The following is a 274381-nucleotide window of genomic DNA, read 5'->3' on the forward strand; positions in this document are numbered from 1 at the left end:
GGTTCAAATGGCAACTTTGATACTAATACCAAATCAAAGGATAGGTGTCAAAATTTCGAAAAATATATACATATGTTGAGAAATATGCATAAAGTATTTTTTTAAAATATTTTAGTCTGTCCATTTCATTCTATTAACAATAGTAAGCACAGGTGTTGCTAAAATCGATGATGGTCTAAAATACGATATGAAGCGAAGATAAATTTCTGTATAGCCTGCATTTTATGTGTACTATCGTCTATACATCCTCTACCCATCGTCTATACATCTACCCAGTCGTCTATACGACTGGGGGCATTCCTCTCCATTGCATTCAAATTATTATTAATAGCTGGTAGTAAGGAGATAATATGGTGGACACTTTAATAATTTTTTATAATTTTTGGGTTCAAATGGCAACTTTGATACTAATACCAAATCAAAGGATAGGTGTCAAAATTTCGAAAAATATATACATATGTTGAGAAATATGCATAAAGTATTTTTTTAAAATATTTTAGTCTGTCCATTTCATTCTATTAACAATAGTAAGCACAGGTATTGCTAAAATCGATGATGGTCTAAAATACGATATGAAGCGAAGATAAATTTCTGTATAGCCTGCATTTTATGTGTACTATCGTCTATACATCCTCTACCCATCGTCTATACATCTACCCAGTCGTCTATACGACTGGGGGCATTCCTCTCCATTGCATTCAAATTATTATTAATAGCTGGTAGTAAGGAGATAATATGGTGGACACTTTAATAATTTTTTATAATTTTTGGGTTCAAATGGCAACTTTGATACTAATACCAAATCAAAGGATAGGTGTCAAAATTTCGAAAAATATATACATATGTTGAGAAATATGCATAAAGTATTTTTTTAAAATATTTTAGTCTGTCCATTTCATTCTATTAACAATAGTAAGCACAGGTGTTGCTAAAATCGATGATGGTCTAAAATACGATATGAAGCGAAGATAAATTTCTGTATAGCCTGCATTTTATGTGTACTATCGTCTATACATCCTCTACCCATCGTCTATACATCTACCCAGTCGTCTATACGACTGGGGGCATTCCTCTCCATTGCATTCAAATTATTATTAATAGCTGGTAGTAAGGAGATAATATGGTGGACACTTTAATAATTTTTTATAATTTTTGGGTTCAAATGGCAACTTTGATACTAATACCAAATCAAAGGATAGGTGTCAAAATTTCGAAAAATATATACATATGTTGAGAAATATGCATAAAGTATTTTTTTAAAATATTTTAGTCTGTCCATTTCATTCTATTAACAATAGTAAGCACAGGTATTGCTAAAATCGATGATGGTCTAAAATACGATATGAAGCGAAGATAAATTTCTGTATAGCCTGCATTTTATGTGTACTATCGTCTATACATCCTCTACCCATCGTCTATACATCTACCCAGTCGTCTATACGACTGGGGGCATTCCTCTCCATTGCATTCAAATTATTATTAATAGCTGGTAGTAAGGAGATAATATGGTGGACACTTTAATAATTTTTTATAATTTTTGGGTTCAAATGGCAACTTTGATACTAATACCAAATCAAAGGATAGGTGTCAAAATTTCGAAAAATATATACATATGTTGAGAAATATGCATAAAGTATTTTTTTAAAATATTTTAGTCTGTCCATTTCATTCTATTAACAATAGTAAGCACAGGTGTTGCTAAAATCGATGATGGTCTAAAATACGATATGAAGCGAAGATAAATTTCTGTATAGCCTGCATTTTATGTGTACTATCGTCTATACATCCTCTACCCATCGTCTATACATCTACCCAGTCGTCTATACGACTGGGGGCATTCCTCTCCATTGCATTCAAATTATTATTAATAGCTGGTAGTAAGGAGATAATATGGTGGACACTTTAATAATTTTTTATAATTTTTGGGTTCAAATGGCAACTTTGATACTAATACCAAATCAAAGGATAGGTGTCAAAATTTCGAAAAATATATACATATGTTGAGAAATATGCATAAAGTATTTTTTTAAAATATTTTAGTCTGTCCATTTCATTCTATTAACAATAGTAAGCACAGGTATTGCTAAAATCGATGATGGTCTAAAATACGATATGAAGCGAAGATAAATTTCTGTATAGCCTGCATTTTATGTGTACTATCGTCTATACATCCTCTACCCATCGTCTATACATCTACCCAGTCGTCTATACGACTGGGGGCATTCCTCTCCATTGCATTCAAATTATTATTAATAGCTGGTAGTAAGGAGATAATATGGTGGACACTTTAATAATTTTTTATAATTTTTGGGTTCAAATGGCAACTTTGATACTAATACCAAATCAAAGGATAGGTGTCAAAATTTCGAAAAATATATACATATGTTGAGAAATATGCATAAAGTATTTTTTTAAAATATTTTAGTCTGTCCATTTCATTCTATTAACAATAGTAAGCACAGGTATTGCTAAAATCGATGATGGTCTAAAATACGATATGAAGCGAAGATAAATTTCTGTATAGCCTGCATTTTATGTGTACTATCGTCTATACATCCTCTACCCATCGTCTATACATCTACCCAGTCGTCTATACGACTGGGGGCATTCCTCTCCATTGCATTCAAATTATTATTAATAGCTGGTAGTAAGGAGATAATATGGTGGACACTTTAATAATTTTTTATAATTTTTGGGTTCAAATGGCAACTTTGATACTAATACCAAATCAAAGGATAGGTGTCAAAATTTCGAAAAATATATACATATGTTGAGAAATATGCATAAAGTATTTTTTTAAAATATTTTAGTCTGTCCATTTCATTCTATTAACAATAGTAAGCACAGGTATTGCTAAAATCGATGATGGTCTAAAATACGATATGAAGCGAAGATAAATTTCTGTATAGCCTGCATTTTATGTGTACTATCGTCTATACATCCTCTACCCATCGTCTATACATCTACCCAGTCGTCTATACGACTGGGGGCATTCCTCTCCATTGCATTCAAATTATTATTAATAGCTGGTAGTAAGGAGATAATATGGTGGACACTTTAATAATTTTTTATAATTTTTGGGTTCAAATGGCAACTTTGATACTAATACCAAATCAAAGGATAGGTGTCAAAATTTCGAAAAATATATACATATGTTGAGAAATATGCATAAAGTATTTTTTTAAAATATTTTAGTCTGTCCATTTCATTCTATTAACAATAGTAAGCACAGGTATTGCTAAAATCGATGATGGTCTAAAATACGATATGAAGCGAAGATAAATTTCTGTATAGCCTGCATTTTATGTGTACTATCGTCTATACATCCTCTACCCATCGTCTATACATCTACCCAGTCGTCTATACGACTGGGGGCATTCCTCTCCATTGCATTCAAATTATTATTAATAGCGTGTTGTAAGGAGATAATATGGTGGACACTTTAATAATTTTTTTATAATTTTTGGGTTCAAATGGCAACTTTGATACTAATACCAAATCAAAGGATAGGTGTTAAAATTTCGAAAAATATATACATATGTTGAGAAATATGCATAAAGTATTTTTTTAAAATATTTTAGTCTGTCCATTTCATTCTATTAACAATAGTTAGCACAGGTGTTGCTAAAATCGATGATGGTCTAAAATACGATATGAAGCGAAGATAAATTTCTGTATAGCCTGCATTTTATGTGTACTATTGTCTATACATCCTCTATCCATCGTCTATACATCTACCCAGTCGTCTATACGACTGGGATCATTCCTCTCCATTGCATTCAAATTATTATTAGTAGCCGGTTGTAAGGAGATAATATGGTGGACACTTTAATAATTTTTTTTATAATTTTTGGGTTCAAATGGCAACTTTGATACTAATACCAAATCAAAGGATAGGTGTCAAAATTCCGAAAAATATATACATATGTTGAGAAATATGCATAAAGTATTTTTTTAAAATATTTTATTCTATCCATTTCATTCTATTAACAATAGTTAGCACAGGTGTTGCTAAAATCGATGATGGTCTAAAATACGATATGAAGCGAAGATAAATTTCTGTATAGCCTGCATTTTATGTGTACTATTGTCTATACATCCTCTATCCATCGTCTATACATCTACCCAGTCGTCTATACGACTGGGATCATTCCTCTCCATTGCATTCAAATTATTATTAGTAGCCGGTTGTAAGGAGATAATATGGTGGACACTTTAATAATTTTTTTTATAATTTTTGGGTTCAAATGGCAACTTTGATACTAATACCAAATCAAAGGATAGGTGTCAAAATTCCGAAAAATATATACATATGTTGAGAAATATGCATGAAGTATTTTTTTAAAATATTTTATTCTATCCATTTCATTCTATTAACAATAGTTAGCACAGGTGTTGCTAAAATCGATGATGGTCTAAAATACGATATGAAGCGAAGATAAATTTCTGTATAGCCTGCATTTTATGTGTACTATTGTCTATACATCCTCTATCCATCGTCTATACATCTACCCAGTCGTCTATACGACTGGGATCATTCCTCTCCATTGCATTCAAATTATTATTAGTAGCCGGTTGTAAGGAGATAATATGGTGGACACTTTAATAATTTTTTTTATAATTTTTGGGTTCAAATGGCAACTTTGATACTAATACCAAATCAAAGGATAGGTGTCAAAATTCCGAAAAATATATACATATGTTGAGAAATATGCATAAAGTATTTTTTTAAAATATTTTATTCTATCCATTTCATTCTATTAACAATAGTTAGCACAGGTGTTGCTAAAATCGATGATGGTCTAAAATACGATATGAAGCGAAGATAAATTTCTGTATAGCCTGCATTTTATGTGTACTATTGTCTATACATCCTCTATCCATCGTCTATACATCTACCCAGTCGTCTATACGACTGGGATCATTCCTCTCCATTGCATTCAAATTATTATTAGTAGCCGGTTGTAAGGAGATAATATGGTGGACACTTTAATAATTTTTTTTATAATTTTTGGGTTCAAATGGCAACTTTGATACTAATACCAAATCAAAGGATAGGTGTCAAAATTCCGAAAAATATATACATATGTTGAGAAATATGCATAAAGTATTTTTTTAAAATATTTTATTCTATCCATTTCATTCTATTAACAATAGTTAGCACAGGTGTTGCTAAAATCGATGATGGTCTAAAATACGATATGAAGCGAAGATAAATTTCTGTATAGCCTGCATTTTATGTGTACTATCGTCTATACATCCTCTATCCATCGTCTATACATCTACCCAGTCGTCTATACGACTGGGATCATTCCTCTCCATTGCATTCAAATTATTATTAGTAGCCGGTTGTAAGGAGATAATATGGTGGACACTTTAATAATTTTTTTTATAATTTTTGGGTTCAAATGGCAACTTTGATACTAATACCAAATCAAAGGATAGGTGTCAAAATTCCGAAAAATATATACATATGTTGAGAAATATGCATAAAGTATTTTTTTAAAATATTTTATTCTATCCATTTCATTCTATTAACAATAGTTAGCACAGGTGTTGCTAAAATCGATGATGGTCTAAAATACGATATGAAGCGAAGATAAATTTCTATATAGCCTGCATTTTATGTGTACTATCGTCTATACATCCTCTATCCATCGTCTATACATCTACCCAGTCGTCTATACGACTGGGGGCATTCCTCTCCATTGCATTCAAATTATTATTAGTAGCCGGTTGTAAGGAGATAATATGGTGGACACTTTAATAATTTTTGGGTTCAAATGGCAACTTTGATACTAATACCAAATCAAAGGATAGGTGTCAAAATTTCGAAAAATATATACATATGTTCAGAAATATGCATAAAGCATTTTTTAAAAATATTTTACTCTGTCCATTTCACTCTATTAACAAAGCACAGGTGTTGCTAAAATCGATGATGGTCTAAAATACGATATGAGGCGGAAAACAATTACTGTATAGCCCATGTTTAATGTATTTTATCGTTTATTACGACTGGGATCATTCCTCTCTATTGCATTCAAATTATTATTATTAATAGCCGGTTGCAAGGGGATAATTTGGTGGACACTTTAATAATTTTTTATAATTTTTGGGTTCAAATGTCAACTTTGATACTAATACCAAATCAAAGGATAGGTGTCAAAATTTCGAAATATATGTACATATATTGAGAAATACGCATAAAGCATTTTTTAAAAATATTTCATTCTTTACATGTCACTCTATTGACAATAGTTAGCACAGGTTTCGCTAAAATTGATGATGGTCTAAAATACGATATGAGGCGGAAAACAATTTCTGCATAGCCTACATTTAATGTGTACTATCGTTTATTACGACTGGGATCATTCCTCTCTATTGCATTCAAATTATTATTATTAATAGCCGGTTGCAAGGGGATAATTTGGTGGACACTTTAATAATTTTTTATAATTTTTGGGTTCAAATGTCAACTTTGATACTAATACCATATCAAAGGATAGGTGTCAAAATTTCGAAATATATGTACATATATTGAGAAATACGCATAAAGCATTTTTTAAAAATATTTCATTCTTTACATGTCACTCTATTGACAATAGTTAGCACAGGTGTCGCTAAAATTGATGATGGTCTAAAATACGATATGAGGCGGAAAACAATTTCTGCATAGCCTACATTTAATGTGTACTATCGTTTATTACGACTGGGATCATTCCTCTCTATTGCATTCAAATTATTATTAATAGCCGGTTGTAAGGGAATAATTTGGTGGACACTTTAATAATTTTTTATAATTTTTGGGTTCAAATGTCAACTTTGATGCTAATACCATATCAAAGGATAGGTGTCAAAATTTCGAAATATATATACATATATTGAGAAATACCCATAAAGCATTTTTTAAAAATATTTCATTCTGTACATGTCACTCTATTGACAATAGTTAGCACAGGTGTCGCTAAAATCGATGATGGTCTAAAATACGATATGAGGCGGAAAACAATTTCTGCATAGCCTCCATTTAATGTGTACTATCGTCTATTACGACTGGGATCATTCCTCTCTATTGCATTCAAATCATTATTAATAGCCGGTTGTAAGGGAATAATTTGGTGGACACTTTAATAATTTTTTATAATTTTTGGGTTCAAATGTCAACTTTGATACTAATACCAAATCAAAGGATAGGTGTCAAAATTTCGAAATATATGTACATATATTGAGAAATACGCATAAAGCATTTTTTAAAAATATTTCATTCTTTACATGTCACTCTATTGACAATAGTTAGCACAGGTTTCGCTAAAATTGATGATGGTCTAAAATACGATATGAGGCGGAAAACAATTTCTGCATAGCCTACATTTAATGTGTACTATCGTTTATTACGACTGGGATCATTCCTCTCTATTGCATTCAAATTATTATTATTAATAGCCGGTTGCAAGGGGATAATTTGGTGGACACTTTAATAATTTTTTATAATTTTTGGGTTCAAATGTCAACTTTGATACTAATACCATATCAAAGGATAGGTGTCAAAATTTCGAAATATATGTACATATATTGAGAAATACGCATAAAGCATTTTTTAAAAATATTTCATTCTTTACATGTCACTCTATTGACAATAGTTAGCACAGGTGTCGCTAAAATTGATGATGGTCTAAAATACGATATGAGGCGGAAAACAATTTCTGCATAGCCTACATTTAATGTGTACTATCGTTTATTACGACTGGGATCATTCCTCTCTATTGCATTCAAATTATTATTAATAGCCGGTTGTAAGGGAATAATTTGGTGGACACTTTAATAATTTTTTATAATTTTTGGGTTCAAATGTCAACTTTGATGCTAATACCATATCAAAGGATAGGTGTCAAAATTTCGAAATATATATACATATATTGAGAAATACCCATAAAGCATTTTTTAAAAATATTTCATTCTGTACATGTCACTCTATTGACAATAGTTAGCACAGGTGTCGCTAAAATCGATGATGGTCTAAAATACGATATGAGGCGGAAAACAATTTCTGCATAGCCTCCATTTAATGTGTACTATCGTCTATTACGACTGGGATCATTCCTCTCTATTGCATTCAAATCATTATTAATAGCCGGTTGTAAGGGAATAATTTGGTGGACACTTTAATAATTTTTTATAATTTTTGGGTTCAAATGTCAACTTTGATACTAATACCATATCAAAGGATAGGTGTCAAAATTTCGAAATATATATACATATATTGAGAAATACCCATAAAGCATTTTTTAAAAATATTTCATTCTGTACATGTCACTCTATTGACAATAGTTAGCACAGGTGTCGCTAAAATCGATGATGCTCTAAAATACGATATGAGGCGGAAAACAATTTCTGCATAGCCTACATTTAATGTGTACTATCGTCTATTACGACTGGGATCATTCCTCTCTATTGCATTCAAATTATTATTAATAGCCGGTTGTAAGGGAATAATTTGGTGGACACTTTAATAATTTTTTATAATTTTTGGGTTCAAATGTCAACTTTGATACTAATACCATATCAAAGGATAGGTGTCAAAATTTCGAAATATATATACATATATTGAGAAATACCCATAAAGCATTTTTTAAAAATATTTCATTCTGTACATGTCACTCTATTGACAATAGTTAGCACAGGTGTCGCTAAAATCGATGATGGTCTAAAATACGATATGAGGCGGAAAACAATTTCTGCATAGCCTCCATTTAATGTGTACTATCGTCTATTACGACTGGGATCATTCCTCTCTATTGCATTCAAATCATTATTAATAGCCGGTTGTAAGGGAATAATTTGGTGGACACTTTAATAATTTTTTATAATTTTTGGGTTCAAATGTCAACTTTGATACTAATACCATATCAAAGGATAGGTGTCAAAATTTCGAAATATATATACATATATTGAGAAATACCCATAAAGCATTTTTTAAAAATATTTCATTCTGTACATGTCACTCTATTGACAATAGTTAGCACAGGTGTCGCTAAAATCGATGATGCTCTAAAATACGATATGAGGCGGAAAACAATTTCTGCATAGCCTACATTTAATGTGTACTATCGTCTATTACGACTGGGATCATTCCTCTCTATTGCATTCAAATTATTATTAATAGCCGGTTGTAAGGGAATAATTTGGTGGACACTTTAATAATTTTTTATAATTTTTGGGTTCAAATGTCAACTTTGATACTAATACCATATCAAAGGATAGGTGTCAAAATTTCGAAATATATATACATATATTGAGAAATACCCATAAAGCATTTTTTAAAAATATTTCATTCTGTACATGTCACTCTATTGACAATAGTTAATACAGGTGTCGCAAAAATCGATGATGGTCTAAAATACGATATGAGGCAGAAAACAAATTCTATATAGCCTACATTTAATGTATACTATCGTCTATGGATGGGTGATCGTGTAAAGCTAAGGGTGGTGGCGCTAGTGGTAAAATTGCTCTTTCAAGACTTCCGGGTTACTGCGTCCGATATATTTTTACGCTGCAGGTAGAAAAAACGCGCCATCATATTATTGCATCATATCTTTTGCAGTATTTCACATGTACCGAGTTCTTTCATTCAGCCTTTAAACTTCAGCATTGTCATATTAATATTATAATCATTAGAATATTTTCTAATTAGGCTATCTTAAAAAGATATTTTTAAAGATATTTTTGGCCACAATTTATTCAAATGTAGCCAAATAAGGGATAAAATACAAAACATGGTAAACCTTAAGAATTATTCACAAGGAGATATTAACTTTCCAACAATTTTTTTGGTCTTACGACCTCTGAGAATCAATATATTTCTGAAAGGTCTTATGAATGGTACAATTATTTTTAGATTTGAACCCAAATTACAATAACAAAACTGCATAAAATATTAGGCTTGTTCACACATCGCCTCGTAGTCGTAACATAAGCGGATACACCGGAAATTTTCTAAATTTCTTCCGGCTTAAGGACGCTTGTTATTTTTTACATTAGACCACCCAGCCATTACAACCCGAGGCATTCCTCTCCATTGCATTCAAATTATTATTAATAGCCGGTAGTAAGGGGATAACAATAGTTAGCACAGGTGTCGCTAAAATCGACGATGGTCTAAAATACGATATGAGGCGGAAAACAATTTCTGTATAACCTACATTTAATGCGTGCCTACATTTTTGGTGGGCAATTTAATAATTTTTTATAATTTTTGGGTTCAGATCTCAACTTTGATACTAATACCAAATTAAAGGATAGGTGTCAAAATTTCGAAAAATACGAGTATAAACATATGTTGAAAAATATGCATAAAGCATTTTTTAAAAATATTTTATTCTGTATATGTCACATTAAATGTAGCCTATACAGAAATTGTTTTCCATCTCATATCGTATTTTAGACCATCATCGATTTTAGCGACACCTGTGCTAACTATTGTTAATAGAGTGACATGGGTAGAATAAAATATTTTTAAAAGAAGTTTTATGCATATTTTTCAATATATGTATATCTTTTGTGAAATTTTGACACATATCCTTTGATTTGGTATTTGTATCAAAAGTGCCATTTGAACCCAACAATTATAAAAAATTATTAAATTGTCCACCAAATTATTCCCTTACAACCGGCTATTAATATTAATTTGAATGCAATGAAGAGGAATGCCCCCTGTCGTAATAAACGATAGTACACATTATATGTGGGGTATACAGAAATTATTTTCCGCCTCATATCGTATTTTAGACCATCGTCGATTTAGCGACACCACCTATTATAGATAGTGTGACAAGGACAAAATAATTTTTTTTTAAAAATGCTTTATAGATATTTTTTTATGAATAGTATATTTATATATTTCTTTATTTATATGATATTCTGCAGCTCACTGCAAATAGCCAATTTTTATTGCATCCATTCATGGTCCCGCTAAGATTTGTACCCGTAAAATTCGAGAAATTAGTTGCGTTAGAACAGTGTTCTTTTTTTTAAACTAACGTTCAAAGTAGTTGGCAGAAATGGCTATAAACTGCTGTTTTTTTTCGTATCGTACTACTCATTACACTACTTTTTTTAAATGACAAGTAGCACACTATACCCTGCAAACTATGAAAAAAAGTAGCGACTGCAGTAGTTTCCCCAGTTGCAGTGCGTTACCACAATTCACACCTAATGACGCGTTTTACAAGGTTTATCATGCATGGCATTTAAAAACTTCTTTTAACTTTTTACTCGGTTTCATTACTGGTTTCAATGTGTGTCGTGTTTTCCGTGACTTAATTAATTATCATACCTGTTGGGATGAATGGCAACGACTCTGTCACATTTTTGAGAAACCGAGAAGTAGGTAATCATTTTGTTATCAATTTAATAATAATTAAACTAGTTTTTTTGAAATTTTCTGATACTTTATTGACGCGTCACAAGAAAAGTCTGTTCGTATACTCAGATCAATAATTTAACTCCTTAGTTTGAAGATCAGTTAAGGATCAAACCGGAGGAGAGAGTGTTGCGCCTCCTAGTGGAGAAACTTTGCATTCTGTTGTTGTTGTCAATTTACGTCGCACTAGAGCTGCACAATAGGCTATTGGCGACGGTCTGGGAAACATCCCTGAGGATGATCCGAAGACATGCCATCACAATTTTGATCCTCTGCGGAGGGGATGGCACCCCCGCTTCGGTAGCCCGACGACCTGCACGCGAAGTCGAGCACTTTACGGTAGCACAGTTTAACGAGGACCAATACCGCTTGCATTCTGTATATACAGTTAATATCTTTACTAACAAGTTGTCTTAGTGACCTATTTGGGTATTGTGCAACTGAGCTAATTTTTCAGTTTCTCAGTAATTAAATTAATTTAAAACGAAAGTCATTGAAAAACGAAACGAAACTCAGTCATTTAAAAACGAAACTAAAATGAAAAAGTTCCAAAACGTCATACTATAGCAGTGGTTTCAAAAAAATGTTCCGCGGAGCATTTAAGAAGGATCACAGAGGTTCCAAAGGTTCGAATTTTTTTTAACCAGCAATAATTATATTTATATCTAATCAATAATCCGTAATTTATTTAATATTTGTTGTTAGTTGTATGAAATTATTTAAGTAAAATGTTAATAAGAAAGTAGCACAATTGAATTAATTATTTTTAAACTACAATACAATTATGATAAAGATGTGCATTTATAAAAAATTTCATGAGTATTTATCATTTCAATCGAAACCAACTCGAAATAAAACAACCAATTTCAAGAATAAAGAATTATGTTTCTCTGATAGCTTTTCTCAATACTTATAAAAGTACGAAAAGAGAGTAGATTTGTTGATTTAAAATGAAAATTGTTTGCTATTCGTTTAGTCATTAAATAAAACGAGATTTTTCAGAATGACACGAACCACTTTTAGATCGGGATAAGACTTCGAATGTTTACGAATCTATTCATTTCTATTCACCACATTTATGGAATTCTTTGATAAAATGAGGTAAAAAAATACAATACAAACATGAGGAACTGACAAAATCGCTATCTAATTTAGACGAATTACTTTTGAGGAGGCTAGATAAGAATCATCAGAACCTACTTAGTTTCTGTTTTTATATTTTATTTTATGACCGTCGTTGAATGGCTGAGCCAATTTTCGGGTTTACGACTACTAATGTTCCACTCCGTAGTCTTGTAATATTGAACCCAATCCAGAAGGCAAGGGAACTCCTGGATCAAGTATTAGGAGAAATTTGCCTTCCTGGGGGACTTTTTGAGGGTACTAACCCACATTTCAATTGCATGGAAAGGAAGACCACGAGAAACTCCAACGGTTAGCCTTAACTGTAATCTATGATCCGTCTACCACTGAGGATATTTCACGTCAGCATGGGGCCTCCCTGGCCCAGCGGTATCGCCAGTCCAAACGCTCTGTTAAGCGTGGAGGTAGCGGGTTCGAATCCCGCCGTAACCCTGGATGTATTCTTTGTGATGTCTTTCTCTGAATTGTTCTATCTGTATTTTCTACTTGACAATGACTTATAAGCCTATATTGAGCACACAAGTCAGCAAATGTATGTAATTTCAATAAAATAAAATTCACGTCAGCACTGTGGTCGGTGCAAACCGAATGTGTATTCGTATCGACCAGCCATCTGTGGGATTCGAACCCGGTTCACCTCATTGGTAGGCGTTGGCAAAATTACAAGAAGTTGAACGTTAGTTGTAGTAAACCCAAAATTGGGTCGGCGCTGTTCAACGACGGATATAACGTTCAACTTCTTGTAATTTTAAACCAATTCAGAAAAGAAGAAAACTCCTGTATCTGTAACCCCAGAGGTATTGAATTAATACGGGAACAAGGAGGATTCTCGACAGATTTAACGTGCATCAGTCACCATTTACTACACAGGGAGGCTTCGGCTGGCTGGGATCGAACCCACGAACTCTTGGACATGTGCCCTCCCAAACCGGCACCTTAGTTGCTGTTTGAAAGAAGAAAGGGTAACACTTCTATCATTTCTTCTACTTTTCCTCTTGCGATCAAACAATTTTTTTTTTTGTCTCGCTCTCCTTGTTAAAAACTCGTTAGATTTTGATAGTGATTTTTATTTCGTTATTGCTGAAGTTTTTTTTCACAAGATTACTAAAAATTACTTAAAAGGTGATGATTTGGAATTACTTTACTTGTTCAACGACACTCTATGCGATTGTATGTTTGCCGTTGAAAATCAAGCATAAACTATTTCATCATCAACTTATTACGTTAAATATTGATACTTGAATAAAACCTCCAGCATTGAATATTTTTTGTAAGCCATAATTTTTAATTAGGGGTCATTCAAATGTTACGTAAACTGGTTTTAGGCAATTTTGGACACCCTTTCCCATAGTCAGTAAAAATAAGCTAAGCGCAAAGCACCGCCTATAGTTATCTCAGAAATTCTAAACCACCTTTAACTCAACTCAAATTTTCAAACTGGATTTAGCCTTAAATTTTAATTTTACGGAGCCGCGTTGCCTCAGTGGTTAAGGCACTGAACTGTTACTGTGAAGGACAGGGGTTCGATTCCAAGCGGTGACTTGAAGCCCACGCAGCAATTGGTATTAGCTTGTCCGGGAAGTAAAGGTGGTCGATGCAAAATGTTGTCTGTATTGTAGCTTTCATGAATAGTTGTCCGTAACGGGCTGTTGCAATAATGTTTCTGTTTACTTTTTTTAAATTTTAATATTTTAACCTAATTTTGGGAATAAGTTGAAATAAAAGATATAACTAATTTAAAACAAAATTTAAGTTTTTAAAGCAGTGTTTATTATTTTCAAAGGAATATCCATTAGGAATCTTTTTTGTTTTCCCTAGGTGGTTTAAACTCTTGACCTCTGAAAACTTCCAACTTCTTCTTTCCTCATATTTAACTATTGTTCTAAAAAAATTTTCCACGTGTAATTTTTTTTGTAAATTTTTAAAAATTGTCAAATTTTAATGTTTTACGTAAGCATTGCTTAAACACTTTTTGCCCTCTTGTTACCAAAAATAAGCAAATCTCAAACCCACCTCATCTCTTTAGACGCTTACGTATTATTCGGTCCCGCAGTGAACTGATCGTAAAGACTAAAAAATTTCTTTGTTAATTTATATAATTTTTCCATGTGCAAATCCGTGGCAAAATTTTTTACAAAAAATTTTCTTTGCTAATTTATATAATTTTTCCATGTACAAATCCATTTTGGGCAAATCCGTGGCTAAAATTATTTACTAAAAAATTTCTTTGTTAATTTATTCAATTTTTCCATGCGCAAATACATTTTGAGCAAATCTGTGGCTAAAATAATTTATTAAAAATATTTCTTTGTCAATTTATTTAATTAATATAATTTTTCCATGTTCAAATTCATTTCGGGCAAATCCGTGGCTAAAATTATTTACTAAAAATTTCTTTGTTATTTTGTATAATCCTTTTTCGGGTTCATCCTTGGTATCGAACAAATCAAACGCACTTCAGCAATGCAGTAAGAACGCACTTAAATACAAAACTCCTCTGATGGTTACGCTTTTATCTCACTTTGCGCTTTTGTTTTCACTTTGGCAATCTTGTTACGAAAATATTTTGAATCATTCTTGAAAAATTTTCCCGTTCATGTAAGTTCATTTGAATTCGCTACTCGTTTTATAGAATATGTATTATGTTTCATTCTTTTTTTTTACGTGTTATTTTTATTTTGTGTTATGTTATTTTTATTTATTGTGTTCTATTTTATTTGTTGTAATTTTTTTGTAAAATTCTTTGAGTGCTCCTCACATTATTGTATTGATATATTTTGCTTTGGCTGTATTGATACAATGTTAGAAAGCACTATTTTTTGCGGATATAATCGTGTGGGCTGATGAAAAGATTACATCTCTTATTTTTCGGATTTAAAAAAAAAATTCTCCTTTTTTTCGGTTCCCGCCCCCTGTTTTTTGTTATTTTTATTTTTATTATTAATTTCCTTTTTTTCACATTTTTTCATTGTTCTGTAAGTTTTCCTTTGTTTTATCTAAATTTTGAACTGAAAAAAATCCGAAAAAAGGGGAGGGGGGAATTAATGAAAATCCGGAAGAAAAGATGTAATCTTTTCATCAGCTCACACAATTATATCCGCAGAAAGGAGTGCTTTCTAATATTGCATTAATATTGCCAAAGCAAATTATATCAATACAATAGTGTGAGGAGCACTCAACTTATAACTTATCAAAAATGTTTTTCTTAATTTTCTTCGTTTTTTTTTCGTTTTGTCCTTTTTGTATTTATTTATTGTGCTATAGAATACTTTTAAAAAATGAAATCAAGAAAGTATACGCTAATGTGCAAGTTCGAATTTCTTTAATTGCACCCTCTAAAAAGATGCCATTTGCTATAAAAGTAATATTCTAAAAGTATTAGGCTCCAGTCCCGAACACCAAAGTTTTTATCTTATTTTAAAATACAAAGAAACTTCTGGACCAGGTATTGGAAGAAATTTGCCTTCGTGGAGGTCTTTTGGATGAAACTGACTTGCATTTGAGTTACATGGAGAGGAAATCCACCAAAATCTCCCATTGTTAGCTTGACGGCAAGGGGATTCTAATCAATGATCCGTCTACACTGAGGATATTTTGCGTGAGCACTGTTGTCAGTGCAAGCCGGATGCGGATCAATCAGCCATTGATGGGATTCGAACCCGGCTCACGTCGTGGAAAGCTCTATCCCCTGAGTCATCACGGCTCAACACACAAACGATTGAAAAAATAAGGAAAATGGGAATTTTTCCGTATGAGACAGTTGTAGAAACACGAATTTTGGCTATTTTGTAGAAAATGTTTTCAGCTGAAACTTTTATAATTGAAACGTCGAATGAACAGATCAAAGGTCTTCTTCTCAACCCTTTCTAACAAAATTTATGTTTGAAGGCTAGATTAAAATGGCGTACAAACGGTAACTATCGTAAAATGGTATAAATAGGAAAACAGAACTTTTTAACAGCTTCCCTGATTATCCCAAGTTGAATCGGGTATGTATATAGATTGCAAATATTTGTTAACTCGAGAAAACTCGGTCAATACGTTTATCACGTTTTTATTCTGCCAGAAGCTAAATAAAAAATATTAATAATCTGCTGTGATTGGAAGTTTGTCAATATTTGTTTGTCATGCTTGGGACTGCAAGCGTGTTTTGTACAATTGTATACACGATGGTTGATAAATTTAATATAAATAGAGTAATAAATAAAAATGGCGTTCGCGAGTGAAAGTGAAAGTAATGCAGATGATTTTTCCGATGATGAAGATGTGAACCTGTAGCGACTAGTATCAACCACCACCAACAGATGGCGATACCAAAAGGAATGACGTCAAACCCCTTGGTATCGCCATCTGTTGATGGTGGTTGATACTAGTCGCTACAAACCTATACAAAGACTCATATTTAACATTTTTCATTTGCCCGAGATAATTTAGGATTGTATACTGATGATAAATTCTATATTTTTTACTTGTACATTATGTTTTGTTTTAGTTGCTTGTATGGATGGGTGGTCTAATGTAAACAATAACAAGCGTCCTTAAACCGGAAGAAATTTAGAAAATTTCCGGTGTATCCCTCCGCTTATGTTATGACTACGAGGCGATGTGTGAACAAGCCTAATATTCTATGCAGTTTCGTTATTGTAATTAGGGTTCAAATCTAAGCATAATTGTACCATTCATAAGAGCTTTCAGAAATGTATTGATTCTCAGAGGTCGTAAGGCCAAAAAAAATTTTGGAAAGTTAATATCTCATTGCGAATAATTCTTAAGGTTTGCCATGTTTTGTATTTTATTCCTTATTTGGCTACATTTGAATAAAATGTCGCCAAAAATATCTTTAAAATATCTTTTTAAGTTAGCCTAATTAGAAAATATTCTAATGATTATAATATTAATATGATAATGCTGAAGTTTAAAGGCTGAAAGAAAGAACTCGGTACATGTGAAATACTGCAAAAGATATGATGCAATAATATGATGGCGCGTTTTTTCATTCTGCGGCGTAAAAATATATCGGAAGCAGTAACCCGGAAGTCTTGAAAGAGCAATTTTACCACTAGCGCCACCATCCTTAGCTTTACACGATCACCCATCCATTTAAATAAAAAAAATAAATTTATTTTTTGTTCTTTAAAAAAAATTGGTAAGGGAAGCGGTTAAAGCATAAAATGACAAATTGAAAAAAAACAATATATTTATGAAAAAAAGACATTGTTTCAGATAATGCGATCATTGATACAAAACATGAAATCTGTCCTGAAAATAGGAAATTTTATATAATTAGAGTAAATATTAACCTTTAAAAAAGAAAAAAATTATACACTCAAAGAGCTAAAGGTTATGAAAGATTATTTTAGTTTCCTAAATCTATACTAGAAAACTACATACGTATACAAGAAAATACGTACTTATACAAGAAATGCTTCATACATTTCATGTTTATCATGTGACAATAGTTTTGAAGGTATTTTTCAAAATTTCTTAAATAAAAAATGAATTAAAAACAACTTATTGAGAATTATTAGCTACTAATTACCAATCGACAAAAGTAGGGCTCTAAATATTATTTTATTATTTTTTTCAATTATTAACTTTATGAGAAATGTCACCTTTTTAGGGGGTGAAGTGAAAGATATATTTGTTTTCCATGTTGATTGAAACCACCCTAATATACACATCAGGGGGTTCCTTATTTGTATTTTAGTAAAGAAGGAACTAAAGGACAGGTATAGCCTGGTTGGTAGGGCGAGAAAATTTCTGCTGAATATCTCTGGTGCCTATCGTACATCCCCCACAAACGCCCTGCAGGTTATTCTGGCAGTACCTCCATTACATATTACTCTTCAGCAGGAGGCAATAAGAATCAACCTCATCAGAAATAAAAATTTCTCTTCAACAATAGATGGCACCTGTTTTCACTCGACTCAAATTGACAAAAAAATTAAATTAAATGATATCCACCCTGCGAATTTTAACATAAAGACAAATAATTTCATATTCATTAAACAAGCTAGATTAACAAGAAAAATAAACATATTTACAGATGGATCCAAGAAGGCTGATGGAACGGGTGCTGCAATTGTTCAATATGAAGATGGCATAATTACATCAGCCACACAATTGAAACTTAGTTCTTACAACACAGTATTCCAGGCGGAAGCAATAGCACTAAAGGAAGCCATCACTCACGCCATAAAACAAAAAATCGCAAGCCAAACTACAATATGGTCAGACAGCCTATCAACAATAATAGCACTTAAGAATTATAATACCACTCATCAGATTATACAAGACATCCAAAATATGCTTAATAATACTAATGACCTTCAAATCTCATGGATTAAAGCACATAACAACAGCGATGGAAACGAACAAGCAGATAATTTAGCTAAAGAGGCAATTAATACGGGTCAATTTTTTAAAATCAAAGTTCCACACTCATTTATTAAGTTTAAAGCTAAAGCTCAAATTAAAAAGGACTGGCAACACTACTGGCATCATCACAAACCGAAATCAGGCACATTAATCAGAGAAATTTTTCCAGATGTCTCATTTAAACCTTTGGAATGGAATAGGCAGCTAATCCTCTTCTTTACAGAGCATGGCCCCTTTAAAGCATATCTAAAGCGATTCTGCCTGGCAACTGACAATACATGTGCCTGTGGAGGAGTAGGAACAGTGTGGCATTATGCAATAGAATGTCCGCTTACCACATCCTACCACTTTAAACAACCGAAGCTAGAATTCCTCATAGCCTGGAAGAGATCCATCTGTAAGAATACAAAATCGAAACAGAAGGCAACCAACCTCATTAATTTTCTAGAAGAATACGAGGAAATTCTGAAATAATTTTCCTGAAAAAATGACAAAATTATGCAATATTGAGCAACAACCACAACTAAACTTGGCCAATTAGCTCTGGATACTTTTTAATCAAATGCCCTAACAAATAGAATAATCGCTTCTTTTTTCCTTTTTTTTCATATTTCTTTTTATTTTCTTCTCTTTTTTGTTTCTATTTGCTATTTTTTCCTCTCTTTTTTCTATCTGTCTCGTCCTCCAACCTTAACCATTAACCGATAAATGCCCTTTTAGGGGCATAGGCGCGGGGTTAAATGTTGGTGTGTGTGTGTGGTTGGTAGGGCACTGGGCCCATGTCCAAGTGTTCGATCTCCGACTGCCGAAGACTCTCCGTCAAGTAAATGGTGACTGATGCATGTTAAATCTGTCGAGTCGCAAAGTCCTCCATGTTCCCTTAACAAATCATACTTCTGGGAGTAATGATCCAGGAGTTTCCTTGTCTTCAGGACGGGTTCAAAATGACAAGGCTACGGAGTTGAGCCTTAGTAGACGTAAACTCAAAATTGGGTCAGCTTTTCCACGACGGTTATTAAAAAAAGAAGGAACTAAGAAAGCTATCGAAATCTGGGGAATCACTAATGAATGAGGAAGGTGATATAAAAATTACATACAGAATTTTGATTGCCTGAGGAAATAGTTTTCATAATCCTCGTCACTTCTTTTTTGTTTCCTGCGATAATCAAAGGTTAGACATCGATAAGAAATTTTTTTTTCTTTCTTGCTTAAATAATTTTAATCAATCCTTAATGTGTCCTTTATACAATAAAACTTCTTCGGAGCGTTCTACAGTAAAATAGTCGTTAATGGAGATGGGTCGTTCTTAGAGGTTACCTGCATTAACTTTAAAATTGTTATCGAAAGTGCAAAATTTTTGCTAACAATTGCTATCTAGTCAGTGTCATTTTTTTGGCCTTGAAATGCCCCTTCTCCATGTCCCTTCTGTTAGCGTCATAAAGAAACGTATCAATGTGTAAAATTTAGCACTTGACTTGAAAATTCACAACTCCAAATTTATTAAAATATACTAAAGCAACTCTTAAACTTGTTTTAATCTTAACAAATCAAAATGAGCAGGGAAAAAGCGGTATAATTTATTAAACTCTCATTATAAAATTTCAAAACTCCTTGAGGTAACGAGATGTTTGCATACCAAAAGACCAGAATATGCAATATCGCAAATTTTGTTACCTAAATAACACTATCAAATTGATAGCAATGAAGATCCTACCTCATCAGTAATGCACTATTAAGTACCAGTTTTAGTATTTAAGGTAACGTGTACTGTTCCAAATAAAAAAAAAATATTTATCTGACAATTCAGAATCTGCTGTGTGTAATCATCGCTAACATTATTTAAAACCCTTAAAGCTTAAGACTCGCTGTCGCGTCATGCAACCGTATTTTTCAAAAAATTTTTTCGCCCTAGTCATTGTGTACCTCAATTGAAACATGTTGTATGTTTGTCGTGTTAATACTACACAATTTAATCTGTCTTATTTTTATCTACGTGTTTATAATTGTGTTATGATAAATTACACTAAACGTATCTAAATTTATAATTTTTCAAGCATTTATGTAGTATCTATAGGCAATAACAACTCTATGTATTCTATTAATTTAAAAAATGAGAACTACATCAAATTTAATAGCGAAACTATTAAGAAAAATTTAAATAAAATAAACATAACTGCTTAGTAATTAAGTTTTTAAATACTTATCTGCAGTTAGAACTTATTATACTCATTCTCACCTACAATGAATTTGGTAGGAAATTTGGTAGTAACAAATATTTCAACTTGTCAGGTGATTTCTTACGATAAACAAGAAATTAAATTTCTAATAAAATATATTTATAAATGGGCTTCTAGAAAACTAGTCCTGTTTTTAATCTTATTTCTCTGCCGAGTTTATTTGCATAACGAAAAGCTTTAAATGGATATGCCTCAATTTGCTTAATTTCACCTCTTAACCATGTATAGCTGTTTTGATACATATTCAGTGCTCAAAAGTATCGGTTCAATCAAAAATTTCAACGTTGAACAATATGATTCGATTAGTTTGATAAAAGGATATTTTAAAAATGTGAAAAAGCATCAGTGCTGACACACTATCTGCCCATAGTTTCATAAAGTAAATAAAATTAATTTTTTTTTTTAATTTCCTTTTTTTTTAATGTAAATATGGCGGGATGAGCAAATTTAAAGCAGTTCGAGTTTAAGGAATTTTGTTATGCATTCATATTTTTGAATACTTTATTTCTGGTTAATTACTAACATACGACTAACTATAACATATATTTTAGTCACAAACTAACATTGATTTATTGACTCGGTAGCTGAATAAGTTTAAACAATGAGGCATAATGACGCGTACATATTAAAAATTTTTAACGATTTTTAAAAATTTACGAGATACGAATTTTTTGTGTGAGGTAATGAAATTATGCAGTGTCGCATAATTTTCTGTTATTTTTGAAGTAATACAATAGTAAAATTCTCGCGAAAAAAAAGTTGAGAAATATTTTGGAAACTAATTTTAATAAAATTCAGCTTTGTTCGAATTTTTGAATTTCTGATTCGGATAAAATGTTACCAGTAAATTCGTGGACTGCGAAGTTTTAAAAACGTGGATCTGTTTTAATAAGCATTTACAAAGTGAGATTGAAACTTGTATTTTTAAACTAAAACAAGGTCATAACTCGGTAGACAATTTTAAAAAAACTAGTTATTTCTAGTATGACTGGAGAGCTTAGGCTACTTTATACCAAAGGAAACTAAAATTTAATGAAATTTTAAAAAAAACCTAAAAATTAAACTTGATCGCTTTAATTTTGAAAATCTTTTCTTAATTTTAATTTTGAAACACACCCTAAAAGTTAGCCTGAAACTGTCTCCTATCTTAGTTTATGCACCTTTTTTAAATACATTTTCCTGTAATTGTCCCTTCTCTTAAAAACTTCTTTTTGTGATATTTCTGAGGAATAAATTGTAACTAAAGGGTAACGTGTGAAATTCATCACAGTATAATATTTCACTTCATCCAATGTTACATTAGTCAAATACTTACGTGAAAGTGAATTGTTAAATGATGGTCTCTTGTGCGTAATTCGGGGTAGAAAAGTTAATTGATTACAAAATTTGATCAAAAATAAACTTATTAAAAAGACGTATTGCTGATTTTTTTCTCAGACTAACTCTTATGCCTAGTTAGTTTATTACAAGCGATGATAGTGGATGCACGGATCCAGAATGATGGGCGAAGTTAAGTGATTTTTGGTCGACGAAGTGACGTAAAATACCTTAATTACCAATTTAAACTAGTTTTCAGAGCGAAACAATACAGAATTGATTAGCGGGCACATGAAAAAAAATGATAGTGAAAAGCAATAAATCTTAAACTTCAGGCAAAGTTTCGAACCAGCAAGCCACAATATCGATGACTTTTTGCTAATTTTAGATCTCAAAACGCAAAGGTACTCGCAGACTTTAGTCAGATGACTATGCTGAAACAAGTTTAAGATTTTCTGCGCAATTTTGGGATATTGTTCTGTAACAGAAAGTGTGTATAAGTGAAGCGAAAAGTTCTGTAACATCTGGACAAGCGTGAAGCCCTATGAGGAGGTGGTGGACGGCCGTTCTGCTTCTTCATGGTGTTTCACACTCGTTCAGCCGTTTCGGAACTTCTCGGTTCACTTTTGTACGCATTGCTGCGAGAAAAGTGTTCTTATATTGCGTACGAAGCCTGAAAGTCTCTGCACATCGAATTTCTATTTGTTAATTTTACTGTAACGCTATTTAACTTAAGTGTACCAACTTGCAATAATGCATTGCTTACTTCGGGATATAGTCAATGAGGAAATTCATACAGTTTGATAAATAGCAACTCTAGTTTTAATTCTCGCTATGACTGCCACTATTCGTGTTATTTTTGTTGTCAAAATGCTTCCTTATTGCAGTCCTGATAACCATTGTGGCTAAATTCCCGCTGTAATACGGGTAGACTTCAAGAGCGTTCTCTCTTGTATACTAAACAAGTTTCATTGAAAATTGTTCGACTAAGTGACTCAAAATTATAGGTTAGAGAGGTCCTGTATCTGGAGCCGAGAAATCCGCAGTATGAATCTCTGTTCTAACCAGTTTTTCAACATCCTGGAAAGTATTCTAACGCATTTTAAAACTTTTATAAGCCATTTAAGGATAACGCATGCTAACTGTTAGGCATAATGCAATGAGGAACTTTGTGCAGAACTATACAGGATCCTTAACTTGACATTAAACTAATATAAAACTAGAAAAGTGGGTACTAGAAAAATTAGTTCCCGATGGTAGAGATTACTTAAAAATAGATTTCTTACAAAATTAATCATAACAGAATATCCCATAGTCTGATTAACGAATATGTTTTTTAATAATTTCTAATATAGGTCATAAATCACAACGCCCTAAATTATAGAATTTACTTTATTACTGAGTTTACCTTTAAGTTAGATGACAAAATTGAAACGTGAATTTAATATTACATCAAAAGTCTATTTAAATTTATTCGAAAATTTAAAACCATTGGAGTTGTGAGTGTTTTAACTTAGTATTACTACAAGATTTATTCAACTTATATTTATTACTATTTTAAAATGTATTTCTTGAGGAAATAATTTAAATCTTTCAGCGTGTATATGTTTCTAATAAATTGAAATAAATATTTTTAGTATGTGTTTACGTGTTTTAAAAATTAATAGTCAACGCATTAACGTATGACTTAAATGTTGCCAATTTATGATTCCGAAAATCTGAGTTCGGTGCTACGTAAAGCAAATGTAGAGTGACTGAAATGAATATTTCAAAAGTTCGCGAGCGCATATTTTTAAACAGATTAAGTTCTTGTAATTGTATCTTGGTGTTTTCTCATTCCAGTGCAGAACAACAAATATAGGTTCTTAGTCGGAGAAGTCGACTCAAGTTTTTATCAGAAATTTTTGCCAATTTGAAAAAATGCCGAAACAATCAACTAGGTAATGTATAAACTAAATTTATTCATTTTCAAATCTTTTTAACAGTAAAATTTTGAACTATTTTTCTTATTCTCATAGTAGGTTGCGATTGCGCTTGATACTTTAAGAATTATTGAGATTGTTAACAATAAGCTTGTTTAATGATTAAAACTTGTATGTTCAAGTATTGTATGAAGAGCAGATTTTGTAAATTTCAAAAGAATTATTTTGTAATCTTTAAATTCATTTGCGTTTAATCGACGCTGAACATTGTTATAACAGACGAGAAATATTCTGTGCAAATTTAAACTCTGTGAAATGTTATAGACAATACGAAATCGTGGTTATAGTATAATACAAAGTGTTAAACTATTTTTTGGAATCGCTAACAGTTTGAGCTGCTTTAAGTTCTACTTTATGAAATAAAAGTTCTACGAGATTCTATTTTTCTACGTTTAGGTGTAGGTTCAACTTTAAAAATATTTCCGCTCGAAGCATATCAACATGGTAATGTCAGTAGTAGAAGAGCGCCATAAGCATTTCATCCGTCTCCGTAAATTTTGAGACACTAAATCGAAGTTGCAGCTGTAGCACTATAGTTCTAGAGAACAAAATTTAAATCTGGTTGCACGTAATTATCAATGAACTTCAATTTAAAGACAGCTCTATGAAAAACAGCCAGTATTAGAGCGGTTATAGTCGATGATATTACAGGTCTTAGCTATTTGGGGATATCTATCTGCAGCATAAGTGTGCAAGTGTGAATTGGAAGATTCGGAATGTTCTAGACAAGTGTGGAATATGACGTGGAAGTGGTAGACGGCCGTTCTGCTTTCTCGTCATGCTTCACACTCGTCCAGCCGTTTCGGAACTTCTCGATTCACTCATGCACTCTTTTGTAGTAGATGAGTATCCTCGTGCTGTGTAGAAACCTTAAATCTTTAACTGTAGCGTCTATTGATTTAAGAACTTGAAACAAGTTATTACTTTTTGATATGTGTTCTTTCGACATAGACAGAATAATTAAGATGAGTTCCCTTTTGATTTCTTTCGCTATATTGATCATGTGTTCAACAGAACTCTAACGTTATTTAATTACAGTAAAAATTAGATTAATAGTAGTAAGTCTTCAGAATTTATAAGCCAGCTGAAAGAGAAAAAATGCGGTCTAAAAATTGTAAGTAAATAATCTCTTCCGAAATTTAAAATTTTTCCCTGCCTTTTTAATTTTTATAATTTAATTTAAAGTAAAAAGTAATACTAGTTTATCAAAATTGAGTCTAAAGTTTAATAAATTTAAAAAATAAACACTAAATATGCACAAATCTGCTTTTCATATATAAATTTTCAAGAACTAATGAATGGTTTCAATTTCAAAAGAAATTTCTTAATTCTGAAGTAAAAACGTTTTGAAATGTTTAAATTCTGTTTTCTTTTATGAGATGCAAGTTTTAGAATGACAAAATTAGTTAATTTCAATTAAAAATTTATTCATTCAGGCTTAATAATTAAGGCTCATTCTTTATGTATTTATGCATATTTTAACAAGGAGAATTTTCAATCTATTCCTACATTATGCAATTAATATCCAGTTTGCTGGTTGATACCTCTATGTACTCTTTAAGAAATTTATGTTAATAAATATTTCATTTGATGTAAAATTTTCAGTTGATGTAAAATTTTGTGCAAATAAAGCTGAAACTTGATGTGAAATTTTGCTTAAAATCCATTGTTAATAGAGCCTCATGTAATTAAGGAAGGTGTTTAACACTAATATGCAAATGAGAGTAACATGTAATGTCAAGATGCAGTTTTGAATATCTATATATGTATTACAAAATGTTCTTTTTTAATAAATGTGTGTTACACTAAGTGGTTAGTTTCATATTTCTTATACGCAAGATTTCTATTTATTCCAGACTGAAGTGAGTTTAGTTTTAAATTACCACTTTAGAGGCAGAAAGAGTTTGGGTCAATTTATCTTTAGGCTTTACTTAGAATTTACAAGATGGAAATCGTAGGATAATAGTTGGATTTCTCTAATTACTTTATGGATAGTTATAGCTATGAATAGTTAGTCAAAATAAATCTAGATTTAATCGGAACAGAATTGAGTTTGACGTTGGAACATACGTTTTGAAAATATTTAGAGATCCTTTCATATTTGCCAACATTTACGCTATTTAAAGAAGTGTTTTCCTAGTCTTGGTGAGAAATCAAATTCAATTAACTAGACATAAATTGCAACATTTTCATCATTATCAAGAATGAAATATTTTTAACCTATATAAAAACTATTTTGAATGTTTTTATATAAAAACTATTTTGAATGTTTTTATATAAAAACTATTTTGAATGTTAAGAATTAAATCCTAAATTAAATTATATGTCTTACCTCTTTCGAAACCCAGTGTAACCCCCAAAAGTGTTCTTTGCCTTTTGACGCAGAATTTCAATTAAACAATTTTTTAAATTTTCGTATTTCCTAATAAGGTCAAAATAGTGAAAATTAATTTAGAATTTTAATTTATGATTATGAAATACAGATTCCGGTGTCTTTTATTTTTCTACGGTGTTTTGCCTCATTGTCTACTGCATAGATGCTGAATATTTCTCTCTAAGTGTAACGTTTAGTACTGTATAGTTTTTGTTGTAAAATTCCTTTACCCTTCTATTGGGAAAATCAGATTTCTGATTCTTGAAAAGATCAAAAGTAACTCGGAACTATTTAATGTCTTTAACTATTCAAAAAGAAGTGGGGAAAAATTTTTCATCCACACTCTTTACTCTTCAAAATTAAAAAAACATTCCCAGGAGAAAATGCGTATTACAGCCCTACCAATTGCCAATTATTAAATTGCCTTGATCATTTTATGGGCCAGGGCTCTTACGTCATTTTTTTTTTTGAAAATGTTATACAACAAATAGATGGTTCTGTAAATATATATCTATACATAAATTACATAAACAATTAACTAAATGTTCTGGGAAAACAGATGCATTAAGCTCTGAATTGGGATGTCTCTTGTTGACATTTACTTGGTCATTTCGTCAAGAGATTTTTGCTGAAACAAGCGCTTCAAACACTCTTTTTAAATTTTTTTAGATCGTTGATCATTGATTTTTTAAATAGCATTATTTAAATTAACTATTTTTAATTCAAGCATAAATTTTTTGTCAACTCAAATTTTTATAAAAAGAATTACATTTAATTTAATAAAAAATCTCTTTTAATTGAGTAAAAAAAACTGTAAACATTGTTTCGTTGATAACAGCTGAAAATATGTTGTCATTTAAAGTACTTTAGTTTAAATTAGTCACTGTTTTTCAATCAATACAAAATAAAGTTCTTTGAAATTAAAAAAATTTTTTTTTCGTTGTTTTGATAATTCTTTCTACTTTTACGAGTGATTTTCTAATGACGATTCTTTGAAATCAGCACCACCTTTATTTAATTGAAATGAAATTAATATCAAGTCTTTTGCTTTCATTGATAAAAGAAGTGGTAGATGCTGCTGTTCTGTTTTATATATTTGAGAAATCTGCTTTGAAATTTATTCTTTACTCATATGATTACCACATATGTAGAGCACAGCTGAAACCTCAAATCTCTTACACCTTTATTTCCTCTTATTTGAAATAAACTTTATAAAATATCCTTTTTTACACCAACAATAATTCATCTGAACAAAAGTAATTTTTTAGCTTAATACATAACATTAACTTCAACTTATTAATCGATTAAAATAACAAAAAATATTTCTAATCGAACAAATAAAATAACGAAAAATATTTTTAATACAAAAGTTTCATTAAAAAATTCATAAAATTTTATTATCAGTAATAAAAGCTGCTCTAATTAGGAAAAAAAAAACAATATATTTTTAAGAATGGGATATTTTGTTTTCTTAATATTTAAGGGAAGGTAACGTTTAGCATGTTTTATGTATTTGTTTTTTAAATTGAAATCCTGTAGGACAGTTAAAGTAATTATTTTGCATTAAGAAACTTTTGAGAACTTTTTTCATGAATAATTTTTCCGAGTTCAAAGTATTCATTTTTGAAAATTTTAAAACGGAAATTATAAATACTGCTGATAGAGGAAAAAAAATTATCCAACCATCAAGTTACAATTCATTATTTATTTTAAAATGCGAACATTTCTGTTTATTAATAAAATAATATTAATTTCCCTTTTAAACTTAATAATTTCGATTTAAAACCAAGAAAATTAAAGTGGAAAAATTTGAGAAATCATATAATATTTAAGATTAAAAAACTTTTCACTTTTTTATTTCTTTTCCTACAGTTTTGAGACTTATATTTTTTTCAATTATGAAGATACTTTTTTATTATTATAACCAATGTTTTAGATATTCATTGAAATATTTTTCTTTCCAAAGTTATTCCATTTTTCTGCTTAGAAATAAAAAGAAATTAAAATTGTCAAGAAAAACTTTTAAATATACTTTTTTTTTTAATTAACATAAAAGCTTTATGACTTTTACTCAAAATTCCGCTTTGAAATATTAAAAATTAAATAAATAAAATCAGTCTTGGGTCATAACTGTTTTGCCATAATTGTTTTGTCATTATATTATATTACAACCCGACATCATAAATACGTATATTTACATGTCATGCTGTCTAATCAGAAGCTGCAACAGGCAAATTATTCTAGAATTAATTCTTTTCGAAACATAGGCTATATTTATTAGGACCCCGAACATAATTGGAAGAAAGCAAGAGTGAAAAGCATGAGTAATTTTTATTTTTTTGTAACTCTGAGTGAAATACCCTCTTTGAGATATTGTAAGCTGGTAACATTGATGTTTTACACTTCCATGTGCAGTTCCAATATCAAAGTGCGAATGCGTAAATAGGAATTTGCTTAAAAATAAATAAATAAATAAATAAAAATGTTTTTAAGGTGCAAAAGTAACTTTTTCGATTTTTTTCCTTCTTTGCTCTTATTCAACATTCTTATATTCAGAATTTGTCCCGCAGTGGACTGATCGTAAAGACACGGTTCAAAGCAGATCGCCGAAGCCAAGCATCACTGGCTGTGTGCGGGTAGGTGATTACTTGGATCAGTCTGCGTAGGGACCGAGGGTGTGCGGCATGGGTCCTCGCTAAACTGTTCTACCGTAAAGTGCTCGACTTCGCGTGCAGGTCGTTGGGCTACCGTCGCCTATAGGCCATTGCGCAGCTCTAGTGCGACTTAAATGAACAACTACAACAGCGATATATTCAGAATTTCAACGAAAAGTGACAATACGTTATAAGAAATACGATTTTTTTACCTATTCGAAAATCAACTTTTTTGGTGTACTTTCAATTGGCATGCATTGAGCATAAACGTGTTCGTGGGGATAGTATAGACACATGATGGTGGGACCGGTTAGGATGTACTCATACTGACATCATTCATTGGCCAATGGAAGAAATATTAATCGGACACAAATGAAATATCTTCAATGTTATTTATTTTCTGAATTAGAATGATTTTGTAGAATACCTTGTACTTTTACAATTGGTGGTTTAAATTTCAAGTTACAAATATAGCACAAAAACTTTATATTAATTCACTCTTTAATGGGTCCCGCAGTGGACTGATCGCTAAGACACGGTTCCCAGCAGATCACCCAAGTCAAGCATCACTGGCTGCGGTCAGTGTGCGGGTGGGTGACCACTTGGATCAGTCTGCGTAGGGACCGAGGGGGTGCGATATGGGTCCTCGTTAAACAGTGCTACCGTAAAGTGTTCGACTTCGCGCGCAGGTCGTCTTGCTACCAAAGCGGGGGTGCCATCCCCTCTGCAGAGGATCAAAATTGTGATGGCGTGTCTTCGGATCATCCTCAGGGATGTTTCCCAGACCGTCGCCAATAGCTCATTGTGCAGCTCTAGTGCGATGTAAATGAACTACAACAACATTCTTTAATGGTTTTAAGAAAATTCAAATATATTTCATCAAGCTTGTGAAAAGAAAAAAATTCTATATTGAATTGAAGAAGAATTTTCGTCACACAGTTAACTAAAACAGAACGAACCGTCTTCTCTTAAGCGAGTTGTTTCTATTGCTGCGGTGAGGAAGAAAATCGCTTTCCATTCGGAATATTCCATCAACTGTGGTTATTAAAATTGATTCAGAATAAAATTTGTGCGGTTCTTTTAAATAAATCAAATTGAATAATATTTTCCATATCTAGTGTATTCATTTCATGCCAAAATATCTTTCTTTGGTACAGTGAAATTCTCTACAACAGTTAAAATATGACGATTCTGATTCTCCAATCAAGCTCATGTTAAAACTGATTCCGCTTTAGATACGCATTTATGAGTTGTAATAAGTGCTTAAGTCGTCAAAGTTTGCCTAAGTGTAGATGGGATTGTGTAGATAAAAACGTCCCTTTTTTGTCTAAAAAATATATTATGGAAAAACTAAACAATCTTGTTATTTCGGATATGCCAGAATGCAGTCATACATTCAAATTATTGTTAAAAAAATACTGAAAGGGTAACAGATTCTAATGTTGTTGTTGACGTATGCCAGTTAAGGCAGTTCTTGTTTTACACTGGCAACGACTTCTGCCACACCCATACGTCACACCAGTTTATAGGACAGACCCATTCATTCATCCACAGATCGTAATTTTGACCTGAATCAGAGAACGACCTATCTCCATCTCAGTACCATCAGAGCTATTGATTTGTTATGGGAACATGGAGGACTTTGTGACTCGACAGATTTAACGTGCATCAGTCACCATTTACTACACGGGGAGTCTTCGGCCGGCGGGGTTCGAACCCACGAACTTTCGGACATGGGCCCAGCGCCCTAGCGACCAGGCTATCCCTACCCAACAGATTCTATCAAAAAAAATTTTTTTGTAAAATTAGTAAAAAGTGTTCTCTTTAGCTCCACTCTCCCCATACCTTGATGAGTAATGATCCTTTGCTTATGACTTCTTATGTAATAACTTATATTTTAATATAACTATTATATTTTAAGTTTAATGCTTTCATTGCTCACAGGCAATATAAGCACCAGTTTAACGTACTTTAGAATCAATATAACAGTGTAAATATTAACTGAAAATGTCTGAAATATTGCTAAGTTTGAAGAGAAAAATAACGAGAAGTAAATACATTTCAGAATGGAATGAATCAGCTCCAAATGTTATTATTTTTCTTCAATTTAGCTATCCAATTTTTGCTCAAATGGTAACCATGTTAAACGCAGACAGAGCTATAATTTCATCCAAGTCTTATTCTTATATTAAATCCCTTTTTTGATGTTATGAATCCCTTGAAAAACAGTTTGCAACACCTGACTGTTAACTCTTAACAGCAAAGTAATGGAAACAGGAAACAGCAGTAAAATCTTTACTGTTATCTGAATTAATACTGGGCCAACAATCAGCTGATCAGCCCGCTTCTCGAAATTTAATATTTTTGAATACAGGGACTATCTAACCTTCATGGAGAACTTCTTGATGAAACTAATCCGTTACATGAAGAGGAAAACCACGAAATCCTCCCAGGGTTATCCCGATGACAAAGGGATTATAATCCATGATCCGTCTACCACTGAGCATATTCTACGTCAGCACTGTGGTCGGTGCTTGTTAAGCTATTATTGAAGCTAGGGATGCTTAACTAATTGAGGTAAAAGGAAAATAATACACTTATGTGGGTACTAAAGCAAACACGCTTTTATTTAAAACCCACCGAAAACTATATGAATCAAAAGTTGCACAGGATGCAGCTGCTTTATATTTTCAGAACTTTATTTTTTTTTTAAAAAAGTGTACCACTATTCATAGAAAGTTAGACTAAAATATTTTAGTATTAAGAAAACCTTTAGAAATGAACTACAAAAGCTACTACGGGGATTGTTATCTTTTACAGCTTCTGTGAGAAATTATAACTAGACTTAATCATTAAATGCATTGTGACTCTGTTTAATGTTTCCGCAGAACTCACATCTGAAACAGTTAATTTCTGCGCCACACTAGAGAAAAATAAATGGAGATAAATTAATTATGACGAAAATTTCATTCAGCCAGCCTTAAAATAATAAAAAGTGTTGTTCAACTAAAGTTCATTCTAATATCCGATTGAATATACCCACAGACTGAATATGATAGTTACCTGGCAATTTTGCATGAATGTAATTCAATATTTTTCAAAATCAATTAAGGCAAATTTGTAGTCGTAATTGATTTTGTATTCATATTTAATCGTTATTTTATTCGTAATTACATTTTCAACTTGCATATCTCCTATAACAATAATTCATATTCTATATTATGATTCATTTTAAAACCTAATGTATAAGATGAAAAGTTTAACGCAATTGTTTACTTCATTTCAATACATTAATACGTTCACGCCGGGGTGACCCACCGGTGGGTCACGTTAGATTGTCTCATCGGTGTAAAAACTGGTAACAAATAAATTTCATTGTTTAGTTTTTTTCCGGGAATAATAAAAATCCATAACTACCAATTGTTTTTAACGGATGAAATTTTTATATTGAATTGCTTCTTCGCCGTGATAAATTTCCTTACAGGGAATTGTTGAGAATAGATTAACTCCTCCCGAATATTATCTAATATTGAAATAGTTCTTCTACCCGTATCTTCTCTTTGCCGTCGCTCTTTCAGGCGCAACACCCGGCGTGAACGTGTTAAAAAAACATATCATTCGTATTTGGATATAAAATATGCACTTAGTGCATTCATTGGATTTTAGAAATAGTTCTGAACTTTCTTTTTTAACTTTACGTAATTAAAAAATCAAATCTTTATATTATTTAAATTCTTAAAGAAATTTCTCGCTGCATTCTAATAAATATTCATATACATTTTTAATCTGGGCTCACGTTTCTAAATTGAATCGTCAGTTGAATTCATCAAAATCTTAAAAATAAAATCACATTATTATTTGGTGTTTCAGTTTCGTATTGCAGCATTGAAAGAAGTCTTTTATTCTTGTGCTTTTATTTCTAAATTTTTTCCCTATTACATATTGAATTTTTTCTAATTTCTTTTTAATATATTTTTTCAAAAAGAACTTACTGACTTTTCCTCCTTATGGCATATCCTTACATAACGGTAACTTTATTTACTTGAAAAATAGAATAATAATTCTTTTTTTCTTTCGTCGTTTTTCTCCTCTTACTTCAATTTTTTATTCTAAATTAAAATCGGCTAAAATTCAGAGTGGATATATTTACACTTTTTGTATCGTTACATTTAGTTAGCTAAGCATTTGTTATAGACATAATTTTTGTTTAGAAATGAATGCAGTCCAAAATTACTACAGTATTATGTAGTAGACAATTACTACATTCATGATTCATCATATTCATTATTTAAATAAATCTGAGAATCTAAAGATTATTGAAATATTTGCTATTTAACATCGCTTTAAAACCATATTTATTTATAAATTTTTTTTGTTGCTTTAAATAAAAAATTTAAAAAAAATGAATAAAGAAATATAAAAAATAAATTTGATACTACTTAGGCAATAAAATTGTTTTGTATAATTTATTATCCAAAATATTGAGAGTTATTTTATGAAAGCAAAGGTTTCATTTGACGAACATACGGCCTAATTTTGTTATTTTTATTTAATATTATAACCGTCGTCGAACAGCCGATCCAATTTTTGGTTTTACGACTACTAATGTCCAACTACGTAGCCTTGTCATTTTGAACCCAATCCAGAAGACAAGGGAACTCCTGGATCAAATATTGGGAGAAGTTTGCCTTCGTGGAGGACATTTTTGATGGAACTAACCTGCATTTGCGTTACATGGAGAGAAAGACCACTAGAACCTCCCACGGTTAGCCTGACGGTAAAGGGACTCTAACCCATGATCCGTCTACCACTGATTATATTTCACGTCAGCACTGTGGTCGGTGCAAGCCGGATGCGGATTCATATCGACCAGCCATCGGTGGGATTCGAACCCGGTTCACATCATTATAAGGCGAACGCGGTATCCCCTGAGCCATCACGGCGAACATAATTTTGTTATTGTAGCTGCTAAAATTTTCCAGTAAGTAAGGTCTGAAACTCCATTTCTCTGAAATTTTGTCAAGACGTGTTACACAAAGAGTATAACGCCGGGATAGCCTGATTGGTAGGGCACTGGACACATGTTCAAGAGTTCGCGAGTGCGATCCCAGGGCGGCTGAAGACTCCCCGTGTAGTAAATGGTGACTGATGCACGTTAAATCTGTCGAATCGCAAAGTCCTCCATGTTCCTATAACAAATCAGTACCTCTGGAGGTACTGATCCAGGAGTTTCCTTGTCTTCTGGATGGGTTCAAAATTACAGGGCTACGGAGTTGGACATTGGTAGTCGTAAATCCTGAATTGGGTCGGCCGTTCAAAGACGGATATAAAAAAAAGTTTGTTTAATTATACTGAATATCCATTTGTTGTACGCGATGAGAAAAAAAAACCCCATAAATTTATCAGTACTGAACAACACTACAAAATCGTGTACAAAGCATTCAGTTAAATACTGTCACAAATAATAAAGATAAAATAATTTCAAACTTTTTTACTGATTGATTCTCATTTGTTGTCCTCGTTGGTGGCTTTACGTTATTAGATGAAGCAGATCACATTTTTAGCAGTTCATCCCATCCAATATAAGTACTAACTGTAGCATAATGCTCAAGGAAACTCATGCTATTTAAAATGTTCTACCGTAAAGCTCCTGTACTTGTAGCGGGGCCAAAAGAAACCCATCATAAGAATATGCACAGTATGGGTGCAGCTGTGATTGGGATTTATTCTAAACTACCTATATTTGGTACCTATTACCATGATGAGACGAAATTAAGCATCATTGGTTTCAGTAATACTGAGGGGATTTTTTACTGTAACGAATAATTGCATTTTTTCCATTAATTATGCTTTTTAATTCATTTTTTTAAAATTTCAATTAGTACTTGTAGTGTGTCTACCACTACACTAATGTAATTCCGAATCACTAGTATATAAGACACGTTAACTCGATTTTATTCCTTTTTGATAGATCCCCACATTGGCCACCTTTGGACGTGATTTAAACATGCCTATCTTGACAGAAACTCCTACTTCGATATGAACACTCCTTTTCATAGATGAAGGTGGACATTGTCGCTATTTTCTCTCCCCCCCCAGGTGGTCAGAAAGCAGTTATGCTTTTTCTAGCACAGACCTCCAGATATTTATGCACTCTAGCTAGTCGGGCAATGGTCAAATTTTTTATTGATATCTTTATTGGTCAGGAAACGATTGAAATGTCATCCGGCATTGTGAGAGATTTAGCTAGTCAAAAACTGGCAACAGATGTGGGTTAATAAAAACTTAGGGGGAGGGAGGAATGTGAAGGAAATATTACAATTAACACTCAAACCTCAATGCTTCATTGCTTACTTTTGTAAATTTTACTCTTCTACAACATTTTTGTTACTATTTAATGTGCTGTCAGTGGCGTATTTTTGGGGAGAGTTTGGGGGACAAAACCCGTCCGAAATAATTTATAGTACTTGATTAATGAATTATTGTTTTGTAAGTAGGATATAGACATAAAAACGTTTAGAATATATATAATATATATATATATATATATATATATATATGAAATGAATAATAAAATGAATAATAATAATATTGAAAAAAAAAATAATAATGAATAAAAAAAATGAATAATACAAAATTAATAATAAAACAAAGAAAATTTATAGAGATATGAAAAAAAGGGGGTGGGAAATAATAAGTAAAAAAAATAAACAACATTTTATTAAAAAAAAAAATGAAATGTTAATTAAAAAACCGGAAAAAAAGTCGGAAAAAAAAGATATAATCTTTTCTTCAGCCCACACGATTATATCCGCAAAACAGAGTGCTTTCTGATATTGTATCAATAAAGCCAAAGCAAAATATATTAATACAATAGTGTGAGGAGCACTCAAAATTTTTTTTTTATAAAATAACTACATAAAAATAGATCATAAAAAGTAAAAATAACATGTAAAAACAGATAATAAAATAAAATAAAAAGAAAAAACATTAAAAAGGGGGGACTATAAAGCGAGTAGCAAAATCATAACAACTTACATGGACGGATATTTTTCAGGAATGATTTACAAATGTTTTCGCAGAAAGATTGCCAGATTACAAAATATGAAAACAAAAGCGCAAATTGAGAAAAGCACTGCTTTTTACTTAGTTGAATATTTCAAATTTTGTGGTGACTAAACAGCATTTGCGGGAAGTTTTATGTTTCTGTTGGAAGAAAAGTGCAGTTGAAGCTCATCGAATGCTTGTGGAAGTTTATTTTGACAATGCTCCAACTGTTAAATCACGTAGGGCAGCTTATGATCCCAAACTTATGATTTTTGTGTACCCTTTCTAAATTTTTCGTAACGCTGTGTACCCTAATAAAAAAATTAATGTATTTTTTACTATAAAAAAATTACTACTGACTTTTGTCAGTACTAATTATTAACTGTTAACTCAGTAAAAAATAGCCAATAGAAAAATACTTAATTGTAAATTTTCATGGTGAGCTTTTTTTTAAATAAAATTTTTTTGAAATGTTCTTTTGTTGTAAGATATTCGCATAAGAATGCGTACCCCCGCTAAACTGTTCCCGTACCCCTGGGGATACGCGTACCACACTTTGGGAAACACGGACGTAGGGAATGGTTTCGACGTTTCAAGAATGGGGAATGGTGTTGAATGGTGCTACAACCTGGCGATTCCATTACGGGCGATCGGTATGGGCTATAGTTGATTTGTTTGAGCTGTGAATTACGAGAAAACGGCCGAATTCGAGCAAAGACATGACAAAGTTATTCTTCTGCATTATAATGGTCGGCCTCATGTCTCAAAAATCGTAAAAAATTGTTTGGAAATGCTCAAGTGGGATATTTTACCTCACCAGCCGTATTCGTCGGACATTGCTCCTTCTGATTACTGGTTGCTCTGACGGATGCAGCACGATTTGGCAGGTCACCGGTTCACTTCTTCCGCAGAAATCGAAAATTATCTCCTAACTTGGATCGCCTCAAAACACGAGACATTTTTTCGAGATGGAATTCGAAAATTGCCCGAGAGGAGGGTAAAAGTAGTAACCAGCGAAGGACAATACTTTGATTAATCTGTTCATTCATTTTGTTCTGAAATAAATGTATTTTTGACCACAAAAAAAACTGACAGAACTAATTTGTACTCGCAATATATATATATATATATATATATATATATATATATATATATATATATATATATATATATATATATATATATATATATATATATATATATATATATATATATATATATATATATATATATATAAATAGGACCGGGATATCCTGCTTGGCAGGACTCTGGACTCTCGTGCGAGAGAACGGGAGTTTGAATCCAACCGGCCGTAAACTCCCCTTGTAGAAAATGGTGACTGGTGCATGTTAAATCTGTCGGGTCACAAAGTCCTCCTTGTTCCCATAACAAATTATGCCTCTTGGGGTACTTCATTTGAGATGAATCATTCTCTGGTTCAGGTCAAAATTACAATCTGTGGATGTATGAATGGGTCAGCCCTATAAACGGGTGTGACGTATGGGTGTGGCAGAAGTCGAATTCTCGGCCATAGATGGCGCCACATAGAAACAAGCGTAATTTGTCTCAATGGATGACAGCAACAACAACAGAAGGAGATAACCCCTCTCAAACATATATGAAAATTACGCCACTTGTGGTAGATATTATGTAGAGAAATTTGGCTCCGTTCTCGCTACCCTTTTTCTGTTAGTATATTTTGTAATTTCGACTTCTTAACTTCTCAGTCCAGTGATCTAGTCAACTTCCTGATCAATTTTTTTTAAAGTTATCAAACCATGAAAAAGAAATCGATTTCAGTATTTCTTCATTACGTAGCAAGGTCAAGGGCGATAAAGAAAATAAATGAATGCTTGTCAACTGCGACGCGCAAACACCGAACAAAAATTTTTTGATTTCATATTTATTCTGTATTTCTTCACATTTCAACGGAATTTTATCACTCAATATTAAATTAAATTTCAATTTTAAATGCACATTTCGATTTTGTAGTTTTAATTAATTCATAATCTTACTATATCTAAAAATTTAATGATGGTCTCGCAGTTTTCCATTGCTGTTGGTACATATTCATTGACCGAAAAATCACATGGTAGGATCCAGTTTTCCCACATTACTCTTCATATTGCTTTGGTTGTCATCAGCATAAAATAGATAAAAGTCGTAACTGCATCGTTTCCCTATAAATATTTTTGAAACCCTAATTTAAAGGTATTTACCCGTACTGTTATTATTACATATTCAATTTTGTTTGTTTCCTAAATTAAGAGATTAAGTAGATTGTTTTTATTATTTAGAATAACGCAGGGCAGTCTTAATAGCATGCAGGACTTTCGGGCACAAAATTTTTTTAAACCCCTATAATATGCCATAGTGTTTAAAAAGAGCTTAAAAACTTTACATACATTAAATAAATCATTTTTAAGAAATGGGTAAGGTGTCTACCTCTACAAAATTCCAATTCCCTAGCATATAAGACATGTTAACTCGATTCTATGGTGGAGTACCTTTTCATAGATGAAGGTTGACATAGCCGATAACATCTCGCCCCCTATATGCAATAATTTTATCAAATTTAAACACATTTTGATTACCCTAAAATCTCAAATAAGGCATTTTTAAATTATGCATATTTTAAGAAAAAAAGAAAAATGAGAAACCAGTTGTAATCCTCAAATAATAAAATAACTAGAAAAACTATGGAAGTTAATTAAAGTAATACTATTAAATAAAGAAAATAGTATAACAAATCAAAAAAGGAATAAAAAGATATGAATTATTTTTGTGATTTGTCAAACTTTGGAATTATTAAAACATCTTTTAATGCGCATATCATCCATAACCATGTTTAGAAATTGCTGTCCCATAATGCTGTGTAATTCTTACTTCAACTAATTTTGAAAAGTGGTGGTGATCAAGCAGTTTTAGAGACATTATGACTTAGCATAAAACTTGCTCGCATTATTTTATTTTAGACTGATATTATTTTTCTTCAGGAATGCAATGATTTCTAATCATTTTAAAATTAAATATTTTTGTTTGTTTGATGTGATGTGAATTCACTTTAGCAATTAAACTCAAAATTATGTGAAAATTTAATTTTTTCTAAATTAAAAAAAAAAAATATATATTTTTATATAAAAAATATAAATAAAAAAAAATATTGTTAAAAAGATTTCTTAAAAAAATTCGCTTGGTTTAATTTTTTCTTTGGTTTAATTTTTAGTTTGGTTTAATTTGTGAATTTTTATTTGGAACTTAAAATAGATTTTGGTTGTCTTTTTAAGTTTTCTTGGTGATAAAAACAAATTGGATCAAATTTCTTGTTTATAGTAGCCCGTGCTAAGTTTTTAGTTATGTGCAATTTTTTAAAAATTTTATTGTAATTTTTAAACTTATAATATCTCGAAACAAATTTTTTATTTTTATAAAAACAATGATTAAATTTTTAAAAAAATATATATATTTTTAAAGCTCCAAATTTTTTTTTTTAAAGGTAAGAAATAAATTATTTAACAAATAAATAAAAAAGAACTCTTCAAATTTTGTTTAATCAGTTAATTTTTCCACATTTTCTTTGTGCGATGGCTTACATTGTAATTTATTTTTACTTTATTTTATTTAGCAATTCGGCTCACGATACACTCGAAAATTATTTAATCCGACCCTCAGAGGAAAACAAGTTTGACATTCTTAGGTCATTAAAAGAGAGGGTAGTGGGGACTGGGCAGGACCTTCTCCTCGGCCCTGGACTGGGGACATTATCTGACATTTCATCTGAAAGTTTCAACACGTTCTTAACGATACCAGTTTCTATACTCTACAAGACAATGAGTTCAATAAATAAATTTATTTTAATTAACAACTCACTAAAGTTCTTTTAGTCAACTAAATTTGCTGATCCCATAAATAAACTTTCATTTTCTGTCAAGAGATGGCGATAGCGTTGTGACAGTAGCAAGTCGGCATACGGTGTTTTTTATTTTTTACTTGTTTCGCTTTTCGAAATCCGGATAAGAAGATATCCTCTTATAAAGAATCGTTCCAGGTCACGAATACAGCATCAGTTCATTCGCTTGACACGTGTGACGATATGCGGTAACTTTCAGAATTTAATTCATTAAAATAATCGCGAATCGAAACTCTCTTCACTATTTTAAAGATTCTTACTTCCGTAAGTATCAATTCTGCGATTTTGTTTCTTTGCATTTTCCGAACTTGCTTCGACGTAGGTGAGGTGATCGGTATCTTTCGATGTGATGAAATCAAACTCTCATTATTTGCTTATCCCCATGCAGTTTCGTCCGCTAGTAAATCTTGCTGCTCTTTAATTTGATACATTGTGGATACAATTTAGTTAAGCCAGTTCGGCTATGATTTCTCCTTTGAAATTTACTTAGATAATTAAAATATATTGACAGGAGATATCTTGAAAGTATGTAAAACTCTTTTAAACTATCTGCATTTCATAATATATAATTTTTTAATGACATGTCTCAGCTAGTTAGTGTTGTTGAATTGAATATTATTTTTTGTCATCTTTTTTATTTCTTATGCTGTAATTGTCGTTAAATTCTATAAAGAAAATATTGTCACTGAGTATTTTTCTGTCCTACTTTAAAAAAAATCTTTTTTATTTATCCTAAAAGTCATGAAGAAGACAACATTTTTTAAAAATTTTTGATTGAATTTATTTTTAAAGTTATTTTTTTCATTCTTTTTGACTTGTCCTGGCAATTTAGCTTTTGATTCCCATTAAAACACTTTGTCTTTCTTACAACAGTTGAACGTTAAATTGTTTATAAATTGCCATTAAAATAAGTTATTACATTTAGTCTTTTAAACAAACATTTTGTACGTACTATTTCTATCCATTTATTTGGTATGTCTTACAATTTTGTGTTATACTAAAGTAAGATTTTTTTTTTACTTCCTTGTTCTTATTATTTGCTAATAAGTTGCAGATACAAATATTATTTAAGTCTTTTGTAAGTCTGAAGCTTTTTAACAAGTATTTCATACTTTTTTTATTATTCATTTATTTGGCATGGCTCAAAAATTTTATGTTGATTTTTTTTTTTACTTTCTAATTTGTTAGTAAATTACAGCTACAGCAAATAAAAATATTACATTGTTTATTGCTTTCATTGAAGTATGGTATGATGTTGATCTATATTCTATTATTTTGGATCAAAATGAAATTTTAATTCATACTTGGGAGTTACTTTTTTTTACTTATCTGCTTAAAATTTATGAATTAGCTCAATAAATTAGAAGCTTAAATTCATTTATTAAACTAGAATGAGTTTTTTTTTAAATTAAAACTTACTATATTTGGTATTATCCAAACAATAAATAAATTTAATTTCTTTGAGTTTCCTATAAATTTGTGACTAGAGTTAACATGTCTTACTTATACTAGTGAATTAGAATTACATTTTTGTAGTGGTAGATACACTACAGTTCTTTCTTTAACAAAAGAAAAAGAAACTTCATTTGATTCACAATTGTTGAATAAATTTGTACATGTGTTGAAATCAAATTGTGTTGTAATAAGTTATGAAACTAAGTTTAAGGTCTCTCATATATAAACTTAAATTCAAACTAGTAGGGTGACCTGGGGTAGTTCCAGATCAAAAAAACGCAAACATCTATTTTGTGAAAAAACTATTCAAAATAGAATTTTAATATTTACTGGAAGTTTGAGGCCATATGAGATGAGTCCAATGCCACCTTTTGTTTGAAAATCTAATAAGAATTTAAAAGATTTTAAGTTTTTAGTGATCAGGAATTACCCCTGGTCTTGATCATTTCTGGGGTAATTCCTGATCACTTCTGGGGTAATTACTGATCACCAGTTTTTATGTAAAGGGGCTGTTTAAAAATAATTATATAATGGTAATTAACAAATAAGACATCAAGATCAAACAAATAAACCAAAAAGATATGTTTAAGCAGCTAATAAAATGATTTATTTAAAAGCAAGAAGAGCGATTAACACTTTAAATTTTCAAAAATCTTTGCATCGTGCCATACATTTTAGACAATCAGCCAACTCATTCTCATGTTCTTCTGAAATATAAGAGAGTTCCCACATGGGTTACTTTTGCTGGATTTTTTAACTTCATTAAGGGAAAGTGTAAAGTTAAGTAAGGTATGTCAACAGCTCTGGCAGCAGCTCTCACACTGAAATTTTCATTTTCAATCATTAAAAGAACAGGGTGGCCACTCAAATCAGATTTCAAATTTCCCTGATTTTTCCAGGTTTTCCAGATAAAAATCTTAAAATTTCCAGGTTTTTGTTTCTTTTTTCTTGTTAAGTGAAGGATGTGTACTAGGAAAGTGTCGCTATTATAAAATATTTTATTCAAAATATTATTTTTTTAACATATCATCTTGAAAAAAATAATTTATTTTGACAATTTGGCAAGATTTTTTATTTAATTTTTAATGTTTTGGTACAAAATTTTGAATCAAAAATCATTAATGCAACAATTGTAAAGATTTGTTGACAAACATTGCGGTTAGCGATTGTAAAAAAATGTGATTGGTTGGTTTGCTGAGAAAAAAATAATTCATAGATTTCTTTGTATGGGAGTAGAAAAGCTTTCAGAAAAAGGGTGCAATATAAAGTCTATTATTATTAAATTATAATCAACTAATTTTTGGAGAATTTCATAAAGTTAAAAATACAAAAACATTTTGTCAAAATAGAAAAAAAAATTACCACCAAAGCATCGGAACAAACTTGAGCCATAAATGGACAATAACCCAAGGACAGAATTTAAAAACAGAAGCAAATTTCCTAATCCCTTTTTCTACCTCCACCAGAATCTTTCCTAAATTGCACAGTCCCATAGCGGTCAAAGGTTTCTACATTTGTTTAGCAACTGTGACAGAATTTTATGTGGCATTCTAGTTTAACAGAGCTGTAATGGAGCAAATTTTGATGCAAGCAAAGTATCGCTAAGTTGATGATATTTCAACTGTTTGGCGATACATTTCCGTTTAAAAAAAGGTGGGTATAATGGATGAAATAATTTAAATTAAGAAAATTAGTAAATAATTTAAATTGGTGAAATTAAAAAAATGATCAAAGAAAAAATTTCCAGCTTTTCTTTAAAATTCCCTGATTTTTCCAGGTTTTTATCCAAATTTCCCTGATATTTCCAGGTTTTTTTCAGTATAAAAAAAATCCCTGATAATTCCAGGTTTTCCAGGTGGGTGGCCACCCTGAAGAAATTCACTAATTTTATTTTCTAGAAGCTTAGTATCCTTTTTAGGCTTATAATTTCTCACCATATTTATACTAGGCTAATTTATAAACTTAAAAATTATTCTAACAATTATGCTAGGCTAATTTATAAGCTTAAAAATTATTCTAATGATGTACACACATAAAATTAAGATAGAAGCAAGGTAAGACAAACCAGAAATGGTGCAAATCAGAATACAGTCTTGTATAGAGTTAAAAACAAATTTTGTTATGACAGTTAAAATATATTTTATAGTTGTTCCACTTAATAAATATGAACTGTTATTTAAGAAAAGACAATTAGGTATTTATAAGCTATTTTATATACTATTTATAAGAAGAAATGACAATGATCAGGAATTACCCCAGTGATCAATAATTACCCCATCTGTAGGGGGCAACATTTGATATAGTTTCCTATAATCAATTATAATGTTTACAGTAGATGTGAAACAATTAAACAAAAGCTTACACTACTTTTATATCAAAGAAAAAGAAAGTGACTCAAAATATTTATTATTAAGAGAAAGAGGGGGATCTTTGCAGAAATGTGCTCATTTTGAAACCCATCTTTGAAATGGAAAATACAGAAAGCAGTTTAAAAGATACTTATTTTGTTAGATTAAACAAAAAATTATTATTAAGTAAATGTAGTTATACTCTAGTAAAGTGTACAAGCATTCTTGTCTATGTCTTAAATTAAAAAAAAAATTTTTTTTTAAAATAAAACTTAGGTGATCCAGTGTTTTCACTACAGCGCGAGAACGCGAGAATCTCGCATATTTTTTTCTTTTCTCTCATTAAAAAATGATTACCGCGAGAAATTCACGCATTCTATAAATCAATTTCAAAATTCACGAATTTCTCGCATTTTGGTAAAAACTTCGAATTACGCCATTTAGAATAAAATCCGTTTATCTTTTCTTCCTGGATCTTTCATTATTTTCAACATCTGCCCCATTATCTAGCTTCCCTATTTACCAGTATTGTTCAGAACCTCTTCGAACAACAGAACACAACCATGGAACCCCTTTCAGAATACATTTCTCTGCAACCACGCGTTTACCGTAGGTAAAGTTTCTTCATGTAAGACGTTCAAAATTTTTATGCACTTATGTAAGATGGACAAATACCTTGTAAAGGCAAAATCTTCTATGATGATGCACCAAAAATATTCAATGCTTTAAAAAAATAGAAGACGTTAACAATGTATTATAATTAAAGAAAGGATTTTTTTTTCAAGAGTTTTTGTTTTTTTAGAAATCTCACTTAACTTTTTGAAATCTCACCCTGTTTTTGAGAAAGGGTGAGAAATTCTCACCCATTTTTTTTTCTCTGATGAAAACACTGGGTGATCATTATTTACCCCAGAAACAGAGTGATCGTGAATTATCCCGGGTCACCCTAAATAAACAAGTTACTAATATGTAAAGTTTTTGTGTTTCTCTATAGCGTTAACACAACAGAAAATATTCTATTTCTTTTTTGATAGCAAGTTGTCATGGCATAGGGAAATATAAAAAATCCAATGCTAAAATAAACTTTAAAAATATAAATTTTAATATTTAAATTGATTTTTCATCTTTTTTATGCCATATTTGTCCACATACTACATTTTTAATTTAGCATTAAGATTTAACAACAGTCAAAAGGTAAAGTAGTCTAATTTATTTTGGTTAAGAAAAAAAAAAAACATTCTCAGTGTAGTGTGTCTAGCACTACAAAAATACAATTCCAATTCACAAATGTATAAGACGTATTAACTCGATTCTATGTTGGGGTACCTTTTCATAAGTGAAGGTTGACGTGGTCGGTGTGACTACCCCCACACTGGTGGCCTTCGGGTCTGACGTGTACACGCCTACCTTGACAGAAACACCCACTTCGATTTGAACACGCCTATTTCATTGATCCTCATTGGACAGTTGACTTGCTACTTGTGATTGCGACATTATCCACCACCTCATGCTGTTGCTACTCGGTTTCGGTCACACACAACGCCGACTTGTATACACTCTACTGCTAATGGCTAACACAGGAGCAGCCACGATCGTTAACTTGATACTGCTCTCAGGGTCAGCATTTAAAAGGACAGTGATCTTAATACAGCTTTTCACGAAAAGCAGCAATGAATCAACTAGTGTTATCCGTTCATTGAATTCTATCACCGATATAATTCTGGTGTGGGAGTGCTGTAGTGCGTCTACCACTACAATACCAATTCACTAGTATACAAGAGACATTAACTTGATTCTATGTTATGGTAACTTAACGTAGATGAAGGTTGACATTGTGGATAATTACTATCCCCACACCCAAATTTAAAGTAAAGGCTTATTAAATGATTCATTCTATGCTGAGCTGATGGAACCATTCTGTTTTTCACCTGTCTAAGAATTGTTTTAAAAAGTTTAAAGCTTTATGAATTGGGGGACCATTCCATGACCTTGTAGAACAATATGTTGAGAAATTTTGTAACAATTTTTTTTAATTAGACCAAAAAATTTCCCAGAGAACCTGAATTATTCCTGAATTTCAGACATATTCTGTATGGCTGGGTATGACTTTTGTCTACATTTTTATGAGTTGGCTTCTGAAAAAAATTCTGAAAACGAGAGTGATAATTTTTTTTTTTTGCACTGGGTTGAAAAAAAGCACATCTTTTTAACAGGGTGCGTAGCGTTTTTAAAAGTCCTTAAATGTGCTTATTTTTGTTTTTTAAAAGCCCTGAAAGGTGCTTGTTTCATTGGATGTTTTTTAAAAGTGTTTAATTTTCTCTTCCAAAATGAAAATTTTCCTTTACCATGTTGATTTTCGCTACGAATTATGCAGAAAGACATTGTTCAATTCAACATTTGCACAATTAATTTAACCCCAATCTATTTCGGCATATCGTCAGTCCGTAGCATATGAAAACTCCATTCAATTATGATTCAAAAATTTTGACAATTGTCAAAAACAATGCTGAAAATTTTTTTTTGACATGACGGTTTAAACCAGATAAAACCGTCTATTGTCAAAAGCTTTCCAATTCCTACTTAATTGTGATTTTTTTAAAGTGCTTAAAAATTTTATTGGAGTGCTTAAAAGGTGCAAATATTTTGTTGAATAATATGGCTATGCACCCTGTTTAAGGATAAATAAATTTCTATACTATTCTGAGTGTTATCTTTGAATTACAAATTGTAATTGTAGTCAGAAGTCTTTCTTTCATGTTGGGAAATTACTGGTGTTATTCAATCTCTTTTGTGTTTGGAAAGGGTAATAAAATTTATTATCTTAAGTAACCTAAACAGATGTAGAAATGTTTACCAAAATATTCATCTGCAAACATTTTTTCATCTCGTTGCCCCTTCATGTTAATTCTAGAGAGCAAAAATGCATTATTTAGGGTGTTAAGAACAAATGATGGACTAAAATCATCAAAAACTAGTTTATTTGTGAATGAAAGCAATTTTTTACAAAAAAGGGTGCATTCTTGTCTTATTTGACAAAAACTTATTTGTGATGATATTAATTTCTCCTACGCTTTCATTAGTGTTCGGCCAGAGTTTGAAAAATAATTTTTTTTCTCCCATTTAAAAATTTGGGAATCTTAACGTACTTTGTTGTTCAGTTTCCAAATTTTGTTGATGACCGTCAAGAAATGAAAAGAAAATTCATGAAAAGGGACCCATCCGATTAATATAACTCATAGCCCCTTTTGGGCATATTTTATGAATGAGGTTTTTAAGGTTAATTTTTCTCCAACAAGATTTTCACAGAATGTTCAGTGTGGGAATTTAATCACTACTCTAGACCCTCGATTTGCCAAATGCTAGAGTCTAAACCCACTGGGCTGGTTGCACTAAGACAAAACCAAGCGCACCAGTTGCCAAAAGTGGGAAAATTCAACAAAATTAGCCTAGTAAAGTGAGGTAATTTTTTTCTGAGTGTTTGTGGCTGCGTAAGTTAATTTTATGTATCTCTACATACCAGAGATGATTGTGCTCCGGAAAAAATCCCTGATTTTTCGCTAACCGCAATCCAGAAGTTTCGAGAAATCATCGATCACATTTATGTGTACAAATTCTTGTATATTTTATTTAAAAATATTAGAACTAGAATTTATACTTGGCATCTCTTTCATTTGTAAATATTTTTTTCTGGTAAAATAATAAATATGATTAGAGATAAAAGTAAACTTATACATAATTATTCATTTAAATTATGCTGTATATAATTTATTTTGAATTTCATGTTTCGAAAATATCATTGATTTAAATTTATAAAGACGTTAATTTTTTGAAATGCATCATTAAATGATTTTACTCGAAAAATCTTCAGGATTTTTGAGTTGGGCTCACTTACATAACTTCAACTGCATAAATATTAAGGTTATGTAGTATAAAATTATCCCTGATCTTACATATAGAAATTTTTTAACATTCTCAGATATTACTTTGCCAAGATTTTTTACATAACTTGAAAAATTTTTTAAGAAATTAATTGGACAAACATTTGTTTCATGTGTGCCACATTAAGTAGGAGAATTCTTCAGTTCTTTCTGTGTTAAAATCAGTTAAGAATTTTTTATTGGCACTTTTATATCAATTTTTTCATTATTTCACAGAATAGGGAAACTTTTTTCTTCTTCTTAAATTCAAAAATCCTCGAGTTAATGTAGAAACATTAAGAAAAGTTGAGTTGAGAAAAATCATTTTTCTCAAAAAATAAATAAATAAAAAGGTCTTTTTTTTTATTTAATTTATATCAGATTTTTTTGATTTTTATATTTACATATCAAAACTCAGATAAAATGTATTAAGTATTAAAAATGTTTGATATTATATAAAAAAAAATATAACTAAAATAATTTCTGAATGAAATGGTTACTATTATTTCTATAACTTATCTTTAAAAAATTAAAATCATAATTATTATGTTCAAGTTCAGCACTGAACTCTCTTGTAAATTTGCAAAGATAAAGACAAAATTTCATCATTTAGGCATCAAATATAAATGCTTAAATGACGAAATAATTTTGAACATTGAATACTAATATACATAACATTTCCTGCCTTGATAATAGCTTCAATGTCAATAAAATCCAACTTTGAAAAAAAATCACAAAATAAAATGCTTTTAATGTTGTTAGGAGTAAATTGATAATTTAAAAAATATTGACTTATTCAATGATTACTGAAAGGAAAAAAAAAACATTAAGTGATTTAGGTAAATGACTTTTTTTAAAAAATAATCAAGTGGTTTAAATCAAGCCTATCCTGCCCTCGTTGATTTTTATATTAATTTTACTTTCACTTTTTGTGTTTTCTTTCATCTGTTCAGAATTTATATGTGTTGTTTTCTGCTTATTTAATAAGGATTTTTTTAAATATATTTTAGATAATAAGCAATGTCTGCTAAAGCTGTGAGTGAAGCTACTGGTAAAGGCTTATTGAACAAATTTTTATCTACAAGTTGTGCGGTAAAAAGTCAATATGCTGTGATAAATGAAAATTCTGAATGGCAACAAGTTGTAGATGAAAATCCATGGCTTTTGAAAGAAGTAAGGTTTTTACGACTATTTTGAAGCTTCAATCTTGTATTAAAAGTCAATATGTTGAAATTTGATAATTCTTATGGGCATGTTATTTCTTTTTTGGAATTGAGATATTAATTTCATTTGTAAGAAATAGTTGAATTAGCTGCAGTGAATCGCATCATTGCATTACTACGAGAAAGATATTTTTGCTATCTACAGTTATATTTTGAAAGGCAGAAATTGTTTTGTTCATGTTTATGCATAATAAGTTTATTTGTGGAAGTTAATTATTATTATTTTTTTTGGAGACATATTGTAGTGCAAATATTTAGACTTTATTAAAAGATAAATATTTATTTCAAGCTATGAAGCATTTATTCAATTTTACGTGTACTCAGCTTTTTGTTTTTCATGAACAGATTAAAGTTAGAAAGTTTTTATCAATTTCTAAAAATTCTGGAAAATGTCAGGTAGGCTGGAAAATGTTGCATTAAAATAATTTTACAACTTCTGAAAGTTTCAATCACAGCCTTTATCTGGAAATTTCTTAACAATTATCTTTATAAATTTAAAATTTTTCTTTAAAAACTATTTTTGTCTCATATATTTTTGGAGATTGTAAAATATTTTTTTTCCTTCTACCCATTTCTTTCTCTTACTTTTTCTTTTTTTTCTCACTATTGTTACTTTATATTGAAAATTTTTAACTTTTGTACTCATTTTGTCATGAAAATAATTTTTTCTCCTTTGTTAAATAGACTTAATGCCATAAGTATAACAATTATGTTATTTAATACAGATAAAGTTTTTTGTATCATTTTAAATATCTTTAAATGGCAATTTTATTTTCAAAGTCATCAAACAAATCTCAACTTAAAATTTTTTAACCAAAAGTATGAAATTTTTCTTGAAAAATTGGCCTGTTTTAAGTTAGCATACAAATTTTATTATTAATTACTTAAGCAGGAAAAAAGAAAAGACAGTGTTTGTGAGTTGCACATACTTCTATCTTTTCCTTGTGAATGACAACTTTTTGACCTTGAATGAATTGAAATCTCTTGGAACAGAGTGCTTTCTAAGAGACAGCAGGTGTAAAAATACTTACCTTTCCTTGATTGATATTTTTACAACTTCTGAATTCTATTTTTTCTAGTCATAAAAATAATCATCCTGAGATAAATGAATAAGTTTAGGAAAATTTTGTAATAATAGGTTCATTTATATAAAATCTATTTATATATATATATATATATATATATATATATATATATATATATATATATATATATATATATATATATATATATATATAATATATATATATATATATAAAGGGGGAGGGAATAATAAAGAAGAAAAAAATAACAAACAATTAATTAAAAGAAAAAAAAAGGATGAAAATTTAAGAAAAAAAACCAGAAATTTCATCAGCCCACACGATTATATTCGCAAAATGAAACTTATTGTTTTTCTTAACTTTCTTCGTGTATTCTCGTATTTATTTATTTTGTTATATATATATATATATTTTATTTATTTATTTATTGTTTTTTTGTGTGCTCCGTACACTATTGTATTGATATATTTTGCTTTGGCTATATTGATATTGATATAATATTTGGAAGCACTCTTTTTTGTTGATATAATCGTGTGAGCTGATGAAAAGATATCTTTTGTTTTCCAGATTTTTATTTTTTTCTTCCTTTTTTCAGAATTTTTTTAATTATTTATTTTTTTCCCTTTTTTCATTGTTCTGTAATTTTTCCATGTTTTCTCTACATTTCTCTCTCTATATATATATGCAATATATTTATATGCCACGTATTATGCAAAAGCGTGGTTTTCACATCGTTCTATTCTACGTTTTTGCAATTCATTTTGCCGTGCCATCTGCCCAAAGCCTATGAATGAACCTATCATTTCACATGTTTGATGAAATACTTAAGAGTCCATATGTGTGTCTATTGAGCTGGGTTCGGTGAGATTATTGCCTTCTCATGTACAACTCTGCTACATTTTGCAAACTATTCTCAATTTCAGACTTAATTTTCCTCCCACTGATGTCGAACCGAAAAATCTCTGGATCATTTTATAACGGTTAATATAATCAAGAAAAAAATATTTGTCAGAAACTTGTTATTTTATCTTGATCATGTAATATCTTTGAATATATTTTTTGAGTACTTAAAAGGTGCTTATTTTTTGTTGAAAAATTTGGCTACGCACCCTTAATATATATATATATATATATATATATATATATATATATATATATATATATATATATATATATATATATATATATATATATATATATATATATATATATATATATATATATATAGTTAGTAATAAACTTAGGCATAAAAAATATTGAATCAATATTTTTTTGTTTCCACACTCCTCTAAAGCTTTTTATTTGCCTGATAAATTATCTTTACCAGTTTGTTTTTTTGAAACATAAATTGTTTATATTAAGTGATTAAAATCATGAATTGCTGATTTTGATTTGACACCTTGAGTGCATGTCGATAAAAGTGAGGGTTAGAATTTTAAATATATAAAACCAGAATATTTTTAAAAGTCAAGAAATTGTGATGCTGCAGAATTTTGTTGCATTTAAGGGCTTCCAATTATTTTTTCCAAAAGAGTTAAAATTTGAACCACTAATTTAGTATTTGTATGTATAAGTGTAGCGAAAGGGAAGAATCAATAATTTTCCAAAGCTTAAGAATTTCTTTAAAGTTATTACTTTAAAAAACTCCAAAAAATATTTTTAATTTATTAAAAATTAAAAACTTCAGATAATTTATTAACAGTTTAAGGGAATAATTTATTACTTTTCGGCATAAGTTTTATTCTAAACCATATAATAACTATCATTGCTTAAGGATTTTTATGTCTAAATCCATAAGTATTAATATAGTAATAAGTATTAATATAATTGTGGTTATTAGTTTAATTTATGCTCAATGTAGTTTTTTTAATGGAAGTTATTTTCTGTTTACATTATGTAATAATTTTTAAGACACTGTTTGTTTTTAGTAACTGTCTGAAGATTTTAGTAACATCTTAAGTTATTTTTTGTTTTATAGCAAACAATTTTCAGCTTGTTTAGAACTTTAAATTTTTATAAGAATTAGTTTTATGTACAAACTTTTAGGTAAAATGTGATAAAATACTTATGTATCATTCTTGTTGGGAAGGGGGAAACTTACTAATTAAATCCTTCTTTGCATTTTGTAAATAATCATGATAAAAAGAATAATTAAAAATCATGAAATCCATAGTAGGAATTGCCAAAAAAAAGATAGACAACGAAATCACTCAAATCGGACTCCTCAAAAAGGGGTAACTCAAATACGTGTTTCGTTTCAAGATTAGGTTGTTGTATTAAATAATATCATATAAAAAAACATTGGATTTAAAATCTATAAAGAAATCCATAGCAAAGACAGCAGAAAAATAGATAGCATCATTGCCTTACGAAGTAATTACTCAAATGCATGATTCAAATTTTCCATATTGTTTGAAATATATCGGGATATTTAAAAACCCCCGAGAACATCAATGTGACTGCCGAAAATACAATCGTAACATTTCTTCGATTTACGATACCATTGGCGTAAATTGAGAGCGCCAAAAAGTGATGATCTAATTGCAGAATTCAAATTTTACGTGCAAATTTCTGTAGAAAAAAAAACTAAAATTTTTTACTTTTCAAAAGAAAAATCTCTTTGCAAAAACTCTGTAACGTTCTGCGACAATGTCGCCGTGTTGCTGTGATTTTGCCATGGGGGTGGGGTGGTGCACCAGAAATGATCTCTGATGATCCAGATGATCTCTGCACTGATCAAGAAGCAAAATGATTTTTTACTTTCACAGCAGGGTGCGTAGCAGTTTTAAAAAGTGCTTAAAGATGCTTTTTTTTATTTACGTTTTTTAAAAGCCCTTAAAGATGTTTTTTTTATTAGACGTTTGTAAAAAGGGCTTAATTTTCTATCTTTTAAGAATGGATTTTTTCTTTGCCATGTCGATTATTGTCATTCTAAATTACAAAAATTGCATGATTTTCCCACTTTTCTTTGAAATATTTATCAGAAACTAGTTATTTTATCATCATTATGTAAAGTTTTTGAAAATGTTTTTGAACTTAATGGATTTTCTGTTTATAAATAAAAAACTTTAAACGATAGATTTTTCTTTTATTGCTGCACAGATCCTAATTATGTTTTTTTTTTTTGGTAAGTGATTAAAAATATTTTTAGAGTGCTTAAAAAGTACTTAAATAGTGCTTATATTTTGAAAAATTTGGCTACGTAACCTGCGTAGACATTTTATTTTATTCAGTTTTCAAGGAAAAAAATATAAAAGGAATTGTGAAAAACATTTTAATCATAATTTTCTCGAGGGGTAACCCAAAATAAGATTTTCGAAAAATTATGGTATAGGCAGATAATGACGTAGCAAGCAAGGTAACTTATGAAATGGAAAAGTTAAAATCTGAGTTCTTCTGTTTATATTTTCCTTATATGGTGACCTATCGATATTGTCTTACAGCCGTAGTTCTCTCCACCATTTTAGTAATTGGCCTCTTGTGGACTACAGGATCAGCGACTCTATCCTGCTTAAATTAAAGCTCATTTAACTTAATCATGATGTTCATTTGCAGTGAGTATCTTCCCTTGTAAATCTCCACGGAAATGAAATGGCCAATATTCTTGCAAAGGAGGGCTGCAGGATTACAACAACTCCCTCTTCCACACTTACATTTTTGGCGTTATACTCTCTGGAAAAATCAAAAATCTCGGAGGAGTGGAAACACCCCCAACCCATAATTGGTGCAAGGGATCAAAACCGGGTTTGTCCCTTGACCCCCCGTGTGACAGATGTACCCGGACTGTTCTATCAAGGTTTGCTAGCAGTCACATCAAGTGCCTCACTTTCAACGAGGGCAGGAAAACCTTCGTCATCTGGACCAAGTGCCTTCTCCTGAGCACCTCTTGGATTGCATGGGACTCTCTAAGGAGGATCTCTTTAGCACTCCTCTCCTAGTCTTAGACTTCCTTTCAGTCAACGAACTCGTGGATCTTGTCTGACTCCGCCAGACAGAGAGGATAAGCAACAACAACATATTTTCCTAAAAAAGTTTTTTCAGAGATGTTTTCTGTTTTAAAAACTGATCTGCGTAAACATTTTCAGTAGCGAGTAATTTTATTTTGATTTTTAAGGTTTATTTTTATAATACTTTTGAGCTTCAAAAACTTGTCTTATTTTGGTCGATTATGAAATGTCTTTGTGTTTTAGAAATTGGTTGTGAAACCAGACCAGTTAATTAAACGAAGAGGAAAGTTGGGACTCATTAAAGTAAACACTGATCTTTCTGGTGTAAGAGCATGGATTGAAGAGCGTATGAACAAAATTGCTAAGGTATGCTTTCTATTTACTTTATGCTTATGATTATAAGAAATACACTAATTTATATATTTTCTATTGCAATCTGTACGTTTTTTTTACCTTTACAGGTTGATAGGTCAAGTGGGAGGTTACATAATTTTATTATAGAACCATTTCTTCCTCATCAACAGGTATGTAATTAAATAATACTGAGTAAGTTATTGGTTTATTTTTATTTAATTACACACACAGCAGTATGTGTGTGTATGTCCATTATTAAAGATGAAAATCTTTACTGAACTGTTCTGATCTGAATCTGAACTGTTTTATCAATCAACACAGTGTTTTTCATTGCAATTTTTTGGATAATTTAAAATTTTTCTCCTCTTCCTATGCTAAATATTTTGCATGTAATTTATTGTTTAGATGTGCATTCTTATAAAAACAGTATTGCTAAATCATGGTGCGTAGCGTTTTTAAAAAGTTCTTAAGGATGCTTATTTTTGATTTTCATTATTACCGTATATTCCGGCGCATAACGCGCACCCGTAATTTCTAATAACTTTTTTTAAATTTTAAGATATACTCTTCGTATAACGCGCATGAAAATTTGGATTGTACATGTGCAATATCTCGTCTAGTATCTATAGAAAACCAGAAAGACTTTTAGTATGGGACATGTTTAGGTCCGACCTTACAGATAATGCAAAAAAATTTTTTTTTGAAAGAATGTAACACCGATGTGGCAGTTATTACGGGCAGATTGACACCATTAGTTCAGCCATTGGACTTCTGCTCTTAAAGCCAATTTAAAAAAACAGTGGAACACTTGGATGTTGGAGGGCGAGAAAACCTTTACGAAAGGAGGACATGCAAGTTTGGAAACAGTGTGTGAATGGATATTAAAAGCATGGGATGAAATTAAGCCTGAGATGGTTAGAAAATCATTAAAAAAATACAGCATTTCAAATAATCTGGACGGATCAGAAGATGACTGTTTATTCATGGATGAGGGTAACACAGATTATGAAGACGAAACAGATTGTGATGACGTGCCTGAAGAAATAACGGAAGACGAATATAATGAACTATTTATGTAATAACGAAAATCAATAAAGTATATAGGTATGTTATTTCTTTAAAATAAAAGTATTTTTCTATATTTAATTTTTTTTAGTCTATAATTTTTTATATTCGGCATATACCGCGCACCCGTAAATTCCAATGTTATTTTTTGCATTAAAAGTGCGCGTTATACGCCGGAATATACGGTATGTCTAATAATATTGCTCATAATATTGTTTGCATTAATTTATGAGCATGTTTAAGATCTTTTTTATTGCTTCTTTTTTGTACCATAACCTTTTTGAAATTCCCTTAAAAAAATTGAATTTATGCATTTTTAAAGAGAATGTTGACTAAATATATATGTTATAATGATCTTATCTATGTAATTATATTTGTTTAGTCAGAAGAAGCCTACATATGTATCTACAGTCATCGATATGCAGACACAATATTATTTCATCATGAAGGAGGAGTAGACATTGGTGATGTTGATGCAAAGGTGCTATACCTATTCTAGTTCTACTATACTTATTCTAGTTCTTAAAACAAACACTCAATTAAAATGGCTGATGGATACAGACAATTGGTTTTCATTAGTTTAGGCTGAAAAAACCTTGCCTAAAAAACTAAAATAAATAAGTAAAATAAATCAAAGTTCCAATTCAGATAGGCAAGAGTTTTTGAGAATGATTTGGATTTAACTTAAAAGTGGATTAACTCTAATGAGCATATATATTTTCTTCTTCTTTGTCAGCACAACAGCCCCTCGCAGAACTTGGCTGCCTCAACAGCTGACAAACGCCATCGTCTCCTATCCAAGGCAACTCCCTTCCAATTTCTTATCTTTAGGGTTTTAAAATCATTTTTGATGTCGTTTAGCCATCTAGTAAGGGGTTTGCCATCTCAGCCTATTACTGTAGATTTTTTTTTTGAAATTTGGGGCTGCTAATCAGTTGATAGAGCTCAAAGTTATATCTTGTTCGCCAGCATCCCCTTTCTTGAATTGCGCCAAAGATGGCTCTGAGGATCTTTCTTTCGAAAGTTTCTAGTATTCGCTGTATATCTGAATTTAGGGTCCAAGTTTTGCTTCCATAAAGTAGCACAGGAAGTATGAGTGTCTTATAGAGTTTTAACTTTGTTTTTCAACTGAGAAGGTTCGATCTTAGCTGTCTCCTGTGTCCAAACAAACACTTATTAGCCATTTTGACTTTATTGTTGATTTCTGAAGATATATATTTTTTTAGTGTCTGTAAATTTATTAAACAAAAACACAAAAATTTGTTAGTTTCAGCAATGATCTTAACAGGTATTGCGTTGTTAGAATTACATTTTTGATGGGACTATTAGAACCAGTTAATGGATAAGGGAGTTTCAGTATTATTATTAAAGTGCCTATTTCTATTTTGCAAAGGTATTGATTTTTAAAGGCTTCAAATTCTAGGAGTCTTTCTTGGATAATAATTAAACTAGTTTTAGTCTTTTCATTTCATTGGATTTTTAAATTTTGCTATGGATTGGATTTTGATAATTGGATTAATCAGAAGGAATTAGCCAATAATGCTTGTTTATTTATTTGTTTTTACTGATTTTTAATTAGAAATTATTTTTGAAAAAAGAAAAAAAAAACTGGAAAGTACCTTTTGTCACATCATTTGAAGGAAGAAAAAAAATTCTCCATTATTCTTGTCAGGGTTTGTTGATTTAAATCAACTTGATTTAAATCAAATGATTTTTTTAAAAATATCATTGATTTAAACCACTGATTTTTTTTATATATATATCTTGATTTTAAAAGTTAAAAAACAGTATTTTACATTATTGATACTTTTATTATTTTCTTTTCTTAGTCTTAAAATTTATTTTAAATAAATTGCTGCATTAATTAATTTTAGTTAACGAAATTACTTTCTTTTTTGGTGTGTGTTAAATTCCAACAACTTCGAAATTGCACAAAAAATGTGAATAAAATTCTACATTTTGATTGAAAAAGCATTGATTTAAAATCTACATTATACTTTATTGGTGGAAAATGTATATTTCTAAAGCTTGAGGTTATATTAAAAATAAATTACCCTAATATGCCAAAAATAGAAAAAAAAAGGCTGATGAATTCAGATATTTTTTTCCTGATATTATAGTGTCATTCTTCCCTTTCAAGCTCTTTCAAAGTCTATTTGAAGCAGTAGAGTTATTAACTGGTATTTTTTTCTCATAATATCTTTGCAGTATCTTTGACATTATCAGATTTTCAATCAAGAAATTTTGTGAGGAAAAAAAATTCCAATAAGTACATAGATTTTTTAAAAATTTTTTTGAGTTTAACTTATCTATTTTGATATAGGATTAAAAATGAATATTTTAATATAAAAATATATAAATTAAGTATTTATTTATTTTTTAATGAATGACTACATTTATAAGCACTATCTACATTTATAAGTAAGACTACATTAATCCTATAAGTAAGACTCCATTTATAAGCATTTGTTTTGTCATATTAAAAATCAAGAGAAAAAAAATCTCAATTTTAAATTAAAATTATGGTTTGCTAATTGAAACTTTGTTTTAATAGTAGTTAAAGCACAGGGGTCTGTCCAAGCCAAATTTACTATTCACAAATTCAACTTTAGTCAAAAGATAGAAACACAAATTACTTTTTCTTAATATTTTATTTTTTTGTCTCATAAGAAACGATAAATCCATATTTTTACCATATTTTTGTGTTGACTTTTTAATATAATTTTTAGTTTTCGCAAGTTATGTCTAAATTTTCACAAAATAAGTATCTCACAGAAAAACCTTGACTGATCCCTGAAATATTCTTAAAATTCTCTATTTGATCTAGTCTTTAAATTTCAATCATGCATTTGTTTCAAAATGGTTGTTATGCATTCAAAGCTATATAATTTAATAAAAAATTATTTTAGTAAGTTAGAGAGCTTCTAAAATATTGTTATAATATAGTTTTACTATTAATTTAATTTTGATTAAACATTTATAAAGTTTTTTTAATCATAAATTATCATTTAATCATAAAGTTCTTGTCTAATTAGTCTAATTAGAAAAATGTCTAATTGTTGTGTAGTTGTCTAATTAGAAAAATCTGATTTAAATCAGAAAAATCCTATTTAAGTAAAAAAAAAAACTGATTTTTTAAATTTTTTTTTAAAAAATCAAAAAAAAAAAAAATGATAAACCCTGATTGTTGTGTATTTTATCATTACATTATTGCATTTCATCTCTTTAATTACATTTATATAATCTAATTTAAGATTCTTTAAAATAGGCTCTTAAGTTGGATGTTCCTATTGATGCGAAACCAGTTTTTGAAGATATAAAAAAAATACTCCTCAAAAATTTACCTGCTGATAAACAAGAGTAAGTTATTTAATACTTTTTATAACTATCTTCCCTAATGGATAAGCCACCTTTAACAATTATTATAATAATTATTATTTTGGCTATGATGCAGAGTACCAATTATCCAGAATCTGCAATCTTTTAAGACGAAATTCCAAAAAATTCCGAAACCAAAAAATTCTTTATTGATTGGAAAATCTGATTGTTTTTTTTTACAAGTATTTATTTAATTTTCAAACACTTAAAATTCACAAAAAGGGTTCATACAAAAATCATCCCTGATTGCTTATTGGAAATACATTGCCTTCACATACTGTCTATTTCTATTGCTTTTTAATTTTGATGTCACATATACCCTATGATTGTTCCTTGTATATTTTAAATTGCAAATTTTGTGGATTTAAGCTTACAGTTATAAGATAATATAAAGGAAGAAAGGTTCTAAAAAATTCAAACTGTTAATTTTCAAAAATTATAAATTAGCTGAAGAATTAGATTATGCAGCTCTTCACTATGAATTAACACAGTACAATTACTGTCTTACTATTAAATTTGATTTAATAGAAATAGAATTCATTGAGATATTAGGCTGATGATTTAAGTTTGCTGTTTTTTGCAATCTGAATGAGTGCTTTCAGAAATTCCATCCATTAAAAAGATATGTTAATCATCATTACAGTCTATATGCTGATATTCAAGAATTCAGATGATGTAGTTTATTTTAACTGTATAATTTAAGCGAATAAATTAATCTAGTAGTTTTTCTTTTACTAGAACTGCACGAATTTTTCTGAATGTAAATATTTAATGCAATTTTTTTTATATTATATATTCAAATACACAACAATTCTCATATCTAATTTTAATGCTTAATAAACATTATTCTTTGAGTAAATAGGAATTTCGTTAAAATAGTATGGTTAGTAATTACTTTGTTATCTATTTATGAAATTTAATTCCGATTTCTGCAATGAAACATTTACAGAGTTGTCAATTTAATACCTTATTTTTCCAAATTTTAATTTATTTATGCACAGGAGAATATTAAAATAAAAAATAAATGCTTAATATATTTTAAATTAAAAAAAAAAATTCCTTCGACTTAGTGCATGATTATATATTTGTGATATATATATATCTGTAACATCTAAAATACTAGCTTAATAAAATTAAAAGGATCTTTTGAGACATCTGCAAAGGTTAAATAAGGAAACACGAAAAAATATCAAAACAAAAAAATTTAACAAAACAAATATGTAGATTAAAATGTATTTAAAATATATGTGTGAGGCTCTTATTTAGGGATCTTTTTTTGAAGATAAAATATCGGATTTAAGAACTTTGGAGAAATCAATTGCAAAAACTTCCAAAAATTCAATAGAATTATTGCCTTAAAAATAGATACTCAAATGCACGGTTCGAATTTTCTGTATTGTTTGAAATATACCAGGGTATTTGAAATTCACGTAAAAATTAATGTTAATAACTGCCGACAATGCAATCGAAACATTGCATTGATTTACAATACTGTCGGCTTAAATTGAGCTCGTCAAAAAGTGTTTATCTACATGCATGATTCAAATATTTCATGTACATTTCTGTAGAAATGAAAACAGGGTGCATAGCATTTTTAAAAAGTACTTAAAGGTGCTTATTATTGATTTTCGTTTTTTAAGGTGCTTTTTTTTTATTGGGTGTTTTTGAAAAGTGCTTAATTTTCCCCTTTTTCAAAATGAGATTTTTCCATTACTATGTTGATTTTCCTACAAATTATGCAAAAAGATACAGTTTGCATTTTTCTATTCAACGGTCGGAAACGTATGAAAGCGCCAATAATTTTACATGTTTGATGAAATATTTGCGTATCCGCGTGTGCGACTGCTGAGCTGGCTTCAGTGAGATTCTATCACTCTCGTGTGCAAATCTGCTGCATTTTGCAACATATTCTCAATTTCAGGTTTCAATTTCTACCCTCTGAAATGGAACCGAAGCATCTCTCGATCTTTTTATGGTGGCTAATGTAATCAAGTAAAGAATAATTTAACAGAAACTATTTTATCATGATCATGAAAAGTCTTTCAAAACTATTTCACATTTTGTTAATGTATATAGTGATTAAAGATATTCTTTTCTTAAAAAGTACTGAAAAGATTTTTGTTGAAACTATTTGGCTATGCACCCTGAAAAGTATTTTCTTTGTTACAAGAAAAATCTTTCAGCAAGAACTGTGTAACGTTCTGTGGCACTTCTGCCAGGGGTGTTTAAGGAAATGGGTGATTAAAAACTAGACTGATCTTCTCAACGCATCTGTCTAATTCCCATAGGGAGGAATCAGAATGCAGATTATGCTAAATCCATCATAATCACTGCCCGTATGCTGTGATGAATACTTAGAAGTCAGTCTTCCCAGACTCTCATCGATTGATGGTGTAATAATGGCATCGATAAGCAGAATATTTTCCAGTCTTCTGCAACAGGACTTATTAATATATGCAAATGTTCTGCAAGCATTTCACAGCGAAAAAATTCAACTTTACGTTAAAATACTATATTTTCATTTATTAAAATACAGGATCACACTCAGATACACTACATTATTTTTTAAACCAAGGCAAACATTCTTGATTTGTTACTTTTTCAATCACTTTTGACTTACAAAATTTTGTTAGTGGCGATGATTATGATGAATTATTAATAAAATGCTTATGATATGAAGGTCCAAACATTAAAATAATCTTGATATTTAGAAGGGACAAGTGCCCTGATGGTGCACCATTTGCAAACACAAGCATTTGTTGATCTGTTGTTCCAACAACTTCTTCATCTCCATCGAAAGCATTTGGTCTTTTAGAAACAATTCTGTCAATCGTAGATCCCCACGATTCACAAATTGCTTCTGAAATGGGAATGGAAAATATTATAGTCATAAACTTTATGAAATTGGAAATCTCTGAATTTAAATTTTTTACGGCTTGCTTTTTTTGGGTGTTTCAAGTTGTGATACATTGCACAGATGACCAGTGTTTGGATGTTTGCATAGTTACAAAAGCCAATGGGAAGGTGTTCTATCTTTATCTATTCATTGTTAGAGAGAATGATGAATGAGGTGGGAGGAAATGTTCTGCAAGTTTATGAGGGGAAGCTTTTAAACCTTCAGGTCATTATGGTCTACAAAAGAATGTCTGAGATTAGGGTTGGGGATTGTTATGCAAGACTACTGGTGGCAGTTGGGCGGGGGAGGGAGGTTCGCAGGAAAGCGCTGTCACTTATTCAAGATTCAAATTGTTCTGAAGGACTTCATTTGTTCTGCGACATACGTCACAGTTTTATGCACTTTCTGCTTCTGGGCTTTAGGCTAAGTAGTGTATTCTTTGTGCTGATTTATTGTTATTGCCTGCTCTGCTATTACACCAAGCACTTTTAATCGTCATTAGAGATATATAAAAATAAGTAAAATTTAAGCTAAAATTCAGAAATGCGTCAACTATTCGTTTTTTTTTTCTTCACATTCATTAGAATTTGATGGAAAAAATGTGAGTTTACAATTATTTTTTATTTTTCATAAAGGTTTCACGTAATTAAATAGTCACAAGAAGCTGAAGCAGTTAGATATTACCTGATTCAAACCTTCCTTCACTTCAAAAATATGATATATACAATGTCTATTGTTTTTTTTTAAAAATTTGCATATTTTTAAAGTGAATGAAGTTTTACATCAGGTAATATCAAGTAATGTAATAATATTTTATAATTATCATAAAACCAACTTTCAAATGCTGTACTTTTTAACTGTTATAAATTAGCTAACTAGTGTGGAATAATGAATTAATGAGTTATGTAATTGTTTTATAAACATATACTGCCTTCAATATTAAAATAACCAAATTTAATAAATGTTTGATATAACAAAATCTGATGTATTCATTTTTATTATTTTTTTCCAGTTATGTTGCCGCCTTCATCTCTACTCTGTATGATGTGTATGTGGATTTATATTTCACTTACTTGGAAATTAATCCTTTAGGTAAGTTGTTTAAATAATTATTTAAAAGCCTAAAAATACATAAAATAGTCTTATATAGCATAACACCAAGAATCCGTAATTTGAACATGGTGCGTGGCATTTTTAAAAAGTGCTTAAAGGTGCTTTTTTCATTGGGTGTTTTTAAAAAGTCCTTAATTTTTCCTTTTCAAAAATTAGATTTTTTTTGTTACCGTGTAGATTTTCACTCCTTATTATGCAAAGGCGTGGTTTTCACTTATTCTGTTCGTGGTTTTTCTTAGTTCTATTGATTTTCCACAATCCGTTCCTTCGTACCTTCGACTTGCAACGTATGATAGCACCCCAATCATGTTACATGTTTGATGAAATACTTGGGAGTCCGGCTGTGCGTCTACTGAGCTGGGTTCGGTGAGATTTTTGCACTCTCGTGTGTAACTCTGCTGCATTTTGCAAGATATTCTCAATTTCAGACTTCATTTTCCACCCTCTGAAGTTGAACCAAAAAATCTCTATATTTTTACAGTCTTTGAATATATATATATATTCTTGGATTTCCTCTTTTTTACGTTCTGACTACTCTCATCCCTGATAATGAAGCAAACCTCATTTATAGAAATCAGTTCAATACTTTTTTCTAAAATGTTCAGTTTATTCAGAACTCTCTTTTTAAATTAATTGAAAAAAATCTTTTAACTATCTTTGATGAATTAAACGCCCATTAATATTCAAAGTTATGAGTAAACACAATACATAACATTTCAAGTATGTTTAATGTCAATCATAACTGGAAAATATTGTAATTTTTCTATTTTGATGACTATAAAAATCCGTAGAATTCCCCTATGTATAAAATATTCAGTACATAATGCAACAATTATCATGAAATTTATATTATTTTGTAAAATCTTCTGGATTTTTTCTTATCTATGTTGGCAATGATTTTATGTAACCTTAAATAGTGTGTTAAATTTTTGCAATAAATATTGTGGAATCTACTATGCTGTGACATAGTTAGTTTGCACTGGTGAGAAAGTGAAACTAATGAAAACTGTTTCCTTTTAGTATTGAAGGAGGGAAAAGCATACATACTTGATTTGGCTGCTAAACTAGATGCTACTGCAGATTTCATTTGTAAATCAAAGTGGGGAGAATTTGAATTTCCACCTGCATTTGGCAGAGATGCTTATCCTGAGGTTAGAGCATTGATTATCTATAAAAGATTTGGTTACCTTAGCTTTTTTTTAATTATAATTTATACTTTGATTTAAATCTAATATTACTTATGTTTTATACACTCAAACCCTGCTATTGCGAACCTTCTAGGGACCGAAATTTCGGTTCACTATAACCGGGACTTCACTCTATCCGTACCGCAAACAATTTTAACTAATTTTTCTGAATTGCTTCCTTCTATTACACATTATTTAAATAAATGACTAATAAAAAGAAATACAAAAATGATTAAAAAACAATATGAAGTAACAAAAAATGTTTTAACTTTTATTTTTTATTACTCTCTGTCTTTCGAACAAAAGATTTAGGGATGGGAAACTGAGGTAGAAGAAGCAAACAAAAAAAAATGCTTATGGCTACATTCCACTCAATAAATGGTTTTAAAAATCAGTATTTGTATTTTATGTAAAATTTTCTAAATTACCAAAAAGCGAAGACATTAAAATCAGTCGAAGACAGAAAAAAAGTTCATAATATTCAATTTCCTTTCTTCTTTTGATTCACTGTGCCCACAAAAAGTAATATTATATGTGTACAACAAGGCACCGGAGCAAAAATTTTGTTCACTATATCCGGGAGTTCGCTATAGCGGGGTTTGTCTGTATTATATATAGAAATTGGCTTAGTTCATTAAGAATTGTAATTTTAAAAGATAGCATACATGTTTCTCAACTTTACCCGCTATTTTTTCCTATTGCATGTTTTTCTGAAGCCTCTAGTAATCTAGAGCTACTTAAAGGTAATTAATTTTTTAATCCAACAAAATTTAAGTTATTTCCTAAGTTGAGTATTTTCTAATATTATTTTCATAAGTACTTGTTATTCATTTGAATTGTAAGGATATCAAATAATCTTCTATTACGTCTTTTAAATTTACATTTTATTGTTTATTTGGAGGGCTTGTGATTATTTAGGGCTAAACCACATTTTTTCCAAAGGAGATATTTTTACACCAAACTGTCCCTTAATATGTTTTTCAGATAATTGATAAAAGCTCAACAAACATGGAAATTAAGGTGTTTTCTACCTAAAATTTTCAAACTTATAATTTAAAATTTGATTTCCTCCTTTAATATTTTTATACATCTTTTGAAAATTTACTTTATTTGAATTAGTTTGAGTTAACTGAAGCAAAGATTACCACTACACAGGGAGAACAAAGAAAACTGGAAAATACAAGGAAATTAAAAATCGCCTAAAATAACAGGGAAAATGCAGGGAATTTTGATTTTTTTCTTTGCAAACTAGGAAAATACAGGAAATTTTGTTTCTGATTTTTGTCTTTTTAAAAAATGGTGACCGCTCGAAGCTTAATCTATGGAATATTTAACCATATTTCAGCTATATTAAACTATTTCATTTACTGTAGCATTATTTAATGTACGTTCAGCTGTTTTTCCAGCAATTAAAACTAATAAATGTAGTTAGCCCACTATAGCTCACACAAGAGCACAGTAATTGTAATTACACAGTAATTGTTGTTTCCTCTTAATATATTGTGTATAATATGCACAGGGAAAACACAGGGAATTTTTTTTTTTCAAATTTGAGTGGCAACCCTGTATGATTTTATTTAGTTTTAAGTGATTTTCCATTTTCTACTATTCAATAACTGCTATATAAATGAATATTTAAATTTTAGGAAGCATATATTGCGGACTTGGATGCAAAAAGTGGAGCTTCTCTTAAACTTACTATTCTTAATAAATCTGGCAGGATATGGACTATGGTAGCTGGTGGGGGAGCTTCTGTTATTTATAGGTACCTTTTTAAATGTTATCCTTCTTTTATAAATTGTGATTGAATAAGATATCTTTTTTTTTTAAAAAAAAATCAGTATAGCTTATATAATTCCAAATTATTAAAATAATTCTGCCAAATTATGATTTATTTATTTTTTGGATTTTTTTGTTTCTTTTCATAACTACCTAACATTTTGCTAGACTTTATTGAATTATCTGCGGTTTATCGATGGAATTTATTCTTGAGCATAAATCTTAAACATATTCTGTTCATAGCTGCCAACTCTACTGGATTTTCCAATAAACTACTGAATTTTGCTAGTTTCTCCTGGTCTACTGATTTAATAAAAATTCTCCTGGTTTTTGTACTTTTTAGAAAATTCCCTAATTGAGTAAGTTTCCTTAAAAGATCCCTATTGAAATAAAATTTTGGTACATATTATTGCTTGCTTGAATATTTAAATAAGTGTCACTAATGCATAGTGAAGCCAGCCTCATTTATGAAATTCAGTTCACTATCTTTGAGGATTTAAAGCCCTATTACAATTCAAAATTATGAATAAACATGATACATAACATTTCAAGTTGAATAAACATGATACATAACATTCAATGTGAAATCATAACTGGAAAATATTGCAGTTTTTCTATTTCGATGACTATAAAAATCCCTAAAATTCCCTATGTGTATTTTGCAATAATTATCATGAAATTTATATTTCGCAAAATCTACTGGATTTTTTCCTATCCGTGTTGGCAGCTATGTCTGTTTTCTGGAAAAAAATTTAAATCCGTAATCAAATTTTTTTTTTATCACCTTGCTTGATTTGGCTTCAAATATCTTACACATCCTGAAATATATTTTTTATTTGTGACCCTTTCTAGTGATACAATCTGTGAACTGGGAGGTGCTTCTGAGCTGGCAAACTATGGGGAGTATTCTGGTGCTCCCACTGAAATGCAAACTTACGAGTATGCAAAGACGATTTTAGGCCTCATGACTCAAGAAAGGCACCCAGATGGTGAATCTTTGTTTACTATTACATTTTCTTTATAAATATAGTTTCCAATGTTTGCTATTACTTGTACTTGTTTGATATTCTGATTATTACTTACAATTTTTACTATAAACTTAATATTGAAACAGTGTTTTCATTACAGAAAAAAAAATGGGAGAGAATTTCTCACCCTTTCTCAAAAACTGGGTGAGATTTCAAAAAGTTAAGTGAGATTTTTAAAAATTAAAAAAACACAAATAGACTTAAAAAAAAAAATATTTCTTTAATTATAATACTTTTTTAACATCTAACTTCTAAACAATTGAATATTTTTGCTGCATCATCATATGGAAAATGTTCTGCATCTACTTTTTCATCAGCCATTCTCATTAGGTTGCTCAAATGCTCATCAGTCAATCTGTTGCGATATTTAGTTTTAATTCGGTTTTGGGTGCTAAATGACCTTGCAACAGATGCTGAACTATTTGGAATCACTAATTAAATTTGTAGCATTGTGCACACACTTTCCTATCCTCTACATCTTCCAGCATAGGCTTTTCAATTATTTCTGTTATAGAATAGTGAAATTTGTTAAAGTTATTTCAATGTTCATACTTCTGGTTAGGTCTTCCAGCATAGTTTTCACAGACTTCAACTTTTACAAATTGCTGTAAATTGTTGATGAGGGAGTTTGTTAAATCATTAACAGCTAAAAATAGAGCTAACTTTAAACAACTTATTATAAAGGACTTTTTTTTTCTCAACACTTGTCGTAGCTGTTTTCATGTCTTTTTCAAAATGGTGGAATTTTTTCCAAAATTCGAGAGATTCACGCATTTTAAAATTGATTAATAGAGTGCGCGAGCATTAATAATTTTTTAATGCGAGAAAAGAAAAAAATATACTAGATTCTCGTGCTCTTGCGCTGTAGTGAAAACACTGTGAAATGATTTTAAGAGGCCATTAATCATGAAGGGTGTAGATTAGAGGTATGACCTGCTTTGACCGAGCCTGACACTGGCTCAAAATCGATAGCTAAATGAAGTGTTTGGACTGATGCTGATTATTAAGTTTATATTTATTTTCAATTTTCTTGATGCGTTCAAATTAAATGAATATGAAAAAGTTAGTTCATTTATTAAATGTAGAAATTGATTGAGTGTAAAAATTTAAGAACTAATATATTTTATATAGCTTTTCTCATGGACAGCTTCATATTTTTGCCAATTTTGGCCTTCAGCTGTCATATATTATTTAGAATTTAGATGCAAAAACGTTATATTGATTTTGTGAAACAAAATGTGAACTGCTAGGAAATCTTTAATGTGGTAAGAATTTAGAAATGTTAATTATCATTAATTTTACGAATTATCTGATGATTATTTACCTACTTATCAGTATCTTTTGTAACATGGGAATTCATTGACTTGTGAAATAGTGCATTTTCGAGATAGAAGGGATGTAGAATTTTGACTTTTACGATTATTACGTTGGTAATAATGAAGCATCAAAAATTCGTTTTCAACTTTAACATTTTATGTGTTAAGGAGAGGAGGTCAGTATGGACATAGGGCTAATGTATCATGGTCTTACTTAACTCGAAAATTCTTTTGTCCGATGGGCAAAATTGTGTTACAGTTAGACAAAATACTTGATTGTTACAATGCAAATTAAAATAACAAGGTTTTTACAAGACAAATAAACAATATCATAACTTTTCCTTTAACGACAACTTAAAGACTATCATTTTTAATAATAGTAGATATTTTAATATGAATGAATATGCACATTATATATTTGAAATGTAAATTTTATTATTAACGGATAGTCAGCATGAAAAAAAATAAATGATCAGACATAGACTGTATTAGGATTCTCTTAGTTCTTAAGGGAATTTCCTTCTCCAAAACACTACTTGGTAAGTTCAGATAAATTTCTTTACAAAATAATCATAGTGGGGGTTACAAAAATATTAAATGATCTATTTATTACCACCATTAGATTTTTCTAAGACCCCGTTAAGCTTTCTCTGATAAGAATGTCAGTTAGCTACTAACCCATTTGATTATTTTTTTTTTTGCTACAATTTAATTATTAACTTCAAATTTTTTTTTGTAAAAAAGCAAATTTAGAGGCAATAATTAATGCTTCAACACATTTGCTGAGTTTTTTTAATTCAATATTGATTTTTATTGCAGCAGTTTAAATGGTTATCTCAGCTGACATTTAATATTGATTTGTTAAACTTTGTTATAAGAAACAAAATAGATTTGTTGAAAGAATATTTTTTCTGTTAAGTAAATATAAACAGTACATTTCTAATATGATCACTTGTCAAAGTAAAAGTTATTTTTGCAGAATTGTAATTTAGTTCAGTTATTAAATATAAATTAATATATACAAACTTGAAGATTCCTACAATATTTAAATGGGTTGTAAAACTACAATTAAGATAAGTAAAGTTAGTTTTATTTTCACTACTCTATTATGAGGTCTTACATGTTTGTTTAAATAATAACAAATTGTTTATAAGATGTGGTGGTTAAAATCATTGTAAATCAATTTTATTAAATCAGATGATTATTAGCATAACATTTTTGCAACAACTCATTGAATTAAAAAAAAAAAAATCACCAGCTAAATTTGTTCAAAAAGTTCAAAGTCTTATAAATTATTTTCAAAATAATATTACAAGATTACAAAATAATATTAGTAAGCTAATAGCTTACTAATATTTTGTAATATTGTAGTTTGTAATTATAAGTTTGTAGTAAGTTTGTAATAATTATCAAATTAATAAAAATTATCCAATGTAGTCTCCCTATACTCTCATATTTAGCTATTAGGGCTCTATAGGAGAAATAAAATTCGTATTTGCTGCGTGCATGCTTTATATTTTGTTGTTCGAATGGAAGCTAATTTTGGAAAGTACTCGATATTGTAAATTAAGGATTTAATAATTTTTGCAATTATTGTAACAATAATATTATACTTTTAGACTAACCACCATTTGTTTATTAGATTTTAAGTTAATATTTTAAAAATTTGGTATTCTGACCACAGTTAGATTAATTAAATGTGTTACTAATTACATTTGGATAAAAACTAAACTAATGGGAATTAAATGTATGATTTTTTTCCTTTTATGTTATATTCTTTTGTTATTTTTTATTGATCTAGTCTATACATAAAGTTATGTGAAATTTATTTCTGCATTTCGTCAATTCATTCAACTTGTATAATATCTGTTATTTTACTTTGAATTCCAGGAAAGCTTTTACTCATCGGGGGAGGTATTGCAAATTTTACAAATGTTGCTGCAACATTTAAGGTGAAATTTTGTTAATATTTTTAATCTTAGTTCTTATTTACTTTTATTATCATAACTTTGTTTTTAGATTAGTTAATTCTATTTCATATATATTAGGTTTTCAAAATTGTGTATGCATAATTTTGTTTTACAATTCTAGGGTATTGTAAAAGCTCTTCTAGAATTTCAAACTAAGCTAATTGATCACAATGTGTCCATTTATGTAAGGCGAGCTGGCCCGAATTACCAAGAAGGATTGAGGGTGATGCGGGAAGTCGGTACGTATAATTTGTGTAGCTAAATATGAGTAAAAAATTGTCTGTAATTTTGACATAACTTTTACACTGAATTCTATCTTAGTTTTTTTTATTGCTATGAAATCCTTCATCGTGTTGATCCTTTAATTCATTAGCAGTAGAGTTCTGTTCTCTTTCAGAGACATGGGTGTGTAGCATTTTTGAAAAGTGCTTAAAGGTGCTTATTTTTGATTTTAGTTTTTTAAAAATACTTCTTTTATTGAGTGTTTTTAAAAAGTGATTAATTTTCCCTTTTTGAAAATGGGATTTTTTTTTACCATGTCGATTTTTGTCACGTATTATTCAAAAATGAGCTTTTCACATTGTGCCATTAGACTTTTTCACAATTCATTGCAATGTGTATAGACCTCAAAAATATAATTTAGTGCATAAAGAGTACTTAAAAGGTGTTTATTTTTTGTTGAAAGATTTGGCTACTCACTCTGAGAAAGGTTTGAGTACTACAAGTCCATATTTCATGAAATTTTATCATATGTCATGGTTATTTTCAAAATTCTTGATTCACACTTCTCCCATTTTACTAGATGAGTACCTGCAACCAGAAGAATGTGATTATTGTTCCTTGACTCCCAATAAAGCTGTAACAGAAAAATAGCATAATTGGAATTAAACTTTCATATTACAATATAACAATTAAAAAAGGGATGATACATATTAGTTTATGTATTATGTCGAAACAGTTGTGCCAAAAATGTAGATAGTTTTTTACACACGTTTATATTTACAGGGCTGCCAATTATTATGTCATTTCTGTGTATTGTCAGAGATTATTATGCTCTGGAAAAAATTTGGATTTTTTGCTAACCGCCATCCGGAAATTTCCGGAAAGACGAGGTCCAGAAGTTTCTAGTAATCATGGATCACATTTATGTATAAAAATTCTTGCTCATTTTATTTAAAAATATTAGAACTGGAATTTATATTTGGCATCTCCAGGGCTGATCGTGCTCCGGAGAAAATCTGGATTTTTCGCTTACAGTGATCCGGAAGTTTCCGGAGATCAAAGGTCCAGACGTTTCAAAAAATCATTGATCACAGAAGTTTCCAGAAATCAAATTTTTAAAGGTAGAACTTAAAAACACAGTTTATTTTATTTGTTTGTAAGGGAGAGCCAGAGAGATATTTTATAAGCTTATATTCATGATTAATATTCATTTTTTATCAGTAAATAGTTGTTATAATCATAAACTCAAGAAAGAAAGACATATTTGTAAATTTTAATTACTTCTCCAGGTCATCATAGGTATGTGTAAATGGTATTGGTATGTTTAAAATTTTAAATATATTTTAAGTAAACTAAGAGTTATTGAGAAAAAAGGAAAAAAATCTTGTTGTTGAAATTTTCCGGAATTTTGACTTGGGCTCACAATCACCCCTGCATCTCTTTCATTTGTAAATATTTTTTCTTGTAGAATAATAAATGTGATTAGACTCATATATAGCTATTAATTTAAGTTATTCTGCATATATTTTATTGATAATTTTACAGGGTTGCCACTCTTCAGGGAGAACACGGAAAACCTGGAAAATACAGGGAATTTAAAAATCACCTAAAATAACAGGGAAAATGCAGGGAATTTTGATTTTTTCTTTACAAACTGGGAAACTTTTACAAACTTTTTGAAATGCGCCATTAATGATTTTATTCATGAAATTTTCAGGATTTTTTAGTTGGGCTCTGTATTGTTGATAGCTTTTGAAACCACGTAAAGTCTAATTTGCCCATTTTTAATTATCTTCACATTTTTTTTCCTTTTTGCAATTAGGATAAAAATTTTCCTTGTTTTCATTGTTTGCAAAATTGTTTATTTGCTTGATAATGCAATTTGATGCATTGTTTTTGATATTATTCTCCAGTTTTTAATAACTAAGCAATATGGAAACCTATTTTTCGAAACATACATGTTTATGATGTATCAAGTAAATGTTTCATTTTATTATTATAATAAAAAATAGTCTCCATTGCTGAAGCAATGGGAAAGCTTCAATGCGTTTGGCATTCATTTATTTTTATTGAGTAAAATGTTGATTTCATTTTATATTTCATTGCCTCACTCAAAATCAAAAGTTATATCACTTTCATATAAAACTTTGATCACCACAGCAAGTTCCAACTGCATCTTTTGAATGTAATGAGCACTACTTTTTAAATTTGACAAAGGTAGAATTTTGTATTTTTTAGTCTTTTTTAAATTGTTTATTTTTCTTTTGAGTTTTGGGACATGATAGTGTAGCGCAGGGGTCCCCAACCCTATGCCCGCGGGCACCATAGCGCCCGTCGATCGGTCTAGGTGCGCCCGCTGCTTGTGCCCAACGATAAAATATTTCAGTTTTCCATTTCCCCATAAAATGCTATGCAAATACATACATAAGTACGCTAGCTCAGTAAAGGTAAAGTACTTGATAGATTTCTACATTTAATTGAAGAAATAAAAAATTATCTTGCATCCAAAAATCAAATATTTTTAGATTTGAGAGATCCTCTTTGGTTAACAGATTTGTCTTTCATAACGGACATAACGGAAAAATTAAATAATTAAAACTTGGAGCTGAAGGGAATGGACAAACATATAGCAAGAATGATAGGGCCTATAAACTCGTTCAGAGCTAAGCTAGTTTTGAGGATATCACATTTGAAAATGAAGTCTCTTGTGCATTTTCCACGCATGATCAATTTGAAAAGCGCTTTCAACAGTTTAATATCATCGAAATAGTTGATCACATATTTTGTAAATCCTTTTACCAACCAAATAAACGTAACCGTAATAGCAACACACATTTTAGAATTTCTTCATGTAAGGCGAGAAGTGGAGATAGAAATTTTGGATCTTCAGAATAACATTATCCTCAAAACTATTATGTTAGATGAAAAATTCTGGAATATAGTTGTCAGAAATAAATTTCATTCTTAAAAAGAGCAGCATCTAAAATAAAGTCATTTTTTGGTTCCACATACTTGTGTGAATCACTGCTTTCGACAATAAATATCATAAAATCAAAATATAGATCCCGACTTTCAGATGAACACCTTGACGATTGCTTGCGAGCAGGAATTTCACCGTATTCTCCCAATTATTAAGCGCTGGCCAGTGAAATGCAATGCCAAAGTTCACATTGACTGTATTTTATATATTTTATAAATAATTTTTATACTTCGTATGGTTTGAAAAAGTATATGTATAAGTAAAGTTTGAAAAGTTCGTATGGTTTATTTTACACAAGATTATTAATACTAATTATATTCCTAAGTTAAATTAATTTTTAACTTTAAATAAATTTTTTGTGCATTATATGTAGTGTGTATTATTACCTATGTCTATCAACTATAAATTTATCTTAAAAAAATAAATGGTGCCCGCCATTCGACCGATATTCTGGTATTTGCTCTTAGGTACAAAAAGGTTGGGGACCCCTGGTGTAGCGTATCTACCACTACAGAAATATAATTCCAATTCACTAGTATATAAGAAATGTTAACTTGATTTTATGTTGGGGTATCTTTTCATAGAAGGTTGACATTCCTACCTTTCCCCACAATAGTATTTCTACAGTGAAACTTCTAAGAGAGACTGCTTTTGAGTGGCCATCTTTTTCAATGATTATTTTTTTTTAATGTATTCATTTTTATCCTATCAACGTAAAGTCCCCTAGGAGAGACTAGGTAAACCTCTGCTAGTGTCCAAGTATCAACCTTCCTATTAAAATTTTTCTTTTCTTTATCTTGTGCAAAGTAAAAAAAATAAAATATGTTACAAATGAAAAGGAAAATATTTGGTTTACTTTTTCTTTTCTTCACCATGACTTATAATGGGTGAAAAAAGAGGAAAATTTGTTGGAAAAAAATTTTAAACTGAAATTGTTTTATACTATAATTTTTTTTTTTTACAATTTAAATCAGTTAATGCAAAACAACTCATGTATTATGCAGCAATTAATATGTAATATCACAGACAGTGTCTATCCTAATTTTTTTTTATGAAAACAATGTGCAGCTTCTAATTTAAATTTATTTTTGAGTCAATTGTTTTGTAAAATGCTGAAAATTCTAGAAGTAACGACATCTCTTAACAACTGATTTCTTGCCTGCCGGAAAATTTCACTGTTTAATTATTTTGGTGATCCAAATCATAGGTGCTATAGAGTGATGTAAAAAATAATGTTGAAAATAATTTATTTATGAAAAATGTTTAATAGGTGGAACACTAGGCGTACCTATCCACGTGTTTGGACCAGAAACGCACATGACTGCTATTGTAGCTATGGCTATGGGGAAAAAGTCTCTACCATCATTGCCTGAACCAGCTCTGACCACTGCCAATTTTCTGTTACCTGGGGGCATGCAGGTAATTCTTTTGTCCTGTCTATAATTAATACGAGCGCTTTTCTCTTCTAGTTTTTTCCTGCCTGATTATTATTTATCTCTTTCATGTTTAATAAGCTTCTAATTGTTCTGATTTTTTTCTACCAATAATTAAAATTTAGTTCTTCAGATTTCTTGAATTATGAATAAACATGATTCGCATTAAAGTGATTAACTATTTATTTAAATTACTCTATGAATCATGATTCACATGAAAGTGATTAGCAAATCACATTCATGTTAACTTGTTTTATAGATCACATTGTAATTCATATTAAAGTAATTTCTCAAACACACATTGCAAATGTGATCTCCGAACAAATTTAAGTTATCTCCAAATCTTGTATCGCAATTCTCATTCGAGTGGTTTACAAATCACACATTGAGAATCTTATTAAAAGTATTTCAGAATTATGGATTGTTACTTCCATAAGAGAGATTTAAGAATCACGATTCTCATTAAAATGATTTATGAATTACTTATTGTTATTTTCAAAGAAGTGCTTATAGTATCAGAAATTACGATCTGCATTTTAGTGATTACCAATATATGCATCGCTATTTGCATGAAAATTATTAACAAATCATGCATCGTGTTTCGTATTAAATGTGGTTCATGAATCCTCCAACAGGATTCACATTAAAGTAATTTATGTATCACTCATCCCGACTTAAGACTTGTTAGTTCGTGCATTTTGAAAATATACTTCATAGTTCAATTTCAATTTGCAAATCGCACATCGTGATACACGATTTACGTGATCTCCGAGTCTAACTTCAAGTTTCGTATAATTTTGATTCACTCATAGCATATCATGAATCATATACATGCAACTTAAAAATTATTCATAGGGAACATTATTATTCTAAGGTAACCAAATCTGTATTTTATTCTTAAAATTGAAACAGATATGCTAAATTAATGTATCTTGATATTTTATCTATTAATGTACATTTTCTATAACCTCAGATTTGATTTAACAAATTAAAACGAAGATTCTTTGTATTTCAATAACTGCAGTTCCATAATAAATTCTATCAGTTCTTTACTATGTTTGTTTTATGTGATATTTTTTAATTCTAACTTGCTTCAGTTATTTCATGAAAAGTTTCACTGTCTAATGTTAGTTTATAAAAGTTGACAAGCATACAATGTCAGTTGGAAATTTTTTTATGGTCTTCAAAGTTATTTAAAACAGATATAATATAGATATACTACTTGTAACTATCAGCCCTTAATGATATATATATATAATCTAATAACTATTAGACATTTGCATTGGTAGTTGTTGGCTACACATAATAAACAATCTATTAAACGATTCTATTAAACGAAATCTATTAAACGATAAATCTTGTTAAACAATTTAAACTTGATTAATTTAATGAATACGTTTTTTTTTTGTTAACTAAGCATTGTGCTTTAAAAATACCCTATTTCTGCTTCTATGTCATTATAAAATCTGGTTGACATGTATTTTAACACACCCAATAGGATCTTGAAAAATTTTATTTTAGGTCCTTGAAAAACATTGATAAATCCTTGAATTCAAAAAAAAGAAAATTGAGTGGGAACCCTGCTGTAGTATATCTACCACCAAAAAATATGATTCTAATTCCCTAGTATACTAATTCCTAGTATAGTATTCCCTAGTGTACAACATGTTAACTCGATTCTATGTTGGAGGTACCTTTTCATAGATGAAGGTTGTCATTGTCGATTTCTACTCTCCCCACAGGCTGTTTGACTATTGTTTGAATATGTTTTTATGTGCTCTCATTCTTTTTAAGCATTCTGCCCCACCATCAAAATTGCCCAGGACGGATTCTGGTAATGGTCTTTCTTCGACTTCAATGGACTATTCTAGGCAGTCATCAATATCCTCTACCAATGGTAGCATCACTTCATCAAAAACATTGTTTTCTCAGGTAAAATTTATTATTCAATATGGAAAGTGTTCCTTTAACAGTAAAGTTTTAAAAACTACCATCTTTAAAAAGTATGCCCTATCTTAAACAGTAAAAGCTCGATATAACAAGTACAGAATATTATAAATTTTCAAGTCACCCTCAAAAAGTTAATTTTAATGTTTATAACAAGCTGGAAACTTCTTCTACTATTCATATAGCCACTTTATTTCTTGCAAAATTTTGTTACGATTCGGAAATTTGTTCAAACATTCGTGTCTCTCATAAAACTATGTAATTCAGTTTATAGGTTTATAGGTAAAAGCAGTCTAATGTATTTTAAATTGAAATAGATATTCAAAACAAAAGACTTAAATATTTTATTTTTTAGTTTTTTTTACTGACAGGGCGTGTAGCGTTTTTAAAAAGTGCTTATTTTTGATTTTAGTTTTTTAAGAGCTCTTAAAGGTGATTTTTTTCATTGGGTGTTTTTGAAAAGTACAGTACAGAACCCGTTATCCGGAAATCAGAAAACCGGAAAACCAAAAAACCGGAACGAAATTCGATAAATTTTCTCGCCATTTTTAAAAAAATTTTTTTTTTTTCCTCATAAGATTTTACGATTTTTCTTTCTTTTTTTAACAATGTTTACCTTACCATCATTTGAAAATAATCATTAGTGTATTACTTCAGCGTTTTTTCTTATTTTTAAGATTATTTCCAATTTTTTTTTTTTTTAGTTGGGTTTAACAATAAAAAAAAACGGCTTTTTGTAGCGATTCGGAAAACCGGAAAAATCAGTTATCCGGAATAGCGATGGTCCCGACCGTTCCGGATAATCGGTTCCCTACTGTACTTAATTTTCGCATTTCCAAAATTAGATATTTTTCCTTCACCGTGTTAATTTTTTCCTCGAATTATGCGCGAAAGACTTTGTTCACGTTGTTCTGTTCAGTTTTCACTATTCATTCAACCCCAATTTATTTGTGTGTACCATAGATCTGTAGCTACATGTTTGAATAAATACTTGTGGGTCCGCATTTGTGTATATAGAGCTGGATTCAGTGGGGAGGATTCTTACCCTCTCATCTGCAACTATGCTGCAATTTGCAAGAGATTTTCAATTTCAGACTTCATTTTCGGTCCTTTGCAATCTAGTCGAAAAATCTCTCGAATTTTCCTGATTATGGGGATTAACTAAACATTGCCAAATCCCCCCCCTAATAACATTAAAATTTTCTCTTGCTAATTTCATCCTTGTTTAAAGCCATTACTTGCAAGCAAAGGGCCTTCTCTGAATATTTTATTTATAGATCATAACCATAATCTTTGACTTGGGGATCATTCACTTATTGAGTATTTTCATATAGGTCCACAGAGCAGTCAAGAATCCCTCTTCATTACCTCAAAATTTCCATCTTCATTTTATTTATGAAATTTAGGAATTAATTGAGAATATTAAGCGTACCTCTGAGACCACCTGCTAATTGCATAAAATTTTTGTAAACTCCTTATATTGTACAAATTTTTTTTTACTTATTACTTTTTATTTAATATTGTATTATTACTATTAAAATTTTCCGCACTCTTAAATTGTTTTATGGGGTAACTCAATATTTAGAGGCAAGATTTTAACATGGCACGTAGGGTTTTTAAAAAGTGCTTATTTTCAATTTTCGTTTTTTAAAAGCTTGAAATAATTTTGCATTTTGTTAATGTATATAGTGCTTAAACGTATTTTTTGAGTGTTTAAAAAGTATTTAAAAGTTGCTTATTTTTTGTTGCAAGATTTGGCTATGCACCCTGTTTAAAAAAGTATGTACTGAGGGAACTTTCAATATTTTAAATGCAGCAAAAAATCTTATGTTTAGTATTTGAATTTTAAGTTATAAAATTCAAATTTGTCATTCCAAAAAACTTTAATTCATCAATTAATGATTTTATTTAAAAATATTAATGATTGAAATTAGAAATTCAACTATCTCATATTTGTTAAATATTTAGAATGATGGATCATATAATAATTTACTTCTGACAAAAATGTTTGGCTTCAATACTCATTTTATTTACATTTCAAAGTTATTTAAATTTGTTTTCATCATTTTATTAAAAAAATCCTGAACCAAGTAACAAATAAAAATAAATATTTTTTAAATGATTTCACTAATTTACATTTATAATATAAATTTATTAGAGTTTTAATTCTCAACATCTCTTTATAAATTCAGTATGATTAATAATAATCTTGCTAATATTTTGTTGAATATGCTTTTATAAATAGTTTTTAGAAATAATCTTTATTTAAATCTTATAAATACACCCAATAACCTTTTTAAATAATAGTTAAATGAATGTAATAAAAATATTTTTTACCTAAATAAATAAAGCAATTAATTTAAAAAATGGATTACGCCAATCAATATTGAATATATTTAATGTTATGTATAAATTGCTTTTATGGTGGCTAATATATGTTCACCCCTTCAGTAGGTCGATAAATGAGTACCAAGCATGTTTGGGAACTAAACGCTGGGGGTTCCGCGTTTGGCTGACCATCTAACCGAAACATCTGCTCCTGCACCCTAGAGCCCAAAGGTCAAGAAAACTGAGATGGGCACAGTAGGCCTTGGCCCTCTATGGGCTGTTACACCACGGAGTTTAGTTTTAGTTTAATATATAATCAAGAAAAGATTACTTTGTCAGAAACTAGTTATTTTATCATGATCATGGAAAGTCTTTGGAAATTATTTTGCATTTTGTTAATATATTTATGAAGAACTTTCAATAATATGAAGACTAAAGTTTTTATTAGTATTCATATCCTAATTACAGGGTAGGGATTTTGATGTCAAAAACTTTTTTTTTATTTGACTTGTCAAAAACTGTCGAAATCTGACGAAAATTGTCAAAAACCTGGGACAAGTTTCTTTGTGAGCATTTGGGAATATTTCATTAGATCTTAAATCATGCACAATACTCGCATTATCACTAATTATGACTTATACATATTATATATCATCATAAAAAGTATAGCCAAAACCATTGAAATTATTAATTGGTTTTTCTAAAAACATCATTCTCTTAATATATTACGAGTAATAATTATGAGTTGTTAATAATTATCCAGTCTAATTATTGATTTGAATTATTTTATGGCAAAATTTTAACAGATTTTTTTAGATTAATTAAAACTGAAGTGGTCGCCAATAATTGTCTGATCTTAATTGATTAAAAAAAAATTCTTCTGATTCTTAATGTTTGTTATTATTACTTACAATATTCAGGTTTACAGAATATGTCTAATCATGCGAAGAAGGTTTTGAGTAAAATTCATGCAGCCATAGGAAAATTTAAAAAAATTCCTACAAAATTTTTAAAAAAACATTCAATGTCAATTCATGTTTTGATTAGTTTGAATTAAGTTTATAAATTGGACCTATAATTTAATAAATTATTACTATTTCAATATATTATATTTCTAATACATGCTCGTTTATTCAAGAATTGTTTCAAATCTAACGAATTTTTTTTCTTATGTAAACTTTACTTTCCAAAAATATTTTTAAAAAATTATTGTTCTGAAAGAAAAAGAAAAGTGTTACAATTTTTGGTAAAATTTCGATCAAAACAAATTTTTTTTGTTCTGAGGAACTGTTACAGGGTGCAAAGCGTTTTTAAAAAGTGCTTATTTTTTTATTTAAGTTTTTATAAGCCTTTAAGGGTGCATTTTTTATTTAAGTTGCTAAGTTTTGTTAAGTTTGTAAAAAGTGCTTAATCTCCTATCCTTTAAAAACATATTTTTTCTTTGCCGTGTCGATTGTCATTCTAAATTACAAAGAATGCATGATTTTCACAATTTTCTATGCAATATTTCTCAGAAACTAGTTATTTTATCATAATTCTGTAAAATGTTTGAAAATGTTTTTGAATTTTATTGATTTTTTGTTTATAAATAAAGAACTTTAAATGATACGAAATAATAATTTTGATTAATGCACAGATCCTAATTATGATTTTTTTTTTTGGAAAGTGATTAAAAATATATTTTGAGTGTTAAAAAAGAACTTAAAAGGTGCTTATTTTCTGTTGAAAAATCTGGCTATGTATCCTGTATTAGGGACTGAGAATTTTCTACATTCCTGCTTATATGTACAATCGGGCAAAAAAAAAGAAAAGCTACCACCCTGAATAACTTTTATTCAAATGATCGGATTTTCACGTACTAAGTGTCAATCGTAATGGTTCCTAGGGTTAACCTCGAATATGCAAAATATTTAGGACTAACTATTAACTAAATCACGTTAACAGAAAGTCAACCATACCCAAGAGTCAATCAGCAAAATCTATAGTTTTGCTAATTTTTTGAAGCATTCTTAGCCACATTTTCTCAGGTTATTTTTATGCCCCATTGCATCAACCAGGGCTGATTGTGCTTCGGAAAAAATCCGAATTTCCGGATTTTTCGTTAACAGTGATCCGGAAGTTTCCGGAGTTCGAAGGTCCACACGACGTTTCAAAAAATCATTGATCACCAAAGTTTCCGGAAATCAAATTTTCAAAGGTGGAACTTAAAAACACAGTTTATTTTATTTGTTTGTGAGGGAGAGCCAGAGAGATATTTTATAAGCTTATATTCATGATTAATATTCATTTTTTATCAGTAAATAGTTGTTATAATCATAAACTCAAAAAAGAAAAACATATTTGTAAATTTTAATTACTTCTCCAGGTCATCATAGGTATGTTTAAATGATACTGGTATGTGTAAAATTTGAAATATATTTTAGGTATACTAAGAAATATTGAGAAAAAGGAGAAAAAAAAACGTGTTTAATTTTTTTTCTAATTTATCAATTTAAACTATTTTTTTAAACTCTGGAAATTTTCCGGAATTTTGACTTGGGCTCACAATTACCTCTGATCAACTGAATACGTTCATAAGTACAAGTCTTTTTGAATGATGATGCTCTGGCAACTTTTACTAACTCACTTTTTCTATTTATTTTAGTGTTTTCTATAGATTCTCTTTTTTTTAAAGGGTACAAGAGCCATTGTGTGGGGTATGCAGACTCGAGCCGTTCAAGGAATGCTTGACTTTGATTATGTGTGTTCCAGAAAGGAATGTTCAGTGGCAGCCATGGTTTATCCGTTTACCGGCGATCACAAGCAAAAGTTTTATTGGGGGCATAAAGAAATACTCATACCTGGTGAGTTTTACTTTATTTTTTAACTTTGAAAAGTGTGTTTTTCAAAGTAATTGAAATAAATTTAAGGTTAAAAAAGAAAATAAGAAATTTAATTTTATTATGTCTTTCAAAATATCATTTTACAGTAGGGGTGCACAACCTGCTGTCAGCGGGCCACATGCGGCCCACAAGAGCTTCTGAACACATTAAAAACATTTCTTTTAATTTGGTTTTTGTTTAAACATTATAAAATTTCTTTAATTAAAATATTTAATTCAAATTTATATTACTCTATAAAATGCTTATATTATTTGCACTTTCATTATGTAAGCTTCTTTTTGGTTAGAATTTATATCCTCCCCCCCAATATTTACTTATATATTATCATTTTTTTTTAGTTTTAACTAAATTCAAATAATTATAAACATTTAATTTTCTGCAAATTTGTTTATTAAGTTTACTGATAAAAATATTTAATGCTTAGAACACTAATGTTTACACAGAAATGTTCATATTAGTAGATAAAATGACTAAATATGCATGCGGTCCTTCACTAATCTACCTGCATTGCAAATGGCCCTTCATTCCAAAAGATTGTGCACCCCTATTTTGCAGCATGAAAAACTATTTAAAAAATAATGATCAAAAGTGCTATAAAAACTAATTAAACCATTTTTTATAGTTATAATAAATATTAAATGTTAGTTTTATCTCCAAACATATTTTTTGGGACATATGCTGTGAATTTAATATGATCAACAAAAAAAAAGCAAATTCACTTTTTCGCATTTGTTAAATATGTTTCAAAATTATATATTAATTCATATAAATCTTTATTTTTTCTACTGTATTGTAATTATGAAATATTAATTTTATATTTTGCAGTAAAATGCTTATCATTCTGCAGCTCTAAAAACTTGATTGGCGATTTTAAAACTGTAAAAAAACAATTAATTACAGAATTTAACCATACTTCTGAAAACATGAAAAAACTATTTGTAAAATACAATGTGATACAAAAAAAAGAAAAAAAACAACTGTATTCAATTCTGATTAACTGAAACAATTAACTTGAAAATATATTCCTTAATGGTTAAAACAATGTATGTTTTTTATTGTGTGAGAAGGTCATAATTTTAATTTGTTGCTACAAATAAGTTCTCTATTGTTCAACAAACTCAAAAGCGTTGGTAGACTGTGGTGACAATTTGGGTAAAGTATAGTGGGACAATTGTTACAATTTAGTACTAATGCATCTTTACAACTAAGGCCTATCCCAAATCATCACCAACACATACAAATAAAGTAAGAAAAAAAATATCTGTCCAGAAATAATGATCACAAGGGATAGAATTAACTTAAGCAATTTTAATGATGATCAACTCAATTATCAAGATTTGCTCATGAAAATAAATTTGACCATGTGGCATAATAAAATAAGATCATTACAAATTATACTATATTGCTATATACTATGTTAAATTATACTATACAAAATTATATTATATCAACATGTGACAAACAGATTTGAAGAATCTTTAAGAAAAGGGAATCACTGCTGGAGTTAATAAAATCTAAAGTCACTTATCTTGCACATGTGCTTAAAAATGTTGAGGAGCTGATGAACTATTTGTAAGTGGCAGGATATTATTCGCTGGATATATCTTAATTGTTCAGTCCTGTTGCAGCCATTCTTTCAGGGTAGATGTATCTTTATTCCCCAGAATTTTCTACCAAAAATCCTTTTTACTCCTCTTCTTCTAGCAGCTAGTCCAGTCCTCTCCCTCTCTTCCTCACCTCTCTCCTGCCCCTCTTCACAGGTTTTCCACCTTTACACAAAAATTGGCAGACCAAAACTGCTTAATTTATTTACAGAGAGGCTATCTAAAACAGTCAGACAGTTTGGGCAGAAATAGGCTCACTGATAGTCATAAAAAGGAAAGAGAGTTGTAGCAACACTACAAGACTGATGTGATTTGTCTGAATTCCATGTTTGTTTTCATTGACATTTTTTGTTTTTTCCTTTTCTGGTTGTGTTTCACTTTGGGCCAAAGCTGTCCTTTTAATTGTAATAAGTAGGACTTTAGTTTCACAGGGTTGCCATTCCACAGGGAAAACCGAAAAGACCTGGAAAATACAGGGTATTTAAAAATCATCTAAAATAACAGGGAAAATGCAGTGAATTTTGATTTTTTCTTTACAAACTGGGAAATACAGGGAATTTTGTTTCTTATTTTTGTCTTTCGAAAATGGTGACCACTCAAAGCGTAATCTGTGGGATATTTAACCATGATAATTCAGCTATACTAAACTATTTCATTTACTGTAGCATTATTTAAGTATGTTCAGCTGTTTTTCCAGCAATTAAAACTAATAAATATAGTTAGCCCACTATAGCTCACACAAGAGCACAGTAATTGTTGTTTCCTCTTAATATATTGTGTGTAATATGTATAGGGAAACTGTTTCAGGAATAATTTGTTATATGTCATTTTTATACATTAGTTAGCATCGCTTTTATGCAAAGTAAGTTGTAGGTTAAATACTGCCTGGCAGTCGTTTCACTCTTTTCTTTTTGTTTTTCTTTGCTCCCTTTAGTAAGCAGGCATACAGTTGAGAATTCATCACTTATGCTGGAATGCTGCTAACTGAGTCATCATTTTAAACTGATTTCTTTCAGAATGCTATCAGGCATTATCTATCTATTCTTTCATGGTTGAGTTCCTTTAGAATGTTCTCATCAAAGAATGTAGAGAGATTCATGAACAAAGAGGGACTAATAGGAAATATTTCATTAGAGCTTTGCCCCTGTAGCTCTATCATATAAAAAGCATTTTCTGAAGATGCTACAAAATAAGACTCTGTGTTCCTGGAATATGTATAGTTCAATCACCAGGCGTTAGCTCCACCTTCATCACGTGGGACGATACTATTTCGCTCTTTTTTGGGAGAGGGTTGTGAGCAATCCTGAACAAGGTTGCTATTTGGCGATTGTATGGCAAAAATATTTATTTCACAAACTTAATCTACATTTTTGTTAACATTGAATATGTCATACATTTGATATTTCGCACCATTTTTTATGGTATTTCTCTTTTTCGAGTGAATAGTTTGTCCTTTTTGGAGACATTTTGCTGGGAAAACAGTGGTAAAAATTAATCAATAAAAAGTAATTAGAAAAAATTAAAAAAATCTTTTCCTTCATTGGGAGTCACAATGAAACATCAGAGTATCTGAATGTGCTATATAATGAATTGCTTTTCTATTTAATATTTTTTTTTTCATTTGATGAACTGCAATGTCTTTTAAATTACAGTGTATAAAAATATGTCTGATGCAATGAAAAGGCATAAAGATGCCACAGTCATGATAAGTTTTGCATCGCTTCGATCTGCATACGAGAGCACATTGGAGACCATGCAATATCCGCAAGTAAGTTATCTCATCATATGTCTTAAAATTAATGTTATGTTTGAAAATGACATTAAAAAATCTTCTAGAGAGTCTGCCACTTTCATAAAGGAACTTTGAAAATTTTGATAATGTTGTCTTTATATAATAGAGATGAATGTGCTCCGGAAAAAATTGCTCCGGAATTTACAAAGACATTAATTTTTTGAAATGCGTCATTAATGATTTTACTCAAGAAATTTTCAGGATTTCTGAGTTCGGCTCACAATCACCCCTGTAATAAGTAATTTTAATAGAAAACAGTAGTTTTTAATTAAAAATAGCAAATTTTTTTTTTTTAGTTATGACTGAATTAGATGTTACAGGTGACTTTGTTGTCAGATAACGCTACTACTGTAACTTGATCTCTTTGGCTCGTCACATGTTTTATCCAAAAAAGTTTTTCATAATGAGCACAACACACTGACTACACAGAGTGTCTATAATTCAATATGATGGATTGCATGTTTAACTTTTCACAAATCACTTTCATTAATTTAAACATAATTTTAATGATAGACAAGTAACATGACACACATCAAAAAGTAACTCATAAACTAGAAATACTCAAGGATGATAATTACAACATAAATTCACAAAAATGACAACCTAATTGCGCAATTGATTGTCGTCCATGGATGGAATGTTATAATATATTGTTTGAAAGTTTTATGGCTGACTGAATTTCACAGAACAGGCATCCCATTTCAGTTTGTTTTGAAACCATGGATGATCTTTTCTTTTTTGTTGGCTTATGGCTCTTTGCCTTCAAAACCTCCATCAGTTCATGATCTGGGCAACCAATTCTGATCACCAAAAGAGAAGAAATTATTTGACCGTGATATATTCAAATTATGCTCAACAATCAAAAAGTGCATCTTTATTTTATTTTTTTCTTATCTATTTTTAATAATTATATAATGTCAGTTGTCACTCTGTCTTTTTTTTTTTGTCGTAGCTGTCATTTTGATCGCACAAATGCACCATAAATTAAAATTTTGTGAGAATTTTTTAGCACATTATAACCAGGAATCGAACTAGAAAAACATGGGGTCCATTTAAAGACTTGTTACAAATTTCTAAACTCTGAAAGTGATCTTTACTTAAAACCTTTTTTTTTTGTTGCCAATTTCCATTTTTTTTTGTTTTCTTATAAATCGAAACAAACACTTAAAAGTGTGTGTCCCTCAAAAATACATTTAATTAGACCTTTACGAAAGAAGAATATAATATTTCTTCCTTATGCCTTTTTTTAATAAAAGTATAAATTTCATTTAAATAGGGCCTTAGTTTTAAAAAAAATTCCATATTTTCACTGTATTCTAACATACAGGACAAGAAATTCTGAGGGGGTCCCTGTCATGTTTTTCTTTTAGCAGAAATGATGTCAAATTATATGAATATGTATGTCCTACAAAAGGGTTGTCATGACAATAAAGATGATCATATTCCTTTATTTTACTCTTTGAAACGAATGATGTAATGTTTCTTTAATGAAAGCTTAATTTTTTGAAGAATAAAATTATCCTCCCCATTTTCTTTATTGCATTTATTATATGCAGCTTTCATGCAATACTCATGATTGAACCGTGTTGGCTTATAGTATTGAGCTATCTCCTTCCAATGAGGTGATCATTAGAATGAAAGTTATTCATGGTGATATATATATATATATATATACAGTGGAAAGTCGCGTATCCGGAATTGGCGGGACTTTCCGAAGTCCGGATAATCGATTTTTCCGTATAATAGACCCCCAAGGTAAACAGAGATTAAAATGATCTGAATCTAAGAAGCAGAAATTAAATAACATTATTTTTCGGGCAATAATGTTTTAGTATTAGAATGATATCTAATCAATCAAAAACAAAATATTTAAAAAAAAATAATTATTGCTATTATAAAAATAAATATAGGAAACTAAAAAAATTTACAGTTATGAAAATATTAATTGCTCTCTCCGCCATTTTGAACTAGAACGTTTCAAGCAAGAAGGGGAAATTCCCGTCATTCATTAAGGTGGGTAGGTGAAGAAGCAAAATTCATTTCCTTCTTACTTGTCATTCAAGTTGAAGGGGGGGAAGTGACAAGTTCTTATTTTCTCTCCTGTCATTGGCTATCAATCAAGCATAAAGGCGTGGCATGCTGATTGGGTTCTCTTTATTTTTTCTTGTGTGACTAAAGGGGATTCCCCCTCCACTTTAACTTTTGCTGTGTTTACCCTTTTTCACAGTACTTCTTTCCCTAACACTTTATCAAAAAGGTTCCAGGAAATGCCTCTTTTACTAGCCAGCTGCACAGAAAAGAAGGGGGGAGGGGACTCAATTGTGCTCTTTTGAAAACAAATCTCCCCCCCCCTTTCCTGCATTCCAGAGGAGGAGCGTTACTAACGGGTACGGTCTTGGTAGATCTTCTGTTCTCTTTTCTGTTGATTTATGGGTTTAATGCATAGATCACTAGAAGCTAAGAAAGGAAAAAACCTGTCAAAATACTTTTTTTTTTTTTTTTTTTTAAGAGAGTGGGGAAGATGAAGAAATTTTTGTTTATTTTGATTGTTAAAAAGTGTCCGGGAAATTGACCCTTCCGGAAAAGGGACGTCCGGATATGGGACGTTACACTGTATTGCAGACTGTACATCTTGAGGAGGAAATGAAATTACATAAAGTAGAAGTTAAATATAGACCTTTACTCAAGAATGAAATTAAATTCCATAAAATGAAATTAGTTTTGAATTGAGCTTACTGAATCGAGGTCACATTCGTATGATCATGGGCCACTGGAGCCAGAAATAATAGTCTCAGATAAATGATAGCAAGAACTGTTAATGGAAGATCGTATTATCACGTATATGTTTGTGATAATGATCCAGAATGTGTTAAAATGAATTTGCATAACAAATTTTTCAAACTTGAATGTAGAGCCATGATGGCTCGGGGGATAGAGCGTCCTCCACCGAATCAGGTGAACTGGGACAGAATCCCAGCAATGGCTGGTAGATTTGAATTCCGCACCCAGCTCGCACCGACCACAGTGATGTAAAATATCCTTAGGGATCGATGTATAATGCTTTAGAGTCCCCTTGCCATCCGGTTTTCATGGGTGTCCTCTCAACGTAACACAAATGCTAATCCGCATTTGTGTTCCTCGAAAAGTCCTCCACAAAGTTTCTCTCAATATTTAATCCAGGAGTTCCCTTGTTTTCTGGATTGGATTCAAAATTACAAGGATACACAGTTGAACATGAGTAGTTGTAAATCCAAAATCTGGTCGACTCTTCAACGATGGATATAAAAAAAAGTAAAATACTCATGATTGGTCGTAGATGATTGGCCCCGTGGCAGAATCGCGGCGACACAGCGACATTGTCACAGAATGTTGCTGAGTTCTTGCAGAAGGAATTTTCTGTTAGGAAGTAAGGAATTTTGGTTTTCTTTCTGCAGAATTTTTTTTTCTCTAAAATTATATTTAAAAGATACCTTTTTAGCACATCAGAGAGAAAGGAAATGTTCCTGATTTTTCTATTCTAATTTAAGAATGAAAAATATAGAATAATAAAGAAATTTCTTTTCTGCAGAAATGTTGAACGATTTTTTCCCTCCAGAAATCATTCTTTAGGCATCATTCTTTAGCATCATTCTTTAGTAATCATTCTTTAGTATCCCGATATATTTCTGACAATATGGGGAATTCGAATCGTGCTTATGAATATTTAATTTTTAAAACAACGATTCTATCGTTTTTTTTTGGGGGGGGGGGGGTCATTTATTTCACACAGTTTTTAAAATCCTACATTTTAAATACGATATTATTTATTACAAACAACTGGATCTCGAAACGAAACAAGCATTTAGTATTCCCCCCCCCCTTTTGAAGAGTCCGATCAGCGTGATTTTGTCGTCGATCTTGTTTTCAGAAGTCACTGCTACGGATTACAAGATTTGTAATTTTTTTTTTTATAAGATGTTTTACGAAATGCGAATAAGGAAATAATTAGTGTGTTTTCTTCGTACAAAATGGGAGAATCTCGCCATTGTATTAGAATAATATGAAAAAGAAACATTACATAATAATTTAAAAATTAAATGCAATTTTTATTTTATTCAAAAGTTTTTTTTTATTGTGAATGCAACGTTTCTGTTACTTCAAATTCAATTAGTAACATGCGTACTTGTTATTATAAAAAGCATCTTGCAGAAAGATATTAGTGCTAGAGAAGTTTGTCGCAGAAATCCCAAGAAAATTCTGCCACAGGGATGATTGGGTCCTTTTTACCCGATAAGCTTGTCTTTACAGCCCACACAACTGCACCTTTTTATATTCTAAGAATCCTTAACCCTGACTGCGATCTTTTTGCAAGACCAGGTTTTATTAACCGCAGGAAAAAAAGAGAGAAATTGGGATAAACAGGGAAAAGCAAGAAATTTTACCCATCTTGAAAATTTTAGAGAAAAGTCAAGGGAATGGAATTAATTTGAGTACAAGGTACCTATTGGTCTTGTTATATTCTTTTTAAAAACTATTTTTTTTAAAAAAACATTATCTATATTTTCTAGATAGCAGCTACCTTCTATATTTTAAGGATCCAGTGTCACGAAGGTTGAAAATTTGATCATTATATAAAAAGTTTAGAAGGTTTTTGCTTTTTTCAGCATTGTTCAATGACAAGGTGTATTTATTTTTCTCTGAAAATTAATTTTAAAATCATACAAACTATTCCGCTTATATACTGTTGGTCAAAATAATTTGCGACTCGAAAGGTTTTGGGTGTACTTTTTTATACATGCAGAGTAAAATAATTTTTTGGTTGGAAAACTAATAATTTTTTGAATTCTTTACTTTGACTAGTCATTGATATAATTCAATGTGTTATCCAGTGGTATTTGTATCAAAAATTTAGAAAAATTATTATTTTCAAATATTTTATGATTGTAATTAATAGATGTTTGTTTTTAGATTAAAGTCATTGCCATTATTGCTGAAGGTATACCTGAAAACATGACTCGAAAACTGATTAAATTAGCCGATAGTAAAGGCATCACTATTATTGGACCTGCAACTGTAAGTTTTCCATTATAGTCTTAATTTTGTACTAAGATCTTTTTATTTTGATCACTTTTCTTATAGCTCTTTTATTATAATAAATATTAAAAACTTTTCGCATCATTTTATTATTAATAACAGTAGGAAACATTCTCCTCAACTATACTGAAGTTTGAGACATTGATTTCTAAGTAAATTTGGTTTTAAACTTAATTCTAATTGTACTAAAGTCAATTTTTATTATTAATTTTAGAATTGTGTTAGCATTTTGTTGATCGGCAATGTTAGCAACAAGCTAGGTCATATCACTGGCTTTTATTTTGAAATTGAATATGAAAGTAAAGTAAGAAATTTGAATCTAAAGAAATTTGAATAATTTTTATGCTGAATGGAATGAAATTAAATTTTGGAATATTCTACATCACCCAGAGTTTCCTAAATTGAAATAGATAATGCAAGTGTGATGACGAGTTAACTTATGACTGGTCAATAATTTGTTATGTAGTGGAACCCAGATTTTTAGTTTTTCTTCGGATTTATTAGCATTAAGAAATACACGAAGCAGGATAACATAAAATTGGGGTAAAAAAAAAAAAATTAAGTGTATTCTTCAAAAATTGTCACGAGATGGTCTCTGAAAAAAATGATTAATCTTTACATGTTTTTAGATACAATTTCAACAATAGCGCTTTTAGTGCTTATTATTGTTTGCTTTATGGTTTATATTCGCAAATGTTTGAGAGTTTTTATGCTTTCAGACTCTGGATTAGATGAGGGTGAAGCCTCCAATATTTTTCTCATCTTCATCGTGCATAGCATTTCTAAAAAGTACTTAAAGTTGTTTATTTTTGATTTTGGTTATTTAAATGCCCCTAAAGGTGCTATTTTCTTTCGGTGTTTTTAAAACTTGCTTATTTTCCCTTTTCAAAAAATGAGATTTTTTTTCTTTACCATGTTGATTTTTGCCACAAATTATGCAAAAGCGTGCTTTTCACATTGTTCTATTCAACGCTTTCACAATTCATTCAAAGACAATGCGTACCGTCTGTCCATAGCGCATAAAAGCATCAATCATTTTACTTGTTTGATGAAATGCTTGCGGGATTGCATGTGCGTATACTGAGCTGAGTTTGGTGAGATTATTGCACTCTTATGTGCAACTCTGCTGCATTTTGCAAGATATTCTCAATTTCAGGCTTCATTTTCCTACTCCTGATATCGTACCGAAAAACCTCTTTATCTTTTTATAATGGCTAATATAATCAAGTAAAGAGTTCTTTGTCAAAAACTGATTATTTTATCATGATCATGCAATTATTTTGCATTTTGTTATTGTATATAGTGCATAAAAAGGACTTAAAAAGTGCTTATTTTTTTGTTGAAATATTTGGCTACGCGCCCTGACTATCATCAGGAGCAGGGATTAAATCTGATATTGAAGGAATTGAAAGATAGTAGGACGTTTATTGCAGTTTATATACGTGTCATCAACTTCGTATCTCTCATGCAATTTTATTCCACAGAGCCATTGTTCCTGTTGGATACCGAGAAGCAATTAAGCCTGAACAGCTTTATTTAGCCCATTTGTTGCATTTGCTTTGATACTGTCCAATTCATCGGAAAGCAAATTCAGAGCTTCAGGAACTTTTATTTTTGCTTTAGAATCATCTTGCAGGTTATAGAAATCAGGAAAAGGAAATGATTGCCTCACCAAATGATTGCCTAACCGATTGTTTATTATAACATTCTTTAAATGATTGGATAATTACAATATTCACTTGCTAAAAAAAAAATTCCACTTGTAAATTTTACAAATTAAGCTCCCATAATGCCTTTCTGCAAAAAGCTAATCCTATAAAAATAAATAATAAGTCACAAGGTTTTTTTTTTAGAAATGAAAGGAAGAAGAAAAGTTTTGGCGAATTTCGCCTTTCGAAAAAAGGATTCTGATGTGTTAAACCGTATAAAGCGAGATTTTCTTAAATAGGATAACTTAAAATCTGGGAAAATTTAAAATTACTGGTTCAGGCGATTTTTACGAACCAGCAGAAAATGACGTAGGAAGCGGGGTAACCTACGCAACAGACAATGGAAAACTGGGGTTCCGCTGCATATGTTTAAAGAAATATATCAGGACTCTTAAAGATAAAATTTAGCCATGCTGATGCAAGCAAGAAAATAAATGAAACATGCATTGCCAATATCAAAAACATTGCATTTTTAAAATATTTGAATCTATTTTCGAGCAGAGCAAGACTGGCATTTGTTTCAAAAACAGAGAGATTTTTTTTTCTGTACTAAATTTGGTTTAATAAATGAATATCCCTTTTTTTAAATTGTCTCTCCTTTCTATTTCTTATTGCGCCAAATCAAAATTTTAATTTAATTATTGGTGATTCAGTTAGTCTAGACCTAAACAAATCGACAAGTTCCTGACAAAATCCATCCAAAAAAGTATGGATAGTTTAAAGTTATTTTTTAATAACTTTATGATATTTTTTAATATATAAATTCTGTTTTGCTTATTTGGAAACAATTTTAAATTATCGAAACAATTTTAAATACATTACAAAATTGTATTTGTTCTGCACACAGAGTGTAAACTTCAAGGTTGATTTAATTTGAATCTTTTCTTCTTAATTGGAGAAACTTTAATGTTTGCATTTTAAAAATCTATAACTAGAAGAATCAAGTTTGAAAATTAGAATAACAATTGTATTTTCTGATTGATAAATCGCATAACTTAGTATTTTACAAGCAGACCCATATAATATACATCAACACTGCTCTCAAAAAATGTTTGTGGAAAATTTTTCTAAAAAAGAAGAAAAATTTCACCTCTTAAATAAAATTTTTATTTTTTGAATTTCCAAGATAAAAAGGAATTCATTTTTAAAATTTTTTTTTTTTTACCAATGCAAACATGATTTGAGATCTCGTATTTTGTTTAGTATTCACATTATTTAAAAGCCACTATTATGATGCATGTTCAAGTGACTTAAAAGTTATATATTGTAATTAGCATTTACTCGATTTCAAAATCAAACATTGAAATTCGTATTCACCTGATTTTTGAATAAAATATTACGATTCGTATTCATGCAATTTTAAAATCATTGAGATTCTTATTAATGCGATTTTAAAATCAAATATCGAGGTTCTTATTAATGCTATTTTAAAATCAAACATTGATATCAAACATTGAAATTCCTATTCACCTGATTTTAGAATAGAATATTACGATTCGTATTCATGCAATTTTAAAATCATTGAGATTCTTATTAATGCGATTTTAAAATCAAATATTGAGATTCTTAGTTATGCTATTTTAAAATCAAACATTGATATTCGCATTTACACGATTTTAGAATTAAATCTCAAGATTTGTATTTGTGTGATTTAAAAATCTCCCATTGTGACATATTCACACAATTTAAATGAATTAATAAAAACTTGCATCGATATTTTTATTAAAATGTTGATGCATTCTGTAGATAAATGCTTCCTGCGTACACTTTTTTTTGTAGCTGAAATATCAGGCATTTTTCCATTTATTAAAAAATTGTATTTGCCCAGAACGTTTCTATTTTCAGCTTTTTTTTTTCAAATTCTCTCTGTGTTATGAATCACTATAGAGTCCTATAAAAATGAAACATACTTTAAAAAAATTTGTGATTTTTAAACAAATTTTGCCAAAATGAAGTGGCAATGAAAGGATTGAAACTAGTTGCAAGAGTTAATCAATGCATGCAGGAAGTTTTTTAGTTGCAATATTGTGTTTGCAGAATTTTTTTCATTTTATTTAAGTCTGCTTGCAAGGGTATTAAACCTCTAACAAAAAAAACAAAAAAAGAATCACTTAAAATTTATGTTACTGTTGCACTTATGAAAGTGATTTTTCCAATTGCATTCCTTGTCACACTTTTGGCAAAATTTCTGCAATAAATTTTAATGCTGAACTAACACGGAAAGTAATGAGCTTAACCGCTTTCCTGATTATCCCGAGTTAACTCAGGATCCCTGAGTTAACTCGGGGATCCTGAGTTAACTCGAGTCCCCCTGAGTCCCCAGAGGATAAATATATTGCAAATATTTATCCTCTGGGGAAAATTGGGGCATAGCAGAATTTGTCGATACATTTTGTTTTATCCCGTTTTTACTCGGTCGGAAGCAAAAATCATAATCTACTGTGATTGAAAGATTGTCAAGTTTTAATTGGGAGTTTTGCTGTTGGATTGTGGGACTGCACACGTGTTTTGTGCAATTTCATGTACGATGGTTGCTGAATTTACATAGCATTAAGAGTGAAGAAAGAAAAAAAAATCAGAATGTTGTATTCCTTCGCTGACATTTGAAAAGTATCACTTTTTGTAGTCCTTTGTTTTCAGATTATCATAGAAAGACCAGGGTGCATACAGACTCCTTAGAAACTCCTTGTAAATAAAAAAGCAGGGTGGCCACCCACCTGGAAAACCTTGAAAACCTGGAATTATCAGGGAATTTTTTTATACTGGAAAAAACCTGGAAATATCAGGGAAATTTGGATAAAAACCTGGAAAAATCAGGGAATTTTAAAGAAAAGCTGGAAATTTTTCTTTGATAATTTTTTTTAATTTCACTAATTTAAATTATTTGCTAATTTTCTTAATTTAAATTATTTCATCCATTATACCCACTTTTTTTTAACGGAAATGTATCGCCAAACAGTTGAAATATCATCAACTTAGCAATACTTTGCTTGCATCAAAATTTTCTCCATTATAGTTCTGTTAAACTAGAATGCCATATAAAATTCTCCCACGGTTGCTAAACAAATGTGGAAACCTTTGACCGCTACGGGAATTTAGGAAAATTTAGGAAAGATTCTGGTGGAAAAAGGGATTAGGATATTAGCTTCTGTTTTTAAATTCTGTCCTTGGGCTGAATCCTTTTATGGCTCAAGTTTGTTCCGATGCTTGGTGGTTATTTTTTTTCTCGATTTTGACAAAATGTTTTTGTATTTTTAACTTTATAAAATTCTCCAAAAATTAGTTGGTTAAATTTTATGATAGTAGATTTTATATTGCACTCTTTTTCTTTTTCTACTCCCATTCAAAGAAATCTGTGAATTATTTTTTCTGAGCAAACCAACGAATCACACATTTTTTTACAATCGCTAACAGCAATGTTTGTCGACAAATTGTTACAATTGTTGCATTAATGGCAATTTTTTCTAATTCATTTTAACCTCTTATAACATATTTTAATTTTAAAAAAAGGCTCCTTTGTTGGTCAATATATGATTTTTGATTCAAAATTTTGTTCCAAAACATTAAAAAATAAATAAAAAATCTTGAAAATTGTCAAAATAAATAATTTTTTTCAAGTATGATATGTTAAATAAGTAACATTTTGAATAAAATATTTTTATAAAATATTTTATAATATAGACACTCTTCTTGTACACATCCTATACTTAATAAGAAAAAAGAAACAAAAACCTGGAAATTTTAAGATCTTTATCTGGAAAACCTGGAAAAATCAGGGAAATTTGAAATCCGATTCGAGTGGCCACCCTGAAAAGTCTCCAAGGAGTACTTGGAACTACTTATATTTCTAAATTAGTCCTAAGAAACTCCTTAGATTATTGTGTTGCATAGGTGAACTTACTAAGTACACTGATGAATTTGCTGTCCAAACAGGGAAACTAATAACAATAGTTTAAGAAAAACTTTAAAAGAAAAAAATTTGAATTGCAAGAGCTAGAAGAAAAAAATAGCAGAAAATAATTTTAATTTTACTTGTTACAAGCAAACTTAATTAATAATTTACTGTGATTTTTTTGTTGTTGTTGTATGAAATGCCTTAGATTTTCTTATGTATTCAAATTTAAAAATATAAGATTTGTAGGTTTTTATGTTAATCCTTAACATCTGTACTTCAAAAAGATTTATTACAATATTTGAAACTGGAAAATGTGTTTATGTGTAAAAGTGATAACTTTATTTATTTTTCTTGATGAAGTTCGACAAAGTCAAAATTTATTTCAAAAGGGCTAGAAAAAATTATGCAAACTATACATTTTTGCAAGTTCCTTATAATAACTGCTTTTTAATTTTTAAGAAAAACTGTCTAGTTATCTTTTACGCAAAGTTTTTTAATTTTTGATAAGTCCTTAAAATTTTGCACTCCTTGGATTTCTTCTTCTTAGCTCTGTATGAACCATGACAAAGACTAATATTGAACTTTTTTCATTTGCCCAAGATAACTCTGGATAGTAAACTGATAGTAAAATAAATGTTTCTTGCACATTAAAAAAATTAAAATTTTAACTTAAAACTTATGCATTATATTTTGTTGTAGTTCCTTGTATTTATTAATAAAAAATGTAAAAAAATTTTGAATTTTTCTTGAATTTTTTTTTCTAAAATAGTTGGTAAGGGGAGTGGTTAATTTATGAGTGGTATTTTAGGTATCTTCCTTCTAAGCAGAGTTGGCCAAAAATGTAATCGATTACATTTTTTGATTACAGTAATCAATTACTTGTAATCATGATTACAATTTTCAAAAATTTTGATTACAGCTGTAATCATGATTACAATATTGATTACAGTAATCAATTACTTGTAATCGTGATTACAAAGTTTGATTACAGCTGTAATCATGATTACATAGTCGATTACAGTAATCAATTACTTGTAATCATGATTACAATTTTCAAAAAATTTTGATTACAGCTGTAATCATGATTACAATTTTGATTACAGTAATCAATTACTTGTAATCGTGATTCCAAGTAATTGCGATTACAAGTAATCACAACAAAAATGATTACAAGTAATTGTGATTACAAGTAATCAAAATATATGATTACATGTAATTTGATTACATGTAATCATGATTACATGTAATCTAATTACACGATTACAAGACTATTGTATACTTATAAATGATTATATTTTACAGTAGATAGTAGAATGTATTTTATAATGATACATTTTGCACGTATTAACATGAACTGCATTTTGTACGTATTTGTATACGTACAAATGAATGTAACTGAAATGTATGTACATATGATTTTATCTAGTGCATATGTTCAGACATTTTAGTATCACACACATGTACATACACTGTACATGTATACATGTACATTTATACACAATGAATATATGCATTTTGAGCAAATATTTGTGTACCTAAAATGTATATCTATGTTCATGTACGCATGTGTATACAAGTACTTGTGTTTGTACGAACATACATACATTGTCTGTACAATTCATGTCCCATGCATGTATGTGCAATTTATTTATGAACAGTACAATATATGTATGCATGTAAAATATAGGTATATCTGTAGGATGTACAATATATGTATGTATACATGTACATGATATGCATGTCCAGTGTATTTATGTACATGTACATAATATGTTCATGCTCAATGTAAGTATCCAAATATGCATAATACATTTGTGAACTATTGTACGTACATTGGGCGTATTTATATTTCACATATATTCATACATGCATTCGACATGCATAACGCACGTACACACATTTGAGATGCATATATTGTACAGATGTATATACATATAGCGTACAGATGTATATACATATAGCGTACAGATGTATATTCATATAATGTACATATGATGAAATGAGCATATAATGTTCATATAATGTACATATGTGTGTACATATACAGTACGTATGTGTATAAATATATTGGGCATAATTCTTTCGTACAAATTTTACATGTGTACATGCATGCTATCCCGATCTATGCATATGGTGCAATGTATATATGTACAATGAATGTATCCACACATGTACAATACACGTATGTTCCATGTATGCATATCCATATGTACTATATATGCACGTACAATACATGAATGTATGTACATACATTGTACATGCGTACATACATTACACATATACATATGTACATTACATTTATGTCTAAATATGTGTACAATGCAATAAGTAAAATGCATGTAAGTTAACTTTTAATGACTCAAGCAAGTTAAATGACAAAATCAAACGATATTTAAATTTAGTTTTCAGCTTTAATTGTTCTATATCATTTTGAAATTCTCTGAATAAAAAATTATTTTCAGGTATTTTCATGAAATGTTTGACAATACAGATTTATTTTTTTTATAACATAATGCATGATTCATAGAAATTTTTTAAATGGTAAGAAAAACGGTAAATTTTATGTGTGGAATTAATATTTAGAAATTCCAAATAAAATTATCGTTTGCTTTCTAAAAAATATGAGGTCAAGTTTCATATACCTTAGAATAATTTTAAAACAAATTTTAATAACTTTACTCATATACATTTTTTTAATGTATGCACAATGTATGTGTATATTGTAATTACATATATTTAAATGTACACACGTATTTGTACATTACTTGTAATTATGTACATGTATACGTTGTATGCACATGCATACATTGTGCATATAACTATTTTTTTGTACATCCATGCATTACATGCGCATAAGTATTAACAAAGTATGTAGTTATACAAGTACATACGTAAGTTGTACATAAGTACATACTTTGCGTACACATATATCGATGTACATATAAATATGCATGTATACATGTACGCATTTTATTTACGCAACTACGTGCATATATTGTACCTTTAAATAACATTTTTACATATTGTACGCAAATACGTACAATTTTATATACAAACGTACTTTGTATATACGTGCTATTATCGTAAATTTATACAATATATGCACTTAAGTGCATAAAAGCATACAAACGCATAAACATTACTTTCATATGCGTTCATACATACATTGTCTATGTATACAAAGATACAAAACATTGCCTTTTTGTACAAACTAACATACATGCGTACATGTATCCTAAATGCATAATTATATGTACTAAGCATATGCGCATTGCATTAAGTATATTACAATATAATTATGAATATTGTACGTACAAACAACGTTTGTGCATACATTGTATGTATAGGAACCGCAAATTGTACGTTCATGCGTGCGTACATTCTATGTACATAAAAATATGTAAACACATGAATACTTACATAAAAAATTTGACTATAGTATACAATCGTAATAACTTGTAATCGTATAGTTTGATTACAAGTAATCACAATTACATGTAATCAAATTACATGTAATCATGATTACATGTAATCATATATTTTGATTACTTGTAATCATAATTACTTGTAATCGTTTCTGTTGTGATTACTTGTAATCGCAATTACTTGTAATCATGATTACAAGTAATTGATTACTGTAATCAAAATTGTAATCATGATTACAGCTGTAATCAAAATTTTTTGAAAGTTGTAATCACGATTACAAGTAATTGATTACTTGTAATCGTGATTACAAGTAATTGATTACTGTAATCAAAATTGTAATCATGATTACAGCTGTAATCAAAATTTTTTGAAAGTTGTAATCACGATTACAAGTAATTGATTACTTGTAATCGTGATTACAAGTAATTGATTACATAGCTGTAATTATCTGTAATCAATTACAGTTGTAATCGATTACTGTAATCAACGGCCAACTCTGCTTCTAAGTATAATGTTTCAGTATTTGATCGATTTCAATAAATCATCTTTTAAATATTTTTAAAAAAGAATTAAATTTATTTTTTAGGTTGGTGGTATCAAACCAGGATGTTTTAAAATAGGAAACACGGGTGGAATGATGGATAATATATTGGCTTCAAAACTTCATAGGCCTGGGTGGTGAGTGGACATTCATTCTAATGTGGATTGGACATTCATTCTAATGAATGTCCAATCGGTTGAAAGAGGTTCACAGTCTTAATGTAATCTAAATACTTCAGTATTTGATGTAAAATAAACACTTCATCAGAATTATACCATTTTCATTATAATGATTAATTTTAAAAAAAATAATAAAACTGCAACAAATAAATTAAATATATAAAAAGAATAATCTGCATGTTCCTATAAAAAGTGAATAAACTAAGAATTATTTAAAATAAGAGACAAAAAGAAGAAAAAGCATTAAAGTGATTAATCTTTTTGTATTTATTTAACAGATATGAGATTTTTTTTCTTCTCATGTGTAAAATTTAAAGAACTATTGAGACTGTTTACTTCAATTTTGTCCTCTTCAAATATTGTAACTTAGTGGTTCATGTTATTATTTCATTGAATTTTTCTAAAAGGCTTGTAATAAAAAAAAAATCTTCTGTATTTCATATGGTAAAGAAGTTTTTTTAACAATGTAAAACTGTGTCTGCAATGAGAAAAAAATACTTCAAATCATGTTTTTTGCATAATGTACTTTATCTCATTATTATTACATTTTTTTTTATTGAAAATGAGTTTAAAAAAGAAGAAGTTTTAGAAGTTTTCCTTTGAAAAATTTGTATTTTTTTTTCTATATTTGAAAAAAATTTCTATATGCATGTCATTTGAATGAAATAAAATATAGATTATGTTACCATGTGGTTATTACATTATATGGTCATAATAGATTTTTTAAATTTTATTTCCAATGCCCATCTGTGTCGATATTTCATCAATTCAGGCATTTACAGGGTAGATTTGTTAATCACTCTTTCAGGGGCACCCTATTAGCTGGGTCAGCGTTGCTCCCACAATAAGAACAGATAGTACAGAGAATGAAATTACATCCATGCCTTGCCCAGGATTCGAACCCAGAACCTTTCTGATGCAAGGCCAGTTACCTTACACCTACACAGTTCGGTCGGCATCCATAATAGATATTATGTTAATTGCCATTTAAAGGACATTTAAAATCCAATTTTACTCTATATATTTAATAAAATATGTTAATGGATTTCCTAATTTCTAAATTAAATATCTTTAAAGCGTGAGGAGTGAAGAAAGAAAGGGATCAAATGTGGTCAGTGCTGTACTACAAACCCAATGGTCAATTATTTATTTTAAGTTTTAAATTAAAATATTTTTCACATTCATATGTAATATTTTTAAGGCCTGCTGACTGGACTAAATGGTGGTCATGGATTTGAGCTCATGTCAGAAAGGTCCCTGGTTCAAATCCTGATCAGAATGTTCTTTCCCTTCTTACTTTGTGGGTAGTGTTAGCAGATGTGGTGTCCTCTGAAAGAATGTTCTCTCCATTTTATACCCGTCAGTATATTGAAGGGCATTAGGAAAAAAAAATGTTTTTCTTCATTTCATGAAATGAGTGATAAAGCTTGATAATCATAATATTTTTCAGTGTGGCTTACGTCTCACGCTCTGGTGGAATGTCTAATGAATTAAACAACATCGTATCTAGAGCTACAAATGGTGTTTATGAAGGTGTCGCAATAGGTGGAGACAGGTTAGTTCCTTTCCTTTGCATCAGAGCTTACTATAATTGTTATTTCATTCGCTTAAGTATTTTAGTTCTGATTTTTGTCTTTGAAAAATACTCAATTGAAAGTTTTATATTAGTTACATAAAATAGAATGATAAAATATTGCATTAGTATTAAGTCATAACATTCTTCTGTAAAAATGGGGTTTGCTGATATGTGATACCTTCAAGTAAATTATGATGCTTAAATTAATTTGTGTGAAACACTTCCTTCTCTAATATTTATCTTAAAATTATCAATTTATTTACCTTTTTTCCTTATAATCAATCTAAGATTCAATTCTGTTGTGTGAGCTAGAGGGATTTTTGTGCATCATGGTTGTAATCTTTAAACTTACTTTGCATATTTGTTTCTATTGGTAAAAATTGTAGTCTTTTTATTAAAAATGAAGCCATCTGACCTATATTTTCCTCTGCACCCTAATTATTTAATAATTAGGGTGCAATCTAATCAAAGTTTTGAAGAAAAGTTGTATTAATAACTTCTAATAAAATAATAACTTTAAAAGTGATAAAATTCTATCATAATTTAGAAAACAGAATTGTCACATATATTTGGATGAGGCAGTTTTTTCTACTGTAAACAGAAATGGCAACTAATTAAACGGAATGGGTTTCTGCCACACAAAAGAAACCTTTTTCTTATTTGAAATATAATTTTTTTGCATAATTGATTGATTGACACTCAGTAAAAATTTATATTTATTAATATATCACATGTTTATACTAGGTACTTAGAGAGAAAATTGCTATTGAAATTTGTTGGAAAAAGACAAGCATGCTATTTATATTAATCAATCTTCCCAAAAATGCTTTAGATGACTTCTTGATTATTATAATAAAATACAGTAGAGCGCCGATTATCCGAACTGCTCGGGACCGAACATGGTTCGGATAATGAAAAGTTCGGATAATTGGAAAGTTGTTTAAAATCTAGTGTAAATGATTATTATTTCTGCACTAACTTCCCTTCGCACCCTTTGTAGGCTTAGGACTGGCAGTACAATCTAAAGTAGCTCTGGCGTGTTTAAAAGTTTTTTTTTTCAATTTTTAACTATTTTAAATAAATTTTTTTTTTAATTTTTTTTCATTTTGAATTATTTTTATCATACATATTTCAGTTTTTTATAATTTTTTTGTCAATTACTGATTTTACCACATTTTTTATTATTTTCCATTGTGAAAGAAATTTAGCAAAAATTTCGTTTCAAAGAAGATGCGTTCTTTTTTTTTTTTTTTTTTTTTTAGCAGTCATATATCCCTTATTCTTTTTAAAAAGTCAACTGAACTGGATCAACATCATTTTTGACGTTCTAGCCAATTCATTGCAATATCTAATGAATTGCGTGCAGTTCCGATTTTCATTCAAAATTTCAGCAACAATTTCATTTTCATCCGAATGATCTACTGGTTCAGAAACTTCAGTTTCGTTTGTTTTTCTGTTAAGAATTTTATTCCAAGATTTAAGATTCCAAGCACTGTAAACACTAATAATTAACCATAAGTGGCAACTACCCGTTCCCCAATTATAGAACTTCAGCACTTATCTGTTCATAAACTCCTTCTGCATTCCTACCATTGTAGACTATCAAAATGAAGCTCGCATTCTTGGAAGATAATTTTCAGTTGTAAAGGGTTATGTAGGTTTAACTGTATCACAATACATGTATGTACGGCTACTACAAGAAAACTGCTAAAAAGGTTGTAAATTAAATATAGTCTTCAGATGTAGGGGATATTATTTATTCTTCTTAATATAGAAAAATTGTTGATAGGTTAAAAAGTATTCTAAACTTTAAGAAAAAAAAATGAATTCAGACATAGTTCGGATAATTGGAAGTTCGGATAATAAGGGTTCGGATAATCGGCGCTCTACTGTATTACTTCTTTGGTTTAATTTTTAATAATTTTTTTACCATTCATTCTTATTTAAATAAAAGTTAGATAAAAGTAGATATTTTAGAAACCCAATGACTCAATGGTAACGTTTCGTCCTTCTGGGCCATAGGTCCGACATTCTATACTGAAAACAGGCAAGGTTGACTCAACTTTTTATACCTTCAGTGGGTCAATAAAATGAGTGCCGTACATGCTTAAGGGTTCAGTGGTTCGGTTGACCATTGAACTATTGTCAGGGGTCTGTCTAGGTTTTTTTAAGAGGTACCTATTTTGTAAAAATGTAGACATAATTTGTGAAAATTAAATTTTATGTTAAAAATTCAACACAAAAATGCAGTAAATAAGAAAATATTTTCAAAAATTGTCTCTACAAATAAAAATCATCTATGACTGGTAAATTTTCATTCATATTTTCTCCATATGTTCAATAACAATTTTGCTGTTATAAAATTTTGGGCTTAATCCAAATCCGTATCCAAATTTAAATATCCGTAAAATTCATTGTCCACAATTAAATTAAAACTTGAATTTAATGAAAACATAAGAATCTTAGAACTTGCTCTTTTAGAAGTATTTAGTGAAACTACCCTTTTTCTTTAAGTTGATTTTGTGAAGGTACCTTTAAACGGTTGTAAATTTTCCCTGAACAGACCACTGATTGCCCTCCATGGGCTATTGTACCACTGAAAGTTAAGATTTTGTTTTGGTAAATTTAAATCAATTTAATTGGTACATATTTGCATTTGTTTTTTGTTGTACGGCAGTTTTATATCTTTTGTGTACTTTGTTTCATATCTAAATTAATAAAGTATCGATGAGTAATTTGTGGATGTCTTTCGGAAAAAGTATGTACCATAAGATATGTTTTTTTGTAAAATTATTTTTTATAAGAAATTTTTTGCATTTCCATTAGAATAGGAAATAATTATCACTCTTATTGAGATTTGTTTAAATACGTCTTTAATAAGAAAAAATGCAACTCAATTTAGTAACATATTTTCTTAGGTATCCTGGTACTACATTTATGGATCACTTGCTGAGATATCAACAAGAACCTGATGTTAAGATGTTGGTATTACTTGGGGAAGTAAGATGTTATCATTTTTATTCCGTTTATTAAAAATTGTCTATTCTTAAAAGCAGGGATCAAATTTGTTCTCTTTTGTCTCTGGAATTTCAGCCTTTTTATCAAAAACTCTGATTCCCTAAAAGTTTTGGGTTTTTTAATAAATATTCCGCTTTTTCTGAAAATTCAGTTGTTGAAATAAAATAATTATTTATTTCCGATTTTCAAAGATAAACAGAGAATTCAAACCACGTAGCTGGCCACCCTTCCAATTTTTACTTCTTTTAGCATTTTAGCTATTTTCTCTTTTATGCGCAGAAAATAAGATTTTTCTTATTTTTACCGGCCCACCAGATAGCTCTTACTTTCGTCATTTAGACGTCGCTGCTTCCTGTTTGCTGGCGCAAAAGCAAACGAAATATTAAAAAAATAAAAAATAGTGGTTGATTTGCAGTGAAACTATTTATTTGCTCATACAATTTATCTTGTTAATTTTTATTTAGTATGGCTAAACAAAAGCAATACAAACAAGCCTTTTAGAAATACCAAGTCCAGAATCTGCTAACATCTCGATTCTTATTCTTGTGATTTAAATATCAAACATCAATTTTCATATTTACCTGATTTAAAAGTTGCATGTTGCGATTCTTATTCACGCAATTTAAATATTGCGATTCTTATTTACGAGACTAAAAATCCAATATTACGATTTTTTTCACTTTTGTTACAGGTGGGAGGTGTAGAAGAATATGAGGTTTGTGAAGCTTTAAAAACGTGCAAAATTACAAAACCATTAGTAGCGTGGTGTATTGGAACTTGTGCTAAAATGTTCACGTCTGAAGTGCAATTCGGGCATGCTGGAGCGTGCGCTAATAGTGATAGAGAAACAGCTGTTGCCAAGAACAAAGCATTATCTGAAGCTGGAGCATATGTACCAGATACGTTTGACAACTTAGGAAAAACTATTCAGTAAGTAGCATTTTTTGTATACATATAAAATTTACATATTTATTGAAACTCAAAATAATTGAGTGAGTTAAGTGGTTTATTATGAATTCAGTATGTATTAAGATCAAAAGGTCAAGAAAACTGAGCTGGGCACAGTACGCCCTCTATGGGCTGTCGCGCCACTGAGTTTAGTAGTATGTATTAAGAGCGCTAAAATTTGTAAGCGTTTAAAAAATATCAATGATTATTAAAATGTGCTATTGGTAAAATAAATAAAGTTAAAGGAGAAAAAAAAATCTACCTTTTAAATTATGACTTATTTTATGTATAATAGGCTATAATTTATGATAATTTGGCCATGGTCAAGCTGAATTTGTTACCAAGAAATAAAAAAAGTTTAAATAAATTTTATTCAAATTTACATCGATATATAAACATTTAGAGCAACTTTTTATTCTCAAGTCACGTCATAAAATTTAGTTTATTTTTCTAGTTCTTAATTTTCTACCTTTAAAAAAAGATTTTCTCTTTGTATCGTTTGTTGTTCTAAATTACAAAAATGCATGATTTTCACAATTTTCTCTGCAATATATATCAGAAATTGGTTATTTTATCATAATTATTTAAAGTTTTGGAAAAATTTTCTAAATTTTATTGATGTTTATAAATTTAGAACTTTAAACAATCGAAAAAATTTTTTTATTGCTTCACAGACCCTAATTATGATTTTTTTTATTGTGATTAAAAATATTTATTTTAAGTGACTATATTAAGTGAATAAAAATATTTTTTGAGTACTTAAAATGTACTTAAAAGGTGCTTATTTTTGTTGAAAAATCTGACTATGCAACCCTGATTGAAATTTTGAATGTTTAATTTTATTTTTTGTTTAAAAAGTAAGATTTTTTGTTTTGGTTTCTATCTAGCTTTTCCTTTTTTGTTATAAACATTTGCTTTTATAACCGTTTTTATTATGACGCGTCAATTAAGAGGCTTTCTATTGTACTTGATTCTTCACTTTTTTTAAAAAAGTGGAAAAATGAGAGGTTTAGCTTCAAAATTTTCTTTCAAAAATTATGATCGATTTTTACTTTTACTGTTTTGTTTTTGTATATTATCTTTTTCATGAGCGTTTTTATTATAGCACTGTACTTTTATAGCTTTTAACGTTTAGTGGATAAATTTTTTTTCATCAAATATTGCTTTTAGCATTGAAGTTTTGTTTTAAGAATTAGGTGGATATTTTTTTCTATTTCGTTTTATCAACTTCACCTTAGATTTTTTAATATCGTTGTCTCAGTCTTTTATTTATCCAATCCAATTCCAATTTCCAATTATCTTAATATGTAATTATCTTTATTATCTTAAATATTTTTATAATAGTTAACTTTTGTTTTCCTTTACCTCATGCCAATAGCATAGCTAAGTTTTGATTATTTTTTATTAATGACTAAACTAATTTATATTTAAAACTATTTATACTTATTTATATACATAAAAAGTCATTAATATTTATTAAGGATTTTTTTAAAACAAAAATTTTTTTTCTGCAGCCGAATATTCGGCTATTTGGACAAATCACTTTATTGTTACATTTCTAGTTTTCCATATTAACTAAACATTATATTAAGCTCACATTTTAAAAATCTAACTACCCACAGGGTATCCGCACACCTGGAAAGTCATTAATTTCGGTATTGAACAAAATTTATCATGAAATGTCTTATATGTCTATTTTTTTAAAAAAAGTCTTGAATTTAGATTGCCCGAAAATCTAATTATTAAACTGGAATTTTCCCCTCCCCCAATTTCTTGGTGTTTCGAATATCTGAATTTGTAACAAACTCCCCACTCACAGTCATATTTTATTTAAATATTAAATGTTTTTATCATGTTCTTTAAAAATTGTGTTCTTTCAAAAAATGGAAGGGAAAAAAAAACATAATTTCTGGAGCAAATTATCTTTTAAACTTCTGTGATTTCAGAATTTTGATTATTTATTTTTTTATTTTATCAATTTAAAATTCTAGCTGAACAAGCCAGTGATTGGCGAATTATTTTTATTCCAAAATGAGAACAGAAAAATCAGAAGTATTTCTTTTCTTTCCCTTAAACAAGAAAAGTATCTTTAAAATATAATTCTGCGGAAAAAAGAAGAAAAAAAATTACTTTAATATTTTTTCAGCTATTTTATTTGCTTCAACTCTTTATTTTTTCTGTTTTTTAAATTAAAAATCTATACATATGAAGATGCAGAGTATAACAGTTTTGGTTACATCTATAGTTTCAATCAATGTTATTATGATGCTTTTTAAAATTTTTTACTATTTTGTTTTTGTCTCAGAAAATAGTAACTTCGTAAAATCATGAATTTGAAAATCTAAAATGTATCAGATATCCACTATACTGTCTGGTGTTTTCTTTCAGAGGTGTTTACGAAGATCTTGTTGCACAAGGGGATGTTATTCCTCAGGATGAGATGCCCCCTCCAGCTGTTCCCATGGATTATAGTTGGGCTAGGGTAGGTGTCGCTCATTTACATGCTGTCTGTAATCTCCTCTTAAATTTCAGAGGCATTTATTTATTAAGGCCTAACAGAAAAGGGAAGAATCAAACACTATATTTAGTTAAAAAATGCTCTAATACCAGGAGTCTGTACAGGGCAAATTTACTACCATTTAATGGTACCTTCACATATTCAACTTAATCAACACCTTCACATATCAACAGAAAAGGGAAGAATTCAATAATTATCAAACACTATATTCTGTTAAAAATGCTCTAATACCAGGAGTCTGTACAGGGCAAATTTACTACCATTTAATGGTACCTTCACATATTCAACTTAATCAACACCTTCACATATCAACAGAAAAGGGAAGAATTCAATAATTATCAAACACTATATTCTGTTAAAAATGCTCTAATACCAGGGGTTTGTCCACGGCAAATTTACTACCATTTAGTGGCAGGGTTCGTTGATTTAAATCAGCTTGATATAAATCACGATTTAAATCATGATTTAAATCAAATGATTTTTTTAAAAAAATCATTGATTTAAATCAACTAATTTTTTTTATCTATATATATTGATTTTGAAAGTTAAAAGACAGTGTTTTAAATATTTGATACTTTTATTATTTTCTTTTCTTAGTATTAAAACTTAATTTAAATAAATTGCTGCATTAATTAATTTTAGTTAACGAAATTACTTTCTTGGCGTGTGTTAAATTCCAACACATTTGAAATTACATTTTTAAAAATCTTTTGTTTCTTGAGATTGAAAGTACAGATTAAAGTAAACATTTAATGCTGTCTTAATATAGACTTGCATAGCTGTAGAAAGTAATTAATAAACATGAATTTTTTTCAAAAAATAATGCAAGTAATGTTAATTAAAATTCTACCTTTTGAATGAAAAAGCGTTAATTAAAATCTACATCATATTTTATTGGTGGAAAATGTATATTTTTGAAGCTTGAGGTTATATTAAAAAGAAATTACCGTAATATGCCAAAAACAGAAAAAGAAAAAAAAACGGGCTTATGAATTCTGATGTTTTTTTTCCTATTGTAGTGTCATTCTTCCCTTTCAAACTCTTTCGAAGTCTATTTGATGCAGTAGGGTTATTAACTGGTATTTTTTTCTCTTAATATATTTACAGTATCTTTGACATTATCTGATTTTCTATAAAGAAATTTTGTGAAAAAAAATTCCAATGAATACATAGATTTTCTAATTTTTTTTTAGCTTAACTTATCTATTTTGATATAGAATTAAAAGTGAATATTTTAATATAAAAATATATAGATTAAATATTTATTTATTTTTTGATGAATACTTCAGATGTTTTTTAACATTTATAAACACAGTCTGCTACATTTATTTTGTCATTTTAAAAATCATGAGGAAAAAAAAGAAATCACAATTTTGAATTAAAGTTATGGTTTGCTAGCTGAAACTCTGTTTTAATAGTTAAAGCACAGGGGTCTGTCCAAGCCGGTACCTTTACAAATTCAACATTAGGAAAAATGATAGAATAATCACACAAAATACTTATTCTTAAAATTTTATTTTTGTGTCTCGTAAGAAACAATAAATCCATATTTTTACTATATTTGTGTTGATTTTTTAATATAATTTTTAATTTTCACAAAATAGGTACCTCTCAGAAAGACCCAAACAGACCCCTGAAGTATTCTTTAAATTATCTATTTCATCTAGTCTTTAAATTTTAATCATGCATTTCTTTCAAAATGGTTGCTATGTTTTAGTTAGAGCTTCTAAAATACTGTTACAATATAGTTTTAATATTAAGTTAATTTGTTTAAACATTTATAATTTTTTTAATCATAAATTAAAGTTCTTACAGTGTATTTGAATAAAAATCAAAAAAATCTGATTTAAATCAAAAAAATCCGATTTAAATCAAAAAAATCTGATTCTTTTGATTTTTTTTTAAAAAATCAAAAAAATCACGAACCCTGCTTAGTGGTACCTTCACCAACTTAATGAAAAAAGGTAGTTTCAAAAAATACTATTAAAAAGGCAAGTTCTGAAAATCCCCTGCTCTTTTTAAAATTTTGTTTTTGTATCTCTGTAAAAACAATAAACCTGGAAAACAATAAAGCCATATTTTAGCGAGGTTTTTTCCCTCAGAGTTTTTTTAAAATGAAATGACGAGGCTGTCCCTCTGTAATGTTTACAGAAAGTCTAAACTCCAAGCATTATTTTAACCCACTGACGGTTATGCACGTAAAAAGTCCCGTTTAAACATGCAGTCTTCTCTGTATAGCAAAACTGGTTTTATCCATGTTAATAGATAGGGGAATAGTGTTTTAGGGAGAAACATTCTTACCCAATTTTACCGATTTACTTAACCACCAGTGGTTTAAACATCAATATACCTAAAACAATACCAATTCATCTAATAATATACCTTTACTTTTTTTATGAAAAATTTTTCCTCAGAGAAACTTTTCTGTACGACCCAGTCGAAAATGTCCTCGTATTGAAGATAACTTTAAGTGCTATTACTGTTAATTGTATGTTTCTATAAAATTCAACTGGAAATTTATCTGAAAATTATGATTTTTATGGATTTTTAAATTTGGATACAATTTTTAGCCCAAAATTTTGCAATGGCGAAATTGTTTTTGAACATATGGAAAAATATAGAAATTTATTTACCAGTCATAAATGATTTTTATTTGTAGTGACAATTTTTGATAATATTTTTTTATTTTACCATATTTTTGTGTTGATTTGTTAACATAATTTTTTATTTTCCCAAATTATGTCTAAATTTTCACAAAATAGTTACCTCTTAGAACAACCTAGATAGACCCATAAATCCTGTTCAAAATCTATGAAAAACTGCTCATTTTAAGACAGACCAGATCAGCAGTTTTTCATAGATTTTGAACTGAATTTGGCATTTTTCACTTGAATCTCAAAAATTCACTAAAATACTTCTTTACAAAATTGGCCGTTAGATTTCATTCATTTATCTTTTGTTTACCCTTTTATGAACGTTTTAAGTATTCTTATGAATTATAATTGCACTTAGGATGAAGGGTGGAATATGAAAGTTTCTTCAATTTCAATGCTTGTCTTATATAGTAATGTGATTTTTCAGTTAACCTGTTTCATTCAAGTGAACTCCCATGTCTCAGATGAAAGAATCGTTGTTTTTCGTGTAGTTTTAACATTCATTTGAAACATGTAATTAGAGTTCATGTGATGTCAAGATTCAATATTTTGATGAATGATGAGATTCAATATTTTTATGGAAGTCATGGAAAGTCTAAGATTTGAAAATAATTTAATTTTAAAAGTTAACATGTTTTATTTTTTAAAAAATTTAAGTTTCAACCCAAAAAATTAAAAATTGTTTACAACCTAATCAAACCTTTTAAAATTAATTATTGATTTGTATTTGAAAATTCAACAATTTGAAAATAGAAATTTAGAGTTAAAAATTCTGAAGTTTATTTTATAAATTGTTTTTAGTTTTGTGATTAGCTATGTAAAAATTGAATTTGTAAAAAAATATTTATTGATACCTGTAGCATAGTATCTAAGAATTATTTCTAGTTTTCATATTTAACATCATTTGGTTGAAAATTAGTATGCTGTTTCTAATTATAAATATAAACGATATGTGATTTCTAAACTATGGTTAGCTGCCTCATTTTATTCACTAGTTTTATAATTTTTTTCCATACCAGTAACAATTAACATTGGATAATGATTGGTCTTTCCCTTAATAAACATAGTGCATAGCGTTTTTAAAAAGTGCTTAAAGGTGCTTATTTTCGTTTTTAAAAGCCCGTAAAATTGCTTTTTTCATTGGGTGTTTTTAAATAGTGCTTAATATTCCCTTTTCGAAAATGAGATTTTTTTCTCCTTCGTGTTGATTTTTGCCACGTACTGTGCAAAAGCGTGATTTTCACATTGTTTTATTCAAAGTTTTCACAACTGATTCAAACGCAATCCATATCGGCGTACAGTCTGCCCATAGCTTATGAAAGCGTCAATCACTTTACATGTTTGATGAAATACTTGCGAGTGATACACCCTGATAAAGTGTTATTTTATATGCACCCTGATAAAGTGTTATTTTAAGTGATTAATGCAACGTTATATATACAATCTAGGGATGGACATATTTATTATTTAATAGTCAAATTACCTCTGTGACAACATTGATGTATACTTCCATGTATGTTTGCATAATCACAATGTCAATACTTTAGTAAATATTTGTAAAATGGTGGATTTTAAGGTACAAATTTTATCCTTATTATTAACATATTTTAATTTCTGAATTTCAACAAAGTGTTATATACTATAGTTTTTTAAAATTTTTTTAAACTTTTTTGATAATAACTTAATCAGCATTATACTTTAAACTTAAACGTAATGTTATCTATAGACCAATGCTGCCATCGGCAAGACACTTATTGGATCTAATGCCATATATATTGCAGCAAAAAATCATTCTTTTTTTTTCTTTTTACTTACAATTAATTTAACTATAACTAATTATATGATTTTTGTTAATACAGTTAAACCCCGCTATAGTGAACATAGTTTATAGTGAACTCCCGGATATACTGAACAAAATGTTCGCTCTTGTGCTTTGTTATTTTGTGTACGAAAAAAAAGAGAGGAAGTTGGATATTATGAACTTTTTTCTGTCTTTGACTGATTTATTTGTTCAATTTTTTTGCTATAATTTTGAATAAATAAATACATATACCCATTTTTAAAACCATCTACAGCATGGAATGTAGCAACAAGCATTTTTCCTTGTTTGCTTCATTATTGATTTGGTTCAGCTTTCAAAGAAGCCGCAATCTTTCTGTATCTGGACAAATGCTTCAAGTCAAAGCCGGTGAATTTGCTGAGTGATTTGGTGAAACAAATTTTATGTGCTCGAATGGCTTATTAGACAGGTTTAAAAAGCGAATAACATTAATTCAGGAAAAATTATCGGAGAATCGGAAATGTTTCCGTATCTGATGTTGAGGATTACTCGTCAGTTTAAGATTACTAATTTTTTTGTAGGCAAGAGGAAGAGTCATAAAAAATAAAAGTTGACACATTTTTGTTACTACGTATTATTTTTTAGTCATTTCATTTTATTGGTCATTTATTTAAATAATGTGAAATAAAAGGGAGAGTTTGAAACCATTAGTTAAAATTGTTCGGGGAACGGATATAGTGAACTGAAATTTCGGTCCCTTAAAGGTTCACTATTGCAGGGTTTGACTGTATTGTTATTATACCTGGTATCAAGTAAACTTAAAATATTGTTGGAAAAGAGTGTTAATTTTTTTAAAAATCTTTCTACATTTATTTTTTGTTTTAATTTGTTATTATTTTATTCCCTTCAATTATGATTTGTTATTCAAACCTTAACAGTTTGTTCGGCTGTCAATTTATATATATTATAGTAAAAAGAACTTTAAATGTTATCTTTTTGTACAAATTAGTTTCACACGCTTTTTTTAATTTATATTTTTATAATTTTCATTGATTTGTTCTCTCTCATTCATATTTATAGGAATTGGGCTTGATTCGAAAGCCTGCCTCCTTCATGACAAGCATATGTGATGAACGTGGTCACGAACTGCTGTATGCTGGAACTCCAATCACCACAGTGATTAAAGAGGATCTGGGTATAGGAGGTGTGCTGGGATTGTTGTGGTTTCAGAGAAGACTTCCGGCCTATGCGGGGAAGTTCCTTGAGATGGTTCTAATGGTGACCGCAGATCATGGACCAGCAGTCTCTGGAGCCCACAACACAATTGTGTGTGCAAGAGCTGGAAAAGATTTGGTCTCTTCTCTTGTATCTGGACTACTCACAATCGTAAGTTGATCTTCATCTAGTACCAGATTTGTAGTAAGAAGTACCAGTCTAGTACCAGATCTGTCAGAAATTTTTTTTTCTATTCTGTTCGTTAGGTTTCAGCAAAGTTTAGGAGATTTCAACATATTTGTAAGGTTTAGTTTAAAAAATTTTGAATGAAGATTATCACAAACTTGTTACATTAGTTCCAATTACATATAAATGAAATTTAGTCAACAGTAATCGTAATAAGTTCTCATTATATTGTAATAATAAGCATATTAAAAAGAGATCACTAATTTTTGAATCAGATATAATACACAAACTAAGATCGAATCTTCTCAGCCAAAAAATAAAGTTAAAACTTTATGAGACATTCATACTTCCTGTGCTACTTTATGGAAGTGAAACTTGGACCCTGAACTCAGATATACAGCAGACACTAGACAGCTTCGAAAAAATGATCCTTAGAGCCATCTTTGGCACAGTTCTAGGAAGGAGATGCTGGGGAACCAGATATAACTTCGAACTCTACCGACTCTATAAGCAGCCCAAAATTTCACAAATAATCTGCAGTAATAGGCTGAAATGGCTGGGCTATCTATGGAGAAGCTCTTAAAGTAGGGCCATGAGAATCGCCACCTTAAGTCAAGCCCCACTAGATGGCTCGACGACATCGAAAATGATTTGAAAACCCTAAAGATTTAAAATTGGAAGGGAGTTGCCATGGATAGGAGTCACTGGCCTTTGTCAGCTGTTAGACAGCCAAGGCCTGCAAGGGGCTGTTGCGCTGACAAAGAGGATAATACATAAAGTGTTTGGTACTGATCTGGAAAATAATGCCTGATAAATATGTCACCAAACAAGTCACTAAATCAAACCAATAATGTATTTTCAGTACTTATTTGGGAAAACAACCCTACAAAACTATTAATCGTCAATAAGCTAGGTGGCATTAGAAAACAGAAGAGACTTACATGTATGGATGAAGATTGGGAAACAGCATCTGATAGACTTCAATAGAAGAATTCATTTGGGAATATATTCTATTATGGATGATAGTTTCACATTTTGAAAAATAATGGATGTAGTGGGTCTACCACTACAAATATATAATTCCAATTAACAACTATATAATATCTATCAACTATAACAAATATATAATTCCAATTAGTATATAAGACATGTTAACATGTTTCTATGGTGGGGTACCTTTTCATAGATTAAAATTGACATTGTCATTAACAATTATTCCCCACAATGGACTGCTGTTTAAAAATACTAGTAATAAAATATGCATCTTGAAAAGTGAATATTTAAAAGCACATTTCAAATTCCATGTGTCATAATAGCATGTTATAAAATGTATCTGAACTTTAAACAGGGTTCCCACGGTCCTTGAGAGTCCTTGAAAGTCCTTGAATTTTTTTTTGCTAAATTTAGGTCCTTGAAAGTGCTTGAAAAATGTCTTAGGTCCTTGAAAAACTTGATAGGTCCTTGAATTTGTCCAATACTGCCTGCGGCCCTTTTTATAAAACACCCGCGGATCTTTCTCGTTCTTTCTGTTTTGTTCCCGAGCTCTCTCATGTGGTTTTTAACACCACCATTTCTAACCGGGCCTAGCGTCTTGGTGGTTAAAAGCTCTCTAAAATACTTCAATTATCCATGGATGGACCCTATGTCAATTGGAAATTCTATTAGAAGCTTCAGTGTGAATTAAAAGAGAAATATTCCCACCAGGTCATATTCATTGGCAGTTGTGGATTACACATAACGAATAATGCTTTTAAACATGGTGAAAATGGGATATGTTCCTTCTAATTTTTATTTTCAGAAAGAATTGTTGCTGCATAACATTTAGAGAAAGTTGTGTAAATTATGGATGAATAATTTCAGAAACGATGTTTAATAGAGGAGAGGAGGGGGTTATGGAATAGTCATGGAATATGGAATACCTAAGATTTAGCTCTGTCTTTCATGCAGCCTTCACATGGAAATACACAGGATTAAAGGATTTCACCATTAACACCTCATTACCATTAGTTATAGATTGTGCTGAAAATGATTTTGTGAATTAATATGTAAAACCAGTAGGGTTGTTTCTAAAAAAATATAAATTTTAGTCCATAATACATATACTCTCTTCTCTCTATATAGGCAAAGCATTTAGGTATTATATTTGAAATTAATTATTGCCACAACAAGCATTGTTGCTTCTAGTAAAATAGAAGAGAATAATTTTTAAAATTGGTCTTAGATTAAGGTCCTTGAAAATTTTGTTGAGGTCCTTGAAAAGTCCTGGAAAGTCCTTGAATTTCAATCTCATCATAGAGTGGGAACCCTGTTAAAGACTCTGCAAATTAATGGCAAAAAGAAAAAAAACAGGTCTAAACACTGCATAGATGCTTGATGAGTGTTAAGATTATTTTTCGATTCAGCTCAACTTGAGTGCATCAAAAAGTGATCACTGTTGTAATCTATTTTATAAGTCGTAATTACATTGTATGGAAAATATCTCAATTTTAAAATCAATAAGCAATGCGGAAAAATCAATCAGACAAACGATAGAATCGTCATGTCAAAAAGTGAATGATCAATTGCATGATTCTAATTTCGTGAGTCGTAATATTGCATGGAAAATATTAGGATTTTAGAAAACCATGAGAAAAATTGTAGCAGTAACTGCCGAAAACTTGTTCGAAGCCTTTGTTGGATTCACAATGTAATCTATGCAAATTGTGTCTGTCAGAAAGTCATTAATTTGCAAAATTCTAATTCTGCTGTCAGGATTTTAAAATCACCAGATATCAAAATCCTGACAAGTATATCAAAATTTTCTTTGTTTTAAAAATTTTTGGATTTTAAAAACCATGAGCTAATCAATCGCAATAACTAAATGATTCATGATCAATTCTTGAAAAATCAAACTCCTCAAAGGTAATAATTACTAGAATGCGTTATTCAAAATTTCCACAACACACTATTGTATAAAAAGTATCAGAATTTTATTATTATATTTCATCCAAAAATAGAAAGAAAAAAAAAAAACAAATACGCCATATAAATTTAATAATTCTTTTATATTAATCTGAAATTTGCATTATTACATTTTTTCAGTAAAATATAAATTTTAAAAAAATGAAGATAAAAAACACTACTTTTAGACTGAATGATCTTTTGAACTTTCGCGATTTCAGAATTACTTTTCATATTATCAATTTTACAAACTTGCTTTTGTAATTGCCACTAGGTTATGTTATAGAAATTGCAACTACTTTTAGACTGAATGATCTTTTGAACATTCGCGATTTCAGAATTACTTTTCATATTATCAATTTTACAAACTTTCTTTTGTAATTGCCACTAGGTTATGTTATAGAAATTGCAACTACTTTTAGACTGAATGATCTTTTGAACATTCGCGATTTCAGAATTACTTTTCATATTATCAATTTTACAAACTTTCTTTTGTAATTGCCACTAGGTTATGTTATAGAAATTGCAACTACTTTTAGACTGAATGATCTTTTGAACATTCGCGATTTCAGAATTACTTTTCATATTATCAATTTTACAAACTTGCTTTTGTAATTGCCACTAGGTTATGTTATAGAAATTGCAACTACTTTTAGACTGAATGATCTTTTGAACATTCGCGATTTCAGAATTACTTTTCATATTATCAATTTTACAAACTTTCTTTTGTAATTGCCACTAGGTTATGTTATAGAAATTGCAACTACTTTTAGACTGAATGATCTTTTGAACATTCGCGATTTCAGAATTACTTTTCATATTATCAATTTTACAAACTTTCTTTTGTAATTGCCACTAGGTTATGTTATAGAAATTGCAACTACTTTTAGACTGAATGATCTTTTGAACATTCGCGATTTCAGAATTACTTTTCATATTATCAATTTTACAAACTTGCTTTTGTAATTGCCACTAGGTTATGTTATAGAAATTGCAACTACTTTTAGACTGAATGATCTTTTGAACATTCGCGATTTCAGAATTACTTTTCATATTATCAATTTTACAAACTTGCTTTTGTAATTGCCACTAGGTTATGTTATAGAAATTGCAACTACTTTTAGACTGAATGATCTTTTGAACATTCGCGATTTCAGAATTACTTTTCATATTATCAATTTTACAAACTTTCTTTTGTAATTGCCACTAGGTTATGTTATAGAAATTGCAACTACTTTTAGACTGAATGATCTTTTGAACATTCGCGATTTCAGAATTACTTTTCATATTATCAATTTTACAAACTTTCTTTTGTAATTGCCACTAGGTTATGTTATAGAAATTGCAACTACTTTTAGACTGAATGATCTTTTGAACATTCGCGATTTCAGAATTACTTTTCATATTATCAATTTTACAAACTTTCTTTTGTAATTGCCACTAGGTTATGTTATAGAAATTGCAACTACTTTTAGACTGAATGATCTTTTGAACATTCGCGATTTCAGAATTACTTTTCATATTATCAATTTTACAAACTTTCTTTTGTAATTGCCACTAGGTTATGTTATAGAAATTGCAACTACTTTTAGACTGAATGATCTTTTGAACATTCGCGATTTCAGAATTACTTTTCATATTATCAATTTTACAAACTTGCTTTTGTAATTGCCACTAGGTTATGTTATAGAAATTGCAACTACTTTTAGACTGAATGATCTTTTGAACATTCGCGATTTCAGAATTACTTTTCATATTATCAATTTTACAAACTTGCTTTTGTAATTGCCACTAGGTTATGTTATAGAAATTGCAACTACTTTTAGACTGAATGATCTTTTGAACATTCGCGATTTCAGAATTACTTTTCATATTATCAATTTTACAAACTTTCTTTTGTAATTGCCACTAGGTTATGTTATAGAAATTGCAACTACTTTTAGACTGAATGATCTTTTGAACATTCGCGATTTCAGAATTACTTTTCATATTATCAATTTTACAAACTTTCTTTTGTAATTGCCACTAGGTTATGTTATAGAAATTGCAACTACTTTTAGACTGAATGATCTTTTGAACATTCGCGATTTCAGAATTACTTTTCATATTATCAATTTTACAAACTTGCTTTTGTAATTGCCACTAGGTTATGTTATAGAAATTGCAACTACTTTTAGACTGAATGATCTTTTGAACATTCGCGATTTCAGAATTACTTTTCATATTATCAATTTTACAAACTTTCTTTTGTAATTGCCACTAGGTTATGTTATAGAAATTGCAACTACTTTTAGACTGAATGATCTTTTGAACATTCGCGATTTCAGAATTACTTTTCATATTATCAATTTTACAAACTTGCTTTTGTAATTGCCACTAGGTTATGTTATAGAAATAAAAGCATGTTTTTTTTAAACATATTTTGCTTTCGAAGATTCTTTTTTCTGAGAGGTCTTTACTATTTTCAGTAACATATTTCAAGATTGTTTTCGATAATACTGCAAATCTACTACTTTGTTTATATTAGCAATATCTGCCAGTCGGTTCAGTTAACTTGAATATGTTATTCAGACATCATTTCTTAATTTTCTGTGAGTGTTTTGGAAGTTGAGCTGCATTTTGTACTTACCAATCTGCGTAAAATACTCTATAGTGCGTTAAATAAAACTCTGGCAAACAAAAACAAAAAAAATGAGAGAGAGATTATTGGTAAGGAAAGATAATGTTACGAAGTTCTCATTAACCTTTTTGCAACAGGGCCATTTTGTTTAAGATGCTTGTTCGGGGCAAAGCGGAAGTAAAAAGAATTATACTATAGGATGGGAGTTTTGCTCTACTTGGTTTAGGTTTAGAAACCAAATTACAAATAATGAAGCTCCTACCTCCATAATTTTTGGTATTATTTTAAATTATTACGGAATCTGTCATATACATTAAAACTAGATTGAAATAATATTTTTCCTTCAATTTACATGAAAATATGTGAAAACATTTACTTTCCTTAGAAATAATCTTTAAAGTACTATTCTAATTATTCAAAAGTTTTAATTGACAAAACACATTAATATTAATAAGAAAATATCTGACAAAGCACGCAGATCAAAGCAATATCTGACAAGCTACTATTTTCGGCCTTAGGCGACTGGCGACTTTTTTTTGTCTGAAAAGGCTAAAAAAGCAACTATTTTCAGGAATAGGCGACTATTGGGAGACTTTTTTACTCTTAGCGAAGTTATTTTTATACTTATACTTATTTTTCGTAGACCTACTGTTACTTTGCGATTGCTGCACAATCGCTGTTATCTTAAACTTTCGTTCTGAACTCAATAGATCAATGAAAAGAAAATATAAATTAAAAAAGTTTCTTCAATGGTTTTTTTCAATTATTATTTTTCATTTTAAGCAATACAATTTAGTAGGGGTATTTTGTACTTAATTTTGTTATAAAAAGTTAGTTTTTTCAAATTTATTTAATGTAGGTAAGTTAGATTATTTTTAAACCAATAAATGTTCAGTTGTTTTTATTTATAAAAAAATTAAAATAAAGCTTACCTTTATTTAATTTGCTTTTATTTTTGAGAAACTGAAAACAAAGTTTTAAAAAAATTTGGCTATTAGTTAAAAAAAAAATTTTTTTTAAAAATTAAATAGTTTAGTAATGTTTGGACGCTTTTTAATAATTTAACATTAGTACTTAAAGTATTTTTTTTTAACTTTTATTAAAATTCTTTCAATACTTGTTTGTTTTATAATTTGTTAGATAGTCAGTGTCATTATTAAATAAATAAATCTTCAGTCAATTTTATTTTCAAAAACGAAAATAATAATAAATAAGTAAAAATATTTTTACATTTATTCAGTACAGAATTTGACCATTAGTTAATACTACTTTATATTATTTTAAATAATTGAATAAAAGAGGGTCTAATGATGTTTCAAAAGCATGTTTTTTTTCAAACAAATAATTTGAAATTTTTTTTTCTAAAGTGAACATTTCTTTGGTTTGTTTTCTACTTTCGTTTTTTTTCTTTTAATTTTAATGCACGTATGTAAAATATTTTGTTACAGTATTATTTTTTTTAAACCAATAAATCTTAAATCATTTTTAATTTAAGAAAAATGAAATGAATATTGGGTTTGCTTTTACTTTGACTTCTTTATTTTAATTGAAAAAATTAAGCAATGATACTGATATTATAGTAGAATATGTTTAGATTTAATATTTTCTTTTGTAATAGATTATTTATATATAGAATTTATTCCTTTTTATTTATTCTTGATTGATTTCTCATAGGTAATTTCTGAACATATGCTAAATCGCAATGTCTAACGGACGATGTATCACAATTTAAAATTTCTGACATCAATCAGTCCTTATCATAGTATTTGACAATTAAGCTACAATTTTAATTATTTGGCTACTATTTTTGATAAATTTTTGCTCCTGTTCAGGCAACTATTTTTATAGTTTTAGGCAACTATTTTCTTGCTTGAGGCTACTAAAATCAACTATTTTTGTTCATTTTTTACTGTGGCAACCCTGGAATCATCATTTTCTTCTATATCACTAATTATTTCTTTTATCATTCAAGTATATTCATTCATCATTCAAGTATATTCATTCTCTGTTAGATAACGCTTTCTCGCCATTATAATCTGGAGTCGGGGCTTTCCGAAATAACAAGAGAAGTGCACAAAATATATCCAAAGCAACACAAACTGTAGCAAAGCTGACGCTAAAACCCTTAAAAAAAACACATAGTAGCAACAAAAAAAAATAATAAAAATTTAAAAACTTTCAGAAAGCTTTCAGAAGCAAAAAATGTTAAGATCATGTAGAAAGTTAAAGAGTCAAGCTCTTTTTGTTTATGTTTACATTACAATTTTTCCTTTCCTCACCCACAGCCGATGAACAAAATACCAAGGAATACGAAAAATCTGAAGGTCGGAATATTAAAACTACGTTTAATTTAAATAAAATGGAGTGCCATCTAATAGTAATTAAAAATTGTTTCAGCTTAAGATGCACCGCCTGTTCACTGGGCTGGTTCTCCAGCAATGTACTGGTGAACTGCCCGGACCTGAGATAAGTCCGCTCGAAAGGCATATATGATTTGCGAACAGGTTAACAGAATTTAGTAAAAATCTTAGGTTTATGGATATTAGTGAACTAAGATTCACAGAAAAATCAAATCCCTGCTTTGTAATTGTTAAATCATGTTTCACTTTTGTGGTTGAAACTTACCAAAAACATCCTATTTAGTTAAGATGCTATTTAATCAGGAAGCGTAGCGTTTTAAAAAAGTGTTTAAAGGTGCTTATTATTGATTTACGTTTTTTAAAGGCTCTTAAAGATGCTTTTTTATTGGGCATTTTTAAAAAGTGCTTAATTTTCCCTTTTAGAAGGAAATTTTTTTTAATGTCGATTTTCAGCACGTATTATGCAAAAGCGTGGTCTTCACATTGTTCGATTCAACGTTTCCACGAATCATTCACACACAATGCATTTCGGCCTACTGTCGTTCCGTAGCGTATGAAAGTTGCAATCATTTTACATGTCTGATGAAATGCTTTGCGGGTCTGCGTGTGCATATACTCTTCTGGATTCAGTGGGAATTATTCTTACACTATCATGTGTAACTCGGCAGCATTGTGCAGGAGATTCTCAATTTTCGGCTTCATTTTCCTCCTTCTGAAATTGAACCGAAAAATTTTTCCATCTTTTTATAATGGCTAATATAATCAAGAAAAGAGTTCTTTGTCAGAAACTAGTTATTTTATCATGATCATGTAAAGTCTTTTTCATTTTGTTAATGTATAGAGTGCTTAAAAGGTGGTTATTTTTTGTTGAAAGATTTTGGCTACACACCCTGTTATTGACTAAAGATATTTATTTATCTAGGGAGATAGATTTGGTGGAGCTCTAGATGCTGCAGCAAAATTATTCACTGAAGCCTATGATAGTGGAATGATACCAATGGAATTTGTCAATTCAATGAGGAAAAAAGGCCAGCTGATTATGGGTATTGGCCATAGAGTAAAATCTGTAAGTATGAAACCATTTTTTTCTTTTTTAATTTCAAGAATATAGATTTTTTTTTTTTTTTGGTTTAGTGAGAAAGCAATACAATTTAAAAGTGTTGATTATCCATTTACGTCTTTTCCATTATTATTACAAGTTCAAAAAGATTTTTTTTTTCAATTGAAAAAAATTATTTGTGACCAATATGAAAGTTAATTAAGTTCTATTATATTATGCTAAAATAAATTTTAAATATGCATTATATAAATAATTTAAGTAATTTTAGCATGATTTTTTTATTTTTAAAAAAAATTATTTTAAGTTCATTATGTTAATACGAAGGATTTCTTACCGAATATTTTCAGAATAATTTCTTCTTGTCCAGAGCCCCGTGGCAAAATCGTAGCGACATTATCGCAGAATGTTACATAGTTCTTGCAGAAAGAGTTTTCTGATGGGAAGTTAAAAAAAAATAATTGGTTTGCTTAGCTGCAGTAATCTACAGATTAAATTTGAATCCCACATGTAATTAATCACATTTTGAAGCGCTCTACTAACGCTGATATCGTAAATCCATTTTGATTGCATTTTTGACATTGATTTCCGCACATGGCTTTTAGAGATATATTTTGGGCAACATGGGAAATTGTGCATTTGATCATTTACGTTTTAGGGCAATTATTCTATTGATTTTTTTTTTGTGGCAGTTATTGCTTTTAATGTCCACGTTGTTTTTAAAACCCAATATTTGTTATGAAATATTATTTAATGCAGCAATTAAATTTTGAAACGAAACATACATTTGAGTAAACCCTTTTTGAAGAGTCTTAATTCGCATGACTTCGTCATCGATCTGTTTTTCGGTGATTACTGCTACCGATTTCATGATATTTATTTATTTATTTTTCTACTGTTTTGATGATTTCAAAAATGCAATAATGGAAATAATTAGTGTGTTCCCCTCCTCTAACAAAATGTGAGATTATCCCCTATATTATTAGAATAAAAAAATATATAACATATTCAGTTAAAAAATATTATTTTGTTTTTCTAAACACAGTGTTTTTGTTACCGTAAATTAGTAGCATACATCTTTGTTATTATTGAAATTATCTTGCAGAAAGATATTAGTGCTCAAGATTTTTGTCACAGAAAGCCTGAAAAAAACTCTGCTACAGGGGTACAGAGTTTAAATTCATACTAGCAAATCATTAAAGTTGGTGGTTTTCAATAAGAGAAACAAAAAGTGTATTATATACTTTGCTCTCAAAAAACTATTAATATAACTTTTTTTTAAAAATTTCCTAAGAAATATCATTCAATTGGTATTCCATTGCTTTGATATTAATTGTTCTTTCTTTTTATTAGATTAACAACCCTGATATGAGAGTGCAGATCTTAAAAGATTATGTGAAAGAAAACTTCCCGGCTACACCAGTCTTAGACTACGCTCTAGCTGTCGAAAAGATAACAACTTCAAAAGTGAGTATGACACGCTTAACTGGTTAGTAATCTGCTCTTTACAATAAATATTGTGTTAAAATTTTTCATAACACCAGCAGAGAAATCATGGTTACTTTGCATAGGTTATCGTCGCACCTGGAAAGTCATAAATTTCGGTATTGAACAAAATTAGTCGTGAAATTTAACTATTTTTTATAGAAAATCACGGAAAGTTATGGATTTAAGTCGCTGAAAAATCTAATTTTTAAAAGGGAAATTAAAAATACCCCTCCCCATTTTATGGTGTTCCAAATATCTAAATTTGTAATAAAATCCCCACTCACTGTCATATTTTATTAAAATATAAAATGTTTTTATCATGTACTTCAAAAATTACGGTGTTCTTTCAAAAAATGAACGAAAAAACATCATTTCTAGCTTGAATTATTTTTTAAACTACTGTGATTTCAGAATTTTTGTTATTATTTATTTTTTTATTTCGAAATGAGAACGGAAAAATCAGGAGTATTTCTTTCCTTTCGGATGAACAAGAAAAGTATCTTTTGGAATATAATTCTGCAGAAAAAAATTATTTGCTTTTGTATTTTTTTCAGCTATTTTATTGCTTCAACTCTTTTTTTGCTCTCTTTTTTTTAAATTTAAAATCTATAAATATGAAGACGGAGAGTATGACAGTTTTGGTTAGATTTATCATTTCAATTTATGTTATTATAATCGTTTTTTAAATTTCTTGTTGGTTTTTTGTCGGAGAAAATAGTAACTTCGTTAAGTTGTGAAAAATTCTAGGAATTAGTCATGGAAAGTCATAAATTTGAAAATCTGAAATGTAGCAGATACCCTGTATGCAATACTTGTAATAGATAAAACGATTACGCTTTTATTCAATTTTCTCCTTTTGCAAGGTTTATTTTAATGGATACTGTTTACATAATGAAGGTTCTTACTTGCTTTTAGATCCTTAATATTTTGTTTCAAAGCTCTCTTTTCTCTAAATGTTAATTTTTTTTATTCACATGTTATTTAATAAAAAGTAAAAACTTTCTTGAATGAAAATTTTAAATTTAAGAACAGTCGAACACTCGTTGGATGAGGCAAAATCATTAAAACAATGAGACATCAGGAGCATGAAAACTAAAATTTAAGTGCATACAAATTTAATTATTTTTTAAATACAATCTAAAACGTAAATGTTATTTATTTAGGAACGAAGAATATTTTTGTTTGTTTACCTCTTTTTTTCTCTTAAAGTAAACAAGGAATTTTCTAACAGTTTCAAAGCATCCATTTCTCTCTGTTATGTCCTCGGGGAAAATATTTTCAGCCTATGCAGCATAACCTGCTGCTTTATTAAATGGTGGTAGATAAAGTCTTCATCTGTTGCTTTACCAGATTGCATATTCGACTTGTATAATCGACTCTTATTCAAAAATCACCTTCATTAAGGCAGTACTGTTCTTAAACGCTGTTAGTATTCTTCTCGGCTAAAACTGATGTAGACCTTTTTGAAACCATTAACCATACAATCTTGAGAAACTTTTATTAAGTTTCTAGTAGGTTTATTTATTATTATTTTTTTTGGATATTACTATTAGACGCAAGACATTGTCTAAAACTCTTTCACTCTTCGGTATTTCTTTGAAATAGTATTAGAGGATGCACTAAATACCGTGGATTTTTTACATTGTTGACATAAGAAATGGAAGGGAACTAAGCTGAAAAGAGATTAAAAACGTGAAATGGTTATTCACAGGTCTACTTTATGTTATGAAAAGAAAGTTATATTTAGGTATATTTAATTTTGAACTTTCTGAAAACTGTTGCTATTCATTGATTATGGAAGAGTTCTATTCTTAATTAAATTATAATTTTAATTAAGGATAATATACTGAACCTTTGGTATTTTGTACTGTAATTTTTTTCTTTCATGTATGTTGCACATTTGACAAAGAGTTTATGATATCATTTTTCAGAAACCAAACTTAATTTTGAATGTTGATGGTCTGATTGGGGCAGCAGTAGTCGATCTTCTTCGATGCAGTGGCTGTTTTACTCAAGAGGAAGCTACAGAATATATTGAAATTGGAGCACTCAACGGACTTTTTGTACTGGGTCGCACAGTTGGATTCATTGGTGAGGATATTTTAAGATTTGTTTCCTGTTAACTAAGATATTTACAGCTGAGTATAAATTAGTATGGTATGTACATTTACAGGAGGTCTGACATATAATTTCAATTAAATTTACAACATATATATTGTAAATTAAATTCAACATATATGTATAGATATATATATATATCAGGGTGGGTAGCATTTTAAAAAAGTACTTAAAGGTGCACATATTTTTATTTTCGTTCTTAAGCCATTAAAAGCCCTTAAAGGTGTTTTTTTTTCCATTGGGTATTTGTAAGAAGTGCTCAATTTTCTTTTTTTCCAATATGAGGTGCTTTCTTAGTCATGTTGATTGCCGTCTCCAATGTCGCAAAAAAGAGTGGTTTTCTCTGTTCAACATTTTCACTATTCTTTCTACTACAATCCCTTTCGGCTCCATCCCTATAATACCAAAGCGTCAATCATTTTATATGTTAAATTACTATTGGGTCCGGGTTAACTAAGCTGGTACTCGCATGTGAAATCAAACCAAAAAATTTTTCCCCTATATCACATTAAAATTTTATTTTTTGTTGACTTTTTTAAAGGCACAGACAAGCTTATGACGCTCACACACTCATCCATTTATAGCTCAGTTTCACTATTTTTAAATATGATTTGGGGATCATTCACTAATAAAGTATTTTCATGTGGAACCAGAGCAGTGAAGAATCACAGAGCTTTATCATTTTTAAAATTTCGTCTCTTGTTTATTTATAATTAGATTTAAATAAAGAATTGAAAATTTTAATAATGGGCTTTTGTGTTCATTAATTATATAAAAAAAATTTATAATTTTTATTGTCTTATTTTACTGGGTTTTTTTCTGAAAATTTTCAGTTCAATTTCAAAAAACTCAATGAATTTTAGAGGCAAGATTTAAAAAATAAAGTATCAACTAAAAGGTCTTTTCATTATTTTAACATTTAGCTAATGCAGGTAGAAATCTTATGTTATTCAGATTTGTTGTTTCAAAATTATATAATTTATCACTTACTTTAAAAAAAAATTGAAATTAAAAATTCATTAGGTTTAATACTCATTGAATTTTCATTTTCAAATTATTAAAAAATGTTTTGAATCATTCATTAAAGAAATACTGAAAGAAAGAATTTTAAATTTAAAAAAAAAATAATTATAGGGGCCATTTACTAATTTACATTTGCTATCATTTAGATTTTTTTTAGTTTGCTAAATTTTCTCCACATTTTTATCTATTTAGTATGATCAATAAATTTAAATGTATTCTAAAGTGTTTTGTTAAACATTTATAATTAATATTAAAATTTTCTATCTAAATTTAGGAACAAAATTATTTTTTCATAATTTAATAAAGTAATTATTATTTTAAAAAGCAGAATATGTAACTCTACATCAAATATATTTAAACAAAGGATGAGAGATATGGTTTTTGGGGACTAATAAAATCAAGAATAGAAGCTTTGTCAGAAACTAGTTATCTTATCATTATGTTAAAGTCTGTAAGTTTTGTAAAGTCTGAAAGAGTTTTGCAATTTTGCTAATTTTATGTAAACATAACTGAATAATTTTATTGATAGGATTAATTTCATAATTAATAACCCCGTTTCTTTGAGTGCTCCTAAAACTATTATATTGATATATTTAACTTTTGGTTTTATTGATACAGTATTAGAAAGCACTCCTTTTTGTAGATATAATTGTGTGAGCTGATGAAAAGATTATATCTTTTATTTTCCAGATTTTTATTATTATTTTTTTTCTTTAGCCTTTTTTTCATTGTTCTGAAATTTTTTCATGCTTTCTCTACATCTTGAACATTTATTTTATGAGTTTTGTTTACTTGCAGCTTATGCCCAGTAAATATAACTTATTGTTTTTCTTAATCTTCTTCGTTTTTTTTCTTTTTGTATTTATTTATTATGCTATATATATATATATATATATATATATATAACATAATGTTTTTCTTAATTTTCTTCGTGTTTTTTTGTATTTATTTTGCTGTTTATATATATATATATATATATATATGTTGGTTTACTTGCTACCTTGTTTAAGTATTATGTTGTTATACTATTTCCTTGTTTTCCAAAGCTAGTTTGCTACTGATGCAGGCAGGCAATCTATTTTCAAGCTTCTTTTAAATTTGAAAAGTTTTCCCATATGTCAGACCCTCAAGTCTGCTCAGTGTTATACCAATTAGCGTCTAAACTTGTATTTCATGCATGAGTTTCACCCCTCAAAAAATTTTACTTCAGTGAAAATGCTCTTCCTAAATTGTTTGGTAAAATTGTAAATAGTTTTTTTTTTGTTATAATGCTAGTGTTTTTTTTTCATGCATGAGGATGATTCCTATATTGTTATTAAATAACAAGAGTTGACCTTTATGATGAAATTGAATTTGATTAAAAATGATTCTAAAAATCACAGTGAAATTTTATTAAAACCTATAAATGCATTTCATACGGTTTCCTGAATTTCTGAGAGAGTTTTTACATTATCAAAAACTATTGTTAATGATTTTACTGCTGTACCACATTTTTTTATTTTAATTTAACATTGTTATTAAATAACTATACATTGATCTCTTTTGTATGACAGAGAAATACCATTTGTCCTACAGATGAATGTGTATTAACATGTCACTGCAATGCAAATATGTTTTAATAAAATTTTACTATTGGTGATTTTTAAATGTATTTAATCACCCCTTCCCTTTCCTTCAATTGAGAACATTAATTGTAAGATTGCTAACCCCGTGGCAGAATCGCAGTGACATTGTTGCAGAACGTTACACATTTCTTGCAGAAAGATTTTTCTTTTGAAAAGTAATAAAGATTACTTTTCTTTTTCTACAGAAATTTACGCATAATATTTGAATTATGCATTTACATAATCACTTTTTGACACTCTCAATTTACACAGATAGTATCGTCGATGGGTGTAATGTTTCGATTACATCTTCGGCAGTTATAGATTTTCACATGGATTTTTAATATCCCAATATATTTCAAACAATATAGAAAATTCGTATCGTGTATTTGAGTATTTATTTCTTAAGGCAATGATTCTATCGAATTTTTGGCAGTTATTATTGATTTTTCCATAGTTTTTAAATCCATATTTTTTTATACAATATTTATTACAACCACTTAATCTCGAAACAAAACACACATTTGAGGAGTCCATCTTTTTTTCAGCAATTACTATTGCGAATTTCATGATATTTAATTATTTTTGTTCTTGTGATGATTATTTACAAAAGGAGAAGAAGGAAATAATTTGGAAATAATTTTCGGTTCTCCTCTCCCCCAATAAAATGTGAGAATATCACCTATAATATCAGAATAAAATATTATTACATGTTCAATGAAATATTTATATATATATATATATAATAATAGGGCTACGCCCCTGTTATCATTGGTTATGTTTAGCTCAAATAATTAAGTCGTGAGCCAAAATACTTATTCAATAGTTTTATTTAAAGGTAGGCTGTTGGTGGAAATAGCTCACACCCATTTCTCCACACTGGAGGGGGTGGACAGCACTCTCGGACGATTAGGATATATTTTATGAGGATCACATCGTGTTGAAAGAGACACACAAAAACTATTGCTTCTGCATTATATACTAACAGAAAATGAGGTAAAAAGGCTCAGTCGCTGCATACCTTATAACCTACGCATTATGGAAAATCATTTAATGCTTCCTAATACAGAAGTGAAAGATTTTAAAAATAACTCCTTTGAAATATAAATCTAATTATTATTCATTGGTAGGTATGTTTTCCGCCTTGAAGTCCCAAAATAGAATATCTCTACGCCTATTCTTTACCAAAAGCATTTTATGAAAAGAGATTTAATGCTTTTATTAATACAAAAGTATTTATAATTTTTGTATTACATGTATATATAGTTTTTTTTTTCTTCTGTAAACCACTTTTTATTTTAAATTAGTAATATATATGTTTCTTTAAAAATATCTTACAGAAAGATATTAGTGCTAGAGGCCACAATAACTATAGCTGTTTGTGAAAGAGATTTTTCTATTCAAATATAAGTAGCTTAGATTGGGATGAGAATTTAGATGCTCTTTTCAGATTATTTTATGAAGGAGCCTTTTTTCAAGCCTCCAATGATTTCATCAATTAGACTTAAATTTCAAACTGCCTGTGAAAATCCAATATATTTTATTAATAATTATTATTTTTTTAAATTTGTTCATAGTGTCCTATTAACATGCAAATAGTGTGGATTAATGTTTTTTGATTTGGTTAATTATTTATAATTTTTTAAATTTACTTTGTCTCATTAACATGTAAATAGTGTGGATTAATGTAATGTTTTTTGGTTAAAATATTCAAAAAATAATTATAAAATGTATCTGTTTCATAAAATGCCAGTCACAGTCTCTGCTTTAAAGCTAACTTCCTAAAAATTAATAGAGGTAAATTGCTCTCTAGATTTTTTTTTTGGGAGGGAAAGAGGGGATGTTATCAGTAAAGAAGATTAAAGATAAAATAAGAAGTTAAAAAATAATCCATCCTTCAAATCAAGTACTTTTCCAATCCATAATTGTAGAAATAAAAAGGTGCTAAAAGTTGGTATCTAAACACTGCTAAAATGGTCAAATAAGAAAAATACTTTCCAAGTATAATAATACTTACTAAGAGTCATTCTGCTGTATAGAAAATAAAAGAGTTTGGAGAATTTCCTCAGAAAATATTGATAATATAAATTACAATATGATAAAACAGGGTGCATGGCGTTTTTAAAAAGTGCTTAATTTTCTTTTTTTTTCAAAATAAAATTTTGTTCTTAACCATGTTGATTTCCGCTACGAATTTATGCAAAAAGACACATTGTTCTATTCAACATTTTAACAACCCCAATCTATTTCGGCACGTTGTCAGTCTATAGTGTATGAAAATGCCATTTGTTTTACGTGATTCAAAATTTCATGATTTTTGACATTTGTCAAAAACAATGCCAAAAGGTTACTTATTTTTTTTTTTTTTAACATGACGTCTAAAACAAGATAAGATTGTCAGAAACTTTCCGACCCTGCCTAATTATGTTATTTTTAAAATGCTTAAAAATATTTTTTGAGTGCTTGAAAAGTGCTTATCACTAAATATACCAACACTTAATATATACCTATTTCTACCATAACCGGTCAAATGACCGGACTTCCAACACTTAATATATACCTATTTCTACCATAACCGGTCAAATGACCGGACTTCCAACACTTAATATATACCTATTTCTACCATAACCGGTCAAATGACCGGACTTCCAACACTTAATATATACCTATTTCTACCATAACCGGTCAAATGACCGGACTTCCAACACTTAATATATACCTATTTCTACCATAACCGGTCAAATGACCGGACTTCCAACACTTAAGGGGACACTTCACGATGAAAAACCCAAAAATCGACCAAATTATACTTTTTTCAATTTTTGTTTCAAAAATTAATAGTTATATCTAGCTACAATTTAAAAGAAAAATTTTTCAATTTCAGTCATTTTTTGCAAAGTTATAAGCATTTCAAGATTTGTAAACAAGGTTATGTAAACTGTCTGTTTTTATAGTTAAACTGTTTTTTCTCAATGTTGTTTTTTACGATAATATTCAAACTTCGAAAAGTTCCTTGCGCATGAGTTTTGAATAAATCTTTATTTTTTTCTCATATATATGATTGGTCTAATGTTCCGTAACCAATGTGATATAAATAAAAGCTGAATACTCACTGAATATTTTTTAAATTACTTTAAAGTGTTATTTAAATTTCAATTTTTAAAAATTATATAAAGACTATGATATTTTGATTTTTTATTTGTTTAAAATTAAGTGCTAAGTTGTTCAAACATATCCAATTTTATTTATATTTATTCAAACTGTAATATAAATGAGTTTCATACAGCTACGATAAAAACTCATGCGCAGGAAACATTTTGAAATATTGGAACATTTAGTAATTTTACTTGCGGATAAATTATTAAAAAAATTATAACTTTTCAACAAATTAATATTTTTGCTTCAAATTTTGGGAATATCTTTCTAAATGCTTTATTCACAATCTATGAAATTTTCATTAAAATTGGTTGATATTTAAAAAAAATCATTTTGAACCTGAAGTGTCCCCTTAATATATACCTATTTCTACCATAACCGGTCAAATGACCGGACTTCCAACACTTAATCTATACCTATTTCTACCATAGCCGGTCAAATGACCGGACTTTATGTTTCTTCATTGAATGTATGAAATATGGATGTTAGGAACTAACTAAAACTAACAAACACTTTATTATAATTAAACAAAATTCTATATTGCCTATTTTTATGTATTGCAAGCACAAAGATTAACAATTTTTAATTCATTGCTCAAAACTAATTTTTTACATATACAGTACATATACCTTGTACATTTTCCGCAAACATATTTCTCCAAATTATTATTTCTGTAATTTTTATAATTATTCTAATAATTAATATTATTTCTAAGAATCTGTGCTTGTTTCGATATTTTTCTGGGTGAAAACTAACAGTTAGTTAGAAATGAAGTAAAGCTATCAACATAAAATATAAGTTACTTATCAAAACATTTAGTTTTTGTCACTTTTTCTGACACAAAAATGCCAATCTAAAATTTTAGGTACTTTCTTGAAATGTGAATTTACAGTTATTCTGATTGAACTAACTACACATCAGTCTTTGCAAAAATGCGCAACTCATCGAATGCAATACGTCGAACATGCATTACATCGTGATTTCTGATCCGATAACCTAATAAAGCAATAAATTGTTCTCTCGGTCAAATCACCGGCTGTGGTAGAAGTAGGTATATGACAAGTATTATTTGGAAAATACAAAAAAAAAAATTGAATATTAACTGCATATAAGCTGAATATTGACTGTATTAGAAAAAGTCATGAAGACAAATGTGCAAAAAGGATAAGGTGATAAGCGCATTTTCAATACAAAAGTTCTTAAATGGTTATTTTACTGGTTATGGTATGTTTAGTGTTAAAAGGTGGTTATTTTTTGTTGAATTATTTTGCTACGTACCCTGTAAAAGTAATACAAATCTTTTCTTCAGGCCATTATTTGGATCAGAAACGCTTGAAGCAAGGTCTCTATCGTCACCCTTGGGATGATATTTCTTATATATTACCAGAAGCTATGATGGAAGAAGAAGAAAATTCATAGACATTTATGTAAATTTACATTTGTTTTATCTCATGGTGCTTATCCATGGGATCGACAGTATTCACTTTGTAGACTTAATAAGTGTGTAAAGCTGCAAATATGGACTAAGCAATAAGTAAAAATTGAGAGTATTTAAAATTATAGAATAATAATGCTATTGTTAAAGAAAAAAAACAATTGAATGTATTTTTTTGCACCATTTGCCTTATGTAAATATTTTCATTATAAAAATTGCTGGAAACTAAAAACTAATGCAACAACAAAACATATCTACTTGTTTTGTGCTGACTTGAAAAAATGAATTTTTTTTTTCCTTTGTGACAATTTTTTTTTTGTTTTTATATTTGTTATATCTTAATTTTTTTTATTTTATGGTTGTTAGGAAACATTTTTGAGATCTGTACATTCCAGTTTATTTAATATAAACTTTCATTCTTTTTTTATGGCATTTAAAATATTTTCTTAGGCTTTGGGCATTGTATTAATTTATTATATGTACCTTTTTTTTAAAAAATCTTGTAGATCAAATTATTGTGTGAAGCCCAAACGAAATGATACATATCAGTAGATGAAAAAATAGTTTTTATTTCTGCTGCTGAATAAAGGGCTTTTTAAGCCATAGCTTCAACAAAAATCTTCTTGTACTTAGTTTTCATTTCTTCCCATGAGAATCTTGACAAATCAACCTTAAGAAGAAACAATGGACAGTATTAGAAACTACAAACTAAAAAAACACTATTGCCATTTCATAGTACAGTCGAACTCGTTTATAATGAGCACAAAGGGACCGTAACATGTACTCGTTAAATCCGAGTGCTCATAATAAACGGGTCCTTAAGGCAGACGTGCAACCAGAAGAGGGGGGGGGGGCTTGGGAGGTCAAATGATTGAGTTGACTTAAAATTTAATTAATACTTACTTTAATTACATTAATTAATTTAATTAAATATTTATCTTAATTTAGTGACAACTAACCCCTCCCCCCAAACCAGCAAAAAATTTCTAGTTGCGCTACAGTCTTAAAGGAAAGGAAATATAAACGGAAAGAAAAATAAAGGAAAAGATTCTTACCAAAACATTTATTTTTTTCATTAATCTACATATTTAAAATAGTTTGTCAGCTTACTTTTAACTCGCGCATTTCATATCATTTTGAAAAAAAGATAAGACTAGAAAGATGCGAAAAAAGATTGCCTGACAGAAAAATATTGCTCGCTAAAACCGGGTCTTGCTCGTTAAAAGCGACTTCTGTTCCATAGACTTAACATTGATCCAACCAAATATTCTCGTTAAATCCGAGCTCGTTATAAACGAGTTCGACTGTAGCTACATAAATTTTTTGAAACATTCCAAAATTAAATTAAACAACATTAACCACTTCTGAACACAATAAAAAATTTCTTTTAATTTAGTTTAAACATTATAAATTTTCTTTTCTTAAAATATTTCATTCAAATTGATATTACTCTATAAAATTCATATTTCTTTTTTGCACTTTTATTCTGTAAGCTTCCTTTGGGTTAGAATTTATATTCCCCCTCCCATATATATATATATATATATATATATATATATATATATATATATATATATATATATATATATATATAATGATAAATTAATTAGTGTGAAAAATGGAAAAAGTTTTTTTAAAAAATATATTAGTTTTTTTTAGTTTTAAATAATTAAAAGTATTTAATTTTCTGCACACATGTTAAGTTTACTGATAAAAATATGTGGTGCTTAGAACACTAATGTTTAGATAAAAACTATCATGTTTGCCGCTAACACGACTAAATATGCGTGTAGCCCTTCGTTAATCTACGTGCTGTGCAAGTGGCCCTTTGCTCAAAAAAAGTTTTGCATCCCTTATATAAAGGAAATAATTATATTATATAGAAAATATTTAGTTAATACATTTATGATGTTTCTGTTAGTTTTTTGAAATAATAGTTATTTGTAGAACACTTAATTGGAATAATTTCTTATAACAAAAATGTTGATTTTATTTTTAATATAGTCTTGATATTTTTAAAATGATCGCTCAAATTGTGTTACCGCTAAATTGTTAATGGGATTAAAATTGTTTTAAACATAGCTGCCAACATGGATAGGGAAAAATCCAGTAGGTTTTGCGAAATAACATAAATTTCATGATAATCATTGCATAATGTACTAAATATTTTACATATAGGGAATTTTAGGGATTTATATAGTCATAAAAATAGAAAAACTGCAATGTTTTTCAGTTAACATTTCAAGTTCAATTAATGTGTCAATTATATGTTTACTCATAATTTTGAATATTAATGGGCATTTAATTCATCAAAGATAGTTAAGACTATTTTAATTAATTTAAAATGAGAGTTGATAATAAAAATAAACTGAACATTTTATAACAAAAAAAGTTTTGAACTGATTTCCCATAAATGAGGTTCGCTTCATTATGTATTAGAAATACTTATTTAAATATTCAAGCAATAATCTGTGCAAAAATTCTATTTCAATGGGAATTTTTTTAGGAGACTTACTCAATTTTAGGGAATTTTCTAAAATGTACAAAAACCAAGAGAATTTTAACTAAGCCAGCAAAAACTTGCAAAATCCAGTAGCTATGTTTTAAATAACTGTTCAGATAGATCAAATGAAATTTTTGCAACTAATCTCCATCTGTTAAAATGAGTAAATTAAGTATGTGATTCTCAATTCACTGAACTAAAATTTTGTGATAGGAATATATATAAATTACATTTAATTTAACATTTAAAAAAAGCAAGAAAATATAAAGCAATTGGAGTTAGTAGGTAAATAGAGAGTGAATCAAATAATTACCTCAATTTTGTGGTCTCTTGCAGCCTTAGGATGTCTACAAAAGTATTTTAATCTTTTAAAGAGCTGATTTGATGTGTTATACAGATATTTATCTGGAATAAAGAAAACATTTATGAAGGGGTTTGTTTAAATTTGAAAGTTGTTGGATCATTAAAGTAGCGATAAAAATCTTATAATTCATTTGCATTAACTAACTCTAAACTGAAAAAATAAATAAATATTAAGTTGAATTTATAGGTCATTTCGGTTTCAAACTTGAAAATAATATTTGTTGGATATTGTTATGAATAACAAGGTTTTCAAACTTAAAATATGAGCATTTGATTCTGCCATACTTTGGAAACTATGGGTGACCTTAAGATCCCCATATTTATGGGTCCATTTTTGTCAAAAGTGAGTCTCTACTTAAAATATGATTTATACATATTTAAAGTTTTGTTGTGTCCCAGGGTTCACATTTTAACTCTATCAGAGATGAGATTTTTCCGCTTTTCTCTCTCGAATTTCAGCCCTTTTTTATCAAAAACTCCGATTTTCTAAAAGTTTCTTTTCTTTTTTTAATAAATATTCCGCTTTTTCTGAAAATTCAGCCGATGAAATAAAATTATATTTATTATCGATTTTCAAAGATCAATAGAAAATTCAAACTACATAGCTGCTAACCCTTCCCCATATTGACTTATTTTAGCTGTTTCCTCCGCTTTTAGTCACGCAGTGGACTGATCGGTTTTCAGCAGATCACCGAAGTCAAGCATCACTGGCTGTGACCGCTTGGATTAGTCTGCGTTGAACTGTTCTACCGTAAAGTGCTCGACTTCACGTGCAGGTCGTCTGGCTACCGAAGCAGGGGGCAGTGCTAAAGAGAATAGAAGGGCTGGTTCACTCCTTTGAAGTATCTCTCGTCGCGCCGATCCTCCGACGTCACTCTAGTGACGTCACTTTGGCGCAAAGCTCGCACTTTTACTTCAAGAACGGAGCGTTTGGCCTTACTAGCTCTAACTAATATTGGATCATTTCTTTTTGCGAGATATTCTAAGACATTTGTTATTTTCTATAATGACTTTCCTCAGTTTTTGCAGTGAATTTACAAGAATATAAAACTATTATCGAAATGCCAGTTTGCGCGATTGCAACTTGCAAAAATTCTGATACAAAAACAAAAAGTATAATTTTTCGCGTGTTCCCTAAAGTAAATGAACAACTATGTAAAGAATGGATTCCGAAATGACACAGTTAATATAAAATAGCAATACGTTTATTCTGTCGTAAAGAACTTTTATAAAAATTCATTATCTAAATAGAAACCGCCTCGTTACTTCATAAAGAAAGGCAGGTGAAAAGAATTAAAAAATGGATAAAGTCAAAGAAAATTAAAATGTAAATAAAAAGTATAAATAAAGTATATAGTTGAAATTCTCCTAATTTCATAACATATTTTTTAATGTAGTTATTCTAAATATTTATGATTTTTTTTAAAAATTATATTCTCTTCAATTTAAATATCTATAAATTATATCATCGTAAATTTAAATGTCTATAAACAATTGTAAAACTTCTAATGTCATTATGAACCTAAATTATTATTTTGTTTCAGTAATTAGCGTTTAAGGTCGATGTTTTCTAATGATTAAGTAAGAACAAATTGCCATTAATGACATATTTTAAAATCAGGGATTCTAAATTTAACTTAACTTATCGTTATAAAAGAATATGTAGATAAAAAAAGTGTCGATATATGCCTTCATTTTTCTTAATAGTTAAAGTTAAAACTGAACTTTTTAAAATAAAGTATTTATCGTGTCATTTTCACCAACTAGCAAAACATTTTTATAAGCTTAAAATGGTATTTTTTTAAATATAATAACCAAGAAAGTTTTTTTTAACTATGTTTATGAACGGGAATAATGTGTTAATTACGTCAAGTTTGAAGGCTAATAACCAGAAAAAGTATAACTTATTTTTACAAAGAGAAAGATGCAAAGTTATTATATCTTTGCTTGCGATCTCCGAGATCTGTGGACACAGTGACGTCATGAGGAGGGAAATCGTAGCTTCAGCTCTAAGAGCGGAGTGAACTAGCCCTTCTATTCTCTTTAGCCCTGAGCAGGGGGTGCCATCCCCTCTGCAGAGGATCAAAATTGTGATGGCGTGTCTTCGGATCATCCTCAGGGATGTTTCCCAGACAGTCGCCAATAGCCTATTGTGCAGCTCTAGTGTGACGTAGTAAAATGAACTACATCAACAACAATCCTCCGCTTTTACGCACAGAAAATAAGATTTTTCGTATTTTTACCGCTTGCTAGTTAGTTTGTATTTTCGTAATCCAGACGTCACTGCATTTTAGTATCAAACATCGATTTTCGTATTTACCTGTTTTAAAAGTTGCGCATTGCGATTCGTATCCACGCGATTCCAATATCGTACGTTGCAATGCTTATTTACAAGATTTAAAAATACAATATTGTGATTTGTATTTCCGCGTTTTTAAAATCGTATGTAGCAATTCGTATTCAAGCGAGTTTAAAATCCGATGTCGCGATTCGTTTTTGCGGTTGTAATATCCAACATCTATTTTCGTATTTACACGTGATTTAAAAATAAGGCTTTGGATTCGTATTCACGCCATTTAGAAATTATGCATCGTAATTCGCATTTACGCGATCTGAAAATTACGCATCATGATTTGTATTTTCACATTATGAAATCCAATATCGAGTTTCATTCACGTGATTTCAATATCCTGATTTATATTCACGCGATTTTAAAATCCTTTATCGCGATTATTGTAAAATGTAAGTTTTTTTTCTTGAATTAGCTACTATAAATGTGGCAGTTTTTCTATCGACGATTATACTATATATAGGCATTACAGCATTAGCGAAACTGGATGAGAATATGTTACTGATATTTTTGCTGTAAATCACGTAAGATTTACTCGCGTGAAAATTCAGCTTTTTTGCCTTTTGCTCAATCTCGTCCCTGCTCTATGGTTGTACAGTGGTGCAAGGCTCGATCAGGCTGAAATGATGCCGAGTGGGGACGTATAGTCTTTAGCGACGAATCCCGCTTCCAACTGTGTCCTGACGATCATCGAAGACGTGTTTGAAGACGCAGAGGGGGGATCCTGCCTTCACTATTGCACGCCACACCGGCCCTCAACAAGGCATTATGGTCTGGGGTGCCATTTCCTTTGACAGCCGGACCCCTTTGGTCGTCATTAGAGGTACACTTACTGCACAGCGGTACGTCGACGACATCCTAAGACCTGTTTTGCTACCGTTCCTTTTGCAGCTCCCAGGGCTGGTTTTTCAGTAGGACAATGCCAGACCACATACAGCACGTGTTGCTATGAACTGTCTGCAAGCTTGTCAAACTCTTCCTTGGCCTGCCAGATCTCTCTCCCATCGAGCATGTCTGGGATATGATGGGAAGGCGATTGCATCTGACACGAAATGTTGATGACCTCGTTCAACAATTGGATCGAATTTGGCAGGAAATACCGCAGGAGAACATCCGGGAGTTTTATCGGTCTATGCCACGCCGTGTGGCAGCTTGTATCCAGGCTAGAGGCGGGTCACTACCTTATTGTACTTGTCACTGTAACTCTGCAATAAATTATTCAATTGTTCTGAAATTTTAATCATTTACTATTCTGTACATTGTCTTCCTATCCACCAATTTTCGTTTCAATCGGACAACTCCTTCTTGGTGCGTCGTTTTTTTTTTGTTATAGAGTGTATATGAGTTCATAGATATTTTTAATATTGAAGGTTTTCTCTTAATAAAAATCACTTTTTTTATGGTTGCGATTTTTCCCACATCATTCCTGAGGTCACCTTTCAAGTGGAGAAATTTAAACTTTTAGCTTTGACATTTTCGGCAACTTTTTAGCAAATTAATTCTTAATGCTTATCCCGAACATGGTAGATTTGAAATGAAATTAACTTCTCTAAATTCCAATGGAATGTAGAGCAGTGCTGATAAACAGAAACCCACAGATGTCATCCTTTTCTGTTACAACTTGTCCCCCGTGGCAGAATCATGGCGACATTGTCACAGAACGTTACAGAGTTCTTGCAGAAAGATTTTTCTTTTGAAAAAAATCTCCTTTTCTTTTCTACAGAAATTTACACGTAATATTTGAATCATGCATTTAGATAATCATTTTTTGATGTGCTCAATTTACGCCAATAGTAATGTAATGTTCCGATTGTATTTTCGGCAGCTATTGATATTGATTTTCATGTGGATTTTAAATATCCCGAAATATTTCAAGCTGTATGGAAAATTCGAATCGTTCATTTGAGCATTTACTTTTTGAGACAATAATGTTATCGAAGTTCTGGCAGTTATTGATTTTTCTATAGTTTTTAAATCCGACGTTTTCATACAACATTTATTTACAACAACTTAATCTCAAAATGAAACACGCATTTGCAAAGTACGATTCGCGTGATTTTGTCGTCAATATTTTTTTCAGATTTCATGATTTTTAATTTTTTTTTTATTGTGATGATTATTTACAATTGGAAGAAGGAACTATTTTGTGCGTCCCCCCCCCCCTCCAACAAAATGCGAGAACGTAATCCATTATATTAGAATAAAAAATTATTACATGTTCAATTAAAAACAATGACACAACGCTTTTGTTACATTAAATTAGTAACATATATACCAGGGTTTCTTAACCTGTGGTTCATGGACCCCTAAGGGGTCCATGAGTTATATTTTGGGGGTCCGTTGACTACTCCTAATTTTTAAAACGTTTGGAAGCCTACACATTGTTTGTAAAGCGAGCTATGGTAGCTATAATTCCGTTTGCTACAGTGTATCTTTGCGAAACGGGATTTTCCACACTTGTGACAATAAAAACATAACGTCGAAATCCATTGAATGTTGAACATGATATGCACGTTGCTTTGTCGAAAACCATCCCTCAATTCAATTTATTAATTAAGGAAAAGCAGCAGCAACCTTCACATTACAAAATTTTAATTTAAAAAATTTTGTATACTATTAAAATAATAAAATAAAATGTTTTCTAATAATTGATGTTTTTTGCAATTATTTTTTTCACTGGGGGGGGGGGGGGTCCGTGACTTGTTAAAAACTTTTAAGAAGGGTCCATTATATCAAAAAGGTTAAGAAACACTGATATATACGTTAGTTATTATTAAAAGTATCTTGCTGTCAGATATTAGCGTTAGAAAGTTTTGGCGCTCAAAAAAATTCTGCAACAGGGGCTGGGTCACCTCCCAATGAGAATCCTCATGGTTGCAGTTATTACTTTCTCCATAAATCCAAAGATAAAATTCATCCCTTTTCTATGTGAGGAAACTATATTTGTGAAGAAAAAAACCCATAAAGCACGGAATCTTTTAAAAAGGGCCATCGATACCTGATCATGCCAACTTTGTATATGGAATGAATTTTTTTTAAATATATAACAGTATATTATATATTTAAAAAAATTCCTTAAGGACATGGTTTAAAATTCACAGAGATGATTGTGATTCGAAAAAATTCCGGACTTTTCACTAACCACGATCCGGAAATCCAAGGTCCAGAAGTTTCGAGAAATCATAGATCACATTTACAAATAAAAATTCTTGTATATTTTAATGAAAAATATTAGAACTAGAATTTATACTTGCTTTGCGTCTCTTTTACTTGTAAATATTTTTTTCTGGTAGAATAATGAATGTGATTAGTGATAAAAGTAAACTTATACGTAATTATTCATTTAAATTATGCTCTGTATAATTTATTTAGAATTTCATGTTTTGAAAATATCAGTGATTTAAATCTATAAAGACAATAATTTTTTGAAATGCGTCATTAAATGATTTTACTCAAGAAATTTTCAGGATTCTTGAGTTGAGCTCATAATCATGTCAGCAGCAACAATGCATAGAAATGAAATTGACCATTTCAAAGAAAAGAAGAATAAAACAAACCTGGATATAATTCTGGATAAGACAACTTCTTCGGACAAAGTGGATAACAATTAAAATGAATAGCTTCCAAACTGAAATTCAAAAGAAAGAATAAAAAAATACAGATTAAACAAAAAAAAAAATATATGATATTCAATTTCTTTCCCCAATGATTTTATAAAAGATCTATAATAAAGTTCATTCTTTTTATATAAAATTGGTTATAAACTTCTCATTTAATTCTTAAATATATAACTTGGACTGTTTAGAAAATTGAGTCCAATATTTTTTTAATTAACTCTTTGGTTCAAACATATACTTTTAATTAATTTATAGAACTTTACACAAAACATAGTTCTAGGAAACTTGAAAGTTTTCATACAGCAAACAATTAAGGAAAAGTCAACTTAGTAATACATCAACTATTCACCTAACAGAAGCAAGATGTCTATTATTGATAAGCTTTATACCTTTTACTGTAAAATCCTAAATGTTTGCTGAATTTTTTTTTTAAAAACCCTATTTTTAAGTTTTGTTTTGCGATAAAAAAAATATGTAGATAAATCTTAATCCAAAGAAGTTTTTTTTAACCATTATTTATAATTACTTAAACTATTTTATTTTATAATCGTCGTTGAACAGCCGACAAAATATTGAGTTTACGACTACTAATGTTCAACCTCGTAGCCTTATAATTTTGAACCGAATCCAGAAGACAAGGAAAATCCTAGATCAGTATCCCCAGAGGTATGATTCTTTTTTTTATTTTTTTAAATGGGAACACGGAGGACTTTGTGACCAGACAGATTTAACATGTACCAGTCACCATTTACTGCACGAGGAGTCTTCAGCTGGCGGGGATCGACCTCTTGGACATGGGCTCAGTACCTTACCAACCAGGATATCTCAAACTCCTACTTAAACTATTAAAACTCAGCATACTGCAGCACTAGCTCTAAGCTAAACATACTACAGTACTAAAACAGAAGACTTGGCAGGGTAACTATTATACATTTTGAATAGTAATTTGTTAATTTAATTGTATTTATAAAATTTAATTATGTTAATTTTTAACAAGAGTTCTTTATACAATTATAAATTTAGGTTTTTACTGTACTCATTTGATTGAAGCACTTCCATTACTTTCTTAAGAAATTTAGTAACTCTTTGATTGTTTATTTTTTAGTTTTCACTCATTTGAAAAATATGTATAGAACGAATTTGAAACTAATAATATTATTTAAACGAGATTTTATTTCAAAACAACACTTTTTAAATATTTGATGTTTCGATTTTAAAAAAGAATTTCTTCTACAAGGATTGGAAGAAATGTGCAATCCCTAATTGAATAAAAAATTATGAAAATGTTTACAAATTCTTAAACAAAAAATAAAAAGGTTATTAATAATGTAAATACATACACTTACACAGAAACTCCAAAGAACTCATGTTTTGCAGTTGAAACTACAACATCAGACGAACGTAAAATGTTATAGTAGTCCTCTTTATTTTCTTGATAACCCCAGTATCTTATATGGTCTTTCAAATATTCTTTTGCTTCTTCAAAAACATCTACAAGAAAAAAACATTGTATTTCTTCTGAACATTTGGTTATTTTAGCTGCAAAAATACAATTCCAATTCACTCGTGTTAACTCGATTCTTTGGAGGGATCTCTTCATAGGTGACGATTGCGGATGTATCTTGACAGTACGACCTGAACACGCCCATTATTTAAGGGGCCATAAGGGGGAATTTGAGCCTATGATCCGTCCTTCTTTCTTACGTCACGGACGTCGAAATGAATTGTAGTTGAAAAGAATAGGGAAAGCGTTAAATAGAACAAAGTGTAAATCACGTTTTTTGCATAATTCGTTTCGAAAATCGACATGGTACAGAAAATATATCTCATTTTGGAAAAGGAAAAATGAAGTACAAAAGGAAGTACTTTTCACAAACATCTAATGAAAAAAGCACCTTTAAAAGTTTTATAAAACAAAAATAAGCACCTTTAAGTACTTTTTAAAAACGCTAAGCACCCTGTTGATATAAAAATAGTTTTATTTAATTAGTTTATACAGAATTTTAAAATCTACATATAACATTATTTTAAGAGTTGGTTTGTTCAAGTACTCATACTTAAAAGAATATAGTTAGATAAATAAATTTGTAATCACATGATTTGTTAATTTAATTGTATAAAAAGATATAAAATATTTTAAAAGTTTTTTACATATTTATTAAGTTAGGTTTTACAACTCTTTTAAATAAAATATTGCAAAAATACTACAGTTATAATTTAAGAGAATATCAATTTAATTAATTTTTTTAGTTACGTTGCGTTTTCACTTGTTTGTAAATGATGTATTAAATAGCTTGGATACTAATACTATTATTTCAACTAGATTGCAATAATAAACTGTTTTAAAACTAAATTGTTCTAAGATTTTATACCTTTGAGTTTCTTCTACTTAGACTGCGATTGGGGTCAAAGTTACAAGGCTAGGAAGTTGAACATTAGCAGTCGTAAACCCAAAAAATTGGGTCAGCTGTTCAACAATGGTTATAAAATATTTAGTGTTTGTATTTAATGCCTTCTTTTGTTTATACCTTTTCTCTGGTAGTCATGTGGTAGTTTGCCACAGCTGTTACCTTAAACAAGTTAAGAATTTATAAGTTTTAGATGTTAATTTTTATACATTAGTCGCAAGCATCGATTTTATATAAAACAGGGACTGGGAACTCTCCTATTAGCAAACAAACCAGTTGTTGAGTCAACTTGCAAGTGATTGACATTCTAAGCTGAATCTAAATTAAAAAATACCCTGTTAGGCTTATGCATTTGTAAAGCGTCTACCACCACAAAAATACAATTCCAATTCACTAGTATATATAAGACATGTTAACTCGATTCTATGGTGGGGATACCTTTTCATAGATGAAGGTTGATGTGACTCTCACCACGATGGTGACTTTGATGTGAACACGCCTACTTTGACAGAAACGCCCATTTTGATTTGAACACGCCTACTTCGATGGATGGTCGCCATTGAACAGATGACTTGCTACTTGTGACAGCGACATTATCCACCTCCTCGCGCTGTTGCTACTCAATCTCGATCACACACATAGGCTTGTATACACTCTACTGCTAATGGCAACGCAGGAGCGGCCATGATCGTGAACTTAATACAGTTCTCACGATCAGCATTCAAGAGTACGGTGATTTTAAAACAGCTCTCCCAGCTTCTCGCAGAAAGCAGCAATGAATCAACTAGTGGTATTTGTTGTTAGTGGAACTCTATCATAGATAATTCTGGTGGAGGAGTATTGTAGTGTATCAACCGCTACAAAAATACAATTCCAATTCAGTAGTATATAAGACATGTTAACTCGATTCTATGTTGGGATACCTTTTCATAGATAAAGGTTGACGTGACTAAAAAACATTTCCATAAAGTATTCTCCTCGAGTTTCTACTATAAGACAACGAAGTTGGACATTTGCATGGATGATTTTGTTTGACAATGTGGAAGTTATTTTTTCCCCTCTTACAACTAGAAGTTTTTCTGCTAAGTACTAAAAAAGATATCTGATTCTAATGTAGTAAGTCAATCTCAGATAAACCTTTTTGTGACACAGATTGTCTGATATAAGTTAGGACGTAATATACTTACTGGGCTTTTCAGAAAACGATTCACCTAAAACAGATAAATAAAAGTCTTCTCCTGAATCTTTCAAACGATAAATCACAGAAAAAAATGTTTCAGGGTCTTTGTCATGTTCCCTGAAAAATAAAGAATAAAATGAAATTGAATAAAGACACAGCAGAAATGAAAAATTGAATACAGTTGTCAAAAGGGCCGACATATCGAACGAGGAAAAAAATTCTGTTGAAGTTTGTGCTAATAATTCAAGAAGTAATTTTCAAATTGAATATTGATGCCAACTGGAAAGCGTTACATCATCACTTCCACCTGTTTATCTTCTAAATATGCGATACTAGTGGCTGATTTAACATTCTGAGTAACAGATGCATTACAATATTTTATGTAGATCAAGCTTTCCAGTTGAATTCCAGTGTGATCAAGATACATTTTTCTGTAGTGGATCTACCACTACAAAAATATAATTTCAATTCACTCGTATATAAGACATGTTAACTCGATTCTATGTTGGGGTACCTTTTCATAGATGAAAGTTGACATTGTCGATAACTCGCTCTCCACATTGGTGATCCGGACGTGATGTGAACATGCCCACCTTGACAGAAATTCCTACTTCGAAATGAACACACCTTTCTTAACAGTAACTACCACTTCGATTTGAACAGCCCTACTTCGATGGATAGTCCACATTGAACAGTTATGACTGTGACATTGTTCTCATCACGCTGTTGCTTCTCAGTCTCGATCACACACAGCATATACACTCGATCGCTAAAGGCAACACAGGAGCGACCATGACCGTGAACTTAATACAGCTCTCACGATCAGCTCTTAAAAAAAGCACGGTGATCTTAGTATAGCTCTCCCGGCTTCTCACAAAACAACTAGGGATATCCCATTCATCGAATTCTATCACAGATAAAATTCTGGTGGGGGAGTACTGTAGTGTTTCTACCACTAACTCCCTCCCCACACTGACCAGCGCATTGTTTCGGAATAAAGGTATACCATAATTTTGCACACCATCCATAATCCAATTCTGTCGAGAGATTCCACAGGACAATGAAATGTAGTTTCGGTAAATTTGGAAGCTTTTGTCCTTAAAACAGTGACTCACGAAAGATTGTCACCCACAGAAAGAGTGGATAAACACCAGAAACTTTGCTTTATGAAAAATGAACAGCAATACACATTGTCCCAACCCGTGTAGTCAAATCTTCCAACAAAAAATAAGCCTTTTTTTAAGCATTTAAAAATATTTTAAAGCACTATATACCATTAACAAAAATGCATAACAGAGTTTTCAAAGACTACCCATGATCATGATAAAATAACGAGTTTCTGACAAAGAACTCTTTTTCTTGATTATATTAGCCGCCATAAAAAGATCGAGAGATTTTTCGGTTCGATTTCAGAGGGTGGAAAATGAACACTGAAATTATGAATATCTTGCAAATTGCAGCCGAGTTGCACATGAGAGCGCAAGAATCTCACCGAAATCAGCTCAGTATACAAACACCGCAAGTTTAATTCATCAAACATGTAAAATGATTGGCGCTTTTGGCGGACCGACGGTACACCGAAATGCAGCACTGTGGTTGAATGAATTGTGAAAACGTTGAATGTGAAATACACGCTTTTGTGGCGCATACGTGGCGAAAATTGACACGATAAAGAAAAAAAATCTCATTTTCGAAAAGGGAAAAATGAAGCACTTCTTAAGAACATCCCATAAGAAAAGCATCTTTAAGGGCTTTTAAAAAATGAAAATAAACAATAAGCAGTTTTTAAAAATGCTACGCACCATGCCAGTCATGTTTTTCGATTAATCGATGACTTGAAAAGATGTCAAGAATTAACCATAGAGAAGAAGTCAAAAGTATGAGTAAAATACTGTCAAGTTTGAGTTTCTCAAAGGAGAAATTACCTTAATAATTAATCTTAATAAATTTAATAATAATTTTCAAGAAAGATTGATCCACTACAATAATTGTTAAACGAATTTGAGCTGAATTTTTCAAACAGATCAGAAAAAACCTCTTTGATTGAAAATGATATTTTAATGCTGTCTAAACAATATAAGATGTCTCTTAGACAAACTGAACTATTAAAAACTGAAATTGTTTAAAATGTTTACGTGTGGTATTATTGAATACAGAGAAACAAACTACACTTCACCAATGGTTGATGTTACAGACCGAGATTCAAGACCGTGCGTGGACTATCGGAACGCATAACACGATTTTATCATTTAACCCCTTCCTTCTCGCGCTCCTGTGAAATTTCCGGGCTGGAGTGTTCAGTAGTAACGAGCCAATAAGAATAAAACGAATTCATTTCTTTTGCCTGGAAAACATTTTATTTCTCATTTTACACACCAAATGGCAGTACCAGGATACTTTGAAGGTAATTGTAGATAGTTTTTTTAAAACTAGATGTCAGCACTAATCAAATACGTGTATTTGGCAAAATAAGCACTTTTATGAATGTTTTCTTGAAAATTAACCAATCGTTAAGGGGTTAATTAATACTAACAAATTAATTGAAAATGTCTCTCACACATTACTCTAGTAGATTTAAAAAGGGATTATTGACCCCTGATTTCAAATGCTTAGAGATTAGCAGTTACTTTTAGGACCTTTAGAACTCAAAGGATACCATTTGGGCTCAAAAATGCTCCCTTCTCTTTTGGCAAAATGATGACTCAATGGGATACCTGCATGTCGATATCCTGATTGGTTGTTGAAATGCACCATTTGTTTAAGTTAACAGCTGTTCTTTCCAGTATATTTCGAGTAAGCCAAGCCCGTCAAGCATATATTCTTTTAAATGATACATTCTATATATTCGTACACAAAGATTCTTTCACAAAGATTTTAATTCCTTCACTATATATTTCTTACGTAACAGCCATGAAGTCATGTCGAACATAAACAAATTAAGTATACATTGAAGGTACACAAAACAAAAATATATCATAGTTACAATAAACAAACAAATAATAAATCTAAGTTAGATAAAAGACGAGAAAGAATTATATTTTTACAAATTCGATGTGCAAACGGTGCTGCATTAAATTATCTAATTATCATTCTAACTTATGAGGAAAAACTTAGTTCAACTTTAACACGCCATTTTGCTTATAAATGACGCCATAGATCACATGTGTGGGTATCCATGATCTTCTTGAAGTGCTGAAAGGGTGAGAAAAATATGTAGTTTTTTTTTATCTTAATGATCTAGAGGAATTTTCAGATAGTGGGGAGGAACTCTTAGTCACGTCGAATAGATTTGTTTCATTTAACAAAAGAAGAAAGGAAAAAACAAATAATTTTTAATAATTATTTTAACAAATAATTATTTTTAATAAATTTTTCAGTGTATAAAAAAATTTTTCATTTCTGATTCCTTTTTCAACCATTTCTAGATTATTTCATCTCACGGACAACGCATGCACTAAGGGTTAACTGTCCTATTTGGAGAACATAATATTGATAGCTTATAAAATAAGTTTCATTGAGGAAGAAATTATTCTGCTGAATAACACAGGGATCAATACAGCTCAGAACATGTAGGGGAGAGGGGGGCACATGTGAACATGGTATTTTTTACCAATATGATTTGAAATAAAAAATCTTGAAAATATTTCAATTGATGGCTGTTCCAGTCCTACCTCTTTGCAAAACTTTCAGAACAATGAGACATTTTGTTGTGTTCTATTCTGACAATTTGTTTGCATCGCTGGTGTTGTATATAGTATAATCATTAGCTTCTTCAAGTGAAAGCATAGTACAGATCAACTAATAAACTAAAATTAACTATTGCAGAACATTATATGAACATTCAGGTAAGTTAATGACAATTCTTCTTCTTTTTTTTTTACACAATTAAAAATTCTTTAACTTTCAAGTTAGGTTTAAGAAGGATGATGGGGTACTTGTGAACAAAACATCTGGGGCAGACGTGAACAGTTCACATGTGCCCCTACATAGTATTAAGATTATTATCCTCATAATATTATAAGTTTAAAATATATGCATGCATTTAAAATTATTATTATTTAATTTTCCATAATTAATTTATTAATTTTTTCTATAAAAAAAAGATTTCTTTATTGAATGGTTGATAGCGCATTACGCATATTAACTGATACACCTGAGAAACTGATACCCCCCTCTCCCCTACTTCATTCAGAATCTGAACTTTTTCACTTTAACTTATTTTTGATTCAAGAAACAGTGGTCGTTTGAGCAAAGTGTGAGACGGATTGTCATGGTCATGCCAATCATGGTTTTAGATGGTTGCTCCTGAATAAATAATTCTCAAGTTTAAAAATTTGTTTCGAAAATGAAAAATTTATAACGACTTAGAGTTATTAAAATATAATAAATTTCTAAACAAGAAAAGTTTTTAAATAAAATATGATTTTTTTTGTTGAACGAAAGATTGTACTAGCTAAACATCTGTTAGCTTAAATCGCACTAAACAGTATGAAATAAAACTATTATATGATTTTGTGACACTCAAAAATGTAAATAAAAATTTCGAGAGTAGAAGAAAAAAGGCGGTATTCTTCTTCTTTTTGTAGGAAAAGCTTTTAATATTTTGTGCTGTAAATCATATTATTCAGTGCAATAGAAATTGTCTTTAGATTTCAGCCTGACATTTTGATTAAAATGATAGTGTTAAAATAATAAACTGCTCCTGTTAGCTACCAAAGCTGTTTATAGTTGTAGATCTAGTCACCTAAATCATTATGGTTAAAGAGAAAATTGTTCTATCACCAATAAAAAGAAAAGAAAAGGTGCGTAGCCAAATCTTTCAACAAAAAATAAGCACCTTTTAAACGCTACGCACCGTGGGTATATACCCCCTCTAGTTTGTTTGATGTTATAGCAAAGAACACTAATGTAAAAATTTAAATGCTTATAAAAACAAAACCCCTACTTCATTTAAATGCATCAACTCAAATCCAAATGCTGCCTCGGGCAAAGGAGCAAGTCTGTGCACGATTTTAAGCCCCTTTATTTTGTTTGTAAAATATCAATACCAATAGAGTAATGCTGCTGAATGGAACAGAGAAGACAAAAACATGCGATGAGTTCAGGTAAGCGAACCAGCTGACTGTTGCAGGCGGCTAAGTACTCGTATCTGAAAATATTGGCAGTGATTTTGTGCCTAATTTTCTTTTGCAGATAGCTAAGTTAAGAAATTAAAAGTATAGATACAATCCTGGTTAAATATTTTAGCATGAAAGCTGTATGTATCAGATATTTTGACTTGGACATGAAAAACAGCTTTCTTGTGTTGCCTATTTCGTGTTATCTCTAAGAGTTAGAAAGCTATTTTGACATTGCATCAGATTCAGCTGAGATTCTGTTGTACCAAACAACTCCTGCTACAAAGTTTATGCACCTTAAGACATCAAATATCAATGTAAAATAGACTCAAAACAACCAATTTTACAGAATTGATATGAAAAAAGAAACATGTTTGTGGTGTGATCACCACAATATTTACTTTTCATACTGGGCTGTCTCCAACAGGAGCGCCCTCTTCATTGCCTTTGCAGGATCTCTAGGGCTCGACTCATAGCTCGTCTTTAGAGATTCTTGCAACCGCTAAGGAGGGGACGCTATCTTTTGGAGATAGACCAGTATTCCCCGTGGATCTCGAGCAGTTGGTTGCTTTCTTAAGCAGCAGGATAATTTTTGTTTTATCCCCCTGTGTGCTCTAGAGTTTAATCTTTGATTTTTACCGTAATAAGTTTTTCCTTATCTTCTAATCATTTATTTGATGCATCATGTAGTTATATAAGAAAACAATTATTATTTCAATGACTTAAATTAAATTACTATCTACTCCCTGGAGCACACAGGGAGGATCCAGCATCCACGTGGTAGATTTAGGCTCTTGTGAATTGATGAGCCGCATACTAAAATGAACATGTTCTTAAAACCGAAATGAAATAAAAATGCTGAGTGAATGCCTTCGTCTACAAAAATCTGTGTTTTTCATTTGAATGGGGATATACAACATCTAGCACAAGCAGTTGGCGGATGATCTACACCTCATGGCCCTTCCTTCAACCACACCCCTCGACAATGTTTTTTCCCCAGAGAATTCAAGAGGCTTTCCAAAAATGTGAACCCTAAATGTACAAAATATATAAATGTATGTTTTATTGCATTTTTACAAAATGTTAACCTTAAATGTTTTCAATGCACAGAAGTGCCAACTTCAGTAATCAGAGGCACAGTAACAAAGAAGTCAGCGCTTGTAAAAATATAATGATGGTAATTTTAAGGTGTATACACTATTAACTGAATTCTATATAGGCATATAATATTAATAAAATTATGCACGAATTTACTATTAAATACAAAAAAAGTAACACTTCGATAAAACTACTGAATTAAAAATTACACAACACTGAAATTTTATACTTTATAAAAAGATAAAATTAATTTGATTTCTAAATATCAATGTTTTAGTTTTTGGTTAAATAAGAACTAGTCCTTTTTGGCATTTTTAACATTCTGCATTTGAACTACTAAAAAATTTTACACACAGCATTTCAAATTGGAGTTTATGTTCTTTTGTTTCTCTATAAAGAGAGAAAATTAAGTTTCGGAATAGTTTTGAAAAGAATTCTTTGTTTCTTTTTAAATTATTGTTTCTATCAAATCGTTATATATTTTTTGATTTTTAAATTTTAAATCAGGAGTACCGTAGATTAGTTGCAAAAAACAAAATTTTATAACTGTTGGTAGTTAAGGGAGAAAACTTTTTTTTTTAATAGATTATAATGAAAAATTCTCAAGACAATAATTTTTATTACCAAACCGTAAGACCATAACAATATCTATTAAATCGTAATAATTAGCACCAAGGCACTTATTGTACTTTAATAAATAATTTAGGGTGGCAGAATTTTTTCGTGCTTTCTGCGACATACCTCTCTAAAACTAATATCTTATTGCAAGATAATTTTAAAATAACAAATATACATGTTACTAATTTAAAGTAACAGAGCCGTCAACTTCAAAAAAAGAAGAAACTTTTGAGATCAAATAAAATAATTTTTTTAATTGAATATGTAATATTTTTCTAATTCTAATATTATGGGCAATGGATGGTATTTTCTCCACTAGGGAACGCTGTAAGCTCCATACCTTCTACACTTCCGGGCAGAGCCGGATTATACCTTTCGTAGGCCCTAGGCATAGCCGTTTTTGGACCCTCCCCTCCTTCCCTCACTCCTCCCCTCTTTTCAAAATATATGCTAAAATTTTCTTGCATATTTTTTTCCCTATTTTCAAATTTGTATGAACATAAATCTGCACAAAAAATGTTGAAGGCTCAAATTAAAGATAAACTTGTGAATACTTTTCCTAACGTTCACATTGCATTAAGAATATATTTGTCGATTCTTGGATCAAATGCAGAAGGAGAAAGATCTTTCTCCAGATTAAAATTGATAAAAAATTATTTGCGTTCAACAATGAATCAAGATCGTTTGGCATCTCTCGCACTTATGTCTATTGAATACGACATTTTTCGTAGTTTGGAATTCGACAGCATAATACAAGATTTCGTTGAATCCAAAAAAGTAATATATTTGATCATAAGATTCTGCAAAATAATTTATTACCGAAAAATATTATATTTTTATTTGTATCTTCATAATCTTGTGCAAAATACACTTGTTGTTTTTAAAGCTGAATTATTTTTGTCAACAAATTTTTTTCTCCCAAGTTTTTCATAGGCCATAGGCACGTGCCTAGTGTGCCTATAGGTTAATCCGGCCCTGCTTCCGGGTTACTGTTTCCGGTGTATTTTAATGCCATTTGGCTCACAACGTGATCATTGTTTTGAGATTCTTCCAAACGTGGTATTTGATAACTTATTACTTTGCTATTGAGTTTAATTGAGAGTTTAATTGAGTTTAATTGAGTTTATTGAGATTTGAGTTTAAATGCTAACAATACTTGTGTTTACAATGCTGAAGGTGCTAACACTAACGTAAGATGGTGCTCAGCTTGCAACAAGAACAAGCAGTAATAAACAAATGGTAAGAGGCCAAATCAGGACTGCCAAAAAAGCGAGTTATTCAAAATCTAGCAACCATGTCACCTCTTTTAACAATATATCTATAAATAACTAAAGCAAATTTTCGCTCCAAACTCACCAGAATTACTTAATAACATTAATATCTTATGAAATACGGCAGATTTGAGTTTATAAATTATCTAATTTACTTCTTTTATTGAAAACAGAATTATCCGTTTGATAATATCGCCTCTCAGAATAAGCTGTAGTAAGCAGTTGCAAACTTTCTAACGGAACTAGAGCAGGTATTGAGCTCGATATTCTTATTGTTTACATTTATATTGAAAATACCATCCATATTCTCGTATTTTGCAAAGGGAAAAACACACTTACTACGTATTTCCTTTTCCGCATTTTGTAAGTCATCATCCCATTAAAAAAAATAATTTAAAAAAATCGTGAAATCCGTAGCATTAACTACCGGAAAAAAGAAAGATCGATACCGAAACTAAGCGAATCGAATCGGCCTCTTCAAAAAGGAGCGTTTTTACTTCGAGATTCAGTTGTAATCAATAATATCGTATTAAAAGTATCGGATTTTAAAAGCTATGAAGAAATTAATAGAATTAACTGCATTAAAAAAATAGAACGAAAATTTCTGCAGAAACTAAAACCAAATATTTTTACTTCCCAAAGGAAAAATCTTTCTGCAAGAACTCTGTAACGTTCTGCGACAATGTCGCCGTGTCCCAACGATTCTGCAACGTGGTATTATAAACATGTATAACAAAGCAAACTGTATTTTGTAACAGTAATCAAGTTAAATATAAGTGTTATTTAATCAAATACAAAACAATTAGAAAAAAAAAAGAGAATGAAAATATATACAAACCATCGATGAGGCCAAACTATATGCAGTTTTCTGTCTGTACATTGTGTAGTTAAGTTTTGAAGTAAATCATCTTTCTTAATGTCAATAGGAAAATAAACAACTTCACTTTTGCTCCAAATTTGTTGGTCTAAATTTTTAGGTTTGTAGTCAGGCATCACATTTAAAAAACTTGTTATGTTAAACAGAAAAGACTCTCTGTTGAACTTTGAGTTAAATATAACCTTATCTGCAGCTAAACTAGAGATAAAAAAAAAAAACTAAATTTAGAAAGCTAACTTTAAAACATAGATAAATGAAACATACATATATATCTATATATATGTGTGTATGTATGTATGCGCTATTTTCAGAAAAAGTAGAAATTTCAGTTGCCTAATATTTATAACAATAATTGGAACTTTAGCATTAGGAAATGATGGACGGGTTCATGATTTATTTTATGTTGAAATAAATTAACCAATGTGTGTTGTTGTTCATTAACGTTGCACTAGATCTGCACAATGGGCTATTGGCGACGGTCTGGGAAACATTCCTGCGGATGATCCTAATACATGCCGTCACAATTTTGATCCCCTGCAGAGGGGATGGCATCCTCTCTTCGGTAGCCCGACTATCTGTGCGCGAACGTGCACTGTACGGTGGAACAGTTTTACGAGAACCAATACTGCACACCCTCGGACCCTTCGCAGACTGATCCAAGTGATCACCCACCCGCACACTGACCGCAGCCAGTGATGCTTGCCTTGGGTGATCTGCTGGGAACCGGGACACCAATTTGTGTATGCGACATAAAGTACTATAAAAGTTTCATTACTTAAGTTCAGATATTTCTTAAAAATAAGTATAAACTTAATTCAAAAATTTAATTGCTTTTTTTGAAAATGAAAACTATTAAAGTAAACTATTAAATACCAAATAATCGTATGTTGCATCTCTAATTTAGTAGCAGCACTTACTGTTTATTTTTTAAAATTTAATTTTTTTAATCATAATTTTACAGTGTTGAGCATAATCTTGTATGTCCTTACAATTTAAAAACTCCTTGAAAAAGTTTTTTTCGCAATAGCAGACCCCATTTGCACAAATTCACAAAAGCAGGACCCTGGTTGAAAGGATGGGACTGAACGTTTATTTTATATTCACAAATTACGAGTAATTTTTTCACAATTTTACAAAAACGGACCTTTCACAAAATGTCTTGACAGACCCCTGCTCATTAATTCATTGTCGCAACAAATCGAAATCTATTTTTCTTTAAGCTGCTTTCTATCCCTAAGGGCACAAATGTTTTGGCTTAACATTAGTAAAGCGGCTTTAATTTTGGCTACATTATCTACAGATAAATTCGTCAGAATTTGGATCTCTTCCCACACCGTCTAACTATGTATTTACTAAATTTTCTTGACATTAGGACTGGAATGCTCTTCAGTCCAAATCCTTAAAAGAGTTACAAAATTGTTCATGAATGCTGAATAAAAAACTGTCTCTGAAAAAAGAGATAGTCTATTTTGCTAATGTAATATGCTTTAGAAGCTTTTATATATATATATATATATATATATATATATATATATATATATATATATATATATATATATATATATATATATATATATATATATATATATATATATATATATATATCCGTTGTTGAACAGCCGATCCAAGTTTAGGTTTACGACTAATAGTGGCGTGCCAACTTTTTATTGACTGAGGGGGCGAGCCAGCACAAACTTTTGGAGTTGGAGTCATAAACTTTGGTCGTTATATTATTTTAAAATCAATTATATTATTTTGATATTATTATTTAAAATAGTTATTATTTCATTCAAAATAGTTATTTAATCACATTAATCTGTGTAATAGTTGCATAAATTATTTCGGGTGATTATAACGACCATGATTTAATTATTACATTCACACTAATAGTTAACAAAACTAATTTAGGAATCAAAAACAAATTAAAAAGGAAAATTAAATGTTAAAAGTTTTAATTAATGTATTTTATAACTTAAGTCCCTTAAATTTATCTATTCTAATCAATATATTTTATGGATATATTTTGATCGTATTATCACATATATCGTACATTTTGATCGTATCGATTTTGATTAAATTACATAAAATGGTTTTTCGCCCCGCAAAAACAGTTTATTTAGGCATAATTTGTGATTTACATTTTGATTCAAGCATAAACTCTAAAAAAAGGTTTATCAAAATTGAACTAAATGTGCCAAAATAGCACTGGAAAAAATATTAGTTGAATTTTAAACAAATATTGATCAAAATTGAAACAGCATACATTCATATTGAGCAAAATGCATAGTCTCAAAAGTGATGTGGAGAGAAAAATGTGTGAGGGTGGAAAGAAACGGACTACCCTGAAAAACTTTTGATCTAATAATCGGACCTTCACGTTCTAGGGAGTTGAACATTGTTAGTCGTCGACTAATAATGTTCAACTCCGTAACCTTGTAAATTTGAACCAATCCAGAAGACAATGAAACCCCTGGATCAGTACCCCCAGAGGTATGATTTGTTAAGGGAACATGGAGGACTTTGAGACTCGACAGATTTAACTTGCATCAGTCACCATTTACTACACACTTTACTTTTCGGCTTGCCTGGAATTGAACCCAATGCTGCCTAATAAATAAAAAAAGATTGATTTTCTTTGCTTCTCAGCTGGTACTAAGACTAGGAACAACATAACTAATCCTGTATGATAATGGTAATATTGTGTTTTGTAAAAACTTGCCATAATAATTGATTTCTATTTATAGATTCACAATACAAAGATTAATTACCACATGTCATATATAATAGGTAAAATGTTAGCATATTTAAATAAATTATATCCTTTTGAGGATATAATCGTGTGAACTGATTATATCTTTTCTTTATTTTCTTGTCCGGATTTTTAATAAGATTTTTTTTAGATAGATAAAAAATATTTTTTTTAAATATTTTTAAAAATAAATTTTAATAACTTTTATTGTCTTGTCATTATTTTTTATTATTTTCCATATTTTCTCAATATTTTAACTTATTTTATGAGTATTATATACTTGCAGCTTATATGCAGTTAATAAAACTTATTAATTTTCCTCGCATTTCGCTCTTTTCTCTTCGTCTTTATTGTGCTATATATATATATATTTATGGATATATATATATATAGCTATTATATCCATATATATCCATATATATTATGGATATATATATATGGATATATATATATATATATATATATATATATATATATATATATATATATATATATATATATATATATATATATATATATATATATATATATATATTATATATATATATATAACAAAATAAAAAAATACATAAGGAAAAAAAATTAAAAAAATAAAAACAATAAGTTTTATTTACTGCGCATAAGCTGCAAGTAAATAGAACTCATAAAATAAGTTCAAAATCTAGAGAAAACATGGAAAAAATTAAATAACAATGAAAAAAGGGGGGGACAGAAAAAAAATAATAAAAAATAACAAGAAACCGGAAAAAAAATCGAAAAAAAGGAGAAAAAATTAATAAAAATCCGGAAAATAAAAGACATAATCTTTTCATCAGCTCACACGATTATATTTGCAAAAAGGAGTGCTTTCTAGCATTGTATCAATATAACCAAAGCAAAACATATCAATATAATAGTGTGAGAAGCACTTAAAAATTACAACAGATAAAATTGAACACAATTAGTAAAAAATCACGTAAAAACAGAAAATAAAATATAAAGAAAAAACAGAATAAAACATGAAAACAATTCTAGAAAGCGAGTAGCGAATTCAAATGAACTTACATGAACGTGAAATTTTTTAAGAATGATTTAAAATATGCTCGTACCAAAATATGAAACCAAAAGCGCAAATTGAGGTATAAGCGTAAATAGAGGGATTGTGTATTAAAGTGAGTTCTTACTCCAGTACTCTGAAGTGTATTTGATTTGTTAGTTTCCAAGGATGGGCTGGAAAATAGATGCGCGCAAGGTAATATTATACTGGGTAATTTAAAGAAGTTGATAATTAATAATTTTAGAAAATTAACATTTATTTAAGAAAAAAAAGAAATAGAATTAAAAACAAAATAGAAAAGAGAAAGAAACATGAATTGCCTGTTTTGCACATTTATCCACGGATTTGAACGAAATGGATTTGCACTTGGTAAAAATTATATAAATTAACAAAGAAATTTTTTAGTAAATTTATTTACAATAATATACAATTAACTCAATGATTTTATATAAAATTTAATTACTTTAGTTGGGTATCCATTGTTTTTTTATCAAATTTTGAAAGAGTTTATCGATTTGTTTTTTGGATACATAAATATTACTACATATTCTTCCAATTCTATTCATTTCATTAAAAGTGGTATTTAAATAGATGTGCCTAGAAACATTAGAATTCCAAGTAATTAGCTTATTTATATTAAAATTAAAATCATTTCTTTTATCGTATAAATCAACAAAGCAGATATTTTCTTCCTTTATAATACCCAAATCTAAAACAAGAAAATTTTTTATTATCATCATGATTACCTCGGGGTAAATATTATTTAATAAAAAAGTATAATCTTGAAAATTAAGTCATCAATAAATCTAAAAACAAATTTAATATTAAAAGATAATGCTTTTCATAATAATGCAAAAATAAGTTAGCTAAGAGAGATGAATAATTAGATCCTTGTGGTATTCCATCAATTTGAAGAAAAATATCTTTTACCATTGTAAAGATAATTATTAAAAAGATGAAAATTAATTAGAATTTCCCAATAATCAAAATAGCAATAAAGGATATTTTAAAAATCATAGTAATAATTTAAAAGGACATCTTTTAGTTTAGAAAGGGGAATGCTATTGAATCCTGGAAATCAAAAGTCGCAATAGAATTAATTTTATTGTGTTTAAAGAATTCTAAAATAGGTTGATTATTAGAGATAATCCAAGCAAAATCTTCTTTAATAATATTGTTAATAATTTTATTTAAGTAGTTAGAGAAAATGACGTCAGATTTAGTTAGGCAAGTATTAGATCCACGTGTGATTGTTCTAAATTTTAAAGGAATTTTATGAAATTTAGGACCGATAATTAAGTAAGGAAATTGTATATTGCTAAATTTAATTTTTAACCTCTTATATAAAACTAAAAAAATTTTAGTGACAATATTATTTAAATTACTAAGTTTAAAATGTTTACTCTTTTTTAATCTCGTATTTAAAAGTTCAACATAGAATTTTTTACAGAAGATTGCATAATTATTGTTAGCTTTGTCTATAGAGTAATTACAAAATTTTTTTGCAGTTGCTTAATTGATTGAACAATTTTAGATAGAATTTCTTTAAATTATCCAGTATAATATTACCTTGCGCCCATCCCTTTTCGGGCCCATCCTCGGTAACTAACAAATCAAATGCACTTAAGTATTGCAGTAAGAACGCACTTTAATACAGAAACCCTCTATTTACGCTTTTACCTCAATTTGGGCTTTTGGTTTCATCTTTTGAAATCTGGCAATCTTGGTATGCGCATATTTTAAATCATTCTTGAAAAATTTCACATTCATGTAAGTTCATTTGAATTCGCTACTCGCTTTATAGATTTCATTTCATGTCTTATTCGGTTATTTCTTTATATTTTAGTTTCTGTTTTTACGTGATATTTTTGCTTATGGTGTTCAATTTTATTTGTTGTAATTTTTTTGTAAAAATTTTTTTGTAAAAATTTTTTTGAGTGCCCCTTACACTATTGTATTGATGTATTTTGCTTTGGCTATATTGATACAACGTTAGAAAGCACTCTTTTTTGTGGATATGAGGATAAAAAGATTATATCTTTTATTTTTCGGATTTTTATTAATTTTTTTTTCTTCCTTTCTTTTCTTCTGGTTTCCTGTTATTTTTCTACCCCCCCCCCTCCTTTTTTCGTTGTTCTGCAATTTTTTCCATGTTTCCTCTACATTTTGAACTATATATATATATATATATATATATATATATATATATATATATATATATATATATATATATATATATATATATATATATATATATATATATACATATATATATATATATATATATAGCATAATAAACAAATACAAAAAGGAAGAAAAAAACAAGAAGAAAATTACAGAATGAAAAAAGGGGGGAAAAGAAAAATAACAATAAAAATTCCCCAGTTTTTTGTTATTTTTATTATTACTTTTCTTCCCCCCCCCCTTTTTTTAATTGTTCTGTAATTTTTCCATGTTTCCTCCACATTTGAACTGTTCCTATGAATCTCTAAAAAAAGCCTACATTTAAGACACTATTGAAACAAGAACTTGGAATAATGTTCAATTTATCCTTACAAACGTTCGAATAATCAATTTAAGAACTAAGGGGTCACATGCAAACAAACGTTTTTTTGTTCTGATTTCACCTTTTTAGCTGTGTTTTCCATGATATTCTTTATTTTCTTAACATTAAATTTACCAACGAATAAAAAATTTCTATGCTTTTATGATATTTCTTCCCCGTGGAAACTTATATTTCTGCTGTTTAAGGGAACAATATTACACGAAATAGAAATAAATTAAAAGCAGTAAAGATAACATTATATCAGCTTGTTTTCTTCATGAAATCTTAAATCCTAAAGTATATGAAGCAGACGTGTGTCGGCCACCACCGACTAAGTGATCTTCCTCTAGTTAAAAAATGTCCTTTACTTACGGAATTTCTATAGCATTTTTTGTAAGCAACAATCACTGTTTTCACTTCATTGAAACTTAATACTTGTTATGCTACGCCCACATGTTGTTAGCTTGTTTAAATTTTAAAGCAAGTTGAAGTTTAGTGAGTGAGAGGAAAAATATGTGTATAGTAGCTGTTAGATATACGCCTATGCGTTTTACCCTTATCCCCCACTCCACTTTGCATCGCTGTCAGAGAATCAAGATTTTTTTTTTTACTTCGAACAACGAAGTTCACTTGACAGCTGCTTTTCATTATCTAACTGTTATTGCAGCAGCCGTAATAATTTTCTTCGTGTATATAGTTTATTTGTTTTATTAAGTTTGTTTAATAAATGTTTAGTCAAACCATTACAGTCCACTCCATATTATATACAATGCACAGTAGCTTATTATGACAAGACCATTTCATTCGGTATTATGAAATGCAATCAAAATGCATTTTTGTGCTAATGAACAAAAGCACAATTAACAATATTAGCTCCGTGGTTAAGAAACTGATCTGTCATTGTGAGGAACTATGGTTTGATCCCCAGTAGCGGCTTGAAGTTCACCCAGCTTTAGATCCATGGGTACCAACTTGTCTAGGATATAAAAGCAATCTGTGCGCTGGACCTTTAACCTCCATGAACCACAACAGCCTGTCGTATCCAGTTACGTCCCCAAATTTGCTATTCTTATAAATGTTTTTTTTCCCCAAAGATTTTCTTTCAATTCTTGTTTTCAGATTATTGTTTTTATTATAACATATCACAGAACAAATTTTTTTTTTAAATTATTATTATAGCCAACCAGACGACCGAGCGGTTAGCGTGCCTCACTGTGAAGCGAGTGACTGCGGGTTCGGATCCCGATCAGGGCATGGATATTTTCATCTCTGTGTGTTGTTCTCTGCTATGTGATGTGCGAATGTGGTCCACCCTATGAACGGGTATATCTGGGGTTTCAAAAAAATTTCATTGCATTGTTTGCAATAAATTTATCAATTATCTATTTAATTATATGTAAATAATTCATTAAATAGCGACTACTCTAAATAAGTACGTAATTTGACTGAAAATATAAAAGGTTAGATATTTATATTTATTTTACTTATTCTGCACATTTATTCTCGAAATACGCAGTAATTGTTGAACTGTTTTAACTATTTAAAGGCTTAATTCTCACCCAGATAAATTATTTTTAGTTCGGGGACAATAAAATATACTATAAGTTGTTGAGTACTCTGATAATTATAAAAAATAAAATAGTGACTAACAAAAAGTTTCTTATTGAATAAAGTCATTCGGAAATTTAAAAAAAAATTATAATAAATTTCTAGAATAACATTTTCGATTCCGAATTTCGGCTAAGTCGGAAAATTTATCTTTTTAAGCAGACTATAAATCATGACTTTTTAAAAAGTTATTTAGTTTTGTAAATATTTTAGTTTAGTTTTGAAAAAACAAATGTTACAAATGTTGAAAATGGTTATTAGAAAAATACGTTTCTTAATAAAGAAATTTGTTTATTTCATTTTTATCAATAATTTGATTAAAAATACTTGCGACATTATTAAAAAAATAATCCCGAGGAACTGAAGCGGAATGATATTACTTGACTGAAAAACTTCATTCTCTTCAACAAAAAAAATATACTGACTGGAAATAACAGTCGACATGTTTCAAGCGATTAATGAACTGGTGCTCTAGAGAAACACGTCTTTTTTATGACGCAGGTAATTTTATTTATTTACGTCGCACTAGACTTTATTTTCTTATTTTTTAAAAAAAAGATAAAATTGATAAAAATCAAGAATATTACTTATTTTTATTTCTTTATTTTTTCCTTTTACAGGCTGTTTTCTCCCTAACCCAGGATTAGAACTATTTCTAATATTTGACAACAAAATAATATATTGTTAAAAGCTTTATAAACTTTATCATTGCAAATGTTGTACAGGGACCTCTTGAAGTCGGGTTCTACCCTTGTTATGCGGATTATAACCATAACAAATCATCCAGGTAACTTTACTTTCTGCGTTATGATTAGAAAGCGTTGAACATTGATTGCTGTTGTAGCTCATTTACGTCACACTAGAGCTACATAATGGGTTATTGGCTCATCCCTGAGGATGATCCGAAGACATGCCATCACAATTTTGATCCTCTGCAGAGGGGATGGCACCCCTGCTTCGGTAGCCCGACGACCTGCAAACGAAGTCGAACACTTTACGGCAGAGCAGTTTAAGGAGGATCCATACCCACAACCTCGGTCCCTACGCAGACTAATCCAAGTGGTCACCAACCCGCACACTGACCGCAGCCAGTGATGCGTGACTTCGGTGATCTGTCCACTGCGGGACTGAACATTGATTAACACAAATGGATGGTCTATTCAACGCCTATTCAGCCGTAGATGAATAATTTAACAATAACTTGTTAGAAGAAATCTTTTTCCTATTTGTTATGAAACTCTTTTGAACTAGAATATTTTGTCAGTTGGATTAGCGATTTCGTATAGCTCGTTCACTTTAGCTTTTATGCGAGCTTCAGGGCGCATAGTTCCTTTTCCCAGCATGTGCTAGGTCTGTTTTTATTTTTAAGTTTTTAATAAATAGTTTATTTTGGCAATTTAGTTTTATTTCATTATTCGATGGCTCATATTACTTTAATTCATGTTAGTATTCCCCACAGAGCCGATGTTGTTGCTGTCGTCGGCCATTAAGGGAATGGGGGTGCGATTGTTCTTGTTTTCCTGTGACGCCATCTATGGCCAAGAATTCAACTTCTGACGCACCCATAAGTGACACCCGTTTCTATACCCATTAATACAACCTTTTATTCATCCACAGATCGCAATTTTGACCAGAGAAAGATCAATCATCGATTCGGTGTCTCCAGAGTTATAGTTTGTTATGGAGGACTTTGTGACCCGAGAGATTTAACCTGTACCAGTCACCATTTACTACACGAAGAGTCTTTGGCTGGCTGGGTTCGTACTACCGTTCTCAGGAACGTGAGTCCAGCTCTCTACAAACCTGAGAATGTTGCGCCAAATACCAAATGCAGTGTAGGCGGGTGTGAAGCGCCACCTATCTGGCTCCATGTGGTTTGCGCCAGCGCCACCAAACTTGTTCTGGATATTTGGGTTGCTCTGAGAATGGCAAGAAATGTAACGAAGAACTGGAAATATTTTTGAATTGGTTGTGCTTTTTTTTTAAATTTAAAATAAATGTTTGTTTTAGTGTGTTTTTAAAGGTTGACAATCATATAGAAATGATGACTCCCACAATCACAGTCAATCCGGTTAGGAACGACATTTCGGCTATCCCGGCCATTCAATGCCAATGATAAAATAAAATAAAACCGATGAAATAAACATGAGCAGAATAATGATGATCGCCTCTTTAAATCCTGTTCAAGTTAGATTCATATATATATATATACAAATTACGACGATTAATAAATATTAATAAAAATTTATTCTTAATCAAAAGTAAGAAAAAATAAAATAAAATAAATAGTTTCTTTATTAAAAGTGTAAATTTAATTAACACAATTGATGAAATACACAGAAGTTCCTTCACCGTTGTAATGTTTAAATTTACAAAATTTGAGCGTTAATTTATTTTCTCTATTAAATAAGTGTAAAACTTGCTCAGGCTCTAGTTTTTCTCAAACTGGCTTAATTTCTTCAGTTTTCGGTAACGTTGAATCCCGTAATTCAAATTTGAAAACTATTAAGTTCTTGATGCTCCAATTCATTGTATTTCATATAATATTATTACACATAATAAGTAGGAATGATGATATGCATAAAAATGTTCATGTTGCCTCTATCTTCCCTCTTTAATTTAATTTCCAACCTCTTGTATTTGTTTTGTGGTGAATGGCATCATGTTTTTGTTGCTGTTCCACAAAGTGTAAGATAAATTACTAGTGTTATTCTCTTATTCCTGTCGTCATTTATTTTACTATTTGTATTCTTGTTAAGGATTGAAAAATATTGAAGGGAAAATTATTCAGCCTAAAACAGCCCCTTCAATGTATTAAATATGATAAATTCATATACTAAATTTACACTACGATTTATAGTGTTATTTGCCTGCAGATGTTAATGCAGGTTCATATCGGAATTTTAAAATCCTTACATATATACAGAAAATATCATGTTTTAACAATATATCAAGTAATTTTTCCAATTTAACTTATTTACATGATTTTGACATTACATAATATTCAAGCTTCATATGCTCATTTCTCAAAATCAGATTTTTCAAATCGGGAGATGGCAAATTTCGCGAATATTAAACTTTATTATACATATGTCAGTGAGTTACTTCAAATTTAGAGTGTTTAAAATTGTATTCTTTTCAGAAAGCATACATTTCATTTTATGGCACAGAGCTCTTATGATTTAGTTTTTCGTCGATTATTTTTAGAAATTGGGATTTTTAACAAAACAAAAAACAAACACACGCTATTCTGGCGAAAACAAACGTATTAAGAAAAATTCTATTTATAATCCTGAAAATGGTTAATGTAAAGATTATAATATTTTAAATTATGAAATCGATCATGGCGCATGAATATACTGAAATTTAATAAAATTGTGGTCCTCAAAGGAAAAATAACTGGCATAAAAGTTGAGAATATTTATGATAGAAACATGATCTATAGCCTTTAATCTGGTTTTTTTTTTATTTTGAATTGAAAAACTTGAGGAGAAATCCTTATATAAATACATATCTTTTTCTTAATTTAATTAATATATTTTAATTGAAATTTTTTTTTTAAATTTTTCCTATCTACATTAGATTTTTATTTAAATAATTTCATATAAACAACCAAAAGATTAAATAAATTATAGATTATTGACTGGATATTATTATTGCTGGATAAAAGTAATTAGAGAAAATGTCACTTCTTTTTGCGGATATAATTGTGTGAGCTGATGAGAAGATTATATCTTTTATTTTCCGGATTTTTATTGATTTTGTTTCCTTTTTTCGGAATTTTTTTTTCCTCATTTTTTAAAATTTTTTTTTGATTATTATTCCCCCCCCCCCTTTTTTTCCTATACATTCTGAACACACACACACACGCACACACACACACACGCACACACACAGATATATATATATATATATATATATATATAAACAGGTTTTATTAACATTTAAATGCAAAGATATACTTCTTACCACGTAAGTATATCATTGTATCCATGTTGAAAGTATCTCTGCTTCCTCTCTTGAACTGGATAAGCAAGTTGGTTTTCATGAAAATAAACTATTTTGTACAGTTTCATCAAGTCTGGTCTTAAAGCCACAATTTCTGCTAATGGCAGGACTGAACTTGTAAACAGCACACTAAACAAAAGCATTTCAATCATCAGGTTTATGTAAACTATAAAATCTCTGAACAATCCCAACATTCCACTCTACAAAACACATGTGCTTAAAATTATCACTCAAGAATTGAAGTACATAAAAAAACGCACATTAAAAAAGTGATTTACAAACATGATCATGGCATTTATTGAAATATGTCTTAGTCTTACAAAAATAATAAATTAAAAGGATACCAGGGTAAAGACTATGTGGCAATCTACATATTGTAACAATTATGTTGAATCATGCATTTTAAATCATATTGTTATCATTTGATCGCATTATTTTCTCACATAACGATTTAAGGTCATTAGTTGAGGCTCTTTTCGTGATCATTTTTTTTGCTCCCGTTTTACGATGTCACACTCTATTCCAACACACTGTACTACATTGTATATACGGTGGTTGACGAATCTAAGCAGAATAGAAAAGTGTAAAAAATGGCGAGTGAAAGTAATGCAGATGATTTTTCAGATTATGAAGATGTGACAAATATTTAACTCTTTTCATTTGCCCGAGATAATTTGGGATAGTAAATTGATGGTAAATTAAATTTTTTCTACACATAAAAAAAATTAAAATTTCCTTGTATTATTAATAAAATAAAAAAATATGTTGATTTTTTGCATTTTTGTTTTCAAAAAAATTGGTAAGGAAAGTGGTTATAATAAATAGAAATAATAAATAGAATAAATAATAAATAGAAATTAATAATAAATAGAAATTTAGTATATTCAAGAATGCTTATATGACTGTAAAATAATTTTTTTAAAAATTCTAATTTTGACTAGCAATAATGGCATATGATATGCTGAAACGAAAATATATGAATATAATTTATTTAAAACACTAATAACATACTTTAGAAACAAATTTTATGTTCAGAGATAAATTAAGCATTCACAAATCAGGGGTCTGTTTAGAAGACGGACCCTTCACAAAATATCTTTTCATAAAAACGGACCCTTCACAAAATATTTTAACTTAAAAACGGACCCTTCACAAAATGATTTTTCTTTTAATCGGACCCTTCACAAATTTGTTTATCTTCATTATCATTTTGTTAATCGAATAAACCCTTTCCAGGGCAGAAAACAAGAAAGATGGATGTAAACGAATTAAGTTATGTCTTCGGCAGACGATTCTTCCATTATTCGTCCGAAATGAATATTCTGCGTTCATCAGTATAGGCTAAATACCAAATATTTGTATGTTGCATCTCTAATTTAGAAGGAGCAATTGTTGTTTATTTTTTAAAATTTAATTTCTTTACAATTTAAAAACTCCTTGAATTTTTTTTTTTTTTTTGCAATAACGGACCCTATTTGCACAAATTCATAAAAGCGGACCCTGGTTGAAAGAATGTGAGTAATTTTTTCACAATTTCTCGTAAAACGGACCTTTCACAAAATGTCTGGACAGACCCCTGCAAATAGTAATTCCTATATTTCAAACAGCATTAAAACAAATTTATAAAAATATTTAAAGATTCTTAGATAACTTTTAGTAAAAATTGTAAGGTGACAGAAAATTATTAAAACAACTTTTTTTTGGTGAATTTTATTATATTCTTAAAAAATAATTCTTAAGAATTATTTTTTTTAAATAACCAAGAAATACTTTAAGAATACTTTAAATACCAAGAATACTTTATACTTTTCTAATTTAAGAGCAATATATTGATGAGCATAATTTGAGACAATATCTGATTCAAATAATTAGTTCAAAATTAGCACAATTGTAATAATTTTTTTTAACTGCTGAGGAATGCTTTCGTCAACTTTTCAATATTATTTATTTAAACTATCTAAAAATTTAAAGATATTTTGAATAGAAGGCTATTTACAGCCTTCTAAATTCAAAAAAACTTCTAAAACCTTGGGGGGGGGGGAATGCTGATAATAAACCTTATTGAAAGAATTTTTTTTTTTTTTTTGAAAAAAGGAAAGAGCTATAGAAATTTTTCTTTAAAAATATTTAATCAAATTGAGTAAAATACAATGAAGCCTCAACACATCTCCGCTTACATGAAAAGTACTCACTATAATTCATTAAAATCATAAAAAATTGCTCACACAAAAAAGTTAAAGACAAAGCTCAGTGACTGTGAGCGAAATTAAAAAAAAACTTTTTACAGGGTATCTGCTACATTTTAGATATTCAAATCCATGACTAATTCCAAGAATTTTTCGTGACTTAACGAAGTTGCTATTTTCTCTGACAAAAACAAAACAATAAATTAAAAAAAAAGCATTATAATAATTGAAATGATAGGTATAACCAAAACTGTTATACTCTGTATCTTCACATCTATTGATTTTAATTTAAAAAACAGAGTAAAGAAAGAGTTGAAGCAATAAAATAGCTGAAAAAAATACAAAAGCAAATAATTCTTTTTTTCTCCAAAATTATATTCTAAAGATAATTTTCTTGTTCATCCGAAAGGCAAAGGCAGCGGCCGTTTGCCCCCTATCCGGACGAACTTAAAAATGTCAACTGGAAAACGCTACCCTCTTGAAAAGAAATATAATTACATTCTTAAAAAATCTAGCTTTTTTATTTATTTTGTTTTCTTGTAAATGAGAATTAATTAAAAACTTAAAGACGAAAATGTGTTTGATCTACTTGCAATTTACTAACAACTTCCTGTTCACTTATCCTCAGAAAATTCTGAGGGACAATTTGTTTGTTTCCATATGGAAAGTTATTCAACACCCCTGAGGGATAGGGGGAGACAACAAGACTGTCCTAGCTCCTACCCCATCATACTCATGTTACCACACTTTTGATGTATGTACACTTTCTCCGCATTCAATAAAAAAAAAGTATTTTGTTAAACATCACACCGTTCAATGCAAAAAAATTGATTTTTAAATTATTTTGAAACAGTAAAGAACTAAGTTTGTTCTGTCAATCTTTATTTTTTTTTCTAATCTGTTCTTAAACAGTGTATATATTTATATATGCTAATAAATTCAATTATAATTGTTCCTTTATGAGTTAAAATATTAAATAGACTTGTAATAACTACCAAGTCGTCATATGAACTACAATAAAGAGGACCTCAATAATTCTGTAGTTAAAATGCTGGTGCTATTCCATCAGAAATAGTTTTCTAATCATGAAAAGACATAATTTTTTTAAATACAACAAAACAATAAGGATAAGTAAAATGGACATACAAATCAAGATTGTAATCTCTGCCGTTGTCAGAAAAATTCATCTTCCTGTTGAGAAAATTTTAAATGTTTTGTAATTTTAGTTTTTGCGTATTTCACTGTATCCCAAATTTTTTTTAAGCAAATTGAAAAATTTTGCATACAATTACAATCATATCAATCAATCCAATCAATTTCAATTCATTGTTCTAAAGATAATTTCAAGCAAAATATAACTTTTAGTAAACATTTATTACCTACTTTATTTAATGAAAGTCGAAAAACTTTAGAAATGTAAGGTATACAATTTTTTCATCATCTGAAAGAATGCAATTTTAAATGTCAGAATACAAAATTTAAGCAAAATCGGTAAAATAAATCCTGAGAAATAAAAAAAAACTCGTAATTTTGAACTTTGGTCCACTAACTCCTTAATCTTTTGTGTCTATTTTTCGTGACTTAAAATTCATAACTATAAAAGCAAAAGCCAATTTAAATTGTAGAGAAAAGATTGTTTTGTGTTGAATATGTGGTAAACAATAATGTATTAACTGTGTGAAAGGTTATTAGTTGAAGGTGTATGGCAATATGTAAAATACTTCTGCAGGGCGAAACAGAAATCTTGGTGGAAAGTTTGCTTTCAGCTCTGCAGAGAAACAAAAACATAGGTAGACAAATAGCAGCCACATATATTGTCAATTTTTTTTAAAATGTAAGTTGGTTTATAATCGCTTCTCGGACGCAAATTTAAAATTTGTAAGATCATCACAAATTTTAGCTATATTGTTTAAATTTTATATTTTAAGCCGATGGACTTACTCTTTTTCTCAAATGGAGAAATTAGCATTTTGCTGAACTTAGATGTTCAGTTTAAAAGCATCTTCGAATAGAAAAAGGAATCATAATGAGAAATTTAAAAGTCTCTTTGTTATTATTTATACAATACATATTAACATCAAGTTCCCAGATTAAAATAGCCATTTTCTAGTCTGTAAAATTATATACTATGTAACAATTAAAAAAAATAATCGAATTTTAGAATTTAATAGCCATAAACATTTAGAAGTTCGTTCAAAATGGGGCATGATATCTTAAATAAGAATACGTGGATGCAAAACATGTACTTATACTTATAACATTTAAATGATTCAAAAGTCAATTGATGCATATTAAAAATAACATTTTCATAACAAAATGTTCTTTAAATTTTTGTTAAATATGCATGAAATTTCAAATTTTTATTATAGAATAATTTTTGCATTATGAGTTATGAGAGTAAGAAGCGCAGAAATTTTTTGAAATAAAGGTGACTGCTGCAACTATTTTTCTTAATTACAAGAGTAATTTTAAAGCTTACAATGTGTGATAACCATACAGTACCAGGGGTCTGCCCAGGCCTAATTTACTACCCTTTAGCGGTACCTTCACAAATTCAACTTTAGGAAAAACGGTAGTTTCACAAATTCAACTTTACGAAAAACGACAGTTTCACAAAATACTTTTTCTTAAAATTTTATTTTTGTATCCCTTAAGAAACGATAAATTCATATTTTTACCATATTTTTGTGTTGATTTTTCAATATAATTTATAATTTTTCACAAATTATGTCTAAATTTTCTCAAAATAGGTACCTCTCAGCAAAACCTAGACAGACCCCTGAATACAAAATACATTGATAACGGAAAAAAAATTCAATTTAAATTTACATTAAAATGAATCTGCACATTATGGTATTAATATTAGTGATTTCAAATCCTTAGAAACATGCTTGAAAAAAAATGGTGTGAGAAAAAAATGTGAAGTATAAAATTCGTTTTAATTTAAATATTTTGAATTAATTTGTCTGAGTCCTTCTATCGGGGAAGACTTGACCACTTGTCGGGCAAAGTCTGGCGCCATCCTTGCTGAAAGGAAAGAAATACTACTGATTTTTCTGTTCTCATTTTGGAATAAAAAAATTTGCGAATGACTGGCTTGCTTCAGCTAGAATTTTAAATTGATAAAATAAAATAAATAATAACAAAAATTCTAAAATCACAGAAGTTTAAAAGATAATTCGCTCTAGAAAGGATGTTTTTTCTTTTTGAAATAACACCATAATTTTTTAAAGAACATGATAAAAACATTTTACATTTTAATAAAATAAGACTGTGAGCAGCGATTTTGTTCCAAATTCAGATATTTGGAACACTATGAAATTGGGGTGGGGGATAGATTCCATTTTAAAAATTAGATTTTTCGGATACCAAAATTCATGACTTTCCAGGTGCGCAGATACCATGCATAATACATAATACAGCTCAAACGAAAATCTACTGATATTATTCAATGTACTTATACATTTAAAAGCTGAAATTCTAAAATTACGAGAAAGCTAAGTAAAATTTAGAAATAATTATCATTACATGCTCTGATAATGATTATTATATTAATGAGTTTGTTGATTACTAAGCACAAATTTTTCTGATGATTAATATTTAAGAGAGGTAGGGAAAATGTTGATAGCTTTTGTAAACAAATGACTATAAAATTACTTACCGATAATCATGTTCTTTGGGTATTGTATTCGCTATATATAACGGGGATGAAATAGCTCTCCAGTGCCATTTTTTGGCAGTCATAGTAAATAGATCAGAAGTTAATGGAAATAAATCAACAATTAAGTCCATCAGTTGTTTGTGTGATCCACCATAAAATGCTTCGATTAAAAGAATATGTTTTTTACACATAGCTAAATTAGTTATTTTGATTTCGCTTTTTTGGTTTTGATTATTTTGTAACGAATTATATATAAATATATATTTTTTCTTATTTATTTCAAATTACATACTCAGTGGGTTGAGAGACTATTTGGTACTAAATGTTACGCCAAAATATTTCAGCTTATAGCTTAAAAAGTATATGCTCTCTCTCTCTCAGTAACCGGAAAATACAGAAACTGGTAGTAGGCAACGTTACTTTTCAATCTGTTGTCGTTGTCCAACCATCAAACAAAATTAGTTTTGTTATAGTAAGTTTTGTTAATGAATTAATTTTACTGAAAGTTGCTATGGCTGAAATAGAAGATGAAGTAGTTACCCTTGTGAGTACAAATTGAAATGTTTATATATTAGATTTACTTAAACTTAAATATCTATAAATTATAATCTTTTTTTTATCACATAATCATCCTACCCTTAATAATTTGATTAAAATTTGTTATTTAATTTCTAAGTCAGTGTGCTTTATTATTTTATAAAGTAAAATTGATAAATTTTAAAAGTTGATTTCTCTCTTGATTTTAAAAAACTTAGCTCTTCAAGAAATTATCAGCGAATAGGCTTCGTCACGTTATTATTGCATGCTCATTCCACATTAATTCTTGAATTTTATTATTCTGTTCAAATTTTATTTGACTATACTAAAATTCTATTTTCTAGTTTATTAATATGTGATTTATTAAATAAATCAAGTAATCTATTAAGAAAATTGTCAAAAACATAAGTAATACCTTTGTAATTTTATGTGATAAGCTAATTATGAGTCCTGAAAGTATGTATCTTTTGCGTTAAAGTGTGCTGCAACATAATTTTAAATATGTATTTTTTCTTTGTTGATCTTTCATTTACTCAGATTTTTGCATTTTAAAAGTTAAGCTACTCCAATAATTATATTAAATTCTCATAGTTTTTTCATGTAGTATGTTTGTTTATTATTCCTGACTGACAACTTATATTTATTTTATTCCACATGCACTTCATCTTGTTTCAAGATTTATTTTCGAGTGGAACTTTAAAAATATTTATTTGTTGCTTCAAGATCCTTTGAATTTAATCAGCCTAGCAGGAAAAACTGCTTGGGTTTGTGGCGTAACTACCACTACAAATATTAAATACCAAATCATTAGTATATAAGACATGCCAACCTTCATCTAATGATTTGGTATTTAATATTTGTAGTGGTAGTTACGCCACAGGTTTATTCTAATTTTTTTTTTTTTTTTTTTGCCTTGAAATAAGTATGTTTTTTCAAAAAATTTCTATGTATATTCTTATTTTATTAAATTTAAAATATATTGTTAAAGAAAAAATTGATTGATTGTTATTTAAGGGAATAATAATAGAATAAGTTTTAAGAATGACTATTTTATACTTACTTTTCAGCTTTCTAGAAGTTAAATGAACTACACATTAATGAAATTAATCAAATATTTTTTACATAAAATAATGTGTTAAGCAGTCAGTTTCAAATTCTGATTATATATATATATATATATATATATATATATATATATATATATATATATATATATATATATATATATATATATATATATATATATATATATACACACACAGGGGCCTGTCCAGGGAAAATTTGCTGCCGTTAAGAGTTACTTTCACAAATTTATTTTTAGGAGAAATGGTAGTTTTACAAAATACTTTTAACATATTTTCAAAAAATATTTAAATATTTTCTAATTTATCATATTTTTGTGTTGATTTTTTAATCCTAATTTTTAAATTTCACAAATTATGTCTAAATTTTCACTTTCAAAAAACCCTAGACAGACCCCTGATATATATATATTTATATATATGGATGGTGTTCCCTGGAGGTAATTATTTTGAACAAATCATGTACAGTTTTAAAGAAAAGGTCTAATTTACAAATAAATTAATGTAATTTTAAAGAATAATTATTATGAATTTATTTCACTCGATCAGTGTTTCCCAAACTTAAAGACTTTTGTGTACCCTTTCTAAATTTTTCGTAATGCTGTGTGCCACTAATAAAAAAAATGAATGTATTTTTTACTTTGAAAAAATTGCATAAAAGTTAAAAATCACTACTGGCTGTTGACACCACTAATTATTAACTGTTAATTCTGCAAAAAAAAAAAGCCAATAGAAAAATACGTAATCGTAAATTTTGATGGCTAGCTTTGTTTTTAAGTAAACTTTTTTAATATTCTAGTTTGTTGCAAGATAACCTGATTAATTTCGCACAAGAACATGTACCCCCGCTAAACTGTTCCCGTACCATTGGTGGTACGCATACCGCACTCTAGGAAATATTGCACTAGATCAATCAGAACATGATTGAAATGTAGAAAAATTTTAGGCAAATTGTTTAGTTTTAGAAGCAAATATAGAGCATAAATTACATCATTAAAATTAATAATATTTTATCTATTTACGAAATAAATATCCTTAAGAGAAAGTAAAATTAATGTATCATATTTTACTTACATTGTTTTGTTTAATGTTCTTTAATGAAATTTATTAAAATGTTTGGTTAATTTTGAATAATGAATTATTAATTATCAGTTTTTTTTAAATAAAAGATGGTCTTTTTATTTAAAAGCTACAATTTAAAATTTAATTTATTTAAAATGGAAACTTAATTTAATTTTTTGCGAAATTGCCAAAAAAGAACTTAGTCTGAAGGAACCATTTTTTTTTTAAATATTAATTTTAGATTTATAAAACCAGGGGTAGATTTTTTAGAAAAAGCCTTTTACTGTAAGTGTCTCTGTACACATCCAATTCAACATTAATTTGACCTTTTAATAAATTGTTTCTTTAAAGCATCAAGAGTTTGATTGGCTATTGCAAGAAGAGGTTACTGTTATCTTGGAAGAAATACACGACATTATTTTGGTAAATTTCTTCTCTACTTTTTAATGGATAGTTCTGTGCAAATGTGTGTGTGTTTTTTTTAAAAGTTTAATGATATCACTGCTTTCACTATTTATGCATTAGTAAATATTGATTGTAAATATATAATAATATTTTGGTAAATTTTTATTCTACTACTTCAATGAATTTTGTAGTGTTGTGAATTTTTTAGTAATGTATCTTAATAATTAATGCTATGTTCATTTGTATTATTTATTCATTAATGAATATTTATTGATTATAACATTTGGGTTTATGTAGAAAAATTTTGATGGTCAGTTTAGAGTGGATAAATAAAATAGTTAAATATTAATAAAATGAATGTCATTCCTGCTCTTTAGATGGGAGGCGAACTAGTACACAAGCTATGTACTAAAGAAGTTATTTAGTTTCGTAGTTATTCTAAAAGTGAAGCTCCTAGTTTCTTTTTCGACAATAATATTTTTCTTTTTTTAAATTTTATTTTTGTTACTTCACTCCGTTTCAAATTTAACTTGCAAAGGTGTCAAAATTTATAGACTTTTTTTTTAACGTGTCGAAAAATTATGGCAATTATGTAGCTAGAAATAATCAAAAGAATACTGAGCAATTTTTTATCCTTTATCTGAGCATTTACTTAAATGTATAAATAGAAATTGTAAACATTAGACAAGAAAAGAAAATGTTGATTTGTTTTCCTTCTTTTATAACCATATAGTGTGTCAATTGAATGTAGCGGAAATCCAATTGAATGCTATCCAATTCAATGGTAATCTGACTCCAAAAAGCATTCAAATTATTTTACTTAGAATTTTTACATTAATGTTTTACTATATTTATGTGATGATCAAAAAAAAACAAAATTAAATTTAGAAGAATTCCTGAAAAGGTATTGCTAAAACTTACTGGAAAGGGTATCTTAGTAATGAAGACAAGAAGATTTTTTTTAAATAATATATATTTATTTTATTATTATTTAGTTTGATCTTACAAGCTACTTAAAATCTTTACACATTTTGATGATTTTAAATCAGGGTTTGAAAAAACCAGGGGATTTTTGAAAAAACCCAACCCGCCTGGATTTTATTGGAAAAAACCCTTGAAAAATTGGGTTTTATTTGAAAAAACCCGGGAAAAATTGGGCTTTTCAATTAGTGCTCTTGAACTTTAAAATTTTACTGTGAAAATATTTTTATTTATTGAATAGTGCTGTATAAGCTTAAAAATGGAAATAAATCCAAAAAGTGTATATAAAATATGTTTAATAAAATTAAAATAAGTTTAAGTAATGCACTATCCCTAATGCATGTTTGAATCTTTGTTGTTAAATACATAACATTTCACAACTTTTAACTGAAGCACTATAAAATATAAATGCAACAGTAATATAAAAGGAACAAGTTTAATTATCTTTTTGTTTTCCCACACATCTATTTACTATATTTATTAAGCATATATGTATATATATATATGGGTGTGTATGGGATATATATATATATATATATATATATATATATATATATATATATATATATATATATATATTATTACAAATTTATAATCAATAAATATTTACAATCAGTAAAAACTAAAATTTTCGTTTGACTTTTATCTTTAATAAAATTAAACTGGATTAAATATTTAATGTTCTTCCATGTTTTTATAATTCGATTAATAGAAAGTGAAATTAAAATTATGTATAATTATAAAGAGTATCAGTTACTCGTCCCATTTTTAAAATACTTAACCTTAAAAAAAAGACTGCATTTTCAGATAAATTTTAACTTTATAATTTCAAAAAACAAATTAATCTTAAAATTATAAAAAAGCTTTAGCTTATTTTTTTAAAATTGGAAAATAAAGCTTTAAATTTGTTTATTGTTGTTTTTTTTTGTTTGTTCTCAATTTTTTTTAAACATGATTAAAAGAAATAAAATAAATTATATTTGAATGAAATCTTAAAAATAATATTTAAAAAATCTTAAAAGTAATATTTTAATTTTTAATTGTTTTTTAATGGTGATAAACTTTCTCCAGTAGTTAAAAATTGTCAGCAGATTTTAAGAATTAACTTTAAAAAAGATCCATTTTATTATTATCATACAGCAGATTCAAAGTGTCTACATTTCTCTCTTAGATGATGATACACATTTACCAGTTTTGTAGCTTTATCTATTCCTAATGTATTTCGTGTAGTTTACTCCACACCAAACTGAAAGTTAAAAAGTCTTTCGATAGAAACAGAGGATGCTGGTGCTGAGTGTAAAGAAAAAAGAATTGGCAGAAATAGCTTACATTTTTTTTTCTTCTTTTCCATAATTTTCCACTATTTTTTGATGGAAATTGTTGAATAACAGTGTCAAGCATCATTGATTTTGGAAAGTATTCAGGATTGGAAATTTTGAATGCCATAACACCTGGCAGAAATTTTGGATGATGCTTAGAAAGACAGTTTTCAGCTAATTGCTCTTGTTCATCATTTAAAAATTGTCCCCTTGTTTTGGGATCCTGGATGAATATGCTAATAAATAAGGTGGCTGAACAGCCTGATGGAATATTTTTAGAAAATGTTTATTGGGTTCTATTTCATCACACGATAGTAAGTTAATTCATATTTCATCAGCTTCTGAATATGAAATGTTTTCTGATTGCAACTTTTTTAATAAAGCTTCAGAAACAATTGATAACTGTTTTTCATTGTTTTCAATTGATAGTTTATTGGTAAAGCCCAGCATAATTTAATATTTTTGACATATTATTATTGAATTCATTTTGATGTTCAAGAGCAATCTCTTGATATTTATGGTAATTATTGGCTAAAGTTTTTACGTGGTCATAATATGAACTCCACCTAGTATCATTGGGGCATCAAGCAGTTTTTTTTTTCCATTTGCCCATCCATGCGCTTGATGCACATTTCTAAAATATTTGTTAACTTCCACGACGTGTCCAATGATAGTATTAGGAGATACTTCTTTTTCAACCAAATTTTAAAAAACCACTTAGAGAAAAAACCCACCAAGTGTGTTTTTTCAAGGTGGGCCCACCCAATAAAACCCGGATGGGTTTTTTCAAAGTGGGCCCACTTGGCAAAACCTGTTTTAAATTGACAGCTGGTTTTTAAAAATGAATTAGGAATTTATATTTTTAGTAGGCAACAACATGGGTAGAGATTTATTGTTAAAATAATCCTATTTATTCAAAACTATTATTTTTTATAGATATATTATAAATCTCAATTGTTTTATCAGTTCTTATGTGTGAGTTTTATTATTTTTTTAGGAATGTGCTAGAAGGTTTCCTGATTCTGATGAATTATATGGTGTTGAATCCCTAGTAAAGAGCGAAAAGTTTCTTTTGACTAACACGAGGTACTTTCTCATTTATATATAATTTGTGAAAACTTATTATATTAATTTTTTTATAAATATTAATAATCATTGTTTCAGAAAATTTTTTAAATGTGACATTTTTTTCTGTATATATGTTTCATCTAAGTTTTTAGCAATGTTTGCCAAACTAACGTTTAAATTAAATTATGCATTTTTTAAAACTTTTTATGTTGCATTATATTTGTATTGATAGTTATCTGCCATAGAAAGTGTATTGTTTTTATTTATTTTTAGCTCAACTGGTGGATCCACAACTGATACTATTCAAGCAATAGTTACTTTATCTGGTGACAATATTAGTTACGCAGTATGTTGTTATTTAGTACATTTCTAATGGGATTGAAATTGGTTTTTTAAAAAAAGCCACTCAATGTTTTTTGTTTCTTTTAGGATGTTTTATTAAAGCTCCACAAACATTCTGTTCCTTCTCATCGCACTATTGTTCAGAATGACTGCCAGTGGAAACTACAACAAGTAATTTTTCCTTTTATAGTTTTCCTGTAGTATTGTCTCGTAAGTGCCCCACAGAGGAGGTCATTTATATCTCATTGGGGCTTTTAAATTAAACGTTATTAATTTTCTAGTTTAAAAATGCTTGTTTTGTGACTATACACAGTCCATTCGCATTAATTTTTACTTTCGACGTCTATTTGAAATAACAAATCGTGGCATTAGAACATTGCAGAGGACAGGGTGCATAGCATTTTTAAAAAGTGCTTAAAGGTTTTTTTTTTTTTTTTAAAAAAAAAAAATTACGCCCGCCATTGTCTTCTCAGACATAAGGCGTCTTGCAGTTCAATACAATACTGAAGTAGCTCCAGAAGGTGAGAGGGCACAAAAGTCATCAGAGGAACGAATGTCAAGAAGAGAGGGGCAATCTAATAAATGCTCCCCAGTCATAAGCGAAGTGTTACAGAGCACACAAAGAGGTGAATTGACCAAGTTAATTTTAAATAAATGGGCCTGTAAGTAGTCATGTCCGGTAATTAATCTAAGGCAAGCAACTCCCTCAGCTCTGGGAAGGAGGGAAAGGTGAGAGCGCTGCTGGTCATCAAGAAGGCTGGCCCAGGATTTTCCATCAGCTAAGTCCCAAAGAGCAGATATTGTTCTGTGCCTGCATTTGCTCTTAAGAAGCCGCCTTGCATTTCTAAGAGGAACTGGATGAGAAGATGGATGCAGTGCTGAAGCCTCTCTAGCCAACATGTCAGCCCGTTCATTTCCGTAAATGCCACAGTGGCCAGGGATCCACTGAAGGACTACCTCTCTTCCAGAACGAAGAAGAGAGTCAATGCGTTGCTTACACTTAAATTCGAGTTCAGAGGGATATAAATTATATTCAGAAATGGTCTGAATAGCAGCCTGAGAATCGACAAAGATAACAATGTTTTGTTCAGATGGTTCACCAATAGCTGTAATAGCCATAAGGATTGCAAACACTTCTCCATCAAAATTATCTGCCCAAGTGTCAAGAAAAGTGCTTAAAGGTGCTTAGTTTTAATTTACGTTTTTTAAATGCCCTTAAAGGTGCTTTTGGGGGGTTGTAAAAAGTACTTAATTTTCTGTCTTTTATAGTTATGACCTATTCAGAGTGTGAGTTCGAAGACAGTGATTGTAAATATTTTTCTTAAACACCTTAGAACAATCGAGCTAAGAATTATGTTATCACAGTGTATTTTTAAAAATAAAACTTGGGTGCAATGCAGGGAAACTGGAGATAAGTGGATGTCACATATTTCACCACCAATGGGTCAAGCAAGAAACTGCATGCTGACAAAAATACTTTGCCTTTTCGAATTTAGGATAGAACATATATTAATTTTCAGCAAAAAAGTTTATTTTTTTGGCCAGAAATTCAAAGAAGAGGTTAAATTTATTTTAATTAACTGCTTCTCTTACAAATTTTTTGTAAGAAATGCAGGAAATCAGCATATTTTTTTATTTCATTAATAAATACAAGGAACTAAAACAAAACATAATACACAAGTTTTAAGTTGAAATTTTAATTTTTTTTTTTATGTATAAGAAACATTTAATTTACCATCCATTTACTATCCCTAGTTATCTCGGGCAAATGAAAAAAGTGAAATATTAGTCTTTTTATGATAGTTTTTAAAACAAGGGACAACACACCTGTGAAGTGATACACCATTTATTTTATTTACTTTACTCTTTTTTTTTCTCTATGTGAATTCTGCAACCATCGTATATACAATCGCACAAGACGCGTGTGCAGTCCCACAATTAAACAGCAAAACTTGGCAAACTTCGAATAACTGCAGATTACTTTTTTATTTATTTATTTTTTCTTCCAACCAAACACAAACGTTATCAAACAAAACATACTGACAAGGTCCGAATTTTCTCGGCATAATAAATATTTGCGGGATAATTAACCGCGGGATAATAAATATTTGCAATGTATACATAACCGAGTTAACTCTGGAAAATCAGGGAAGCGGTTAATTGCATTTCAAATAGTGCTTTTATGTATCTATGCAGCTACAATTTTATTTTATGAAAATACTAGAATTAGTTTGAACTTAAACAAGTTATGTATTTTTTTTCAAATTTAAAATCAAGAGCATTCAGAGTTGGTTCATTTGTTAAATGCATTGTAGATTCAAGATGCAGGAAATCACTTGGCTCTTGCTCTTCAAATATTTACATCCCTCCCTGCAGCTAACATGGATGGAAAGCTTGAGTTTCAATCTGCAGAGGAAGTTATACACGTGAGTATGAATCTATGTGTTTAACAGTGCATTTGTAGTTTTAACTTATCAGTTTTCTATGAATAGGTTGTAAACAATCTGATGGGATGCCTTCAAAGAGGTAGATCCTGTTTATTGATACCCAAGAAACGGACCATAAATGAGCTGCAGAAAAGTCGAAATGTGGTAGGAATTGTCTCTTCTTGCCCTTTTTTTACAACGCAGCAGTGAACATCCATTTTTTAAAAAAGTGATCTTTATTTCTAGAAATCTTTGCAACCACCGCTGCCGCCAGATCTTGCAATAAGTTTTTATGTCCAGTCCCACAAACTAGTGTTTGCTGTTTACCACATTCTCTCAAAGGAAGCTCAGGGACCACCCAAATTCGATGTATTTCAGGTTCGTTTTGGCCATATATTTATTTAAAATCATCTGAGATAATCAACAATTATACTTTTTTTGGGATTTTGTTTTTTAAATCTAAATATAATTTTATTTACAATGTGTGTTTTCTCATTAAATTACATATAAAGATATTTCAGGCAACAAAAAAAAAAAAAAAAACTGTGAACAGTAATGAGTTAAATTAACTGTAGTAGATATTAATCACATTGGCACGGTTGCTACTCCACAGAGAAAACCTGAAAAATGCATGCATTTAAAAAATACAGAAAATTTTGTTTCTTATTTTTGTCTTTTAAAAAAATGGTGACCACTCAAAGTGTAATCTATTAAATATTTAACCATGATATTTCATCTATACTTAACTATTTAATTTACTATAGCATTATTTTAGCATGTTCAGCTGTTTTTTCAGCAATTTAAACTAATAAATATAGTTAGCCCGAATATAGCTCAGGCAAGAGCGCAGTAATTGTTGTTTCCTCTTAATATATTATAAACAGTACGTATAGGGAAAACGCAGGGAATTTTTTTCCCCAGATTTGAGTGACAACCCTCATTGGTTCTAGTTGACATTTCATTCTGTTGTAAATCAGAGTTAGCATTTCATCCAGTATTTCTTCTAGGACACTGGACGTAATGCTTAGATTATTCACTATTAGTTTTATTAGAATTTTTAACAAAAATTTAATATAGTCAGGCATGTGATTCTTCTGCTAATTTGCGAAATTCTGCGAATCTCAAGACCGTTAAATCGCAAACTTTCACAAATCAATAATTTGTATTCCAACTAAATTTTCTTAGAGTTCTGCTAATCTAAAATTTGAATTCTGTTACATCGTATGAAGCATTTTTAAAAATTGCTTAAAGGTGCTTATTTTTTATTTTCGCTTTTTAAAAGCCCTTAAAGATGCTATTTTTATTGGGTGTTTTTAAAAAGTGCTCAATTTTCCCTTTACGAAAATGAAATTTTTTTTCTTTACCATGTCTATTTTTGTCACGTATTATGCAAAAGAGTAGTTTTCGCATTGTTCTATTCAACGTTTTCACAATTCATTCAAACACGATACATTTCGGGGTACTGTCGATCCGTAGTGTATGAAAGTGTAATCATTTTACATATTTGATGAAGTGCTTGCGGGTCCACTTGCACGTATACTGAGCTGGGTTCTGTGAGATTATTGCACTGTCATGTGCAACTCTGCTGCATTTTGCTACATATTCTCAATTTCGGGCATTATCTTCCACGCTCTGAAATGGAACTGAAAAATCTCTAGATCATTTTATAATGGTTAATATAATCAAGTAAAGAGTTCTTTGTCAGAAACTAGTTATTTTATCCTGATCATGAAAAGTCTTTGAAAACTATTTTACATTTAAAATGTTTTTAGTGCTTAAAGATATTCTTTTAGGGCTTAAAAAGTACTTAAAAGGTGCTTATTTTTTGTTGAAAGATTTGGCTACGCACCCTTTATTAGACTGAAATGAAAGTTAAGACAGAACACAAGTATTTATTAAACATAATGTATGACAGAATGGATTTTTTTTTTTTTGAAGTATCGAACTGTCAGTGCATGTTTATGCAAACCTACAATTCTTGGTTCTCAACATCCTCCACACCCTGGTTTATCTGCAAGGGAATGACTAGTTTTAGAGAACGCAACAAGATCTTGTCCCCGCTTCTCAAATTGACAGTTCTCACAACTCTCTCTTGCCTTGAGAACAAGAGTTTTTTTTCCCACATTAGGTGAGAATAAAGCTCTTTTTGGAGAAGTACTGCCTCTGTTTCTTTTATCTTAGGTAACTTTCTTGTGTTTCTAACTTTGTGTTAGTTTTTACAAATATTCTTTTGCCCATCCACTTCAGAACGAATTTAGTGGTACTTGCTTCACCTTATTGTTGGTCGGATATTAATTTAATTAATCTACTGGATTTTGCCAGTTTCTCCTGGTCTATTGGTGTAATTAAAATTCTCCTGGTTTTTGTACATTTTAGAAAATTCCCTGAAATTGAGTAAGTTTCCTAAAAAAATTCCCTATTGAAATAGAATTTTTGTACAGCTTATTGCTTGCTTGCTAAAATATTTGAATAAGTATTGCTAATACATAATGAAGTGAACCTCATTTATAGAAGGCAGTTCAAAAATTTTTTTTAAACTAAAATGTTCAATTTATTTTTGTTTAGTACTCTGTTATTAAATTAATTAAAAGCATCTTTTAACTATCTTTGAGGAATTAAATGCCAATAATATTCGAAATTATGCTTAAACATAATACATAAAATTTCAAGCATGTTTAACGTCAATCATAACTGGAAAATATTGCAGTTTTTTTATTTTGATGGCTATAAAAATCCCTAAAATTCCCTACGTGTAAAATATTTAGTATATTATGCAAAAATTATCATGAAACTTATATCATTTCGTAAAATCTACTGGATTTTTTTCCTGTCCTTGTTGGTAGCTATGCAGTTAGAACAGTCTTAATATTCAAAGAGCTCCTTACTCGTTGCATTAAAGATTATTGCATTATCAGAATATATAGCTTGAGGGATTCCTCCTCACCCAATGAATCTTTACCGGGACTTAATAAATTTGCCAGTTGACAAATCGGAAATAACCTGCTGCTAAGTTGTTTTTTAAAAAAAATTGAGAAAATTTTTTTGATAATTTCTTTTTGCAATCATATGTCTGTAAAGCAGCAAAAAGTAAAGATTTTTCAAAGCCAAGATTTTTACTGTATTTGTTTATGAAAATTTTTATGCTACTCACAATTGTGGATTCAGTATATACTTTTTGGTGTTAATGTGTTATTTATTAATTTAGCGGAATTAATGGTGGTGATTTCGTATGCCTGTTAAGGCAGAGGGGTGCAATTGTTCTTGTTTTCTAGTGGTACCATCTATGGCCAAGAATTCAACTTCTGCCACGCCCGTTTTCAGGGCAGACTCATTCATACATCCATCCACAGATTATAATTTTGACCTGAATCAGAGAACGATCAATCTCCAATTCAGTACCCCCAGAGGTATTGACTTGTTTTGGGAACTTAGAGAACTTTGCGACTTGACAGATTTAACATGCATCAGTCGCCATTTTACTACACGTGGAGTCTTCGGTCGGCAGGGTTCGAACTCTCGGACATGGGTCCAGTGCTCTACCGACCAGGCTATCCCGGCCTAGCGGAATTAATAATGTTTGATTATGTTATTTAAACAGGTTTTATTATACTCATTTACTGAAAATATTAGAAAACTTTAGTTTAATTTCATCAAAAAATCCTTAATTGTTCTTTTTTTCAATTGTTGCTTTTTAGTTGCCATTTTTTAAAAAATTATATTTATATGTAGTTTATATATGTATTTGTATATAGCTTGAAAATTAGTACTACTATTTAAAGAACATAGCAATTATAAACTGTTTTAATGTATTATATTTCTTTTTGAGAAAGAGTTTTTTCTATTTCTTTCACTTAGGTTGCAAGTAATCTGTTTCTTCCATTTTTCCATGTTTTTTTTTCTCTGTGTGGTTCCATCCATGCAGTGAACATATTTTGATTTGGTGTTTAAAGTTATTTTAATTCCCAAATTTTATTTATTGATCTTTGTTATAAAATTTCTTTATTAAATAAAGTAGATGAACATATTAAAACGGGTCTGTCAGGTTTTTTTTTAGAGGTACCCATTTTGGGCAAATTTTAGACATAATTTGTGAAAATTAAATGAAAAAATGAACACAAAAATATTGTAAAGTAAGAAAATATTTTCAAAAACTGTCACTTCAAATAAAAATCATTTATGACAGGTATTGACACAAAAATATTGTAAAGTAAGAAAATATTTTCAAAAACTGTCACTTCAAATAAAAATCATTTATGACAGGTAAATTTCTGTATATTTTTCCCCATATAGAAAGGATAATTTTGCTTTTGTAAAATTGCAGGCTTAAAATTGAATCCAATTTTAAAATTCTGTAAAAATCATTGTCCATAGTTAAATTTCAACTTGAATTTAATAAAAACATGCATTTAACAGTACTAACATTAAAAGATTCACAGAGAAAAAAAAATGTTTCATTAAAAATAAAGCCATTCTCGAGCATCGTAGTGGGGAAAAATGCTTGCAGTAAAAAGTATGGTTTTCATTTCGGCAGAAATATTCATTCTATTTTTTTTCTTGGCAGTTATTCTTATTGACTTCCACTTAGTTTTTAAAATCCGATATTTTTAATCAGATATTATTTACCACAACAGCTGAATCTTGAAATTAAAACATGGATTTGTAACTCCCTTTTTAAAGAGTTCGATTTACGTGATTTCGCGTTGGATCTTCTTTTTTCTTTCAGTAGTTACTGCTATGGATTTCACTATTTTTTAATTTGGTTTTAAATTTGATGATGACGTACAAAAAAGGGAAATAATTAGTCTGTACCCCCCCCCCCTACAAAATGCAAGGCTGTCGCTCATAATATTGGAATAAGAAAAAAAATTACCTATTCAACTTAAAAAAATTTCATTATTTTTTCCGGAAAGTTTTTTTTTCTTATGTAGTTCACGCTTTTGTTACTTTAAATTGGTAACATGTATATTTGTAATTACTAAAAGTATCTTGCAGAAAGATATTAATACTAGTCAGATTTTTTGCAAAAAGCCCGAAAAAATTCTGCCCCAGGGCACATTGTGGACTTAAACTACAGTTATGCTGTTTTCATTTAGCTAGATTTCCATTTTTTTTTTTGCATAATAAATGTAGCTTAACCATCCATTATAAAAAGATTAAAAATCTAGCTAAATGATTGGTAGTTCTTAGTTTAGAAAAACACTAAAACCGGCCAAACTTTTCCCAAATCACTCAAATACTTTGGTATCTTTGCATAAAGAAATACCATTGGTTCCAGCCAATTGTATTCAAATAAGCAGGTTATTTTTTTATGAAGGGAATTCATCTTAAATGCTATGTTTTTATAAATTTTTCTTTGAAATGGCATTCAATATACATCATATTATGTTTTGAGGGAATAAAGTCATTTTAATGAAGAATAAACAGTTATAATTAGATTTGTTAGTATCAGTATCATAAAATACAAATGACATTTTAATTTATAAAAAAAAAATCAATGATAATGAAAAGTATACACGATTTATATTAATATAACACAATTTATTTCCTGTCAAAGAAATCTATAACTGAAGGCTGTTTTAAAACACATTTAACTGACTTAGTTTTCCACTTTCTGAAAATTGGGCAAATGAAGGGTGAAAAATAGGGGTTAAAAGCCCTTTGGTCACTTAATAGCTGCTAACAAAATTTGATAGCAAACTTTAATTTTTGCAGATGAAAAGCAACTCTGAAGACCACTCGGTATCGATTGTAAACAATTACAGGCAAAATCAAAATGTGCCAAGAGTCGGAGGAAGTATGAACGCATGGTGTAAAAGCATTGAGCTTGTGTTGTTTAGAGCACCTTTTAAGTTGCATATGAAAACTCAATTTGTTGTAAGAGAGTGTTCCTTAACCCAACTCTTAGGGTTATTCCACATCGAAGATATTACTCCACAGTTTTTACAGTGCTAAATATAAGTTTTACTTTTAAGTGCTAAATATACAGTCCAATATAAAAAAAATTCCTTTTTATCTTTGTAGTGCATCTACCACTCCAAAACTATAATTCCAATTCACTAGTATGTATGAAATATTATTTCAATTCTATGGTGGAGTATCTTTTCGTAGATGAAAGTTGGCATTGTCGTTTTTTGTGTTGACATTATTTTTTTATGTGATTAAAGGAGGACTGGATTGATTGAAATAATTGAAGTAGCCATTTCTGGAAGGATGATTTTATAGAAAAGCATTTGATTCCGTTTTGTGTTATTCATATAAGTAGGTTATTCAATTCAGTGGAAAGGACTGTGTATAAAATGATTATTAAATTTTTTCTTTTATTGTGTGCTACATGATATTAACGCTAAAAAACTTTAATGTTTAAATTTGTAAAAGTAATAACTGAATATTTATGAATGTAATTTTTAAAAAGTATGGCTCTCGTTCTTAAGACTCCCTAGACAGTTTGGTGAGTCTTGAGATCTTTAATATTTATTTAATTTGTTTGATTTGCACCATTTGATTGATTTTGCTAGAAAGAGGATATGTCAAATGTTTATGTTCAAAGTATAGCTATTTCTGGTATTTGAGTAAAAACCAATGAATTATGGTTTCTTTGGCTTTATGTGTGTTTCCATCTGATATTACAGCAGCTCTATATTTAATTTGTTTTGTTTAGAAAAAAAGAAGTTTGTCATCTCTTTGCTTCAAAATTATTGTTTTTTTTCTTCTTTCTTCTGCAGGCAGAATCCTCTGTCCCATGGTTAAGTGAAGTACTAGTCCTCTTTACTGTCTCATTACAGCTGTGTCAGCAACTAAAAAATAAGGTAAACAAATGCATCATTTTTGTTTAAACAGAAGAAAATTATTAAAAAGGATATTTATTGTTATTCAGGCTTTGCATTTTACAGAATTCATGTCATTTTGCATTTAATACTAGGTATGACAATGTGTATTTGATACAGATCAATACAGGGTATCTGCGCACCTAGAAAATCAAGGAAAGTCACGGATTTAGGTTGCCGATAAATCGAATTTCTAAAATGGAATTTACTCCCCTCCCCCCATTTAATGGTGTTCCGAATATCTGAATTTGTAACCAAATCCTCACTCACGGTCATATTCTATTAAAATATAAAATGTTTTATCATGTTCTTTGAAAATTATGGTTTTGTTTTAAAAAATGAAAGAAAAAACATCATTTCTAGTGCGAATTATCTTTTAGACTATTGTGATTTCAGAATTTTTGTTATAATTAATTTTATTTTTCTTATCAATTTCAAATTCTAGCTGAAGCAAGCCAGCAAACAAGACAAATATCTTTGGAATATAATTCTGCAGAGAAGAAGAAAAAAAAAATTTTTGCTTTTGTATTTTTTTCAGCTATTTTATTGCTTCTGCTCTTTCTTTAGTCAGTTTTTTAAGTTTAAAATCTATAAATATGAAGATGCAGAGTATAACAGTTTTGGTTATACCTATCATTTCAGTTAATGTTGTTATAATGCTTTTTTAAATTTATTGTTGTTGTTTTTTTTGTGGGAGAAATAGTAACTTCATTAAGTCATGAAAAATTCGTGGAATTAGTCCTGAAAAGTCATGAATTTGAAAATCTAGCAGATACCCTGTCAATATTAATGCTTTAAAATAATTTTTAGATATAAATAAGTTAAAACCCAAAAATATGCACTTAATTATTCTCAAATTATTTAAAGCATTAACATTAAAAACAATAAGAATTAAATTTATTATTTTGGTTTGTTTCTGAGATTGCGGTTTATGAAAAATCAATAATGCAATTTATGAAGTATTACGTAGTATAGACCACTTAGAATCATTGCATTCTTTTTGTTTTGCATATTTTAGAAATATCTTGTTTTTTTTTTTTTTTTTTTTTTTTTTTTTTAGTGCTTGGCTCTCAACATGCAATTCAACATGCAAATAAATCACTTGTATCTAAGCACTCTTCATAATAATTAATGGCATTTTATAGTTAATATAATATACCTTTTATTTTCTTCTCAACTTCTCTATTTACTTTCTATTTTTAAAAAATAATTATTCAATTTATTTGGATTCAGTTGTATTCAGAGTTGTGTTAATGCTTGGGGAAAACTCCTTGGTCTAATCACTATTAGAAAAAGTAAAAAAAAAAAAAAAAAAAAAGCAGAGATTGGGAAGTTATTAAAAAAAAAACTGAATCCATGTTTTATATTTAATTTTTTATGTAGATTGAAACAGAAGATGTCCTATTGTAAAACATTATTTCTTATCCTTATTATCTTCACACCACTATTTTAATGCCCTAAAATTTCATTATTAAATTCGGTTAGAAATCCCACTCTTAAGACTTTTTTACCGAGCAAAATAATAGTATAATTTAAATTCCTAAATTTTGGGTGGCCACTTACCTTGAAAACCTGGAATTATCAGGGATTTTTTTACTGAAAAAAACTGGAAAAATCGGGGAAATTTGGATAAAAGCCTGGAAAAATCAGAAAATTTTAAGGAAAAGCTGGAAATTTTTTCTTAATTTTTTTAAAAATTTTACCTATTTAAATTATTTACCAATTTTCTAACTTTACCAATTTTTTAAATTATTTTACCGTCACATGTGATACTTAACTTTTTTAGACAGAAATGTATCACTAAACAGTTGAAATAAGAAAGAGTTTGGATATTTGCTTCAGTTTTTAAAAGTAGGGTTTCACTGTATAGGTACAAGTTTCTAGTCGTAAAAACAATTAAACTGAACTTAAAAAGACATGTGTTTAGATTGGAATTCTTTAAGTATTTTTCCTAAAGATTATGCAACAAGAAATTAGACAATTTTGCATTTGCGATATTCATTTTTGTTTATTAGTTCTCTAACTATAGTAATGTTAATTCAAAACAACATTATTGAAACATTTGACTTTCGGTGTTGATTTAAGGAAAATATGATAAATGAATTTTATAATTATATTTGAATTATAATTGAATTAGATTAAGATTATATGTAATTGATTAGATATTAGGTTTGATAGAGATTAGATATAATTGAAATTTATAGGGAGGGAGGGATAGGAGTTGATAAAGATTAGATATAATTGAAATTAGATAAAATACAGAATTAAACTGCTTTATATTGAAATGTGATAACACCTATGAACAGGGACTCACAAAAGTGTTCGTACACTTATGACATATGAAATAAGAATGTATTTATTAAAATGAATATTTCATAATATATATTGAATAATAAAAAATATATTCTATTCTTAGCAAAACTGTATGGAACGTTTTAAAAACAAAGCAAAAGTTTTTTTTTAAGAAATCAATAATCGAAATGTAACAAAACTTTTATCTCATAAAAGTCATTGTCTACTTTTAGAAAAAATCTCTGTCTATTAGTAAATATTCTAATTTTTCGTTAAATTAATATTTAGTGGAGTTTCCTTTTGCATCTACAATAGTTTTTAAAAGTCTGAAGGAAAAAAAAATGTACTGAACAATTTTTTTTTCGGTTTGAATTCAAGCAAAATATTTTTTTAAAATAAGTTTTATGGAAACTTTTGCAACACTCAAATGTGAATTTATGAATTTTTTCACAAATTTTAATCTCAGACATGAAATTTTTCTTTTAAGAATTTTTTTCACATATTGCACAGTGTAATAGGGCAAAATAAACTAATATAGCAATATTCATTACTCATTTACCTCTTATGATGACAAATAATCAACTTTCAAATGCAGTCTATTGATTTATTACGACTACGAGCCGTTTAAACTATAAAAAAGAAAAAATTATACAGAGATAGCGAGTAATTATTTAAAGATAATTTTGCTATTATAAGTTTGATACTAAATTGCAAATAAATAAAAAATTAAATGAAAAATAATTAAATAACAAAACTAAAGCAATAAATAGACGATAGAAAAATATTTATCCAAGGTTTTTTTTGCCATTTTTTGGTATACTTTGAGAAAAATTACTTAAAGTGTAAAATTAAAAAAATTACTTAAAGTTTAAATACATTTTCAATAAAACAATATATTTTACAAGCTCAACATATTATTTTCTCTACATATCATAATTTTTTAAAAATTAATGTTGTACATTAAAAACTAAAAAACAAAATCTTGCCAAATATTTAAATAAATTTAGTCTAATTTTTTTAAGATGACATATTAGAAACACAACATTTTAAATAAAATACTTTTAAATATTGGCACTTTTCTTGTACCTGTCTACACTTTGTAAGATGAAGAAAAAACACGCTGACCTGGAAATTTTAAAAACTTTTAACTGGAAAAATCAGGGAAATTTGAAACCTGATTTGAGTGGCCACCCTGTTATTATTTTTAAAGGCAGGTTTGTTTTAATTCTTAAAGAAACCTTATCTCTTACAGAGAAAAGGACAAAACTGAAAGAAACTTGAAATGACTGCAAGAAATTTGTTGCAATGAATGAATTTTATTTTATTCCTAGTTTTTAAAACTCGTTTCATTACAGATTACTTTTGCTATTGTAATCCCTACAATAAATCTACTATAAACAAAGGCTAACGATATTAAAAAAACTATATCCAAAATTTTTGAATTTAAAATTCATTCATATTCTTAAAAATGGTGATAGCAAAAATACATCTTTTGCTTAATAAATTATTAACTATCTAATTAAGTCATCTCTCTACAACAAGTTTCCTTACAGCGAATTATGTCTTATAACAAAATTTTTAATAAATGCCTTCAAAATGTTTTCCACATAATGAAGTGATTGTCTTTCCATAATGAATTTCTTAGTTATTTACCTTTGCAATTTTCATTGTCTTGAAAATTTTTAGGTGTACAACTTTTTGATTTCCTTCATTTCTGAAGAAGGTCGCATTTTAAAGTTTGAATTTTTGTGCAACCTATTCGATCTCCCTTGTTTTTTAAACCATTTGCATTATACATTACAGACAGTTAATAATTTTAAATGCTTCTTAATGATGTGTAGTATTTAATTTGAAGTCATAATTATGTAATTCTGAACATAAACTAAAAATGTTGTCTTTGAGACCACTCTAAACAAATTTCTCAGCTGTGTACATATAAAACAAAAATAGTTTAAAAGCAGTTCAGACGAGACAACAAAAAACATTCAATGATAACTATACTCAGAGACTATAGTATATAACTGAGTATCTAACCTGGCTTCATTATAGCACCTTTAAATGTATAGAAACAATTTACAGTAAAATTTTATTTCAATTATAGTGCAACTTTGAAGCTATTATTATTATTTCTTAAATGTATATAAAATGTTTAAAAAGAATTTTTTATGTTTGTTTTCCATTCTAGAAGATTTTGTTCCCGTGCTTTCAAAGTTTAATGTTCTGTTTAAAGTTATCAAGTATTTTGTTTAACTCTGGCTTTCAAACTTTTAATGAAGTGTGTCTGAAAAACCTGAGAAAGACCAAGTTTTTTCTTTTAATCAAAAATCCTGTTGTGTAATGCTTTGTGTCAGTTCTTAATTTAGGGATCTTAAAGAATCTTTTTCTTCTTATTTTTAGGAAAAGTGCCAGCTACTATTATTTATCTTTCTATTATTATTATTATTATACTATTATTCTACTTATTATTCTACTACTATTATGCTACTATTATTATTCTAATTTTATGGGTGATATTCTTGCATTTTGTTAGGGAGGGTTTTTTTTTGTTTTTTTTTTTTTTTTTTGTTTGTTTTGTAACGCACAAATTATTTCCTTTTTCGCATTTCATAAATAATCATCACAATAAAAAAATTATTAAAAATCATGTAATCTGTTATCAAAAACAAAGGTCAACCACGAAATCACGAAATGGACTCCTCGAATGCGTAATAAATAATCGTAATATTGTATAAAAAATATCGGATTTGAAAACTATTGAGAAATCAATAGCTGCCGAAAATTAGATAGGATCCTTACCGTGAAAAGTAAATACTCAAATGCATGATTCAAATTTTCCATATGGTTTGAAATATATCGAGATATTTAAAAACCATGTAAAAATAAATATCAATAAGTACCGAATATAGAATTGGAACATTAAATTGATTTACGATACTATCGGTGTAAATTGAGCGTGACAAAAAGTGATTATCTAAATGCATGGTTCAAATATTATGTGTAAATTTTTGTAGAAAAGAAAACTAAACATTTTTACTTCTCAAAAGAAAAATCTTTCTGCAAGAACACTGTACTGTTCTGCGACAATGTCGACGTGTCGCCACATTTCTGCCACGGAGGTTTTACTCAGTATCATTTTCTTGGAAAGTACCACTTGTGTTGACTATCTAAAAACTAGATGGATAAATAAAACGTAGCGTTAATGAAGGTGACCATTTATTAACGTGTTAAATCAAATTTACCAATTATGAATGTTAGAATTATTTTAAATAAATGAACAATATTGTTCTTTGTTTAGGTCTGCATTTAATTTTAAATCATAAAAATTAGCTTTAAAAATGAGAAGAGGTTTGTTTGCTTGAGATGCTTAGTTTTTTCTAAAATAACTTCTTTTTTTCTAATTTAACTTTCAATTTTAAATGACTGCCACATAAGATTGTAGATCTCTTTTAGAGATCTTTAAATAAGAGCCACTCACAAAAACTTGACTACATTAGAATCTACTTATTTGTTTTGTTTTGATATTTTTTTATGTTTCCTAACTTTAGGGGTGCACAACCTTTTTGAGTAAAAAGCCACTCGCACAGCAGCTAAATTAATGAAAGGCTGCATGTGTATTTTGTCACCTTAACTCCTTTACAATTTTAAAAACAATAATTAAAAAAACAAAAATGATTTGACAGAAACAAGAAAACTGGAACATTGATTCCAAGTAATCAATTTAATTTTTATCATTTTATAATGAAATGTAAAATATCAGTGTTCTTTGATTTTTTAATATAGTTCCTTTATCTTAGTGTTATTTTTTTATTGATAGTAATTTCATGCATAATTTTAATTTCTCTAATTTTAATATTCTGCACTAAATTTAATTTCATAAACTTTCACGTATTTACTATATATTTTATTTACTGTATTATTTATTATATATTTATATTGTTTATGATGTATTTTTTTTTCTTTTCTTTTCACAGGTTGCTGTATTTGCTCAGTACAAAGAAATGAATGTGACTTAATACTATTGATGGATTTTTATGTCACATTGTTAAGTTGTTGATTACATGTTTATAAAATGTTTGAATGTAAAATCATCAGATGTTAGAAAAGTTTGTATAGGTATAAAATTTTATATTGTAGAGTATATTAGTATCGTGTCTAGCATATAAATGGCATATTTAGTTAAGATGCATTTTTTGTAGTTAAATGCAAATTTTTTATTTATTTTATTTCATTTTAATTTATGACAAAAAGAGCTTTAATATTTTTAAAATATTTCTTGCGAGTAGAAAATTCTCTGCTAGTATTTTTAAAGAGTTAATCATAATATAAAATAAATAAATCACAAATAGTGGTTATTGAGTTTTGAGTCTTACTATGTGAGCTAAAGAAAAATTGCAGGTATTAATCATTTTTCCTCAAAAAATAATTCCTAAATCTTTTTGTAGAAAAATTTTTTTTGAAGAAATTTTTAAAATAAAGGTAATGATGATTATTTTATCTAATAATGCATAATTTTATATATGTATGTAAAAAAAAAATCTTTTTTTAAGCCAAAAATGCTTGAGTGTTATATTTAAATGACTTTAATTACTATTATTTTCATAATTTTTTTAAATTTTATTTATTTTAGGCATATAATAGTGATTATGAATGTTTGATTAGTTTGAAAAAAATTTAATGTCTTATTAGATATTAATTGTTTAATAAATATGAGGAAAAAAATCACATAAATTATTTTGTAACATTTTTTTAATGAAACTTTTTTAAGAAAGTGCTAAAAATTTCATTTGAAATTTTTAAAAAAAATATGAAAATATTTTTTTTTTCAAATAAAAAATGTACAAAAGAATCATTTTGATATTTTTTCATATATTTTTATTACTCTAATGTATTATTATTAATAATTATTTCTAATTCAGTTTTAATTTTTATATTTTATTAACCATTCTGGTTTACATATTAGAGAACACTGAATCTCATTTTTAGAAATGTTTCGAACCACCCTAAAATTGCTCAAATTTTTTTCCCCTTTACTTATAATGTAAGCAAAAAAAAAACAAAGTTTAATTTCTAAAGGAAAGTAAGTTTATAAAATGTCTTGGTTATAATAATTCCCAAATCATTAATTATTGTAATTGTAAGTTTTTGTAGTTTCCTCTTTTGTAGTTAGGTCTCATCGCTAACATTTATTTGTAACTTTGCATGATAAAAGATGCTGTTGGTTTTTTCATAGTATGGAGTATTTGTAATGACGTTCCTTAATATTTATTTCAGAATCCTTATAAACAAAACCATGTACGTTATTGGTCCAAAACTAAAATTAACTGAGAGTTCCGAAATTTCATTATTGAGTGTTCTAAAATCACTTTATTTCTTCCTAAGGGATCGCCCGAAAACTGACCAAAATATCGATTTTTTTTTTTTTTTTTTACTTATAATAAAACTTCTAACTATTTCTAATGCACTGGAAAAAAAATCTTCTCTCTATCTACATTTTTAAAAAAGCTATGAATCCTTTTAGATTGCCCTAAAACAGAAAATTGATCAGCACACAGACTTTATAGTGCTTTTTCTCATCGATGGTAATTTTGTGTTTTGTTAATTAAATCCCTGAGGAATTTTTTTCTATTTAAGATAAACCTTTGAAGTTAACTTTTTTATCTTAATACACTTATCTAAACTGTGCATGGAATAAGCATTTTATGAGGTACAGTAGACGCCGCTTAATGTGATCACATCGGGACGAATATGATTTGATAACAATAACCGATTGATTACAATACAGTAAATGAAAAAAAAATTTAAGCTGAAAAATGATTTTTTTTTTACATACGTATTAAAATAAAAAATTTTTTAAATTAGGAGTTGTTGCTGTAAAACTCTATAGTATTTAATAGAAATTAATGTACACTAAAGAAAAAGAATTAGTTAGTATACTTACATATTTAATGATGAACTGCAGAAAACAATACCAAAGGTTAATTATTAACTGAAAAAGAAATCATCAATTGTCGATTGTTTAGCATTCTTTCGAAGCAAGTCATTTACGAATCGCTCATTATCATAATGTTTTTGAAAGTGTTCCGCGTCGGCTTTGTTTTGCACACCTAGACGTAAGATTCGAAGTGCCTCCCTCATCTGAGCAGGCGTCGGAATTTTGTCCTCGATAGCACTTTCGGGTTCATCATCGGCATCAGAATCCTGTGACGAAGCTGGATCTTTGACACATACGGCCTTGCAAATGTCCTCATCATTTAACGAAGTAGAAGTCTCGACCTTCTCGTCGACCTCCATCCATGCTTCAAAATCCTCAGCATTCATATCGGGCGGGGGATTGAAAACGTCTTCCATTTATTTCATCACAGCAGCATTGTTGTCCTCTGGTTGACAAAATCCTCCATGACAAACAATTTTGAATTGTTTTTTCCGAGACATTATTCCATGACATTGTTAACAAATGTATGGCATCCAAAACATTTGTTCTTTTGGCTAGAGCGTTCACATTCAGATCTTCAGCATCTTGGTCTTCCATATTTTCTAAGATCCTTGAACGCATTTCCTTTTTGTAATATGACTTCAAGGTGCGGATAATTTCCTGGTCACACGGTTGAATTAAAGAAGTGGTGTTTGGTGGTTATCTTCTTTAATGAAACAGTTGCATCATGCGCAGTGCAGTTGTCTATGAGCAGGAGTATCATCCGTTTTAGCAATAATCGAAGGGCAGATTTTTCACACTTTTGAAACAGCGGGGCTTCTTACTTTTTCCAATCACCAAAAGGTTTTCTTTAGTGCCGGTCATACTAGCGCAACATAGCACAGTTAGGCTTTCCTTGGAGGTTTTGCACCCTTGAGTACTTTCCTTCTGAAACATGTAGGTGTGTTCAGGCAACGCACGAAAATATAGGCCAGTTTCATCAGCGTTATATACATCTTCAAGTGAATATGTGGCAATAAGTTTAGGCCATTCTTCTTTAAACCACTGATCTGCGGCTACATTATCGGCATCTTTTTGTTCACCGTATGTCCTTCGGTAGAGTATGTTCTGCCTCTTTTTCCAGCAGTGGAACCATCTTTCTGTGGCTACAAAGTTTCCTTTACCCAATTTTGCAGCTGAATCTTCAGCTTTTTGGCGCAAAATTGGACCATTTACGCAAGCGCCCCTTTCGTGAACGTTTGTGAACCAGAGTTTTAATGCAGATTCAACCTCTTTGTCTTTTCCATCTCGATTACTTTTACAATTCAGATTTTCGTTCAAAGTGCACTTTTTTACGATATCTTCAGGATTTTTTAAAATTTTGCACAAAAGCGGCTGCGAAACTTTCAATTGAACAGCAACATTCCTTTGGCTCATTTTCGGCAATTTATCGTAACGATTTAAAATGTCAACCTTTTCTTTCACAGTAGGATCTCTCCTTTTCTTTTCCATTATAAAAAACAAATCAGGCTACAAACCGTATGAGCTATGGTAAAGTGAAAATTTATGCTGATCTTCTTCTGCATGCGTCTTTTAAACACTTAGATGTGGCAGTTCCACTATCCCCCCCCCCAATTTTATTGTTTGACGAATAGCGACTCGGTAAGCGACCTGGCAAGATCAAGTGGCATACCCGAAACAATGTTCTCTTTTGAAGGTCACCCCTTAAACCCTTCCCATAGTGGCTGGGACACATCATCTGTCACATTTAGTTCTTCTAAAAAGGGGCTCGTGACAAACATTGACTCGTTACTGACAGGTCTTCTTTTCTCTTTATTTAGGATTTCGGGGAATTTGAAATCGCACACATTGCTATGGAATTTTACAATGCTTGACCGAAAATAGCAAAATACCCCCCTCCTAATAACACATGTTTAAAAGATAATATATGAGCCCCGTTTGGACTTTTGGTAAGTTTCAGGAAAAACTTCAAACAAAAAAAAAAGTTTTCCTTCTTGTTTTTATTGATTTCAGGAAAATAAAATTTACATATAAACTGATAACAATAAACGAACATTTGATTACAATAAACGATGATTTTTCAATGTATTTTGATATAAGCGGACGGGTCTAAGCGATTTTGATAACATTAAACCATTGATAGCATTAACCGTGATCACATTAAGCGGCGTCTACTGTATTACAATTTTTACGGCATATTACATGTACCCAACAGGAATTTTTAATCTTTTTTCTTCTACTTTTTTACAAAATAATCTATAAAAAAAATTTTTAATTTATATATCAAAAAACAAATGCACAAAATTGCTAAGATAAATATTGTAAGCACTAAGGAAAAAAAAATTTTGAAAATATATTAAAATAAAAAAGCCTTAAAAATTTAAAAATTACGAATTTTTTTCAATTTTTTTTAACATTTTAAAAAAATATTAAACAGTTTAGCTCTTTTTTGAAAATAAATTATTGATTATAAGTTAAATGAGCATGTAAAGCATCCACAAAATGATTATACTTTTATTTTTAAAAAATGTTGCAAGAGTAGTGTGACCCCTTATGATGAAGCTTAAAAGTCATCAAAGACATTCCATTCCCATTTTGATCACTACTTTGCTCTAATTTATTTCTAGAGGGTATTTGGTCAGAGTCATATGCTTATTTCTCTTTTAAATACTAATTTCCAATACCTATTCCGTGTTTTATGAAGGAACAAAACCATTTGTTAAGAGCAGCGGTTGTTTCTGAATGCTCTTTGATGAGTCTTTGTATTTTGTTTTATTCTGAATCATGATGTATGAATTTTTTATTTGATTTAATGTCTAAAATAAAAACAAACTGTAATACTTTTTAAATTTATTGATACAATTGTAAGAATTATTGAAGAAGTGTATAATTAAGAGAAATCATTAGGAACTGTAATTAAGAGATATCATGAGATTTTAAATCTAATTAATTTTAACATTAGTCTTGTAATTGATTCATTTATTTTTTATATATATTTTGGACTTGCGTATTTTATTATATGTGATGATATCACATTGTTGTTCACTCTGTATATTGGCTATTGTAATTAGTACACTGGGATTAAGTAAGATATTATTTTTGTAGTGTTTTTTCTGTTGTAGCTATTTATAAATAATTGTTTGTTTTTTTATACTTAATATTTCTATCATTGCACATTATTATTTGTTGCTTTTTTGTATGATTTTTATTGTTATTTTTACTATATATTGCTTTTTTTTCTACATTTCGAGAAGGTGGTAAATTTAGTATAAGTTTTTATAATCGTCATCTACTTATTCTAGAATTTGGTATGAAACATCAAAAAAAAATTTCAATTAAACTGTTTTATTAAGAGTCACTTAGACGCACTGAAGTGAGAGAAAAACTGGTTCTAAAATTTTACATAATTAAACTCTTATTATCTTAAACTACCTTTAGTTAAGTTGCTAAATGAGGTATTCTAAATTTCGGAATTTCATTTTGATAAATGTTTGAATTTAATATGAAAAAGTTTTCTTAAGTTTGTTATCATTTGTGCCTTTTCTTTCATTTGAATTAAGCGACAGCCATAATATTCAATAATAAAATAGACAGACTAACATAGACTGTTTCTGTAAACATTTTATTTGGTATCTTTTTGATAACAAATATGTAAACTCACTAAAGTTTTGTGTCCACATATGATTGAATTATGTGTATTTTACTTTTATTGATGATCAAATGTGACATATTGAATGCAGAATTCAGTGTTAAATGTTAATCAGTGAGATGTATTCTTTATTCAGCACACAATATAGATGTGATTGTGATTGTTACTAATAGCTTCGTGGCAATCTGTTGTGTCTTCCATTTCTTTATGTCTGTTACTGTATTTCTAACAGACTCTAAGAAAGACAGAAAACAAAGTTGCCTTTCAACACAATGAAGTAAATAATCTTCATGTACTTTATGAATGTAGTTTTAGTTTATGCTGTCACACTTCATTTGAGTCACAGTGTCATTAAAAGTGGCTGCACGTAATTAGATAGTCTGAAATATGTGTCTTTTCTTTTTTCACTTAATTTTTCCAAATGTGGGCAACTAGATCAGAACCTTTTTTCAGTGAGTATACCAGAGTTAAATGATGATTTTTGACTGTTTCTTTTTTTAAAAAATAAATCCACTGCTTTTATTTCAATCCAGTTGTGTGACGCTTGTTCTGAAACAAGATTATTCTTGCAATTGCTGATGAAGACACCTCCACACACTATTGTGTCAACTTACTATTTTTTTTTCCTTCATATTTTTGTATTTTAGTTAAGGTTTTCTCTTTACAACTTATTGCAAAGTCTCTCTAACTATTTCAATAGGTCACCCGTTCCTGGAAAATGTTATAATGCTGAATCTACCTTTAATAGTATTGGAGTTTTGTTTGAAAACAGGTCGGAAAGGGAATGTTAGATTAATAAAAGTAGTTCAAGATCTTCTTGTACCCCATTCTTTGCTAATGTCTGGACAAACATATCTTATACTATACGAGCACATAAGTCCATCCTGTCCTTAGCTGACATAAGATCGTGCGTCGTCTTTTTCATTCCTTATCAAATATTATTTTTTTCTTCTGTAGCCCAGAAAGTACTTTAATTTTAGCTTTTTTCGTTTGTTATCTTATTTTAAAAGTAATCTCTAACATTTCTGAGAAGTTTCTAATTTTTGCTTTTTTATTTTTGTCGGTTTTCATGCTTCTGAACTGTGAAGTGGAATCTGTTATGTTTATTTTTACACCACATTTGTTTCTTAATCTCCTTTATTCAGTTTTGAAACCTTGTTCAACAATGTTCCCCCTAATGGCTGTTTTTCTAACTAGTTCATAATTTTTTTTCTTCCTGTATCTCCTCTGTTTTAACAATGAGGAAGGATCTTCATTACAGAACTCAAACAGTGGTGTTTATGTAGCATTATTTGTGCTTTATTAACATTGTTAAGCTTTATTTTGCCGTGCAATTGTTAAAACAAAGTAAGTGCTTCGCAATAGCTTTCGAGAAAAGTGGTTTGCCAATTATTTCCTTTTTACTGCTAATGTTATAAACGTTAAAATAAAATTTCAAAAACTAATAGAATTTTGATTTTTTTTCCTTTTTTTTTTGCATTAAGTAACTTATAATACAAAAATGACAAATATGTAAAACAAAATCACAATTTTGAATTTTTTATTGCTTTCGTTGATTTTTCTATTGCACAGCAGATTCATATATAGCACTATGTTTATTAAAATTTAAGCTTAGTAAAAGAAAATCTTGTGTACGTTTATGCATGTGTATTGTTATTGTATTTCATAATGAAAGTAACCAATATAATAAATTTCTTAAAGAACTATCAATTTCGTAATGACGTGTTTGTTGTTATCAAAGCTTTTCTAATTCAATCATTTACAAGAATTTTTTTCTTTTTATTCAAACCTGTTTGTCTAATGTTTTTTTTTTCTTCATTTATGTGAAACTTATTTTGTAAATTTCTCAATAAATTTATAAACGGAATACATTTGTCTTTATTAATAAATAAAGTTATTATTCAACTTTGTTAAATGTGGAAAACTTTGTTTCGTCGTTAAGATAATCTTAAAATTGAAAGATATTAGCATTTTGCCTATCAGCATTTAAAAATGGCACTTTCATTTTTATAAAGATTTATTTAATTGCTTCAAATATTAGTATTTAGTTCAACAAATTAAAGCACTTTTGAAGAGAGAACTCGGTGTAACGAGAAGTGCATGACATCATTTTCAAAATGCTCTAACATTAAAAATGCAAAAATTTTATGTTTATAGCGAGTTAGAATTTGGTTAATTTTGGCAGAAGATATAGATGAATATTTAGAACATGAGAAGGGTTAATTGTGTATTCCTATTGATTGTCAATATAACTCATGTGATGAGTTTATATTAACATTACAATAAGTTGAACAAAATAGTAATTAAGATTATTCTGCAATTCCCACATGAATTACAAGGAACAGGCAAAGAATTACAACTAATATAACAGGTGAGTGCTGATTTAAAATTAACATAATGTAAGAAAAAGATTTTAATTCCGCGAAGAAGAAAAAAATGATTATTGAGCATTTTTATTTACTACTACAGACCCGGCGTGGGATTCGAAACGATGTCTTTAACATTAGGAGTTCATACCGACACACGTCCTCTAATTCGTCTATAATTTCGTGACTCGGCTCGACATAAAAAATCTACTGACCACGTTTCAAAATAATATGTTAATATTAAGAAAAGGCCATTATGTATATTTAGAATGTGAGCTATATTCATCCAACTATAATAATTTCCTCTGATAGAGTCATGTTGTAATACATAATTTTGCCTGCGAATTTCCTCATTTTAACGCTATTGTGTATCTACATTGAAAGTAACCTAATAAGCACTATAATTATTTCCTCTGATAAGATACTCTAGTAACCAGTAGTATAATAACCTGGTCTAATTTGAATATTATAGAGCCATGTTGTAATACAGAATATTGACTTCGAAAGCTTTCAACACACTATATTATATACAGGATGCGTAGCGTTTTCAAAAAGTGCTTATATTCGTTTTTTAAAAGCCCTTAAAGGTGCTTTTAAAACGCGCTTAATTTTCCCTTTTCTAAAATGAGATTTTTCCTTTACCATGTTGATTTTATTCGATTTACATGATTCAAAAATTTTCTCAATTTAAAAAATTTATTTCCTGTAAGTGGGACCCTCTAAAATATGGAAAAACACCTTGAAAAAATAATATGTAATGCAAAATAATCGGAAGAAAAAAAAGAAATTTTTTTGAAAAGTTGATAAAGCTGTGTAAGAGTTAAATAATATTTATTATTTGGTGCGTATAAATAGAGTTAATTTATGAATTATAGTTAATAGATTGGAATATTTGGTATATGTACAAGTAATTGGATATAGTCATGATTAAAAAACAGTTAAATGATTGAAACGTCGTGATAAATATAATTAAGGCCGAAATATATAAAAGGGTAATTAAATTAAATTAAAGGGGAATGTGATCGTTAAGGAAAGTGGTTGTACAATGCTATTGTGGGATAACAATAACCCAATAGGTTCAAAGGGTCACTAAGTGTGAGGTTTGAACAAATTGGATGATTTGGTATCACCAAATTTGGAAAAAGGGCGAAACTAAAATAAATTAAATATTAAAGATAAATAAGGTAAAGTCATGCTATATCCAATATATATATATATAATTTAATACAATAAGCTGATGTTTCCAATAAGAAAAACTAATAAATTCACATTTATGCATGCCCATAACAATAAAAAAAGGTACTCACCACATACAGAAGGAAAAAAGGCGATAAATAATAGCTATAAAGGTAAAGCTAAAAATCTCACAAAGCTTTCTGTTCAACTAAACATTTATTTTTGTAAAACTACTTATTTTGATTATTGCGTAACAAACAAGCAATATGATTCCAACACATTTTGTGTCACAAAAGAATATCGTTTAAAAGGAAATGGGTGACAAGAGAATTTAAAGAAACCAAAGGCGTCATGCAAAAAGTTACATATAAAAGAACGAGTAATTTAACCGTTAAAATAAATATGAGAAGAAAGCTTAAATTTGAGAGGGCTCTTAATGTTAAAGAAAATTAAAGGTATAAAATGTTGATATTAAATTTTACAGAAATTTATTACAGTTACGGATTTAATTTAAAATAAAGGTTAAGAAAAAAAATGTAAAAAGAAATCCCTCGATACGGACCGAAGTCCGCATCGCGGAGAAAAAGCTAACCTGCCCGAAGACTCGAGAAAAAGAGAATGTAATTTAAAAAACTTTAAAATTCCTTAACTGGGGTAGACCAGAAAAACTACGACCAATTAAAATTAAAGAGGCGGAGAGTTTGAAATTTAAAGGAAAGAGATTGGTTAGTTAGCCCCCCTAAAATTAAAAGAAGAAAAAGAACGGCGTGAATAGAGGGGTTGGTTGACTTTCCCCACAGGAAGTGCGATGACCGCGCTGACCATGAGAAAGGTCAACAAGAAAGTTAAAAATAAAATTGCTAAATTGAAAAAAAGGAATAACGTTTAAAGAAAAATTGAAGGCTTAAATAAAACTAGAAATAAAATTGTCACATTACATTAAGTGTATATGTGACAAGCTGGGATTCGAACCTGCGCCCCCTCGCCCCAGGCATCAGTTACTTGTCCCGGATCCTGAGCGCAATACCACTAGAACACGAGACGCCTGCCACAATTTCTTCTCAAAAGTCCTCTTTCTGTCAGCTATTCAATAAAACTTTGAGGGCCCCCCTCCTCCCCCTAATTCACCTATAAAAATTTCCTGCAGAAGATATGTTTGGACCATAGATCCCTACTCAGGGTCCGAGTTTGAAAATTATAACTTAATATTCAAGGGAGATAGACGGCATCGAAATTCGAACCCCACAAAGCCATTTTACTTTATTTATTATATTTTTATTATTATTCCATTATGCGTTCTTCAACAAAGAAAGATGCACAATTTTACTCATAGAACACCTTACGCACTAAAAACTGTCGAATATATTGCAAAAATAATTTAAAATAATGGAAATAAGCCAATTTTCCTGGATTTTTCCAGCTTTTACCCATTATTCGCCATTCTCTCGATTTAAAAAATTTATTTCAGATATGTAGGACCCTCTAAGATTTGGAAAAACACCTTGAAAAAATAATATAATGCAAAATAATCGGAAAAAGAAAAAAAGAAAATTTTTTTGAAAAGATGCTAAAGCTGGGATTCGAACCTGCGCTCCCTCGCACCGGACGTCAGTTACAAGTCCCGTGTCCTGACCACCATACCACTAGAACACGAGAAACCTGCCATAATTTCTCTTCAAAAGTCTTCTTTCTGTCAGCTATTCAATAAAACTTTGAGGGCCCCCCTCCTCCCCCTAATTCACCTATAAAAATTTCCTGCAGAAGATATGTTTGGACCATAGATCCCTACTCAGGGTCCGAGTTTGAAAATTATAACTTAATATTCAAGGGAGTTAGACGGCATCGAAATTCGAACCCCACAAAGCCATTTTACTTTATTTATTATATTTTTATTATTATTCCATTATGCGTTCTTCAACAAAGAAAGATGCACAATTTTACTCATAGAACACATTACGCACTAAAAACTGTCGAATATATTGCAAAAATAATTTAAAATAATGGAAATAAGCCAATTTTCCTGGATTTTTCCAGCTTTTACCCATTATTCGCCATTCTCTCGATTTAAAAAATTTATTTCCGATATGTAGGACCCTCTAAGATTTGGAAAAACACCTTGAAAAAATAATATAATGCAAAATAATCGGAAAAAGAAAAAAAGAAAATTTTTTTGAAAAGATGCTAAAGCTGGGATTCGAACCTGCGCTCCCTCGCGCCAGACGTCAGTTACTAGTCCCGTGTCCTGACCACCATACCACTAGAACACGAGAAACCTGCCATAATTTCTCTTCAAAAGTCCTTTTTCTGTCAGCTATCCAATAGAACTTTGAGGGCCCCCCTCCTCCCCCTAATTCACCTATAAAAATTTCCTGCAGAAGATATGTTTGGACCATAGATCCCTACTCAGGGTCCGAGTTTGAAAATTATAACTTAATACTCAAGGGAGTTAGACGGCATCGAAATTCGAACCCCACAAAGCCATTTTACTTTATTTATTATATTTTTATTATTATTCCATTATGCGTTCTTCAACAAAGAAAGATGCACAATTTTACTCATAGAACACCTTACGCACTAGAAACTGTCGAATATATTGCAAAAATAATTTAAAATAATGGAAATAAGCCAATTTTCCTGGATTTTTCCAGTTTTTACCCATTATTCGCCATTTTCTCGATTTAAAAAATTTATTTCCGATATGTAGGACCCTCTAAGATTTGGAAAAACACCTTGAAAAAATATTATAATGCAAAATAATCGGAAAAAGAAGAAAAAGATATTTTTTTGAAAAGTTGCTAAAGCTGGGATTCGAACCAACGCTCCCTCGCGCCAGACGTCAGTTACTAGTCCCGTGTCCTGACCACCATACCACTAGAACACGAGAAGCTTGCCAAAATTCCTCTTCAAAAGTCCTTTTTCTGTCAGCTATCCAATAAAACTTTGAGGGCCCCCCTCCTCCCCCTAATTCACCTATAAAAATTTCCTGCAGAAGATATGTTTGCACCATAGATCCCTACTCAGGGTCCGAGTTTGAAAATTATAACTTAATATTCAAGGGAGTTAGACGGCATCGAAATTCGAACCCCACAAAGCCATTTTACTTTATTTATTATATTTTTATTATTATTCCATTATGCGTTCTTCAACAAAGAAAGATGCACAATTTTACTCATAGAACACCTTACGCACTAGAAACTGTCGAATATATTGCAAAAATAATTTAAAATAATGAAAATAAGCCAATTTTCCTGGATTTTTCCAGTTTTTACCAATTATTTGCCATTTTCTCGATTTAAAAAATTTATTTCCGATATGTAGTACCCTCTAAGATTTGGAAAAACATCTTGAAAAAATAATATAATGCAAAATAATGGGAAAAGAAGAAAAAGATATTTTTTTAAAAAGTTGCTAAAGCTGGGATTCGAACCTACGCTCCCTCGCGCCAGACGTCAGTTACTAGTCCCGTGTCCTGACCACCATACCACTAGAACACGAGAAGCTTGCCAAAATTTCTCTTCAAAACTCCTTTTTCCATCAGCTATCCAATAGAACTTTGAAGGGCCCCCTGCTCCCCCTAATTCATCTATAAAAATTGCCTGCAGCAGATATGTTTGGACCATAGATCCCTACTCAGGGTCCGAGTTTGAAAATTATAACTTAATATTCAAGGGAGTTAGACGGCATCGAAATTCGAACCCCACAAAGCCATTTTACTTTATTTATTATATTTTTATTATTATTCCATTATGCGTTCTTCAACAAAGAAAGATAAACAATTTTTTTCATAGAACACCTTACGCACTAAAAACTGTCGAATATATTGCAAAAATAATTTAAAATAATGGAAATAAGCCAATTTTCCTGGATTTTTCCAGTTTTTACCCATTATTTGCCATTTTCTCGATTTAAAAAATTTATTTCCGATATGTAGTACCCTCTAAGATTTGGAAAAACACCTTGAAAAAATAATATAATGCAAAATAATCAGAAAAAGAAAAAAAGAAAATTTTTTTGAAAAGATGCTAAAGCTGGGATTCGAACCTGCGCTCCCTCGCACCGGACGTCAGTTACAAGTCCCGTGTCCTGACCACCATACCACTAGAACACGAGAAACCTGCCATAATTTCTCTTCAAAAGTCTTCTTTCTGTCAGCTATTCAATAAAACTTTGAGGGCCCCCCTCCTCCCCCTAATTCACCTATAAAAATTTCCTGCAGAAGATATGTTTGGACCATAGATCCCTACTCAGGGTCCGAGTTTGAAAATTATAACTTAATATTCAAGGGAGTTAGACGGCATCGAAATTCGAACCCCACAAAGCCATTTTACTTTATTTATTATATTTTTATTATTATTCCATTATGCGTTCTTCAACAAAGAAAGATGCACAATTTTACTCATAGAACACCTTACGCACTAAAAACTGTCGAATATATTGCAAAAATAATTTAAAATAATGGAAATAAGCCAATTTTCCTGGATTTTTCCAGCTTTTACCCATTCTTCGCCATTCTCTCGATTTAAAAAATTTATTTCCGATATGTAGGACCCTCTAAGATTTGGAAAAACACCTTGAAAAAATAATATAATGCAAAATAATCGGAAAAAGAAAAAAAGAAAATTTTTTTGAAAAGATGCTAAAGCTGGGATTCGAACCTGCGCTCCCTCGCGCCAGACGTCAGTTACTAGTCCCGTGTCCTGACCACCATACCACTAGAACACGAGAAACCTGCCATAATTTCTCTTCAAAAGTCCTTTTTCTGTCAGCTATCCAATAGAACTTTGAGGGCCCCCCTCCTCCCCCTAATTCACCTATAAAAATTTCCTGCAGAAGATATGTTTGGACCATAGATCCCTACTCAGGGTCCGAGTTTGAAAATTATAACTTAATATTCAAGGGAGTTAGACGGCATCGAAATTCGAACCCCACAAAGCCATTTTACTTTATTTATTATATTTTTATTATTATTCCATTATGCGTTCTTCAACAAAGAAAGATGCACAAATTTACTCATAGAACACCTTACGCACTAGAAACTGTCGAATATATTGCAAAAATAATTTAAAATAATGGAAATAAGCCAATTTTCCTGGATTTTTCCAGTTTTTACCCATTATTTGCCATTTTCTCGATTTAAAAAATTTATTTCCGATATGTAGTACCCTCTAAGATTCGGAAAAACACCTTGAAAAAATAATATAATGCAAAATAATCGGAAAAGAAGAAAAAGATATTTTTTTAAAAAGTTGCTAAAGCTGGGATTCGAACCTACGCTCCCTCGCGCCAGACGTCAGTTACTAGTCCCGTGTCCTGACCACCATACCACTAGAACACGAGAAACCTGCCATAATTTCTCTTCAAAAGTCTTCTTTCTGTCAGCTATTCAATAAAACTTTGAGGGCCCCCCTCCTCCCCCTAATTCACCTATAAAAATTTCCTGCAGAAGATATGTTTGGACCATAGATCCCTACTCAGGGTCCGAGTTTGAAAATTATGACTTAATATTCAAGGGAGTTAGACGGCATCGAAATTCGAACCCCACAAAGCCATTTTACTTTATTTATTATATTTTTATTATTATTCCATTATGCGTTCTTCAACAAAGAAAGATGCACAATTTTACTCATAGAACACCTTACGCACTAAAAACTGTCGAATATATTGCAAAAATAATTTAAAATAATGGAAATAAGCCAATTTTCCTGGATTTTTCCAGCTTTTACCCATTATTCGCCATTCTCTCGATTTAAAAAATTTATTTCCGATATGTAGGACCCTCTAAGATTTGGAAAAACACCTTGAAAAAATAATATAATGCAAAATAATCTTAAAAAGAAAAAAAGAAAATTTTTTTGAAAAGATGCTAAAGCTGGGATTCGAACCTGCGCTCCCTCGCGCCAGACGTCAGTTACTAGTCCCGTGTCCTGACCACCATACCACTAGAACACGAGAAACCTGCCATAATTTCTCTTCAAAAGTCTTCTTTCTGTCAGCTATTCAATAAAACTTTGAGGGCCCCCCTCCTCCCCCTAATTCACCTATAAAAATTTCCTGCAGAAGATATGTTTGGACCATAGATCCCTACTCAGGGTCCGAGTTTGAAAATTATAACTTAATATTCAAGGGAGTTAGACGGCATCGAAATTCGAACCCCACAAAGCCATTTTACTTTATTTATTATATTTTTATTATTATTCCATTATGCGTTCTTCAACAAAGAAAGATGCACAATTTTACTCATAGAACACCTTACGCACTAAAAACTGTCGAATATATTGCAAAAATAATTTAAAATAATGGAAATAAGCCAATTTTCCTGGATTTTTCCAGCTTTTACCCATTATTCGCCATTTTCTCGATTTAAAAAATTTATTTCCGATATGTAGGACCCTCTAAGATTTGGAAAAACACCTTGAAAAAATAATATAATGCAAAATAATCGGAAAAAGAAAAAAAGAAATTTTTTTTGAAAAGATGCTAAAGCTGGGATTCGAACATGCGCTCCCTCGCACCGGACGTCAGTTACAAGTCCCGCGTCCTGACCACCATACCACTAGAACACGAGAAACCTGCCATAATTTCTCTTCAAAAGTCTTCTTTCTGTCAGCTATTCAATAAAACTTTGAGGGCCCCCCTCCTCCCCCTAATTCACCTATAAATATTTCCTGCAGAAGATATGTTTGGACCATAGATCCCTACTCAGGGTCCGAGTTTGAAAATTATAACTTAATATTCAAGGGAGTTAGAGGGCATCGAAATTCGAACCCCACAAAGCCATTTTACTTTATTTATTATATTTTTATTATTATTCCATTATGCGTTCTTCAACAAAGAAAGATGCACAATTTTACTCATAGAACACCTTACGCACTAAAAACTGTCGAATATATTGCAAAAATAATTTAAAATAATGGAAATAAGCCAATTTTCCTGGATTTTTCCAGCTTTTACCCATTATTCGCCATTCTCTCGATTTAAAAAATTTATTTCCGATATGTAGGACCCTCTAAGATTTGGAAAAACACCTTGAAAAAATAATATAATGCAAAATAATCGGAAAAAGAAAAAAAGAAATTTTTTTTGAAAAGATGCTAAAGCTGGGATTCGAACCTGCGCTCCCTCGCGCCAGACGTCAGTTACTAGTCCCGTGTCCTGACCACCATACCACTAGAACACGAGAAACCTGCCATAATTTCTCTTCAAAAGTCCTTTTTCTGTCAGCTATCCAATAGAACTTTGAGGGCCCCCCTCCTCCCCCTAATTCACCTATAAAAATTTCCTGCAGAAGATATGTTTGGACCATAAACCCCTACTCAGGTTCCGAGTTTGAAAATGACAACTTAATATTCAAGGGAGTTAGACGGCATCGAAATTCGAACCCCACAAAGCCATTTTACTTTATTTATTATATTTTTATTATTATTCCATTATGCGTTCTTCAACAAAGAAAGATGCACAATTTTACTCATAGAACACCTTACGCACTAAAAACTGTCGAATATATTGCAAAAATAATTTAAAATAATGGAAATAAGCCAATTTTCCTGGATTTTTCCAGCTTTTACCCATTATTCGCCATTCTCTCGATTTAAAAAATTTATTTCCGATATGTAGGACCCTCTAAGATTTGGAAAAACACCTTGAAAAAATAATATAATGCAAAATAATCGGAAAAAGAAAAAAAGAAAATTTTTTTGAAAAGATGCTAAAGCTGGGATTCGAACCTGCGCTCCCTCGCGCCAGACGTCAGGTACTAGTCCCGTGTCCTGACCACCATACCACTATAACACGAGAAACCTGCCATAATTTCTCTTCAAAAGTCCTTTTTCTGTCAGCTATCCAATAGAACTTTGAGGGCCCCCCTCCTCCCCCTAATTCACCTATAAAAATTTCCTGCAGAAGATATGTTTGGACCATAGATCCCTACTCAGGGTCCGAGTTTGAAAATTATAACTTAATATTCAAGGGAGTTAGACGGCATCGAAATTCGAACCCCACAAAGCCATTTTACTTTATTTATTATATTTTTATTATTATTCCATTATGCGTTCTTCAACAAAGAAAGATGCACAATTTTACTCATAGAACACCTTACGCACTAGAAACTGTCGAATATATTGCAAAAATAATTTAAAATAATGGAAATAAGCCAATTTTCCTGGATTTTTCCAGTTTTTACCCATTATTCGCCATTTTCTCGATTTAAAAAATTTATTTCCGATATGTAGGACCCTCTAAGATTTGGAAAAACACCTTGAAAAAATATTATAATGCAAAATAATCGGAAAAAGAAGAAAAAGATATTTTTTTGAAAAGTTGCTAAAGCTGGGATTCGAACCAACGCTCCCTCGCGCCAGACGTCAGTTACTAGTCCCGTGTCCTGACCACCATACCACTAGAACACGAGAAGCTTGCCAAAATTCCTCTTCAAAAGTCCTTTTTCTGTCAGCTATCCAATAAAACTTTGAGGGCCCCCCTCCTCCCCCTAATTCACCTATAAAAATTTCCTGCAGAAGATATGTTTGCACCATAGATCCCTACTCAGGGTCCGAGTTTGAAAATTATAACTTAATATTCAAGGGAGTTAGACGGCATCGAAATTCGAACCCCACAAAGCCATTTTACTTTATTTATTATATTTTTATTATTATTCCATTATGCGTTCTTCAACAAAGAAAGATGCACAATTTTACTCATAGAACACCTTACGCACTAGAAACTGTCGAATATATTGCAAAAATAATTTAAAATAATGAAAATAAGCCAATTTTCCTGGATTTTTCCAGTTTTTACCAATTATTTGCCATTTTCTCGATTTAAAAAATTTATTTCCGATATGTAGTACCCTCTAAGATTTGGAAAAACATCTTGAAAAAATAATATAATGCAAAATAATCGGAAAAGAAGAAAAAGATATTTTTTTAAAAAGTTGCTAAAGCTGGGATTCGAACCTACGCTCCCTCGCGCCAGACGTCAGTTACTAGTCCCGTGTCCTGACCACCATACCACTAGAACACGAGAAGCTTGCCAAAATTTCTCTTCAAAACTCCTTTTTCCATCAGCTATCCAATAGAACTTTGAAGGGCCCCCTGCTCCCCCTAATTCATCTATAAAAATTGCCTGCAGCAGATATGTTTGGACCATAGATCCCTACTCAGGGTCCGAGTTTGAAAATTATAACTTAATATTCAAGGGAGTTAGACGGCATCGAAATTCGAACCCCACAAAGCCATTTTACTTTATTTATTATATTTTTATTATTATTCCATTATGCGTTCTTCAACAAAGAAAGATAAACAATTTTTTTCATAGAACACCTTACGCACTAAAAACTGTCGAATATATTGCAAAAATAATTTAAAATAATGGAAATAAGCCAATTTTCCTGGATTTTTCCAGTTTTTACCCATTATTTGCCATTTTCTCGATTTAAAAAATTTATTTCCGATATGTAGTACCCTCTAAGATTTGGAAAAACACCTTGAAAAAATAATATAATGCAAAATAATCAGAAAAAGAAAAAAAGAAAATTTTTTTGAAAAGATGCTAAAGCTGGGATTCGAACCTGCGCTCCCTCGCACCGGACGTCAGTTACAAGTCCCGTGTCCTGACCACCATACCACTAGAACACGAGAAACCTGCCATAATTTCTCTTCAAAAGTCTTCTTTCTGTCAGCTATTCAATAAAACTTTGAGGGCCCCCCTCCTCCCCCTAATTCACCTATAAAAATTTCCTGCAGAAGATATGTTTGGACCATAGATCCCTACTCAGGGTCCGAGTTTGAAAATTATAACTTAATATTCAAGGGAGTTAGACGGCATCGAAATTCGAACCCCACAAAGCCATTTTACTTTATTTATTATAGTTTTATTATTATTCCATTATGCGTTCTTCAACAAAGAAAGATGCACAATTTTACTCATAGAACACCTTACGCACTAAAAACTGTCGAATATATTGCAAAAATAATTTAAAATAATGGAAATAAGCCAATTTTCCTGGATTTTTCCAGCTTTTACCCATTCTTCGCCATTCTCTCGATTTAAAAAATTTATTTCCGATATGTAGGACCCTCTAAGATTTGGAAAAACACCTTGAAAAAATAATATAATGCAAAATAATCGGAAAAAGAAAAAAAGAAAATTTTTTTGAAAAGATGCTAAAGCTGGGATTCGAACCTGCGCTCCCTCGCGCCAGACGTCAGTTACTAGTCCCGTGTCCTGACCACCATACCACTAGAACACGAGAAACCTGCCATAATTTCTCTTCAAAAGTCCTTTTTCTGTCAGCTATCCAATAGAACTTTGAGGGCCCCCCTCCTCCCCCTAATTCACCTATAAAAATTTCCTGCAGAAGATATGTTTGGACCATAGATCCCTACTCAGGGTCCGAGTTTGAAAATTATAACTTAATATTCAAGGGAGTTAGACGGCATCGAAATTCGAACCCCACAAAGCCATTTTACTTTATTTATTATATTTTTATTATTATTCCATTATGCGTTCTTCAACAAAGAAAGATGCACAAATTTACTCATAGAACACCTTACGCACTAGAAACTGTCGAATATATTGCAAAAATAATTTAAAATAATGGAAATAAGCCAATTTTCCTGGATTTTTCCAGTTTTTACCCATTATTTGCCATTTTCTCGATTTAAAAAATTTATTTCCGATATGTAGTACCCTCTAAGATTCGGAAAAACACCTTGAAAAAATAATATAATGCAAAATAATCGGAAAAGAAGAAAAAGATATTTTTTTAAAAAGTTGCTAAAGCTGGGATTCGAACCTACGCTCCCTCGCGCCAGACGTCAGTTACTAGTCCCGTGTCCTGACCACCATACCACTAGAACACGAGAAACCTGCCATAATTTCTCTTCAAAAGTCTTCTTTCTGTCAGCTATTCAATAAAACTTTGAGGGCCCCCCTCCTCCCCCTAATTCACCTATAAAAATTTCCTGCAGAAGATATGTTTGGACCATAGATCCCTACTCAGGGTCCGAGTTTGAAAATTATGACTTAATATTCAAGGGAGTTAGACGGCATCGAAATTCGAACCCCACAAAGCCATTTTACTTTATTTATTATATTTTTATTATTATTCCATTATGCGTTCTTCAACAAAGAAAGATGCACAATTTTACTCATAGAACACCTTACGCACTAAAAACTGTCGAATATATTGCAAAAATAATTTAAAATAATGGAAATAAGCCAATTTTCCTGGATTTTTCCAGCTTTTACCCATTATTCGCCATTCTCTCGATTTAAAAAATTTATTTCCGATATGTAGGACCCTCTAAGATTTGGAAAAACACCTTGAAAAAATAATATAATGCAAAATAATCTTAAAAAGAAAAAAAGAAAATTTTTTGAAAAGATGCTAAAGCTGGGATTCGAACCTGCGCTCCCTCGCGCCAGACGTCAGTTACTAGTCCCGTGTCCTGACCACCATACCACTAGAACACGAGAAACCTGCCATAATTTCTCTTCAAAAGTCTTCTTTCTGTCAGCTATTCAATAAAACTTTGAGGGCCCCCCTCCTCCCCCTAATTCACCTATAAAAATTTCCTGCAGAAGATATGTTTGGACCATAGATCCCTACTCAGGGTCCGAGTTTGAAAATTATAACTTAATATTCAAGGGAGTTAGACGGCATCGAAATTCGAACCCCACAAAGCCATTTTACTTTATTTATTATATTTTTATTATTATTCCATTATGCGTTCTTCAACAAAGAAAGATGCACAATTTTACTCATAGAACACCTTACGCACTAAAAACTGTCGAATATATTGCAAAAATAATTTAAAATAATGGAAATAAGCCAATTTTCCTGGATTTTTCCAGCTTTTACCCATTATTCGCCATTTTCTCGATTTAAAAAATTTATTTCCGATATGTAGGACCCTCTAAGATTTGGAAAAACACCTTGAAAAAATAATATAATGCAAAATAATCGGAAAAAGAAAAAAAGAAATTTTTTTTGAAAAGATGCTAAAGCTGGGATTCGAACATGCGCTCCCTCGCACCGGACGTCAGTTACAAGTCCCGCGTCCTGACCACCATACCACTAGAACACGAGAAACCTGCCATAATTTCTCTTCAAAAGTCTTCTTTCTGTCAGCTATTCAATAAAACTTTGAGGGCCCCCCTCCTCCCCCTAATTCACCTATAAATATTTCCTGCAGAAGATATGTTTGGACCATAGATCCCTACTCAGGGTCCGAGTTTGAAAATTATAACTTAATATTCAAGGGAGTTAGAGGGCATCGAAATTCGAACCCCACAAAGCCATTTTACTTTATTTATTATATTTTTATTATTATTCCATTATGCGTTCTTCAACAAAGAAAGATGCACAATTTTACTCATAGAACACCTTACGCACTAAAAACTGTCGAATATATTGCAAAAATAATTTAAAATAATGGAAATAAGCCAATTTTCCTGGATTTTTCCAGCTTTTACCCATTATTCGCCATTCTCTCGATTTAAAAAATTTATTTCCGATATGTAGGACCCTCTAAGATTTGGAAAAACACCTTGAAAAAATAATATAATGCAAAATAATCGGAAAAAGAAAAAAAGAAATTTTTTTTGAAAAGATGCTAAAGCTGGGATTCGAACCTGCGCTCCCTCGCGCCAGACGTCAGTTACTAGTCCCGTGTCCTGACCACCATACCACTAGAACACGAGAAACCTGCCATAATTTCTCTTCAAAAGTCCTTTTTCTGTCAGCTATCCAATAGAACTTTGAGGGCCCCCCTCCTCCCCCTAATTCACCTATAAAAATTTCCTGCAGAAGATATGTTTGGACCATAAACCCCTACTCAGGTTCCGAGTTTGAAAATGACAACTTAATATTCAAGGGAGTTAGACGGCATCGAAATTCGAACCCCACAAAGCCATTTTACTTTATTTATTATATTTTTATTATTATTCCATTATGCGTTCTTCAACAAAGAAAGATGCACAATTTTACTCATAGAACACCTTACGCACTAAAAACTGTCGAATATATTGCAAAAATAATTTAAAATAATGGAAATAAGCCAATTTTCCTGGATTTTTCCAGCTTTTACCCATTATTCGCCATTCTCTCGATTTAAAAAATTTATTTCCGATATGTAGGACCCTCTAAGATTTGGAAAAACACCTTGAAAAAATAATATAATGCAAAATAATCGGAAAAAGAAAAAAAGAAAATTTTTTTGAAAAGATGCTAAAGCTGGGATTCGAACCTGCGCTCCCTCGCGCCAGACGTCAGGTACTAGTCCCGTGTCCTGACCACCGTACCACTATAACACGAGAAACCTGCCATAATTTCTCTTCAAAAGTCCTTTTTCTGTCAGCTATCCAATAGAACTTTGAGGGCCCCCCTCCTCCCCCTAATTCACCTATAAAAATTTCCTGCAGAAGATATGTTTGGACCATAGATCCCTACTCAGGGTCCGAGTTTGAAAATTATAACTTAATATTCAAGGGAGTTAGACGGCATCGAAATTCGAACCCCACAAAGCCATTTTACTTTATTTATTATATTTTTATTATTATTCCATTATGCGTTCTTCAACAAAGAAAGATGCACAATTTTACTCATAGAACACCTTACGCACTAGAAACTGTCGAATATATTGCAAAAATAATTTAAAATAATGGAAATAAGCCAATTTTCCTGGATTTTTCCAGTTTTTACCCATTATTCGCCATTTTCTCGATTTAAAAAATTTATTTCCGATATGTAGGACCCTCTAAGATTTGGAAAAACACCTTGAAAAAATATTATAATGCACAATAATCGGAAAAAGAAGAAAAAGATATTTTTTTGAAAAGTTGCTAAAGCTGGGATTCGAACCAACGCTCCCTCGCGCCAGACGTCAGTTACTAGTCCCGTGTCCTGACCACCATACCACTAGAACACGAGAAGCTTGCCAAAATTCCTCTTCAAAAGTCCTTTTTCTGTCAGCTATCCAATAAAACTTTGAGGGCCCCCCTCCTCCCCCTAATTCACCTATAAAAATTTCCTGCAGAAGATATGTTTGCACCATAGATCCCTACTCAGGGTCCGAGTTTGAAAATTATAACTTAATATTCAAGGGAGTTAGACGGCATCGAAATTCGAACCCCACAAAGCCATTTTACTTTATTTATTATATTTTTATTATTATTCCATTATGCGTTCTTCAACAAAGAAAGATGCACAATTTTACTCATAGAACACCTTACGCACTAGAAACTGTCGAATATATTGCAAAAATAATTTAAAATAATGAAAATAAGCCAATTTTCCTGGATTTTTCCAGTTTTTACCAATTATTTGCCATTTTCTCGATTTAAAAAATTTATTTCCGATATGTAGTACCCTCTAAGATTTGGAAAAACATCTTGAAAAAATAATATAATGCAAAATAATCGGAAAAGAAGAAAAAGATATTTTTTTAAAAAGTTGCTAAAGCTGGGATTCGAACCTACGCTCCCTCGCGCCAGACGTCAGTTACTAGTCCCGTGTCCTGACCACCATACCACTAGAACACGAGAAGCTTGCCAAAATTTCTCTTCAAAACTCCTTTTTCCATCAGCTATCCAATAGAACTTTGAAGGGCCCCCTGCTCCCCCTAATTCATCTATAAAAATTGCCTGCAGCAGATATGTTTGGACCATAGATCCCTACTCAGGGTCCGAGTTTGAAAATTATAACTTAATGTTCAAGGGAGTTAGACGGCATCGAAATTCGAACCCCACAAAGCCATTTTACTTTATTTATTATATTTTTATTATTATTCCATTATGCGTTCTTCAACAAAGAAAGATAAACAATTTTTTTCATAGAACACCTTACGCACTAAAAACTGTCGAATATATTGCAAAAATAATTTAAAATAATGGAAATAAGCCAATTTTCCTGGATTTTTCCAGTTTTTACCCATTATTTGCCATTTTCTCGATTTAAAAAATTTATTTCCGATATGTAGTACCCTCTAAGATTTGGAAAAACACCTTGAAAAAATAATATAATGCAAAATAATCAGAAAAAGAAAAAAAGAAAATTTTTTTGAAAAGATGCTAAAGCTGGGATTCGAACCTGCGCTCACTCGCACCGGACGTCAGTTACAAGTCCCGTGTCCTGACCACCATACCACTAGAACACGAGAAACCTGCCATAATTTCTCTTCAAAAGTCTTCTTTCTGTCAGCTATTCAATAAAACTTTGAGGGCCCCCCTCCTCCCCCTAATTCACCTATAAAAATTTCCTGCAGAAGATATGTTTGGACCATAGATCCCTACTCAGGGTCCGAGTTTGAAAATTATAACTTAATATTCAAGGGAGTTAGACGGCATCGAAATTCGAACCCCACAAAGCCATTTTACTTTATTTATTATATTTTTATTATTATTCCATTATGCGTTCTTCAACAAAGAAAGATGCACAATTTTACTCATAGAACACCTTACGCACTAAAAACTGTCGAATATATTGCAAAAATAATTTAAAATAATGGAAATAAGCCAATTTTCCTGGATTTTTCCAGCTTTTACCCATTCTTCGCCATTCTCTCGATTTAAAAAATTTATTTCCGATATGTAGGACCCTCTAAGATTTGGAAAAACACCTTGAAAAAATAATATAATGCAAAATAATCGGAAAAAGAAAAAAAGAAAATTTTTTTGAAAAGATGCTAAAGCTGGGATTCGAACCTGCGCTCCCTCGCGCCAGACGTCAGTTACTAGTCCCGTGTCCTGACCACCATACCACTAGAACACGAGAAACCTGCCATAATTTCTCTTCAAAAGTCCTTTTTCTGTCAGCTATCCAATAGAACTTTGAGGGCCCCCCTCCTCCCCCTAATTCACCTATAAAAATTTCCTGCAGAAGATATGTTTGGACCATAGATCCCTACTCAGGGTCCGAGTTTGAAAATTATAACTTAATATTCAAGGGAGTTAGACGGCATCGAAATTCGAACCCCACAAAGCCATTTTACTTTATTTATTATATTTTTATTATTATTCCATTATGCGTTCTTCAACAAAGAAAGATGCACAAATTTACTCATAGAACACCTTACGCACTAGAAACTGTCGAATATATTGCAAAAATAATTTAAAATAATGGAAATAAGCCAATTTTCCTGGATTTTTCCAGTTTTTACCCATTATTTGCCATTTTCTCGATTTAAAAAATTTATTTCCGATATGTAGTACCCTCTAAGATTCGGAAAAACACCTTGAAAAAATAATATAATGCAAAATAATCGGAAAAGAAGAAAAAGATATTTTTTTTAAAAAGTTGCTAAAGCTGGGATTCGAACCTACGCTCCCTCGCGCCAGACGTCAGTTACTAGTCCCGTGTCCTGACCACCATACCACTAGAACACGAGAAACCTGCCATAATTTCTCTTCAAAAGTCTTCTTTCTGTCAGCTATTCAATAAAACTTTGAGGGCCCCCCTCCTCCCCCTAATTCACCTATAAAAATTTCCTGCAGAAGATATGTTTGGACCATAGATCCCTACTCAGGGTCCGAGTTTGAAAATTATAACTTAATATTCAAGGGAGTTAGACGGCATCGAAATTCGAACCCCACAAAGCCATTTTACTTTATTTATTATATTTTTATTATTATTCCATTATGCGTTCTTCAACAAAGAAAGATGCACAATTTTACTCATAGAACACCTTACGCACTAAAAACTGTCGAATATATTGCAAAAATAATTTAAAATAATGGAAATAAGCCAATTTTCCTGGATTTTTCCAGCTTTTACCCATTATTCGCCATTCTCTCGATTTAAAAAATTTATTTCCGATATGTAGGACCCTCTAAGATTTGGAAAAACACCTTGAAAAAATAATATAATGCAAAATAATCGGAAAAAGAAAAAAAAATTTTTTTTGAAAAGATGCTAAAGCTGGGATTCGAACCTGCGCTCCCTCGCGCCAGACGTCAGGTACTAGTCCCGTGTCCTGACCACCATACCACTATAACACGAGAAACCTGCCATAATTTCTCTTCAAAAGTCCTTTTTCTGTCAGCTATCCAATAGAACTTTGAGGGCCCCCCTCCTCCCCCTAATTAACCTATAAAAATTTCCTGCAGAAGATATGTTTGGACCATAGATCCCTACTCAGGGTCCGAGTATGAAAATTATAACTTAATATTCAAGGGAGTTAGACGGCATCGAAATTCGAACCCCACAAAGCCATTTTACTTTATTTATTATATTTTTATTATTATTCCATTATGCGTTCTTCAACAAAGAAAGATGCACAATTTTACTCATAGAACACCTTACGCACTAAAAACTGTCGAATATATTGCAAAAATAATTTAAAATAATGGAAATAAGCCAATTTTCCTGGATTTTTCCAGCTTTTACCCATTATTCGCCATTTTCTCGATTTAAAAAATTTATTTCCGATATGTAGGACCCTCTAAGATTTGGAAAAACACCTTGAAAAAATAATATAATGCAAAATAATCGGAAAAAGAAAAAAAGAAATTTTTTTTGAAAAGATGCTAAAGCTGGGATTCGAACATGCGCTCCCTCGCACCGGACGTCAGTTACAAGTCCCGTGTCCTGACCACCATACCACTAGAACACGAGAAACCTGCCATAATTTCTCTTCAAAAGTCTTCTTTCTGTCAGCTATTCAATAAAACTTTGAGGGCCCCCCTCCTCCCCCTAATTCACCTATAAATATTTCCTGCAGAAGATATGTTTGGACCATAGATCCCTACTCAGGGTCCGAGTTTGAAAATTATAACTTAATATTCAAGGGAGTTAGAGGGCATCGAAATTCGAACCCCACAAAGCCATTTTACTTTATTTATTATATTTTTATTATTATTCCATTATGCGTTCTTCAACAAAGAAAGATGCACAATTTTACTCATAGAACACCTTACGCACTAAAAACTGTCGAATATATTGCAAAAATAATTTAAAATAATGGAAATAAGCCAATTTTCCTGGATTTTTCCAGCTTTTACCCATTATTCGCCATTCTCTCGATTTAAAAAATTTATTTCCGATATGTAGGACCCTCTAAGATTTGGAAAAACACCTTTAAAAAATTATATAATGCAAAATAATCGGAAAAAGAAAAAAAGAAATTTTTTTTGAAAAGATGCTAAAGCTGGGATTCGAACCTGCGCTCCCTCGCGCCAGACGTCAGTTACTAGTCCCGTGTCCTGACCACCATACCACTAGAACACGAGAAACCTGCCATAATTTCTCTTCAAAAGTCCTTTTTCTGTCAGCTATCCAATAGAACTTTGAGGGCCCCCCTCCTCCCCCTAATTCACCTATAAAAATTTCCTGCAGAAGATATGTTTGGACCATAAACCCCTACTCAGGTTCCGAGTTTGAAAATGACAACTTAATATTCAAGGGAGTTAGACGGCATCGAAATTCGAACCCCACAAAGCCATTTTACTTTATTTATTATATTTTTATTATTATTCCATTATGCGTTCTTCAACAAAGAAAGATGCACAATTTTACTCATAGAACACCTTACGCACTAAAAACTGTCGAATATATTGCAAAAATAATTTAAAATAATGGAAATAAGCCAATTTTCCTGGATTTTTCCAGCTTTTACCCATTATTCGCCATTCTCTCGATTTAAAAAATTTATTTCCGATATGTAGGACCCTCTAAGATTTGGAAAAACACCTTGAAAAAATAATATAATGCAAAATAATCGGAAAAAGAAAATAAGAAAATTTTTTTGAAAAGATGCTAAAGCTGGGATTCGAACCTGCGCTCCCTCGCGCCAGACGTCAGGTACTAGTCCCGTGTCCTGACCACCATACCACTAGAACACGAGAAACCTGCCATAATTTCTCTTCAAAAGTCCTTTTTCTGTCAGCTATCCAATAGAACTTTGAGGGGCCCCCTCCTCCCCCTAATTCACCTATAAAAATTTCCTGCAGAAGATATGTTTGGACCATAAACCCCTACTCAGGTTCCGAGTTTGAAAATTACAACTTAATATTCAAGGGAGTTAGACGGCATCGAAATTCGAACCCCACAAGGCCATTTTACTTTATTTATTATATTTTTATTATTATTCCATTATGCGTTCTTCAACAAAGAAAGATGCACAATTTTACTCATGGAACACCTTACGCACTAGAAACTGTCGAATATATTGCAAAAATAATTTAAAATAATTGAAATAAGCCAATTTTCCTGGATTTTTCCAGTTTTTACCCATTATTCGCCATTTTCTCGATTTAAAAAATTTATTTCCGATATGTAGGACCCTCTAAGATTTGGAAAAACACCTTGAAAAAATAATATAATGCAAAATAATCGGAAAAAGAAATTTTTTTGTAAAGATGCTAAAGTTGGGATTCGAACCTGCGCTCCCTAGCGCCGGACGTCAGTTACTAGTCCCGTGTCCTGACCACCATACCACTAGAACACGAGAAGCTTGCCATAATTTCTCTTCAAAAGTCCTCTTTCTGTCAGCTATCCAATAGAACACTGAGGGGCCCCCTGCTCCCCCTAATTCATCTATAAAAATTGCCTGCAGCAGATATGTTTGGACCATAGACCCCTACTCAGGTTCCGAGTTTGAAAATTATAACTTAGCATTAAAGGGAGTTAGACGGCTTTGAAATTCGAACCCCACCCCGCCATTTTATTTTATTCATGATGTTTTTATTATTATTCCATTATGCTTTCTTTAACAAAGAAAGATGCACAATTTCACTCATAGAACACCTCACGCATTAGAAATTGTCGAATATATTGTAAAAATAATTTAAAACAATGGAAATAAGCCAATTTTCCTGGATTTTTCCAGTTTTTACCCATTATTCGCCATTTTCACGATTTAAAAAATTTATTTCCGATATGTAGGACCCTCTAAGATTTGGAAAAACACCTTGAAAAATAATATAATGCAAAAAATCGGAAAAAGAAAAAAAGAAATTTTTTTTGAAAAGATGCTAAAGCTGGGATTCGAACCTGCGCTCTCTCGCGCCGGACGTCAGTTACTAGTCCCGTGTCCTGACCACCATACCACTAGAACACGAGACACCAGCCATAATTTCTCTTCAAAAGTCTTCTTTCTGTCAGCTATTCAATAAAACTTTGAGGGCCCCCCTCCTCCCCCTAATTCACCTATAAAAATTTCCTGCAGAAGATATGTTTGGACCATAGATCCCTACTCAGGGTCCGAGTTTGAAAATTATAACTTAATATTCAAGGGAGTTAGACGGCATCGAAATTCGAACCCCACAAAGCCATTTTACTTTATTTAATATATTTTTATTATTATTCCATTATGCGTTCTTCAACAAAGAAAGATGCACAATTTTACTCATAGAACACCTTACGCACTAGAAACTGTCGAATATATTGCAAAAATAATTTAAAATAATGGAAATAAGCCAATTTTCCTGGATTTTTCCAGTTTTTACCCATTATTTGCCATTTTCTCGATTTAAAAAATTTATTTCCGATATGTAGTACCCTCTAAGATTTGGAAAAAAACACCTTGAAAAAATAATATAATGCAAAATAATCGGAAAAGAAGAAAAAGATATTTTTTTAAAAAGTTGCTAAAGCTGGGATTCGAACCTATGCTCCCTCGCGCCAGACGTCAGTTACTAGTCCCGTGTCCTGACCACCATACCACTAGAACACGAGAAGCTTGCCAAAATTTCTCTTCAAAACTCCTTTTTCCATCAGATATCCAATAGAACTTTGAAGGGCCCCCTGCTCCCCCTAATTCATCTATAAAAATTGCCTGCAGCAGATATGTTTGGACCATAGATCCCTACTCAGGGTCCGAGTTTGAAAATTATAACTTAATATTCAAGGGAGTTAGACGGCATCGAAATTCGAACCCCACAAAGCCATTTTACATTATTTATTATATTTTTATTATTATTCCATTATGCGTTCTTCAACAAAGAAAGATGCACAATTTTACTCATAGAACACCTTGCGCACTAGAAACTGTCGAATATATTGCAAAAATAATTTAAAATAATGGAAATAAGCCAATTTTCCTGGATTTTTCCAGTTTTTACCCATTATTCGCCATTTTCTCGATTTAAAAAATTTATTTCCGATATGTAGGACCCTCTAAGATTTGGAAAAACACCTTGAAAAATAATATAATGCAAAATAATCGGAAAAAGAAGAAAAAGATATTTTTTTGAAAAGATGCTAAAGCTGGGATTCGAACCTGCGCTCCCTCGCGCCAGACGTCAGTTACTAGTCCCGTGTCCTGACCACCATACCACTAGAACACGAGAAACCTGCCATAATTTCTCTTCAAAAGTCCTTTTTCTGTCAGCTATCCAATAGAACTTTGAGGGCCCCCCTCCTCCCCCTAATTCACCTATAAAAATTTCCTGCAGAAGATATGTTTGGACCATAAACCCCTACTCAGGTTCCGAGTTTGAAAATTACAACTTAATATTCAAGGGAGTTAGACGGCATCGAAATTCGAATCCCACAAGGCCATTTTACTTTATTTATTATATTTTTATTATTATTCCATTATGCGTTCTTCAACAAAGAAAGATGCACAATTTTACTCATGGAACACCTTACGCACTAGAAACTGTCGAATATATTGCAAAAATAATTTAAAATAATTGAAATAAGCCAATTTTCCTGGATTTTTCCAGTTTTTACCCATTATTCGCCATTTTCTCGATTTAAAAAATTTATTTCCGATATGTAGGACCCTCTAAGATTTGGAAAAACACCTTGAAAAAATAATATAATGCAAAATAATCGGAAAAAGAAATTTTTTTGTAAAGATGCTAAAGTTGGGATTCGAACCTGCGCTCCCTAGCGCCGGACGTCAGTTACTAGTCCCGTGTCCTGACCACCATACCACTAGAACACGAGAAGCTTGCCATAATTTCTCTTCAAAAGTCCTCTTTCTGTCAGCTATCCAATAGAACACTGAGGGGCCCCCTGCTCCCCCTAATTCATCTATAAAAATTGCCTGCAGCAGATATGTTTGGACCATAGACCCCTACTCAGGTTCCGAGTTTGAAAATTATAACTTAGCATTAAAGGGAGTTAGACGGCTTTGAAATTCGAACCCCACCCCGCCATTTTATTTTATTCATGATGTTTTTATTATTATTCCATTATGCTTTCTTTAACAAAGAAAGATGCACAATTTCACTCATAGAACACCTCACGCATTAGAAATTGTCGAATATATTGTAAAAATAATTTAAAACAATGGAAATAAGCCAATTTTCCTGGATTTTTCCAGTTTTTACCCATTATTCGCCATTTTCACGATTTAAAAAATTTATTTCCGATATGTAGGACCCTCTAAGATTTGGAAAAACACCTTGAAAAATAATATAATGCAAAAAATCGGAAAAAGAAAAAAAGAAATTTTTTTTGAAAAGATGCTAAAGCTGGGATTCGAACCTGCGCTCTCTCGCGCCGGACGTCAGTTACTAGTCCCGTGTCCTGACCACCATACCACTAGAACACGAGAAACCAGCCATAATTTCTCTTCAAAAGTCTTCTTTCTGTCAGCTATTCAATAAAACTTTGAGGGCCCCCCTCCTCCCCCTAATTCACCTATAAAAATTTCCTGCAGAAGATATGTTTGGACCATAGATCCCTACTCAGGGTCCGAGTTTGAAAATTATAACTTAATATTCAAGGGAGTTAGACGGCATCGAAATTCGAACCCCACAAAGCCATTTTACTTTATTTAATATATTTTTATTATTATTCCATTATGCGTTCTTCAACAAAGAAAGATGCACAATTTTACTCATAGAACACCTTACGCACTAGAAACTGTCGAATATATTGCAAAAATAATTTAAAATAATGGAAATAAGCCAATTTTCCTGGATTTTTCCAGTTTTTACCCATTATTTGCCATTTTCTCGATTTAAAAAATTTATTTCCGATATGTAGTACCCTCTAAGATTTGGAAAAAAACACCTTGAAAAAATAATATAATGCAAAATAATCGGAAAAGAAGAAAAAGATATTTTTTTAAAAAGTTGCTAAAGCTGGGATTCGAACCTATGCTCCCTCGCGCCAGACGTCAGTTACTAGTCCCGTGTCCTGACCACCATACCACTAGAACACGAGAAGCTTGCCAAAATTTCTCTTCAAAACTCCTTTTTCCATCAGATATCCAATAGAACTTTGAAGGGCCCCCTGCTCCCCCTAATTCATCTATAAAAATTGCCTGCAGCAGATATGTTTGGACCATAGATCCCTACTCAGGGTCCGAGTTTGAAAATTATAACTTAATATTCAAGGGAGTTAGACGGCATCGAAATTCGAACCCCACAAAGCCATTTTACATTATTTATTATATTTTTATTATTATTCCATTATGCGTTCTTCAACAAAGAAAGATGCACAATTTTACTCATAGAACACCTTGCGCACTAGAAACTGTCGAATATATTGCAAAAATAATTTAAAATAATGGAAATAAGCCAATTTTCCTGGATTTTTCCAGTTTTTACCCATTATTCGCCATTTTCTCGATTTAAAAAATTTATTTCCGATATGTAGGACCCTCTAAGATTTGGAAAAACACCTTGAAAAATAATATAATGCAAAATAATCGGAAAAAGAAGAAAAAGATATTTTTTTGAAAAGATGCTAAAGCTGGGATTCGAACCTGCGCTCCCTCGCGCCAGACGTCAGTTACTAGTCCCGTGTCCTGACCACCATACCACTAGAACACGAGAAACCTGCCATAATTTCTCTTCAAAAGTCCTTTTTCTGTCAGCTATCCAATAGAACTTTGAGGGCCCCCCTCCTCCCCCTAATTCACCTATAAAAATTTCCTGCAGAAGATATGTTTGGACCATAAACCCCTACTCAGGTTCCGAGTTTGAAAATTACAACTTAATATTCAAGGGAGTTAGACGGCATCGAAATTCGAATCCCACAAGGCCATTTTACTTTATTTATTATATTTTTATTATTATTCCATTATGCGTTCTTCAACAAAGAAAGATGCACAATTTTACTCATGGAACACCTTACGCACTAGAAACTGTCGAATATATTGCAAAAATAATTTAAAATAATTGAAATAAGCCAATTTTCCTGGATTTTTCCAGTTTTTACCCATTATTCGCCATTTTCTCGATTTAAAAAATTTATTTCCGATATGTAGGACCCTCTAAGATTTGGAAAAACACCTTGAAAAAATAATATAATGCAAAATAATCGGAAAAAGAAATTTTTTTGTAAAGATGCTAAAGTTGGGATTCGAACCTGCGCTCCCTAGCGCCGGACGTCAGTTACTAGTCCCGTGTCCTGACCACCATACCACTAGAACACGAGAAGCTTGCCATAATTTCTCTTCAAAAGTCCTCTTTCTGTCAGCTATCCAATAGAACACTGAGGGGCCCCCTGCTCCCCCTAATTCATCTATAAAAATTGCCTGCAGAAGATATGTTTGAACCATAGACCCCTACTCAAGTTCCGAGTTTGAAAATTATAACTTAGCATTAAAGGGAGTTAGACGGCTTTGAAATTCGAACCCCACCCCGCCATTTTATTTTATTCATGATGTTTTTATTATTATTCCATTATGCTTTCTTTAACAAAGAAAGATGCACAATTTCACTCATAGAACACCTCACGCATTAGAAATTGTCGAATATATTGTAAAAATAATTTAAAACAATGGAAATAAGCCAATTTTCCTGGATTTTTCCAGTTTTTACCCATTATTCGCCATTTTCTCGATTTAAAAAATTTATTTCCGATATGTAGGACCCTCTAAGATTTGGAAAAACACCTTGAAAAAATAATATAATGCAAAATAATAGAAAGAAGAAAAAAAAGAAATTTTTTTGAAAAGTTGATAAAGCTGGGATTCGAACCTGCGCCCCCTCGCCCCAGCCATCAGTTACTTGTCCCGGGTCCTGAGCACAATACCACTAGAACACGAGATGCCTGCCACAATTTCTTCTCAAAAGACCTCTTTCTGTCAGCTATTCAATAAAACTTTGAGGGTTTCCCTCCTCCCCCTAATTCACCTATAAAAATTTCCTGCAGAAGATATGTTTGAACCATAGATCCCTACTCAGGGTCCGAGTTTGAAAATTATAACTTAATATTCAAGGGAGTTAGACGGCCTCGAAATTCGAACCCCACAAAGACATTTTACTTTATTTATTATATTTTTATTATTATTCCATTATGCGTTCTTCAACAAAGGAAGATGCACAATTTTACTCATAGAACACCTTACGCACTAGAAACTGTCGAATATATTGCAAAAATAATTTAAAATAATGGAAATAAGCCAATTTTCCTGGATTTTTCCAGCTTTTACCCATTATTCGCCATTTTCTCGATTTAAAAAATTTATTTCCGATATGTAGGACCCTCTAAGATTTGGAAAAACACCTTGAAAAAATAATATAATGCAAAAAATCGGAAAAAGAAAAAAAGAAATTTTTTTTGAAAAGATGCTAAAGCTGGGATTCGAACCTGCGCTCCCTCGCGCCGGACGTCAGTTACTAGTCCCGTGTCCTGACCACCATACCACTAGAACACGAGAAACCTGCCATAATTTCTCTTCAAAAGTCTTCTTTCTGTCAGCTATTCAATAAAACTTTGAGGGCCCCCCTCCTCCCCCTAATTCACCTATAAAAATTTCCTGCAGAAGATATGTTTGGACCATAGATCCCTACTCAGGGTCCGAGTTTGAAAATTATAACTTAATATTCAAGGGAGTTAGACGGCATCGAAATTCGAACCCCACAAAGCCATTTTACTTTATTTAATATATTTTTATTATTATTCCATTATGCGTTCTTCAACAAAGAAAGATGCACAATTTTACTCATAGAACACCTTACGCACTAGAAACTGTCGAATATATTGCAAAAATAATTTAAAATAATGGAAATAAGCCAATTTTCCTGGATTTTTCCAGTTTTTACCCATTATTTGCCATTTTCTCGATTTAAAAAATTTATTTCCGATATGTAGTACCCTCTAAGATTTGGAAAAAAACACCTTGAAAAAATAATATAATGCAAAATAATCGGAAAAGAAGAAAAAGATATTTTTTTAAAAAGTTGCTAAAGCTGGGATTCGAACCTATGCTCCCTCGCGCCAGACGTCAGTTACTAGTCCCGTGTCCTGACCACCATACCACTAGAACACGAGAAGCTTGCCAAAATTTCTCTTCAAAACTCCTTTTTCCATCAGATATCCAATAGAACTTTGAAGGGCCCCCTGCTCCCCCTAATTCATCTATAAAAATTGCCTGCAGCAGATATGTTTGGACCATAGATCCCTACTCAGGGTCCGAGTTTGAAAATTATAACTTAATATTCAAGGGAGTTAGACGGCATCGAAATTCGAACCCCACAAAGCCATTTTACTTTATTTATTATATTTTTATTATTATTCCATTATGCGTTCTTCAACAAAGAAAGATGCACAATTTTACTCATAGAACACCTTGCGCACTAGAAACTGTCGAATATATTGCAAAAATAATTTAAAATAATGGAAATAAGCCAATTTTCCTGGATTTTTCCAGTTTTTACCCATTATTCGCCATTTTCTCGATTTAAAAAATTTATTTCCGATATGTAGGACCCTCTAAGATTTGGAAAAACACCTTGAAAAATAATATAATGCAAAATAATCGGAAAAAGAAGAAAAAGATACTTTTTTGAAAAGATGCTAAAGCTGGGATTCGAACCTGCGCTCCCTCGCGCCAGACGTCAGTTACTAGTCCCGTGTCCTGACCACCATACCACTAGAACACGAGAAACCTGCCATAATTTCTCTTCAAAAGTCCTTTTTCTGTCAGCTATCCAATAGAACTTTGAGGGCCCCCCTCCTCCCCCTAATTCACCTATAAAAATTTCCTGCAGAAGATATGTTTGGACCATAAACCCCTACTCAGGTTCCGAGTTTGAAAATTACAACTTAATATTCAAGGGAGTTAGACGGCATCGAAATTCGAATCCCACAAGGCCATTTTACTTTATTTATTATATTTTTATTATTATTCCATTATGCGTTCTTCAACAAAGAAAGATGCACAATTTTACTCATGGAACACCTTACGCACTAGAAACTGTCGAATATATTGCAAAAATAATTTAAAATATTTGAAATAAGCCAATTTTCCTGGATTTTTCCAGTTTTTACCCATTATTCGCCATTTTCTCGATTTAAAAAATTTATTTCCGATATGTAGGACCCTCTAAGATTTGGAAAAACACCTTGAAAAAATAATATAATGCAAAATAATCGGAAAAAGAAATTTTTTTGTAAAGATGCTAAAGTTGGGATTCGAACCTGCGCTCCCTAGCGCCGGACGTCAGTTACTAGTCCCGTGTCCTGACCACCATACCACTAGAACACGAGAAGCTTGCCATAATTTCTCTTCAAAAGTCCTCTTTCTGTCAGCTATCCAATAGAACACTGAGGGGCCCCCTGCTCCCCCTAATTCATCTATAAAAATTGCCTGCAGCAGATATGTTTGGACCATAGACCCCTACTCAGGTTCCGAGTTTGAAAATTATAACTTAGCATTAAAGGGAGTTAGACGGCTTTGAAATTCGAACCCCACCCCGCCATTTTATTTTATTCATGATGTTTTTATTATTATTCCATTATGCTTTTTTTAACAAAGAAAGATGCACAATTTCACTCATAGAACACCTCACGCATTAGAAATTGTCGAATATATTGTAAAAATAATTTAAAACAATGGAAATAAGCCAATTTTCCTGGATTTTTCCAGTTTTTACCCATTATTCGCCATTTTCACGATTTAAAAAATTTATTTCCGATATGTAGGACCCTCTAAGATTTGGAAAAACACCTTGAAAAAATAATATAATGCAAAAAATCGGAAAAAGAAAAAAATAAATTTTTTTTGAAAAGATGCTAAAGCTGGGATTCGAACCTGCGCTCTCTCGCGCCGGACGTCAGTTACTAGTCCCGTGTCCTGACCACCATACCACTAGAACACGAGAAACCTGCCATAATTTCTCTTCAAAAGTCTTCTTTCTGTCAGCTATTCAATAAAACTTTGAGGGCCCCCCTCCTCCCCCTAATTCACCTATAAAAATTTCCTGCAGAAGATATGTTTGGACCATAGATCCCTACTCAGGGTCCGAGTTTGAAAATTATAACTTAATATTCAAGGGAGTTAGACGGCATCGAAATTCGAACCCCACAAAGCCATTTTACTTTATTTAATATATTTTTATTATTATTCCATTATGCGTTCTTCAACAAAGAAAGATGCACAATTTTACTCATAGAACACCTTACGCACTAGAAACTGTCGAATATATTGCAAAAATAATTTAAAATAATGGAAATAAGCCAATTTTCCTGGATTTTTCCAGTTTTTACCCATTATTTGCCATTTTCTCGATTTAAAAAATTTATTTCCGATATGTAGTACCCTCTAAGATTTGGAAAAAAACACCTTGAAAAAATAATATAATGCAAAATAATCGGAAAAGAAGAAAAAGATATTTTTTTAAAAAGTTGCTAAAGCTGGGATTCGAACCTATGCTCCCTCGCGCCAGACGTCAGTTACTAGTCCCGTGTCCTGACCACCATACCACTAGAACACGAGAAGCTTGCCAAAATTTCTCTTCAAAACTCCTTTTTCCATCAGATATCCAATAGAACTTTGAAGGGCCCCCTGCTCCCCCTAATTCATCTATAAAAATTGCCTGCAGCAGATATGTTTGGACCATAGATCCCTACTCAGGGTCCGAGTTTGAAAGTTATAACTTAATATTCAAGGGAGTTAGACGGCATCGAAATTCGAACCCCACAAAGCCATTTTACATTATTTATTATATTTTTATTATTATTCCATTATGCGTTCTTCAACAAAGAAAGATGCACAATTTTACTCATAGAACACCTTGCGCACTAGAAACTGTCGAATATATTGCAAAAATAATTTAAAATAATGGAAATAAGCCAATTTTCCTGGATTTTTCCAGTTTTTACCCATTATTCGCCATTTTCTCGATTTAAAAAATTTATTTCCGATATGTAGGACCCTCTAAGATTTGGAAAAACACCTTGAAAAATAATATAATGCAAAATAATCGGAAAAAGAAGAAAAAGATATTTTTTTGAAAAGATGCTAAAGCTGGGATTCGAACCTGCGCTCCCTCGCGCCAGACGTCAGTTACTAGTCCCGTGTCCTGACCACCATACCACTAGAACACGAGAAACCTGCCATAATTTCTCTTCAAAAGTCCTTTTTCTGTCAGCTATCCAATAGAACTTTGAGGGCCCCCCTCCTCCCCCTAATTCACCTATAAAAATTTCCTGCAGAAGATATGTTTGGACCATAAACCCCTACTCAGGTTCCGAGTTTGAAAATTACAACTTAATATTCAAGGGAGTTAGACGGCATCGAAATTCGAATCCCACAAGGCCATTTTACTTTATTTATTATATTTTTATTATTATTCCATTATGCGTTCTTCAACAAAGAAAGATGCACAATTTTACTCATGGAACACCTTACGCACTAGAAACTGTCGAATATATTGCAAAAATAATTTAAAATAATTGAAATAAGCCAATTTTCCTGGATTTTTCCAGTTTTTACCCATTATTCGCCATTTTCTCGATTTAAAAAATTTATTTCCGATATGTAGGACCCTCTAAGATTTGGAAAAACACCTTGAAAAAATAATATAATGCAAAATAATCGGAAAAAGAAATTTTTTTGTAAAGATGCTAAAGTTGGGATTCGAACCTGCGCTCCCTAGCGCCGGACGTCAGTTACTAGTCCCGTGTCCTGACCACCATACCACTAGAACACGAGAAGCTTGCCATAATTTCTCTTCAAAAGTCCTCTTTCTGTCAGCTATCCAATAGAACACTGAGGGGCCCCCTGCTCCCCCTAATTCATCTATAAAAATTGCCTGCAGAAGATATGTTTGAACCATAGACCCCTACTCAGGTTCCGAGTTTGAAAATTATAACTTAGCATTAAAGGGAGTTTGACGGCTTTGAAATTCGAACCCCACCCCGCCATTTTATTTTATTCATGATGTTTTTATTATTATTCCATTATGCTTTCTTTAACAAAGAAAGATGCACAATTTCACTCATAGAACACCTCACGCATTAGAAATTGTCGAATATATTGTAAAAATAATTTAAAACAATGGAAATAAGCCAATTTTCCTGGATTTTTCCAGTTTTTACCCATTATTCGCCATTTTCTCGATTTAAAAAATTTATTTCCGATATGTAGGACCCTCTAAGATTTGGAAAAACACCTTGAAAAAATAATATAATGCAAAATAATAGAAAGAAGAAAAAAAAGAAATTTTTTTGAAAAGTTGATAAAGCTGGGATTCGAACCTGCGCCCCCTCGCCCCAGCCATCAGTTACTTGTCCCGGGTCCTGAGCACAATACCACTAGAACACGAGATGCCTGCCACAATTTCTTCTCAAAAGACCTCTTTCTGTCAGCTATTCAATAAAACTTTGAGGGCCCCCCTCCTCCCCCTAATTCACCTATAAAAATTTCCTGCAGAAGATATGTTTGAACCATAGATCCCTACTCAGGGTCCGAGTTTGAAAATTATAACTTAATATTCAAGGGAGTTAGACGGCCTCGAAATTCGAACCCCACAAAGACATTTTACTTTATTTATTATATTTTTATTATTATTCCATTATGCGTTCTTCAACAAAGGAAGATGCACAATTTTACTCATAGAACACCTTACGCACTAGAAACTGTCGAATATATTGCAAAAATAATTTAAAATAATGGAAATAAGCCAATTTTCCTGGATTTTTCCAGCTTTTACCCATTATTCGCCATTCTCTCGATTTAAAAAATTTATTTCCGATATGTAGGACCCTCTAAGATTTGGAAAAACTCCTTGAAAAAATAATATAATGCAAAAAATCGGAAAAAGAAAAAAAGAAATTTTTTTTGAAAAGATGCTAAAGCTGGGATTCGAACCTGCGCTCCCTCGCGCCGGACGTCAGTTACTAGTCCCGTGTCCTGACCACCATACCACTAGAACACGAGAAGCTTGCCAAAATTTCTCTTCAAAAGTCCTTTTTCTGTCAGCTATCCAATAGAACTTTGAGGGGCCCCCTGCTCCCCCTAATTCATCTATAAAAATTGCCAGCAGCAGATATGTTTGGACCATAGATCCCTACTCAGGGTCCGAGTTTGAAAATTATAACTTAATATTCAAGGGAGTTAGACGGCATCGAAATTCGAACCCCACAAAGCCATTCTACTTTATTTATTATATTTTTATTATTATTCCATTATGCGTTCTTCAACAAAGAAAGATGCACAATTTTACTCATAGAACACCTTGCGCACTAGAAACTGTCGAATATATTGCAAAAATAATTTAAAATAATGGAAATAAGCCAATTTTCCTGGATTTTTCCAGTTTTTACCCTTTATTCGCCATTTTCTCGATTTAAAAAATTTATTTCCGATATGTAGGACCCTCTAAGATTTGGAAAAACACCTTGAAAAAATAATATAATGCAAAATAATCGGAATAAGAAGAAAAAGATATTTTTTTGATAAGTTGCTAAAGCTGGGATTCGAACCAACGCTCCCTCGCGCCAGACGTCAGTTACTAGTCCCGTGTCCTGACCACCATACCACTAGAACACGAGAAGCTTGCCAAAATTTCTCTTCAAAAGTCCTTTTTCTGTCAGCTATCCAATAGAACTTTGAGGGGCCCCCTGCTCCCCCTAATTCATCTATAAAAATTGCCTGCAGCAGATATGTTTGGACCATAAACCCCTACTCAGGTTCCGAGTTTGAAAATTACAACTTAATATTCAAGGGAGTTAGACGGCATCGAAATTCGAACCCCACAAAGCCATTTTACTTTATTTATTATATTTTTATTATTATTCCATTATGCGTTCTTCAACAAAGAAAGATGCACAATTTTACTCATGGAACACCTTACGCACTAGAAACTGTCGAATATATTGCAAAAATAATTTAAAATAATGGAAATAAGCCAATTTTCCTGGATTTTTCCAGCTTTTACCCATTATTCGCCATTTTCTCGATTTAAAAAATTTATTTCCGATATGTAGGACCCTCTAAGATTTGGAAAAACACCTTGAAAAAATAATATAATGCAAAATAATCGGAAAAAGAAATTTTTTTGTAAAGATGCTAAAGTTGGGATTCGAACCTGCGCTCCCTAGCGCCAGACGTCAGTTACTAGTCCCGTGTCCTGACCACCATACCACTAGAACACGAGAAACCTGCCATAATTTCTCTTCAAAAGTCCTTTTTCTGTCAGCTATCCAATAGAACTTTGAGGGCCCCCCTCCTCCCCCTAATTCACCTATAAAAATTTCCTGCAGAAGATATGTTTGGACCATAAACCCCTACTCAGGTTCCGAGTTTGAAAATTACAACTTAATATTCAAGGGAGTTAGACGGCATCGAAATTCGAATCCCACAAGGCCATTTTACTTTATTTATTATATTTTTATTATTATTCCATTATGCGTTCTTCAACAAAGAAAGATGCACAATTTTACTCATGGAACACCTTACGCACTAGAAACTGTCGAATATATTGCAAAAATAATTTAAAATAATGGAAATAAGCCAATTTTCCTGGATTTTTCCAGCTTTTACCCATTATTCGCCATTTTCTCGATTTAAAAAATTTATTTCCGATATGTAGGACCCTCTAAGATTTGGAAAAACACCTTGAAAAAATAATATAATGCAAAATAATCGGAAAAAGAAATTTTTTTGTAAAGATGCTAAAGTTGGGATTCGAACCTGCGCTCCCTAGCGCCAGACGTCAGTTACTAGTCCCGTGTCCTGACCACCATACCACTAGAACACGAGAAACCTGCCATAATTTCTCTTCAAAAGTCCTTTTTCTGTCAGCTATCCAATAGAACTTTGAGGGCCCCCCTCCTCCCCCTAATTCACCTATAAAAATTTCCTGCAGAAGATATGTTTGGACCATAAACCCCTACTCAGGTTCCGAGTTTGAAAATTACAACTTAATATTCAAGGGAGTTAGACGGCATCGAAATTCGAATCCCACAAGGCCATTTTACTTTATTTATTATATTTTTATTATTATTCCATTATGCGTTCTTCAACAAAGAAAGATGCACAATTTTACTCATGGAACACCTTACGCACTAGAAACTGTCGAATATATTGCAAAAATAATTTAAAATAATGGAAATAAGCCAATTTTCATGGATTTTTCCAGCTTTTACCCATTATTCGCCATTTTCTCGATTTAAAAAATTTATTTCCGATATGTAGGACCCTCTAAGATTTGGAAAAACACCTTGAAAAAATAATATAATGCAAAATAATCGGAAAAAGAAATTTTTTTGTAAAGATGCTAAAGTTGGGATTCGAACCTGCGCTCCCTAGCGCCAGACGTCAGTTACTAGTCCCGTGTCCTGACCACCATACCACTAGAACACGAGAAACCTGCCATAATTTCTCTTCAAAAGTCCTTTTTCTGTCAGCTATCCAATAGAACTTTGAGGGCCCCCCTCCTCCCCCTAATTCACCTATAAAAATTTCCTGCAGAAGATATGTTTGGACCATAAACCCCTACTCAGGTTCCGAGTTTGAAAATTACAACTTAATATTCAAGGGAGTTAGACGGCATCGAAATTCGAATCCCACAAGGCCATTTTACTTTATTTATTATATTTTTATTATTATTCCATTATGCGTTCTTCAACAAAGAAAGATGCACAATTTTACTCATGGAACACCTTACGCACTAGAAACTGTCGAATATATTGCAAAAATAATTTAAAATAATGGAAATAAGCCAATTTTCCTGGATTTTTCCAGCTTTTACCCATTATTCGCCATTTTCTCGATTTAAAAAATTTATTTCCGATATGTAGGACCCTCTAAGATTTGGAAAAACACCTTGAAAAAATAATATAATGCAAAATAATCGGAAAAAGAAATTTTTTTGTAAAGATGCTAAAGCTGGGATTCGAACCTGCGCTCCCTCGCGCCAGACGTCAGTTACTAGACCCGTGTCCTGACCACCATACCACTAGAACACGAGAAACCTGCCATAATTTCTCTTCAAAAGTCCTTTTTCTGTCAGCTATCCAATAGAACTTTGAGGGCCCCCCTCCTCCCCCTAATTCACCTATAAAAATTTCCTGCAGAAGATATGTTTGGACCATAAACCCCTACTCAGGTTCCGAGTTTGAAAATTACAACTTAATATTCAAGGGAGTTAGACGGCATCGAAATTCGAATCCCACAAGGCCATTTTACTTTATTTATTATATTTTTATTATTATTCCATTATGCGTTCTTCAACAAAGAAAGATGCACAATTTTACTCATGGAACACCTTACGCACTAGAAACTGTCGAATATATTGCAAAAATAATTTAAAATAATGGAAATAAGCCAATTTTCCTGGATTTTTCCAGTTTTTACCCATTATTCGCCATTTTCTCGATTTAAAAAATTTATTTCCGATATGTAGGACCCTCTAAGATTTGGAAAAACACCTTGAAAAAATAATATAATGCAAAATAATCGGAAAAAGAAATTTTTTTGTAAAGATGCTAAAGTTGGGATTCGAACCTGCGCTCCCTAGCGCCGGACGTCAGTTACTAGTCCCGTGTCCTGACCACCATACCACTAGAACACGAGAAGCTTGCCATAATTTCTCTTCAAAAGTCCTCTTTCTGTCAGCTATCCAATAGAACACTGAGGGGCCCCCTGCTCCCCCTAATTCATCTATAAAAATTGCCTGCAGAAGATATGTTTGGACCATAAACCCCTACTCAGGTTCCGAGTTTGAAAATTACAACTTAATATTCAAGGGAGTTAGACGGCATCGAAATTCGAATCCCACAAGGCCATTTTACTTTATTTATTATATTTTTATTATTATTCCATTATGCGTTCTTCAACAAAGAAAGATGCACAATTTTACTCATGGAACACCTTACGCACTAGAAACTGTCGAATATATTGCAAAAATAATTTAAAATAATGGAAATAAGCAAATTTTCCTGGATTTTTCCAGCTTTTACCCATTATTCGCCATTTTCTCGATTTAAAAAATTTATTTCCGATATGTAGGACCCTCTAAGATTTGGAAAAACACCTTGAAAAAATAATATAATGCAAAATAATCGGAAAAAGAAATTTTTTTGTAAAGATGCTAAAGTTGGGATTCGAACCTGCGCTCCCTAGCGCCAGACGTCAGTTACTAGTCCCGTGTCCTGACCACCATACCACTAGAACACGAGAAACCTGCCATAATTTCTCTTCAAAAGTCCTTTTTCTGTCAGCTATCCAATAGAACTTTGAGGGCCCCCCTCCTCCCCCTAATTCACCTATAAAAATTTCCTGCAGAAGATATGTTTGGACCATAAACCCCTACTCAGGTTCCGAGTTTGAAAATTACAACTTAATATTCAAGGGAGTTAGACGGCATCGAAATTCGAATCCCACAAGGCCATTTTACTTTATTTATTATATTTTTATTATTATTCCATTATGCGTTCTTCAACAAAGAAAGATGCACAATTTTACTCATGGAACACCTTACGCACTAGAAACTGTCGAGTATATTGCAAAAATAATTTAAAATAATGGAAATAAGCCAATTTTCCTGGATTTTTCCAGCTTTTACCCATTATTCGCCATTTTCTCGATTTAAAAAATATATTTCCGATATGTAGGACCCTCTAAGATTTGGAAAAACACCTTGAAAAAATAATATAATGCAAAATAATCGGAAAAAGAAATTTTTTTGTAAAGATGCTAAAGCTGGGATTCGAACCTGCGCTCCCTCGCGCCAGACGTCAGTTACTAGACCCGTGTCCTGACCACCATACCACTAGAACACGAGAAACCTGCCATAATTTCTCTTCAAAAGTCCTTTTTCTGTCAGCTATCCAATAGAACTTTGAGGGCCCCCCTCCTCCCCCTAATTCACCTATAAAAATTTCCTGCAGAAGATATGTTTGGACCATAAACCCCTACTCAGGTTCCGAGTTTGAAAATTACAACTTAATATTCAAGGGAGTTAGACGGCATCGAAATTCGAATCCCACAAGGCCATTTTACTTTATTTATTATATTTTTATTATTATTCCATTATGCGTTCTTCAACAAAGAAAGATGCACAATTTTACTCATGGAACACCTTACGCACTAGAAACTGTCGAATATATTGCAAAAATAATTTAAAATAATGGAAATAAGCCAATTTTCCTGGATTTTTCCAGTTTTTACCCATTATTCGCCATTTTCTCGATTTAAAAAATTTATTTCCGATATGTAGGACCCTCTAAGATTTGGAAAAACACCTTGAAAAAATAATATAATGCAAAATAATCGGAAAAAGAAATTTTTTTGTAAAGATACTAAAGTTGGGATTCGAACCTGCGCTCCCTAGCGCCGGACGTCAGTTACTAGTCCCGTGTCCTGACCACCATACCACTAGAACACGAGAAGCTTGCCATAATTTCTCTTCAAAAGTCCTCTTTCTGTCAGCTATCCAATAGAACACTGAGGGGCCCCCTGCTCCCCCTAATTCATCTATAAAAATTGCCTGCAGAAGATATGTTTGAACCATAGACCCCTACTCAGGTTCCGAGTTTGAAAATTATAACTTAGCATTAAAGGGAGTTAGACGGCTTTGAAATTCGAACCCCACCCCGCCATTTTATTTTATTCATGATGTTTTTATTATTATTCCATTATGCTTTCTTTAACAAAGAAAGATGCACAATTTCACTCATAGAACACCTCACGCATTAGAAATTGTCGAATATATTGTAAAAATAATTTAAAACAATGGAAATAAGCCAATTTTCCTGGATTTTTCCAGTTTTTACCCATTATTCGCCATTTTCTCGATTTAAAAAATTTATTTCCGATATGTAGGACCCTCTAAGATTTGGAAAAACACCTTGAAAAAATAATATAATGCAAAATAATAGAAAGAAGAAAAAAAAGAAATTTTTTTGAAAAGTTGATAAAGCTGGGATTCGAACCTGCGCCCCCTCGCCCCAGCCATCAGTTACTTGTCCCGGGTCCTGAGCACAATACCACTAGAACACGAGATGCCTGCCACAATTTCTTCTCAAAAGACCTCTTTCTGTCAGCTATTCAATAAAACTTTGAGGGCCCCCCTCCTCCCCCTAATTCACCTATAAAAATTTCCTGCAGAAGATATGTTTGAACCATAGATCCCTACTCAGGGTCCGAGTTTGAAAATTATAACTTAATATTCAAGGGAGTTAGACGGCCTCGAAATTCGAACCCCACAAAGACATTTTACTTTATTTATTATATTTTTATTATTATTCCATTATGCGTTCTTCAACAAAGGAAGATGCACAATTTTACTCATAGAACACCTTACGCACTAGAAACTGTCGAATATATTGCAAAAATAATTTAAAATAATGGAAATAAGCCAATTTTCCTGGATTTTTCCAGCTTTTACCCATTATTCGCCATTCTCTCGATTTAAAAAATTTATTTCCGATATGTAGGACCCTCTAAGATTTGGAAAAACACCTTGAAAAAATAATATAATGCAAAATAATAGAAAGAAGAAAAAAAAGAAATTTTTTTGAAAAGTTGATAAAGCTGGGATTCGAACCTGCGCCCCCTCGCCCCAGCCATCAGTTACTTGTCCCGGGTCCTGAGCACAATACCACTAGAACACGAGATGCCTGCCACAATTTCTTCTCAAAAGACCTCTTTCTGTCAGCTATTCAATAAAACTTTGAGGGCCCCCCTCCTCCCCCTAATTCACCTATAAAAATTTCCTGCAGAAGATATGTTTGAACCATAGATCCCTACTCAGGGTCCGAGTTTGAAAATTATAACTTAATATTCAAGGGAGTTAGACGGCCTCGAAATTCGAACCCCACAAAGACATTTTACTTTATTTATTATATTTTTATTATTATTCCATTATGCGTTCTTCAACAAAGGAAGATGCACAATTTTACTCATAGAACACCTTACGCACTAGAAACTGTCGAATATATTGCAAAAATAATTTAAAATAATGGAAATAAGCCAATTTTCCTGGATTTTTCCAGCTTTTACCCATTATTCGCCATTCTCTCGATTTAAAAAATTTATTTCCGATATGTAGGACCCTCTAAGATTTGGAAAAACTCCTTGAAAAAATAATATAATGCAAAAAATCGGAAAAAGAAAAAAAGAAATTTTTTTTGAAAAGATGCTAAAGCTGGGATTCGAACCTGCGCTCCCTCGCGCCGGACGTCAGTTACTAGTCCCGTGTCCTGACCACCATACCACTAGAACACGAGATGCTTGCCAAAATTTCTCTTCAAAAGTCCTTTTTCTGTCAGCTATCCAATAGAACTTTGAGGGGCCCCCTGCTCCCCCTAATTCATTTATAAAAATTGCCAGCAGCAGATATGTTTGGACCATAGATCCCTACTCAGGGTCCGAGTTTGAAAATTATAACTTAATATTCAAGGGAGTTAGACGGCATCGAAATTCGAACCCCACAAAGCCATTCTACTTTATTTATTATATTTTTATTATTATTCCATTATGCGTTCTTCAACAAAGAAAGATGCACAATTTTACTCATAGAACACCTTGCGCACTAGAAACTGTCGAATATATTGCAAAAATAATTTAAAATAATGGAAATAAGCCAATTTTCCTGGATTTTTCCAGTTTTTACCCTTTATTCGCCATTTTCTCGATTTAAAAAATTTATTTCCGATATGTAGGACCCTCTAAGATTTGGAAAAACACCTTGAAAAAATAATATAATGCAAAATAATCGGAATAAGAAGAAAAAGATATTTTTTTGAAAAGTTGCTAAAGCTGGGATTCGAACCAACGCTCCCTCGCGCCAGACGTCAGTTACTAGTCCCGTGTCCTGACCACCATACCACTAGAACACGAGAAGCTTGCCAAAATTTCTCTTCAAAAGTCCTTTTTCTGTCAGCTATCCAATAGAACTTTGAGGGGCCCCCTGCTCCCCCTAATTCATCTATAAAAATTGCCTGCAGCAGATATGTTTGGACCATAAACCCCTACTCAGGTTCCGAGTTTGAAAATTACAACTTAATATTCAAGGGAGTTAGACGGCATCGAAATTCGAACCCCACAAAGCCATTTTACTTTATTTATTATATTTTTATTATTATTCCATTATGCGTTCTTCAACAAAGAAAGATGCACAATTTTACTCATGGAACACCTTACGCACTAGAAACTGTCGAATATATTGCAAAAATAATTTAAAATAATGGAAATAAGCCAATTTTCCTGGATTTTTCCAGTTTTTACCCATTATTCGCCATTTTCTCGATTTAAAAAATTTATTTCCGATATGTAGGACCGTCTAAGATTTGGAAAAACACCTTGAAAAAATAATAAAATGCAAAATAATCGGAAAAAGAAATTTTTTTGTAAAGATGCTAAAGCTGGGATTCGAACCTACGCTCCCTCGAGACAGACGTTAGTTACTAGTCCCGTGTCCTGACCACCTTACCACTAGAACACGAGAAGCTTGCCAAAATTTCTCTTCAAAACTCCTTTTTCCATCAGCTATCCAACAGAACTTTGTAGGGCCCCCTGCTCCCCCTAATTCATCTATAAAAATTGCCTGCTGCAGATATGTTTGGACCATAAACCCCTACTCAGGTTCCGAGTTTGAAAATTATAACTTAATATTCAAGGGAGTTAGACGGCATCGAAATTCGAACCCCACAAAGCCATTTTACTCTAATTATTATATTTTTATTATTATTCCATTATGCGCTCTTCAACAAAGAAAGATGCACAATTTTACTCATAGAACACCTTACGCACTAGAAACTGTCGAATATATTGCAAAAATAATTTAAAATAATGGAAATAAGCCAATTTTCCTGGATTTTTCCAGTTTTTACCCATTATTCGCCATTTTCTCGATTTAAAAAATTTATTTCCTATATGTAGTACCCTCTAAGATTTGGAAAAACACCTTGAAAAAATAATATAATGCAAAATAATCGGAAAAAGAAAAAAAGAAAATTTTTTTGAAAAGATGCTAAAGCTGGGATTCGAACCTGCGCTCCCTCGCGCCAGACGTCAGTTACTAGTCCCGTGTCCTGAGCACAATACCACTAGAACGCGAGAAACCTGCCACAATTTCTCTTCAAAAGTTCTCTTTCTGTCAGCTATTCAATAGAACCTTGAGGGCCTCCCTGCTCCTCCTAATTCACCTATAAAAATTTCCTGCAGCAGATATGTTTGGACCATAGACCCCTGCTCAGGGTCCGAGTTTGAAAATTATATTTTAATATTAATGGGAGTTAGACGGCTTCGAAATTCGAACCCCACCCCACAATTTTATTTTATTTATTGTATTTTCATTATTAATCCATTATGCGTTCTTCAACAAAGAAAGATGCACAATTTTACTCAAAGAACACCTTACGCATTAGAAATTGTCGAATATATTGTAAAAATTATTTAAAACAATGGAAATAAGCCAATTTTCCTTGATTTTTCCAGTTTTTTCCCATTATTCGCCATTTTCTGGATATAAAAAATTTATTTCCGATATGTAGGACCCTCTAAGATTTGGAAAAACACCTTGAAAAAATAATATAATGCAAAATAATCGGAAAAAGAAATTTTTTTGTAAAGATGCTAAAGTTGGGATTCGAACCTGCGCTCCCTAGCGCCGGACGTCAGTTACTAGTCCCGTGTCCTGACCACCATACCACCAGAACACGTGAAGCCGGACACAATTTCTCTTCAAAAGTCCTCTTTCTGTCAGCTATCCAATAGAACTTTGAGGGGCCCCCTGCTCCCCCTAATTCCTCTATAAAAATTGCCTGCAGCAGATATGTTTGAACCATAGACCCCTACTCAGGTTCCGAGTTTGAAAATTATAACTTAGAATTAAAGGGAGTTAGACGGCTTCGAAATTCGAATCCCTCCCCGCCATTTTATTTTATTTGAAGGCACGGAGGTCCCGGGTTCGACACCCTGCAAGGGGCGACTTTGAATTTTTTTTATTTATTTTATATTATGTTTTTTGATATACTTTTCAACAATTTAACGTGAATCAAGTGTTCTGTATATAGAAATAACTGTTTTTCTTTTCTGAAATAGCGAATAATAGCTAATAAACGGTTAAATTTTGATAATTTTTATTTATTTATTTATTTTACTTTATGTTATTTTTTAACTTCTTTTTCAATATTTTTAAGTGAATAAAGTGTTCTGTATAAGAAAAAAATTATTATTTTATGTTAAAGAGCGAATAATGACTGAAAAAGGGACAAAAGTCGTATCAGGAGGCACGCACACATCACACCCCGTAACTCCCTATAATATTAACCTATAAATTTAAAACTGGGGCAGAAATTAGAGTTCAATGTGACGAACAATTGTACCTGAGGACATTTTTATAGACCCATTAGTGGGCCGAAAATGGGCCAAAATATGTTTTGTTGACTAACCGGGAGGAGGTGTTTTAAGCTGTATATTCGCGGGCCTGGCGTGTGAGGCATGGGACAGTTGGCAGCTCTGTGGGAAGGTTAGATTTGAAGGCACGGAGGTCCCGGGTTCGACACCCTGCAAGAGTCGACTTTGAATTTTTTTTATTTATTTTATATTATGTTTTTTAATATACTTTTCAACAATTTAACGTGAATCAAGTGTTCTGTATATAGAAATAACTATTTTTCTTTTCTTAAATAGCGAATAATAGCTAATAACCGGTTAAATTTTGATAATTTTTATTTATTTATTTATTTTATTTTATGTTATTTTTTAACTTCTTTTTCAATATTTTTAAGTGAATAAAGTGCTCTGTATATGAAAAAAATTATTATTTTTTTGTTAAAGAGCGAATAATGACAGAAAAAGGGACAAAAGTCGTAACAGGAGGCACGCACACATCACACCCCGTAACTCCCTATAATATTAACCTATAAATTTCAAACTGGGGCAAACATTAGAGATTAATGTGACGAACAACTGTGCCCGAGGACATTTTTATAGACCCATTAGTGGGCCAAAAATGGGCCAAAATATGTTTTGTTGACTAACCGGGAGGAGGTGTTTTAAGCTGTATATTCGCGGGCCTGGCGTATGAAGCATGGGGCAGTTGGCAGCTCTGTGGGAAGGTTAGATTTGAAGGCACGGAGATCCCGGGTTCGACACCCTGCAAGGGTCGACTTTGAATTTTTTTTATTTATTTTATATTATGTTTTTTAATATACTTTTCAACAATTTAACGTGAATCAAGTGTTCTGTGTATAGAAATAACTATTTTTCTTTTCTTAAATAGCGAATAATAGCTAATAACCGGTTAAATTTTGATAATTTTTATTTATTTATTTATTTTATTTTATGTTATTTTTTAACTTCTTTTTCAATATTTTTAAGTGAATAAAGTGTTCTGTATATGAAAAAAATTATTATTTTTTTGTTAAAGAGCGAATAATGTCAGAAAAAGGGACAAAAGTCGTAACAGGAGGCACGCACACATCACACCCCGTAACTCCCTATAATATTAACCTATAAATTTCAAACTGGGGCAAACATTAGAGTTTAATGTGACGAACAACTGTGCCCGAGGACATTTTTATAGACCCATTAGTGGGCCGACAATGGGCCAAAATATGTTTTGTTGACTAACCGGGAGGAGGTGTTTTAAGCTGTATATTCGCGGTCCTGGCATGTGAAGCATGGGTCAGTTGGCAGCTCTGAGGCAAAGTTAGATTTGAAGGCACGGAGGTCCCGGGTTCGACACCCTGCAAGGGTTAACTTTGAGTTTTTTTTATTTATTTCATATTATGTTTTTTAATATACTTTTCAACAATTTAACGTGAATCAAGTCTTCTGTATATAGAAATAACTATTTTTATTTTCTTAAATAGCGAATAATAGCTAATAACCGGTTAAATTTTGATAATTTTTATTTATTTATTTATTTTATTTTATGTTATTTTTTAACTTCTTTTTCAATATTTTTAAGTGAATAAAGTGTTCTGTATATGAAAAAAATTATTATTTTTTTGTTAAAGAGCGAATAATGACAGAAAAACGGACAAAAGTCGTAACAGGAGGCACGCACACATCACACCCCGTAACTCCCTATAATATTAACCTATAAATTTCAAACTGGGGCAAACATTAGAGTTTAATGTGACGAACAACTGTGCCCGAGGACATTTTTATAGACCCATTAGTGGGCCAAAAATGGGCCAAAATATGTTTTGTTGACTAACCGGGAGGAGGTGTTTTAAGCTGTATATTCGCGGGCCTGGCGTGTGAAGCATGGGACAGTTGGCAGCTCTGTGGGAAGGTTAGATTTGAAGGCACGGAGGTCCCGGGTTCGACACCCTGCAAGGGTCGACTTTGAATTTTTTTTATTTATTTTATATTATGTTTTTTAATATACTTTTCAACAATTTAACGTGAATCAAGTGTTCTGTATATAGAAATAACTATTTTTCTTTTCTTAAATAGCGAATAATAGCTAATAACCGGTTAAATTTTGATAATTTTTATTTATTTATTTATTTTATTTTATGTTATTTTTTAACTTCTTTTTCAATATTTTTAAGTGAATAAAGTGCTCTGTATATGAAAAAAATTATTATTTTTTTGTTAAAGAGCGAATAATGACAGAAAAAGGGACAAAAGTCGTAACAGGAGGCACGCACACATCACACCCCGTAACTCCCTATAATATTAACCTATAAATTTCAAACTGGGGCAAACATTAGAGTTTAATGTGACGAACAACTGTGCCCGAGGACATTTTTATAGACCCATTAGTGGGCCGACAATGGGCCAAAATATGTTTTGTTGACTAACCGGGAGGAGGTGTTTTAAGCTGTATATTCGCGGTCCTGGCATGTGAAGCATGGGTCAGTTGGCAGCTCTGAGGCAAAGTTAGATTTGAAGGCACGGAGGTCCCGGGTTCGACACCCTGCAAGGGTTAACTTTGAGTTTTTTTTATTTATTTCATATTATGTTTTTTAATATACTTTTCAACAATTTAACGTGAATCAAGTCTTCTGTATATAGAAATAACTATTTTTATTTTCTTAAATAGCGAATAATAGCTAATAACCGGTTAAATTTTGATAATTTTTATTTATTTATTTATTTTATTTTATGTTATTTTTTAACTTCTTTTTCAATATTTTTAAGTGAATAAAGTGTTCTGTATATGAAAAAAATTATTATTTTTTTGTTAAAGAGAGAATAATGACAGAAAAACGGACAAAAGTCGTAACAGGAGGCACGCACACATCACACCCCGTAACTCCCTATAATATTAACCTATAAATTTCAAACTGGGGCAAACATTAGAGTTTAATGTGACGAACAACTGTGCCCGAGGACATTTTTATAGACCCATTAGTGGGCCAAAAATGGGCCAAAATATGTTTTGTTGACTAACCGGGAGGAGGTGTTTTAAGCTGTATATTCGCGGGCCTGGCGTGTGAAGCATGGGACAGTTGGCAGCTCTGTGGGAAGGTTAGATTTGAAGGCACGGAGGTCCCGGGTTCGACACCCTGCAAGGGTCGACTTTGAATTTTTTTTATTTATTTTATATTATGTTTTTTAATATACTTTTCAACAATTTAACGTGAATCAAGTGTTCTGTATATAGAAATAACTATTTTTCTTTTCTTAAATAGCGAATAATAGCTAATAACCGGTTAAATTTTGATAATTTTTATTTATTTATTTATTTTATTTTATGTTATTTTTTAACTTCTTTTTCAATATTTTTAAGTGAATAAAGTGCTCTGTATATGAAAAAAATTATTATTTTTTTGTTAAAGAGCGAATAATGACAGAAAAAGGGACAAAAGTCGTAACAGGAGGCACGCACACATCACACCCCGTAACTCCCTATAATATTAACCTATAAATTTCAAACTGGGGCAAACATTAGAGTTTAATGTGACGAACAACTGTGCCCGAGGACATTTTTATAGACCCATTAGTGGGCCGACAATGGGCCAAAATATGTTTTGTTGACTAACCGGGAGGAGGTGTTTTAAGCTGTATATTCGCGGTCCTGGCATGTGAAGCATGGGTCAGTTGGCAGCTCTGAGGCAAAGTTAGATTTGAAGGCACGGAGGTCCCGGGTTCGACACCCTGCAAGGGTTAACTTTGAGTTTTTTTTATTTATTTCATATTATGTTTTTTAATATACTTTTCAACAATTTAACGTGAATCAAGTCTTCTGTATATAGAAATAACTATTTTTATTTTCTTAAATAGCGAATAATAGCTAATAACCGGTTAAATTTTGATAATTTTTATTTATTTATTTATTTTATTTTATGTTATTTTTTAACTTCTTTTTCAATATTTTTAAGTGAATAAAGTGTTCTGTATATGAAAAAAATTATTATTTTTTTGTTAAAGAGAGAATAATGACAGAAAAACGGACAAAAGTCGTAACAGGAGGCACGCACACATCACACCCCGTAACTCCCTATAATATTAACCTATAAATTTCAAACTGGGGCAAACATTAGAGTTTAATGTGACGAACAACTGTGCCCGAGGACATTTTTATAGACCCATTAGTGGGCCAAAAATGGGCCAAAATATGTTTTGTTGACTAACCGGGAGGAGGTGTTTTAAGCTGTATATTCGCGGGCCTGGCGTGTGAAGCATGGGACAGTTGGCAGCTCTGTGGGAAGGTTAGATTTGAAGGCACGGAGGTCCCGGGTTCGACACCCTGCAAGGGTCGACTTTGAATTTTTTTTATTTATTTTATATTATGTTTTTTAATATACTTTTCAACAATTTAACGTGAATCAAGTGTTCTGTATATAGAAATAACTATTTTTCTTTTCTTAAATAGCGAATAATAGCTAATAACCGGTTAAATTTTGATAATTTTTATTTATTTATTTATTTTATTTTATGTTATTTTTTAACTTCTTTTTCAATATTTTTAAGTGAATAAAGTGTTCTGTATATGAAATTTTTTTTTTATTTTTTTGTTAAAGAGCGAATAATGACAGAAAAAGGGACAAAAGTCGTAACAGGAGGCACGCACACATCACACCCCGTAACTCCCTATAATATTAACCTATAAATTTCAAACTGGGGCAAACATTAGAGTTTAATGTGACGAACAACTGTGCCCGAGGACATTTTTATAGACCCATTAGTGGGCCGATAATGGGCAAAAATATGTTTTGTTGACTAACCGGGAGGAGGCGTTTTAAGCTGTATATTCGCGGTCCTGGCATGTGAAGCATGGGTCAGTTGGCAGCTCTGAGGCAAAGTTAGATTTGAAGGCACGGAGGTCCCGGGTTCGACACCCTGCAAGGGTCAACTTTGAGTTTTTTTTATTTATTTCATATTATGTTTTTTAATATACTTTTCAACAATTTAACGTGAATCAAGTCTTCTGTATATAGAAATAATTATCTTTCTTTTCTGAAATAGCGAATAATAGCCAATAAACGGTAAAATTTTTATAATTTTTATTTATTTATTTATTTTATTTTATGTTATTTTTTAACTTCTTTTTCAATATTTTTAAGTTAATAAAGTGTTCTGTATATGAAAAAAAGTATATTTTTTTCGTTAAAGAGAGAATAATTACTGAAAAAAGGACAAAAGTCGTATCAAGAGGCACGCACACATCACACCCCGTAACTCCCTATAATATTAACCTATAAATTTATAACTGGGGCAGAAATTAGAGTTTAATGTGACAAACAACTGTACCCGAGGACATTTTTATAGACCCATTAGTGGGCTGATAATGGGCCAAAATATGTTTTGTTGACTAACCGGGAGGAGGCGTTTTAAGCTGCATATTCGCGGTCCTGGCATGTGAAGCATGGGTCAGTTGGCAGCTCTGTGGGAAAGTTAGATTTGAAGGCACGGAGGTCCCGGGTTCGACACCCTGCAAGGGTCGACTTTGAATTTTTTTTATTTATTTTATATTATGTTTTTTGATATACTTTTCAACAATTTAACGTGAATCATGTGTTCTGTATATAGAAATAACTGTTTTTCTTTTCTGAAATAGCGAATAATAGCTAATAAACGGTTAAATTTTGATAATTTTTATTTATTTATTCATTTTATTTTATGTTATTTTTTAACTTCTTTTTTAATATTTTGAAGTGAATAAGGTGTTCTATATATGAAAATAATTATTTTTTTTGTTAAAGAGCGAATAATGGCTGAAAAAGGGACAAAAGTCGTATCAGGAGGCACGCACACATCACACCCCGCTACTTCCTATGATATTAACCTATAAATTTCCAACTAGGCCCGAAATTGGAGTTTGGTTACAAACAATTGTACTAAAGGAATTTTTTATAGACCAATTAATGGGAACTCAATGGGCCAAAATAAGTTTTGTTGACTAACCTTGAGGTGCTTTAAGCTAAATGTTCCGCGCGATGTGCCCACTTAAAGCTTGGGGGGAATTTTTACACTAAATAAAACGAATAGTTTTGGGGGGGGGGAATTTAGACGAGAGAATTTTTTTTTAAGTACATAAATAAAAGAAGCATTGTCATGTTATGAGCAAGCAAAGTAGCACTATTTAGAACAAGCTAACATGGAAGGGGGAAGTTTGCAAAATTTTTTTTGGGGGGGGGGGATGAATGCGTAAAGTGCTTGGGGGGATGGGGACCACTGCCGCATGCTAGTGTACCCAAGCAGAGGAAATAATTATAGGCTTAATAAGGGGCAAACAATATGACAATCAAGTTTAATATGTATGTATATACATAATAGAGTGTTTATTATACTAAGTTTCATCTTAAGTTGGCACTGCCGGGAAGGGTAGGAAATGTAATAAAAAAGTATATTTTTATTTTTAACGTTATTTAATTTTCTTATTTAAAATAAATTATTTGTGATACTGAAAAGTGAAATAACTTCTCTCTATCTCTTTATTACATAAGTATCATTCCTCTATGCTTTGTTTTAAAGAAATTAAATAATTTTTTTTTTTTTTTTTTTTACATTTTATAAAGAAAACTAAATAAAAAGATCATAAATAAATAAATTTCTCATTTAAAAAAGAGGATTGGAACGTGTGCGGGGAGACTGTTTCATTTATTGTGAAGAAAGGGAGAACTCTATCCCCTGAGTCATTTTACCACCTGGAGTAAAATTATTCTTCCTGGATTATTCCTTACTGCCATATTCTCAGTTTGGAGAGGAAAACCACCCACGGTTAGCCTAACGTCAAGTAGACTCTAACCAGTGATCTGCCTATCACTGAGGATATTTTTCATCAGCACTGTGGTTGGTGCAAGTCGGATGCGGAATTTGTATTAACCAGTCATCGCTGGGATTCGAACCCGGTTCACCCCATAGGAAGGTGAACGCTCTATTCCTTGAGCCATTACGGCTCTAGGTAAGTGATATTGGTGAACGCCTTATAAAGCCACTCAGCTTCTTGAAGCTGGGTATATACTTTAGCTGCGAGCTGTCAATTTCTTGACCAACTAAACAGGGGTTCGAATCCCAGCGTTGACACCACACTATTTACTTCATTCCTTCAGCACATCAGGAGTTTCTACTGCCTGGCACTTCTCATATACACGGTAAGGTGAAATGCAATAATATTCATACTTACAAAAAATACGTTTACACAGACCCAGAACCGAAGCAATCAATCCGGAGCTATCATATAACTCCCCACGTCACTCTTAGTTTTTTTAATAATAACCTATTATCAGTCTTCTAAATTTTTCAGGCTTAACATTAAAAAAGAAAGATTCTCGCGTTTTTAATGCATATTTTATTTAAATACAGATAATTTGTGTCGGGTCGAAATATTTAATTTTCGATTGGATTATGCAACATTAGTTTTTCTTCTGATGTTTAATAATTATGACATACAAATCCTAATACTATCTAAAATTCCTTAAATATCATGGTCCATTTCATAAAATAAATTTTAAATTAAAATCTAAAACTTAAGAACTCGCATATATAAATAGTAAAAATGCTTAGCAGAGTTTAGCTCATTATCCAGGTGCGGAACTGCAGCATCAAAAACTGTTCGGCTCCACTGATCATTAGCTATGAAAGCATTATCTCATTCTAAATTAGTCTGACAATAAATTCCTTTGTTCACCAAATTTTTTATTTAAAATAAATACTTTAGGCTAGGCTTGAATGAACAACGTGAAGGTATCTAAAAACGAAAATTAATGGCAAAACGCTTTTTAATATATAGAAGATTAGCATTATTTGGTCCTTATCCATGTTTAGCTTTATTTATGATTACATAAAACGTGTCTCATATAAGGCGATTAAAAAAATCATTCACTGAATGATAAACTGAACAATCGTGTGTCTTTATTTTTGCTCTTAGTTTGGCTTTTAAAATAGTGATTTTGTATTTTGATTTTAGACATTCTGTTAAACTGACGTAAAGGAGTCTCGTAATATCGGAAATGACAGAAGGCAATTACATTGGCAAACACCACTCTTTTTGAAAACAACAAATTTTCAAATGTAATTGGGGTTTTCATTTTTCTTTTTCAGACTCTTATGATTTTGCTTCAAAATATTCTGCATTCCAAGAAACCTTTTAACTGTGAATCTTTTATAATAATAAAATAAAAACACTCGAGTGTTCAATATTTGCATCATAATCACCGTTCGTAATTAGTTTTCTTTTTTTTAATTGATTAAAATACTGTATCAATCATTCATTTTATTTATGAAGATTAAGCAAAGAATCATGTGAAATTTTCAACAAAAAAAAGAAGGCAAAATTAATTTACATTTTAAATAGTCTTCTAGATCAATTTTAAAATTTTCCAGTTTTCAATTCTTGAATAAAAACGTCAATAAATTTAAAAAAAATTAACTTTGGTATCCAGTTAACGGAGATCTGACTAAGTGAGATCTCTCTGACAAAAACTTATACTATATATCAGGGCTCGAAAAACCACCCGTCCTCGGCGGTCAAAGAAATTCTCGAATCCGACGTCCGCGCGGACGTCCATTTTCCCGTTATACATTTCAATGAGTGGTGATACATTTTCAATTTTTGTTATCTTACAAGAGTCTAGCACCTCACTTCTAAAATGACCCTCTAATCTAGAAATACAGCAACATACTGAGCATGGTGGAATTGATGTTTTCTCTGTCTCCTGTACTGCAGCGGTTGAAAAGGACTTTTCAGCAATGAACTAACAAAAAAAATAAGCATTACGTACTGGTCTTAAACAGGAAGCGTTAAACGCAATTATGAACATCTACCTAAATGGAAAACCCCTTTCAGATTTTTGTGCAGAAACCTCAGTAAATCATTAGCTTGATTGCGGAACTGGCAGACGTCATATTTGATTCATTTAAAAAACGCAGTACCCTCGGATACATTGACATTCCAGATAACTTGACATTTAAATTATTTCATAAAAGAAATAAATTATTTCATAAAAGAAATAAATTATTTTATAAAAGAAATAAATTATTTCATAAAAGAAATAAATTATTTTATAAAAGAAATACTAGGTTCCTATTAGTAACCTAGTATTCCTTTTATTACTGTATAATGCAATCCTAGTAACTACTAATTCATTGTGCAATTTATATAAATGTTTGTAATAAATAAGAGAAAATTATACTTTTATTTATTTAGAAGCGAGGGGTTAGTTTCAAAGGAGGACGGGTACATTGTTGGACAAGCCGTCCTCGGGGACGGGTAAAATTTTTGAGTTTTTTCGAGTCCTGCTATATATAGGTTCCCTGATATGGAAATATATTGATAACTGCAATCAGAGCAACGCAAGAATCAAGCAAGCTGATCATCAGACTCTAAACCAGTAATTTTGTCGCTTTTAACGATCTCGAAATTTGACTGCGTACAAAGAAAAAAATAAATTAAAAAAAAAAATGTTGTCTACTTACCTTTAATACACTGTGAAAAATTACAGGTCAATGAAAATAGGGAAAAAGATAATAATAAAAATCTGGAGAAAAAAAAAATATATGATTCACACTATTGTATTGATATATTTTGCTTTGGCTATATTTATACAATATTAGAAAGCACTCCTTTTTGCAGACATAATCGTGTGAGCTGATGAAAAGATTATATCTTTCATTTTCCGGATTTTTCTTAATTTTTTTCCATCAGATTTTTATTATTATTTTTTTCCCCTTTTTTCATTGTTCTGTAATTTTTTTTCATGTTTTCTCCAGATTTTGAACTTATTTTATGAGTTCTATTTACTTGCAGCTTAAGCGCATCAAATAAAACTTATTGTTTTTCTTCTTCTTGTATTTATTTATTATGCTACACACACATACATATATATATACCTTGTAACTATTCACATAAAGTGCTGGTCAAAATCTTTTTAATCCAAATGTTGAAACAGAAATTCTGTTAACCCTATAAATATTTAAGAAAAATCTCTGACTAAAAGCCAGAGAAGTTGACAGGTCTATGTTTGTCATGAGATTGCGGAGCCATAACCTTCATCACCCTCTTGGCATACAATGGGCTGTTGTAAGAATGCTTTGCTCTTATACTTGAACTATAATGCAGTGAAGAACAATGCTTGGTGCTAATTTTCAAATAAATCTCTTGGCATGATTCATTTATTTTTATTCTTTCATTATTCATTCTGCTCATTTTCTTGATGAGTGTGGCAAGGAAAAAGTTATTTTCACAATTTTAAAGTAATATTAAAAAAATGAAAAAAGATAACTTGTAAAGCCAAACTAAAAATGCTTTATTTAAACTATTAGCAAATGTTGATACATGCCTTCAAATCATATTTAGTACAAAACATTTGAGTTCATTTGAACACTTGTGATAAAAAGTTTTTTATTTTAAATTCTACACATGCAGCAGCCTATGAAGGGTTAAAGCCTACTGAGCCCATACAAGTTTTTGTGACTCTAGGCTCTGGAGTGCAAATATTGGGTGGTCAACCAAGTGAGGAAATCCCCAATGTTTGGTACTCATTCAAGGTTCTCACTCAATTTCAAAAGGAAAAAAATTCCCTGACTTTTCCAGGTATTTCAGGAAAAATAAAAAATCAGTGAAAATTTTTCATCAGAAATGGTTTTACTTTTTATTTGTAGTGCCAAATACTAGATTTTGTGACCAAAACAATATCATTGGAAGGGGAATAAAACATGCAAGTTTGGCTAAAATGTTAAATTTTTGCAACAAATAACTGTAATAGATATCAGAATTATTTAACTCAAAAGTTTACATAAAAACTGTGGTCTACCAGTAAAAAACTTTTTAAGAGAGGGGAAAAAAAACTAATTATTGCGAGTAAAAACTTTTTATTTTTTAACATAAATGATACTATCTTGCGATTTTTTTCTATTTTTGGAACATAATTAAACCTATTATGCAGCAGGCCTCCCACTCAATTTCTGAAGAAAAAAAATTCCCTGACTTTTTCAAGTATACTAAGTAAATTTCAATGGAAATCCAAACAATATTTTATCATACTACGCAATTTTTCTTCCGAAAATTTTGAATTTTTTATTTATTTGTAATGTCAAATATTAGATTATGTGAGCAAAAACATATAATAGAATGAGAATGGAAATATAGAAAAGTTTCTCTAAAAAAGGAATTCTAGTTTAGACATACTTTAATATAGTCCTTTTAATATAGACATACTTTATAAAATGACTCTACTAGATGCTAAAATTAACTCGAATCTCGATAACTGATTACTGTTACTGACAATTCTAAGACTGATCTATTACCAGGTATGTTGAAGAATTTTTCCAGGTATTTTATAAAAAATTACAACTTTCCCTGACAATTAGAGTCAAAATAAAATTCCCTGAAAATTTTAGGTTTTTCATGTTCTCCCTGCCATTTTATTGACCCACTGAATGGATGAAAGGCTGTGTCAACCTTGCCTGGACCGAAGCAAGAACTCTGGACCTAAGAATAAGAGTGCAACTTTACCACTGAGCCACCGGGACTCTCTACAGTTAAAACAAAGGCAAAAGGTATAACAGACAGAATTTTTAAATACAGGGTATCTGCTACATTTTAGATTTTCAAATCCATGACTTTCCAAGAATTTTTCTTTACTTACAATTGAAGTTACAATTTTCGCCGACAAAAACACAACCATAAATTTGAAAAAGCATTGTAATAACATTAATTGAAATGATAGGTATAACTAAAACTGTTATACTCTGCATTTTCATATTAATAGATTTTAAACTTAAAAAACAGAGTAAAGAAAGAGTTGCAGCAATAAAATAGCTGGAAAAAAAAAGCAAATAACTAAATCCAGTCAGATATATGTTGTTATTTAAAGTTGTTTTATTTCTTCTTAAAAGTGTTATCTAAAAAGCTTAAATTAGAATTTTAAATTGATAAAATAAAAAAATAAAAATTAAAAAAAAATTCTGAAATCACATAAGTTTAAAAGTTAATTAATTCACTCTAGAAATGACGTTCTTTCCTTCATTTTTTGAAAGAACACTATACTTTTTAAAGAACAGGTTAAAAACATTTTATATTTTAATAAAATATGACTGTGAGAGGGGATTTTGTTACAAATTTAGATATTTGTTTTATTGGAACACTGTGAAATTGGGAAAATTCTATTTTAAAAATTACATTTTTCGGCGACCTAAATCCATGACGCATAATGTTTTTTTTTTTTTTTAAATAGTTAAAATCATAAGATTTTATGACAAATTTTGTTCATTACCGATATCTATGACTTTCCATGATTTCTCATGACTTTCCAGATGCGTAGTAGAGATTTTTTTCCTTTGAGGCACAGTAAAAAGTAGCTGCTATTTTTTAATTATTCAAAACTATTATAAGCTCTCGAGTTTTAGTAATATTTTCTTATGATAGTTAGAGCCTATAATATATTAGTAAAATTATTATAAGCTCTCAAGTTTAGTAATAGTCAAGTTTAGATTATCAGTGTTTATAGAAATATATATCTGTATCAACGTACATTTATAAATGTATTCTTAAAAAATTCAACGTTGTTTTTAAACAAATATTTAAAACTAAGATGAAACAATATTTATTTTTTTATTAACAGGAAATCCATTCAGAAAATATTTTGATTATTTACAGTATTATGGGCTTTAAGACAGCTTTGGAAGAAAATCTCAAGTGATACTGTCAAAAACCAGTTTACGACATCCAAAAAATTCACCTCCACGGTATAAAATCCTCTTTTTTTAAAATCCAGACACAAATCATCACTTTTGTATTCTCTTTTTTACAATAAAAATCCTGTATTTCTTTACTTAATGAGCACTGCATAACACTCATATAAACAAACTGCAATTAGATTAAATGTTAAAAAAAAATTATCTCTCGTTTGCAATTAAATTGACACTTAGTCATTAATATAAAGTGACTTTAATTCAAGTTAAAAAGAAATCAAAAATTTAATAAATATCTTCATTATAGAAATATTTCACAATAAACAATCTGTGTTCAAAAATCGTATTCTTCTATAACAATCTCTTCATCAAGCAATATCTTGACATTTTCATCCGACTTGTTTGCATTGTTTCATTCATCAATTGTGATACTCGCTCTCTTCCGCCGCTTCAAAACAAATAGTTAAAAATTTAAAATTTTACAAGAATAGAAGTAAGAAATCAATAATGATGAAAATGGGTATCAATAATTGTGAAAATAAAGATCGAAAGATACGGAAATGAGTTTTCCCTACCTTTTAAAAAGATATAGAATAATTTTCAATTAAAAAAAAACATCCTTAAACATATGTTTGTATCTGATTAAATTTAAAAAACTGAATTGACAGAATACTACAAAGTATAAAAAAGTCATTAGTATAAACCAAAGTCAAAAAAAAATTTCTGATAATTCAATATACCTTGCACTTTAATGCTGCTTCAAATTTATGTTACAAAATTAAAAAAGAGTAATATTTTTGGAGGGAGTGATGAAATTATTTGCGGTAAGAGTAAGAGTTATTTTCTAAGCATATCTGAAGATTTTCTTAAAGCAAACACAGATTTTTTTTTTTAATATTAAAATCAGCAGACAGAAAACTATGTTGAAAATTTTAATTACTTTTCGTTAATTCTTTTAAAGATATCAAATTAAATAAAATTTTTAAAAATTAAGAATTTTTTATTTATTTATTAACAGAATTTCAGAAATTTACATAAAATATGACTTAGTGCTACATTTTTTAATTGATGTAATTAGAATTTTCGCTTGATATATGTTAGACTATGCCTAATTTTTGGAATATGAAGAAATGGAATTTTTGAATAAAAGAATATGAAGATTGCGCTTCAGATTAACTCTGTAAATTCTGCTGCTTGGTATATAAGTTGTACAGAGCCAGCATCAAAAATACAAAAGTAATAACCAATCAGAGTTTTTAAATGAAGGAATACATTGCATAAAACAGTTTGCAATAAAGCATTTAGCATTGATTTAAAATAGTTCTTAAGTATCAAGAACAAAATGCAGCTTTCTAAACTAGCTAACATTTGGTGAATGAAACAATCACCAAGTTACATTAGAAATAATCATACCTGCCAGCATTGGAGAAATGAAATCATTGAGATTTTACTAGCGAAATTTTTTAGGCTACTAGTAAAGTTTTACATCATGCATAACCAAAGTCAAAAAGAGAAATTTCAAATTGGATATAATGAAAGCAGTTACATGTAGCGAGGTAAAAAATATGATATGTGTATAAAACTTAATCTAAAAAAGACTTTTTTAAAGCATTATTAATAATTACTTCAAACTATTTTAATTTATAATTGTCGTCTAACAGTCGACCCAATTTTTTGGGTTTACGACTACTAGCGTTCAACTCCGTAGAATTATAATTTTGAACCATATCCAGAAGACAAAGGAACTCCTGGATCAAGTATTGGGAGAAATTTGTCTTTGTGGAGGACTTTTTGATGGAACTAACCCGCATTTGCGTTACATGGAGAGGAAAACCACAAAACACTGCCACGGTTAGACGGCAAGGGGACTCTATCCTATGATCTGTCAACCACTGAAGATATTTTTACTTAAACTATTCACAATCATTATACTGTAGTACCGGCATTAGTACTATCTGTTGAGGAATAAGAAGTATTTTTGCCATCAAAAAATATTTTATTGCCAAATTATTTAAAAAATTTCTTCAACAAATCCGGAAAAATTTGAGAATATGCAGGTAAACAGGAGATAGTCGTAAAATACAGGAGTTTTGGTTAAAAAAAACAGGAGACTTGTGAGGTATGAATAATGTAACTCTAGAGAAAAAGATCAGAAAGTCTTTTCTTGAGTGAGGATGCGCGTTGAAATAAAGATAATAATATTTGTTTTCTTAGAAAGAAAGATGCGTAATTTATGAAAGAGCAAAATGCTTTGCATTTATTTAATTTGCATAAAAACAATACAGTATAACTGTACAACAACAAAGATTTCAATACAAGTTAGCGCTCACAAATAGTGGAATTCTACAATGCACATATTACTTAATTCTATATATGTATAAAAAAATTTATTTAGGTATATATTTAGAAAAAAAAATCAATACCTTGGCAAATATACAAAATTAAAAAATATATCACACTTAAATTTTACATTTCATTGCAAAAAATATAAAATTTTATCGAATATTTGAAATTAACGTTCTAATTTTTGGCTAAATTAGAACTAAAACATATTGCCTTTTTTGACAACTGCATTTAAATCACTAAAAATATTTTCTCACAGCATTTCAGTTTAAGTTCTTTTGTTCTCCTACACGGTCTATACTCTTCTGTATTGCTTTCAAAATGGTTCCAAGGAGTAAAAAAAAAAGTTATTTTAGATTTGTTTCAAAAACCACAATTTTTATCACTTTTGTATCGCCAAATAATCAGTTGCTGAAAAATTTAGTGTTAAGAGTTACGATTCTGAGACCTGTACAGTACTGAGTAAAAGTAACAATCCTCTTCTCTCATTAAAGATATCTCAACATATTTATCTTTAGCACAACTTTATATTTTATTTTATAACCAATATTGAACAGTCAAGTCAATTTCAGGTTTACAACCATCAATGCTTTACTACGTTTCCTTGTACATTTTGAACCAAATCCAGAAGACAAGAAAACTCCTGGACTAACCAACCTTTGTAATGATGCGCACAATTTCCTTCTTAACACAAAATAGATGCATGCTGCTTGAGAAGATATCATTTTCAATACTTATAAAACATTTTCTTGAAAGTGTAAAGACAGATGTATCTAGTCCTTCAAACTGGGAAAAAATAATAAATAAAAAATAATCAAAACACAAAATTCCTCAAAAAAAAAATATATAGATCATAATTCTTAATAATGAAAACCTAGAAATATTTCCTCGCAGAATTATGATATATAGTAACTGTTAGGTTATTTTAAAAGAGCAGAATGAAACTTTATAAAAAATAATGTTATTTATGCCCATACAAATTTTATACCAATTATAAAGCATGGAAGAATTAGTAGCTTTTGGAATTTGTTTTGGTTCGTTTTCGAATTGAGGCACTGTAACATATTCTCTGTTTAGAAAAAATAAAAATATAATTTTTTTTCCAAGAAAAAAACTATTTCGAGAGAAATGAATGTTTTCAGTTGTATTATTTTTCAAAACTAACAACATAATAATTTAGACAGCAAGAAAGCATTGACTGTATTATTACCAAAAGAAAGATAACAAAATTCATTTTACAAAACTACAATTAACCTTCAACCACTGACATGAGTACAGAGAAGTTAAGATATATTTTATTAGGTGATAATACCTTTGAAAGCAATTTAGGTTTAAAATTTTGCCGTTTTTTTAAAAAAAGTACAAAGTAACTATTAAAATAAAGTCTCACCACTAAAAGCATATTTCAGAGATTTTTGCTACCGCCACTGGTGTAAGATAAAAAGAAAAAAAAGAAAAAAAATTTAAAAAATGAAAGCAAATATAAAGTTGCATGATATTAATTTTGCAAAGAATCTTCATTTATACCTTTGATAAATTTTCATAAAACTGAGGTTTGTGCAGGTCTCCATCTCCTATTATTCAAAGAGGACAACTTGAACATCAGACATCTAGATGCCATACAATCGTTCATTGTGTCATGACTCTGAAAGATATATATACATTACCTTACAATATTTTTTAAATTTTCTCAAGAAATACTTAGAGTATTATTTAGTAATTTAAGCAGTTTTTAGTTCATCAGATTTTTTATACTTTGCAACAAAGTTTAAAGCTTTCAGAATTTTAAGAAACTGATAATAAATTTTTAAAAAAAAAGTATTTGTATACACCTATGCAAGAAAATCAATTAAGAAGCTTTTATTGCTTATTTTGGTAGTGGTTTGTAATAGCAGCATAAAATTTTATAAGCCTAGCTTAAATATTTATGGAGATTATACAAAACAAATTTCTTTGTCTTATGTTTTTTTGCTATAACTTTAAAAATATTCAGTAGAATTAAACAAATTTTTAGAGAAATTTAAAACTATTTACAAAAATATTGATTTAAAATAATTCAATAAGCTCAAGATATGAGTATTTAAAGTAGTTTGTTTATATTGCGCACGTACAGAAAATTTAAAAAAAAATCTTTTTCATATTTTTCTAATGAATTGTATTTGGCAACTAATGAAAAACATCTGATTTCAATATCTTAAAAATTTTCAAGCAATTTTTGTACTTTTTAAAAGAAAGCTAAAGATGATAAGGATTTTTCCACAAGTTTCATTTTGTAAGATACAACAAGATTTATTAAAAATGACACTGGCAATAATAGCCGAGACTACGAAATGAAATTTGCGAATTTAAAAAATACAAAAATTACTTAGGAAATTGCTTGAGACTTTTTAAGATATTTGAATCAGTACTTAGTTGCTAAACGTGGCTCACTACAAAATTATGATAAAAAAATGTTTAATCGAGACCCCCCAAAAAATGAAATATTAAGATAAGTTGTTCTTAAAATATTCTGAATTTTTTAAAAAAAGGCAAAGATCATTTTATCTTCAGACAAAAGAGTACAAGGCTGCAAGAAATAATAATTTTTACATGATCAGTTTTCTTTAGAAATAAAAGATTAAATTTAATTTAATAGCTCTAAAACTAATTTGAAAATTTTTAGAAAGAAAGAAAAATATAATGCATATCTTCAGACTTATGAATATGTGACTTCAAAAACTCCTAATTATACTGCCAAGAGATTTTGCTTAACTAAATTGCACGGAACAGAAAAAAAAATTCAACTGCAACAAGTGATTCCAAAACGAGAGAGCGGAGTATTGCAAATAAATCAAGCGTCTCATGACTTTCAGTCCCAGAAATTTTTTTTAATGTCCCAATAAAGCCTTTTGCATGAAACAAATTTATTAAGAAACAAGAATTTAAAAAGAAAACTTCTGCTTTTTTAATGAACATACAACATTAAAAAAACTCCGCAATCATAGAGTCCTCGGGTATTGAAAACTTTGCATTACTTTCTAATTGAGCCCGCGTGGCAGAACTTTTTCGAGCAATCTGTGACAGAACTCTCAAGCACTAATATCTTTCTGCAAGATACTTTTAATAATAACAAACATATACGTTACTAATTTAAAATGAAAGAGCTGTGCTTAAAAAAAAACTAGATAACCATATTTAAAAAAAACTATATAAATTTTTAATTGAACATGGAATAATTATTCATTCTAATATTATGGGTTATATTCTCGCATTTTGTTGGGGTGGTTGACTTATTTCCTTCTTCGCATTCTGTAAATAATCATCATAACAAAAAAAAAAAAAAAACAATTAGAAATCATAAAATCCGTAGAAGTATAATTGCAAAAAAAAGATCAGTCACGAAATCACGCAAATCGGACTCCTCAAATGCATGCTTCGTTTCAAGATCAGGCTGTTGTAATAAATATTGTATGAAAAATATCAGATTTAAAAATCATGGTGAAATTAATAGTAATAACTGCCAAACATTTGATTGAATTATTGCCTTAAAAAATAAATACTCTAACGCACAATTCGAATTTTCCATATTGAAATATATAGGAATATTTAAAATCCAAGTGAAAATCAATATCAACATCTGCTGAAAATACAAACAAAACATTATTTACACACCGACACATTGAATTACAATACTACCAGCATATATTAAGCAAGTCAAAAAGTGATTATAAAAATGCAGGATTCAATTATTACATGTAAATTGTTGTAGAAAAGAAAAGGAATTGTTTTTTTCAAAAGAAAACTCATTCTGCAAGAGCTCTGTAACGTTCTGCGACAATGTCACCACGATTCTGCCACAGGGTAATTGAGTAACGCTTGATAGAGGAAAGTTTGGAAAAGCTAATGAGTTTGAGCAAATGTAAATATAAAAACAGAGTGTTCGGTTTTAAGAAGACAATAATTTTGGGGGTTCTTCAAATTTGTGGATTAAAAGATACATAAACCAGAGAAAACTATTTCTCAAAGTTTTAATTAAATTATTAGCAGTTTTTTAAAAAAAGTGATAGAGCACTCACGTAATCAGCTTTGCTTAACCAAAGTGCACATTCAAAGCTAACTTCAATTTCATCAACAAAGGGAATATCTTGCAAAAACAAAGAGCCACCACGGCTCATTGCATGTTATTTTACTTTATAGCCGTTGGTGAACAGTCGATTTGAAGATTGGTAGCCATTTACGGCTACCAATCTTCAATTTCGTAATTTGAAATTTAGAGCTCAACCTAGAAGACAAGGAAACTCCTGGATCTAGCATTAGGAGAAATTTAGTTTCGAAGAGGACTTTTTGATGCACATAACCGCATTTGCGTTGCATGCAGAGGAAACCTTCCCATAGTTAGCCTGACGGTAAGAGGACTCTAAGCCATTATCCATCTACCACTGAGGATAAATTAAGTAACAATACAGGTTATTAGGGAGTTACCATTATAAAATCGGGAGGGGGAAAAACCTTACTATATAGTTATTTTTATGGTAGTTAACGTGCAGATTTCTTTTAAATATCAATAAAAGGATTATTTTTCTTAGCTTTCACATTGTTATTTTCAATTTTCGATTATATTCGAGTGTGAAAACTTATAGCAGCATAAAATACAAAGCCTCTCAAATTATCGCGAGTGTGCACAGTTTGGCCTGTTTAGCGCACTCGAATTAACACGAGCGGACAAGTTGATTGTCCGTATTTTGTATTTGTCCGATTACGTATTTTGTCCGATTACGTATTTTTGTTGATTGTTGATTGTCCGATTACGTATTTTTCTAATGGCTATTTTTGCATAGTTGACAGGTCCCGCAGTGGACTGATCGTTAAGACACGGTTCCCAGCAGATCACCGAAGTCAAGCATCACTGGCTGCAGTCAGTGTGCGGGTGGGTGGCCACTTGGATCAGTCTGCGTAGGGACCGAGTTTGTGCGGTATTGGTCCTCGTTAAACTGTTCTACCGTAAAGTGCTCGAATTCGCGAGCAAATCGTCGGGCAACCGAAGCGGGAGTGCCACCCCCTCTGCAGAGGATCGAAATTGTGATGGCATGTCTTGGTATCATACTCAGGGGTGTTTCCCTGACCATCGCCAATAGCCCATTGGGCATCTCTAGTGTGACGTAAATGAACTACAACTACAGCAACTACTTTTTAAGTACACTATTGTCTATTTGAGATAGACATTTTTCTCCCTTGCTTTCTAATTAATATCAAATACTGCATTTTAGGGTACATTTGGCGGACACTTTAATGATTTTTTATATTTTTTTGGTACGCATGAGAACTTTCGTATTAATTTTAAATCATTGCATATGTGTCAAAATTTCTAATAATATATACATATGCTGAAGAATGTATATTAAACATCTTTAAAAAAAGTTTTATTTTGTCCGCGTCAGTCTAGATTATTAGCACAGGTGTCGCTAAAATCTATTCTTAATCTATCTTGTTAAGTAGTCTATATTGTTCTATTTTTATGTTATATACGTCGGCTTTTTTGCAAATAATTGCAGTGTTTATGTTTATAATATTTCCATTTGGAATTTATATGTATATCATGTGATTCTGAATAAATTCTTTAGAACCTATTTTAAAGTAGCTGATTTGATTTGTTCATTTACGTCGCTCTAGAGCTGCACAATGGGCTATTGGCGACAGTCTAGGAAACATCCCTGAGGATGATCCGAAGACATGCCATCACAATTTTGATCCTCTGCAGAGGGGGTGGCACTCCCGCTCCGGTAGCCCGACGACGTACACGCGAAGTCGAGCACTTTACGGTAGAACAGCTTAACGAGGACCAATACCGCACACCCTCTGTTCCTACGCAGACAGATCCAAGGGGTCACCCACCCGCATATTTTTTTTAAATTTTTAAAAATTTTTTTTTAAAGTAGCAGTTTTATAAATAGACCAATAAAATTATAATTTCTTTATTTGCATCTTTTTGCCATGATATAACATATTTTTATTTGTCTCGTATTCCCTTCCGTATTAAAATGTATCATACATTACTGCTTAAATGTCGTCGGGAAAACCCTGAAAAGAAATATAATATTACATTATTAAAAAAAATCTAGCTTTTTTATTTAATTTTTATTTGTTATTTTTTTTGTAGATGAGAATAAATTAAAGACGAAAATGTGTTCTTTTTACTTGCACATTACCACCAACTTCCTGTTCACTTTTCCTCAGAAAATTCTGAGAGACAAGTCTTTCGTTTGTTTTCATATAGAAAGTTATTCAACTTCCCTGAGAGATGGGGGGAGACAAGAAGACTGTCCTAGCTCCTACCCCATCATATCAACACCTACTAGAAAGCTATTCTAGGTGATTATGATCGTATTCATGTTGCCACACTTTTTCAGATTGACTATAATAATGCATGCACTTTCTCCGCATTCAATAAAAAAAAAGTATTTTGTTAAGCGTCACGCCGTTTAATGTAAAGAATTTTATTTTTAAATTACTTGGAAGTAGTGAAGAACTAAGTTTGATCTGTCAATCTTTTTTCTTTTTTTAATTTGCTCTTAAATAGCGTATATACTTATATATGCTAATAAAGTCAATTATAATAGCTCATACACGAATTAAAATATTAAAATGGACTTGTAATATCTACCAAGTTGTCTTATGAACTTCAATAAGGAGGACCTCATTCATTCTGCAGTTAAAGCGCAAGTGCTTTTTCCATCAGAAATAGTTTTTCTAATCATGAAAAGACACAATTTTTTTTTTAATATAATAAAGAAAATTAGGATCAACAAAATGGACATACAAATCAGGATTTTAATCTCTGCTCTCGTCCGAAAAGTTCGTCTTCCTGTCGAGGAAATGTTCTAAAAAAAACGCGACAAAAATAAGAATTTATTTTATTACGCCGAATTTTATTTACTTGTTAGTTTTTTTGTATCGTTATAGACGCCGCTTTCTCCAAAATTGCGCGATGGAGGAATGGCAAAACTGCACAGCAACTTCTTTAATCGACATATAGCGCGTTTACATTATAGCGAAATTTATAATACTGCATATTCAATTTTCTGATGTTTTTTACAACTTAAATAATAAATGTTCTAGAGCCGATATGGCTTCTTTGATAATGGACTCCTACTGATGAGACTTGGGTTCGAATTCCCATGTTAATTCATATACTGTTTTTGGTTTGCACAGTTCCGACATACAATACTTGCATTAGTAAAGATTATAATCTGGCCCTCGAGCTAACCATTTTCATGTTTTTTTTTCTTTTCTTTCTACAAATGTAAAGCAAATGTGAGCTTCTTTCAATTCTGATGTCCTCCATGAAAGTGAATTTGTCGTAAAACTTTACAAAAAGTTATCTTGTACTCTAAGTTTGGTTCAAAATAGCAAAACTGCTGGTTTTAGTGTTAAGAGCAAAGTTCATATGTATGAATTAACACCAGTACTAAAATAAAAGTTAATACGTTAAATCTTGTAATAAATTAATCTTAATCAATTTTTTTTGTTAATATTTATTCACTTATTTTTGGTAAAAGTTAAATCTTTTTATTTATTTAACAAGAATTTTGTATGAAATGAAAAATATTCTCATTTAATCATTTAGAATTAACTTATTTTTGTTTTGTAAATGTACATACATTGTATTCCCCTTCCTTTTTCATTAGTAGTCAATAATACACATTAAATTTAATATGTTTTAAAATTTAAAAAAAAAACAGTTAAAAAATTCTTAATTTAAATAAAATATAAATAAAGTAACTTTTTTCTTGGAAATTTTTAGCAACATATATCAAAACTAGTTTAGTATAATTTTAATACACTTTCCATTGGTACAAATATTTATTCTTTAAACCAAAATTTCTTTTCGTATTTTTGCAAATTAAAGTACAGTGAAAGTTTGATATTTTTTTATTTCCAATGAGCTGCACAATCGATCTTGCCGATGAGCAGACCTAGTGTGTTCTCCAGGGGTGGCATCCACTCTTTCAGGACCACCACAATGGGTGAGATACCGTTGGTCATGTTAATTTGGACGTCTAGTTTCTGCCGCACTAGATGGTAGCACCGAGACTCTATTTGGATGCTAAAGTGCACTAGGAATTTAATTTTGCCGGAAATGCCAAGAGTCAATAAGGCACTCCAGGGATCTTTTACATGCCGCATAATCATACGACATGGCCGCTGAGGATTTTCTGCATCCCGAAAATCCGGTGTCTGGGCGGGGATCGAACCCGCAGACTTGGGCTCAGAAGGCCGGCGACAAACCAACTGCGGCACCCATCCACTGAAAGTTTGATATATCGCGATTCATATTGCGAGATGTCCGATATTACGATACCTTCAAAACATTAATATTTAAGGTACAGAAATTCTTTGTTTATAACGAGTTTTAAAAAAATTAGCTTTCCGCAATAGCGGCTTTGGGGAAAATGCATTTTTCTTTTATTAAAATTAACGAAAAATGACAAAATAGAAGACGCTTTTATTTACTTATTTCCGATATTAATATAGAAAGTGAACATCATTTAACATTATTTTCCTCTTCCAATCATAATCCTTAAAGTTTTCAAAGCATATATATATGTGGATAACCACCAGCTAAATTACCTTTCTATATAAAAATGAAAAAATCTTTTACTATTATCAGCAATATTGACATATACTTCAAATAAATTTACAGTGCGCAAAAATTAAATGAACCCACTGGAATAACTTTTGATCTAAAGTTCGGATCTTCATGTTCTAGGACTCGTTCTTAATGGTTCGAGAGGATGACGTCAAATATACTAATTAATTTGTGCAAACGATATTTTAAGCTAGGAAATAAGGCATAAGGACGTACTTGTACTTTCTCTGATTAAACATACCTTTTTTCGACGAACTAGGATTTCTGACCCCTAAAATATAGCAGCTTCAATCAGGAAATATTGTTTTAACAGTTTTTTCAGGAGCGCGTTTGAAAGTTTGGACCCTTTAATGTTAACTTTAGTTTTTTCGTAGTTCATTATATCCCCAATTTTTTTTTAAGCGAATTGAAAAAGTTTTGCATTAAATTCCAATCACATCAACCAATTCCAATTCGTTTTTCTAAAGTTAATTTCATGTAAAATATAACTTTTAGTAAACGTTCATTATTATTTTATTTAATGAAAGTCGAAAAACTTTAGAAATGCAAGGTATAAAATTTATTCATCATTTGAAAGAATGCAGTTTTAAATGTCAAAATACAAAATTTAAGCAAAATCGGTCAAATAAATCCTGAGAAATAAAATAAAAACTCATACTTTTCGAAATTTGGTCTCCTAACTCATTAATTATTATTATTATTTTGTCTATTTTTGCGACTTAAAATTCTTAACTATAAAAGCAAAAGCAAATTTAAATGGTAGAAGAAAAAGGTATTTCTCATTGATATGTGGTAAACAATAATTAATTAACTGTGTGAAAGGTTATTCGGTGCAGGCGTATGCCAATATGGCATACAGGGCGAAACGGAAATTTTGGTGAAAAGTCTGCTTTCAGCTCTGCAGAGAAACGAAAACATAGGCAGAAAAACAGCAGCCATATGTGGCATTTATTTTTAAAATGTAAGTTAGTTAATATTCGTTAATCGGACTCAAATTTAAAATTTGTAAATTGAAAAATCATTACAAATTTTAACTATATTTGTTTGAATTTTATTTTTTAAGCCGATGGAACTCACTCTTTTTCTCAAATGGAGAAATTATCATTTTACCAAACATAGATGTTCACTTTGAAAGCATCTTCGAAACGAAATGGGAATCATAAGGATAAATTTTAAAACTTTCTTTGTATTTATTTGCAATATATATTAACATAAAGTCCCCTGATTAGAATAGACCTTTTTTTGTTCCTAAAAATTATATTCTGTAACAATTTCGTAAAATAAAATAACAATTTTAAAAAAATTCGAATTTTACAATTTAACGGGCATAACCATTTCGAAGTTCTCGCAAAGCGGGGCATCATATCCTTAGATAGAATACGTGGATGCAAAAAATGTACTTGTAACTTTATTTTCAAAACATTTAAATGATTCAAAACACAATCGATGCATATAAAAATAACATTTTCATATCAAAATGTTCCTTAAATGTTTTGTTAAATGTGCATGAAAGTTCAATTTTTTATTATCGAATAATTTTTACTTTATGAGAGTCAAAAGCATGGAAATTGTTTGAAATGACGGTGACTGCTACAACTATTTTTCTTTATTGCAGAAGTAACTTTTAAGCTTACAATGTGTGGTAAATTGCACCATACAGTACAAAATACATCGATAACAGAAAAAAATGCGATTTAAATTGACATTAAAATGAATCTGCGCATAATGGTATCAATATTAGTGATTTTAGATTCTTAGAAACACATGTGAAAAATATGTGAGAAAAAAATGTAAAGTATAAAATTCGTTTTAATTTAAATATTTTGAATTAATTTGTTTGAGGCCCCCTTTCGGAGGGAGGGGGGCTTGACCCCTTGTTGGACCTTCTACGACAGACGACTACAAACGAATACTGGTCATTCTTTACGAAAGAGCCATTCCTTTCCATTAACCTTCCCTCACTTGGCGATTATCATGGCTCATACTGAACTGCCAATCTAGTCTATGGTTTGGTCGATAGTATGGTGACGTCCATAATAAGGGGGAATCAGAGAGATTTGGTGAAACGACCCTGACACGTAAATTAATAACCAATAATTATGAAAAATCGAATTTTTTTTCGTGGAATTATCTTAGCAAAAGCGAATTTTACGATTGTATGTGAAAAAATTTTGATTCGTTAAAAAAAGTTTTTCTAATAGGGAGAAATACGCAAAAGCAAAGTTAACATTAATCCAAGCTTTCGGTAGCTCTCCTGGCATATTTTCCAGATTGCTACTATACGGTATAGTCTAACTATACCGTATAGTAGCATATAGTATATATACTACGGTATAGTATAACAACTAAAATCAAGTCTTACCATGTGAAAATTCAATCATTGAATCAAAAGTTATTCTTGGTGTTCCGTTTTTTCTTTTCTTTTATAGCGCAATGTACATATAATGTACATGTGTATGTATAGCGTGTTTGTACATAGCGCAGAAAAAGCAAATGCTTTGAATAATTCAAATTGCAATCGTGGTATTATTTAAACATCGCACATACATTTCAATCAAATTTTGTATTTTCTTTTCCGAAATAACATTTTTAATGTGAAAATCCATATACATGATGTATAATGCATGATATGTAATACCGAATGTTATAATATCGGTATATAATAAAATGCTCTTCCTCTTTCATCCTTAATTTTCTCACATCGCGGGAAGTTAGAAAGTTAAAATTTGTGGTAAACAGAAAAATTTTAAAAGTTTAAATTCGATATTTTGTATTTAAGGGGTGATTATGAGACAGAGATAAAAATATAATATACACAAGTTGGTAATTGGTATTAATTATTATTTTTATGAGTTATTAAAATTATAACTAATGCGAAATAAATACTCAAATTTGGACCACGTGTTCTTTATGAGAGAATAAGAAAAGCTAAAAGAAGGTTACTTTCAGGTTTTTATAATTATCCCAATTACCCCATTAATGCTAAATAACACGTTTTTACCAAAATAGATATAGATTATGTGCTTCTTATGAGACAAAGGAAAAAAATAAAAAAAAGTAACAATTTTGATATTTTATAACCATCAGGGTCATTAAACTGTTCAACAGTTATGCTAGATAACATGTTTCTTCAAATTATACCCTTGTACTTAGCGCAGCATAGCCATTTCCGGCTTTTATTCCATTAAACCAAAAAGAGGTGATTCATGGTAGTGGACGACTATGTAGAACCTTGAATCGATGAGTTTCGTTTGGCAGATGAACTCGCCATCGCAAGCAGGTCTGAAAATTTTTTTAACCCTTCGACTTGAATTTAAAATTCTAGTGCTGAGAATTCAAAGGAAGCGTTGAACTATGATGCAAAGCTGGTCACCGCAGATGGCTCTAAAATTTGGACCATTCACATATTCGAATTTTTCGTATTTAGTGTGAATAATCTTTCGCAGCAATGCTGCCGAAAGCAACCCGAACCAACAAGGAGTCAAGAAGCTGTAAGTTCCTGCAGATAAAGGGTGAGGAACAATGTGGAACCGCGAAGCTCGGAGTTCGTGTAGGTAGGTCAGTGTTTTCCAAACTTATGACTTTTGTGTACCCTTTCTAAATTTTTCGTAACGCTGTGTACCACTAATACAAAAATTAATGCATTTTTTACTATAAATTTTTTTTACAAAAGTTAAAAAGCACAACTGGCTGTTGATACCACTAATTATTAACTGTCAACTCTGCTTGATTGATTTGATTTGATTTGTTCATTTACGTCGCACTAGAGCTGCACAATGGGCTATTGGCGACGGTCTGGGAAACATCCCTGAGGATGATCCGAAGACATGCCATCACAATTTTGATCCTCTGCAGAGGGGATGGCACCCCCGCTTCGGTAGCCCGACAACCTGCACGCGAAGTCGAGTACTTTACGGTAGCACAGTTTAACGAGGACCAATACCGCACACCCTCGGTCCCTACGCAGACTGATCCAAGGGGCCACCCACCCGCACACTGACTGCAGTCAGTGATGCTTGACTTCGGTGATCTGCTGGGAACCGTGTCTTAACGATCGAAACCTGTCAACTATGCAAAAATAGCCATTAGAGAAATACGTAATCGTAAATTTTCATGGCTAGTTTTATTTTTAAATAAATTTTTTTTTAATTTTCGTTTGTTGCAAGATATTTCGCATAAGAACGCGTACCCCAGCTAAACCGTTCCCGTAGTCCTGGGGGTACGCGTACCACACTTTGGGAAACACTGGTGTAAGTGGTCCAGTTGTTCGCCGAATCAGACTTTCAGACAGACAGATTGGTGAAATCAGACATGAAATCAGTCAATCAGACAGATTGGTGAAAATTATGAGCGAATATTCAGTAGTGAAGAACTCGCCTTTGAGATT

The 274381-nt window shown here is 30.4% G+C and overlaps 4 protein-coding genes and 1 long non-coding RNA gene across 9 annotated transcripts; 2 read left to right on the forward strand and 3 right to left on the reverse strand.

The window, feature by feature from the left end:
- The first annotated feature begins 40258 nt into the window (after positions 1 to 40258).
- On the forward strand, positions 40259 to 134811 carry ATPCL (ATP-citrate synthase). Of its 3 annotated transcripts, none has more exons than XM_043053237.3 (27): positions 40259 to 40655; positions 49198 to 49360; positions 54644 to 54766; positions 54862 to 54924; positions 56202 to 56300; positions 59088 to 59179; positions 63106 to 63185; positions 64227 to 64357; positions 66040 to 66158; positions 67025 to 67161; positions 70407 to 70468; positions 70608 to 70725; positions 74959 to 75107; positions 76916 to 77053; positions 82071 to 82239; positions 85535 to 85650; positions 90622 to 90726; positions 100364 to 100455; positions 101948 to 102052; positions 104992 to 105073; positions 105783 to 106021; positions 108428 to 108521; positions 114072 to 114377; positions 123235 to 123378; positions 124723 to 124836; positions 126789 to 126948; positions 134068 to 134811. In XM_043053237.3, the coding sequence occupies exons 2-27, from the start codon at positions 49208 to 49210 to the stop codon at positions 134175 to 134177; spliced, it is 3300 nt and encodes a 1099-aa protein (XP_042909171.2). In that variant the 5' UTR covers positions 40259 to 40655; positions 49198 to 49207; the 3' UTR covers positions 134178 to 134811. The 3 variants fall into 3 exon arrangements, with proteins under 3 accessions (XP_042909171.2, XP_042909170.2, XP_042909168.2); XM_043053236.3 differs by having other exon boundaries at positions 40301 to 40992; XM_043053234.3 differs by having other exon boundaries at positions 40307 to 40731.
- Positions 134743 to 173720, reverse strand: LOC107443063 (tRNA-queuosine alpha-mannosyltransferase). 2 transcript variants are annotated; one of them, XM_016056808.4, is made up of 8 exons: positions 173389 to 173720; positions 167503 to 167670; positions 155557 to 155793; positions 146622 to 146731; positions 144373 to 144517; positions 142967 to 143037; positions 137010 to 137101; positions 134743 to 134863 (listed from the first exon to the last, which is right to left on the reverse strand). In XM_016056808.4, exons 1-8 carry the CDS (start codon positions 173577 to 173579, stop codon positions 134789 to 134791), a joined length of 1089 nt encoding a protein of 362 aa, XP_015912294.3. In that variant the 5' UTR covers positions 173580 to 173720; the 3' UTR covers positions 134743 to 134788. The 2 variants fall into 2 exon arrangements, with proteins under 2 accessions (XP_015912294.3, XP_087014407.1); XM_087158281.1 differs by lacking the exon at positions 155557 to 155793 and having other exon boundaries at positions 173389 to 173706.
- A 51-nt stretch (positions 173721 to 173771) lies between these two features.
- On the forward strand, positions 173772 to 196784 carry rogdi (rogdi atypical leucine zipper). Of its 2 annotated transcripts, XM_016056806.4 has the most exons (10): positions 173772 to 173932; positions 176421 to 176492; positions 179772 to 179860; positions 180116 to 180188; positions 180272 to 180355; positions 182500 to 182610; positions 182677 to 182775; positions 182857 to 182988; positions 189333 to 189416; positions 195698 to 196784. In XM_016056806.4, the coding sequence occupies exons 1-10, from the start codon at positions 173900 to 173902 to the stop codon at positions 195737 to 195739; spliced, it is 819 nt and encodes a 272-aa protein (XP_015912292.2). In that variant the 5' UTR covers positions 173772 to 173899; the 3' UTR covers positions 195740 to 196784. The 2 variants fall into 2 exon arrangements, with proteins under 2 accessions (XP_015912292.2, XP_042909172.2); XM_043053238.3 differs by lacking the exons at positions 182677 to 182775; positions 182857 to 182988 and having other exon boundaries at positions 195698 to 195960.
- Positions 196785 to 198426: 1642 nt separating this feature from the next.
- On the reverse strand, positions 198427 to 199149 carry LOC122271549 (tigger transposable element-derived protein 6). The gene has a single exon (XM_043053239.2). It carries the CDS (start codon positions 199147 to 199149, stop codon positions 198427 to 198429), a length of 723 nt encoding a protein of 240 aa, XP_042909173.2.
- A 59772-nt stretch (positions 199150 to 258921) lies between these two features.
- On the reverse strand, positions 258922 to 265522 carry LOC147816170 (uncharacterized). Its single transcript, XR_015431217.1, has 3 exons — positions 265424 to 265522; positions 262026 to 262154; positions 258922 to 259473 (listed from the first exon to the last, which is right to left on the reverse strand). It is a non-coding gene; the product is annotated as an uncharacterized LOC147816170 (long non-coding RNA).
- Positions 265523 to 274381: the final 8859 nt, after the last annotated feature.

This window comes from Parasteatoda tepidariorum, chromosome 2 (assembly GCF_982258835.1).
Source record: "Parasteatoda tepidariorum strain Cologne lab strain chromosome 2, Ptep-v5.0, whole genome shotgun sequence".
NCBI lineage: Eukaryota > Metazoa > Arthropoda > Arachnida > Araneae > Theridiidae > Parasteatoda > Parasteatoda tepidariorum.

Bases quoted from the DNA above. Each gene is read 5' to 3' on its own strand.
- ATPCL (XM_043053237.3), top strand. From the start codon at position 49,208: ATGTCTGCTAAAGCTGTGAGTGAAGCTACTGGTAAAGGCTTATTGAAC. The intron at 66,159-67,024 runs GTACCTTTTTAA...GACCCTTTCTAG, and splicing joins GGAGCTTCTGTTATTTATAG to TGATACAATCTGTGAACTGG. The intron at 108,522-114,071 runs GTAGGTGTCGCT...TCATATTTATAG, and splicing joins TGGATTATAGTTGGGCTAGG to GAATTGGGCTTGATTCGAAA.
- LOC107443063 (XM_016056808.4), bottom strand. From the start codon at position 173,579: ATGTGTAAAAAACATATTCTTTTAATCGAAGCATTTTATGGTGGATCA. The intron at 167,671-173,388 runs GTAAGTAATTTT...GCTTTTGTTTAG, and splicing joins CCCAAAGAACATGATTATCG to TGTGCTGTTTACAAGTTCAG. The intron at 134,864-137,009 runs GTAATTATTTGA...TTTCTTCTTAAG, and splicing joins CAAGAGACCACAAAATTGAG to GTTGATTTGTCAAGATTCTC.
- rogdi (XM_016056806.4), top strand. From the start codon at position 173,900: ATGGCTGAAATAGAAGATGAAGTAGTTACCCTT. The intron at 179,861-180,115 runs GTACTTTCTCAT...ATTTATTTTTAG, and splicing joins TTTCTTTTGACTAACACGAG to CTCAACTGGTGGATCCACAA. The intron at 182,611-182,676 runs GTGAGTATGAAT...TTCTATGAATAG, and splicing joins CTGCAGAGGAAGTTATACAC to GTTGTAAACAATCTGATGGG.
- LOC122271549 (XM_043053239.2), bottom strand. From the start codon at position 199,149: ATGGAAAAGAAAAGGAGAGATCCTACTGTGAAAGAAAAGGTTGACATT.